Source organism: Molothrus ater, chromosome 8, assembly GCF_012460135.2.
Source record: "Molothrus ater isolate BHLD 08-10-18 breed brown headed cowbird chromosome 8, BPBGC_Mater_1.1, whole genome shotgun sequence".
NCBI lineage: Eukaryota > Metazoa > Chordata > Aves > Passeriformes > Icteridae > Molothrus > Molothrus ater.
Genome location: NC_050485.2, coordinates 13,600,004 through 13,888,361, shown reverse-complemented (window position 1 = coordinate 13,888,361; position 288,358 = coordinate 13,600,004). Strand labels below are relative to the sequence as shown.

Here is a 288,358-nt window from a genome sequence, read left to right as displayed (position 1 = left end):
TGATATGTTTGTGACTGATGTACTGGAATGAATATCCTAAATTACATAATTCCTACTATTTCCTAGGCCAAGGAAGTGCCACACACTGGGAAAACAAGGTGCCAGAGAAAAGGCAGTTGTGTAATTTTTTCTAATGTTACAGAATTTTCTTCTTAAATATCCCAAGCTTAGCTTATCTCTATATATTTCAGAAGTGCTACATCATAATACTCCAAAGGAAAATCCAGTGCAGGTTGTTGGAAACCTAGTCTGAAAACTAGAAAAGTAATAAAAAATACTAAAGCACTGTACTAATGCATTGGAAATCATTGGGGAAAAAAACCTCCTAATTTATTTGAGTTACTGGAGATTCCCTCCCTTCAGACCTGCAAAATTTGATTTTTCAGGTAATTTGAATCCTGTAGTCTGGACTTGGAGTAAATTTCTTGGAGTCTATTGCTTGGGTCAATATTAAATATTATTTTATATATTAGATGTTGGTGTCTTTCTCAGAAATATTGTAAATGACTCTGCAGAAAGTTATCCCATTCCCATCCTAATTTTCTTGTACTTTATACATACTTTGCACTTATGCAAGGGATTGTAGGAGATGCACAGGAAAGAAGGATACTGTGCCCTGAATCTAATTTTCCTCTCACAACTTCTTGACTCCAGTCCTACATGAAAATCACAGAGAAAAGTTTCCAAAAGATTATGTAAAGTCTCATGAATGCAACAGGTCTTGCATCAAAAGTGCTATTTCTGTTATATTTCAGTAAGATTGAAATATTTAATACATTTTGAAGCTATTACTCTTGCATATGCTTAAGTCTTCCATGGAAACTTGTGCTCCTGAAATAATTTCAGGGCATTTCTAAAAATTACACCCTGCAGAGTGATGCAAGGGTTTTGCAGATATTGTTTCCACTCTTTGTACATGACTGAGTTTGTGTTTAAGTTTGTGGTTTAGTTTGTTGGGGTAGTTTTTAATTAGACAGTCACTGAATAATTAATTTAACAGATTAAAGAATTAGGGAGGTAAAATTATTTACATGGAATTATAAGTGCACTGTACAAAAATTAAATAATTTAAATAGGGATTCTCTATTAATTGACAATCTTTACTTTTACTGGGTCATGACATTGGCCCAGTAAGATTGGTGGGAACTTACAGATTCAAGGCTGGAGTTGCTAAGTTTCCTGAAAAAGTGAAACATTTCAAGAAAAAATTTCTACACAGTGATTTGCAGAAGTCTATATATATTATAATTAACTAGGAAGAAAAATGAAAAAACTAACTGCAGCCCTGCTTGAGACTTCTTTAATGAATTTTGATTTTTTTTTTTGCTCTGTTTTGATTTTAAATACTTCTATTAACAGTATGAAGTACACATAAATACTCTGGCAATATTTTCACAGCCAAAAGAACAATTTTTTAATATCTTGGAGTACCAGGGCAACCCAGGGGATCCCTAAAATTTATGGCTATGAAACAGTCTTTCCCTCCAGCTGTAATTAAACAGAATACTCTGTAAAATAATACTAATTAGAATTATTTCATTGTGTTGTTTATCATTTGATGTATTCTTATTTATTCAACAGCACATGAAACTGAGCTTACCATGCCCCCCTCTCCATAACAGACTACAAGCTGGGACTCTGCCAGAACTAATTTTAGACATGACAGAATGACTAACAGTGGAGAAGGAAGCATTGTTCCAGGGAACAGTCACAGTCTTCCATTCCAGAGGTAGCTTCCTGCTACAGTTTTGGGAGAATACATGCACCTTTTGGAGCCTTAAATAGCACATATCTTACAGGTACAGTTGAAATAGGGAATTATAAAAGTGATAAAGAAAAAAATATTTTGCCGGGGAGTTTGCATGTAATTATTTTTCAACAGACTGATTTCTCTAAACTCACCTTTGCCTCTGCTTCAGGCTGTCCAAATCTTATTATTTATTCCTCTAAACAAACCCCTTCCTCCTAAATCTTTCACTTTAGACATTCACACCTTAAAAGAAGAATCCTGTTTTTCTTAAACAGCTTCATCAACTCTTCTCCTCCTCCTCCCTGAGGTGGACTGCTCATATAAGGGTGCCCTCTGTATCCCAGGCAGTGCCTTGTTGTAACTATGCTCTCCACCAAACCCTTATTTCACATCTGTATGGTGGAATCTGGGAAGGGTGGAGTGACAGGAGCAGCAGATCCTGAGTGCCAGCAGCCCTGAGCAATGTGCACCCCTCTCTGCCCAGGGAGCACCGCTCCCAGAACAGGGTGAGAGCACACACTCCTGCCCTGCTAACTGCTGCTGCCCCTGGGCTTTCTGCCTGATTGTTTCTTCTATCTTTCAGAGCAAATAAAATACTCAGGTCTGGAATGATACCCTCACCTACTTTACTGAAGCACCTTTTAAATATTTTGTGTCATACAAATTGTCTTTATTACAGGGAAACCTCTTTTGTTGCTATATTATGACAGCTGATTCATCTTATTTGTCAAGGTAAAAGATTTAAGAAAAGTTATCTCTCTATATATGTCTTGGAGATGAGGCTTTTGCTTAAGAAAAGAAAATAATCTCCCCAAGAAATTACATGTTTATTGAGAGAGAACATTTATTTCTGCAACCTCCCCAACACTTTATGTAGGCTACATCTGAGTAGCAGAATCCTACAAAGCCTTAGCTCTTTAAAATGCAACCAGAATCCCTTTTGTGTCATGTTTACTTCCCTTTATGAGCAAAAAGGAAGTTGATGGATAGATACACTGTAAAATATTATTCAAATGTCTTTTTCTATATGTGACAAAGCAACACCAAAACAACAAAAAAGCCTAATGAGAAGAGAAGAGAAAGAAAAGAAGTAGCAGATTTGTAGGTCAGCTGGAGAGGAGATGTGGCTTCCTTTTACAAATGTAAGTTTGCAAGGAGGAATGATTGAGGAATGGAATTTTATTAATGGGACTACGAGTCTCAGTGGTTTCCTGAGTGTCTGCCCAGATAGGCTCTCCTGTTGCAATCTTGTATTCTAGTACAAGAAATGGATTCTTTCCTCGTCTGATTATACCTGTGCATGCATTGCCAAGCTGACAGCGTAAGCAAATAGAGGCTAAAGTTTTACCTCTTCATTGTGGATGAAGAACACCCCACAATGCCTACAGAACAAGATGCTTCTTTGTCTTCCTTCCCCTTGCAAGATGTGGGATTAATCCCCTAGCATAAGTAAGTACTGGCAGAAGCCAATGCCTGCCTGATGCACACTGAGCTGCCAAAAAGCTCTAGAAACTTGGCTGTAGCAAAAGCAGATTGCTCAAAGAGCAAAGAACTGAACTCAGGAAAATGGTGAATCTTCTGTGCTGCTCAATTCTCCTGGGTCCCTCTGTTGTTTTGCATATTAATCTCTATTGACAGTTTTGGAGTTCCTATCACCTTCCAGATTCCTGCCATCCACAAGTTGCTAGTTCCCCTGCAAGCTGTCACAAACTAGCAAGTAACCTCAGGAAGAAAATTAGATCACAAAACTGGGGGGAACAGTAAACTGCAGCTTGTTCTCCCTTCCTGCAGGACAGATGTGAGGTTGGTAACTTCATCATTTCGTGTTCACCATGAGTTCCTTTCTATTCACCCCCAAACCTCTTGATGGCTCCTGCTGCCTACAGTTTGACTCTCACTCCAGTTCATCAGCACTGAGTGTGTGGCTCATTCACAAACTGTGCCATGAGCCACACCAGCAAGAGCATCAACTCAGCCAGCTTGAGGTATTCACCCTCTAAACTCAAGGCCAGCCACCAAAGAAACTCCAGGCACATCCTTTGTGTTGCTATAATAAACTTACTCGAAATTAAGCTTTCCAGTTTCCCCCAAAAAACAAAAATTTGAACTTCTGAACTTGTAAACATACAAAGAGAAATGGGACTTTATACTGAGTTGGCCATGCTAGAAGTGTTCCCACCTAGTGACAGCAGCTTTGTAATTTACAGGCCCTCTCTGACAAGGCAGCTCCAGTCCTGGCACAGGCTGTAATTTAACACTGGCTGGCAATAAATTAATCTGAAATGCTCCTGTGATGCTCCCCTCTCAGACCAGCTAAAGGAAGCAAATGAGATTCTAGGAGCCTCCTCTGCACTTCCCCCTAAATTCTGTAGTCAGTATTGGCTGATGAAGACAATTCCTGAGGGAGGCACCTGCCAAATAATTTTTATACTGTTCATCTGACTATTATTTTCCCTTAACAAATACAGAATGTGTATATATATCCAAATTAACAACATAAGAGTCACATAAGTATTCTTTGTTAATCAATTACTGAGGGATTTTCTTCATTTACATTTTAGGCAATTTGCACATCTGTAAAAAGCATTCACAGAAGTTCATGTAAATAGAATGCTTTACATTACTTATATTAACATCTTCTCTGTGTATATATAAAAAACAAATAATTAGAAACACAGCTCAAGGTTATCTTTTATGGTAGATATATTTTCAATTAAAATTACTTCAATTTTCATTTCTAGTTCATTTTCTAATATCTTCTCTTTAATTAAGAAACTATGTATCATTTGCTTTTAAAATGGGTGTGCCTCCAGATCAGTCTGAAAACTACCTGAAAAGCATGTGTAATTATTGTGATTAATGCAAAAATGGGTTTTTTCAACTCAAATCGCACAAAAGGTTTAATTTAGAGCCAAAATTGACTACAAAATATTCTATAAAGGAAAACTTACCTTGCTATTTTTTTCCAAAACATTTTATCTTGACCTGTCTTCCACCTAAGTTAGCACTCACAAAAATAACATTTCCATGGTAACTGTTCTTTTGCTTCATTTTTAGAGATGCTGAAGAACCTCAGCTACCACTGATACCAAACAAATCTGTGTATGCTTTACACCCCTGAAATTCATATTGCACATATTTTCCAGTGCAGGTGCTCATTTTTTCATTAATTCTTTTCCTCTAAATTTCAGTTAATATCTGTCCCTGAAAAATACTTGGGCTGTGTAATCTAAACTCTGCATGCTTGACAGTTTACAGAACTGGTAAGTAGAACAAAAACACCCTCAGTGCTCAGTGAGAAGTCAAACATAACTAGATGCAAATAAGCTTTGGAGAATGCAACAAGGGATGGATTTGCATCCTTTGAGACTAAACAGCTGCAGAAATGTGTCCTTAACTTTTAGAACAGAGAGAGAACCCTAAAAACCACAAAGACCAAAAACACACTTTTTAATATCATGGCCCATTGTTTAGCTCTGCACATTCCCTCACAAGCCAGGACTGCCCTGTGAACAGACAGGAACTGAATTCCAGCATTTCACTCACCATGTGACTGAGAGCACCCAAACAGCCTTGTTTACCCTTAGTCAAGATATTTTATTCTTGAAAAGTAGTTAGGGACTGTAGAAACAGTATTAACTCACTTCTCATGATGCAACAGAATGCATTTCATAAGTGACAAACAAAATATGTATTCAGTGAGGATTACAATGGTGGGTGAGTTGCATGGCAGGCCTAGCAGATACAAGAAAAGACAATCCAAATGCTCCTAACCTCAGAGAATTAGCTTCTCTCTAAAGCAGCTGTCAGAATATAGATTAGTTTCATTTCTTTGAAAATCCATGGGAAAATGTGGAATGAGAGCTTGATCTTATAATGTATAATCTTCTAATAATGAAGTTTTGGATGAGTCTGCTGTTATTTCCAGTCATCAAAAATGTCTTTTCCTAAAATCAGGCAAAAAAAAAAAAAGATAAATTACTGAATATTTTGTAGAATTTGTCACAGAAATTATCCTTTACCCATTTTTTTCCCAATTTTCTACTGAGGAAAAAACAGTAGAGAACAAATTATCAGCAAAAGATCACAGCTGCTGCCATTTATCCACTCATCTTCTGGACCATATTTCACTCAAATTCCATAAATATCAGAGAAAGAATGAGACCACATCAAAATGAAGGTTTTTGTTTTTTTTTTTTTCCAGGAAAAGCTGCAGGTTGAGACTGTCAGCAGTGGAAAGGTTTTCTTCAAGTTTTATTTATGAATTTAGAGTGAAGGTGTTTATGTATAGGGTTTTGTTGCATGTTAGTTCTTAATGAGGGCAGAGATACTGGAAAACAGAATATTAATATCCAGATATTATATGTAATTTCTGTAGGCTAGCAAAGCTCTTTCCCTGAATAAAGCTGATTAAAAATTAGATACATTTTGCATGATCTTTACCAAGGGTAATTCAGCATATCATCCATGACTTGTCTCTTAACAATACTGTAGATCTTTTACAAGTACCAATTAGGAGGAAAAAACAGAACCAAAACAAACAAAAAGCCCTAACCACATATACAACTCGAAGTGGTACTTTTCAGTCTTTGAAAATCTACACTCATATTTTATCAGATAAATTAAATATTATTTGGCAGCTTTGCCACTACTCCATTTTTTGACATAACTTTATAATTTTTATATTTATATTATTTATATTATAATTATAATTTTATTAATAAAACTAATTTTGGTACAGAGAGGCCTGTGCACTTTCAGGACTACTACAGCATTGTAGACAACTACTCTTTAGTAATAAACCACATCCTTTAAACCATCTCAACACGTAAAAGAGGCACATTTCCTTCTTGGGACAACTCTAAACTTCCTCCCTGCACCACTCAGACTCACAAACAGCTATTCAATATTTTTAACTGATTGGTATTTTTTTATACATATTATTATATATAATGATATACATTACATAGGATATTCTATGTATGATAATAATGTGCACTATGTAGGAGATATTACACATCTCTTCTCTGATATACAGAGATTCTTTTAATGTACTCATTTCTCTCTTCTTTGATGAAAATTATCTTCACAAACACTTTCAAGAAACTGGATAATCTAAACAAGCAAGTGAATATTGCAAAACAAATTTAATGATTATTTCTTTCAATTGTTAAACATCCTTTCCGAGACTACACTTTTCTTTCTGCTTAATTTGCATTTTTTTTAATAAAGAACTCCAATGGTAATTGAAGTTGGGATACCTAAACAAGATTTAAAGAATAGTGGTTTTCATGCAGCACCTATTACTCAACCAGGAATCCCAAACTATATTAAAAAGGTCTAATTAAGCTGCCTGTATGACAGCATCCTAGGCAGCAAGACTTTTATTCCTCAGGTACAGTTAGTGATTTCATAATGTATTCCTGTTCCAGTGTTTTAAAAAATCTGATATTAATTTCTTCTGGTGGTTTTCCCTAATACCTTCAGAAGCATTTAGTCTAAAGTAAGGTGACACAGAAGTAGTGGCATGAAGCCTCCTCAGATCACTGTGGGCCACCAGTGATCTCCTCAGATCACTGGGCTGTCCCACCCACCCAATCCTGGCACAGCAGCGCGGTGACACCGCTGGGGCTGCCATGGTGTGGGGTGGCTGATTCATTCTGGGAGGATTTTCTCCCTGCTGTTTCCTCCTCTTTCATCGCCCCTCACTGCATCTTCACTTGAACTACTGACACGCCTTCTCTTCCCCCAAGACTCTCTCTCCTCCCACTCATTCCCTCACTTATTTTTACCCTTCCCTTTCATCCAAATCATCATCTGCTACTCAGGTCTCTATCCAGACAGCAAAGCTACCTGTGCCACAGGGGCAGCCAGAGGGGGCCTGGAATCACAGCAAACTGCAGAGGGTAGCTAAATCTTACAAACAGATATGACACAGTCAAGAAATTCATTTCATGTGTGGCTGATCTGGTTACCAATATCTTCACGGTGGGAGCCTTGGCATCTCCTTCAGGCTGCTGCCCACATACCCCTGCTCACCTGATTTCTCCCTAATGCAATTCCATAGTCTAATACTGAATATACTTAACAAATACAAGGAAAAAGCTAGCATCTAAGAGCTTTTTTAACCTACCAATTTTTCAGAACTGGGTGGAGAGCAATCACAAAAATAAAGGGAGAAAACATGGAGGTAGGGACAGTAGGCTGACACCAAAGCTTGTGCAATGCTAAAGGCAGAGATGTCCTTATCTGGATTATCAGCAGCCAGGTGGAGATGGGTTTTTAGTGGACTGGGCCATTGCAAGCAGCATTTTATATTGGTGGGTATGACTGTAGGCATTCTTTTTGTTAAAAAGGAGTTGGGGTAGCAGTCAATCAGAGTGCCAGATACTAGAAATTGGAGCAGTAGCACTGACCTGCACAATACAGAATATAAGCATGTATACCCTTCAAAGTGCCCCTGAAAAATCTTCTTTTTATTCTCTAGCTACTTTAAAGATACCATTAGAAAATGGACTGTAAATTCTGAGAAAGGCTGAGGAAGACTATTCTACCCCCTGTGCAAGTAGTTCCATCACTATCTTCATCCCCAAAAGACACATGCTAAAATAAGGTGTTTCTTTCCTCATCTCATAAAATTCTGAGATAATGAAAAATACTGCAAGGAGCCCATGATATAAGAGAATTCATGCAGCAAAACAATGCTACTGTCAAGGAGCAAAAATATATACGTTCTGCTAGATACCTTAAAAGTCATTTTCTGAACATACCATTCCTTAGATGTGAGGATTACATTTGCCAAGTTTATCCTGGAAGACATTAGATATATACTATGTCCCTCTCTATTTAATGTAATCTTGGACTACAATGCTGAACAGCCTGGCTCTGCAACTTCTACCACTTACCACACTCACACCAAAGCACAGAACTGCAGGAAGTTGATGAATTCTCACACAGTATTCAATGTAGTTTGTTTTATTAGAGAGAAAAAAAGCAATTGTCTCTCTTTCTTTGCAAGCATTTGCTATAACTTATATATGTCTGTGTACCCTGATTTCATTCAGAGAAGCAGCTTGTACTGCCACTCGTTAGGTAGGAAAATGTTTAATATTGTAAAAAATCCCCTCCATTTTCATCTCACAATAAAATAATAATGGAAAAATTTAATTGTAATTTCAAATAAGGATGATAAATCTGTTGTCATAGAAGTTTCCCTGAACTTTCAGGTGATCCTTGTAACAATAATATAATGAAATACTACTTCACAAATGATTTCCACCTTCCAAGGTCCTTAAAACCTTTCTTATTCTCCATGTTTGTAGTTAGTTCTATCAACAAAACATTCATGCAACAATAGTGTACTTTGTCACACTGCACTGTAATATTAAGTACAAGAAAAAAGAGTACTCAGGATGTACCTGTCTTCAGTCCTGCTTAATGTAGAAAATACATGGACCTTTGTGAAGTGTTTTAACCTTGAAATGCAAAGTTATAAATAGCTACTTTTAGTGAGCAGATGCAGTAGATCAGGAAAGGGGCTGTGTGAAGAGGCAGTCACTAACAAAGGAACATCCTGCAATTTGATCATATCTGCCAGTAAGAGTAACTGCTATTGAATATCACACTGCTGTCTCAGAGGCAGCACACCAGCCTGAATGGGTTTTATTAATAGGTTATTAACCTGAATATTGCAGACATATCCAAAGATGTGTCCTCCCCATTTTCCTGTGCCTGTGTTGAAAGGGAGAGTAAAACCCATTTTCTGTAACAATATAAAATATCCATGTGCTTGTGCTGAGAACAACTGGTTGAAACACTGGTGACCTACATAGGATTAGTCCTATTGTGCTACCAGGGACTCAAAGACACAGGGGGAGCCAGGGACAATGGGGAGGCACAGTTTTAGAGACACACAGAAAATCAGCTAACACAGAGACATTTTCACATTGGATTAATGAAAGTAAATTTGCTGAAAGCATTCTACATTAGCACACTTCTAGCAGAGAAAAAAAAAATAGATTTTTTTTAAGTGAGACACAAGAATCCTTACCTTTCTCTTGAGTCTTCCTGGAGGCCACTCACTAATCATTACAAGGTTTTTTAGTAGTATGCACTTGTGTTGCAACAGGGACCTGCAAACTCATCCCAACAGGCTCTGAGAAATGAGAGGATCATGAGTTTCTCTCTTAATTTCCAGGTGGTAACAATCAGTGCAAGAAAAGCACTCACATGTCTCCCATTACCACATTATCCCCACACCTTGAAGCCTGTAATGAGCATAACTGCCCCATGCCTTTGCTGTACCAGGAGAGCCTGTTGTGCTCCTCCTGCAGATCCAGAGGCAGCTGAGCCCCTGGCTCACTGACACCACAGACTTAGCTGGGCTGGGAGACTCTTGTGGAGAATCAGAATGTTGTGGCAGTGAAGTCTTTCTGGTAACCTTCATCCTTCAGCTCTCTTCCCACAGCTGAGTCCCACTAACACAGCAGCTTCATCAATGTTTCATATCTATAGGACCATTCCTATAAGGAGGATGGCAAACCTCTCCCTCCCTTATTCTTATTAGTCACATCATTTAATATCCCTGAAATGTAACTTTTCAGCTTGGGAGAACTTTCCTCATAGAACTAGATACTGAACAAAATTCCAATTATGCAAATCTCATTCATGTGGACATTGTGTTGAATTTTTTATTGTTTCATTGTTTGCCCTTTCAGAAGTAATTTTTTTTAATGGACCTGATGCCTTGAGAGGCTACCAGGAACAGAGGCTACACAGTGTTCAAGGAATAAAGCAGGGATTTAATAAAAAGGCCCCAAGGATACACCTTGGGCAGCACAAGAGCCTGGCTGAGGCTACACCCAAGATGGATGCAAGGGTCACGAGTTTTCGCACTTTTGTAAGTTTTTTCCATTTACATATTGGGGTTCATTGTCCAATTACAGCTTCAGGTTATGAAGTCTCATCCTCTAAATTGCTCTCCTCAATTTGCCACTGTTTACACTTTTTGGGCCTGAAGCTGCAATGGTGTCCTTGGTTCTCAGGCTGCAAAAGGATTGTTTTGTGTAACTAAACTGTGAGGAGAACTTGCTAACAGTTTATATGAAGTTCAGAGTTACACACTAGTGCAGAACAGAATCTGGAAATTAGGAAAGCTAAAACTTAAGGCATCAGACCAAAGCAGTATAGTAATGTTTTAGGCCCCCTGTGAAAAGTGAGAAGCAGGTAAGAATTGGGCCAATTTACTTTAGCATCGTAGAGTTCTGCAACATTTAAATCCACAGGTTTATTCATATGTATGGAGCATGGTTTTGCCTTTTATTTTTGCATTCACACCTACATACGTATAGTACAGCAGATCATATGTGCACTATACTCTAAGACAATCTGTTCTTTTTCTGTATTTCCTTTCAACTTCATTCTGAACAAGGTTTCCATCTGTTCCTGTGGCTGTCAGCCTGCAGACTTTCTAATTTTGTGATCACCTGTTCTCATGTATTCCTCATTTCTCCTAGTGTTTCTTCTCCCTTTCTCAGAAAAGCCTCTATGCTTCTGACATCTGCTCACTACCATTATCTTTTATGAACTCCCAGGCAAAAACCCATTCAGAGGTGCTGTCAACTGCTCTGTCAAAATATTACACTTGGCACATCTGACAGCCTGCAATGTGCTGACCTCCATTGTGTCAATGCCCTTGAACAATATCTTTTTTTTCACCGCTGCAGTCCAAACTAACTTTAGTTTTTCTTAGATGGCAACATGACTTAATAGAATCCCATAACCATTACTGAACTGACCACCCTGCACATGACATAGGAACTAACACAGTCCTTATTTAGTCAGTGAGAAATTCAGCTGAAAAAATAATGGCTTGACTCATCTAAGTATTGAAACTAAAATATTCCTGCATTTTCAACTGAAAGAGAGTGAGACTTCTTTTCTCAAGGTCACAAGGTGTGATCAGGTGTGATTGAATTCAGAAGGGACATTTGATCACTTCAAATCCCAATACACTTCCCCAGACGCAGGATCAATTTTCAAAACTTACACTTTTGCTCTGTTAAGATCCACAATGTAGGTTCACTCATTTATCAGGAAAATATCAGGAAGCGAGAGCATTTAAAATCTTCCTGGAATATATTTATCTTGTACAAAATAAATAAAAACTTGTATTAAGTGTCCGCAAGGCAAGTAGCCACATTCACTGCAGAAAAACACGATTTGGCAACTTCTGTTATTGCTACATCAATATTCCTTCAACACTGTTTCTCTACCAAAGTTCTGAACACACAAAGGCAGAAGGGCTTTCTTCCACATTCTCCTACATTTCCATAGCTCTGGGATTAAATGGTGCATAAACTGCAAGCACTTCATCTGCAACTGTCAGGCTAATGAACACAGAGCTGCAGAGTATTTCTCTAACTGGAGGTCTAACTCATAGGAAGTGATATTAAATGATCCCATGGCACTTGAGCACCCTTGGAACGTAAAAAATTTAACATTATTTTCACCCACAGCAGCCCATAGCTGCCCACATGTTTGCCATCTTAAGAAGACATGATATTTATTTTAAGAAAGAAACACAGTATAATCTCTATCACACATACAAAAATTTGTCATGGAATGCTTCTTTTACCTTGCATTTTAACACAATCAAAATTGAGTACCTTACTCCAGGAAAACTGGTGGTTTGCCTTTTGTTATTAGAAAGAAATTTCCATTTTCCAAGTGCACAACCAGCTGCACTATGATCTGAGAATTAAGACCGTTCTCATGCTTTCAAAACCACTTGATTTCAGAAATATGAACCAAAATGTTTGCTGAAATTGTGGTTATCACCATAAAAAGGAATACAAATCCTATACTGAGGTAACACCATATTATGCTGACGATTACTCCTATTTACACTTAAGAGCTATATGGGTGCCACCTCTTCTAATATGAAAAGTTCAGCACAGTTTTATCTTTTCTTTCAATTTACCTATTAAGGATCTGAGGATCACTCTCAGGAAAAAAAAATATAAAGAAAATTATAAAAGGGGGGAAGGGGACAAAAATAAAAGTTGTCTTTTTTTTAAAAGAAGAGTGGTTTTCTTAAGGAACGAAAAATAGAAGGACAATTATTCTCTTCTTGTAGGAAACAATTTCCAATTATGAGCTATCAGCAGGAACTTAATTTTATTCCTTATAGGTATACAGTATCAAAAATACTCTATTCACTACAACTGCCGATTGCCTGCTTTAACCAAGGTATAGTTTTCTCTACTTTTTAAAATGGGCTTAAAATGAGGAAATAAATATCAGCTGTAGTGCATTGCTGACTCTGGTGTATGGTTGAACCATCACAGTAAATATTCTAATGAAGACTTGAAAAACAAGCTGCAGTATTAGTAATGCAGTAATCATCTTCAGGTTGTCTACATTTGTAACTCCAGCTTTCTTCACTCAGGGGACTTTTTCAGGAGGGTTTTACTAAAATCATTTCCTGAGCCTACAGGAAACTCTTAATTACCTAACCTTGATTTTAACCATTGCTAAAAGATAATCAATTTCATCTTCCAAACAAAATAGGTTAATTTAGCTCATAGAGTGGGTCTGAATATTAATTGTGTCTTATTTACATACGCTTCATGATTAGCAGGCATGTAATAAGGGGGAAAACATTAAAACAGCCCTTGAATGAACGGAGGGAGAAAAAGAAGGAAACAGAAAATCTTCCAAGGAATGGTTAAGAAAATGGGGTAGGTGAAATTGCAGAACTCCCTGTATAAAGGCATCAACAATAACTGCATACATTTGTTCTGTGTTTGCAAATATATTTTTAAAAATGCCATCCTGAATTTATGTAAAAAATATCACTGCTGCTAGGGACAGCAAAGGTTATCTCATTAGTCAAACCCCTGGCATTCCAGTCTCAGGCTATCATCAAAAACACGTGTATGGATACATGGAACACACCATAAATGCATGCAATGTATCAAATGTATGCAATGTAACAAACCATCCCAAGAGCTTTAGGAATGTATTTAATTTCTCTATGGAAATATACATGCCTCTAATCTGATGGTTCAGACATCCATGTTTGCTTAGCCTCTGTACAGTTTCACAGGAATCATTGTCACAACACAGCTCTGACATTTATTCATTAATGCAGTCAAAATGTAACCCTGCTCAGGGGCTGTAACACTGTGTTACCTTACTGCAAATTTAAGGGTGGAGCAATCTTTCCCATGGCAATTGGTTGAGCTGCTGCAAGTGTCTTATTTATATCATCTCATTCAACACTTCGGGTTTTCAGCTTTCCCCAAAATTAGTGACTTTGTGACCAAACAGGTTTTGTATTACACAACACATAAATTACAAAGTGTTAATATTGTTTTGCATATTTACATATACACACAGAGAATGCAAAAGCTCTGAGCTGTTGTGCTAAATATATTAAATACTAAGACATTCCTCTTCCTCAAACTCTTTGCATTGTATTACAGATTTGGCTTTTGAGAGCTGAACATAACAAATGTTTTTTCATGACTGAGAATATCTGTAAAAATTGCATCTTCCATAACCATTTCCCAGTTAACTATTCTGCTTAATAAATCAATAAATAGACTAGGACAGCTCAACTGGGTATGACTTTATAAATTTCTCTTGCCTTTGAATTATGTTTTATCTGGGTGTAATGTTTTTCTCCCTCCCTTACTTTCCTTCTGTTGTAGAACTCAATTTTCAAGTTCCAATGACTTCACCACAGAAAATAATATAGCCTTGACAATAAGGTTTTATTAACTTTTATTGTTCTGAAGCCTACATCTGAGATGAAATCCCACAGCTTTAACTGTCAAAGGTTAAATAAGTGATTGCTGCTTCTAATGGGTGTCTGAAAGACACTCAGTTGTATTTTCCCTTATACACTCTCTACTGAATGAAAATATAGATTAGAGTAACTTGAGATAGAAGTCTTGTAAAAACAAATCCCCAGTGCACTATTTTTTAGGAAACTAGATCTTAATTTAAAGGGCTAACTCTTAAAGTTAAATAGTTTTGTCTTGCCTTCTCTTGCCTACTATATGTAAATTTTTCTACTAGTTTACTCAGCTAAAAGTAGTAAAGCAGACTTGCACTTCATTATGGAGGAGAGGTATGATATTTCAGAAGGGAATTCTTCCTGCCTTATCACTGAAACACACTGAACTTTCATGGAAAGCACAGCACAGCCTCTTGTTTTAAAAAGGAACAACTGAATCGGGTCTCTGCCTCAGAAAGTAAAGACCTATACACATAATGATCATGAAACAGTTTCACCTTTTTCCTACTTATTTTGCTGCAAGTTCTCCAGTGAAGCCATAGATAAAGCCTAAATGAGGCCTGAAAGAAGACACTTCTTCTGACACAGAATCAGAATATAGAATCCTGTTCTCAAAGTAAATTTCTCCCTCTACTTTTATAAGACACAGACAGAAGATGAGCCTGCATGAAGGAGGCCAGGAGAGTTAATGAAGCCAGTGTAGGGGTTAGGGAACTCTTTCTAGGAGGGAAACCTTGAGTCATGCCTTCTGATTTCTTCAACTCAACTGTTTTCTGAAAGTGACCATTAAAAACAAGGCCATAATTAGAGGATGAAGAACAGCACAAACCTTCTGGTCAGTGTTTTGCCACACATCACAGTAATTCACAAAACAGCACAAAAATTTTACTGGCTTTAGGCTGAGCGTGCTGATCTTCCTATCACTGATAAGATACAAGTGCAACTTTTGGGCGTTTTAATCTGCAAATTGTTGTTGCCCTGGAGCAGAATAGAGGCAATCTCTGCAGTCAGAGAAAATGTGCTGCTGTCTGCACACAGGATGTGATCTGTCTGCAACACACCACAGGATGCAAGGAGGGAAAGGAGAGTCTTGTTCCCAACCAGGCCATCAGCAGAATTCCCAGTGATGGAAGCAGTGCCAATCTTCAGCTCAGCTAAGAATACAATAAGAATTCTTACCCAGTGACACAAGTAACACTTAATTAGACAAGTCCTGAAGTAGATATTGATCATATTTTGATATGAAAATTTTGATTTTTGTATTTTGAAAAATTAATGGGTAGAACCATGCATCCATACAATTTCAGGCTGAGATAAAAAGTAAAGCTACCTAGAGTGTTATTGGCATTATTAGCACCATGCTCTGACCAGCTGAATTAATGTTTCTCATTTGTGTCTGTGTGTATGCATATACTTGCATGTGCTTGTAAATTAAGGACAACTTTCTGTTATAAACAAAAAGAAACTAATTCACAAATGTTTCTGGTATCTCTGAACAGCTCTTTTTAAATCAGGTAAAAGGTTTTTGGGTCAAATAATGTTCATGACACAGGCAAACATGAGTTCAGCTGCCTGTCACGAGAGGGAATCAGCAGATGGGCAATGCTGATGTACTCAAGTGGAGAGGTCCCTGTACACCCTGCCGTGCTCAGTGAGTGAGAGCACTGCTAGTCCCAGGAAGGGACAATTTACAGTCACTCAGGTCTGCAATGATTCCCTCTACTTACAAGGTTTCAAACTAGAATTTGCACAAGTAGCTAGACTGGGCAGTTGTCCAGCATTACAAACTATAAATAGACAAAGCACTCAGCATTCTGTTCAAGTTGCCAACGTTTTCTCTTAATTCCTTTTGATCTTTTTCTTTAATCTGCTACAACCAGTTGTTCAAGGCTCAAACACATACATATCTCTATGCCATTATATTTATAGCTTGTGTTTTTCTTTCCATCCAAGACCAACCTGATGCTAATTTTTTTCTTTAGCTTTGATTTGTCAGCTCACATTCCTTTTTAGGTGTATTTTTTAGGTAAGAACAGGAACAAAGGTATCTCTTTATCTACCTTTCATCATTTAAGCCATGCCTAGAGTATAAGCTTTCCATAAAACAAAAGTTGAAGTTCAGTAACTTTGAATCAAATGTTCCATTACTACAGGGCCTAAGAGGTTGAAGTCCTTCTAAATGTAGTACAAAGCTGTCTTGAGTAATTTGCACTTCTGCAAGAATTATTTCATTGTTTCTGCCATTAGGGATTCAAATCCCCATCGTTGTTCCCCTGTGTGATTAAAGTAAAGCAATGTTTCAATGATTTCTTATACCAGACTTGGAGTGCTTTCACAACTAAAAAAAATTCTGGAAGGTACAGAGAATTTCTAAACTCAATGATAGACATAGATTAAAAAATAAAAAAAAACCAACAACAAAAACCAACCAACCAAAACCACCTCCCTAAAAAACTTAAGAAAAAACCTCAAACCATCCCACACTGGTGGGAAGACTGCCCACATATCTAATAGAGCAAATGTAGACAAAATCTACCCTCTAAAAAATGATCAGAGGAGGTAAATACCATTAAGCAGCATTGCAACACTGTCTGGCTTTTGCTGTGTCTAGTTCTAAGAGAAATAAGCAATTGCCTAAGGCTGAGAAGATATTCCAGTATCATCAGTCTTCCAACACTAAAGCAGGTACTAGTGATGAGAGGCAACTGCTGCTGCTGACATTACTGTGTGCAAGTTGTGTGTGGCATGCATGTGTGCATATGTGAGAGAAGAAATAGCAAAGCATTCTAATGCCTTTATGAAAATTACAGCTTTTATGCTTTTCTGAATCAAAACAGCCTTTAAAAAGAATAAAATATTTTCAGAGCCATACACTACTGTTTTTGTCATCCTCTGCTTCTCACTAATGTCCACTTGCCTCAGAAAATTAATAATACGTTGTATACACAACCAGGGGTCAGACTGTAAGAGCATTCATGCACTGCAAAGTAGAAAGAATTGCGAGAGAAGCAATTAAAAACAGTCTTTCTACAGAGTTACCAGTTAAACAGAGTTGTATTGAAATGCAAATATGTTGATTCCACAAGTGTTTCTGTGTGTATCTGTTAAAGAAGTTTCCTTCAAAAGCTATTAAAGAGTACATTGGTTTTGCATCTAACCATACATGAGAACACAATAGGCTCTGTTAAATAAAGATAAAGGAGAGGAATAACCTTGTTAAAGGCATGACTGTATGAAACAAGGTTGTGCATTTACCACGATTTGGCTGTAATTACAACTTGTAGAAAAACAGTATTTTACTTGGGAACCAATACAGTGGCTGCTGAATTCTTTTATACTTGAACCACTATTCATTTTGGTTTTAACCATTTTATTTCCATTTCAGTGTTTTGGAGGGCTTTATTTAATATATGGCAAAATAAGTTCAGTAAGCACATGCTAGCAAGAAGGAAATAACCAGGCTAGCAGTGTTATTTCAACTCTGGCTGTAAGGGCTCACTGGGCCTTTGTGGCCAATGGACAGCAGTGAACAATGGAGATTTCCAGGTACTTGGAAGCACATCCAAGACAATTTTAGAACTTCATTTAAATCCAGTTTTCATAATCATTTCAACAGAGACAAATAACAAAACAGGAAGAACCTCAATGAATTTCCACTGAGGCATAGTCTTTTTTATTCATAGTGGTGTAATGAAAAAATAACCAGAGCTGCAATTAAGATCAGGTGAGAAAACAAGCAGCTTACCAATTTAGCTATAGGAGAGAACATTGGGCAACAAAAAGACAGAACTCCTCCAAAACGGGGCAGTTGCAGAATTTCTTTAGATTGTTTAACTCCTTCACCAAAATTCAGCCAGTAAGCTGAATATGATAGTTAACATGAGCAATTGAAAACCTCCAGACAGCACATCCATTTACAAAGAATCCTCTGCCTTTACATAATCCAACTGTTGTTAATTAAATTGTGCTGACTGGCAAGACCATTAGCTGCAAGTTTCTTATCTAGCTAGGTCTCCTGTGGGATGCTAGCTCCTTTGCTTCCACAGGAGACTGAGGCTGACATTGGAGTGCCCTAACTGAGCTCTTGATGTTTCTGTAGGACATAGAGAGCCCAGTTAGGGCTTATTTATACATTTTACTTATGTTCTGAAATCTTGATAGTAGGTGAGACCTACAGATAGTTCTGGAAAATAATTATTGCCCTGGTATACATTCCCAGTGCCATTTAGTCCCAGGAAATGATTTTTTCACTGTGGTTCAAATGCATCCTTGTTCCTTTTGACAACAAATTATTAAATAAATAAATGAATATTAAGGATTGAAAAATTTCCCAGCAAGATTTATGGTATAAATTAAGGTTTTGAGTCCCTGACCTCCAGTTTAGTTGCTGTATTATTTATATTGCTGAAAACCAATGTTTATCACTATCTATATTGAAATGACATCACATTCCTTTTTCTGAAAAAATTAAATTTAAGCCAGAGCTTTTAGCTTCAAACCATTCTGAAAAGCCTGAGGATGTATTGATTGTCCTAATACACAAGGCATCAGTTTTTCACCTCTTCCAGACTGTTACTCAGAGAAATACCTCTAGAAGGAATTGTCTAAATGACTTCAAAATGTAGATTTTGATAAAATAAGCAATGCAAGATACTAAATCCTTTCATTTTGGGAAACACATATAAATCTCCTTGGCTCTTGACATTTCTGTTTTCAAAACAGAAGACACAAACTCAGCTAACCTCTCTCAGCAGCTATTTTACTCCAGTGGCTTACAGCCATCTGTTTCTAGTGTCAGTAATATATCAGAATTGAAATTCAGACTCCATCCTGAACAGGGAGATGAGGCTTTTGAATAAACACCATAATCCAAAATATGTCCCACATCTCCAGAGCAATAATAGCAGGGAAGAAAAGAGTGGCGAATTCTGAATATGGGCCATTCCCTCCAGTTGCAATGATTCACGGTTTTGTCTTGAATACATTGCTCACATCTGACATTGTCTTTGGAGTGGCCTTGAATTCAAGTGCCTACAAAATAGAAATTGCTTGTACATGTTCTGTTTACTCTGGAGCAAATTGCCACGGTTATAGTACAATTTAGAAGTACAGAAAAAGCTACCATGTGGTCATGGAAAAGGCAATGATCAAAAAAAAGCAGGATCACTAACAAGAAGAAAGGAGGTGTTCCATTTCAGTAGTTACTGGGGCTGAAACTGCATTTGCAGATCTCTGTATACAAATTAAACACTGTTTCCAACAGTATAATCAAGAGCCACTCTGCACTTTATAGCCTCGAGAGGAGCATAACCAGAAATGTACAGAGGGCAAAATGGCAGTTTCACTAAAAAAGTGAGATTTAAAAACACATATTCATTCAAGACTCTAAGTGAGGACTGAAGTCTTCAGAATTCTTGAAGCAATAAAAAAGCCTGTTTACATGGGATTGTCAATATCTAATACCAAACATGAAGTACATAAAAATACATTTCAAAATGTTCAAATAGAAAATTTTGATATTTGAGTGTTCAAGTATTCATTTTACAAAATCAGCTTTGGGTTGGTTTTTTTGTTGTTGTTGTTTTTGTATTGTTGATGGAATACTGCCCTCACCAAGACTCACCACACAGTTCAGCTGCAGGACTAAAAGTGTAAATCTAAAACTAAATGAAATTATTTTGCCATATGCTTTTCTCTTTACATGGCTTTTAGCAAAAGGAACACCTGTAAGTCAATTGATTACCATATGTGGGGTAGAAGATAATCACCTCAAAAGGTCCCTTCCAACCCAAACTATTCTATGAATCCATGACTGTGGAGATTCTGAATAGGAATTATACAGAATGCAGTACTGGATTGCAGGTGTACACACAATAGTGAAAACTATGTAACACCCCCTTGGCTCACACAATGTTTAAAATATGCTTTTCTCAGTTATCTATGTCCTGCTCAGATTACTATTTACTATATTTACTCTTCTCCATATGTCTGAGGAGATGTTGCAGCTCATGGAAACTTTTGCAGCTGTGATAGTCAGCTGTGATGTCATTGATCACATTGTTATAAAAGAAGAAAATTTGGGTAATTGTATCTTTGTCAATATTTGCTGCTGCGACAAAAGGTTAGTTCTTCCTATATCAGCTGCCACTGCAGTATGAGGGCTGCAATAGAGTTTTGAGCTATGTCTATTGCATTCCCATTTTTAGACATATTATCTACCTCAGCTTTTAATACCTACTGTAACTCTTGCTGCAATCATGTACATACTCTGTGAACTCTAGTGGATTTACTTGTTAAAGATAAGCTACTTTGTATAGAAAGGACTTTATAATGAGCCCAGTGTTGGGCAGTGATGCATAGACACCCACTGCACTAAATTGTCTGGAAGTTGATTAAGATGGCCTTTGGTAACATAGATTAGCTGTATTAAAAAAAAAATCTAAATCCAAGTAATAAAGATTGTTTCTTTCCTCCTGGATTTTTAATGTCATTTATACTAAAATGAAGATCAGAAGCCAAACCCAACAGCCCACCCATACATGTATACGAGTTTGTAATAGGAAAAGACAAAGGACATACTGTAAAATCCATTTTACAGAGCAGGAAAGAGGAAGAAAGATATCAGAGGCTTTACCTAAAGTAGAACAAGAAATACACAGCAATAATAGTGACTGGCCTCCAGAAAGCAGAAGTTATCATCCCTACTAGAATGTGTGAATCTTCTTTGGTACCGTAATCAAGTCTCTGCCAATGATATACACATTGCTGCAAAATGCCAGCCATGAAGGAAAAGAAAAAAGTACTTACCTGGTTGTAGCAAGGTTCATTATTCCCTCTTCTGACAGGACTGGAAAGAGCAGATTTCTTCAATACCAAGGTACTTCAATTACTTTTGCAGCACAAATACATTCCTCTTATTTTCTGCTTCTTTGGCTATAGAGAAAAGAAAGGATCTCTGTCCTGGATTGTAGAAACCATGACTATGCTTTGCTGTCCACAATTTGGAGCCTATGTTGTTGCAGGTGCAATTTTTCAGTCTTCAACCAAAACACTGCAAATTACTTTCATCAAGTCCTGTAATAATTTTAGCTGTAACATTGTCATGGGTGTTGAATGTACTTAGCCCTGTGCTAAACATGAGAAGTTTATTCACTCCTACAGACTACTGACACTGCAAACACCTAAATTCTACTCTAGGTAGCATGGGAAAGGCTTGGGGATAAAAAACCACAGAAATGGAATCTCTGTTCATCTGTGTACATCCTTTAAGGTGTTCACTTCAGGTAAGCTAGGAAGAAAGCAATGTTCTCATGATTTCTACTTGCTCTTCCCTATTTACCATTTAACTTTTTCATATAAACAAACTTGTAAAACAAAAGTGCAAATTCGGACCAAGCATTTAAATACCCTTGTGTGCTTTTGCTAAGCCAAAGGTGATTTAAGAGGAATCCCACTTAGAGGTAAAAAAAAACCCACCTTTGATATCACAATAACACATGTCTGAATACATGGGTAAGATTCAGTTTTGAAGCTTTTACAAAATATCACTACAAAGCAAACACAGTAAAGATAGAACAGAGAGCAAATGTCCTTTCCAACAGAAAACACAATGTTCATTAATCCATATAAGTAAAAGAATGAAGCATAATTCATCTTATCAACAGTTTATTATAGGATCATAATGCAAGACTTGAAGCTCCCTAACACACTGGAAAATATAAATGGATATAAAGACCAAACTGGGAGCTATGTTACATAACAGTTAGTGTAACAGGCATGAAGGGAGTCATATATATGTATTTATTATCAAGGACACACAAAACTACTTAGATCTGTCCTTGATTTTTCAATATGGTTCTGTTCTATTAAGGGCAGAAAGATGAACTGTGCTAACAGACAGAAAAGCATGGGCAAGTGCATGACAAATCTATGACAAGGTGAAAATTTCCAAAGCATTCACATTTGTCTTTAAACATCTGAATTGCTATTTTCAACACCAATGTTTCCTTCTACCCACAGCTGAGAACTAACCAAAAGCTTTCAAAACACTTACTGTAAATATTTCTTTTCAACTGCCTAATATGTGAGTGCTCCCATGGTCCACCTTTGACAAATGTCCTGAATAGCACTTGGAATGGCAGAAATGCAAGAGTAAACAGCGTGAGTGACTCATATTGTATAAAACTGTCTAGGAGGACATTTGCCCCACATAGTTCATATTAAAGAGAAAGAGAACCATCAGCTGGATTGAATAACTGAGGAATTACAGAGACTTCTGAAACAAAGAAGCAAGTCTGAATAGAATTATTGAAGCACGAACATTTGTAAGAGATGGGAGACCTGGAGGTTGACACAGAGGTGGCCGAAACGTATTTTGATGGTACCACAGGTTATCATGCAATTGGCACAGCCTCTGCCAAGGCCTCTCAGAGCATCTTCATCATCAGACATGCTGAGAAGTCACAATCCAACCAGGAGAGTGAGATCCTCGGGCACCAAGTAGGCACCCAACCCTGGAGGGGCTACCCATCACTCAGGGAGGGTGGGCAGCTCGTGGGGAAAGGGGGTCTGAGCCCACCACTGAGGGTAGGATTAGTTACAAAGGGTGTTTCAAAATTTGTGGCCATTTGTTAACATTTTGTACATGTCTTGGTTTGTGGATTATCTGATATTGATTCTTAATATATAGTTCACTGATTGTTAATTACATGTTGTTAAGTTTTCAATAAAGTGATTTGATCCTGATTTTGGTTTAGAATTTGTGATCTGAGCTCTGTGAAATATAGTTTCACATATCTCAATATTTCACTTCTTTTCTCCATGGCATATCAGCTGGACAAAGTTTATATGAGATATGAACTCCTACCAGTAAAAAAAAAAAAAAAAAAAAAAAAAAAAAAAAATATCAGGTTGAAAGTTTTCAGCTGGTGGTTGTGGCACTTTTTGTGTACATGATACCACGTACTTGACAAGATTACTTTAAAACCTGAGAACAAGCAATCCCTAAATTCCATCTGTTACAGACAATCACACAACTAACTCTACAATTTTTCACAATTCCATAACAAATATTTAGCTATTGCCCCAAACACTTCCAGGGAAAGCTAAATATCAGTAGTGTTAAGGAAACCTCCCTCTCTGACCATCCAGGAGCCACTCTTGCAGCCCCACTCCCACAACCTGAGCTGGGACCAAAGCCCCTTTGCAGCCCCACCCCCCTGCTTACCCAGTCGGACCAGGTTTCTTTACTCTAGGTTTCCCACAGCAGTGCCTCAGACATCCAGATCCTTCAAATGATTTCATCTTGGTGCAATAACTAAATAACAAAACTACAGCTGGAGCTGGTGCCTCCAAGGAGGGACCCCAAAAAAGGAACTCCTGAGCTTTTATCCCCTCACAGTCTAAGCGTGTGAAAGGCTGGGGTCCTGCAGTGTCCCTGAGCGTCCCTCACCAGGTCCCCAAGCCCTTTGTCACACAAAGGATCAGCAGTTCAGTTTCTGTCTCGGGCTCCCACCACCCAGAGCTCAGCCTGCAGCTCCCATTGCAGCTGCACCCTGAGCTGCCCACACCACAGGTATTCCTCAAGTTAGTAACTCTATTTGCAGTGGACAGCTCAGAGCATTTAAGTGAAGACTATTCCAGGTTCTCGAATAGGAACTAGTTCTGGAGTAATACTAGCTATATGTAACACACTAGTTCTTATGTAATCTTTCTGAGAAAAGTCTATCCCAGTTCAATTTTAGGGATTTCTGTCAACTAATTTAAGTGTCACGATTTCAGTTTTCCCACCACTGAGGAGGATGCAGGAACGCTTGCTTACCTTCAGCTCCAAAGGTAGCACCCTTCAGCTGTCTTCAACCCAGAACAGCCCATGGGTCTGCTGCCTCCCTCAGTTAATGACTGAGTAGACTAATCAGTTCACAGAACTTGTTAAAACTAGTCAAGAGAGAAAAGTAATGGGAATAATTGGCTAAATCCTAGCTTTTGAAAATATCCAGGGCTCTGATTCATGACTAAGGACAGCTTGCATTGAGGTGGCAATCCTGCAGTCCTGCTCCAGCTGACTACAGGCAAGTGCAACTATTTCTGTGGCAGCAGCTGAATAACCACAAATTACAGCCTGATGTACTACAGAAACCCAGAGGGTGGTCTTGGTTTACCTCAATACCCTGGGCTCTAAGACTGTGAAATTCCAACTTTTGCTTGGTGTAGAAATACCCAAACAGCTCAGAGCATTCTGCTTCTGGCACAGAGGGGTAGGAGCTGCTATATCAATCTCTTTCTATTATATGACTCGCACTTTTTTGCAACTGTTATTGCAATAACAATTTAAGTGCATGAAAATGTCAAATATTTATAGAGCTACTTATTTTTAATTAGTTAATTAATTTCAAATTAATAGAATTTATTTCTTGTTTCCTTCAGGTTATTATTCATCACTCCTAGATTTGTCATATGCTGACCCTTTGGTTTTTTTTATACTACATATCTAGCATTTCCTGAGTCAGATGATTATTTAATTTGCAGTAATATACTAATACATACAACTACTAAAACAGTCTATTTTCAAAGCTGGAAATTATTCCATCTTTGGTGAGTTGTCACTCACACTTGCTTCTCACACTACATCTTTTAATACAATTCTCATGAAATCAAAATGGGATTTACTACTAGGATTTTTCCCCACATTGAAAAGCATACCTCTTAATCTTACAATTAAGATGTCTCCTATGTCTGCCTTCATTAAACAAAGCAGAGGGAGGGCCTGGAAACCTAAATAGCTGTGGGCAACTGCTCAGTCTCAGCTATTAGTATAGTCCTGTTTATGCTGATCCCATTCTTACAGGAGAGCTTTCCGAAGACAGTGTTTCCAAGATGAATATAAAGTTAATGCAACAGGCATTGTGAATCTAAGGTGCATGGCAGCTGTAGTGCAGAATAGATATGTTTAATAGCACCTGCAAGTCACTGTCCACAAGTATTTATTCTCACAGCTCTGCAATGCAGGGCTGAGAAGAAAGCCTGGTGGTTCCCTCAGTCTGGGAGCTCCATTAGCAGAATATCCACAGGCTCAAACAACGTGCAGTATTCATAGCCAAACCCAAGCAAGTTTTGAAAACAAAGCCTAGAAATTTACTTTTTTCTGACTCTAGCACATCCTAGTGTGATCTTCAACACATTTTTCAGTCTAAATTCTGTGAGTTAAAACTGAGTTTGACCAAGACTGCAGTAGAGAGAGCAAGCACAATATTGTTAGGAACTGAAGTTTACAGTACTTACTTCTGGAAACAAAATTAGGAGTTCTAAGTAAAGGGAAGGGGTGGAGTGGGGGGATGTCTGGGTTGGGTTTTTTTTGGTTTTTTGTGGGCTTTATTTGGTGGGATTTTTTGGTTTTTTTTTTTTTTTTTTGGGGGGGGGGGGATGTTTTGTGGGTAGTTTTCTTTTGGCAGAGGAAGCAACAGAAACTTTTTCAAGGTTTTTAGCCACACTTTGTAGATCCCACTGCTCTGAGTATTTTGTGTTCAGGCAGAACATAATTATAGACCTAAGTTATACAATAGCTAAAAGTAGACACAGCAAATTTGAAACACCACTGGTCTTAGTTCTAATCCATTCTATGCTTGCAGTTTATGACAAATCCCAGAAGTTTCAGCTACAGGTGCTGCTTCACCATTCAAATCAAAAAGTGAAAGCAATGCACATTATGCATCTGAAAACTCAACTTTTTTTCAAAATCTACTATCTTTACTGAAGAAAATTATAAATCAGATGTGCAAAAATGTACAATGTTAAAATATCATAAAGTAATGTAAAAAATAAGTTTGAATGAAAAAACTCTTGCATTGGACTGATTATGATTAGCTTTGCAAAGAAAAATAATCCATAGTGTAAAATTGGAAGGAAGGAAATTAATATCTCATCACATTCCTTTCCCAAAGATAATATCAAAGCTGCTCAATACAAACAGATTTTGAAGAAGTACAAAAACAACAGAGATAGAAGCAAGTCTATCTGTAATTCAGATATCAGTAATTCAGCTCTTCACCAATGTCTCAGAAAAGAAACAATAGTTGCTACTTGATCACTTCAAATTATCAACTACTGACTGACTCTGTCTCCACCAGAAAATGGACAATAACTGATTTAAACCTAGCTTGTTAAGACCTGTACTTGTCCTTATGGCAGAGAAAGCAAATACAAATTAAACTTTTCTTCCTTCCTCTTTTGTATGTAATGATTGTGGCAGTGGAAGACATTATGATCTCAAGGAGCATCCTAAGCCATGTAAGGATTGCCACCTGATAATAGCATCATAGTTACTGCAACATATGGATTTTTAGACATATATTAATTTAGTGTCCTACTGGTCCCTTCTGCAATTTCTATGTAAATGGGATTTTTGCAAGGTTACTGAAAGTAGTGGAATGTTCCCACAGCTCACAAAGGACAGTCATAAGCACATGAGGGATACTGCTGAGGACTCAGGGTGGTATTCATCCCATGACATTGCATTTGGCTGATGATCTATGACTACAGGGATCCTTTGCCCTCACTTATAGCTCATTCCAGCATTCCTCCTTTCTTCCTGCTCTGCAAATGAAGCACGGTGAATTGCTGCTTCATCATCCTGACACCTTGTACCAGCTCACTGCATTGTCTGCCACAGCTACCCAAATTTGAAATATACTTCTGCTGCTTTGGGGCTCCATCAATACACATCAAGGAAAAAGGAAAGGAAGGAATAAGATTTTTTCACACATAGGTAATACATTGATTCTATGAACATAAGTTCCATTTGTAAAACCCCTGCATTCGCTTCCACATTTTTTTCCAAGGGATTTACCCACCAAAAGGATTGCCAAGAACCATAGACCTTTTAAAACCCCTCCTGAAGTTCATTATAATCGGTAAATGAAAATCACACCTCCCTGAGAATTTCCAATGTACATCAGTCTCATTGCAGCTACAAATATTCTGCCAGAAATTATTTTAATGGCTTTCCTCATCTACATAAACGTTTCCTTCTAACAAGTTGTGTTTCTTGTGTAAATATCTGATTTGAGAAATAATCTTTCTGGTTTATTCTAGGAAAATAAACAATAAACTTTTTAAACCTTAGTGCAGTATTAAGAAGTGTGACACTTTTGGCTTTTTCTATGCATCATTCATAGTTAATTTGAAACAAAAGGCTTTTCATGCCAACACCTTTAGCATTGAAAACCATACATGGCATTGTAGATGCAGTAAGCAAAGATTAAGTTGATAGAAGAAAGCCATTACTTCATTATTAGACTGCACCTACATTGATAGACCTAAATTCTTATCCAGACTTGAATTCTGTTCACAAAACACTGTTCAGGATGTGTCATACACACTGAGACCTGACTGCTGTTGTTTCAGGGTTCCCAACCCAAGGATAAAAGCTCTTTATTCATCCCCAAACTGGACAGAAATGTGTTAGAGGGGAGTACCCAGTAGCCTGTGACAATGTGCAGCCACACTGACATGAGGGCTCCAGAGGGAACAAAGATTTATAAATTCTGTAAAATGAAAAGTTATGTCATCACGTTAAGCCTCTTGTCACCCTGGCGAACTCTGTCTTTTTGACCTGGCTGGGAAATGACTTCCAACGTGGGAAGCTCTTTTATGGTCTCAGTGGACCTCAAAAATACATTTCAATATTTGAAATCAAACAGGTACCATGGGTTTGACTGACATGGAGATTTGTTCCTTGTTCAAAGCTTGAAACACATGAATTTACAAACAGATATCACTCTAGAACCTGATGACAATCTCTTCATTATACATGCTCCTTTGGTGATTTGCCTGCTGTAAATTTTCACTAATGTATTCAGAGACATAGTTCATCTGCAAATGAGATGTCCTTTTCAATTACATTTCTGGGGGAAAAGAGTTGTCTAGAAAACTTTTTGACAGTATTTGGGAAAGAGTGAAAAGAATAAATTTTTGAAAAAGTGAAAGAGGTTTTTTTCAGGAGGGCTTTTGGGTTATTTTTCTTCCTGCTGGCTAATTTAATTTTCGGTTGCTACGTTAATACTCTTCTTCCATCCTATATTCCTTCAGTAACAACTACTTGAGTGATTTTGTAATTGACTGCCACAATGCTTATGGCTGTATAGGCAAAATTTACTGTGATTACATCCAAATTAATTATTTCCACCCAAATACTAGTAGAGTAGAATTTGCTTGGGGGGAAAAAAATGTTTCACATTCCCTCAGCTCTCTCAAAAAGAAAACTCATAACCCCTCCCAGAGAAAGGGTTTTTTAAAAGCAAACTGCGATGCCAAGAACTGAACCAACAGATTTCTTCATGGCTTAATCAGAATTTTGAATTATGTATGATGAGTTGAATCTGATAAATTTGGCAACTTCTGACCATGAGCTGAGAGGGGTTTCAAGTTATGTGATTTCATGTAATCATGAATGCCCAAAGATCACAGTGGGCACCTCTCTCAAGCTGCATAAAGGGAAATCCATAAGGGCACAGATTCAGCCAGAGAGAAGCATTAGGGACTCCAATTCCTTTTCTCCTGGGGCAGGGATCGCAGCACTTGCTCCCAGGACTGTGCCACGACACCCTTCTGCTGTGGGAGTATGGTAGAGGAGTTGTGGGCTGCTTTTGCTTCTACACATATATATTATCTGCAAAGATATTTCTGGCTTCTAAGGAAAGAATTGGTCTGGATTAGTGTTTACCACAATTTCACAGTGGGCATTTTAACTGTCAGAAACTTCCATCAGCAAAACCAAGTCCTTTCCTGAAACCATGACCAGGAAGCAGATTAAGGTGTACAGCCCAAGTTCCAGCTGGAAGACAACCTCCATGGTGTACTTTAAAGTTTTCCAAAGCAAAACCTTGTGGCTGGGAAAGGTTGGTTCTGGAAAAGGACTCAAAAGTCTTCCCTTGAAATTTGGGCATGGTAAGAGACATTTTTGTCACCATCTTTACAAGTGTCTGTAGGCATAAAGAATTAATTTTGCAATAAAAGTTCTTACTACGGAATCCAAGTCTGACATTCTTAAGGAATGTTAGAGGATTTAGAAGTAGAAGCAGGCCAGCTGCATTTTCTAAATAAAGGAATAATGTAAAAACAATTCTTGCTTTTCACAGATACTGCACAGTATAACACACAATATTTATTTTTTCATTTTGCAATGTGGATGTTTATGTTTCCAATGGCACTTTTCTCTAGGGAAGTGACAGTTATGACAGCTGAGGACAATATCTAGAATGTGCTTCACAATTATTGTGCTACAATGGTAAAAAAGAGGGAAAATCAATGGAGTCAATTAAACTACATTAACTGCAGTGCCCCAGCCCAAACATAGCTTTCCCTCTGTATCCAAGATTTCCTCTTAGAATCTACAGTCAAGGCTCAAGTATTTGAGTACCAAACCAAAACAAGCGACAGTGGTGCTTTTCAGACCACTGACAGGAATAATCTTGTTTGCTAAAATCTGCTCTCTTCAATCTGTTATTGATGCAGTTGGTAAAAGAGTTTGTTTGAAACTGAATTTGGCTGATTTGAAAACAGGATTCTGAGAGGAAGCATTTTCAGTGGCCTGCCAGAGTAATTGGTAAAATGTAAATACACAAACCAATTACAAACTTCTTTCCTTCCAGTGAAGCCTTCTTTAGTGTAAATGTAACTGGAGGGAGTAGAGGAAGGTATTTCCCTGAAAGTGTAAGGTGGCTCCATACTTGCCACTTATTCCTTATTTAAGAAGAAGGTTAATTTTTATGCAAGAAGTGCTCTTTCCACTGGGTAGAAACATTTTTATGCTAAATTCAAACACAGGGAAGCAAAATAAAAAACAAAACCAAAGCAAAAAAATATTGCCCTATGCAGATTAGGAAGCCATGCTCTGTAAACACAAATAATGCAGCTCAAACAAATCAGGTCTTAAGGTCATAACAAGTGAGGTTTGTTCTGTATTACATCTTTACTGAAAGGTTTGATCTATGACATTTTCAGAACATCTGAAAAAGACATCAGGAATGTAAGGCACAGGGAAGCAGTGAAAAGGTTACATACTAACAGCGCATAAAAATGCAATTTCCCAGCATTTAGTAGATTGATAAGCAGACATTTTCTAGTCAATGTTTCAGCAAGAGGCACAATAAATAATTAGGAAACCTTTTGCCCTTTTGAGCCTTGAGTTAAATTCAGTGATGTCACCACATAAAAGAAGTCCAATGTAATTTTTGTGGATCTGAGGGAAAGTCATTCACATCACATGAAACTGAAAGTGTGTGGTGACTGTCAGAGTGAAATAGATTACAGGACAGGCTAGGACACTCAGACTGGGAAATATGCTTGGATATAAACAGAGGTTGAGTGATACAAAAAAGAGTAAAGTATAAAGACATGCAAACACAATGCACTATTTCTGAAGCCCATTTCAGACAGCATTTTGGATTTTCTAATGCTCTGGGTTCTCTGATGTTTCCAAAACCTCCAAACTGAGTCATAAGAAAGGATAAAAAGCTCCTGACATGAAGTGGTGGGAGCAAAATATGGAATCTATTGTAAAAAGGGGGTTAAAAAAAAAGTAGCTTTTCCTATGGATATATAAAGAGTGTGCTATTAGTTGCTCTTACTACAACTGTTTTTCATTCCCTGAAATCCAATTTCTATATCAAAGAATTAAGTCAGAAACAGGACTTTTTCTTTTAAAACAAATACATATTTTTACAGAATGCCTACTCTACAAATCCTTCACAAGTGTTATGTTAGAATTTTATACAGGAAGAAAAGAACAAGTGATGAAATTTTAGAATGCAACAAAATTTCAAGTTTTGTGATATCTTTTATGGCCCAAACACATGGTAAATTTTGAATGGCATTCCTTTGTGTCCAAGTACCTGAAAGTAGATGAGAAGTGACACGTGAACTTAGCTGTACGATAAGAACAGACAGAATGACAAAAAAAAGACATAATGCAATACTATTACCATGAAGCAGTAATATTGTTAATTCTGTGCTACTTCTGAAAGATGATAATCCTTTTCTATAGTTACATCCTGTTCACAGTCATTGTGCCCATGACAGGCCTCTTGCTGGTGATACTCTCTGAAAGCAGGAAGCCATCTGAGATGTCACGGACCTCTCTCATGTCCTCTCCCTTGTCTGGAGAGATGGAGTATGGAGAGATCTTTCTGTCTACTCTGACCTACAGATGAATATTCTGTTGATAATATGAATGGCTCACGGCTGTAAAAGGCATAATTAAGTGCACTGTTTCCTTCACTGAATTTTCTGAAAAATTCTAAAATTCATTCCACCTTGTTCGATTTCTAAGTATTGAGTGAGGGATTTGTAACTGATTGTAGTAATGCTAGTATTGAGTTGAAGGCCTATAAAGTCTTAGCTAATCCACTAATACCTCTCTCAACCAACTCTCATGAGACAGATTCAGACAGCAGACACTTCCCTGAATGCAGTAAGATTTTATCTAAAGTAGTGTAAATACATCATCATTACAAATGAAATCTCAGCCCTCTTGATCAGCCGTAAGTAAGTTAAGAAAGACTTGATTCTAGCTAAGGATTTGAAGCACTTCTTCCTCCTCCCAGGCCTTCATGTTTCAACTTTAAAAATTAATACAAAAATGAATACTAATACTTTTGTATTGCTCTGCATTTTCCCACTAATGAGGGATGAGATAACACACCACAAGGTATTATCTGATTTCTCTAATGATGACAATATTGGTTTTGAGATAGCAAAAATATTTCCAAATAAACTGTGGTACAGAAGAATGCAGAGACTACCCACTAGTCTCCTACAATGTGATACAATTATTGATTTCACCTTTCCAAGTAAAAATATCTTAAATCATGTTAGTCCCAGCTTTTATCTGGTTAAATAGAATTACTTTTTAGTAATTATAATTAATTTTTAATTATCTTTTATGAATAGAGTATTGAAAAGTGAGATGAAAGTGCTGAGGCTGAGGGCAGAATGGGAATTCCTTTGTCTCTCCATGTTTACATGTGTCAAGTCCACTCTTTGAACATTTCACAGACAATTCATTTCCAAAGTGCTCAGTACTTTAAATCATAGGAAAGCTGTGCCTGTTACCTTCTTTAGTTCTTTGTCACAGTATATGGTTCATCTGTCCTGCTCCTCTATATGCTGCTATTGCTAGTAGACCAAGTGCCTGAATGTATGTTAGATACCCATTGCACAGTGGCTGTGTAGGTTAAAGTTACAGCCACACACAGAGCTTTATTTGACATGGGCTTAACAGCAGGTGTGTCAGCATGCTAAAGCTCAAATCAGACTTGGGATATTTAGTCATCTCATGTTTCAAAAGATTCATTTTTATCTCATGGTCAATTATTCTATATTGCATGAGCCTTCCGTCCTAATGTTAAGGTACTTGCCTTTAACATGGGAAAAATGTGCCAACTGAAAGGGAGTTTAGAAAATATAATTTAGAATGCTTTGCGAGATTAGAGAATTAAATTTAGAATATTGTCAATAGCTTCATCTTCAGAAGCAGGAAATCCTTTAGTGTGACTCCATATTTCATCATATTCTTAGAAAAGGATTTAATTTATTATGGGCAATCATTGAAGTTCTAGACATACAATTATATAAGTTCACAAATGTATGTGTTTAAATTTACCCTATAAACATAAATTAGCAGCCCAAGGTCTCCAAGCACATGGAGGACAACATAAACCTCTCTCCCTCATGAGTCTGAAATGGTTTCTATTCACTCATAAGAGTCTGATGGAAGGCAGGAGCCCACTTACCAACCTCATAAATGGAGGGGGTTGTGAGGCAAGCAGCTCAAAGCAACTCAAAGTCTCTAATTGCCTTCCCCCCCCTGCATCCAAAGCTCTCACTGCAGCATTCCACGACACCAAGCACCTCTCACCTCCCACCCACTTCATGTCCCCTCCACAGCCAGCCCAGTAAGAACTGTCCCACTGCCCAGTGACCCTGGGTGTCACAGCCAGCCCAGTAAGAACTGTCCCACTGCCCAGTGACCCTGGGTGTCACAGCCAGCCCAGTAAGAACTGTCCCCACTGCCCAGTGACCCCAGTGCCACAGCCAGCCCAGTAAGAACTGTCCCACTGCCCAGTGACCCTGGGTGTCACAGCCAGCCCAGTAAGAACTGTCCCACTGCCCCAGTGACCCCAGTAAGAACTGTCCCACTGCCCAGTGACCCTGGGTGTCACAGCCAGCCCAGTAAGAACTGTCCCACTGCCCCAGTGACCCCAGTAAGAACTGTCCCACTGCCCAGTGACCCTGGGTGTCACAGCCAGCCCAGTAAGAACTGCCCCACTGCCCCACTGACTCCAGTAAGAACTGTCCCACTGCCCAGTGACCCTGGGTGCCACAGCCAGCCTTGCCATGAGCTCATAGGCAGCAGCTCTGCAGAAGGTCAGCCCCTAAACCCCCAGGAGAAAGCCTGATCCTGAGTGAGATGCTCCATATGCAGTAGAAGCCAACAGCAGAAAGAAACTACTCACAGAACCAACTTTTGGGAAACAGTACACCAAGGATACAATTATTGGGAGATTAAATCAACTTCCAAGTAAGAATATCTTGGCAAGCAACCTGAAATTAATCCCTCATAGCTTGCTGGAAGCCACTCCACAACAGCAAAAATTATTTGGGCTCTTTCAGCTGAATTAATTCAGAAACAGTTATTCTCAGGAGGCTGAGGTGGGATAGAAAGTGAGCTTAAAATCTGAATACTCTGGAAAAAAACTGCTGAAAAAAAATAACAGATCAATAATATATTTTTTAAATCTATAATATAAAAAATTTAAATCCTGAATAATTTGAAAAACCTGAATCGAGGAGTTTCTGTGGATATATCCTGGCATAGAAAAATTAGCATATCTCCAAAGAAAAAAGGACAGAAAAAAACAGTAGGATTTGGACCCTAAAAACCTTCATGTCAGTCCTGAGGAAAAAAAGGTTGTTGCTAAGAATGCTTTTCTCAAAACAAGTACTGACAGGTTAAACAAAACATTCAGTTTCCATAGTTCCTTCCCAACAAAAGAAGTGCTCACATAAACACCCATACCTTAAAAAGGCAAATAATCAAATCTGCGCCAGTTCTATAAGTTTCTGACATTTCTTGTCTGACAAACATGTACAACAATGCCACAGAACACTGGAAATTTTTCAAACTTCAATGGTAAATATAAGAGATTCCTCCAAAAACTTTTTTCTCTTTCTCACACATGCAAGTGTGACACCTCTTTCTCACCTTCCTCAACAAAATGGTGACTTTTCAAGGAAGATTATTTTCATAGCTCGCTGAAGTTATGATGGAACAGACTGAGCTGCTGCTTCATTTTCTGCACATCCTCTGTGTGGACTCAGCATTTTGAGAGAAGAAAATGAGAAATGAACAGTGACAGCCAGGGCCTGCCTCCTTGCCCTTGAAGGGTGGTACTGTACAGACCTAATGCAAGATGACTTTCCCTAGTGCCTGCTCAGAGAGGAGTGCCTGGTTGTGTCCTGTCCCTCCTCCACTCTTGTGTCAGACCCTCATCCAGACCCTGCAATGGTTTGTTTGCCTTGAAAGTGATTCATCTTTGAAGCATGTGATAATGTCAATTAAAAACAAAAATAAAGCTAGGCTTCAGGGTGACAGAGAACTCTCTAAAATACGAAAGGATTTTAAAATATGAACAAAATAAATAGAAATGTGGATTTCTTTTTTTGTTAAAAAATATTTCAAATGTTTGGGCCTACTATGATTTATCTAGGGGAACAGCAGCAGCTCTGCAGATATACCATAAATATTGCTAGCTGTCACACAGAAATAAGGGAGTGAGTTATTGCTCCTCAACCCCTTAACAAAGACATACAACAAAGACTAGGCACTCTGGCTTCAAGGAAGTTAATACAGTACTTTTTGTTCTTGAAATCAAAAAATACAAAGCTGTGTGAGGTTCTTTCAGGGTTGTTTTTCTTTTCTTGTTGGGAAATGCTTGCTTTCACTAATGCTACAGGGTAGCAATAACTGTTCATTATTTAGCAGCAAACAAACAAATGATTTCACAGTTATGCAATATAAATAAATATATTCTTCAAATTATGCCACACATGTTAAATACTGGTATTAATTGTCTTCTAGAACTACTGTCCTCAAGAGTCTTGGTTGTAGTTGAAGATAAGAAAATCCCTTTATAACATTTTTTAAGGATTTAGGTGGACATTTATGATTTTTGACAGGTTACACATAATTGCAGTGGAACTCTGCATTGTATTTAATTGAATGTCTGAAGAGTTTGATAGTGCTGAAATTACTACAGTGATTCCATAGAAACCAGTTGGTCTGGTCTTCTATTACTTATGTATCTCAAGCTGATTTACACCAGTAAAGAGGAGGAGAAGCAGATAGCACCTGGACAACAGGAGAAAACACATCACTAAATCTTGCAATTTTACCAACCTCTCATCCATATTCTTACATTCCTTGAGCTTTTTTTTTTTTTCAGTCTGTCACTCCTTTAGTTTTCTGTATCCTTGACCAAAAGTAAAAAGTACCAATTATGAAGAGAGACCTTTTACATCATTTAGTCCAAGGGTTCTACTTTGCAGATGTCACTGCCACTTAGTCTGAGCAGGATGGGAGGTTGTGAAATACAGCTTTTTTACCAGTGATACCATCTCCTTTTCCACACAATTAATCTATAAGTAATTAACATGAGTCATCACCCTATTTAGAGGCTGGCATTGCTGAACTTCAGTTGCTACAGAATACACTTAGAGAAGGATGAGCCTTCAAAGCATGTCCCTTCTTGCTACAGCAAAAAGGGCAAACACGTTTGGAGAAAGGCATTAAAACCTGACAATATTACACATTATATACTCCATTAAAAAAGCAAGGAGAAGCTGGCAGGTGGTCAGTTTGTCACCCATTAGAGGCTTGGTTGCTTAAATGGCATAGGGCAGGATATTACAGTGAGAAACTTTAATATTCTGTGACCATTTAAAGGAGTTATGTTGACCCTAAAGCCACTGGAGTATGGGACGAGAATCAACCTGCAGGAATCTGACACAGTCACAGGAAACCTACACCGTGCCTAAGAGGTAGAAGCCAGCCTTTAACATCACTCATGAAAAACTGCATGAAAAACTGCATGGCTTCTTTGCTTCTCCTCTATCAGGTATCCCATAAACAAAGCAACCAGGCACTTTTGAGGAGACTTCCCACACATACTCAGGGCAGTTTTTTACTAATGTAATTGATGTTATTATTAGAGGAACAAAAACCACAACAATTACAATGACAAAAAGGAAAGTTAATGTCTGGATCCTGTCACAGTATTCTAATGAAGGAGCTCAATAGTTGTGTATTTCTTATAAGTTACTCCAGCTGTCACTCAGCATTATCTGTCATGAAAACAAATTCTGCCTTTCACACCTGTACTGGTAGATTACTAGCACTAGAACATCTTCGTGTAATCATTTAAAACTCTGCACTGCAGTTTGTGCTTAAATACAGCTACATTTTTGTCACATGAGTAAGTCAAGAAATCACAAATTTGAGACAAATCCATGACTCTTGTGAAATATCCTTCTTTTTAGTCTAAGGAGAGCTGTAGTTGATTAGCAGAGAGCAGCAGACACTAGGAAGGTGTCTCTTTTCCCAAATGCAGTTCTTACAATGATATAATATTCATACAATAAACTCTATACCATCTTGTAAAAAATATGTCACAAGCATTATTTTCCAACTTTTCAGTGGAAAAACAAACATGTTATAAGTCATAATAGCTTACATTTTGTAGCTTTAGCCATCAAAAAAATCCACTTGAAAAAATGTACCTATATGAACTTTGTTCCCAAGGGACAGACAGAAAAGTTGGTTTTGTCAGCACAAACTCTCTAAGAATCTTGAATAAACGTTGTTCAAAGCATTATAACAGTAAACTAGAAAACTAGACTAATATTTGTCCTATTCTTCTTGAAATTTTGGAGATTTAAGCATTAATGGCACATAGTTAATGGCATTAAAGGACAATGATTTCAAATTGCATGTAGCTTTTAAAATTAAGAGGAATTTAGAGAAAAAAGTATGAAGTGATTTATACTGCTAGATGTTATTCTTCTAAATTGCAAATGTATAGATTCCTTGGCTTTTTTTTTTGCTTAGATTTAGATCTTTCATGTCTTTTCTCTACTAGATGGGTTATTTCTTTGAAGTGTCACCTAACCAATTAAGAAGAGTATAAAAACACATCTTTGGTTTTAACCACTAGACCCTCTTCCTAGATCATGAGTTTCTTTTTCTATCAAACAAATCAAAACCTTGTTGCTGTACATAAGTATATCAATATAAATGGTTATAACCTGGTATTAAAATATTTGTCCTTCTCTCAGTTTCCTTTAGGGTTACAAACTGAGGTAATAGCTTTTGAGTAAAAAGTCCAGACTAATAAGATTTGGGCAGATTAAAAAACAAGCCTCATAAATCAGTTTTCCAGTGATGTTTATTTTTGTCATCATTCCTGATACTTGTTATGCAAACATTAGTCTTGTAGGATGTGTCAGCCTTTGTTAAAGCCTTGATTTATTTCATATAAGAGAAAGAAATCTGTCATTGCATTAAAAGTTAACGGACTCTTAAAAAATAGCTTTAGTTTGGTACGCAATTTTCTAAAATTCTGGCCAGTAAGGGCCCAAACAACCCTAGGTCTGTATTGCATTAACACCTTAAATATATATTTAATTATATTCTCTAACAATTCATAGTTTTTTTGTGTGTTGTTTCAAAGAGCTCAGATTTTACTAAAAAAAGCGGTTGTAAGGAAACTTGAAGGTGACACTGAATGTGTCTACCCCATGGATGAGGCACTAAGAAATGGAGAAAGAAGGCTGGGTTTCATTGAGCTCTGGGGGGCAGCAGAGAAACCTCTCAGTCTAAAACTTCACTTAGTTCAGTTTAACAGGAGCAGAAACAAGGCCACTTGTCAAGGCAAACCTGATGGTGGGAGCACTGGTGTTTGGTTTCCAGGATCCTGCTCCTGGGTGAGAATTGCCAGATGAACTGCTCTAGAGCACAAATTCTTCAGGCATCTCAGGGCAGGTGTAGCATAAACAGTGGAAGTATAATCTGCCTAAATGTATTGGGCTTGAAATGGAACCACAGAGAAGCTTGGTCCTGTAAGTCTAATTGTTCTTGGACCAGTTGTGTCTTGTTCTTGTGCAGTGTTGGATACCCTGACTTGGTGGTTTTTGCAGTGGTTCAGACAGCCACTTCTGCATGGCATTCTGCTTGGGAAACCTCTGCCCTCAAGAAGGGAGACCACTGATCTCTAAAGTGTGCATTTTGGGATATACCTAAAAAACTTCTGTCATAAAAAATGCACAAGATGTGAAAAAATTCATTTCTAGTCCATTTCTTCCTGATGAAATTATTATATCTCTAGCACAAAAATACAATACAAGATTAAATTATTTAAGTTACCAGGCAAGGCTGTGTCAGAAATAGGAAAACAATGTCAAATTCTTAATTCCAGTTAACTGAATAAACTTCTACATGACTATAATTTCAGGTGTCTAGTATGTTAGGTCACCTTACTCAACATCTAGATAAGTACATCTTATTCTGAGGTACCAATATCAGATCACAGGTATGAGGGAGGAATGGATAAGTTCAAAGCTACATTTTTCAGCAAAATTTGGTTTTACCTATTGTGTTTAGTGTTCCCTCTAAATATTTGCATGAATTGTTAGAAGTGTACTTTATAAGTTACTTCAGCAACATTAAATTTGAGACCAAGCATGCAAAAGGAATAATATGCAGAATGGTATGTAGCCTCCAAGACAAAGCATACCCCTTCTGCATCTGGCTGTACATTAATTGTTTGCAAAACCTGACTTAAGTCTCTATTACAGTCCTTGCAAGGTTGTCATGTCAAAATATTGATGTTATTCTAAAATGCCATTAACCTGAGGATGTCCCTGAGGGTGCATAATGCACAAGATTAAAAGGTCAATAATGACTTCCCAGCAACACCATCAGCCATTCTCCAGGGCTGTTAAGTTTCTGTGTCAGCCTTAATTTGAGCCAAGAGGACACAAAATGTTAAAATGGGCATCAGTGAGTAGGGAATACTCACTGGGTCATGGACCATGAACTCTTTTCCTGGGTGAATTACAGATCCTTTGCGTGCAAGTGCCCAAAGTGAAAGCCCTATTGCCTCTGATGAGGCAATTACAGGGTGTTGACAAGATTTCATTTTGCTTTTCATCAATGTCCAATTGCACTATTTAGCCTTAGAAAGTAGTAATTGACCAGCTGTCTGATAACCATGTTTGACTTGGACTCACACACCTGGGAAGCCCCAAAGAATATAAGGTCACCAATTTTGAAAGTTCAAAGTCTTCCTCCATAATGCAAAAGCAAACACAAGAGTAATTCCACAGGCTGTCATTCTTGTTGGATTATCTTATGCCTCAAAGCCTTGCATTACTGTGTTTAGACTGACAATGCAACTTGTGATTAGATAGTAAATTTACTCTTTGAATAGGATGAGCAGCAGAACAGCAGAAAATGCCATTGACTGCAGTTTCAAATTCCAATAAAGTCTGGCACGCTCCACTGCCTATGAGCATCTCTGAAGTAAAGCACTGTAGTTAAGCTTTCACCTTGCATGCTGGTCTAGAATTCAAAGAAAGAAAGGAAAGAAATCATCATAAGAAGCCCAGCTGTTGTTCAGATTGTAACTGCTTTACTCTTGGTGTGACAAAGTATTTAGATTCTTCTCAGTATTGACTTTTTCACTCAGTTTCCCTCCTCTGACCTCACTCTTTTAAAGGTATTATCTCCTGTGCAGCCTATGAAACACAGTCCAGGATGGAAAGTTGTTTGTGGAAGAGGTTCAGTGTCTTCCAAGTGAAAGGAGCATGGAGAAAAACAATTAGAGCATACAAAACACCTTCATCGCAGCAGTTACAGAACAGTGAGACTCCCTAGGTACAATTTAGGTGATTTATTATGCAGTGTTGGTAGTCACTGGAGAAGACAGTCATGTAAAAAGAAATATTTTATCATGTTAAAATGCTAAATAAGTGTGCCTTCCTTTTCTTCATATTTTCATATCTGCTGGCATGGCAGAGTCTGATGACCCTCTATTGTCTTCAGACTAATAAACAGTGTCTGTCATTGTCCTCTGACTGAGACACAGAAACCTTGCTTCAGTTTCCATGCACAAACAAACCAGGAAGGCAGCACTCATTCCCTCCAAATCTCAAACCATTGCTATTTTAACTTTACTGAATTACAGTGTAGGCTGAAATGAGTGTAGGCTATATAAAGTCACTGATCATGAAGGTCAGATGGAAATATATAATTTTCTCAATTATACAAAAAAAAGAGTTAACAGATGGAAACATCTTGCCTGGTGGTCAACTAATCAGGCTGACCTCTTTTGTCTCTCTATAACTAATAGACTCCAATTCATCCACACTGTGATTTTTTTTTTCTTTTTTGCACTGTCAGATTTTCAACCATCTTTTGAAGAGCATGAGAACTGCAACTTCACACAGAATTTCAGTATCACTCTTACCTGCAGCAGAGATGAAAGTCCTTCCCTTCTCACCAATCTCCACTGTAAACAGCCAAGGACTCCCTTAAAGCTCTTTCAACAGCTTTTTCTTGAAAGCTCATTTTTGTTTACCCACCCTGACATCTGTGTTTCTTGTACAACACACCACTTCAGAGAAAATAGAGACTCACATGGAGTTCTAACACTCACCATCCACACCTTTTAATCGGATCAAATAATTTTTCTGATCAGGGGCAGTAGTTTAAGTAATTACTGATACAAGGGCAGAAGTTAAAAGCTCTTAATAATCTCCAATAATTTCTCCTCAGCATCATAAAATACTCTTGGCAGTCATGTTTTACAAAAGTCAACATGTTAATATGTCAGGGACAGGGAGAAATTAAGGAAATGCTTTGCCATGATGCTGCCAAAGAAATCTTTTCTACTTAAACCTCCGTTTATGTGATTTTCTTTTTCATAGTTTCTGGCCAAAAGAGAATTTAGTAGATTTCTACAAAAAGAAGTGAGAACTGGGTTGTGTTGAGCAGAAAAGAGAACTCATATGGGTGAAGAAAACCACTTAGATGGCTTATTTATTTCCTGTAGAACAAGGACAAAAATTAATACCATCTATTAAAACCATAATTTCTTGGTCTGTTGAAATAATCCAGAAAATTATGAGAGATTAAAAAGCAACATCAACTATCTTTTTGTACATATTTCTTTTGTTCTGTATTCTAAAAACTAAAACAGCAAGAAAGTTTCAGTGTTCTAGCCTCTAAAAGGTCACATGGGTACCCCAAATCTATCACCTCTCTTACTTAATGTCTTTTAAGTAAAGAAGCATGGCTGATCTTAACTTCATAACCTGTCACATGTTGGTGTCAGAGTTTCAAGAATTTAAACCTTAATTTGAGTCCAGGGTGAAATCCCTTAATGTTTAAGCAGACCTCACTAGTCAGGTACTCTGAACCAGGGGAACCAGCATGGAAATAGATTTCATGCACATCATGCACATTTAGTGCATGAAGTATAGAGATTAAAATGATGCATGACAACAACCTGAGAAATATTCTTCCTCATCCTCCCCTTTTCTAAGAGCATTTATTCTAAGAACAGCTTTAAGAAAACACAATTTCTTTTCTGATGCTGGGCCAACACCTCAGCATGCACATGCAACCTGCCACATTCCTGAAGCATCGCACATACAAACACATCCTAGCAGATTATTTCACTAAAGACATTTCTTAAAAGAAAATTAAACAAGTCACCCTTCTCCAAAAAATTAACCAACTGACAAAACAAATGGACAATACCATTTATTTTGAATTGCACTTTATTTATACTTTTTGCAGTCTGTTTGCTAATTCACATGCAGCCAAAATAAGGATGACCAAAAAAACAGGGTGCTATCTGCTCAGGACTCCACGAAACCAGAGAGCAAATACAGCCCTAAGTTCTGAAGAAGCATAAGCAGGGCACCTACTCTGCTGGAAGCCTGACTGAAGGGGAATTGTGATTAATCAAGCACTATGCCTACAAGGAGGATGTCTTGCAATTGCAAGGTCAGCAGGAGGCAAGAGCACAGGATGATCAAAACATACAGTTTGAGATATTTTCATCCCACATCCAGCAAGCTGGGCTTGCCACGGATCAGATGTAGTTTGCTACAAGGGAAAGACAACTCAAAGAGGCTTGCTGCAAAGACAGTGTCCACTAGTAGAATAAAATAAGCAAATCAATACATTCTTTTCAGGCCTATAGCATCACAAAATTCTTACATCCTTGCAACTGTACACAGTAAGCTTGTCTGGGCAGGGAATATGTGTTTATGTACATGTAAATAAAGACACCCTGAATGACCTCCCCTCAGCAGCAAGGCTAATGTTTTTATAAAACTAAGAACAAAATAATTTGCATGCATCCAGATGGCAATGTCATGTAAGCAATTCTCCAGAGCAGAGACTAAGCTCCACAGGGTACAAGATACACAGCTGTGCATTATGAGAGTGCTGATGTTGTTCTATGCTGTGTTGGGAAACAATTCTGTCTAGAGGCATCATACATCCTTTGAGCAACAAAGGTTTGGAGACACATCCCTGAAACATGTCATGTTTCATACCTCTGGGCACCATCTCTGCAGTTTGATGATTTCTTATTGGTCTTAAGAGAGGATAAATTCTGATATTCTAGTAGCATCTCACCCATGATGAGTCATATCAGATGTTGCAGAAACATCTGCTCCAAAATGCCTTTTGAGTCTCCAGTTAGATGGAATACCTGCCTGGAAAGCTGCCAGTGTCTCAGAAGTGATGAGTAAAGAAACACACTCTTTTTCATGAAGTGTAAAACCTAGACAGAAACTGATTTCTGGATGGTTTCTGAAGAAAATACCAAGATCCTTGCTAAAAGCAGCCAGTTATTCTGCTGTTCATAATACATTTTAATGTATCATGGCCTCATCCAAGTTTTCAAGCAGCTAAGGTCAGACCACAGTCAGAATGGCATGGACCATGCCTCAGAGACTTTTAATTTCTTTCTTGCCTGTATAAAGTTGAGGAAACTGAACACATAGTATACAATCTGTTCTTGTTCCATACAATTGTGTATAGGAATACAGCTGTTTGTTTTTTTAAGTATTAAAAATAATGACTAAGACATCCCAATATAGAGAACCACGGAATTGTTTACATTGAAAAAGACTTTGAAGATCTTTGAGTCCAACCAAAGACAGCCACATCCACCACTAAATTATGTCCTTAAGTACCACATCTACATATAAATAAATAATTAAATACTTTTAAATACTTTAAGGGTTGGTGACACAATCACTTCCCTGGGCAGCCTGTTCCAGTAGTTGGTCACTCTTTCAGTGAAGAAATTTTTTCTATTATCCAATCTAAACCTTCCCTCATGCAACTTGAGGCCATTTCCTCTGATTGTGTCCCTTGATGCTTGGTAGGAGACTGAGCTTCACCTCTCCACAACAAGGGCCAATGGCACCTGGCCTGTGTCAGGAATAGTGTGGCCAGCAGGACCAGTACAGTGATCTTGTTCTTTGCACTGATGAGGCCACACCTTGAGTACAGGGTTCAGATTTGGGTCCCTCACTACAGGAACAACATTGAGGTGCTGGAGCAGTGCAGAGGGGAGCAATGAAGTTGGTTAAAGGTCTGGAGCACATGAGCAGTGAGGAGTAGTAGCTGAGAGAGCTGGTGTGTTTAGCCTAGAGATAAAGTGATTCAGGGGGCACCTTATTGCTCTCTACAACTTCTTGAAAGGGATTTGTGGTAAGGTGGGAATCACTCTCTTGTCCAAAGTACCAAGTGACAGGATGAGAGGAAACAACCTCAAGTTGCACAACAGAAGGTTTAGACTGGGTATTAGAACATAAACAAGCCATAAGTAGCCAGTTTGTCCAGGAAAATGCACTGGGAAACAGTGCCAAAAACCATACTGGAGTCCAGGCAGACAACATCCACAGCTGTTCTCTCATCCACTAAACATGCCACCTTGTCATAGGCAGTTCCTGCTTGATCAACCTGATCTTTCTTAAAGCCAAGTTAGCTGGGTGGGGTCCCCTGGGTGTCCTGCACATACCTCATGGTGACACTCAAGAGAATCTACTAGTCCATGATATTCCTTAGCACTGAGGTCAGGTCTGTAGCTCCTTCCATTCTCTTTCCAACCCTTTTTGCAGATGGGCATCACATTTCCTGACTTCCAGCCAATGGGGGTTTCCCTGGTTGGCCAGGACTGCTGGTAAATGGCAGAAAATGTCTCAGTAAGCACTTCCACCAGCTCCCTCAGTACCCTTGGATAGACCTCATCTGCCTCCACAGACTTGTATGTGTGTCCAAGTGGTTCAGCAGGACCCTGACCATTTCCCCTGGAACATGGGGCTTCATCCTGCTCTCCACCCGTCTTCCAGCTCAGGGAGCTGGGCATCCAAAGAATAAATGCTCGTGCTGTTAAAGACTGAGGCAAAGAACACATCATATGGAACAGGAATAACTTGAACACATCTGTGTTGTGTTATCGGAGAGTTTAGCCCAGACTGGGTGTGAGCAACATAAAAAAGGAGTGGAAACAACCCCTTGGTGTGTTACACACATGCATTTAATTGTGTTGTTGAATCTATTTTTAACTTATCACCTGTTAACACATAAATGAGGAAGTATGAAGGATGCTATTATTTACCTGCTAAGAATACTAACATTCCAGTTGTAAGCATTTTTTAGTCACAGTCTGTTATCTTTCTTTTTCCTCTTGAGTCAATGTAGAATATCTCCTACCAACTAGACTGAGGGAGGTTTTGCAGGGGTATTTATTCTAAGTTGTTATTCCTGATTCCTCTTATTCATTTTCTGTCATTGGTGCTGCTCTTTTGAAGTAAAAAAAAAAAGTACACAGCTCTGAATTAGCATACATTTAAATGGAAGAATGTAATTCAGACAGCAGCTATACAAGAATGAATCAGGAATTGTTATCTCCTTTAAACCCAAACCATGCTGTAATACAAATCAACTTTAGCAGATTAGACCTTCATTATGTTCCATTTTACATCAATGACAGTCCTAAGATCTCATAGCTTGGGAAGCAGCAGGGGTGAAATGTGAGCATTCAACCATTGGAAACTGGTTTCACAGGTGCAGGGAAATTTAAAAATGCAGCTACAGCAACCACAATATTCCTATTCTTTAAAGTATTTCACACATTAATACTTGTGCAGGATGACACCGGCAGTATTAGCAATAGGATACTCGGTAGGTAATTCCCTACAAGGCTGGGGCCAGCTTTCATAAAGATCCCCCCACAGGATTCATTTTGCATCTGGTGCACAGGCCAGGATACTGGGAGGACTGAACCATCCTAAATTCTGCCCATAGCTGTTTGCTGTGCCATTATATATTTTGTCAGTATGCATGCAATTTCTTGAAACCAAGGAATAAAGTAAGTCTTTAAAAACATGATACAAGTAGGCACTACTCAGAATCAGAACAGATTTTATCATGATTGCAGAAAGAAATGGATTTTCAGCAGGAACAAAGTGCTGCCCTCTGCATTTAAAGCGGTACAACACCACCCTGCCATGACTTGCAGTTTGAGACACATGCGGAAGACATCAGCATGATATTAGAAGGAAATAATTCATTAAAAAGCGAGGGGGAGGGAGAAGCCCGGCGCGGCAGGAGCGGTGCCAGGCTGGCCAGCTCAAGGGCGCCACCTGCTGCGAGCAGCTCGGGGCCGGTGCCTGGTGCCACACCGCCCAGCAAGGCTCCCTCCCTCCCTCCCTTCCCCTGGCCGCGTTCATTCTCCTTCAGAAACTCTGTCAGCGACACCGTCTATCGGGCAGCTGTCTAGGAATCAGACTCAGCCTAAGTGTAAACGAGCTGTGGATTTACAAGGTGAACATCACCCATCTGTCTCTTCCTCAATTTACAACAGTGGATTTAAAGGATCCATCTTCAAATCTTTCCATATTTTTTCTTAATATGGTCTCTTTCCTTAGCTTAATCAGGCTTTTGTCATCCCTAGTAGTTTATGCAATAGGAGTTCTTTTCCTTTTTTACAGCTGAGACAAGCTATTTCAGAGAGAGACAAAACCACACTGGGTATGAAGGAAGGAAAGGAAGCAGGCAAAACAGTTTCTACTGTCAAGCTCACAAAACTGAAGAAACTACAGGTCTTCTGTATTTTCACATCAAAAAATCTCATTCTGTGTCAACACTGCTCAACTTCTGCATCAGGTAACACAACCTTCCTATTAACCCTCAAAACAAAATTTTTACAAACAAGGTCAAGTACTGAAAAAGGGAAAATATTGAGATGAGAAGTCCTCTTTGGGACTGGATTTATTTCACCATAGTGGCACAGCCACACAGAAATGGAGGGGGTGGACATGTCCTCAAGCACCTGAAAGGAGCCCAAGCAACAGAAATCTTGCATCTCCAGGACACTTGGACTACTGTTTGTAAGGCATAGCCTGCTATCCTTCTATGCATGTATTCAGCATCAACATTCACATCCAAGTCCTGAAACAGGGAAAATTCAGCAAACTGAAGCACATGAGTTTGCTTTTTCTTCCCTGCAACATCTTGTGGCCAAGTAAAACGAGGGGAAAAACCACAAACCACACATCATCTTCCAAAGTAATGGAAGCATAAAGAAGGAAAACAGAGTGATCTGTTTCATGGTTGGGCAACTGCATTTCCTAGTGTGGAAGTGAAGCCTACATGAAACACCTGTTAGCAAGTCTAATTCAGGGAGTGTTCTGAAGAGAAAAATCAAGTGCAGCTCTCAGAGTTTGTAGGGCACAGCCTCCAGAGGCACAGCAAAGAAGGACACCTTGACCCACACATTTTAAAGTGCAACTGGCAAACTCAGTCAACTGCCAAAGCTACCATGTAAAGCACGCCCATCGAAAGTACCCAGTTTCCACTGCACTGAAGCCAGTGTATCAGATCCAAGGATTCTCTTTGAACTCTTTGTAGGTACTTGAAGAAAACAAAATGAAGGGCAGGGGGAGAGAGAGAAAAATCTGTTTATTTAGGCTTGTCACTCACATTTCATTACAAAGGGTATTAATTGGACCTCGTGAAAGAAATCTGTCATATTTTTAAATAATCATAAAACTACAAAATTAAGTGGTTTGATCCACTGTATTTTATCTGAATTTTCTGTTCTAATCCTCATGATCTTTGAGTAAATGAAAACTGAACACTGCACCAAGCATTCTCATAAAGGCATTTCTGTGTAGTTGTGGTGTTTTTTTTCTTTCAAATGCTGTGTTCCAAGAAATCATAACACCAAAACCCCTTGCCCACTGTGGCACTTTTAAATGGACATAGTTTACACCCCTATTCAAAGGAGTTCTTTCACATAAATGTTCAGTTCTGAAGCAGCAATGATGTCCAGTGATGATGCAGGAGACTCCAAGTTCCTACATGACTTAGCTATAGGAGGGTGCTCTAGACTTGGCCATCCCTTCACTTCTTAAAATCTTCCTGGGGAGGAAGGGGAGGGGGAAGGCAGAGACAGAGTTCTCTTTTTTGCTCTGATGAAAAATGAATTACAGTCTGAATAGCAAATAACAACAATGTGTGAACTATTTATATCAACTCACTACCATTGAGCATCACAGTATTATCCCAGTCTTCCTTCCATTTTTATTCCTTTGTGTAACTGTGGCATGAACTTTCAGGGTACATACAGAACACATGTATGGGAAAGCTTGCATGTGTGACATGCAGAACTATTTTCATAAATATTTTTAATTTTATTGTCTCTAGTAGGCCATACAAGACATCCTGTTTTACAAGAAGATTCTTCCAAAGGAGAAAAAGGTCCTGTTTTACCACAGGTTTTTTGATTTGTTTCACCATATACTAGAAGATGCAAAGCTATTTTGGAGAAAGATGAATGCATTTATCAGGTGAATTTACTTAATTTTCCTAGATGTGTTTCAATCTGCACTAATTCTACCCTGATGATTATTCTGTCAAAATATAATTTTCCCTTTAGTTTCAAATGATGAGGAAATTGTCCTACAGTTATAATCAGAATGACATTGTCAGTTGACTTTAACTTTGCTTGTGTAAAAGTGAATGCACAAGTACACATGGAGTATATGCATTGAAGTGACCAGCTAGGCAGATAACCACTAATGTCAGTGGAGTAACTTCTGTAAGATGTTATCTTAAATAAATAAACCAATATAGCCATTCAGTTTCACACAGAGGCAACTAGAACAAACTAGTGAATCCTATTCTGCATAAATTGTGTGGTGGGAAGGTAAAGGAAGAAGCCATTTCCTTGATATTTAATACATATAAGCAGGCTAGAATGTGTTAAAGTTTCCTGACATACATCCTACCCAAAAAGCCCTCAAATCCTACACTTCAAGTCAGTGTTATTTTTTTCATAGTATAATTCAGCCAGGAACGAAGGAAAGGAAAAAGGGAGTCATATCCAAAACAATGAGGATAGACAGAATAACCTCAAACATATAATCATATAAATAACTCCTAAATAATCTTTTTTATTTATGACCTTGTTTTCCTTTATACTCCTAAGGGGGACAATATCAATTTGTTTGAGCTCAAATTCATTATAATTTCAGATCTCATTAACTGCCAAAACAATATCAGGGCGAATGTTTTAAATCTCTTGGTTTTGGAAAGATGTTTCTGCTGAGGGGAATTTATGCAAAATTTTACAAAGAAAAACCTCACTCATTTTTCAAGATAACTTTTTTCTGCCTCTGGATGGTGCTGGCAGAGGGAATGAAAAGCTTCTCTCTGTGGAATTTCAGTGCTGTGTCTTGGTGAGGCATGTGAGCAGCCTGATGCACAGCCAAGGGATGCCAGGGCTATTCGCAGAACAACATTACAGTGGAAAGCAGATAATGCTCTAATGCAGAACAGCATTCCCAGTCTCAGCAGCAGCCAGGGCTGTGCAGGGGTGGGCACCCAGAGCACACTCAGTATCACCCTCCTCAGCCTTTCACAGCATGGGCTGCCACCTGGTAGCATTATTGCCACTCTACAAACAGAGCCAAGCCACAGAACCCAGGTAATCTGACAGAGGTACCAAACCTTTGATAAGGCTGACCTTACTAAATTAGATTCCAAGTAGATTTCATCACCTCAGTTCTCTCACAATGACTGTGCAAAGAAAAACAAACAGACCTGTAATATATGACTAGATAGTAAGAATATCCATTTTGTTTGGTACTAAGAGCTTTCAAATGGGAGCTTTTCCTGTAGAACTTTAATAAAAACCTGATTTTCTATTAAAATGCAGTTTGCCTTGTCCTTGGGATTTTATCTGAAACATTTATTCTTGTAAAATTCTATATGAACCTTAATAAATTTTCTCTAAGACCTCAGGCACTAGCCTTACTGCTGTTTGTTACATCACAATCGATGTTGCAAGATTGTGTCACAGGAAAATTTCCTGAATAATACTAGACTAGAAAATAACTTTTAAAACCATGTTGAATAAATGAAATTAATATTTGATTGGAAGAAGGCAGAATGCTGTCAGAAGAGCACATTAAGGATGGAAGCCTACACACTGTGTGTAGGAAAATGACTTGAACAGTAGTAACAATGTGGAGAATGAGCGAGCCAGGATAAGAGCACCATGATCTGCAGCCAAGATGACTCAGTGAGTTTATTTATGGATTTACATCAACAGAAGGAACAGTAATAAAGTTCCTGTCTTTCTAGGTCAGGATCTTCAAAAGAACCTGACCAGGAATATGCACCCACTAGGAATTTCACATGCATTCAACACACAACATTCCCCACAGCACTTCCCAGTCAAGTATTTCTGCTATAATCTGATTCCCCATCAACCTTGCTTCCATGAGAATTCCACCTGTGTCATCTGTTTTTTTGACATCCTTGCAATTTGCCCAAACTTGTGACTTGTCCAACAGGACTCATTGCTCAACAACTTTGTCTTACAACTGCTTTGGCATCATGTAAAGGACACATTGACCCTACCACTGTTCTGCCACGTTGCACCAAAGCAGAAAATTCTGGAACTCCTGCAAAGACTAGAAAGGAACTGGAAACAGTTTAAAATCACAACTACCGACTGTGATGCCTGTGCAGGCGGGGACACAAGGACCAAAGGTCACCGTTACAAAGTGGATTGTCCTTCATATAACCAGAGTGAGAAAAAGTTCAGTATATCAGAGACATCTGATGCAGTACAAGGTCTCATCTTGCAAGCTATTGATGAGTCTGCATTTGGGATTTCTCCTTTAATTTTTTTATTTTTTTAGTTTTCCCATACTCAGTCTCATCAATGACCATCAGTCTGTCAAACATCTTTGGAAAGATTATTTTTCTAAATTTGGAGTCAAACTATCATGAAGGTTTAGCCTTTTCCCCCATGTATGGGTAATAGGTGTATTTTAATTTTCTGCCATATCTTTTTTAAAGATTGCCATTTTATTCTTGTTGAATTGCTAAAATAAACAGCATTGTCTTAGTGCTCTTGAGACTGGATTTTTCTGTGTTCCGAAAAAATGTCTACTGAAGTACAGCATTGACTACCTAAAATTCACCAAAATTTACCTGATTTGCTTTCAGTTCTCCTGACCTCATTTTGCAGGGTGCCAACAGAAATTCTTGATGGTAATAGAAGTAGGCAAGAGATTGCAAGAATTCTCTATGGAAGGGCTCAGGGCAGTGTGAAATCAGAAACACAGGACTCCCAGAGAATTGATTAAGGGTCTTGACCCTTAACTGTGGGGTGTCAGAGCCAGATGAAACAGCAAAAGCCAGCTTTATTACTCCACTCAAGCTCCAGTCACAGCAGGAGCAGCATGAAACTCTCTCTCTACATGGCAACTCTGACACTGTGCTGTGTACTTTGTAATAGTTACTGGTAAGCATGTGCTCCAAAAGCAGGGGAACATAAATACCCAGGTTCCACTGCACCTATTTCAGGTATCAGCAGCTGCATGGCACTAGCAGCTTCCTGGGAAGTTACAACTCATAATGACTTTAGTATATAACAAAAAAGGGTGATTCCTTAAGGTATCTAAGTCATGTACAGTTTCATTCCAAGTTTTAATGCCAACTGAGCCAGCATGATTTATTTCTTTTCAGTAGTTTCATGGTACATCTCTACAACTTCCCGATTTGTCAACCAAAAAATTAACCAAAGAGTTCTTGAAAGTTATTAATCTATAGATATCATTCTGAATGATTGTTTGGCTCATTCTGAATAAATGTTTAGCAAGGTATAAGGAAATGATCTGGTCTTGTGGGATTAATTTAAAGCAGGGAATTTCTATTTTATTTCTATGGGGACTGTTGCACATACACCATTTCCTTTTTGTATTAGCTACTAACGCCTTTTTTGGACATTCTCCCTGTTTGATTTTTATGATAAAGAGACAACAGTTTCACTTTGAGGCTTACATAATGCCTTGCTCTTTTAGAATATTAGAGACCTCAGATTGAGAACAAGATTAATAATTCCACCTGCATGTCTCAAACACATGCCATGGTTGTAATTGCTGATTATATATATACATATATTGAAAACCTTGTTGTGCAAGTTGTGCACAAACAAGTGTGTGCATAAGTCTAGAAATAAATAAAAAAAAAGAAAAGGTGATAACAGAAAATCTTGGTGCTACATTAAATCCCCAGGGATACACAGTTTATTTATTTAGCTAAATGTACTCAATATTGTCCTCTCTGCAATAATGTTATTCCTTTTTCAGCTACTACTTCTGGTTTAAAGCAATTCAAAACTACAGCAAGAGGAAAAAATTACTTTGCTTTAATGGAAAATTTGTGGACAATTTGCTACAAAATGGAAAGTTATATATCACTTTTTTTTTAATTTCTCCTTTTTTTACCTTATTCATCTCAGCTACTTATAAAAATCAAAAGCAATTTTTAATTTAAAAACCATCATCATACAAGGCTTTTGTTGAATGTATCAAATACTTTTGAGGACACATGGCACCAATATTCATTTAGGGATAGATAGATTCATAATCATGAAAAATGAATGAATACCTCAATGTTCATAAAAGTAACAGCACTTACAATTATATCATTAAGAATTTTTGAAGTCCTTTTATAGTCCCAGGTCATCAAATCAGGCCTTAAAACATGCTGATAGTGTATCATTGAAATCAATGAAAGGACTCCTGAGAATTTGGCCGATTCAGACATAGATATTGTAAAAAATCAGCACCAGAACTTTTCAGCTCTCACTCTCCATATTCTTATGAGGAATAAACAAGCCACACTGCAAAATTAAAGTCACAAAGTTTCAGTAGGAACTTAGAAGCCAGTAGAAGCCACAAAGGATGCATATACAAGGCTTTCTGTCCCACATCTCCAGCATGAAGGAGGTCCTTTAGAGAACATGGGGAAATTAATTATCATGTTGATCTACTATCACTAAAGCTGTGTCAATGTTTTATTAAACAGCAGCTTTTGACTTAGCTGAAAAAATGAGCATATGTGACTTGTAACTCTCAATGTTACTAAAACAAAGCAAACAAACAAAGTCATTTTGTCTTCACTGCAACTCTTGCTTTTATCGAGGCAAATCTTAGTAGAAGCACATTCAGTTAACAAGAAGCTTTAATTTCAAGGCCTAATGCACATGATGAAGTCTCAGGAAATAAAATGTATTGCAGCTTGAATGTGTCATTCTTCCCTTTCAACACATAAAAAGATGCTTGCTTCTCAGCCATCAGACACACAAACCCCCATGGGTCAGAAGAAACAGTTATTGCAACTGTAGGCATTTATTCTATTAAAGAATTTCTGAAATGTTGGAAAGACTTTTCTCAGAGTTAACAGTGTGATGAAAGACCACATATTGGGTGAGTGGAATCAGTTTTGCTGCTGGAGTTGAAAAAACACAGGCTTAGGAAAAAGATGTTAAATCCTCAAAACATTCTCTACTCACTACTAAAAGCAGAAATTGAGTCTTTGATGTAGAAATCTGTATTTACAATTAAAATAATTATTTTACTTTCCTTAATTCTATCCTTTTGAATTTTTTCTGAAAGAAAAATAACAACGCTGTATCTGAACTACCACTGAAAGGCATGATTATCCACTTCCAAGTTTGCTTTAGTTGCTGCTTAATGTTCATTAATTATTTTAATGTTTAAAAGAGTTTTTCTCCCCTGTAATGCTAGAACTTAGCTCAGATAAACTGTAGCTCCCAAAAAGGAAACCTGACATGCCAATTTTATCTTAGTGCCGATTCTTCTATTGCTACAGCTCCATAGGAGGGAATCTCAGCTGGTGTTCACAGCTCCAGTTCAGCTGATCCTATGGAAGCTGGGCAACCTGCACTGAAGGTTTGATGTTTGATAATGAGAATTTGCAAAACTCTGCTCTGCTGTGAGATACAGAGTCCAGTTCAGAAGAGAGTATTGACTACTCCTAGCTGCCTTCCTCTAAGCTGTTAATCAGTGACTAATTAGTCATTTAGATTTACCTCAAAATAAATCCTGCTTGAAGAGTGTTTTCCTAACCCCAGAGCAGTCTCAGCCTCCAACAAAGATTCTCACTGAAAGTAGGGCAGTTCCCAGGAATACCTCAGAAAAAAACCCCACATGGACAAAGGCCTGCTCCATCCCCTTATAAACCAACATGCTTCACCTGCAAAATTCAAGCCCCAGGCTTATCACCAGAGCTCATCAAGGGCACACATTATCACCATTCTAACGTAATAGTGCTCTTTGTAATCTGAGCACGTTGAACAAAAAGCTCCTAAATTCAACAGGTTACTAAGTTGAACTGCATCAGCACACAGAAAAACCTCAGGAGCAGCACTTGGGCACCATTCAGCCAGGGCTGCCATCTCCACCCAGCATAGTGCTCCCCTGAGTTCCTATGCAGGACCTCTGTTTTGAAGTGTCCTTGCATGGAATTCAGAGATGTGCTTCATGTACCAGTGCCATACACATAACAGCTTAGCCCTGACAAACCCTGAGGATTTTCACATGCTCTAATCAATTTCTCCAAATAATTGCAGAGGCTAAAATAAACTGAATTGTTTTTTTATACCTTTGCTTTCACTTTATTTGCTTGCACATGTCCAGCGACAATATCCAGGCTCTAAGAGTGCAGGCACTATTGTTTCAATCCATAAATAAATACTAGCAAATAACCACCCATGCAACAGCGTTGGTCTGTTGTTAAACTGAAAATTATGGAGCAAAGATAGCTTTTGCAACTTACATAATTCATACTTTATTATTTTGCTACCATTTTCCACCATCTCGTTCAACTGGGGCTGTCCTGCAACATGTATTTCACTAAAAACATCATAATTTACCCACTGCCTTGTAACTTACAATCAAAGTGCATACATTTACAATGTGTGATAACTACTAAAAATACAGACACACCTGTGCCCTTGCCTCTCCCTGCCCCTCCATTATGGAACAGGCAAATTTTTTTGATTCTGTGGGGATGGTGGGGTATGTTTGCCATTCCAAATTGACTTATACAAACTGGTTTAGTTTTGCTTAATAGTAAACAAACCCTTCCAGAATTCATGCTGGGACTATGGTTTTCCTGTACTAGCACCTTTCAATATTGTCTCCATGCCCTAATTCAGAGAAGGAGCACTGCCAATCTGGTAGTGCTCACAATTTTCTGAGACACTTCTGTTAATTTCCTTCATAAATTTAGGATGTGGAAATAAAGAAAATAATTATCCAATGTTCAGTACTTTTCACACACATCTATGTATAATGTGGAACCTTGGCAAGCACCACACCCTTTTCATAGCATACAAGTTAATTTCCGTATTTGAAAACATTCCTTTATGTTTATTTTTATTCTAATAGTGATACTGTGAGATAGGTTTTGAAAAACTCTATTGCTCTGTGGGCTCTAGCCTACTTTTTCTGAACTCAGTTCTTTCACACAAAGACTTCTGGGAGTGCCTGGATACATGCATGCAGGCAGAGAGTGACAGCAATGAAATGCAGTGAGCCTGCAAGATGAATAAAATCACAGCTGGAAGGAGCTCTCCCAGAAACACAGTACCTATACTTGTGATTTGAAATCAGAAACTGGTCTTGATATGGAGGGAAAAGTATGACTGAGATTGCAAAAGCAGAGGGAGAAAAGCAAACTTATTTTTAAAAGTGTAAGAAATACCTGAGAATTACAGATCACCCAGCTGAATGAGATATTGGGGAAGATCCTGGAAGACTTGCAGCATTCTTGCAGAGATAAGTAAATAAAATAATCTCCTCCATGATGTAAACAAAACATCTCACTAGAGCAGGTGAATTTCCCCCCAGCTGGCTTAATGAACAAGGTTAAGCAATAGATGGGCCACCTCTCAGATTTAGTGAGGCATTTAACACTGGCATTACAATAAACTGCAAATGTTTGGAGATGGCCACTGAAATCATCTCAAAAATTAGCAGTTTATGATTTATCAGAGACTTTGGGATCTTTCAGAAGTCTGCCCTGTGATTACTTTTTTTAACTATTCAAGCCATAATACCTGTAAATTATTTGAGTAATTAAATAATGCAGAAAATTCACACATCACCATGTACTGGGATAATTTAAAAGCATATTGAAGGAAAATACTAAGATGTAGAATAATCCTGGTAAGCCAGAAAAAATGGTTTAGAGACAGCAAGACAAATTCAATTAGGACCAGAGCAAAGCACTGCCCATAGTAAAGAGAAATAAAGAGTGTAAATACAAAGAAGAGAAACAAACCATCAGATTTTACCAGGGAAAATTCTGGTTGTTAAGATTAAACCTGAATAAGAGTTAACTTATTCTGAACTGTATTAACAGGAATATTGTAAATCTGAAAGTGAGAAATTCTCTGCTTTTCATCATCCTGGTGAGAGCCTGGCTAGAACCCTGACTGTAGCTTGGCCTGTCTGCTTAAGGCAGACAAAAGCAAATTACCAAATCCTGAAAAGAACATTAAGGGTCAAAAAGGTTTAAAAATGTGAACTAAAAGGAAAGGCTGCCATGAATTCAGCAGGGTTAGTCTAGAGAAGAGGGATTTTATAGGTAACATGACAACAGTTCGATAATATGAAAGCTGGTATAAGTGCTATAGCAATAAATTGTTGCCCAGTCTCACAGGGAGGAGGAAAAACAAAAAATTAACTTTACCTGCTGAAGTGATTTCAGATGGAGTCTGGAAAAGAAATTTCTAATTCACAATGATTGTATGTCTATCATTAGTGTCCAGGGAAGTTGTGTCACTGCTTGGACAGTAAGGGACAAAACATCTGTCATTAATGCTGTCTCACTGAAAGGAGCCAGGCTGGATAAAAAGGTCCCTTTCTAGTGCTACACTTCCAAGATTTGTAAGCATTCTTTTGCTAAAAGACACATAACAAAATACTGAAAAATATTGTACAGTGCTGGTATTTGCAGTTTTCACAGTAAACATGTCAAGTGTTTTTTCTCCATCTTAAAATAACTGAAAGCCCAGATGGTCCCTGAAGTGCTTAAATTGCATTGATCATCACCTGTTCTGCATAGTACATTCTTTTGCACATTCAAGCTGTGAGCACAGTACACATTCATGCAGCTTTACAGAAGAATGATAGGTAATAGTAACTTTTCCCAGGCTTATGTGTATACCACCCCTGAATAGAAAATTTTACCATTAGTAGCTTGTTCATTTTTAAAGCTTTTTTTTAAGCCATTGAAAGAGTTCGAGTAACAGCTAAGTTATTTTCTGCAATTCAAAACAAATATTTTAAGTCTGCCTAGTGTATTGTAGAAAAATTGGGTGAAAGAGATATGAAGTAGTCACAGTAGACATGTTTCTTTTTTCAATTCCAGTTCACAACATCCCTTGTAATCATGTCTGAAGCCCATGGAACATGTGCTGGTGCTGTTTTATCCCTCATTTAATGACTTGCTTTATGAGGACAACAACACTGGTTTTAATGCTGATTTCTCAGGGAAATGTCAATACTGTATAAATTCTCTCTAATGATATTTGGGGGGAATAGTGCAATTTTTTTAATTAGTAAATGTGACTAATAATGCTGTGTTCTTTAAACCATTATGTCTGTAATTTAGCCTTGGCAGTGCTGTGGTGTATTACAAGCATATCCCTAAAATTTAGGACTCCTTAACAATCTTACTGTCCCTGCAAGTATTTGCTTAAGCTGTACAAAGAAGCAGGCAGACATTTACCTGCCTTCTCCTGACTGCTTGCTGAGTCACTTCTATCACCCTTCGTCGCTACCATGGCCAACTTGATGATCTAAGTTTTTCTCAGTTAGGAGCCTCTTTCTCAAGTTGTGGGGGAAAAAACCTCAGGAGAACACACCAAAACCTGAGAACCTCCCCATAGACACACTCCTCCCCCTCAAACAACAAATCTATTCTTAGTGTCTTCAGCCAGTGCTGGTGGTACAGCCAGAAGGCTGCAAGGTACAGTAAGAAGATAAGCTGGTTACACAAATTCAGTTTCTCTGAATACTGAAGGAAAGAAAAGGAAGGGACAAACAGAGACAAGGCAGTCAAAAGCCTGCAAATTATTTAAGCAGCAAGCCGATGTAAGAGACTGATATTCTAAGTTCTTGTTTTAAGCTGGCTCTCAGTGATATCCATGGATATAAATATTTTCTATAGTCATCACAGCTGTGAAACTCTGGATAAACTTCTTTCACACTTTTAGTAAAATTTTAAAATACCAAATTTAATTTGAGATATCAAAAGAAAAATCATAGTTTTAGTCCATCATGTAATTCATTAAGAAAACAACATAAGTTTCCTGATAGCACTTACCTGGAGACCTTGAGAGCTCACAGAGTCAGAAGGACAACTCTTTGCAGTGATAATGTAGAAGAGAAGAAGCACCAGCAACAAATCATGAGGAAAGGACAGCCTGCCTCCTAGATTAACTACTGTCTAGGCACTTGCTAGCAGGGATTGATTTTCTTTTCACTTCATTTCAGTCTGTGCACTGAATTGAAACCTTGCACTGAAATTTCCCATGCATTCCCATCAAAGTGAAAAGAGAACGAGGGCATGTCCCAAGTTTATATGAACCCACGGAGATCCCAATGGCCTGGTGGGGCAAGAGAGCACTCACTTCTTATCACTCTCACCTGAGGACCAGGGGCAGCTGCTGTCCTCCAGCTGCTCCACATCCACCTGAGGCTGAGTCAGCCAATAGGGCTGAAGTATTTCTTAGCATGCCTCTCCTTTGAGGGCAAAGTCATTTCTGTTCTTGTAGAAACAAACTCCTCTACACCTCACCAGATCAGGAGCAGCATTTTGTGTTTTGGCAACACATCCCCACATCTTCTCAAAAGGATGATGGCGGGACAGATAGGAGCACTCTCTTCATTAGGCTGGGTTGCAGCATTGCATTTGTGTACTATATTTAACACACATAAAAACTATTAGCAATTGATCTTGTTGATAACCATATTCAGAGGCTTATTTTTCTTAGAAGCTCTAATCAAGAACTGTTGAGAAGGATTTTATCAAATAATATTGAAAGAAAGATTGTTCAAAAATGACTGATTTTGGATGCCTCAATTTTTTGCCCAAGTTCATTTGGAAAGAATTGTTCTGCAGAGCACTAGCAAATTTAAAACCTTATAAAAATATCTCTAACACAACAAGACAATGCAAAATTATTCATTGTGTTTGAAAAGTTGGGCTGTGTTATGTTTCAAATCAAGATTGTGCTTGAAATTGAGATACAAATATATGAACTGCAGAGTGCTGCCAAAATGATCAACCCTGTCTGCTATATTTCTTGGAAGGGCATACAATCACCCTGGTCCATAAATGGCTACTGTTTCTATAAAACAAGTCAATTCTGTCTCGCTCTCTGGCTTTAATTTTAAAGGCATAACTCCACATGCAAGCCAAATAACCAAATGCTATTAAAATATTTGTTTTTACAGAAGTGCTATCTGCTTGTCTCCTAAGCAGAAGGGTGATGAGAAAGTGAATTCACTGACATTTCAGAACTCAGGCCTTTTGCAGTGACAGGGACACACTAGTTAAGGAGGATTTTATGCCTGTTCCAATTTTACTGTGATCTGAAACATTTTAAATTGGCTGTGTCTGCCAAATCCTGAGAAAGGTTTAATTGTGAATGTCCAGAAGAAAACTGAATGCAACCTACTTGACTCCATGCCTGTCAAAACTACCCTCATTGCACATTTATGATGAGTTACAAACTCTTGTCAAATCCTGGCAGAATATTGCAACAGGAGGTTTCCTATCTTATATGAAGAAAGATTTTATTCTAGTATAAATATATATAACATATATTTTAAAAGTAAATACAAGGGGATGATACCAGTTACTCAAAGATGTCCTATTATACCTAGAACAAATGGGAAAGAAATTGATCTGGCTTTCCTCCTTCAACTTTGGCCCATCAGGAGTTTCCTGACTCCAGCACTATGAGTTATAGGTGATCATCCAGGTGAGCCCCCAAACTTAAGAGCTGGGGTTAACAATTGTCAGAGCTGAGTTAATATGCACTCATTTGCTTCAGGGTTTGCAGCTTGCCTCAACACTGTGCTCACTGCCTTCAGATCTCTGAGCACAAGAACACTTCCGTGTCTGCTTGCAGCAGGAATATGCAAAGTGAAAGATTTCACTCACATCTGTGTGAATAACAGTATTTAGACTATAGTCTCCTTCTCAGATTCTGTACTCCAGGTTCAAAAGGAAAGAAATTAGTTATTCTGAACCTCTGAGAGAGTCAGTTTTTCAAAGCACTTCCCTTTAGAACAGTTTTAATGAGGTTTTAATTGCACTTTTCCTCCTTAGGCAGCACATACCTTTTCACAAACTGTTTGTGTAGCATTAAATATATCCTCCCAGTGAGCAAATATTTGGTACCTAACATTTTGCATGAAAGTATTTTGTGTTTGACTTGAAGTTCTTCCATCATTACCTTATTGCTATGGTGGTCTTCCACTGGAATTCAGCCCATCATGTAGCAAACAATCTTTCCAATTATGTCTCCAGCCCACATCCAACTGCCTTGTTCTACAGGTTGAGGACACACTGCCTTCATGGCAAGGCAACATTACAGTTTTCCCAGGATACCAAGTCACCCTACACAGCTGATTGGAAGCTTCAAAACAGTACTTGAGATGTGCATTGGCTGTGTGCTGGTGTTCTGAGTGGGGCTGAATTTTTCTCTGGTAGGACAAGAGGACCAGACAATGTGAAGGGGAGAAAATCATCTAAAACATCATTCCCATGTGGGGAATGAATTGAAGCTGGGGGTTATATTCTCTAAAATCAAAACAACCAAGGTATAGACTAAACTATGGAAAAGGCTTGCATTTACTTTTACCTCAGAGGACATATTGTGATGATCACCAAACCTTAGACCACATTTTTACCTCTAAAAGCTCTACTTTCTACACCTTGAAGAGTGCCCAGATTATCCTCTGGAGCTTGCATGTTCCATCCTTTTGGATGGAGATAATCAAGTAAGTTCAGCCTTAGCTGTTTCCAGCTTGTGTTAGCTGAGGGATACTACTGCAATAATCTACTCTGGACTCCTGGCAGAAAGCATTTTGAGATTCAGGTACACAGTCCATTGTCAGCATTGCTGACTGCTGAATTATGGACCATCATTGACAGAGAAGAAAAAAGAAGGTAGAGAAAGACTTATAAAATACTTTCAGGAACAACAAGAAAAGCTGTGCAGGTATTTCAGGCTTTAGTGAAGTCAACCAGAGGTCTACAAATTTCTCTAATAAGCAAATGAGTACCATGTTTTAAAAACAAATGTATGTGTTTGAAACTTAGCTACCATTCATGAATTTGATTCTAAATTGGTTTGGTATTTAGAGAAAAACTTCTTCTCATACACATTTGTGGCACTATTTTACTCAGACTGGATTATTTCTGGAAGTCAAATCTAGCCAGTTTTTATTCAAAGACTGGAGAATTTTTTCCTTTCAAAAACATCTATATTTGGAGACCCTGTACTGCATGTTACTGAAAGCATATTTGCTAGTAAGGAACCATATGTAACAGATGCATTTTACAAGATTTTTTTTTCTTTTAGCAAAAATATTAGAGATCCATTTATGTCCTGGAAAACCTTTTTTTTCCTTAATGAGTTCTACTTTACAAGCTTCCTAATACTTCACACATGTTTGACTGGCCAGCAGCTTGCAACCAGATACCTGGACTTGCCCTTGGGAGTCATTTATTCCAGGACAGCTCAGTTCAGGCTGCTCACTTACAGATGTTAATGTAAGACGAGCTGTGTTACATTAATGGGTAAACAGCTACCTAAATAGCAGTCAGAAAACCTCAGCAGGTAAGTCAAAAGTCCAGAGTAAAATTCCAGCCATAAAATCTACAGAAACAAGATGAATTTGCAGTAACATGGTGCTGAATGCCCAGCACTGTGGTTAAATGAGCTTACACTCTGCAATCCAACACCAATGCCTAGCACTGTGCTCACACTTTCTGCCTTCAACATCACCACATTTTCTCTCACAGTATAAAATTTTCATACTATTTTTCCACTGACTTCTTTTTTTTTTCTCTGCATCTTATACAGGTCTAACTCTTCTGCCAATTAAGTCAATGGGATTTTTACAGTTGACCTACATTGAAGAAATACTGGCTTTAGGCCTATTGAGTTACAATTTCCACACAAGTAACACTAGAGAGGTGTTTTTTTCACTTCACACATGATAAAGACCTTTTAAGGAATATGAGTGAATGGATAAAGTAACTAAACACAAGTTAGAGATCAAAAGCCTCAAAAATATTAATTAACATCCAAGCTTGTATTGTGAGCAGTGCAGTTTCATAAGCAATAATGACTCTTATCCAGAAAACGAATGGTATCTGAACACATACTGAAGAATTTTGTATCTATTACAGTGATGAAAGATGATGACTTAAAACCAAATTTGAATGCTTTCATTTAAAACACTATTAAACTCACTATTAAAATCACTTTGTCCAGCAGGTGTTTCTAAAACCTTTAGTTCATTAGGCATGCAAAACCCCCAAAGATCCCTCTAGCATGAAACTGTATTTTGCTTGGTGCTGCTAAGACTGCTACAAGATAACTGGCTTGTAAGGATATGGATTTGAAGTATTACAAATTACTTTTCAACCAGATATCAGTGCCATTTTATTGATAATGAGGGATTTGCTGACTATTTACAACTGACATTTTGAGAAGTTGTTCTGTAATCCAAAATGATCTCCTCTTCTACAGCATTCATTTTTAAACTAGGATCCAGAGGGAAAAAAGTAGGCGTTTGGCACAACATGACATTTTGATGTATTCTGAAGAGTTTTTAAAGGACTTAGCATCCAAAATAGCAGAATAGATTAAAAAATACGTAAGGACATTTTCATTAGAGATTATCTCTTCTCAAAAAGTTCAGATGCTTTTATATGAAGCACAGGAGTTCAGACCCTCATCTAAAAGTGTTTCATGGAATTGAGGTCTTTGGGATGCATCAAGGTGGTCTTTTGAGACTTCCCATTCTTTATATAGCTTCTTGTTACAGGTTGTAAAAGGAAGATAAAGGCAAACTTCCATGGAGTTTCAGGACTTTTGGATCAGGCAGGCACTCACAGAGCATCCTTTTAGCACTCAGATCAAAACTAGTGAGAACCAGGAACTTTATGAGGCCCTAAAGGAAGACTGGAAGTAGAAGCACTGAACTATTCCTAAACTTCAAGAGAGTTCTGTTATGGTTACCTATAAAACCAGAATGAATTCAGTTTGCCTGAAATAGTTCTGTTCTCTTTAACTAAATGGTTTATCCAGGGTTCTCTTCTATTTCTACAATAACTTTTCTATAATAACTGTTCTGGCACCTTTGCCACAGGAATGTGTTATGCACAGTTTAATGGTGCACTGAAGTGACAACTCACTGGTAAACACTCGATTGTACCAAACAAAAAAAAAAAAAAAAAAAATAGAAGAAAAGGCAGGAGGGCAGGAGGTGGGAATCAAGAAGGGGAGATGTCTATGTCTCTGAAAGAAGCAAAGTGGTAGAAGATCCTGGACCTCTAAAACTGAGCAACAAGAAGAATGAAGTAAAAATAATGAAGAAATAGTGAGGCAGTTCACAGGCTTTGTGCTACAGTTATTAGCTGTTTATTGTCCTAGAAGACATGGTCCATTCTTCTTATAGCCTTATGATTAATATTGATAAGGAACTCCTGATCTGTGTCTAAATATATTGACAGGAGCTGCCAGAAATTTCTGTACCTTAACATCGGCCAAAATTTATTTTTTTATGACTATATTGAATCACATTTTTTCCAGTATGTTAAACATACATTGTACATACATAGCTACATAGAATATTTGAGACTTCTCAGTTTGTCCATTTCTATTGTGATGCCAAAATGTGAATTTTGGAACCTAGCTCTGGACAGGCAACTAAGCCCTTTGGTTTTGGGTTGGTTTTTTAATGTAGTGCTGTGTAATAATGTGCATAGTACTTTAGAAAGAGAAAGAACACAGGAAAAGCAAGTTGTTGATTTCCACCACAAACTCCCTGCCTGAAAAGAAAGCTCTCCATAAAGGAAGTTAATAACCCTGGTCTGCCTGCCTTCCTGAGACAGGACATCACTCAGATGCTGCTACAAATTCATTGTCTATACATGTATCTATTGTAATATTTATTCATTTTCCTGCTGTCAGCAGTGACAAATTGTTTCCTTGCATTCTTTAGTTAGAAATGGGCTGCTTTTTCTTTTTTTTGTATACCTCCCAAAATCTCAGTCAGGTCCATAGCTGTTACAGAACTCAAAGCAAAGGCATTTTATGAGACATGCAGCAACAACAATCCCTGTAAAATATCAAGATTAAAGAAGAAATTTCATGAAGCCTTCAACAAATCCTCTCATATCCCATCACAGGTTTTCTTTTTTTAAATAAAACAAAAGCAATACCAATAGTAACAACTTCAACAAAACAACAAAATCAACAACTCTCCTATTGCTCTATGACTATACATAAAGAAGTTTAATAGTGCAAAAATAAAAGATGGGCAAGAATTTCAAGTTAGGGTATGTAAAATATTTTTCAGTCTTTTCAATGGAACTTTTTGCCCATATTCACACATAACAAAGTCCAGCATCTAAACTGTAGTTTAAAACTAAAAGTTTAAAAAAAATGGGTGTACAGCAAAAGCTCCACTGAACAATGAGCTCCAGGACTGAAAGCCTGACAGACATTCATAAAAATAAAAGGGCAGATCTGTTAGTTGGATGAATAAATTAGACAGCATTAGTCCTCCAGAGGGTGCAGTGACAAGGAATGAAATGAAAGTCCAGATGCCGAAAGAGTAAAGAAAATTAAGTGAATTCCATGAAAATCCAGGACACACCATCCTAAAATTTTAGTACAAACATGACTTCCAAAGGCCCCTAAAGCCCCAAATTATTCAAAATGCCACCATTCATCCATGCTGAGTCAAAAGCATCATCCTTTCTTTCATATCACAAAAGTTCTTTACCTGAGTTTTGTGCTGTGTAGAATGAGGGCAGTAGAGTCTTCACCTTTTATTTGCTTCTTCTCATCAAATACAATTACAGTGCCATAAGTCTACATTTTATTTTCTCTATTGGACTCCTTGGTTTATTAAAAATTAAACTACCATGAAAAATACTCACAAAATATTAAATAAGCATAAACATATCAGTTGAACTACTTAAGAAAGCATTAAATTTGTTTAGATGTTCTCCAGCTTGTTCTGTGGTAAAAGGATGCACAGAGATTACTTTAGACAAAGAAATCAAAACAGAATAATTTCATTGTGAAAACCAGGCAACGTTGCATTCTTGATATCCATTTACTCCTTTTTATACAAATCTTTATTGCATTACATTTCTGAGAATTATTTCAGTATGTGTTAAATAGTTTTTGAAGGTTTATAGACTGTATCAAAGCACATCAAATCAACCAGAACACAGCTGTTTGCTACTCCACTCTCTAGCACAATCCTATTTTGGACATTTCTAAGTCTTCAGACAGTTTTCCCTCTCCTGTATCTGAAATTGTGTTTAGTGCTGTCTGGAGCAAGGTGGTAGTAATGATATTTAAATTTAGAGTTTCAGAGAATGATATAGTTTACTTCATCAAATAGAAACAGTTCCATTAAGGGAAACACAAACTGCCCTGATAATGTGTGCCCCAGCTGTGACTGCGAAGATGAGAAGGCAGGTTTATTTTCTTTTGCTTTCAAGGCTTGACCCAAGACCCATTGGAATAATTGGAAACATTCACATTTTTGTAAACATCCTTGATACTTAACTGATATGTGATTTGTGTTCAGTGGTTCATGGAGATCCAAACACATTGGAAATTTTTTCCTTTAGATTTGCTCTACATCAGACTCAAACTTTGGACTTGGTTAACAAATCAAGGCAGTGAACAATTATGTCCTCACCAATGCCTGTGGGTGATTTTCCTGTTTCAGCAATCAGCTGGTACCTTTCCTGCATTCCACCACTGTTACATTGGCAATTGAGGGAAGCTAAGCCAAACTAGAGCAAAAAAAAGCATCTTACCTATTGGTCTGCCTCCATCATGTAAGTATTACTGGAGAAGAGGGTTCCTTCCCTTGTCCTGGGGACAAAAGGGCAGCTTCCTTCCCTGGAGCTTCCCAGCCTTCAGCAGGTGAAGAGTCCTTAAACCAGGACAAAAGCCAGGACAGTTTGGCATTTCCTATCAGTTTCATCCTGTCCATTTGTAAATTATCACTTCTGTTCGACCTGAGAGGAATCGGCCCACGGGGCACGATTTTATCACGCCTGTATTTCGGGGGCTGCTTTGGGTAGGGCTCGGGAAACAGGAGGCTTTGGGCCGAGGACAGCTGCTCGGAAAGTTTCCTGGAGCAAAGCTGCGAGACCGGGCCCTCAGCCCCGAGCCCTCCCTGCGAAGCGCCGCAGTGTGGGACCGCTCCATCCCGCACGCTCCTTCTCCAAGGCTGCGGCCGCCGCTCCTCTGCCATCTGCGGCAGAGCCTCAGGATGCGAGAGAGCCCTCACGGGCCATGGACGGGTCAGGCTGGCAGGGCCCGCAGGGCACAGCAGTACCAGAGCCCCAAAGGCTGCAGGCTGTGCCGGCTGAGGGAGCCCCCGCAGCCCCTCACGCACCCATCGGGGCCGGGGCGCGGCTGCTCCCGGCCACAGCGCTCGGGGAGCGGCCCGAGCCGGAGACATACAGCAAAGCCAGGCAACCAATCCTGACCGCTTCAAGCGGGCTCAAATCCATCCAGTGAATTTTACCCCAGGAAAAGCGAGATGTGCTGTTTGACTGATACTTGTCTCGAATATTCTCTGCGGGGCGGCCTCGGTGCTGCCCGGCCCCCCTCGCAGACCCGGCTCCGGGGCAGCTTTGCGCTTAGAGCGATGGGTGGGACTGTTCTGAGAACAATACAGCTCCCACTGCAGTTTTCAAGAAGGGAACTCAATTCGTGACCTTGTACTTCCCTGTGCCTGGGTAATTACTGCATTACCCTGGAGATTTTTAAACCATTTCAGATTCTCCCTGAACCACCACATCCAGGAGTTAATGCATTCCCTACTATGCTGCTACAGCATTTATAAGGATCTGGCTGTCAGCTTCAAGCCCCACATTTTCCTATCGTCTCTAAAAGTACAGTCCATTAATGCCTTCAATCTTGATTACAGCTGATTACAAAGATGCCACCATTGTACAGAAACAAAGTTATCAAAGAAAAAAATCTGAAAAACTATTATCTGTTGAGCCTTTGAGAACTTCACTTGATATTAAAACAGGTAAAGCAACATAATTCAGTCTCAAGAAGGCTCTCTATTCCATTAAAATTTCATTGATTTGCTGCTGATAGAAAATGAACCACAAGAGACATTGATGAAAAAGCTTTATAAAGGGATATGACAAGTGATCATCAATTACTGCAGTGTAACTTGAATTGAACTTTAGCATGGTGGGCAGGTGCAGACCCAGGATTACGAAGTGTCTTAGCCAGCAGCCAGTTTTCTCCTTCGTTGTTTTGAATTTGCTTCATTATAGTAATAGGTCTGGGGGAGGAAAAAAGATTTAAAAAAAGAACCCCGATGCCTCTTAATTTATCACCTTTATCTGTGGCCCAAAGTAAAAGCATCCAAGACATCTCAAAGTACCTCGACTGTCTCCTTTTAGCCCACTGGATGTGAGCTGCTCCCGAGAACAGATGGGTTAGCACTCCAAGCACTTCATGGCTGTATGTGCACTGCTGTAGAACAGAATGAATAAAAAATGACCTGGCTTGAAATCTTTATTCCCCACTTCCATCTCATTGACTTCTACAAATTGTGTACATATCTCCTCCCCAACAGGAAACAATGTCTGCCAGTTTCACACGCCTCCTTGTTTCCCCATTACAAACTGATTCTTATCTAGGGTGTGGAAGGGGAAGTTGGTTTTTTTTCCTTTCACAGTAATATTTCCAAGTTTCACAAGTTTTCTCACTCTCTCTTGATCCTGCCTTCTCAAATAATCAGTGGTCTTTAGCAGAGGAGCTGATACAATTCTGAAGTGCCTGTTTCTAGCCCAGCCCGAGGAGAACAACTGGAATCCAAGCTACTCATTTTTGCTACACCACCACAGCTGTTCTGTGGGATGTTTCACCTTTGCAAGGAGCTGTTACATTGCAAATGTTTCCATTTGGTATTTGAATGTGTAGTCTGACTTTGTACTTCTTAATCACAAACTTTCATCCAGGAGGAGATTTCTATTATGATTGATCACAATGACAACTTGGAAAATTAGATACTTTTTTTCTACAAATGTCCATGAATAGGCTTGGTCTTTTACATAACCATTGATAGAATTAGCCTTTGCAGAGAAACTGGAACAGTAGGTCTAATTTCCTTTATGTTATTTATTATTCAATTTAAATTAATTACTTTTTGATGCTCAGACTTTTTAGCAGTGTATAAATGTAAATCATACTCTAAGGATCCAAGCATGTAACACAATATATTCAAAACTGTGGACAAAATGCATCCACATTTTTTTTTCTAAACTCACTTTCCTAGCTTCATTTTTTTTCTGGAGAAAATTATCTGGGGTCTTATTTAAACCTTGACAAATTTATTTCAGTCATCAGATCAGATATTTAATGGGCTTGACATTTTGAGTAACTGTTCCCTGGGTATTTTAATTCTCCCTTAAAAGGAAACTAGCATTAAGGTAGAGAATGGATACCTAATGAAATGTCAAAAACATTGAATATCTACATTGAATTTGGAGCATAATATAGTACATTTTCTTTTAGAGATTAATAGAAATATAATTTTTTTCTGTTAAATTTGAGCACATTTTTCATATTTTCTGCAATTAAAAATGCCCTTAAATAATTTTATTCTTTTTTTTTTTTTTACTCTAAGGAGATGAAACAATTTTATGAAGCTTGGCATTTTGAAAACAGAACATTTCTCTATCAAATAGTGTCAATGGAAGATTTTACAGTAGCTCTGGGGAAAGGGAAAAGTGATTTTAACAGGCAGCCCTGATAAAAAATTTCATATTTATCAACTAAGGATTGCCACATGAACTCCAGCAAATGATGTGGGATCTCAGCTTTGGAATTCAGTGAATATTTTTTGTCCCACAGAATGGTTTGCTTGCCCACATCTGTCTCTACTGCTTTCTTATTTAAAAATCAGATTCTAATATATCTTATAGACTACTGAAATTAAAAATAAATTAAGTAGCATTATGTGAGTACAGCATATAACAGGTAGCAAAATATTGTCTAGAAGGCAGACCAGAACTTATGCATTGCTGTTAGAATTTTATTTTTTTCTTGGATTCCTTGAGAGAAAAAGGCAAGAGTAAAAATTATAATGAAACATATACTTTAATGCTTCTTCATTACATTGGATTTGGATGACTTCCTAAAAAGATATTTCACATTAGCATCTGGTTATCATGAGCAAAAAGACTTTGATAATCAAGAACAGACATAAGTGCAACAGGCTGGCTATCTTACTAATTACAGTGCAGTGTTCACTGTACAGGTCTCAGAAATGACTTGCTGTAATCCATTATTAAGATTAAATTCCTAGATGGGAAGATATTTTCTTTTTTACAATGCTGACATTTCCTACAGGAGAGCAGAATAACCAGGGATACCTTTATTCTTCACTGAGTTTTTAAGTGCTGTGAAAATTACACTGGCAAACTCATCATACTTCACATGGTAAGCAGTACATGGTTTCTACATTTGTAAATCCTGATATGCATTATACATTTTACAATTTTCTGCCCCAAATAAACTACAAGAATACTTAGTAATTTTGTCTAAGACAACAATGTCTGATTTTCCTTTCAGGCAGTCCTCTACCAGCTTGTAGAATAGAAGGTACATTACACTTGGCCACATCTTCACATGCATTGACCATTAATGACAACAATCATTAAAAGAATTAACTTCTACCAAACAAGAATTTGCAATCACTCCCATTCTACACACCCATAAACAAAATATGTCTTCACTGTGTTCTTGGTCCACACTCCTTCTGTATCATTCCTGGGGCACTGTAATGTTACTTACTGAACAACTTTGGGCTTTTTTCTAACCACTAGGAATTGCTTCCTGTTGCTGTTGTGTGAGGGGAAAGTAGTGACAACACTAGCTTGAATGGTAAGCAGGAAAACCTGTGCATCCCAGGAAGTACTTAATCCAAGCCTTGCCTGCTGTTATATGAGAATCTGTATGGAATAAACCAGTCCTACCTCCTCTCTTTTCTCTCCATGGCTTGTGAGCTTAGGGCCTTCTCCCACCCACAGTTCTCATTAAAACTGAGAACGGGGGAGAAATGGCAGCTAAACTTTAAAAGAGACATTAACATGCCAAATGTTTTCTTTGTACATACATCACAAGGACACAAATAGGACCAAACTTAAATGTCCAGTCTCTTCTGAAGTTATTTCTCTTCCATAAGAAAAGTCACTTTTTGTTGTATAAAGATACCATAAAATGTTACCTTCATTTAAAACTACTGGAAGAAATTCCAAGAGAGAAGAACCCAAATCCATTGAAAGCTCCAGCCTAGTAGAAAATTTGCATTAGCTACAGGCCATCATGTAAATATACAAGCTACAGGATTAATCACTAGCAGTAAACAAATATTTGAAGAGATGCTTTCACACAACACTTGCATGGCAAGAAATTAGCTATAAAAATCAATTATGCATCATTATCATCTGACAGTATGTATCCAGGAGATTCATCTCAGGAAACACAAGTGCAAACACCTCATTCTGCAATTGATAGCCTGGCCAGGGACACATTTCAGAGAGGTCACTTACCCCATCCTCTTGGGAAGGGAAAAATGAATCTTAAAGCAAAGCCACAATAAGACATAAAAGAAAGCCAGTCCTTGAAAATCCTTGAAAAATAAGCTCTGACCTGTAAATCATGGAAATGAATTTATTAATAGAAAGAGAAAAGTTTCTCCCACTGTAAACTACCACAGTCTAGCAGGTTTGTGTTGTGTTAAAAGGAAGAATTTAGACTGCGAATGAATGTGGTGTAACTTCATTAATGCTCAATAGTCAGGTTTCTGGTGTTTCAAGGGAAGTCTGAGTAGAAGTGGATTCCTAGTTCATACAAAAACTGAAGTATTCTACTGTAGTCACTGTATTAATACTGCCTCACTTCAGCCAAGAAATAGGTTTAATTTGATTCAAGGTAACTGAAATCTAGTGGAAATTCTCCCTCTGAATCTGGTTTTTTGAAATAGTTTCTACTCAGCCTGAAAGTGAATCTCTGTTATAAAAACAATTTTTAGGTATCTCCTTCAGGAGGGAGGTGTTATTTTATTTAGCTTAGGATTTGTTCAGAATAGGGATTTAGTACCTAAAAGAATAATCCAGGATATCTATTATAAAACTAGTATGCAAAATTCATACTACATCATTATTCCATTAATTACAAGAGTTACACTGGCATCTACTTTCTTTGAGTAGCCCTGGAAATCTCATTTGTGATTACTGTCAATTTCTTTACTTTTGTTCTTTTTGAGAGAAGAGGCAAGTATTAAATTTGAGATGTCTGTGTACAATAACAGATTAAAACAAAATTCAAAAGAACAGATGAATCTGTGGATCTATGAAGAAGCAAGAATAAATCCTCAAGAGATGCTTTTTTCAAAGAAACCTGCAAACAAGCTTTGGACCTTGTGTGCCATATTTTATTGGTGCGAAACAGATACGAGAAAAGTTAATTCATTTTAAAGTTTAAAAGTTTACCTTACAGCTGTGGCATTTTTCTTTATGAAACACAATTACCATAGCAGACCTCTCAGTGAACTCCTAGTGCTTGCATCAGCAAGAAACATTGACAGGGAATCTTGTAAGGAAATTCCATAACACGCCCCACTTATGACTTACCAATAGTTACCACTAGAAAAACAGGTCAGGCAGCAAGACTGGAAGGTCCCAGGGGCATGAGCAAAATCTCCCCCTGGCAGCCAAGGAAATGGCAGCACCAGGACCATTGTTTCAGCCAGTGAGGAACAGCTGCAGCCAGCACTACATGGAGAGGCAGACAGAGGGAAGCATTCAAGGCTGCAGCACTGACCAGCCCAGCTCTTACAGACTCAAGGGTACCAAATCTACCTCCAAGGTAGATTTAGCTCAAAGCTGAAAGCTTCCAGACTTGCAGAGAGAAGAGGTAGCAGTGCCTGGTCTTCCTCCCAGGGCAGCAAAAATCCAAAATGCTTTCAAAAGAACAGGATAAGCACATTTTGCCCTTTCTTGTTTTCCTAATTTTCCATATTTACTCTTTCACTGCTTTATCTCCTATTCTTCCTACTAACTAGGCTACATCTTCATAGTCCCCTTATTGTCTTGTTACCCCATTAGGCAACAAGAAGCACCTGTTAACTTAGAAAACATCTCCACGCCTGTACTTCACTCAAGTATATTGGCAACAGCTGCACATTTCTACCAAGGAAAGCTTCTGTTAGTTTCTGCTAGCTATGATCTCCTTTTGTTTCCTTCAAAACTTATCTTCAGCCAAGTGCACAGTATTTCATTGCAGCTGCTTCTGGTTTTATATTGTTTAGATGTCTTTCTTAGTAACTCTATGAATTGGCTGAATACTTTTTATTATTTCTGTGGGGCTTAAGGGAGAAAAAACAAGCAATTCCTTTACTTGTGAATTCTGCCATTTATTAGGAGAGTAAAACTCTCAGGAGAAATTGCAGTATTTCAAGTAATATCATTTGCAGGGGAACTTAAAAGGACTTTAAAATAAAGCTAGGTAAAACTTAGAGTGAGAAATTGATGACAGACAAAAAAAAATAGAAAATTAGAATTAGGAAATGTGCTCTGAAGTGAAAATAATGTTAATTACATCGCAAGAGCCACATAAGCTAAAGAGCTATTATTTCCAGGCCTTCTTAATGCTAAACAAAGCACAAGCAGTTGCTAGGAACTGTGTCACTAGAAATAAATAGCAGTATTATTATCAGCTTCTGAATGTGAATTGCATGTGGAACAAGTTCTTCAATATTCTGTCTATAAACATTCACAGCATTGCGTTGTGTAATCTTCTGAAAACTTTAGAATTTGCATGTCTTCTAGCATGCCTAGTGCCTTTTCCAGAGAAAAGATCTGGGAGTTTTTTTCATGGGGTTTTTTTGTTGTTGTTCTTGGTTTTTTGGGGTGTTTTCTTCAGTGCATAAAGGCAAAAGACTGGTCTGTAAAGACACCTTGGTGTCTAATCCTGTACAGTCTAAACTAAAGTCTACTGCTTTCTGACCTCAGAGGTATGTCTGTGGATAATGATATTTTTTAATAATTTTAAAGGTCCTTTTCCATTCTCCTTTAAGTAAAGGTCGAATTGTTCCATGAAAAAATTGTGCAGCTGTGAATAACCTGAGGCTGAGGTGGTTCTTGAGATGCTTCTGAAGGAGGGAGAAAGTGCAGAGCTGGTTTGCTCAGAGAAAGCAGATCTTTTTTGCTTATTTGCTGTGTCCTGACTTGCTTTGTTCTGAGGTGCTAACTATTTAAAACCTCCTGAGCCAGTGTGCCAAGTTATTGGTACAGAAACTGCCCAGCTGTCTCTGTGGGACATTCAACAGAATTTTCTTTTCATGGGCCACAAACGCTGATGGATTAAATCACACAAACCCCGATGTTAACAGAAAAAAAATGTTCCTGACAAATAATGAGGCTTGTGTACAAAAATCTGTACTTTAATATGAGTTAGCCATAAAATTAATTATAAAAAAATACTGTTATTACTACCACAAATATTTACTGTTGTAGCACCTGAAATGTTTAGTGTGCTCTATTGGCTTGGATAAGACAAGTTTCTTTTCCTGGTTGATTTTACCATCTAGATCAGACAGAGTACAGAAGGTACCAGTGAGTCAAGAGTCAAATGACTGTTTGAGGAGAAAGGGTTCAGGAGAGGTCTCACGTGGATTTTGCATAGAACCCCACAGGGCTCAGAGACTGCCCAAAGCAGTAGCTTATAGAAATATGCTCAGTGTGCCTTTCCTATGTGTACTGTGATGAGAGTTTATTATTTTTCTAGTCCAAGCACTAAGCAACTGCCACACAGATCTAGGCTTCTCTTCAATTTTCATGGGGTTAATATTTATAGTAAATTGCTCAGGAACACATTGTGTGCATTTTGGTTTTATGTATAAAATAGCATGATGATAGTGTAATTAGCTGTACCTTTTCTATGTATAAATATACCAGCCCCACCCTCTCATAACTCAGAAAAGGAAAATACCCAGTCCTATAGCAAAGTAAAGCTAGCAATATCTACTGTGTCTCTTGTACATCTAAAAGTGGAAAGTGTTACAAGACCAGTGAGAGAATTGCAGCAAATCAAACAGTTTCCTTTAGAATAAACTGACCACTTACTGTACAGGAGTAAGATTCCTTCCAAGACTGTTGGGCTTCATGAAAATGTAAATAAAATGTGTCTGACCTTTGTCTCTGCTGTGGGGAACTTTGTAGGCCTGAATTCAAAAGCATAATGGCAACTTTCAAGCTACACCTAATTACATTCACAATCACAAACTTCACAGGGATGTTTAAAGGCTGCTTCTCTTGTCATCAAAGTGCACCATTGGGTAATGAAATTGTCAGCAGAAACTGTCAAACCTTGCTTTGGAACACAGAATCTGTTCACCAACACTGATACAGTACTCTGTGAATGGCTCCTGCCCATGCTTCTTGCAGTATAAAACATGAGAAAATTAGGACAGGAACTTAGCATTCCGTGCAATTGGCTACAACCTCTTGAATTTTTTTTGAAGTAGTCCTCTTTTGCAATTTGCTGGTAATTTCTCACCTTTTAAGTGCTAGCAGTATGAATAATGATGATGATAATTCAGATGCAAACCAGAAATATTTTAGGCCTCCTAATGAGGATAATTTTTGGCCACAAGACCAGTGGCTTTGAAAGTGGGTTAACTACTTCCATTGTTTACTTTTGTAACTATCTATTACTACAGCTATCCAGAATGCATTCCTGTTGGTCCTGGATCAGTTATTCAAATAAAGGGCTGTAGTCTGGTGGATTCTTCTGCTGTCCACATGGCTCCAGGAGTAGCTCCCCACCTGAGGATGTGATGATTTCTTCCTGGAATGATAAAACCAATTAAAATACCAAAGATCTAAACTGCACCTACCTTCTAAGAATAGCAATGAAGGCCATCATTCCTCTGTAACTGGCTAGAAACTATGACTAAACACTTGATAAAATAATTACAGACCAGCAAAAGGATCTTACAGGTTAATCATTTTCTTCATCCTTTGTTTGTCTTATTTATGCTGGTAGCAACTTGTGCTATTATCAAGAAGTGAAATCAGCACACCCAAGAGACTCTGATTTGTACTACCTGTAAGTTGCTGCACTACTTAGTACAGAAACTGCCCAGCTGTCTCTGTGGGATGTTCAACAGAATTAGGAATTCAACTACAGATGCTTATAGAGGGTGTTCTCATGGGTTAATTCAACAGACAGATGCCAGTCTTACCATGCTGCTACCCCCAGGCAGACTGAGCAGGAGCTCAGTGTTGAGTGCTCACACACACAGGAACAGCTTTCTGACTGATGACAGCAAGGTGAAAGACATTGCCCTTGCTAGGAAAAGGCAGACTGTACTCACAGCACCTATGCACACAAGATGCACATTCACATCATATTCTGTAAGGTTTGTTCTTCCAACTAATGGTTACCACCTCCTCATGTCTGCCAGCTGAGTTGCTTGAGTGACCTCTCAGTTTTTTAATCAAAATGAAACAAAAGGAAGTCACTCAGTATAAGCAAGTAAAAAATTAGTTACATCAGTCCTCCTCGGGCCCTTAAAAAAAGGGCAATCTTTGGGGTTGGGAAGTATACTCTTGCTAAAAATAGCCATGAGGAAAGCAGCACCTTTTCCAAAATATATAGCAATAGCTGCAAGGGAAAATGTGCCCACAGCACAACCAGTCATATACAGATTGCTTGGGGTTACCAGGAGGCTTTGGGACAATTGACAGTGTACTTCACCAGAGAGGGCAAACAGAAAAGCCTCTAAGAAAACCAAGTGACAGACAGGATAAAATACCTCCTGAGGTGATTGCCAAACGTACCAGTTTTAATACAGCCATAAGCTAGACAGAGAAAATAGAACTATGTGTTGGCATTAAAGCTGAACTGGTTTCCCTGATAGGCTTACTGCTGGGGCAGCTATTAACTCTTATCATGGGACACCTAAGCAAGTTTTTTCCTTTTTTTAAATGGCAGGAACTAAAAGCAATTCTGCTTCTGACAAGTGCTCTACTGCTGTCTGTAAATAGATGTGTTCCTAATACAGTGATTGCCTAACATGAGCTGTGATGAAAATACAGGAATATAGCTGGAGCACAGATGGCTGGAACTGGTTGTCTCCATCACCAGGGGCAGAGGGGAAACTACATTAGCCAGAGGTTCCACATCCAACACGTGATAATCTGGATTTGATGTGTTGTATGTTTGCTTTTCTTGCCCTAACAAAGCCTTGTTTACACGCTTTCCAGGTGCACCGGGGCTGGCTAGATGGCATGGAACTTCACAGCTGCCTGTGAAGTTTTGTAACATCGTGTTTTGAATTTGTGGCTAAAACAGTGTTGATAACACACTACAGTTTTGGCTATTGCTGATCACCACTTGCACAGCACAAAGGCTTTCTCTTTTTCCCACTCAGGCCCTGCTGGCAGAGTAGGCTGGAAATAAGGGAGAACTAGGAGGGGACACAGCCCAGTTGGTTAACCCAAATTGGCCAAAAGGACACTGTGTACAAGAAGGGTGTCAGGGATTTGAGCTTCCAAGGTGGCCACTGAGAAAGGTTTTATTTAAATTAGGGGAGGACATATATTTTAGTCAAATGTGACACCTACGATCTCCCCATGTGGAAATATAATTCATGGACATTTAATGTCATAGTGATCTCTGAGGGGACATTAAGGCAACACTAAACAGATACTGCAAAACAAGTGAGATAAAAGCAATATTTAAAAGACAGGGAATTTAGAAGAAAAATAACCTGAGACTGAATACTTAAAAAATTAAAAGCTGTGAAGAAAAAATTTGTAGAATAACTCTGAGACTAGAGTGAGAAAAAGATAAAATAGGATGGGGAACTAGAAAAGAAAGGATGAAGAGGAACTATAAGGGTGGCTAAGAAAAAAGCAGAATTAAAACTGATGAAGATAGGGAGATGCCAGATGAAAACAATTTATGCTTTCAGAAACAGTGCTACTATTTAGTTACAGTCTGGCAACAAGAACCAGAACCTAGAGGTAAAGTAATTCAAATCCATCTAAAATCAAATAGTAAATTCGCTTGCAAGATTGTTTTGGGTAATAAGAAGTGACCCTTAATACATCCCTAAAAGAGAGCCCCTCCATGTTCCCTTCTTTAGTGCAGGGTCACACTCTCTTGCTTTTGCACATTACAGCCCTCACATCAAAGGTAGAAAAATACTGAAATTTCATTGAAAGACCTTTCTATGGTATTTCCAATCCAATTTTCCACAGCAAAAAGGCTCAGAAAGCGTTACATCTGTCAGCCCTTATTAGGCCATTTGTAGCCAAGGAGAGTACACACTGTATAAAGGGACACAAGTACATACTGGAGCACTTGAAAGAAGGGGAAAAGCCTTCTGATTCACTGCAACAGAAGTGTGAATGTTACAGCTGGGCTTAGTGTACAATATTCTTTCCCACTATGGTCATTCCTATTTTCCAGTGTGGTTTCAAGCTACATGGCTCCTCATTAAGTTATTAATCCATTCCACTCAGCTATTGATCTCCACCTAGCAAGTGTTACCTTGTGAAAATCAATCAGGTCAGTGAGCGTTGGGTGTCGGTTTGGATCCACCCCCAGGAAGCTGTAGAAATCCCCTGAAGCATCCACCAGGAAGTGCTTGAAGCCGTTCTGCTGGCGGTAGGACAAGGCATAGCCCCAGATTTTCTCACTGACTCGCACCAGGAACGCGCCTTCAGATTTATTCATCAACAGCTCCTCTGCTTCCTGACGGCTGATAATGCCTGGCAAGAAAAAACCCCATGGTTATGCAGGTAACAGGTCTGCCAGAGGCAATCAAATGCAGCAAACACTGAACAGAAGTGAAATCACAATGGCGTAACTTCTGAAGGCTGGAATGTTTCTAGGAGGAGATGGAGACAATGTTTATGCTGTTTGCTTCTGAAGGGTAGCTGTACGGGTTTTGATGGAGTCTGGTGAGATATGCTTTTTAATTTGATGATTAAGACTTGCTTTTTCCCATCCTTACTTCTTTTTCAAAGGATAAATAAATGCAACTGGCCTATCAAACCAGCAAATTCTGGACAAGCTGTCATTTAAGCAGACTAGCATAGCTAGGCATTGCAGCTTGAATTTGCAATGCATTGCTGATATTTGCAATTGTATTGCAGTTCTGCAGACTCTGTTGTCTTATAACTGCTTAATATGTCCTACAAAAGGAATGTAAAGCAAATGTCAGGGGAAAAAGAATTTCTCTGCTTTTGTACATCCACACACATACACATGCATAGATGCATATAGGTAAATTTGAGGGAAAGGTTTAATGGGAGTAGAGTTTCAAAAACTTTCCCATTTTATTCTTTTGTGTTGGAAAAATTTCCATCTCTCTTGTTCCTTCTGATTCTGGGGCACAACTCTGAAGTTGCTGGTGCTTCTGCTTGCATAGAAGTTATAACAGGTAAAACCTATCCTAATCACAACCCATAACAAGGGTGTGATCAGAATTACACCTGGCACTGAACCAGGTCTTACCATCCACCCAGAGAGCCTGGTTCCAGTCTGTCTGGTCAGCCTAGAGGACAGTCAGCTCATGTCTCAATTATCTGTGAAACACCAGATGCTCCTTCTCATCAGGAGCAGATGTTGAATTAGGCCATCTGAGTGTGAACATGGCACCATACGTCAGTAAATAATGTATGTACATGTTCCAAAGTTACTCTCTGTGGGGATAACTTTCTCCAAACAATGTATGTAATATTTAATGGAACTGCTTGTCATAGTAGAAACCTACACATGTCCTAGAGAGAGTTCCATGAAGCCACCTTGTTTTAGTGTAATAACAAACATAGTTCAGGGATTATCAGTTTGCACAGAGATGGGTTTACCTGATGTTTGGAATGCTCTAATTAAGTCCTTAAGGAAAATTATGCATCTGGGAGACATAGGAAGGGACTGAGGAGGTCTGGGTATTAAAAGCAAGCACTGTGTGATATTTGGAAAGGTAGAAAAACATCTCCTTCTTTCAATTTTTTGTCTACTTTGAGAATATGAATTTCTTTTACAATTTTACTTGGTGCAGTGACAAAGGGCTCAATCTCAATGGGGCTCAAAGGTCCCCTTGGGAATACCCTCAGTACTAAGAAGAAATATAGTCTGCTGAATGACACCCATTTCTCTTTTATGAAGGATATTGCATCATCTTTGCACCAGACATGAAGAACAGGCAGTGCAAACATAAGCATTTGTTTAGAAACAGCAAGTAACTAACTGCTCAGCAACAGTGTCAATTGATGCACTTCCCAAAATTCAAAGTACTTATCTTGGAGGTGTTCCAAGATGAATTATTAAAAATTTTTGAACTCTGTTCAAATGAAAATACAGTGCCAGTATGAATTCATATGATATTATGGGAAACGTATTATGGGAAGCTGCACCACCACATCCCCAATACCAGGTGCCCAAGAATTACACAAAACCCCATTCTGAAATCACAGTATCTGTTAACCCAGTCTTCTCTCAAACTGACCTAATTTAAATATGCATTAAATGTGTTATTAGTGATTATGATGGCTACTTCCTTGACAAATCTCTGCTGGAAATAAATGCAGATGAGCCACACTACCAATCTCAGAGCATTTAATGACAGGAAAGGATAAACAGTGCCATCACCAGCAAATACTACATTAATTACCATAAATCAGTATTTACACTGTAGTTTTAGATTGAAGACATGCTGATAACTTTTGAGATAGGAAGTGGGTGTTGTTATAACTACCTCTTCTCCAAAGAGTGGCAGAACTGTTACACATCCCTGACAGGGAATGAGGTAGACTAGACAATTCAGCCTTGGTGAATATAGAGAATTTGTAAAACAAAGAGAATTGTAAAAAAAAGTGGCTGTATTATACAGTGAACACTATTAGGATATTTCTAGGGTTTGAATCACTATCAGGCATATAATATGAAATTCATTTAGCATTGATTAGTTTAATGGCAAACAATCTGTTCACCTGCTCTCAACTCCCACCAGTGGAGCTAAACACTGTAGGCTTCCACACAATGCCATCTTCTTTGCCAGACCTTAGTTGTGTTCTGGGCGCTTCATATCATTGAGTAGGTAAGAAATGCTGCATCGCTCAAAGCCAAGCTCTTTTTTTGTTTTAATTCACTTTTCTGCTAAAGATGGTCTAATATATTATCAGCCAGCCACTCTCTTCCCTTTTACTGTCCTGATTCTGTTGATAGCTCACAACAAACCATCTCTCCCCACAATTTCCTCCCTCTCCCTGCCTCCCAGTTATTTTGTTTTTCTCTGGTTCAATTCTTCAGAGGGTGGTTATTACAGCAATGAAAGTTTCCCTCTACCCTTTAAAAAACATTATCCTGTTCTCAAGACAATTGGAAAAAGAGTGGCACTGTTCACTCCTGAGATGATTGTAGAAAGATAGACAACATCTGTGAAACGCCTACATTTAAAATTGTTTTAACTAAAATCAAGAATCTTTGGTTTCCCAAGGCTCCAATATGAGGTATAGAATCATAAATGCTCTTATCCGTGCTAGTTAGGACATTAATGACATATATTAAATGGAAACCACTGATGCTTTGAAAACTAATTTCCCCTCACTCTCATTCTTGCTAATCTCTTAAAAAGATTAAACAAGGGGAAAGCCTAGTCCAGTTTTTGATGCTTATAGATATTAACAGCTTGGATTCTTAGCAGAGAAAATAACATTTTCTAAGACAGTTATTTCAAATCATAGAACATTCATCATCAACTGACATGTTCCTAACTAACAGCTTCATTTTTAAAATACAGGACAAGTTTTAGATGATGATAGGCACATCTTAACATTTTTTTTTGCAATTATGTTCTGTTTACTGCCACCAATCTTTCAAACAGGAAAAAGAGCATCCTAACATTTAGGATGTATTAAGCTCATGTGAGAAGTGGTGAGTTCATTATTAAGCCCAGCTAAAAAATCCTAATGCTGCCTTCAAGTTTACAGGAGCCTCAGCAGTAGAAAGTGCTATTCTGCAATATTCTGCAATGGCACCTCATCTTCCCACTCTACTTTCAGGGTTATCCTACATACATCCTTGAGTGAAACTCAAGATATATGTATGTATTTGTTGCAAAAAATGCCACACCAAGCATGAATCCAAGGCTGATAAATTTTGCCAACAAGATAGACAATGTAATAGAAGTCTAGAATTATTTTTTCATGATTATACAGATAAAGTAACATCACATCCTTTTTTGTAACCTACCAAGGTTACAACAAAGAAAGAAAGAAAGGAAAGAAAGAAAAAAGCTCAAGTAAATTTCAGGAAAAAGAAAACACCATAGAAGCCTGAAAATAACTTTGTTTAGAACAGATTTTATGGTCTTGGGCATTTTGATCAAAAGTTTGGTCATAGGTTTTTCTCCTTATTTCATTACGATTTTAAAAAATCATGCAGTTAAAAAATCATGCGGCCCCCAGATCAAAACTGCCTGGGGCCAAATCTGAATGAAGGCAATCAGTTTTGAAAGAAATAATCAAAGTAAACAGAAATTCAGAAGAGATTGATCCAAGTGCAGCAGTGTGGTTTCAGAGGAGCTGACAGGCTGTGTCACATGGCAGTGTTAACATAAGCCACTGCCAGGAGGAGCAAGAGCAGCTTCTGAGAACACTCTGTGAACCTCATGGAGGGGGGCAGAGCTTCCAGAGCCCACAGAAGATGGAGATGCTCATGAGGAGGCAATACAAGGTAAAATGAAAACTGAAACTGGGGAACTAAAACTTAGAATAGATCTGACCTTTTTGATGTCCCACAATAAGGTGGGATAGTAAAGGCTTGGAGCAAACACTCAAATGACACTAGCAACAATCTCTGGTCTTTCATCTCATCTCTGGCGAGAAGATGAAAAATCCAGCTCCTTCAGCCACTCAGAAAGACCAAAAGCATAAAAGCAGGGAAGATGAACTGATGGCTTCCCTGCAGTGAAGAACTAGAGCAGCTATGGTTTATACTCTCAAGGAAAAGCATCACTCAGAGCAAGTTTCCTCAGGTTGACTTTTCCAATTCTCTCCCACAGGTGCAAGTCTATACATGGACTCTGAAACTGACTGAATATAGTTCAGGTTGTTCATTGGGAAGGACACAATCTACAGCAGGGTGATGTCTAGACTAAATACTTTATGTCATCCTTGAGACTGCCAACGTCACACAGAATTTAAAGAACGCTGTTATCAGTACGGTGGTTTATGGACTGTGCTGCAACTGAGAGAGTCAAAAAATAACAAAGGGCCTAACGTACCACATATAATAGTCATGCCTATATAAAAAAATCATTCTGCCTTTAATGATAAATATATACAAATAGAAGTCATACATTGTCATTTCTCTGGTGTTTCCAGCAGAAGTAGCATGCACAACTAAATACACCCACAAATATTTGCAGCAATAGGATCATACAGTGTACTGCTATTGAAGAGGTTTCACCCTCTCCTTCCTTTTAGTCACAATGCTTTTTTGAATAATGCCACAAGAAGAGATCAATAGTATTGTGTGAGAAAAGCTAGAGCTGAGAGGTAACAATAGCTCTGCCTCTGCTATTTCAGAATAGAAGCAATAAAGGCCAGAAAGCAAAGCAAGGGAGTAAATCAAAGACATCTGGTAATAGAAACAAAGCTGTTGAAGCTATTCACCATCTGCTGTTAAAACAGAACAAACTCACATGGGACTAGATCTTCAAAAGAGTTCTGTTTCCATTTAGACATTGAAATAAATGGCCAAGCTTAGTAAGAAAACCAACAAATAAGAAAACAAAAATTCAATAAAAAACCCAAACACAAAACCAGCACAACAACTGGTAGGTTTGTTGAGGTTTGGGAGGTAATTGTGGTTTTTTGTTTTTCCAGACTCTGGCTTGAAGTGTCATGGCAAGAACTCAAGAGCCAAGGGGTTCTGAATTCCTATGTAATGCTTTTGCTATTTGCAGCTCGTAAGAATGCAGCTTTTTCATGCTGTGCTGCAGGTTGGTAATGTGAGTCCTAGTAACTAGTAATATTTATGGTCACAAAAAGCAAAACATAAATATATGTAAATCAAACCTTCCTGTCTCCATAGAACTGCACTGGTAGACAAAGCTGGGTTGTATTTAGAAATCAACAGGTAAAACACACATTTGAAATATACTCACAGATGAGTTTTGTCAGGACTCAGGGGCCAGTGTGGGGCATCTTCTCTGAGCTACATAGGCAAAGCAAAGTGAGACTCTCCAGGGAGCCTCTGCACAAAGTTTTCTCTGCTCCACACTCACCACCTCTTCTGCACAATTTCAGGAGTCGAGCATGAGTAACATACCTCAGATAGAGATAAATCTGTGCTGGGGAAAGGTGAGCAGGAGCCCATTAGCCATTCTTCACCATTCCTCTCCTTTGTAACCATCCTGGCACATTTCTGGCATATGCAGAATTGGGAAGCAACACCTCAGTGAGATTCAGCCAACTCTCCAGTGTGCCTTGCTCACTATAGGAACTATGCCCTGGGCTATGCACAGACACTATAGCAAACCAAGGCCCAGAGGGATAATGTATTTCTGATGGCAAGAGATCCCTTTAGGCAAGGATGAGGCACCTTGATACTTCATCATGTGCTAAATGAGCTCTCCTTGAAGACTTGATGCATATCTTGAATCTCTATACAGGAGAAATTCAAGGAAAAGTATTATAGGTAAAAATATATAGGACTGGTTTTGTTTGGGTGGAGTTTTTAAAGGGGTTTTTTGTAGTGTTTTTCTGATTGGTTGGTTTGGGGTTTTTTTTCTAATGTGGATTCAGCTCCCTGTTTTGTCAGGATACAACAGTTCTTAGAATAAAGCAAACTCAGTCTTCAGAAGATTTCTTAATTTGCTAAGAATAAGATTCTCTAAAGCAATTAAAAACATACTGAAATTCTGAAAGGAATGGATGCCTTACTCTCCTGGGAATCTTAAAAAATCCCATCTAAATGAATAATGCAGTAATAAAGAGTATTTTTCTTCAGGTTTACAGAAAATTGGGTGTGTTACATCCATTGTTGCCAGTGCAGCTCACAGTTAATTCCCTATGCACTCTGCAGAAAATATACCTCTTAATTGTCTCCTTCAGAGTTCATTCTACATCCAACTATCAAATACTGTAAAAACCCTTTATACCCACTGTCAAAACATTTACACCTTATTCACTAGCAAGCAGTGCAGCACATAAAAGACAGGTGTTGGCATTACTTGTCTGAATATACCAGTGTATAATAAAGCTGTAAATTTTGCTGTTAATGTCTCCTCAAAGCCTCATGTTGGTTTCTCTTCTTCCTTCTTTTCAATACAGCCTATAGAATGCATTAGCTGTGAGGAAAAGAATTTAACCTCTCTCTTCTCTTTTAACATTATTGTCATGTATTAGAATATAGCACAAAATACTTTTAACCTTTTATATATAGCACAAACCTTTAACCTTTAATATATAGGACAAAATACTCTTAACCTTTTACCTGATATATATATTACTTTTTTTGCTTTAGATAAAGGCTCTTCTGACCTGAAATCCCTGCATTAAATCTCTGCTACTACCCTTTAATTTTTGTTAGTTTTCTCTTCTTGTCTAAATAGCTTCTAAAAAGAAGCTTATGCTAAAAGATTGAACAGTTAACCATTCAATTTTCAGTGGCTTCTTAAACTAAAATCCTGTGTGTAATTTAGTACGTATGATCAGTAAATTGTCAGAAATTGTGGGTCAGGAATATTTCATTTTGTACTGCTTTCCCTGTTGGAACACTGCCATGTTTCAAAGTCAGAAGCCTCAATGTTCCCGTGAACTCAATGGAAGATCAACAACAGGAAGGTTGGGGTTTTGGTTTTGCTTCTGTTGGTTGGGTTTTTAAATCAGTAAATACTTCCAATCCTTCATTAAACCTTCTACACTCTGTTATAGATACCTGCCATTTCCTGCAAGTAGCATGGAAAATAAATATATGCATGAGAATGTCTTCGAACTTGAGAAAATATCAGTACACTAATCCAAGCAGGAATTTTGTTACAAATATTATTCCTGTAGGATGCATTCACCTCCTTACAATACAGATGAGATTGAATTTTTATTTCTATTATGTACAAAAAGTTATAGCAAGCTATGCAGACCATCAACAAAGTTCTGTGTTGGGGGCAGGATGTGACACATGCAGTGGATATTAAGACCTTGCTGTATCTACTGAAACATTGAAATTTGCTTAATCAGTAAAGAACACAAATACCTCACTAAAACCTGACAGGGCTAGAAACTGTACAGTGGAGTAATAAACACAGAGCAAAGAAACTGATTTATGCTCTGATCCTTGCTCAGTAAACTGAAACACCTCTGTCCTGGTACAATAGTCACTGATACTGTGTTTTGTGTGCAAATTGAAGAGTGGGACAGTTTTTTTAAAAGGTTAGTGGGCAGTATTCATGATCCTTTCACCAGGCAGACAGAATGCTTGCATTCATTCAGTCTTGGTCTTGCAAGCAAGAAACAGGAAATTCTAGTTTGTGGTCATCTTTTGCAAGCATTCTTGTTTACATTACTCAACTTGTTACTGCTCACCTAAATTCTCAAAGTTTACTGAGTTTGAAAATGAGAGAGAAAAAACCTTCTAGTATGCAAATTAGATCTAAATCAAGGAAAAAGATGAGAAGACTGATATGTGCAAGAAGAGGGAAGAGGAAAAGCTCTCCTGGGACCTATTTATGTTTTCATAACTCTAGCCATCATTAGGCTCTTGTTTCTCCTAAATACTTCTGAGGGAAACACAGACATGAACAAACATGAAAGACTGAGCTTTTACCAAACTGATTGCACAAAACAAAACAAAGCCCAGAGTGAGATTCTTGTTGACTTTGATTTCTGCAAAAAGGAAATATAGAAGAAAAGTAGAAAGTAGAAAAATTCAAGTAGAAGAATTAAACTGGTCTTTCAGTAGAACCTTCTAGGTTTGTACAACTGATTCCAAGGCAACATTGCCAGGTGACTCTCATTGCCAGGGGGAGCACGTGGACCAAAGGCAAGAACAGTGCATGGAACAGCATTGCTGCTAAGTAGCCTTGGCTGGGGTAACCTTCCTGCTGAGATCTCAGAGTCCATCACTGGCTGATGGGCAGTTGCAGTGGGGGACATAGGGGGCACAGTTCTGAATACACAGAGAATAAGAAACTTTGTGAAGCTGGGGGTAATTCTTTCTGGAATCAAAGGCTCCTTTAAAAATTAATTTAAATAAATATGTAAAAGCAGAAATTATTTGCAATTCAAAATCAGCAGTCACTGAACACTTCACCCGCTGAAGGCACCACGATGAGGACTGAGTGCCAGTTCCCTGACTTGCTGTGCAAGCTGCATTTGGAACTCAACCCACTGCTCACTCAGTGTGTGGAGATGTTACCATTTCCCACTGCCTGCAAGTGGAAGACAAGGGTGAAAAACTGTAAGTGTTAAAACTACTGTCAATCTCAGGGATTGTTTTGGAAAAAAACCTGTCTCCTTAGATTTTTGTTTACTTGCAGCATCTTCCTTCTCTCAAGGCTATACGTACATTTAACCACCAGGATTTTCTTTTAAAAACAGTGTCAGAAGAAATACTTGTACTTGCAAATCTATAGGTGTTTAATCTCAACAAGAAAGACAAGTCAAGCACAAAACTTCAACTGTGCAGTCTTTTAAAACAGCTACGTATTTTACTATCTCTGAAAAAAGCATTACTGACTGAAGTGTGGAATACTTTACAGGACATGTAAATCCATAATCATTATTTTAAAAATTAAATACTAGTGGATATACATATATATTTACTTATTTTAGCACCAGGTTCTTCTGCACTACACATTTAACATATTGATGTTTCTTAATAAGTAAGATGCTTCTTTTTGTCTTCAAATAATTTTGAGATAAGAAAAATACTATATACTAACACCAAATATATTTTTTTTCATTTACAGTATTGATACATAAATTATTTTTGATGCTTCTGAATTGTGAATACTTGGTTGCTTAGGCACACAAACATTTACATTTGCAGTGCAGACTGGCTCCTTTGTGTAACCTGTTCTAAAAACACAGCCACATTTACAGATATATTGAAGAGACAGTAAATAATGAACATTCATTTTAAAAGGCTGCTGTGGGCTAAGAAAAAATGAACTCCATCCCAGCCAAAAGCAGGACGTTACCCCACCATTTGCATGCTCTATCATGAGTATACCACTTGTAGAGGAAATGGGATTTAATTCAGCACCCATGGATTTCATAATATCTACACTGTGGCTGATATTATCCTGAATAAATTATATAATAAATCAGCATAAACTCCAGCAAAACAGCTTGGGCCCTCATTAGACTTCCTCGCCTTGTATACTGTGCAGCCATTTATCCTGAGGCAGGTTTTGACCCATTATACCCACTTTTCCATCATGTAATTAAGTACAGAAAATAAAGAAGAATTAAAAAATCAGGCCCATGTCCACACAGATTGGATTGAGACAATCAGCTGCCAAAAAGCTTTCTAATAATAATAGCAATAAATTACTTAGAATTGTAACATGCTCTGATTTTCTATCAAAATTAACAAGACAGCAACATTAAGTCCTAGTGCAGTTCCCCGTGTCACTATTGCCATAGTTGTAAATGGCTAGGAGAGGGAGTAACTGTATTTACTAAATGCAGAAAAGGAATTAATTGCTTAGGTAATAGGAAGCTACTGGCAAATTGCATCAAGCCAAGCGAAAAGCAGAAAAATGGACAAGAATATTCTGAAATCATGGCAGCCACATGACACAAACTATACAAAGGCAAACAAAAGCAAAGCAGATGTGTCTGTAACACTACATTTTATGAGTATTCCTGCCTTTATCATGTCATCTCCACTAAGCATTAAAAAACCCACCAAAACAAAAACCCACTCACACAAACACACACAAAAGGTAAAAACAAAAAAACAACAACTAAAAACTGGAGGGAAAAGCAGTGCATTCAGTCATGAGCCAAATTATAAAAAGCCTGCAATTCTTAGGCTCTAAAGCTCAGAGAAAAACAAGAGTGACACTTTTTCAAGCTCATCTCTTGAAAAATAGGAAAATAATTTTAGAAAAAGGTCATTCTCAGGCATTCTTTCCTTCTTCACATTGTTATAAAGCTTTTCAATGTCTTGTATAAAAGCAATAGAATGTTTCATTATGAAAACAAAGAATGCTTAAGAATCTTTTCAATACATATTCCAGTTTTTCATGATTTTGTTGAATTAAGATAAATCCCAACACTTCAAATTCGGACTTAGAAACTGAACTCACTGTCTTTATCAGAGGTTTCACATGTTTTACTTGGATGTAACAACAGAACCAAAATATAGACTATAGCTTCAGGCAAACAGGAAATATATCTTAGTCCTATTTAGGAAAAGTCTTGAAATAAATGAGATGCACTGAATGAAAGCACATTTTAAAACACTGAAGAAAGGTTACCATGTTAGTGTTTATCAGGACGAAAACAACTGCATTGGCTTTAGACTGGCAGATGGATTCAAATAATTTTCTGTATGATGCATCTCTAAATGAATTCTTGAATTACTTTCCATACAGTCAATTAATCTGCTGTTCTACCTAAAACCTACAAGCTTCACAATGACTTCAATGAAAGAGCGAAGTAAAATGTTGACAAGAGTAATGATTCTTAGATATTCAAAATCTGCTTGTGTGTAAACTGAAACCCAAAGCTCTCCACAGACACCCATGCTTAGTAAGGTTTATTCACATGTCAAATTGCTGTGAACAAATGTCTTCAATAGTATAACACAAAATACACCTGGGTAGGAAAGGTTTTGTAACTCTACTGATTGCTAACAGAGAGGTGATACCTAGGCTGGTCATTTTTTTGAGCATTATGAATGTTCAGCCTTCTTTGGGAGCCTTCCTGCTACATTGCTAGCTTAAATGCTTTATTTATGCTAATATTGATTTGCTATTCAGTACACAGGGAATGCATTATGAATTAAACTTCATTAATTCAGTGGTCTCACTGTAAAAGCATTTGCCCAATGAACAAACACTGAAATGTCTAGCAGATAATTGAGTTACGTGGTAGTAAACAAAATATTACACTACAGCCTCTGACAAGCTGCTAACTTGCAAGAGTTGCTAATGTCTTCCACTAGCCCTTACATATTGATACTGATTTGTATTGATGTATCTATGCTTTTTATCTGACTATATGGAAGGTAGGTTTGGATTCTTCTTGCATCCAACAGAATTCTTCAGACCTGTAGTTTAACTTCAAGAAGCAAGGGGTGGCTTTTAGATCCTGGGGCCATTTCTCAATGTATTGTCTTTCCATGTGCTTCATGACACAGCTGAGGGTTGCTGCATGCTCCCAGGTGAAACTCTGAATTTCAGGAAGAACCTAGACTAGTGCCACAGATTTGGCCCACAGTTTATAGCCTCTCATGAACACCCTGAGCAGATACCAGCTGATAAAGGCAGTCACATGGTGCAACTGGCTCTGCAGGCACCACAGCAATGTGTGAGTACAAGGCAAGGAAGCTTTCCAGGAGGCTTTACTGATACCCTTCTTGGCCATTAATTAGACAGAAGAAAAGTAGTGGAATGCATTCTCAGTTTGCTTTTATCTAATAAGGAAGCCCTCAGTTTTAAAGAAAAAATATAGCCCACAATCAAAAATTACAGATGAGCCCTTCTCCTTTCTATACTTAAATTAATAGATCCAAAAAGTACAAAATCCTGATTATATAACCACAAACACATGCTCACAATGGTCTTTAAAAGCACACATATCTTACAGCTCACCTAGAATGCTATAATCTCAAGGGTGTTGAAGAAGCTGTCAAGACACATTTTCCATAAACTTAAATGACAAGTGTACTAGTAAATCAAAGTGTCAGCAGAGCTCACTCAAAAGGAGGAGAAAAACAAAAGCCACAGTTGACACGGAGCCCTGGAAAATTCAAATTTTACAGCTGAATGTTTCAACAGATAACTAGGCAGAAAATATACTGTGTTCTTTACTTCACATGCTTTTCTCTCAGGTAAAGGAAAATGGTTTTTTCCTTAAATATATTCCCTTTGTGTAAAGTTTAAGAATGAATTTATTTTATAGGTACATTAGCAATCTGAAATCTCAATTCTATTTTTATCTGTGAGAAGCTTCCAGATGACATCACTGATCTCATAAGAAATCATTCTACATGTTTTTTTAATCAAGTAATTATTAGAACCTTTATCTCTAAAAGGGGTACAAATTTAAATCAAGGTACATCTGGAGTAATTTCCCATATTCAAATTAAAACAGCAGGTCCAGATAGATTTCTACAAAGCATTTTCTGTAACTGCTTAAGAAACTGTACTTCTTTATCTAGCTCAAAGAAAAGTAAATGTAGGCATAATATTGATAACTAATTTTTCTTCTCACACACTTGGCTAGATTTGGGAACCTTAGGCTAGCTTTGTTAATTACACTGCTTTCTAGCTGCTTGCAGCATTCTTGAGAATTGATTTCTTGTACTGTTCTTCAGGGGGAAAAGTTACCTTTAATCACTCAATAAAGTGAGCCAGACACTGAAGCACCGTTGAAAGTCAAATGAGAACAACATTGGGATAGTAAAAACTTCACACCTAACAAGTGGCAGTGTAGTACCCATGTGCAGCTCTGCCAGTGACCCAGTTCTGGACATCCCCTGGGGTCTGACACAGTTCTCAGTTAAGCCACCCAAAACCAGGCACTAAATTGCCTCATTTCCTACCAGCAGTAGAGCTAAGGTGAGTGAGTTAGCAGCTAGGCTCAAACTCACAGCAGGATAATCTGAATGAGGGGTTTGAAGCCACTACTCAGAAACAGAAATTACTTCAATGGAGGAACCAGCTTCATCTCAAGTTCCAAAAAAGTTATAAACAGAAGCAGGCACAAATTTTTACTTACTTTTTGAATCCGAAGTCTGGAATTAATTGTGTTAATTAATCCAGTGTCTTTCATCTACAGTAAATTTCATTAATGAAACATGATAAAGGAACTCCACTCATACAGCAACAGTGCAGAACAATTTGTTCCTCCCACTATCTAGGTTCTCAAAATTTCTGTCAACACCCTGTAAACAGGGTATTTGTAGCATGGTTAAGAGAGAAAATAGGAGAGGGAATTCTGTCCCATGACTAATGAGCTACTACTTTCTTTTACTTTGGATTGAGTATCTATAAATGTTTATATCACACCTCAAGTCAAAAAGAAGCATATTAGAATGAATTTATAATAGCCACATGCACTCATGAAAGATCCATGCTGTGTTTAATTGTGAGAAGCAGTTGTAGCAGCACTGGCAGAATGGCCATGGAATTACATATAGTTTAGATTTCAATCCTCTCCACTGTGGATTAAAAACTCTTGTGTATTTTATTATGGATGTTAATCTTGGATAGAGAGCTAGGGTTTGAAGCAGTCAGAACCAATGCCAATCAGTGTGCCAACTTGCATGGCTCTTTTGGAGCTTTTCAAAAGAGTCATGAGTTTGTGATTTGACTATTCTATTCACCGAAAGGCCAAGAAAAGAGGGAAGAACTGACCTTTCTGAAATTGAAAAGGGAAGGAAGCTGTCATTCCCTTAATATTTGCAAGGGAAGGGCAAATTTCTGTCTCCCTCACTCCACCCCATTCTGCCTCCATGCCAGCAGCACACAGTGCAGTGACACACGCAGGTTGGTTGCCTCAGTCACAGAAATCTCTTCCTTTCTCTACCATCTCCTACTGTTTATCTCCTGCAAGGAAAGCAGTTCAAGTGTCATGATCTGCTTCTAACTGGGTGAACTGGGATTAAGCTAAACCAGCAACATATTTTCTCTCAGCCTCATGCTTTCCCCCCTGCATGGCTACACACAATACCTGCTGGTACTCTGTTTGAGAGAGTTGTCTTTGCTTAGCAGGAAAATAGTATTACTTCAGAGGAGCTGTCAAACTAATAACTTGTAATCTTTTCCCTTGAGGCTAGATCAATAGGACTGCAGGTTCAATGCTTAGCAGAGCAAGAAGAAGGACCAATAAGGCATCCAGCTTCTGGGAAATCAGGGAAATTTACTGACCTCAGGTCTGCAAGTCTTTGCTGGGCTTTAAATAGATAAAATAATAAATATAACTCAGTCTGTTGTAAGCTGATGAAAAAATATACAGAAGCCTGTGAAAGAGAAAGCACATTCTTGTAAGCATGCAGGCAAAGGAACAAGAGCTGCAGGCATGGCTGATGGACACTTAGATATAGATAACAATAAGCAGGATATGAGCAATTCATCCAGGACTAACAAGGTTCTGCACAGGATACCTGGGGTATGCTAGAGGGGGTGATCAGGAAACAAACAGACACAGCACTTAAAGGTGCACAGTATGAGCTGAATGTCTTGTGCTGGTAGTGTCTGATATCTTAAGGTGCTTTGTGCATAGATAAACTCCAACAGACGCATCCACAATGCCACTGGAATGAGAAAGCATGATCCAGCAGGTAAGAACCAGACTACAGTACCTGGAAAGGGTGCCACTGCTCAGATTCAGGCTGCTGGACAGATGAATAAGGCCTTCTGCATTTGTTTTGGTCACCATCAAATAATCAGAATTCCTTTCAGTCTTACTATAAGCAACCTTTGGGATTTTTACTTGTGTGTAACACTCCCTATTTTGTGTAAAATGGGACTTTATATCTTTACATATGTTTTCTTCCAAATAAATCTTGCTCTTATATCACGTGGTTTTTATAAATGATTCTTCATATCTAAGCACTAACAGCAGAGCTTTCTGTCCAGACACACCTCTCTTTGTTTCATGCAATGTGATAAAGCCTGAAGGAGCTGCAGTAACAGAGAAATGTACTCACACCCAGACCAGCTCAAAATGGAGACAGAACTGTAATGAAAAAATGCAGGTAAATACTGTAAGCTGCCCTGATGGCTTACTGAGCAAGATCATAATTGCTTACAATGGCATGCTCTAACCATAGCAGATGGAGAAGAAAATCTTAAAAGTGTTTTAAGTGAAAGGGGAAGATGTCTTCAAAATGTAGAGTAATTTGATTTTCAATATTTTTTCAGTAAATTCACTTGGGAGTAAACTCTCTGAAAAAGTTGCTCAATATTCTTCACTTATGCAAAGAACTCTGTGACAAACTTGAAAAGCCTCTTTTAAAAAATTATTATTTTTAACTAACCCTGCACTGTCTGGGCTCTGTACCTGACCTGTTTGTGTCAGTGAAACTGTTAGCACACCACACCTGTTTCCCCTTTGTGCTCACTGTGTTCTTTATTATCTCTCATTCTAAATGTCTGCCATACCTGCCAAGAAAAATTGCTGCCTTCTATCTTCAGAACATGCCAAATCTTTAGAATATAGCTTCCAGTTAAAAAGCAGTCAAGAAGGACAATGTATTGTAAAAGAATAAGAAAGCTCATTTCACATTAGCAATTAGCCTATTTACATTAATTATTCAACTGCCTCATTCTACAATTTCCCTGCTGTTCTTTTGTGCTTCCTTTCTCCTTGCAGCCTGTTACAGCTCACATTACCTCACTTTGATACTTTGCTCCCTTTCAAGAGGAGCCATGAGTCTAAAACATTTATTTTGTTTGCTAATAACCTGTCTGCGTAGACACTTTGGAACTCTAATGGTGTAAGAAAAACAATTCCAAAGCCTTCAAAAGAACTGACAGACTGAAACAATCATTATGACCTAAGTGGAATGAATTAGTGTGTGAAGGATCAACTTATTTCTCAGAAAACAGAAAAACACCTCTCATTTCTTAAAAAAGAAGCCAAGAGCTGAATTGAAGCTGAGGAAGCATTTGAGTTTTTTCGTGTTATGGGTCTGACTGAGGACAAAAATAATCAAGTACCAGAATCCACCATAGGACTTCAACACTTAACTCCAAGTACTGTGTGATCTTTGAAAAATATTATCAGAATATTTTTGATAAATGTTTGATAAGAATATGTTCAGGAAATACAGAAAAAGGATGTTCCATCTCACAGGAAGCAAAAGAAGTAAAAATTATCATGACTCTAATAACAGCTCATGCTCATATCCACCCATGTAAAGAATATATATAAAACTACAAGGACAAACTGGCTCATGTCTGGCGCTGCATTAAAACCTGTATGTGTAGGTTATAAAAATTACTGCTTTATAATAATTCTGAATTAAAATTACAATAGTGTTACTATTTAAAGGCAATGGTACAAACCCAGCTTGAGCCAATCCTCAGTCCTTGAAATGCAAGACAGATTTTCCAGCCTCACAGAGGGTTTAGCAACCCCTCTGTATAATACACCAGAGGGCTCTCATTCATCCTGCAGCACCACTGTGACAGGAATATCATCCTGTGCCTCAATTCAGCAGTGGGGGAAAGCACAGGACTAAGCAGCCTCGGAATCTCCTGTGCTCTGTGTAACCACAGGATGGGGACAGCAGAGGTGACAGCTGAGCCTGCCTTCCCACTCAGGCCTAACTACTTCTCAACACACTTTCTAATGTAGGTTTATGTGATGAGAGTGTAATTTGGTGTCCAAACTTATTCCATGTCTATTCTTCCTGCCAAGATTCCCAATAAAGGTGACTTCCATCCCTACCTAATTTTTCTGAGAAAACCACACAGATTTGGGATGCTGATTGATACTAATTGAGTGTGGCATTACTTGTTTTACACAAAATCAACCAGGTGGCAATATCTGGCAGCCTGTGTTGACCTGGCTGTATCCCTGCAGCAACCACAAGCCACAAAGCCTACAGATATTTGAACTGCTGATCACAACTGTGTCCATCCTCTCTCAGAACTGACTGGCAGAGAAGAGAGAACTCTCTTTTTAATAAAGGAAGTAAGACATAATCTCTTCTAAATCAATCATCTTGAAAGAATCCTTTTTTTTAATCTTTCCCAGACAATGGTTCAAAATATTTTTTTACTTCTGTAACCCCTTTTTTAAATCTAACTTTCCCTTCTTCATTACTTGCCTAAATTAGAGAACTGGATCTGTCCTGCAAATGTATGCAACAGGTGCATTGATATTCACAATTTTCATATGAGTCAGGAATTCTCTGATTCCATTCCAGATGTTTCCCAGGCACAGAATGTTTTAGATACCAAGCCTTGCATATAGCTATTTTTTTTTTTTTTGCATCCTTTAATTCCTGTGGAAGACAGTGAAAAGCTCTCAGTGAATTCAGGAGATTTTTAACAAACTTTGTATCTTTTTATCATCAGCTACAATTCTAGAAGAGAAAAAAAAATCCCAGACCCCTAGGGCTCAGTTTACTTAAGCAGATAGTCTATGTGCACACTTTCTCAAATAGATGGAAAAACCTAGATAATGATAAAACAGTGAATTAGAAAATAGATCATTAATATCAAGAAGGCAATACTTCTGCTAGATTTACAACACTTGCTTTACATCTTCCTAAAATGCATTTATTGAAAAACTGACAAGCTCCTCTTCAAGAGCAGAAGAAAAAGCATGCTTTTGTGCTCAAAGCAGCAAACTTTGTTCACTGTTAGTGTTTTTCAAACAAACCACTGCCATTTCTGTGTCTTTTAAAAATATTACAACACAGACTACATGTTATATTTCCCACTATATGAAATATTCAGCTATATGAATATTCTGAGTGCCCTCGCTGTTGTTCAAGGACTCAGAATAATTAGACTTTCCTTTATTGAGAACACCTGATTTGCAGAACCATTATCACTCTTTTGGTGTGCTAGATTTTCCTCTTGAAACAAGTTTCTTCCTGAAAACAGCATTAGCCATCTGGGTTAAACCTTGTTCTGTAAACGTTTGCAACACATTCCTGATAAACTGAAAATTTTCTTCCCTGGCTCCCGTGACCTCAGAGATTATTCAGCTCCTGCATCTCTCAGAATTCTTTCAATCCATCCTTTGATCTGCTCTGATCAACTCCTCCTGACTTCCCCTGGTGAAATGGTTCTCCACAATAGCACCCATGCTCCTGCAATTACATTTTAAAGGTACAGCCTTTAGAGCAACTACCTCATGTTTCCAGATCTGTGATATCAGCCTCTGAACTTTCCTTTCAACCTGAAGGCAAGTGGAGATCTGATAGTACTGCAGCAGATGCTTGGCAAGCAAGCCCACAGCCACCCACAGACAGGCAGTGAATAAAATCTGTACTGTGCTCACAACACACCTGAGAGATCCCTGTTATATTGTGTATAAACAGCAACAATCATAAAAACATTGCTCTCAACTAAACCTGGGGAAATATTTTGCAATCAACACCCTCTGCAAAGACCAGCACCCCTATATTCTGAATAGAAAATAACCAAACACAGAACAAAGTATGTGAGGGTGAACAGTCTAACATCTGAAGTTAAAAATGTTAAAACTGTCAAAAGTAACAGCTGACAAACTAATTGGAATGGGAAAAAAAAGTTCAGAAGAAGATTGCAAGCATAAGAGAAAGGTTGAAAGACAAATGGAAGAGCAAATATGGAAATAATGCACACTTCAGCTACCAGCAACATTTTGTCAAATACTTAGGGGAGGAAGAGTCTTGAGATTTGCTGCCCTATGGAATTCTATCCCAAGTGTCTTATGCCTGCAGTAAACTGAAAACCACAGTTTGCTAATGTCTGTGATACTTTGGCAAAACTCTTCAACAGGTAGAAGGGGAAGACTGTATAGGGAAGACCGATATCTTTCCCTTTACTCAGCATGGATCCCAGAGGAGTTTGAAAAGAAAAATCCTATTCAAAGCTAAACTTAGAAAAACAAGGAATGTGTCCCCCTTTCCAGCCTGTTTGAGAGACAGCTCTCCCATCCTAAACACCAATTTATTTCCCTGCTTTCAAAGCATATCAGCAACTGCAATCTTGGCAAAGAATGCTCTTAATTTAAATGAAAAAAAACCTTTCATACAACTTGATACAACATTAGGATGACCATATAAGTTTGATTAATATGCTTATAGTCATCAATTAGCAGGTAGGAAATCAGAATACAACTATTAATTTTCTGGTTATCACATTGTACAGAATTTACCTTTAATTAAATTCAGACCAATTTCTTAGCTTTCGTAGTCAAACAATTAAATATTTCTTTTCACTCAAACCTAAGGAAACTATTAGACAATACAAAATAAATAGTCACTGATTAGATTCAATCCCAAGATAGTCCTGGTGACACCTTAATCACTGGCTCCAATTCTTCTTGGTTTTAATCGTTTGAGAATTGAGCATTGAGCACTGTGGCCACAAAGTGGGCATAAGCTACTTAAAAAAAAACGTTCATTGCTTCACAACCCAAATGAAGTAAAGATAATTTTATGATTTAGGACAGAATTCAAGTTGAGTTTAATTTATATAAAACATTTGAAAATAGATACTTTTTTTTTCTTTGCAAACTTAAGAAAATCATTCTAGATTAGAAGGGCAAATGAACTGGGTTTTGGCAGGGATCTATTATTCAAACAGAGGAAAAAATAACTGAGTTTACATCCAGAATTCAGCTGTATGTTACAATTTGTATCCTTAACATCAATTTTTTAAATGAAGAAAACAGTAAAGCCTGTTTCAAATGAGCTAAAAAACATCTGCTGAAATTTAGATAACTGATGATGATTTCAAGAGACAAATAGAGATGGATGAAGTTGAAGCTGATATTTATTTAAGAACTTCTTGTGAATAAAGAAAGAAATGCTCTGATTTGAAAGAGCTTTTGTTACTACAGATTTTACTACCCTGCTTCAAATGAAACATTTTATAGTGATTCTTCAAATGAAGACAAAAGGAAAACTTCAGGTACATTAAGCAAGCCATATGTTACCGTGTTTCATGTACCATGAAAATGCCTCAGACAATGTGTATTTTTAAACAGAATCCAGATTGGTTTGATGACTTAAAGTGGAAAATAAGCCAAATATATGAGGATAAAGACATTTGCATTATGATTCGTACTTTGCTACTTTAGCTACATACATCTGTCTCAAAGCTTCATCTCTGCATAACTAGAATAAGTTATATGTCCACAGCACAATTTGAAGACAGTGAATCAGCTAATGCTTAACTTCAGCTAAAAAGCTGAACAGCCTGACAGTCAAAGCAGGCAAGCCAAGCTCCACTGACCCTGGCCAAAACATGTAATTCTGTAATAAACTGGTATCTACTTTTTCAGTACTGCTGTAATAGCTCTCTTAGTGCATTGCATTCAAAAAACCCTTAACGTGAGGCAGAATATTAAACTCCCATTTTGTGGTCCAAAACTGAGATATAAGAAAATACAGAAGTTGCTCAAGGATGTGAAGGACCTGATTATACCTGCTGTGAGAGATGCTTGAGGTGAACCAGTGAATCGAGTTGTCAGCTGTAATTCTGGGCTTTGCAGAATGGCTTTCATTTGTACTGCCAATTTCTTATACGAGTCAAATATATTCTGCTGCATATTTGCTCATAGACAAAAATAATTCATAATGTATCCTGATTCCCTGAATACAATACAGAATAACAAGAGGCCCAGGATTCAGACTCGATGATCCTTGTGGGTCCCTTCCAACTCAGCAGGATCCGTGATTGTGTTTGTTTGGCTTTCCTCAGATTTTTTGTCCATTACAAACAGTAACACAGACAGCAGCTAACACTACCAAACACTAATTATTGCACGTGTAAGAGCCTCTTTAGATTCCACCACTGCAGTAGAGTTACAAGGCGGCTGAGTTGCTCACAATTTACAATTGTTACAATTAATCTGACCAGAGCTGCAAAAGCCGGAACAACTCATGCAGCAAATAGGTACCAAAACAGCACATACAGGAGTCCCTGCAAAGAAAACAACTGAGCTTTAGGCTGGGAGTGTAACTTGACTGTCTTTGTCTGGCTCTTTGAATGAGAGAAGGAAAAATTAGGTACTTTGCTCACTTTTATAAGTCATTGCATTCAGTTTCTCAAGATATGAAGAGCATGATCTGGGAAATTAATAAATGATCAAGAATGTCTAAATCCTTTCAGTGATTAACAAACTAATCCAAAAGCCACCAAAATTAGTAGAAAGACTGCACATGCATTGGCTCAAGCCTAGATACCTCCTTTTACAGAAACATCCTGGTTGGAAGCACGTCTGGCAAATGTCCACAAATGAAATTTTAATCAGTTTGTCTTTCAGAAAGCAACCATACCTAATATCTTCCCTAAGGAAACACACAACACTGTCTGCATCACTGTTTGTAAGAAATGAAAGTATTTAGAATTTACAAGCTGTACATGACTGACTTCAGTGTCTTTGACCAATTGAGCCAATGAAAATAGTAGCTTGTTGATGTCTTTTAACACATAAGGTTTTGTGTATCATAAACAGAAATCTGAAATACATGAAACACTACACTTATTCAAAAATCTTCCTTGCCTGACTCACTTCAGAACACCCACACATCATCATCCTAGCCTTAGAGAATCATGAATGAGATGAGGGTCAGCTCAGTGCTTTGAACAAAGCAATAGACTCATCAAAAGCAGCAATGAAAAAAAAACAGATTTAACTTTAAAGTCTTGCTGGTCCTTCAATTATGTCAGCTATTAAACCAGAACTTTTTTTTCATGTCTAAGAATACTGAATATAAAGATCATTGCTAATACCTATGAAAATAAGACATCTTACCTGTGAATTTGATATCAAAGATTCAGCTGCATTGCTAACATTATACAAAGCAAAAGTCTCAGAGATGCTAGCAACTCCAGCAGATAAGACAGCAAATTTTGGATCTGCATATGTCCCATTTCAGGAAAACTGCCTAAAATTATACACTCTCAATTATTTTTGAGGAATAAAAAAATTTGTTTTGAAAAGAAAGCAAGAAACAAAAAATACTCCCCCTGTTTATAAAGTAAAACAATGATTAAAAAGATATGAGCTCAAGTCATTCTTTGCAAATCTTGCAAGAGCTTGAACCTCAGTCATCTACCTACCACATCATTGCAGTATTTTCCAGTTAATTTTGGAGCTCTTCTCACCCTATCTTGGTTTCAGTACTCTCGCTTGACTTGCTATTTTGCAGCAAGTATATTTTGGCCCAAATATTCCTGAATAAAACTTTGGTGATATGAGTCCCACATTAGTCTACTTAATTAGTAAATATAAAACAGGAAAATTGTATGCTAATAGTAGGAAAGATGCAAAAGTCTTGTTTTAACAGGCACTTGGTTTCACCTTATCAGTAACCTTTTTTTTTTTTGGGATGGAAGCTGGCAAGATTAATTTCCCAAGCAGATGCTCACAGCCCTGTTATACACAAAATGAGAGATGAAGGAATTACCATGGAACCACTGAGCAATCCTGTTGGTGCTCCTCTCAAAGCCAGCCCGCCGAGGGATCTGCTCCTCCTTGAACCAGCGGATGATGACGTCTCGGGAGAAGGGCCGAGCAGGGCGCTCCCAGATGTTACTGCACACAGGGTACAGCAGGGTGGGAAAACAAGGGACAGCATAAATAATAGTCTCTTTTATATATTGATAAAGCATACAGCTGCAAAATGGTCAGTGTAACTTCTGCTCAGTACAACTCACTGAATAACTTTCTAAAATTTATTAAATTTACTTCGTGTTTTTATGGAAACCACAGTAGTGTTTCTACTGTGGTTTCCATAAAAACATTTTCTTACAGAACTTAAACTGAAAAAACAATTTTCTATAATGGACATTTCAGTCAGCTTTCCTTTTCCAGCTCATTTTTATTCCAATGTAAATATTGACAAGCAACTCTTTTTTCTTGAGTATATTCCTTTTTACTGGCAAAAAAATCTAAATCACTATCAGCTATAATACACTGTGTCTCCAAACAGGAAGCAGTAAATTCAATAGAGGGAATGTTTAGTTTAAACTTTTATGTTTCCTTTGCATTCTCTGCTTGACAGTCTGCCTTACTCTTTCTACTACTTTCTATGTGTTTTAGTTAGTAGGAATCATCCTCCAGTTTAATTCTTCTCCTCTCCTGCAATTAATTGTGCTCCCTAAACAGCCAAATGAAAGATTAAAAAATACCAAAGATACTTGGTTTTGCCTGAAAAAATACCACAAAAAACTAAAAGCCTCTGAAACTTAGGACTGCTGTCTGTAAAAAAAAAAAAAAAAAGAAAGAAAGAAAAAAAAATCTGTTAAGCAGCAGGCAGTTTTAGGCTTGAGGCTTAAGACATTTGTCCATTTGACTTCAGCCTCACATACTGATCTGATACTGTCTTCTCAAGGAGTCATCTCTGTGTGAATTCTAAGAAATCAGCCTGAAGATAAATGACATTTAGTTTGCATCAAATACGTTTTTCTTTTCTTTTAAACATTCTTTTTTCTGATCACAAGGAAATAGCAAGACTGAGGACTCCCAAAACCAGAAGAACAGCTTGTTGAAATGGTAGGGATTGGAGAGGGAGCAATCCAAGAGAAAACTGTTTCAAAACCACTCCAGCACAAACCAACCTGGACGCTGCAGGAGACAGCAAAGGACTCGCACTGTTGTTGTTCAGTTTGATGTCCTGATCATTGCTCAGGTTTGTCCCCTGGAACAAATGACTCAGGCCAGCCACCCTTCCCTTCTGGATGGCGCGCAGGGACTGCCGTCGGTACTCGTCCCGCGCCCTGCGCGCTTTGTGGCTCCTCTCCTCGTCGGCAGCCTTGGAGCGGCGCACTGGGTGGAATGAATGGGAGGAGAGATTGAGGATTACCAACAGCCGTGGAGCCCTCTGCTTACAGAGCAGCTTAGTGCCCTTATTCCTACATGAGCTGGTTTTAAGAGTGTATAAATTACAACGCATTACAGAAGGCAGTTAACTGGATGGCTTCCCTGATGCTTCAAACACAGGCCCACCTCTAGAAGGAGCCTCAAATTATCAATGATCTGACCACTACTGGCAATTACTGAGCTTCTACATGTTGTGATTAAATCTGACACTTCTTTTGGCTGTAAGAGAAATTCTGCTTGGGGATATCTTTTCCCCTGGAAGTGCACCAAGTTCTATGTTTCAAGAAAGGATGTTAATTACTGCTTTAAATTAAGTCTGTGTCTAACAGTGTTCTTGGCCACTATGAACATAACTAGAATTGAAGAGTCAACTCCGAAAATTTACCATTATAAAAACTGACATGTAGGTTGCGCTTTGTCAGTGCTGTTTGCTTTCTGAAAGGCCTATGCTATCTTTGTCATGGTACTTATAGTCACAGACATTTCCAACTTGAAATTTGCAGTCTAAAAATGGTTTCAGTAACAATGGATAAATTAACAGCCATTGGAAAGGGCATGTTGATGCTATGGATGGGGCTGCCTCACATTTCAGTCTCTGAAATTGCATATGGAAAGCCAGAACTTGTACTGGAAGGTTTAATACACACCTAACCATGGCACTGACCAGGGAGCTACCCATTTCTGTAACCTGCAATGAGACTGCTGTTCTGGCCACTGTGGCTCAGACATCTTTCACTAAAGCTTCTTCATTTTAATGTTCCAACAATCCTGTCTTTGACATGGTATAACTTAAACGCACCAAGAATTCTACTGCAAATATTCGTCATCTATCAGCTCTTTTCTGGTACCTCAAGCCCTATTTGGATGATGTTTTTGAACAAATAACTGCAGGCAGGCAAATTATTGCAGTGCAAAACAAACCTTTAACATGCAGTGAAGCAAATATTAAAGAAGCTAGCTATGGCCTCCAGTAGCAATTATCAATCTTACCATGACTATCCTGGCTCAGATCATACCCAGTTCATAAAGTGAACACTCCATTTCCTACTCCCCTGTGACTGTACCTTTGACTAGGAATGCATGATATAATACCAGACAGCTGCATTTCATTAGTCTGCTTGCATCTCTCTGGTTTACACTCCCAGTTTAAAGCAAGCAGAAGTATAACTGGATTTAACTCCCAAATTCTAAGAAGGTTTAATGGAATCAAGAAATAAAAGCACTTAAAGCCAAATGAAATGAAATAAAACCTTGCAGGCAAATGAGGGAAAGTGAAAAGACCTTTAAGCTGAGAATTATATAATAATATTAAGCTGAGAATTATATAATAATATAAGCAGGAAGATTTGCAGGACTAAAAGCTCATCAAGATAGCATAATAAACGAGTCATAGATGCTTCATGTGTATACAACTGGCAGGATTCCAGTTTCACTTAACTACATACCCTGCAGTTTTGGCTAAACACAGTAACAAACAAATGCACAGTACAGGAAACATAAGTAACAGACTACTATTTGTCTTAGAGATCATTATTTTTAAGGGTAGATAATGTCATTTACATATAGTGCTTCAATGGCTCCAGTATTTCTGTGATTTATCCCTTATAAAGCCACTCATAATGGTCACTTTAAAGATGAACTTTGTGCTTGCAGCACAAGGAGAGACTGCAAGGAAGATGAGTGTTATGCAACTTTGCAAGACATCTAGAAACCCTCCACTGTTTGCCACCATCACAATATTCACTTTGAGGGCAGAATGTCTGGAGCTTTCTGGAACTCTTTTCCACTGATGTACAGGCTGCCTGGCAATGAGAAAGGTAAGATATCATGTCCCTCTTTCCTCAATAATAGGCACTCTTTTCAATAGTCATTCCTATTGTATTTTTGCCAGCCAACAAATCTGTACCATCAGAAGTCAGTGACCCAGACTATATTTTCCCAAACTACCAAACTTTAGTACTTCTTATCACAAAATGTATGACATGAGGTAGCATACTTAAATATCAATAGCAACTGTTAAATATCAATATTCAGAAAACCTTGTGAAAGTGTGACATGTAGCCCTCTCTATGCAGACATGTACATGTATGTATGTGTGTTTAAATTTATGTACATGCTCATACATGTGTGTATGTGTCTGTGTACACATAAGGATAGGGAAGGCTGCATATAGATACTGAGATTTTATATACAAAATCATCTCTTTCATGTTATGAAGAATTTTTATTGAAATTTCTCAGTGGAGGTATCTGAATTGTATCACTAATCATAGGGATACATAGGATCTCTTAATCCATTTTTCTCATTACTGGACTCTTGATTTTCTCCCTCTCCCCCTCCTTGTAGTTACTCCCAAAAACATCCTTCTCTTTCCTCTACCTTTAGATGTTGTCTAGTACAGCTTCAACTGTGGACCTGTGTTCCTAGGTTGTCCTAAGTTTCTTTTAATCTCTGATTGTTCAAGGGGCGTTTTGAGCAAATAATGACAGTCACTGGTATCAATAACCACCATATTTGGTGACTAGAAACAGTATTGGGAATAAAGCCATCACAGTCAGGAATCTACAGAAAAGTTTATCACTACACCCCAGACAAAATGATATATACCACATGAACCATCCTCCCATACTGACACTTCCCACAAATTTATGTATCTTGAGAAAGTCATTTAGAGTCTGAAGATAAATCTGGGTATATTTTTGTAGAAGGTTTTTCTTACAATAGAATTTCATTACTATTCATATTTTTCTTTATGGCTTAGAACCATCTCACTAGGAGGGAGAACTTTACATCTGGATCAAGTCTAGCACAAATATTTTAAGATAGAAGAAGCCAAAATTCTACATTACTTTTATTCTTAGACATATCATAACCTTTCCAGTAACAAGAAAGCAAAAGTATTCAGGACTTCTAGTACTGACTTAAGTAGAAACAGATTCATTTTCTTAGCTGGCTGTCCCTTTACAGTAATTTACTTCTGGCATGACCCCAGTGAAAAACACTAGTAGTGTAGTCAGTCAGTATTCTCAGTGGGGAGATTAGATATCTGGAAAAAAACCTAAAAGCTCTGATCACCATAACAGATCCATATATCTAGCATAAAGAATTACTACAAATAATAATCTATAATTACATATTTCTTTTATTTCATGGAATAATGCAAGGACTGACAAGATGGGGAAATTAGGAATTTGTCAAGCCCATGGGAGATTTACAGTTCAGCAGGTCCTGTAAGACCAGCTCCAAGACCAGTTTTCTCTTCTGGTGTTGGTGGTACCAACTACAGGTACATCCTCTGGTGCTCATAAAATGAAGAAATTTTGGCCCTTCTGGAACTGGAACTTGTGTAGAAATGCCTGAGCTGCTCAGAGAGGTGTGTACCACTGTGACTGCAGCCCCAGCACAGCAGGCCAAAAATGGGTGACCAAGCCCTCCTGGAAAACTGGTGAATACATCCAAGACTGGACCATGCTGCCACCATTGTCTGGTTGTCAATACTAGAAATGAACAGTTCTAGTAAAAAGCCAGCTCAGAGACATCTCTGTGAAATGCAGTGTGAACATCCTCTTACCAACAAAGAGCAAACCACAAAGCTGGGTATGCAGGGGCTCTTTGGGTCCTGGAGGGGTTGGCTTGGGATCACCTTGTTTTCCATGAACAGTTTTTGAGAATCTGTTCTTTCTCTATGCTAACTTAAGGTGCCTTTTGTCTTCTATATTTTCTTCGGGAAATCCCTATTAGCAGTCCTGGCAAAGTTCTAATACCAAATATTTTGATATAGATGAATATTAATTCATACTACGCTGCTGCTGAACTTGATCAAATAGTTTGTCAAAGACTAAGACCTCTCAATTTTTTATAATCTCTTTTCTAAATCAATCTATTTTTGATTTACAGTCAGATATGTGAAAGCGTGAAAAAAACCCAAACATATGCTATGAATATCCATTGTAATTTTAAATTTTTTTTGTCTAAGCTTTCCCCTTGTTAAAAATTCTTGGAAGCTTGTTTATGAGCTGTTCAAATTGACTAACTAATAGATAAAATTCAATCTTCAGATTTTCTGAGTGCACATACAAATCACTCAGTGTTTTTTTCCCTTTCCTAAGTGGAAAATATAACTTCCCACAAATACTCTGCAATATGGCTTCAGTTCAGCAATCTTATCTAAAAGCATATGAATATTCTCATTCCTATTCAACAATGCACTGCGAGACCTATTGGAGTTCAGAGGGCACATGTATATGTAAGGTTGAGCACTTGCTTAGTTAATGCATAGCTGAACTGGGGACCACTCACTTTAAAATTCAGCATTTTATCAATGTTCCTGCGGTAAACTCACTTGAACTTTTGGGGAACATAAATACCCAATGAATTTCTTTAAAAGTCAGGCAAAAACAAATCCATAGACACATTCATAGAAGAACATAAAAATACAACAATATAAAAGAAGCTATAATGAGTCAGCCTCGTATCCTTCTTCCAAGACAGACCAAAAGTAGGTACTCAGGGAAAGGCAAAAGAATAGATCAACTCACTCATCTCTGTCTTCATTTCTACTGGAATAATTCTTTTCTGGAGATGAATAAAGCTGGTCAGATGGCATCTGAGCACTTCCCTACCTGACGCAGTTTGCAGGGCTTTGTAAGTGTATTAACAGAATGCCTTTTACAATATTCAATCAGATGAATATTTGTGCTACAGATTTTCCTATCATGCTTCACAGATTCTTTTTTTGCTTTCTCAAAGAGAGATCACACTTAAACTAGAAACCTGAAAATGAGACAGCACACTAGAAATGTCCAAAACTAATGAGAATATGTAGAATATGTACCCTCTGCTATCCAAGTTTAGTTTTGTGTTTCAGTTTTAAAAATAAGAGTTTTGAACAGTAGACTCTTTGAATAAATCTTCCACAAGTCATCTTTTCACTTGCCAACCAATATCCCTGCTCAACTTACTAACTTACAACTGCCCTCTAAAATGCCCCAATATAAATCTTTTATATGAAATCAAAGTGTGTAATTGCTCTTACAACATAATTTTTCCCTTTTAGCACTGATTTCCCAAATTGTTCTACACTTGTTATTTCATATATGAAAAGCCCTAAAATCATGTATTTCAGTTAACACAGTAGTTCTATGGGCCATTATTGTTCTCTGGCAAACAGCAGAAGCAAACTGAACTGAACAACAGAAACTAATATTAGCACCACTTTGCTTATTGCCTTGGCAATAAACAGCTGAGGGATAATGTGATGAGGAGAGATGAATCCCCATCACATTCTGAATTCCATCTACTAAACAAATTAGTAGTGTCATCAATATAATTGCTACATTCCTGTCCCCAATACCTGCTCTAGCACTACTGTTCCACTGAGCCCCAGCTCTGTGGAACAGGACAGGGCTCACTTCAAGGAGGTAAGAGCCAAAGGAGCCTGGCCTTGTTCCTAATAGACAATATGGTCTCCACTGCAGGTTTGCAGTGGCAAAAAATGTAAATACTACATCTACCTGTAATTCTCTCATGCATTCATGCATTTATTTATTGCTTAGAAAAGCTGACTCATGGACAGCTTTGCCTAACTTCACTACATTTCCTCTCAGTGTCCCAAAGGAATATTGCAGACAAAATTGAAGGATTATCATAAAAAGAAAAATATATCTGGAAATAAAAAATGAAAAATCTGGTGAGCCTGAGGTACTACCTAATTTCATAGCAATTTTAGATGTTCCCACTTCCAAATATTTGTTGCTATCTGCTGCACATTTTGGCTCCTGCAGTAAAGTTAAGGAAATGGAAGATGTTAATACACCTGAAGAAACTCAGTGCAAAGTTTGATAGCACAGTCTAAACCAGACAGCAACTGGTCTCAGAGAAGGCATGAACACTGCATCTTCCTATCTTCAGTTGTTGCACCCATTTGCTAATGGAGCACAGTTCTGATCCCTCAAACCAACAGGGATAAATTGAGAGTCTGAGATAAGCATAAGAGGATAAACAAGGATATGGAACACTCCAGTCATTAGTCTGCAGTTAGTTTAATGCTAAATCAATTACTGCTAACAGCATAACTCTGGCAGCACAGAATTTATAGCAGGCTGCAAACCCAGCAGCAGGAGAGAAGGTGCTGAGGCAGAGCAGCTGCTGGTGACCAGGCTCAGCAGCTCTGAGCCACCTGAGCTGGTCTCAGTCACCTCTGGCTAAGAGACAGGCCTGCAGGTACTGAGGCACACAGACTGGAGGTGATAGAATTCCTCCAGAGCATACAGAATACCCCAGAGCTTCCACAAGAAAAAGTACTGGTGGCAGAACATCTCCTCCAGCATGTGATGCAGTCACAAGTGTTTTAACAGACCAAAAATGCCATTACAGAACTCCTGGTCAAAACTTTCCATAGCTTATTCCTTTTCCTCCCTCCCTTCTCCCATAATTATTCTACTGCATTTTTTGAATTATTCCACTGCATTTTTGATGTCTATCCCTGCACAAACAGCATTCCTCAAGAAAACAGAGGCAACAATTTAAAATATCAGCTACTTCATTAATGCAATAGTAAGAAAATGATAGCTGGTTTTAGTAGTGTTTGTAGTATTTTGTTTTATTTCAATGCAAAGGTAACCTGGATTACTTTTTTTCTTCTAACATTATGATTGAAATGTATTTTCTTTCCTTATATAGTACGAAAGAAATCCTTAAGTACATGACACCATCCTCTATGCTGGGTTGCCAGCTGATGCTGATTTTCTGCAGACCTAAAGGGCAACTTTTCCTGAACTCACTTTACTCTCACATACCCAAAATACAGAAAGTTAGTTTTCCTTTCCATATAAACATGTACACCTGGATTTGGATAATTCTCCAGAAAATAATTATCTTTATTGACAGGGTGATATGCAGAGGTTTTGTTGGTCAAAATTAACATACTCTGTTATGAGCTTGGAAAATGGCACCAGTGTATCATATAGATTTAATTCATCTTGTACAGAATGATTCATTATCAGATCAATTCCAGGTAATAGCACTACAGTAATTAGTCCTCAGGAATTAATGAAGTGATGACTAAAGCCATAAAATAAACTAATTGTATATTTTGAAATTTATTCATAATGTGGGCCATTATTTATCTACAGTATTAGTGTATACATCCATATAATATTACAGTTGTTTTGTTCCTTATACACATTTTAAAATCACCAAAAAATGAAATTAATTACAATTATGATAGTCATAAAGAATTTCAGGGTATCTAAAAAGGAACAGTACTTCCATAGAATGAGATCATCATCATCAGGTGTTTTTTAAGAGTAACAATCTAAGTATGATTTACTGTAATCTTTTGGAATGAAGTGAGTTTCAGCATTGATATCATAGCTTCACCCTACTACCATATGGAAGCAATTAAAATACTGATGAAGACAGATTCTATCTCTTCAAAGATAGCTGAGGACAAGCTGTCAAAATAACTATGCCCTGAGTTATTATTACTAAGCCAAAAATGTTTATTAAGTACATTAGACAGAATTTAATGATCTCAGTCATTGTACACAAAAACTTTTCTATAAGGCATTGACACACATTCAGGAAGAAATCCAAAACTCCTGTTTGTAATTTTAAGCTGGCAATTTCCACCAATATAATACATCACTTTGTATTGCTCTAGGTAGAAGATTTTTTGGCCACACCGTCTCCATTCTGCAAGTGTCCTTTTATCTGCTTTCAGAAATGCATGATTGCTGTGAAGGTAATTTTACTCACACTGTTCTTCCCACTCCTGGTCATCATCGCTGTGCTGACTGTGCTGCTGAGCTTGCTTCAGGCTCAGGTACAGCTCCTTTGCCCGGATTTCTTCCTGCTGCCTGATTAGCTCCTCACCTTTCTGTCTTTCCTCTTCTTCTCTTTTCTAGAGAAAATGAAGCCAGAAGTGACTAAAGAGGAAGAATGTGCCAAAAGTTGAGACATTGCTTCAGTTGCTCCTTATCTCAGAGAAGCTGCATTACCCTGGACAAATCACTCTCTCTTCCAGCTTTGGGCTTCACACCTCTCACAAGTGCCATCACTGAACTTTCCCACATCCTAGGAATTCCTGAGGAGGGTACATTTTGAGACCACAGGTATCAAAGGAATGAGGAACATGTAAGCATCTAAGATCAGAAAACTACACAGAAAACATTTTATCACGTGGCCCCAAAGCCTGTGCTATTCTCCAGTCTGTAAGCAAAGCTTGGTTTTAGTCCATGTGTACCCCCATTGAAGATATTGCTGCCTTTGAGCACTACACACATCATCCACAGAACCTTAGAATTCAGCAACTGATTTATTGTTGCTCTTGGTTTAGCAACTGTCCCAGTGTGTCATCATAACCAATAAAGGGAAGAATATTTTCCAAAAATTAAGATCACTATATTCTGGATTAAAAGGCAGATCCTTGAACACAAAACAGTCACTTTGTAAAATGTAGCTAAGAGTAGCAAGCCAAAAAATTTCCCTTCCAAGAAAGCCTTAAAAGAGATGGAAATTGAGAAGATTGCTTCTTCAGTTGGCCTCCCTCACATTTTCAATAACATAGGAGCTCAATTAATGCAGAACTAGGAATCTCTATCTGTTTTCCAATGAGTTTTCCCAAATCCCTTAGGTAGTGAAGAAGCAGATTTATATCATATAGTTTAATTGAAGCCCAAAAACCTCAAAACTGAACTTCATAAAGTGTTAATCATATTATTGAAATAACTTGAACTACAAATAAAAACAGTTTTTATTTAATTTTATAATGGAACCAGCACTATACCCTTATGGCTAACAAACACACAGTTAAGAATTATTTTATAAATCCCTGAGTAAAATCACCCTGAATTACTGTCCTAGTTACCTGACCTAAACTGTAAGTACAGGAAACCCAAGCAGATTGTTGCAAAACGTTAATCCTATGAAATTTCTAGGGTGAAGGTTAAGGGTCAGCCCTTAATGTTATATGTGTCTGTGAACAATACATTAGACTGCTCTTAATATCTCTAAGAAATAAAAGCCTAGTATTGTTCTTCAGTGGATTCTAATGCTGCTATCTTGGATTATTTTTAGCATCATCCTTCCATTGTTATTTCCTGGCTCCTAAAAACATGAGCTGAGTGGACAGTTCAGTAATTTTGAGAAGTCAATGCTTTCAGACAATGCTAATTTCAAAGCCAAGCAGCTTCCTCAGAAAAAATAATTATCTTTTTTAGTATCTCTGTAGAATTAAGGATTGCACATTTGAGCTGCAAGTAAATAGTTCTATTCTCTTCTTGAAAAAAATATGAGATCAACTGTTCTTTATTCTTGTGAGGAGGACATTTATTCACTTAGCCTCACTGCCTAAAAAAATTCAATACCTTCAGTCTATCCTTCAGGAAGATGGACAGACACAGAAGTAATCCTGGGTTATCAGAATATTTTCTATTCAACATCTTAAACCACAAGGTAAACTTAAAATAGAGGAGAGGGGGAAATCAATCTCACTGCAGTTTCCCTGAATCACACCAGAGTTTTGTTGTAAGTTTGGGCTTGTTTTTTAATGTAGCTGTTGTCGAAACATTTCTAGTAAAAAGATGGAATGGTCTAAGAAAACAAACAAAAAGCACCCCCACAGAACACCAAAAACTAGAATTCAGGTAGAGTTTGCGTTCTTAATGGAAGGCAACAATGCCAACTAAGAAAATCCTTTCTTTTTAACTGCAAAGGAGATTTAAGTCAAAGAACAGATAACAAAAGCTTAACATGGGCACTTGATTCTGAATTCACCAAAAATTTTTCACATAAAGAGGAGATTTCCTTTTTATAGAAAGAGGAGATTTAACTTATATTTATTAAATTAGTGCAGAGATGTGCAGGTATATTGCCCAACTCCCTCAAGGTGTGTGTGAGAAGAAACAATCCTTGCTGGTATGACACAGGAAAAGAACAGTCATCCTTTAGTCGAGTACGGTAAACAGTGTGTGTTTAAATTTAAAATTAAAAACAATTGAATTAATTTACTCCACTGGAAGAATACAGCAAGCAGTTTGTCTGCTTCTCCCCAGGAATCTAATCCGGCACATCAGAGCTGGGAGTGAAGAGCTGTAATACCTACAAACACCATCTTCTGCCTGACAGTTGAGAGAGATTGTACTCTTTGCCTGACCCTTTTAGCTCTGCCAAAATAATTAGCAAGTGACAATTCAGTTCAGAGTTGCAAATTGTTGAGAAATACCAAGCTGCTGAAACAAATCACACTGGCAATTCGACAGGCAGCAGTAATCCTCTCCAGCCTTTACTCCACTGCAGAATTTGAACATGCTAAATGATCTTATATATCCTCTGGCAGTTGAGAATTGACCACCAACTTGTTTCTGTCTATGTGTATCTCACTATGTTTGACAGCTTTACTATGAGCAGCTCTAAATAATATTTAATATTAGCCATGGTTAAGTTTTAATGTTTTAGTCCAAGGCAGATGAGAGGAAATTAGGTCATCATTTAGTTTTTGCTGCAGAAAGATTTTAAAAATACACTGAGGAAAAGGTAAAATAGAGCAGTGGGGTTTTTTACAGAGGACAACTGGGCTTCTGGCTGCCACAGCTCTTGGGGTCTTTCTGGGGAGTCTTACAGGTTGCAGGGCAGCTGAATGACCACTCTCCTGCTGCTCAGGGCAAAACCCAACCCAAGGTGTGCTTGTTACAACAGCCCTCTCTGAAGCAAATGCTACCTGGGATGCTCTGAGGGCTTCAGGCTGGCAGGAAGTGTCCTTGGCAGCCCTGAAAGCTGCAGCCAGCTGGATGCACTACAGTTGCATTGAACCTCCTGAGCCCGCTCAGCAACCACCTGGGCCAGGCAAGAGAGTCAGGGCTCCAAAAACACAGCTGAGAGCCCTCAGGGACTCCCTGCTCTGAGGAAGGAAATCTGGAAACCCCAGGGTCACCAGCTGCAGCACAGGCTGCTCTCAGCAAGGCTGACACAGCCAGCTGAGTTCAGAGCTCAGACGTCTCTCCAGACACATCTGACAGGTGCCAACAGAGCTCTGAGTAAAGGCAGAAATATGTCCAACTCCTTCCCAGACTTGTTCTGAGAAAATTCTCTCACTTGCATCAGAAAAGAAAGTGTTTGCAGAGGCATTATTTTGCTCCACTACCAGTGTCTCAAAAGGAACACAGGCTTTGCATCCCTTCACTGTGAATGTATTTGCACAGAGACAAACATATGAACTGCACTCATGCTTTATTCAGAAGCTATGAGATCCCTGCCATAGGTGTGTCCGGGACATGCTATTCACACATCTCATGCAAGGAGGTACCAACTTACTCTGATCACAAAGACCCTGTGTTCCATAAGATGGAAAGCAAAGCTAAGAACTGTTCCTGGTTGGGAGATATCTGACATTTGCTGCACATGCTGGAACAGGCTCTGCTCATGTAATTTGCCATAGATCCAGTGACCATCTACTTAAAATTTGTCTCTGGAGCATAGAGACTCTTCACAGCTTGAATTCCTAACATGTAAGCTACCCTCATTAGTGGCTCAGATTTTGCCATTTACGCATAGAAAACACCTGAGCTTTGCTAGTTTTTATCAGCAATCCAGACTGAAGACAGTGGCTTCAGAAGCACAATCATTACTGATGTCACTGAGGAAGATAATTTCCTTTAAAATTAATAACAGTTACAAGTAGGATAGAGAAAACCTGAACACCCAGTTCCCAACCAAAACTAACAGTTTCCTCATTTACAACATTGTTCAAGAGACAACAGCATTGGGGGAAAAAAGAATTACTGAATTGTAGTGACCCAAAAGGAAGCAAAATGAATTACTGTAATTGCCATTGAAATAACAAAACTAAGGCACTTTCAGAATGAACTGGGTGCTGAACCCCAGCAAGAAGCTGTTGTCATATTCCTAGATTATAAATATGCTCTCTTTGGGAAAGAGTTCAATGTTTCCTTGGCACAGCAAAGCACAGAGCTGAACTTACAGATTATTTGCACTTGGAGATAACTGTGCTTGACGTTTACTTGGAGACAAGAGTTTTTTTCAGATCAAGACAGAATGCTCACTGCTCTATCATAAGAAGCCCCAGTACTCCAAATGGCAATGGTGACAGTTCACTGTATTCCTAAACTCTACATCTGGCAGCAATTTTCTGAAGAATAAGGTCCACAGCCCTTGGAAGCACAGTAAAGCATTCAGGCATGCGTTGAAATCTTATCCAAGCTCAATAAAAAGTGTATTCTTTCTACTGAGCATAAGGTTAATTAGATATTTCCTGAACAGAAGCACTAATTGTTCTGTTCTCTGAACCTATCTTCTTTGATGAGACACATTTCATCTCCCAGGGAATTTTTAAGAAGCAATCCAGCTCTGCTGTCAACTGTGCTTATATTATTAAATTTGGCACATATCTGATGTTGTCATAAGGAGAGTACTTTACTATTAATATTCTCCTGCTTTATGTAGACCACATGAAAACTGAACTGAGAGATCTCTTCTTTCTAAATGTAGCTGAAGGATACCCACCCCTGGCTGGATGACACTCACATCTTCAATTTGCCTTAGCTCTGCACATTGTTCAGACTCTTAATGACAGCTACTGATAACCATAGAAAATTATGCCTATGAGCTCCTAGCCTTTGTGAATTAGCAAAAAGATTAATGATAGTAATTGGCTCTCTTATTTGTCCTTTGCAATAGGTGCATAAAAGAATAGCTGTCCTTAAACTGCAAAAATAGAGTAGTCAAAGTTTATATTCTAGCATCATAAATTAAAGACAATTCTACTTAAAATCACCAAGGAAAGCAATACCTTTGGAATAGTGTTGGAAAAGGAAATAGGCACCATTACTCACTTTGATATGTAAGATGTCATTTATCTAGTGCAGACAGCCCTGACGTCCCATGATTGGTCAAGAGGAATAAAAGCTTCTTAGAAAGGAGTTTTTGTGACACAATATGGTCAGAAATTAACATGCCAGCAGAAAGGAGACAGTTTCAATTTCCCAAGTCAAAGTGCTTCAAGAGGATGAAGCATTAGCAGAGAGTGGACTTTCCATACCTCAGTCTGGAGACATCTTTAAACATGGTCTGGTCATCATCCCAGAAGGATGATTACCAGTGTGTTAAATATTTTAAATCTGTTGAAGCAAGCTTGCCTACAGATCTACATCAAACTCCACATCCTTTTCTTCATTCTATCAATTACTTCTGTCATATATCAGTAGATTCATTAATTCATCTTTTTCCCTGACCTTAGTTGTATTCCTTCCTTCTAGCTGGACGTGGATGCCGGAAACACAACTTTCTTTCCCTATGCACCATGCACAACGTAGAAGATCTGATCTTTCAAGAGTGTGTAACAGATAAGCTGCTTTTTCTGAGTAGCAAAGGAGTGGTGTCCAAGTACCAGGAATAAATACTGCATTTGGATTTCTGCTGGTGGAACCCCATGCCAGACCACGTCTCTCCCAGCAGATCTCAGATTATAGACCTAATTGAAGAGCCTATGCTGAAAGTGGAATAAGATTCACTCTGTTATTGGATTAATACTGGAAATTATGGGGAACACTTGATAAAGGGCATTTAAAAAAACAATCACTGCATCATATCTGGTTTCCAAACTAATTCTTTAAGTCAGGAGTTGCTGGGTCTTGTCTTGAAAACTTTGGTCCGTTTACTTACATTTTTCAAAGTCTTTCTTCAAATGCTTGATTTAAGAGAAATCATTGGGAAAGAAAGGGTTTCTATCTTCTTAGCAGAACAAATATGTTGGCAACTTTAGGAAGAGAGATAGAGAAATCCCAGACGAAGTTAAGTATTTGAATTTCAAAGTAGAAACTGAACCATAATCTCATCTCACTTCCAGCAGTGCTCCTACCAGGCACACAGCTGGATGGAGGACACCTGCTCATGTCCTGGGAAACAGTGGAAACACAGATCACTGTGACATTACCTTTCCATCAATATGAACATGAACAGAATTTAGTGCCATTCCTTTTCATTTTATCAACAACTGAACAACTAGTTTCCCTTAATAGAAAGCTATGAATACTGGCCACTGAAAGTCTCAGAAGTTGCTCACTCTACTCTTTGAAACAGAACAGTAACAGTGAGCTTGTGGATATTTTCCCCATCAAGTGTCCTGTGAGTCAGCCACATAGGCATGAGTGAACACTGTCAGCCTTTGTTCAAGAGGGCTTTATTTTCCAGAGAGCAGAGGAAAGAGTGTTTAATTAGTTGCTCTGCTCATGATTCATACATTAATAAAGCAGAAAGGTATACTTTCATTACTCATTGACTTCATATTTCAAAGGCCCCATTCTCTCCTGTGAATTCAAATTAATTGTGCAAAGGTAAATCTGCCTCCTCTGCAGGAACTGCCCTGGCTTTGTGCTCCACAACCACCTCAACTCCCAGGCCCATAGTCTGCAGAGTGACAAGAAATTTGCTATTTGCAATCAAACCACAAACTTAACATTAAGTTTTCAGCATTCCTCCCATCACCAAGGGGCAATGGGAGAAGTCTATCCACTCTTTCCATACCTTAAATCACTGCACCAGGAAAGGAAGAAGAGACATAGCAAGCTGTCAGCAGGGGAGAGGAAGGTGGATGGAAGTTACTGGATCCTCAGAGTCAGATTTTCTAAAGCTTTCTCCATGGAAACTCAGCCTCACCAATTGTATGCAGTCCCAGCATGCACATCCCAGTCTCAGAGGACTGTCCTGACTTCTCTACATGAACCCATTATATTTCACTTTCTCATTTTTAAACAACTTTTTATCTTTATCAAGTAATATGAAAAGAGTGGACAGATGTGTTTCCTATTTTGTTTTGAAATTGCTATTTTCAACTAAAAAATGTGAAAAAATTATTATTCCAAACAAACATTAAAATATCATAACTGAGCTCATAAAAAGTTCATTGTAAAGTAAAAAAATCAAGCAAATTAACTTCTCCCAGAAAAGCCAACTGGACTTTTCCCATATGTTGAGTAGGGGAAGGATCCACCCCTTATTATTTTGAAGGAAGTAGTGACACAGTTTTAAAGTTCATTATGTGAACAAACTCATCCAAAATACACAGAATACATTCAAGCAAACTAACTTAAAATGAGATCTTTCCCAATTGTACATTTTTTTCCCCCAGATGATTCATCCAGCACAGCTGACTGAACAATTCTGTTAATGTGTGAGCTGAATAACCAGTTTGATTGTTCTGGCACTTCTGAATGAGACCTGTAATTTTTTCTCATCGCTCACCCAGCTGTTCTGCTGAACACCATGTAACTATCTGTATATTCCAGAATGAAAAATTACAACTCTGGATTTTAAAGCTTATTAATAAGCATGCACTGAAGGTGACAAAAACTGTGAATCTATATGAAAACACTATAAAAAAACCCCTAAATTTCTCTATGCAAACCTTCAGTTCCTCCTGAATTTTTTCTTCCTCCAGTTTGGCTGCTTTCCGATCCTCCATTTCTATTTTCCATTTTTCTGCCACTATTCTGGCTTTTTCTTGAGCCATAGCATCACGGAATTTCTTTGTTATTTCAGCTTCCTTTTGTCTCCTTCAGAAAAGGATGTGAAAACAAAAATTTAATGCACTAATTTTCTTAAATTGAGGATCAATGCTTACTCACTGGTTGCAATAAATAATTAGCATAAGACTTCATGGAAAGATGCAAGCAAAGAATTAAAATGTATTTAACAAGAGACCTAGCACAAATCATATTTGAATAAACCATCCAGAAAGCAGACAATTTACAATTTCTGATAAATTATTAATTAAAATGGCACTTCTAAGTTAGACAAGTACTTCTTGGATGTCTTGAAGTCATACCTTATATTTTTCTATTAGTCTAGCAAAGCTTGGTTGGGAATTTACTGTCTTTCAAATACCAGTAAAAATGTCTCCCAAATTCTTATGCTAGACTATTTATTCATACTGACAATGTAAAAGGAATTCAGAGGACAGGTTGAAGGTTTCAATCCCTGCTTAAGTATGCAAGCACTCAAAGCAAGAATAATCTCATATGAAAAAGGATAACATAGAATAACCTGATATTAAAGAGTCACTTTTCAGTGCTGCACTACAAAGGGAAGTGTGTGAGGCAGGTGGCCTAATTTCTAACAATATCAATCATCAAAACACTTTTGAATCTCCCCCAAACCTGGAAGAGGCCCTGCTAGAAACAGCCGCATGGCACTTTGTATAATGAGTTTTGAACTGCTGGAATAAAAATTAATACAAGCAAATTGCAAATAAAACCAATTTCCAAAAGGATTTTGTGTACTAAGCCCCCATTGTGGGCTCTGAACTGTGATATAACAAACATATCTAATTTAATCATCTCAAAACCAGACTGCTTCATTTTTCTTTATTTGCAGGCTGGTTAATTGCTTTATCTAAATTCCCAAGAGAGAAAAAGGTTGGCACCACTTTTTTTGCCAATAGGGTTTTTGGCTTTCAATATTCAATAAAAGCAAAATGACATTTTTAACAAGCTGAAAACCTGACAAAGCAAGTGAAAGCAAATGTTCACAAAACATACTTACCAGTTTTACCCACCATTACCTCCCACCTTTCCACAAGGTCATGCCTCCCATTATGCCAAGTGGACCCTGAACTCAGACTCTTAAATCCTCACCATAGCTCTTCTGCCTCCTTCTGTGCCTGCAGCCTGGCCCGCTCTGCTATGAGCTCCTCCGAGATCTGCTCGTAGGGTTTGTCCCCCGGGGCTTCTCCCATCACCCAGACCCAGACCTCACCGTCCTGGCCCCGCAGCCACTGCACGCGCTTGCCGTTACCTGCAACACCACCGAGAGCACACCACAACGTAAACGCCGCCTCCAATCCTGCACAGACAGACATGAAAGGGTGGGAAACCTGCAACTTAGAAAACATTAAGCTTGCCATTTACAATTTGGAAGAAAACATCGCTCAGAGGTCCAAAGAAATCTTCAGATCTGACCAAATCATGTCAAATGCTAGGGAAAAAAATTAAAAGGTTTTCATGCTGAGGATTACGCAATCTTTAAAGACTCACTCTCCTACAAAAATAAAAATTATTAATTCAGGCATGCATTTCCCAGAATTCCAGTATTATAATCCCTTTTTAATTGCTATATCTGCTCATTTCACTCAACAACAGATGAACGAAGAGTGTGGAAAAAGAGATGGGGCAAAACCAATAACCAGTGATATTATGTGACTAAAAATGCTTTGTGCACAAAGCACAGTCCAGTGTTGAATTAGAGAAACTTCAAGGGAAAACCTTCAAAGAATTCAGGAATTTCCTGCTCACACTGTGTGAAGCAGGAGTTTCAGGGAGTCTGCATGCTCAGAGCATACCACTCAGTGCTTCAGAGCCTATTCTTGCTCACAGAGGCAATTGAAAGGGATTAAATTTCTGGTTCAGTTTTCATGACACAAACTACACAAAAATCTATGGTTACTGTGTTGACAGAGTGATTTTAAGAGCACCACAAAAGGCCTGAGACCTCTTTACAAAATAGACTGCATTTGGTGAGCCATCAAGTACAAGAGCCAACTGTAGGACTACAAAGGACACTAGATTAGATCCTACCTGAATCCATTTTAATAGTTATTTAGATTACCTGACTTCGTGTGGTTTGGTCTTTTCCTTCTGCTTTTATAAATACAACTGTCAAATATTATAAGCATTTTGGAGATTCATAATAAGGAATTTGTAGAAACACCTCTTATGCATCAATTTTTATGTTTAATTTCTTGCAAATTTCTTGCAAAATTGTCCTCCACAAAAGGAAATTCTGCAATAAAGACCATTGCCAAATTAACACTGCATTTATTTCAAAGAATTCAGACTACAAGGCCTTAAAGGGTCAGCAGTTTGCATCATTCCCTGTATATTACGGTCCCCTAGATTTCAACCTCTCACACAAACATTGATATGAGAAAATTGTGCATCACAAAAGGAAACTTCTAAATCTTTATCTTCTAAAAGAAATCTTGTCTCATTTGAAAACATGGTGAAATGGACAGAGTACCATTTTCCTAAGGATTTTTTTTCCAGTGTTCCCATAAGAGTTAAAAGAAACCCATCCTATTTGAACAGGCAGGCTTCGCTTCCACTTTTCCTCCATCTCTCTCTAGCACCATCAGCTTAGCTACTCTCACCTTCAGCTACCACTTGTTCTGTGTAAGGACATATCCATTTAACCGGATTAAGTTTCCCAATGCACAATCAATGAAGTGTTTCTGACATCCCAGGCTGAAGGCAGAAAACTGCAGGAGGCAGCGGAGTGGGGCTGTTGACAGCAGCAATGTCAGCACCAGCCCACACTCACAAGTGTTGACAATCCAGACTGAAGGCAATGAATGGATCAGATCTCACCACGAAAGCTGATATTCTATATCAAATTTGAAAATGTAATTTATACGAATCCCCAGTGTTGGCCTAATGGTACTAACTTCAAAGAGGGGTGGAAATTTAAGCTAATAGCGTTTTCCTTCAATAACTCTCAAAAGCATTTGCTTTTTCACAGTCTATCAGATTATGTCTCAGGTTATAACTGTGAATGTATTTCATTGTGGTTCTTATTCTGTACATTGTGTTCCTGTCAACACAACATTTATTTTGAACTTGTATTTTTTGGATACATCATTAGAATACCATCTGCTGAGACCTGACTGGCCATATCACTACTTGCCTGCAAGGTTTTCTCCTACTACAGTTCCTAGTAAAGTACCTTGAGGAGTATGGAATGAGTACTCCCAGGAACACTAATTCCATAAAACCAAAGGCAGGTTTTGTTTTAAAAGCACAACATGTCTTCTTTCTTGTGAGGAATCTGAATATCCTAGTTTCTCTCCTTTATTTAGTACATTAAAGAAAATGTTACAAACAACACCTGTTCCATTAATTGATCTGTACCATAACTGGTGGATACAAAATACTAGTCCAGTTCTGAGACAATTTCACTATTTCTATTCATTTATGAGCTTACCAGAGGGAACCAGGAATGAAAAAAAAATATATAACTTTTCAGGTAAGCAGACAAATTTTATCTTTGCTTCTCTCAAGGTTTTCTGTGCCAAAGGGTTATTAATGTGTTTCTCAGAGGCACAACTAACCCATTGCAACCCAGCCCAATAAAACAAATAGCTGATTTGTCAATGTGTCTTGAGAAATTGTTCTTTCTTCTTTTAAAACAATGGATCTTTTTTATAAAGTTCTAGCCAGTAGATGAATAAACTCCTTTGAAACCATCAGTATTGTTGGTTCAGCACTATACACATACTACTGTATATGCATAAAGTACATGTTCAAATACAGTCAAAGCTGAAAGATTTGTGTATTAAACAACGTGGCAATTTTAACCTTCAGCATTAAGCAGATAGCCCCTCATATATATATATAATTTTTAAATTATTTGGCTTGAGCAAAGATGCCTTAATTCAGATTTTTCTCTAGAAGAAAAGAAAGCCTTTTCACATCCAACGACTGAATTTACTTCAAGAAATGACTCCCATGCAAACCTTCCTTAAACCTCTGCTCCTATAAAGCTGCAGCTGGGCTTTACTGTACAATCTGATCATAAAACTCAGATTCTTAACAAATAATAACATCAAAAATGAGTGTGCAGGAAAAAAAAGAACACCTCAGAGAGAAAATCCGGCACTGTGAAAGCAGAATTTCTGCCATACAAAAAGCCTCTGCGGCCTGCAGAATCACATTCACAGTGAGAGGGTCAGCTTTCCTAGGCTAATGATATTTTAAACTGCAGAACCTATGGCAAGATCAAGAAAGTCCAGAAAATTATTTCCCCTAGTACTTTTAGGAAACTGGTGTTGTCTGCTTTGCAAGCAGAGAATTACTACTATTTAGGGCTGATTATTACAAAATAATTCCTGCTTTAAAATGCCTGTCAAGTATTAAATTTTTTCTGCAAAATAAGATGTTTTGTTAATACACTACTTCCAAATGAAAGAGAAAAACATACAAAAAAAGAAAAATTCAGCTAAATGTAAAAGGAAGAGACAAGTCCTGACTAAACAAATTTGAAATGTAGATAAGAAGGAGGCAAGAGAGCCTCATGTTTACTGGTCAGCAGTAGGCTTCTGAGCCCAGTCACAAAGCCTAATGCAGAGTCAAGAAACAAAAATTAAAACTCTTGAGCCCCAGTCTTGTGCCTTGACCACAAAAGTACTTTGTTCTTCTTGGAGAGACTGTGACAGGCTGCAAATAATAACCTTAAGGAAGCAGTGGATATCAAAGTTAGTCTGGATTGGACAGTAGAAGTGGAAGTACTTCAGAAACAAGCAATGCTTTATTAGGAAAACCTACTGAATAATTTACTAGGTCTTTGCCATCCCTACTCTCCCACCATTTTTCACCTAAAACAACTTTGTAGCCCCAAAAGAAGACAACATGTTCTTTTCACCTGAAGCTCATCCATGAATTAGTATCTCACATGGAGTGCCTCTAAATCTACACCCATACTGCTTTGAGGCCAGTAAACTGGCTTCTGGCTCCCTACTCCAGACAAATGCCAGGTCAGAAAATGCAAAACCAGGTCTCTCAAATTTGCAGCACAAAGGGATCACAGCAAAAACTTTCTCGGAGACCTAAAGCCAGAACCAATAGCAACGCAATTTGTACATATAAATGCACACAATCAAAAATAAGACCAAATCATGTTTTCTATTTGTCTGTTATTTGCACAGCCAATTCTGTAACAGCAATGAAAGTTTAAAACAATGCCCTAGAGAGCAATTGGAAACTCGAGCTCTCACCTATAAGAACAACGAGGCTCTGCCAGCAGCACTCCTGATCCCACCCACAGAGTGCTGGAGTGCTACCAGAGCTGAGCCATGGGGCACCACAGGCTGCTCTGGCCTCTGAGCTGCCCCAGGGCCAGCAGGGCATTGTCACCTTGTCAGTGCCATGACATTGCCAGGGAGCACCAACACTGCCTGGATACCTGGGGACAGAGACAAGCACCAGGACAGGGAAGCCCAGCTCAGGCACACTGGGTTCCAACCATATCAGCTCAGACCTCCACGCTGTATCTGAGTCATGGAACAAACACAGACACACTCCATACACAGCTCTGGAGACCAGAGCTCCACACTGCCTCTGCCAGCTGGAACAGAGGAGCTGACCACTCACTGGGTTTAGGAGTTTCATGGGTTCTTGGCCTCCTTTTTTACATCTCTAAATAAAAGTGCTTTGGAAATAAAGGCAATTAGAGCAAATAGAATACTACTGGAGTCAGCTTCCTTTCTCCAAGCTTGGTCACCATTGCTTTAACAGTTAGAGAATCCCCAGCAGCCCCCATTTGTGTCCATCCCCAGTGTTTACACAGGAGCTATTCCAAGGGGCTAGAGGCCTGATTTGGTGCCAGGATTTGGTGCCAGGATTTCCATCACCCAGTCTGCCTGCTTAGTCCAGTAAAATGACAGAGAGCACCAAGCACCCTCCTGCCTCTGTGGTAGGAAACACCACAGGGCATAAATTCAGAAAATTTTGTGATCACTGATTTATACTCTCACAACCACAGGACAGCATTCAAATTCTGCTGAATGTTGTACTAAAGAATCTGCTATTTCCATGAACAGCCTTGTTTCTCTGGGCTTCCCACCATAATTCTCCTGCTTGGAAGCTACAAATCTCTGCAATAGCAATTGACTGTCCTCCCTCAGCCGCTGGGAAGCTTTGCAGTCACACAAGTATCTTTTGACTCTCTACAGAAAACATCTCTATTCTTTATTCTCTCTGGGCTAGAAAAAACTCCTGAAATTTCTTAGGCATTTGAAACAGGCTGCATGTGCATTAAAAGCTGATCAGCCTGATCTACTTTTGCCATGGAGAGCTAAACCATAGCTCATGGAGTTTGCTGTGTTTGTAGGGTTTTTGTTCTTCTGCAATTCAAATATCGGGTATACTCTGGTCTAAGCACAATGTCCTTTACTTGAGATTTCTTGGCTTTCCAAGCAAATTATTTTTTATGGCTTCTTTCAAGTAGAGGCTTGAATTTTGCTAGTCTGCAGGGTAGATGAGGTTCCATTCACAGTTTCATTTAGCTAGAGGACATGTGTTAGAAGCTCATTGATTAGGATGAAAATGAGGATGTGAGCTTTAGACTGTTCTCAATTCCTTGAGCTTAGCCAATATAAGTATTGAATTATGTTTCTTTTCTTTTTTTTACTAACACACAAACAGAATTTCACTTCTTTCTAAGGAGAAAACCTAGGAAATTACTGTGAATGTTTTTGAGAGACTATTCAAAGGACAGAATGCGCTTCTCAAAACAATAACTGCTGTAAATCCATTAAAATATACAGAGAAGAACTAGATGGTAATGAGGAAAGTAATGAAAATAACATCATCCCACAATAAACTGAAGATCTACAATTAATTTGTGCTCTGCCTGTGCTAATTCTATGCTAGGGAGCATAGAATTTCTCTCTTCCCAAAACACCTTCAAAAAACCCCTTCATTTCAATTCTTAGAAGAATGGGGGGGAAATTCTGCCCCTGACATTTCAATTTACACACCTTTGAATTTCAATACTGTGTTATGTGCCTTTCCATTGAGGGGAGGATTTGCAAAGGCAGAAAGAAATTCAGCTGATGACATTAATATATCAATGAGGGTTTCAGGATTTCAGCATTGCTGAAAAATCAGCCTTTTATGGCTCTCCAGCTGCTTCCTGATCATATAACAAACTCAATCTTCTGTTTATGGAATTACAGCCTGTTACCATGGAAATAATTATGCTGCAATAAACCCCTGCAGCATCAAATAAAGGAAGAGTGACTGAAGAGAGCAAATATTAAGGGAGGAAGCATTTACTCACATAGGACTCTGGTAATTAACAAATGTAGCAGGGATTCTGTACACAACACTCGAAGGTAAGTGGGTTTGCATGAGGACATGGTATGTATATATGTAACACACACACAGGGGTTTGCATGTTAAAAACCAAAAAGAAGAAGAAAAAAGAGACACAGAAATAAAATACCATTTAAGCTGCATCTGCCCAGTATGTTCCAAACAATTTTGTGTCTCCCTGGCCAAGGCACACTGTTACATGTAACAATTTTGGCCCAATTTTGGGGCCAAAATTGTTACCCAGGAGGTAACATTCAAAACTCTTTCTTTAAAGACATTTTTCTAAGTCCTTGTACAATCTTGTCTGTCTATTTAATGGCTGACCCTCTCACTGTAAACAACATAAAAATATAGGTAAGCATCAGAGGAAAACTGAAGGTTTTAAAATCATTCCCATCAGTATTGCTCATTTGAGATTTCTTTTCTTCATTAAAAAATTTCAAGAACATAGCACCATATTTTCTGATTCTTCATCCAAACTGAATCTTGTAAAGTGCAAAAGCTATATAGAAGGCTTAGTTTCTCTCACAGACCTATCACAAAGCTTCCAGGTTTTCCCTTTGAGAATAAAATAAAACCAAGTCTGCATGGCAGCTTCATGGTCTGATGGAAACTCAAAGCAGGAGGATAAGGGTTCTGTGTCACAGAATGAACAGGGAGCAATGGATCATTTTCTGTACCAGGCTCTCCTGATTAATGCAGCGTGCCAGGTTTGCACTCAACCCTTTGTCAGGCACACAGGACCATGGAAGCAGGGAGAACTGTACCCTGCAGTGAGGCTTTTTGGCACCACAGCAAACAAGTGGACTCAACGGTTATTGAACTGCCATCAGTGTCTGGCTAAATCCACTGCTGACTTGAACACATTGAGTTTTCCTGTACCTTCCAAATCCTGCTCTCAAAACCTGGTTCCTTTGTCCTTGAATGTTTTAGTCATTTATGTAAAAAAATGGCAGAATCAGCAAGAAAATATTGAATTAGCTTGGGCATATCCTATTCTCCCCTTGGCCACAATTCTGCCCTCTTTCCATATCAAGTATTCATGAGTTTGCAGACAGTCACCACCTCATATCATTACTGAGGCACGGTATGTGGGAGAAAGTCCAACACTGCTGCATCCAGACAGGCAGAGGAACACGACACTGCAGAGAAACACAGCAATGCCTTCCATGCCAGAGGCTCACTAAGCTAGCAGCCTCTCTCAGAGAATGCCTGATGTCAGATGTCTCAGGGAACAGGAGCACTGAGGATTGCATGTCTACAGGAGAAGGCCTCAGGTAGGCAGCAATATTCTGCTGTCACTTTTCTGCAAAACAGAGAAATCAGCTGCAGGACAAGATAGAAAATGGAAAAGCACAGACTTATTGCTGATCATAGGACATGAGTGAAGTCCCTCTGGATTTGTTCCATCTGGTGCACACCTAGGTCATCCAGCAGCTGGAGGTCTCTTGATAGCCCCAGGTTCAGAGAACTGAGTTCAGAAGCTGTTCTCTAACCCTACCTCAGCACTCAGCCACACCAGGCACAGGCCCTGAGCAGCTCAGTTCTGGCCTAAGGTACAGAGCATAACAAAGCTGCAGCCTATCTCAAGCTGCTCTATATTGTGAGTGTTACATTAAAACTTGTCCAATGACTTCAAATTAGGTGGCTCAGTACCCTAACAAAAATGGTTTTAATGTTCTTGCTCCTGTTCTCTTGTTACCTTTCCATCTATATCTGAATTGGAAACAAAGGACAGGACTGTTCAGAATTCAAGATCACATAATGCCAGTAATTTCAGAAATACTGAGGTCTGATGTCCCTGGTTAGATCCATATCCAGTGATACAGAGAAAGAGACACTGAACACTGACAGGAGCTTGTCTCCACAGGAGATAAAATCTTAGCTAAGTATTTCCAGGGTCTGTAGAGGCCTGAGCATAAATAAGGAATACATTTCCAAGTTCAAAGTCAGAAAAATGTCACTGCATGTCCACCCACTGAAACACATGCTCACTCACTGGCCTTCCTCTGACACTGATGTATTCTCCAGCCATCCACTTGGTATATTTGAGATACTTGCTTGCAAACAGCATCATCTATTCTCTAATGACCTTTCTAACACAAATGTCATTTAGATAGATAAATTATTTTCTAGCCATGCTGTGATAAGCCTACCCTATTTTCTCCTAGCTTCTCCTGTTAAGGACAGGTAAATAAGAGCATTTACAAATAGCTCCCATCTGAGCACCACAAGCTGCAGTTCACAATGAATAAATGGCAGAAATAACTGCAGCAGGCCAGCATTGTCTCCCCTCCCACATGACTGTCCTTCAGCTACCTAATGCTCAATAGTTTTTGAGATCTCATTTTGGGAATGCTGACAGTTCTGGATACTGCATCAGTGTCAAAACCGAAATTGGCAGGGCCCTCCACTTCCTCCCAGCTCAGCTGTAGTGGCTAAAGAGCTCCTGCCTAATCACACAAATATGTTTCTGTGCAAATTGCAAAGCTGCCTGTCAGTCAAATCTCAGAATATCCCAAAGGATCTTGAAATTTTGAGGACACTTCTCTCAGTGATTTTAGCACAGTAGGAACAAGCAAACTGTTTAATTACAATGAAGATATGTTCCTGAAACATCTGCCCAGGAACAATTTGTAAGTGAATTGAAGGTGGACCTCCTAGAATTCAGCTCACCTGTGATGCTATTCCAGCACCAATCAGCAGTCATTATTCAATTAAAGCTACAAAAGGTTTCCTATACTTTGAATAAGCTCACTAAATGCTGTCATTTTGGTGGGACCCATATAATGCCCAAATTCTACTAATAATTTTAGGCAAGGTACAAAAAGCAAAAAAAAAAAAAGGGAACAATTTATTCCGTATAGGAATAAATATAAAGGAAATATTTCATTCTGAAGTGATGTTTATGCATTGCTTCCCTTTAGACATCAATCTGTGTTTTTTAATTGGCAAAGAAATTAAAACCATTGAATAATCTGAACACATTTCATTCACCCTCAAAGTGAAATAATTCCTTCAACACTGACTCATTCTGATACTAATTTCAATTTTAATTTTTCCTCAAGACACAAGGAACCAAACAATCCAAATAAAGAAGCAAGCACCATTTAGCATTACATTTTGCAGGTAACTAATATTTTTTTAGAAATTAGGAATAAGACTACTTAGATGGGTGCACTATTTGGCTTGCTAAACACTCTCAACAACTTAACATCTTTTTTCATGGTTTGGACTTGTTTTCTAAATGGCAAATTTCATAGTACTGAATAGGACATTTATGGACAACCTGCATTCAGTGGCACTGCTTTAAAAATGCAGATTTGGGGCCTTTGTTAGTTAGTTTCCAAACAATTAAGAATGATCATGTTAATGAGCATTCCTTAAGTCTGAGGATGATTTTAACTCTATCACAAGGCCTTTCTGACCTGCAAATGCCAATCCTTTTGCCCCCAGCTCTGCACTAGTGGTTTCAGTAAGACAGCACACTTAAAACACAAGAACACTTCATCCTTAAGTCACCATAGGAAATCAAAATTGAACTCACAATCACTGCTTTGTTTTGAAAAATCTAATCCTTTTTCTGTGCTGCTGGGTGCACACATCCCACTGTAGCTAAGCTCCTGAATCCATGGGGAATTGCAGCAGCTGGGGTATAGAACTCTAGATCAAGCAGAAGGCACTTTTCAGAGCATTTTAATTAGAGAAGTGCCCATTAACAGCTTTTGTTCAATCTCATCATATCCATCCCAAAGAGATGGGAAGAAGTTTTCATATGTGGCTATTCAAACATTGAGGAAAGCAGAAGGATTTGAAAGGCAGTGCTATAAAGATAATTCCAGTTAAATTAGTATAAAATTATTTTATATAAATGCTATGTTGTATTCTCAAACAACATCCACGTTTTCAGAAACTCAGCACAACATTAGCAATATTGAAGTCTCACATCTATTCCACTCTTTCAGGCTACAAAGATATCTACAAACTCAGAGTAACTCTTGGCCTAAAAAAAGTAGCAAGAACATAAAACATGTCATGCAGCAGAGTCAAAACCAAACCTACAGGTGAGAAAACTCTTATCCCTCAGTTTCAAGGGAATAAAGAACATGTAATTGGGGTAGCTTTGCATTTCTTGGTAGCCACTAATTTAAAACAGGAATAAAACCACTCTACAGTCTACACTGTGTAGCATGGAAAGAAGGTCTGGAAATTCACTTAGATATTAAGGGCAACTTAAAATTAAGCAGTGTCAAGGTCCAAAAAATGCTGATGTCAATTGTCTTCAAAGCAAAAAATATTTTAAGATAAAAAAAAATTATTGTCATCTACTCTGACCCCTTGAGTCTATAGGCAAGACTAGTGCACAGTAATTACTATTTTATATCCATAATTTGCAGTTGGCTTTTTCATCTTTTTTGTTTTAAACAAGAAACCATCTTCACTGAGAGACCATTTAACATCACATTGTGGAGCTGTGCAGTTGAAATCAGTTACAAGTATCTGTACATTTAATGATCAGCACACCTGAAAGGAGTTATATTTTCCACCTCTGGTGCACATCAGTTCATGAAAGTAAAAAAATATTTCCAGCAGAACCAGATGTCTGACTTGCAAATCTGATTCCAATAGTTCTTCACTACAGTTCTGAAGAAAGTAGAAATTTCCTAACAGTGGGTAAAAGTCAAACCTAAGCAATACCTTTAATTGGCAATTTAAGAAGGTAAAATGGAAATGGGTTTTTCTGAAATTTAACTCAATGCCTATTTGTGACTACCTTTGTCAGAGCAAATATAATCTATAGGGTACTCTGCTGCTCTCCTTTCTCCTATTACTTACTAATCAGAAAATTACTTACCCAGAAAATGGTCTCCTGTAGTAGGAAGCTGAAGGTTTAATGTATAATTTATATATGGAAATGTAGGTGTCAACACTGACAATTCATCAGATAAATATTTTTTGCAGTTAGAGTTTTCTCTATCTGTCTCCCTCAAAGAATGAGTATGATACAGATTATCTCAATGATGTGATGTTTTGGTATGTGGAGCTGAACTGCATTTTTAATTTTTTCTCAGCTACAAATCAATCAAAATGAACAAGGCTTTTGTGCTGTATGAGAGAAGCTGTTCTGATGCCATCCTTCTCAAGAGGGCCATTCGCAGTGAGAGCACTAACGTGAAAAAACTAAAAATTTAACAGAATGACGTTTTCCAACATCCACCTTGCCATCTCTGAGGGTCATTTTCAACTCTTCTATGGCCAGCTAGGGTGTTCTGGTCATTCCCCCCTCATTTTAAGGCTACTGTTGTAACTTAGTCCAGTCATTCCATGCAGGTCTGTGCTTCAAGTGAGTCTTGGAAAATCGTTTTGCTTTGAAGCACTTTTTCTAATAATAGTCTTGGAATTGATAACTATCTAAGGGACACTTTGTAAGGTTCAGAAGCTCTAGATATTTCAAGTCTGAGAACTGAATCCAGCAATGTCTCTGTATTGAGGTGTTTCTACCATGGGTGTCTTCAAACAAGCAACATTTGAAATGGGATTGCAGTCTCATAACCATTATAGAGCTTTCTCAAAATCAGCTACCAGAAGTTATAAGAAACTTTGAATATTCAAGCTTTACTAGATTTAAAGATATGATAAGATCTTTGGCAGGGAAATGAGTGGTTTACATATCTCTGTGACATCTCCTTGTTGAGTGAGGAATCACTGCAGTTACATTTCCAAGATGAAAAGGTTTTCTATGTTACACCAGCCTAACAGCTTCATCTTATGAATGGAGGAAAGAGCTGGAAAGGCACTAACTCAGAGAAAAGAGCAAGAAATTAAGTATTTCTGTTTACTTGAAACCACTTGGACCCAAGGCCAAAGTTGGAAAAGACATTTGAAGAAGTTATTTTCTGATGTTTCTTCCATCACTGCCCTATTTGCTTTTCAAGTCAACACACACATTCAGCATTCATAGCAGCCTCTGGGTGGAGCTCCATATTTTAACTACATATTGCATGCAAACACATTTCTGGATTCTTCTCTTTGGTTTTGGTTGTTGGCTTGCCACACTATTGTCCTATTCCCTAAACAATCTCTCGGAGACTATTTACCAATGCAGTTGGAAATTTAGTCTCATATAGTATGGCTCTTTTGGTGTTACATTTATTCACAAAGAGCCTTTCATAGCAAGCTCAAATTCATAAAATTATTTCTTCTACAGCCAGATGGAAATATTTAAGGCCAAGTCATGAAACTGCAACAGCATAGGCTTTTGCCTGACCTAGAATGAGGATGTCAGGTGACAAAAAAAAAAAAGCCTTAGGAGTAGAGGAGAAACTTGGTCATGATACATCAGTTACCACCAACAACATCAGCAGTGACTCCCGACTGAAACAGGCACTTCAAAAGAATTCCCCTTACTCCATCACTAAGATAGTCCCAAAACAAAGGACTAGCCTGGAGATACAAGGAGCAGGAACATGTCGCTTTTGCAGTCCCTGTCATTTTGCCCATGGGGACAGCTGGCACTCAGCCTCGCAATCTCTTCCAGATGCCTGCAGCACCACAGCCAGTTGCAAGCCCACCGTCCCCAGCTCTGAAGCATAGAAGGGGGTCAGAAATCTTACTCTGGTTGCGCCTTGCTGTCTTTCTCAGCACAGCCTCCTCCATTCGGGCTTTTTCTTCCCTTTCCCTCCAGCGCCTCAGCTGCTCTTCTCTCATCTTGTAGAATAAGATCTGCTTCTGCTCTTCGTTCAGCTCTGCCAGGAGCTCAGGGTCAATATACATATCACGCAAAATTTGCTGCAGCATGATGACTCCAAAAAAATAAAAATAAAAAAGATAAGGAAAAACAAAAGAGAGAGAAACCTGCTTCCAATTATACCCACTACAGTGACAAAAGCCCACTGATGGCACTCCAGAAAGCAAACTGCAGCAAAGGAGCTCTCCCACAGCTGCCTGCCCAGGAGAGGCTTGATTCCTGCTCTGGCCCTTTTTGTGCAGGCATATTCTGCTCCTTGTCTTGACAGGGACAAAGTTCTTTTCTTATCTCATCCTCCAAATGTAGGGACAGGTGTCAAGTGAATGTGAGAAAAATGAACAGAAAAGGCTAGGGAAAAAACATAAAATGAAAAGGCTGGGAAAAAAGTAAAAGGCACTTGAGTGCTCCTGACTGCAAGCCAGTAAAAATAAGGGATTCTTGATTGAACCCAGCAGCTTTGCTCCCTTGAGCAGTAGGAAATTCAACATAGAGAGTCTCAGAGTTTCAGGTCAAGCAGTTCCCTTCAGCAGCAGTACACTCCCAAGGGCGTGAGCGTTGCCCAGGGGTTTAAAGTGATGTCATGGTTAAAGGTATCACCTACACCCACAATATCCATGTCACTTTGGGAATTGATCTCCCCTGATAAGAGAGGAGTTTGCATATTATTTCTCAGTCTAGCCTGTTAACTAGTCTCGACAGAGTAAGGCATGTTAGAGGTCATAGTTACCTGGTGTTGACAAATACTGTCATGCAGTAAATTGACTAAAATGCTTTGAAAATTAAAAGCAGATGTTACAAAAGCCACAAGAATCTTTTTATTACTTTATAAATAAATCAATATGAATTAAACAAGACTAAGTTCTCAGCAATTCACGCAGGCTATGCAAGCCCTGATGTTAATTCACTTTCCACTTGGTGACTGGAGAAAGTTACTGCTGCTCTAATGCTGCTCTTCCAGGAGATTATAGTCTTTACTATGTAGCAGTTTTATCAAAAACAGCAAAAATAATATTTCAGCACTAGGGACAACAGCCACTTAATTATGTAAAAACCCAAACCAAACTAAAGCCAACACACTAAAAAACAAACCCTCTGGATTCAGGAGCCTATTTTCACTGGGCAGGGGCTCAGCTCCTCTGGGGAGTGAGGGAACTCTATGGGAGGGGGCTGGATTGTGAGACAAACCAAAGTGTGGCCACTCAGAGGCACAACAACACACAGATCACACCAGCAGGCTGAACCACATCCCACTGCTTGATTTTTACACAAGAAGGAAGAGAAAGACCAGGCCCATATTTCCTCATGAGAAACCTGCTTTATAGATAAGGAGCTATCAAAGCCCTGTATGACTTCCAAGACCTCATATTCGAAAACATTTTGCTAATGCACCTATATGTCCTTCTTTTGAGGAATATAAAATACTATTGCCCTAATTTAGATGGAAAATCAAACTGATGTAAACCAAAATTCTGATGAAGACATTTTATCACCTGGAAACACAATGCCAAAGATGCTGGAATGATGCTTTCAGCTGAAACAGGATTTTAGAACCCATCATGTATGGGCTGTAGCAAGTGTAATCCACATGCTACTCTGCCATTCAGGATTGGTCTTATGTTCACATTTTGTCTCCTACAACAAAATGCTTTTATTATTACTATTATTTTTTAAGAAATACAGCTTGGCAAGAAAAAACCTAGAGTAAGAAAGATTTTGTTATGCTCTTCTATTTTACTTAGTCAGGTATAGAAAGGGGAGACCCTGAGGGGGTTGGCTCTTATTTCTCTGCTTCTATTCAATTATATTAGAGCTGTGCCTCCACATTTTGGCACTAATTGAAAAAGACTCACCCTTGCAAAGGCTTCAGGGCAAGCAGTTTCACTGTTTTACTCATTTGTCATCATTCTTTATCTTATTTTGCTTGACTTCACAGAACAGAAATTAAATCCTGATCAGAAGCTATCACGGTGCAGAGAACAAACTCTTCATCATGGATTATGTGTATTTGAGCATGACAAGTAGCACCATCTCTGAGCAGCATTCAGCTGCAGAAGCAGCTCAGGATGGATATACAAGACACAAGACAGAATGCAAACAAATATTCGGGCAACTACTCATAATGTTCAATGAGCAACCACACAAGAAAAACAGCAAGAGCAAATAGATGGAATGACACTTCACAAACAACTCATTGCCTGAAGATTATTCAACAAAAATGTTTGAGGATGGTAACCAAATGATCAAGTGGAAATCATCTGTGTGAGAATTTTTTTTTTCTTTAACAAAGTAAAAGGTCACATGTGGAAGAGTTATCATCTAATCACAGCAGCCAATCCAATCAATTTCCAACATCCAACAGAAGTAGAAACAAACATCATAAATTTTGCCATTAATTTTTAACCTATTATACACTGATTCTCATTGCAGTTCATGTTTCCACAAATATTCCAAATATATAGATGGAATTATCACAAAAAAATTCTCATGATCTCTCCTGACTTCTCAGAAAATTAAGCAAATCTATGAAATCCAAAATAACCTTGAAGAAACACCAAACCTACTATAATCTTGCTATTTCTAGGAGTAGCTCATATTTTGTAAAGTGATGAGCTTTGCATCTCTAACCAATGTAGAGTCAGAAAACTCAGGAATAGGAAATAACTCAGGCAAAACAAAAAAATAAAATTTTATTGCAAAATAATTATTCTCTCTCCCCTTCCTGTCCCAGGTCAAATTAATATATAGATAAATTAAAGACTGAGAAGAGCAGTGAAATTTGTATTAAGGATGCCTGCTTCCTGATTTTGGCCATCCATCATCTTTCCACCCTTCTGAGAAGTATTTTGAATAGTTTAGGAGGACAATGAACTCTCCCATTGTTTTTCCACCTTGTTTGACCCTAGTTCCATAGTCCAAGCTAAAATCATTACAGAAACATTACAACTCAACAGCCTAGGCACAAAATAAAAATGGCTATTAATGGAGTTCTTTGTTGGCAGTTATAACCTTACAATAATTGCCACAAAATTTGATGCTCTAATTAGTAGCAGTCTCCGCAAGAAGCCCAGAGGTGTTTAAAATTTAAGCTTGGAGTTTCCTTTAGTCTTAAATGGCATCTTCTGGGACTAGACACACTCTGCCCTACCTCTGGTGTAGCATCTGGCTAAGCACTCCTCAATGCTGACACTAGAATCATCTGCTGGGGGAAGGGAAGGGAGGGAGAGGAAAAGGTACAGAAAAACATTTTCATTTCATTTTTTAAGGGGAAGTCCTTTATTGACTAAGGGCTGCAAATCTCTTCATCCATTTTCCTCTGAGCATGTGTGTTGCAGACATCTTTTCATTAAAATCCTTTTCTTAGGATTTTTTCTTCCTTAGAAACTGAGAGGCTCGAGGAACAAAATGTAAAGAGTGATTATCTGCTGCTGTGGAATGCAACAGGTGGATCTGTGACTGGCCTCATGTGGATGTTTGGATTTAGTGACCAGTCACGGCAGAGATGGCTCTCGCTCTCTGTCCCAGCCAGCTGCCTTTGTTATCATTCTTTTCTATTCTATTCTTAGCTTAGCTAGCCTTCTGAGATGAAACCTTTCCTTCTATTTCTTTTAGTACAGTTATAATGTAATATATATATCATAAAATAATAAATCAAGCCTTCTGAAACACGGAGTCAACATTCTCATCTCTTCCCTCATCCGAGAACCCCTGTGAACACTGTCACACATGTGCACCTTCCATTCCCTGAACTGAACAACTCACTGGCAATGCTGATTATTGCTGAGCCAGGAGGGCAGCATTTGTGTTTTATGACACAGCCATATAATCTACTCTAGTCATGTAATTTACATTAAAATATTGTGCTATAGCCTACACATTACAGGGGAAGAGAGGGCTGTAATGCATCTCTCTCCTTAAAGATTTATATGATTAAGAAAATATTAATAAAAAAAATTCTTAATAGGATTAAGAAAAAAAAAACCCAGTAAAGAAAAAATTATTAAGAAAAAACCCAGCAAAGAAAAAAATGTGGCAATCATGTTTTTCAGACTCTGAACTCCATGGTCTTAATCAATTTCTTGTGGTTTGTGTCTTAATATTTTTCATTTTTTAAGAGGAAGGAGCATGCAGTATCTTAATTTTTCAAGTCCTGCTGTGTCAGCATCAAAAGAAGAACGGTAGAACCTGGAGCCGAATGGTGCAGGAGGGAGCTGACCATGTAAAGGGGAAAGGTAAAATTAACATTTGGTTGAGGTCTCCAAAACCCTACAAATCTGTCACTACAAAAGCAAATGTGCTTTGGCATTCCCCACGAACTAGCCTTATGTCTGATTTGAAGCTGCTATTAATTAAAAGCTAGAAAAAAACAAAAACCAATTGAGAACCATCTCTTCCCCACCTCCTCTATCACAGATGGGCACAACAAAACCTGCCTGATTTTACTCCGTTTCCATAGTCAAGTCTGTGGCTCCCTCTAAGGGCTGAAATGTGTTTCTCAGCAGCACAATCTGCAGCTGAGTCAGAATGATTGTTTTCCTGAAGCTGCTATTCCATTACAAAGCACCACATAAAGCAAAAATGAGGGTATGTTTTTCCAGACCTTCCTTTTCAATAGAGCTGTAACATCAGTAAATCAGACTGCAGCGTGTTTTGGAACATGGGCAGGCTTTGCATGCTCATCATCCTCTCTGTACTCATTAAAGATTGCTATTTCTGCAAGGCACTGTGTTAACGACAAAGAAAAGGAAAATTAAAAAAACTAAGATATGCATAGCAAAATAAGAATTAAATAGATAGATTAAAACCTCATCTTAATGAAATGAAATGCAGCAAGAGAGCTACAAACCAATCCACAAGAAAATACATCTTATACTGTCAGTCTTACAGCTGCAAGTGAAACAATGCTAACTGGGCATTTTAATAGTGCAATGAAGATTTACAGTGGCAGGAGTCTCATCAGATAGATGGGTTTTGTCTTGGTTTTATTTTAATTCAAATCTGTTATTCCTCAGTTCCACACAGAAATCAGACAATCACAGTTATAGAGAGCACCTACAGTAGGGAAAGCAAAGGGATGGGCACTAACCCAGGGAAAGCAGTATTTGCAGTCCAGGGCTGCAGAGAGCAGAGCCATCTGTCATTACTCCGGTCTCCCAAGGTTAGTTTTGTACTCTGCAACACTACCTGCCCTTCAGAAGAAGTCCCATCAGTGATTATTTTTGCCTGGCACCGTGGCAATCCTACCCAGCACGATTACTTTAGGGCTAACCCTTTGTGTTCCGTGCCACAGCTGTCACACACACAATTACACGGGGGCCTGTGATGCCTTCAAGGTTCAGCACAATTTATTAGGGATTTGGGGACCTAAGTGGAAAGGACAGCCCTTTGATTTTTCTTCAATTTTATAATAGATATTCCAAATTCTGAACTGCATTACAAAGGTCTGACAAGTATGTAGAACAATATATACTTTATGTTTATTGCTACTAATACACTAACAATAGCAAGACACAACAAAGAGCTGACAAGTCCCATCATAATTTTTTAAATGGAGAATAAAGCATCCACTATTAAAATAATTCAGAAGGATAGTGAGTAAAGTAAACCAAACAGAAAAAAAAGCCAAGGTTCCTTGGCAGAGTTGATCTGAGAAAACATGGTAAAAAGGGTACAACCAGTGTTCCCTAAGCCAGCCACTGAAGAGAGAGACTTTGCAGAGGAAGGGCAGAAGATGATGACAGAACACTCCCACACACTGCAGTTAACTAGAACAGAGTTCTTGGTACTTCACCATCCTCTCCCTGGGATTGTGCTGTCTGATTCAATTGGAGTGTATTTCATTGACAAAACAGTAATCAAGCTCTTCAGGTTGGGCTCTCAGCTACAAACGGGGTATACTTGGTTGGCAGGCAGCAGGCTCAACCTGGGAAGCAATTACAGCTCACTAAGTGTCTGCAGGATCTAACCTTGTCAGATTAAAAGGCACACTGCTAACAGCCTCCAAAAACTTCCTTTGTTCAAAACAATATGCAGAATGCACTGCCTCCTGCTCTATTTACACTTCCTTGCTCACATCAGGACATTATATTGCACTGTATGGAACACAGCCTGTGCTTACACTGCACACTGCAGGCCAGCTTTGTGCTGGCTAAGTACAAAACACATCAGCCCATCTGTTTCTCAGCAGAAGTCTCCAATGGAGACTGAAGGAGGCCATCCGTGACCCTTCAAAGCAGAAATGGTTTCCTTTCAACCCTGGAGTGATAGGCTTTTCTTAAGGGTCTATACACCTTTTCTTTTTATTGATTTACCTTTATCTGATCTTTATAATGATCTGTTAACCAAGGAGGAAACTCTTAAGTGCAGACAGCTGCCTGAAGAATATTGCTGTGGTCTGCTCTTCTTTCCCTGCCCCTCAGCACACACCTTTCCAGACCCAGCTGTCTGCATAGCAACAACACACTTATCTTCAAGCAGGAATTCAGCATTCTCCTCCATATGAATTACTTGATTTGTGTATCCACAAAGCCCAAAGAGACCTTTGAATTCCATGACCTAATTGCTACATGAAATTATTCCAGCATTTGGTATGTTTTCAGTGAACTTCATTACAATGAGCTACCCAAGAGATATCATGCTCTGCATTATGCAAGTTTCTCCTCTCAAATATATATTAACTAATGAAAATGCTCAGTAAGTTCACTTTTTTCCATCTCACCATAAGTGCATCAGAACATATCGTGTAAGAGCTAATTTTCTTTAATATACACCCTGGTACCATTCAGCTGCATTTTACATAATGCAGCAGTTGTAGCATATCAACTTCACATCATATCAGACACTTCATTATGGCAGCTGAATTGATTGCTTGTGCAATTGAAGGGTACCAATAGGAAAAGTTTTAATCATTTAAGTGACTCATCAGCTTTATATACAAAATATCTTGCTTTAGTGGCACCATGCAAGTGACTTACTGTCAGGCCATAGCATTTTAAGCCACTTCTTATTCTTGTCATCTTTGCAGTACAGTCCTACAGATTTACAAAAGGCAGAGCATAAACTGAATGTTGACTGTAAAGGATTTCTTTTGACTATCAGGCTCCTGTTTGCAAGACCTAATAAAAATCCAGCTAGACAAAAGTAGTTTTGATTCTGATGGGAGTTTTTGTGGGTCTGTTTTTGTTCTGTTGTTCTTTTTTTTAATTGTAACATTTCACTCACCATAAGAAGCCAGCCTTTTCTTTGTTTTCAAGGGTCAGATGGAAAAATCCACAAACATTTATATTGTTCTATATATTGTTCTATTATATTGTTCTTTTATTTTCAGCTTCACTTGCTGCCCCTCTCCTAAGGTAGCAAAACCTCTGCTGCAAAAAAGTGCCTAACTTGCTGCTGCAGATCACATTCAGCACTTTCCATGTCCTGACACTGAGGTGCTGTTCAAAAGTTTAAAAAGCAGCACCTAAAGGATTTTGAAAATCCTTCCCTTTTACTTGAAGTCTTATTAAGACCTTCTCCACTGCTGTCATATACCATAGAACAAAGAGTAGCTCAGGACATTCCTGAAACTTACTTGATTTTTTTTTTTAACTTAAATCATCTTCACAGTTTCAAACCACAAAACCTGGATTAAGCCTACTGGCTCATTTTCACAATACAAGCCTGCATAGCTTTGGCATTCATGTCTGTGCTCTATTCACCTGACAGAAAACACCATTTTCAAAGCTATTTGCAAAATTATGACAGATCCAAGTTTCACAATAGGAATATGTCCCTATCAATCCCTTATGGCAGACTTATGAAGTAAGAGCAGCTCTATTTCATTCTCTCTGCCCTTGTCATATCCTCAGTCATGAGAGTCACCTCCTGATTCTTTTCCAACAGTACCACGCACTGCACTTCTCCGGGCTTTTATTTTCTAAGTTTCTTCTTTTTATATTTCTATGTTGCTTCCTGCACTAAGCCTTTGCCCACTATCAGCAGCTCCTGCCTGAGAAGGATGACCAGCTCAAGCAATTTTATCCCTGCTCCACTCATTGCAACAGAGGACTGCAGTGTTTTCATGGCATCCCAACTTTTCCCTCTCCCAACAGGAAGATGAGCCCCTCTACAATCCCTGAGACCCAAATATACAGAGGTAATAAACTCCATTATATTAAATATATTGTACAGTATGACCACAAAATGACTAAATATAAATATTTATGACTAAATACTCAGAGCTGATTGAGGAATTTCTTCCTACAGAAACTCTTGCTTTGCTGTAACTGACACTGTACCATGCAAGCTAGTTCATGCAAAGAGACATTACATGAGCTGGGTAAATATTCTAGCCACTCCTGAGTGGCAATGGATTCAAGCAGGATATGACTACTGCTCCATGTCTTTCTATCCTTTTAGTAAGTCATCTTAAGCTACCTTCATGCCCTCAGTTTAAAAAAAAATTATGATTTCTAATTGACAAACAAGCATCACATACATGTGCTCATCTTAGAATTCTCTAAGTACCTCCTTATTTAACCATGGTGCAATGAGTGAGCTGCCCAGGGGACAGGTGATGTATCCCTACTACTGTTTTGTATTTTTCTACTCTCTTATTGTTAACCATATGGATCATCAGCAGTGGGGATCTCTTCCATTCCCTGCAAAGCATTGGAAGACAGAACCTGCTGGTAGCTGCCCTCAGAAATCTGCAATAGGGTTCAGATCCAGCCACCAAAGTACACTCCAGTCACAGGCCTGTAATGGTTAGAGTTTCCAGCTGAAAGCCACTCCCAAGTGGCTGCAGCTGCCCATAGATCCACTTCTATCACAGCTGGAATATCCTTGAAGTTTGTTAGCACAGCCCTGATTCAGTTCCTGTCATATTTTAGGGTTCTGCTGTCTCGTACCAAGCTTTAATCACCACACTCCACTCTAGCAGCTGCCTTCCAGACAGGCCCTGTCATCTCTTCCACAGAGCCCTCGGCCCAACTGCACAACCCAAGAGCTGCAAGCCCTGCTGCTGTCACACCAGCACACCCTGCAGAAGCCTTGAGCACTGCTCTGCTCCAAACTCCAGAGCAGCTCACTGCTCTTCATCCTCAGCCTCCTCTCAGTGCTCTCCTCACATGCCCAAAGCCAGGCTGGCACACCATGCCATGGCCGCTGTCAGTGCAGCCTGAGGCCCAGCTTTCCCTGCCATGGCCACTGTCAGTGCAGCCTGAGGCCCAGCTCTCTGTGCCATGGCCGCTGTCAGTGCAGCCCAAGGCCCAGCTCTCTGTGCCATGGCCGCTGTCAGTGCAGCCCGAGGCCCAGCTCTCCGTTCCATGGCCGCTGTCAGTGCAGCCCAAGGCCCAGCTCTCCATGCCATGGCCGCTGTCAGTGCAGCCCAAGGCCCAGCTCTCCGTTCCATGGCCGCTGTCAGTGCAGCCCAAGGCCCAGCTCTCCATGCCATGGCCGCTGTCAGTGCAGCCCAAGGCCCAGCTCTCCGTGCCATGGCCGCTGTCAGGGCAGCCTGAGGCCCAGCTCTCCGTGCCATGGCCGCTGTCAGGGCAGCCTGAGGCCCAGCTCTCTGTGCCATGGCCGCTGTCAGGGCAGCCTGAGGCCCAGCTCTCTGTGCCATGGCCGCTGTCAGGGCAGCCTGAGGCCCAGCTCTCCGTGCCATGGCCGCTGTCAGTGCAGCCCAAGGCCCAGCTCTCCATGCCATGGCCGCTGTCAGGGCAGCCTGAGGCCCAGCTCTCTGTGCCGTGGCCGCTGTCAGTGCAGCCTGAGGCCCAGCTCTCCGTTCCATGGCTGCTGTCAGTGCAGCCCAAGGCCCAGCTCTCTGTGCCATGGCCGCTGTCAGTGCAGCCTGAGGCCCAGCTCTCTGTGCCATGGCCGCTGTCAGGGCAGCCTGAGGCCCAGCTCTCCGTGCCATGGCCGCTGTCAGTGCAGCCTGAGGCTCTCCGTGCCATGGCCGCTGTCAGGGCAGCCTGAGGCCCACCTCTCCGTGCCACGGCCACTGTCAGTGCAGCCTGAGGCCCAGCTCTCCGTGCCATGGCCGCTGTCAGTGCAGCCTGAGGCCCAGCTCTCCGTGCCATGGCCGCTGTCAGTGCAGCCTGAGGCCCAGCTCTCTGTGCATGGCCGCTGTCAGTGCAGCCCAAGGCCCAGCTCTCCATGCCACAGCCGCTGTCAGGGCAGCCTGAGGCCCAGCTCTCTGTGCCATGGCCACTGTCAGTGCAGCCTGAGGCTCTCCGTGCCACGGCCGCTGTCAGTGCAGCCTGAGGCCCAGCTCTCTGTGCCATGGCCGCTGTCAGTGCAGCCCAAGGCCCAGCTCTCTGTGCCATGGCCACTGTCCAAAAACTTGTGCAGAGCTCCAGGCACACTGCAGCTACAACAGGCATGCCAAGTGGAAACAAAAATCATATAGAAGGATATGTTTCTGTATTTACACACTGCTTTATCACACAAGAATTGTAAAAAATTATATATGTAACTCCACTCAAAAGAACAATCCTAATTTCATCACTTTCTATATCTAATTGTATATTGTCATCACCAAAGTGGATGAGATGAAGAAAATTCACAAGAATTTCAGAAGAACACACTCAGTTCTGAGCACCATAAATACTTGCACATTTCCTTCCCTTGTCATTTCTCTTTCTAAGTTCGTGTGCATCAGCAACAAGTCTTTTTTGTGGATTTTACAGGCTCTTCTATGCCCTACAAAGTCAGAATTTCAGGTAGTTTTAATAATTTCTGGTTTTCTTCGGAAAAAAAAAAAAAAAAGGAAGCCATTTTTTTTACCTCCCAAGCAATTTTAGAATACCACGAGCAAAATGCACAAACCCTTTTCTCTGAACGAGGGTGCTGGATTGCTTTGCTGCTCTTCAGAACAGGGAATTTTCCACTCAAATTATGAAAAAGACTATTTCATTTCAGGAATCTTTCACAAGGAACAAGCATGGTTGGGTTCTCTATATGTTCTAGAGTCCCTCCAAAGGTCAGCTGGAATGATCTTCCAATATCCCTAGGTGAGGACTCTGGTCATTTTTTATACAGCTGAGCTGTAGGACCTACATGCCTCTTTCTCTTGATATTATAATTTTCAGTGCCTCAGGAGACAGAGAGCTGGAAATAGAGCAGCTCAAGTCAGAATTCATTCACTGGGCTTTGAATCTGTCTCTTGAGCCTCAGCATGTGCAACTAAAGGAGAACTAGCCTAAAAAAACCTCTAGCTATTAATGAAAACTATTGGAAGCAAACCTTCAAATACTCAGAGGGCCTTAGAAAGAACTGACACCAAAAATTAATCTCAGCAGTGAAATTCCTCTGATTTCCATTATAAACTGAAAAAGAACAGCAGGATTTATATAACAATAGGTAATTAAAAAGTGGCATAGAAGATAGTGAATATTTCACTGATGTTAGTTCTTGCAGTGTTGTTTGAATTTTGCAGTCAAATACACAAGTTCTCTGAGCCTGACAGAGATAAAGCACAAATAACTGAATCTAATAGCTGCTTCTAAGCCTTATCCCTGAGCAATAAATGTACTAATTGCAGAAAGCAGGATCTAGCTTTCCTTTTGTGCTCAACATGTTGTCACACATGGATGGAAATAATTAGCATTTATCAGAAGGGTTTTGGCTCAAAAAAGTTCAGTGAAAGCCTAAGTATTTTGGAGATATATCAATAAGCATTTCATTAAGAAAGGCTGGTTGGGGCTAGGTCTGTCTATGCCAGTGAGACATTCTTATTGCTCTGGCCCTAATACTAAAATCCTGGATGTACCTGAATGAATTCTCATCTAAACCTACACTCTGCAGACAGTAGGCAGAACAGAGGTGTGTGCATCATAGCCCATTCCCAAACCAGCTTTGTGAGCCTAGCTGGGTATCTCTGCAGCCTTCTAATTGAAATACCAAGGTTTCAATTCCAGAGATGATACCCCAGCCCAGCTCTGGTTGTGGAAGCATAAAAAATGAAGCTGAAATCTTCCAATGTAGAAGAAAATGAAATGTCAAAACATCAAAAAACTTTTCTGAAACCAAGTTTCTGTTGTGTAGCCAGCCTCTATTGGGACACATGTTATGAAGCAAATTATCTTTTTACTGAACCAGACAGGAAGAATGAAAAATCTATAGCTAATTTAAAATCTGCCTGCTCCACACAGTATCTAAAATATTTTCCAAATGCATAGTGGCAGAACAGTTCTCCTAAACAAGGGATTCGCTCATTTGCCCTCCAGATCATCATTGATACTCCCTTAACCATGGCTTAGTGTCTAAAAAAAGTTCATTAATTTTCTTTCACAAAGTTTCTTACCAAGTCCTGACGAAAAAAAAAACTATTTGAAAGCAAGTTACATGAAAGGACATGACATCTCTGAACCTCAACAAAACTAGGGAACCCATAGAAAAGTTCTCTTGCTTTTTTTTCCCCCCTTTCTTTTTTCACAAGACAGTTAACCTCTGACAGGCTAGGATTTCTACTATGCTAAACATTACAGTGAGAGAACCAAGGAATGGAAAACTGGCCTGTACTCATGATAATAAAGGCTTCCCAGGTAAAAGAGAGTGGCAATGGTTTGTAATTATACTGTCCTTTGGTCACAGAGATCCCCAGCTCCTGCCCCACAGAGCAGAGCTCAGGAATGTGAAATTCTGTGATTGCTTAGGCTTTAATGCCTCCATGCAATTCACAGATTTCTAATTCACCACAAAGACTCACTACCTAATTACTAAGGCCTCAGTGCTCCAGGGAGAAAGGGAAGTATTAGCCCTGCTTTAACCCCTTTAACAAAAACCTACAGAGTAAATCTTCACACATAGCCTTCAGACACAGCTGCATCTGTGCAAGTCTGTGCCACAGCCTCTCAAGCAGCCTGAGGACTTCTGTGGGCAGCAGCCTCTGCACAAACCCACCCGACTGCCACAAGCACACAGCAGCAGCCTCTGCACAAAGCCACCCGACTGCCACAAACACACAGCAGCAGCCTCTGCACAAACCCACCCGACTGCCACAAGCACACAGCAGCAGCCTCTGCACAAAGCCACCAGACTGCCACAAACACACAGCAGCAGCAGCCTGCATCACAACACAGGTGGGTATTGTCCCACTAGGTCTGAAGTGCAAGACTGGCAAAGTAGAAGTGAAACTCAAGAAGGTGAATGACCTGGACTGAGCTCACAGAAACCACTTGTCCCAACAGCACCCCTTAAAATGTTGCAGAAGTGAAGGATAGTCAATCCAAATCCATTGCACACAGAACTCTTATTCCTCAGCACAGAGTGATTTGGCCATCCTCCTGAGACTAATGGTGCTCATGCCTTGGAGCTAACCTGACCTTCTTCCATGACACTGTTCCAGCACTAAATAAAATTAAGAATAGTGTTTTGAAAACTCTGAGAAACATTAGCATGTGGGACTCATAAAAGTGACTCACACAGAGTAGAAACCAGAGCATTGCAGCCTTACTAACAACTTGAATCTTCACATGCAAGCTTCCAGACTAAATCTAAATTCTGCCAGGATCATAAATTATCACATCTATTCCTGTTAGTCCTTTCTTGCTTTCCAGAAGCATCTCTTCATAATGAGGACTGAAATGACATCTTTTCTACCTTCCCCCTTTTCTTATAAAGGGTAGCTTCTTTCTCATTCCTAAAATCACAGACTTCAATTTCATCAAGTCTCTGACCATTACAAGGATCTCCAGATAAGCTTCTTTGAAATGTGAGTCAAGGGAAAGGCAGGATATGGTGGTAGTTTTTTCCTCAGCTGAAGATACTCAGGCTGACAGGCATCTGATGATTTCCATTTAGTATTTTTATTCTGTACTAAAAAGCATAAAAATCTGTGGGTGTACGTATATTTTTAGTGCACCAGCACCAAACAAAACAGAAAGCAAGAACTGGTGCATAAAAGTTGCAGTAGGGGAGAGCAGAGACAGACAGAACTATTGAAAAATAAATAGATTTACAGGATACTTTATGGATTTACAGAAAAGGACACCTGAAGTGAGTGTCACTATAAATGCTACTGCTTTTAATTAATTAAGAATACCAAGCTAAGTCAGTCTGAAAGTGAAAGAGTGACAGTAGCAATTCATAGACTTGTTCAATAAGTCTTTTTTCACCATCAGGAAATGTTCCATTCGGGAATATGGCCATTAGGTATATCCCATTTAAAAAACCCTGACCAAACTGCCAGAACTCCAAACATGGTCCCTGGATATGCATAAATTCTGTCTCCAGTGAGTACATAGGGACCAGAGCGCTACATGTTCATAGTGGCAATTTGTCCTGGATTTGGTGATATCTGCAGCCTACTCAGGCCTGGAGTTACAAGAGAAATATAAAACACCAAGAAATACAAGAGAAATAGCATGCTCAGATCAAATCCAACATGCACAAGAACATGCAGAGTAAATCCAGTGCACAATAGAGATGTGTGCTTCTTTTCAGGAAATCTTGGACAGAACTCTGGTAGGTGTAATTACATGTTTTTACCTATAAAAATACATAACGATTTTCATAATAAATCAGACATGTACCTCTAAACTCAATAATGGTATTTGCTAACATGGATTCCCCATCAAAGTACTTCAGAGAAATCTGAATTACAGAGAGCAATACATCTCTGATGCCCTGCACACAGCTGGAGCAGCATGCAGGGAGGTGCAGTCCCATCTTTTGGAGTGCTGTGATGTTGGGCACTGCTCCCTGTGTGGTGATGTGTCCCCATGAAAAGGATGGCACTTGCTGTGCATCCTAATGTGCTGCTGTAGATCAGCCTATTCCCAGTTCTTTCCCCAAAGCAGTTCACTGAAGCACGACCACAGGCTCCAGCTTGCTTCTCCTCTCAGATATGCTCACCCTCTGCTCTAACTCCTCCACTCTCCCTTCTGTTCTGTTAGGTTTATTTTCATCACAGTTACAGAAGTTTCGTGCTGAGCAAGTAAAATGATAGTTCCTTTTCTAAAAATCTTTTGATGTTTCCCAAAATAACTGCATCTACCAGACCTGTGAACCAGACCAAAATACCCTTTCACTAGTATTCAAAGGCAGAGAAGATAAACAGATAAAAACATATAAATCAGATTATCTTCCCCAGTGCAGAAATTCCTTTCCAATAAGTCTTTTTCTGGTATTTTACTGCTCAAATCAACACAGATACACACTGTCCACTTTTTTTTTCCCCTGGGAAGAGGACAGTTTACTTGAAGCCACTATCAAATGAATCACATTTCCACCTTGTAAAAAATTAAAGCAGAAAATTAAACTGCAGATGAGAGATACATCACACAGCAGAATATTAGATTAACTTAAAGCAATCCATCAACTAAGAAAGGAAGAAAGACTCATCCATTTATTCTAGATAATTTCTTTTGTGGAAAGGAAGGTTTTTCATTGGTATCTGCAGAGAAAATAATTTCTGCTTGCCTATCAGTCCTGGCATGTGCCTCCAAGAGGAGGCATAAATACAACTCAGGACCCCCAAGTGGAGTCCAGCTTTACCTCAGAAGCTGTAGAGGCACAGGGCCTGCCTGAGACCTGAGCACATTGTCCCTCTCAGCAGTGCTGACTAGTTAATGCTTCACCAGAACTGAGCTTCTTCCTCACCTGAGGAGCAGGGACACTGCAAGTTCCGTTCACTGCCTCTGCCACTGACCCTCTACTAAGTTACTGATGAGATATCTTTTGATTTTCCAGTTTAGTGTAAACTTTTCCAGTGCAAAAATTGCTCCCTGTGCATTTGTACAGCACCCAGCTCAGTCAGTACCTGATGATGGTAAGAACCTTGTGCAGTGTCTCTTACAACAGATTTCCAGGATTATATGCAAACAGAAAGAGCATTTTAGCTTGACAGTACTGTTCTATAAATTTGGATTCCCAAACCATCTTATTTTGTCAATCTTTGAAACAGATTAGTTTGCATATAAAATCACAGTTCATTTGGCACAGGATTTCCATACCTGGCTGCTTGTCAGTGCTTTGTGCAGTGTTATGAACCTCTGTTCCCCCATTAGTATTCACTGCAGCAAGATGATGAACGACACTGAAGATGTGTTTATCTGATGTAATTTCTTACTTGTCTTCACCCATTTACTATATACCTCATTTTGTTTCCTTTGTTGTCTTCAGTCTTTTACCTAGGAAAACTGTTAATTTTTTTTTCATGATTACCACTTTCTGCATATCCAGCTTCTTTGAAAAAATTCCTATTGACTTCTGAACACACTGGAACTGGCCTCTATGGAGGATGAATGTGTCTGGCATGCCTAATGCTGCAGTAACACCACCTACTCATCCTCTCTGGTTCTTGTCTGTTTTGGGGCTTCACACTTTATCAGCTCTGCCAATAAAACATTAACATTTACCCTCCTTGCTTGCATTTCAGAAATATCCCAACCTCTGGCCATGCTGGCAGCATGTGGCACTCCTGCCTAAGCCTCAGCCTGCACTCTGACCTCAATAAACAGTGGTACCTTTGATACCCAAAAGCCAACAAGAACCAGCTCATCTTGTCAATCTCTGAACCAGCAGGAGGGTCTCATCATTTTGTGACATGCAGCTTCATCCATGACTGATCTTGGTCCCTTTTAAACAGTGAAGCATACATGCTCTACTTCTCCATCACCTGTAAAGAGCATTTTTTTCCTGGATGTGACCATGCAAACATAATGCAATACACACAAGAATTTTCCCCATTACAGGATGTAAGGTAACAATCTTTACCTTAGGACTTTTATTTTCCTGCATCTTTGCAGGACAAGTTGTTTCAATTGGAAAAAACAAATTATGCCAGAAAGAATTCAGCTCATCCTCCCTCTCCGTAAGGCCAGCCAAAGGGACTGGCGTTTTAATTATCCAGCAAGAGCATCAGTAAAACATCTCCACCTCCTTCACAGGATCCTCAGGCTCCAAACTCATTATCAGATTGCTTTTTAAGAGTCAGCAAATGAAACTCCCTCCAGCGTTATAATCACCACAGTGATTATAATTCCATGGTGCAGTGAAGTTTTAGGTCGCTACAGACTTGGAGCCAGTGTTACAACCCCAGACTGCACCACACAGCCCCCACCAAGCAGCACCACACTGGGAAGCTCAATCTGCTTACTGGAACAATCTTTAAATAGTATTAGCTGGCAGACAGCATTTCCTCCAGCTCAGGCTGCAGCAACACTAGGGGGTTGTAATGCATCCCAAATAGAACACAGCACATGCTTCGTAAGCTGTCCTATAACTGGCTCTTATTTATTAGAGACTCAACTCCCCTAAAGTGGGATTGGAAAGGCAAAAGGAAGAAAAAAAACAACTCTATTATTTTTCAAACCATTATGTTCAAAATATTGCTTCAAACCCAGCAATTTTTTGATAACCATTTTTTTGGAAAAGCCATGTTTTTTTAATAACCATTATAAAGTAATAATTGAGAACATTTCTAAAAGCATTCTACTTGATCAAAAACAGTAAACCAGAGATGGTACCTTCAGACTCTAAAGATTCCTTTACAGGAAAAAAAAAATCCTCTTTTATATTTTAGCCACAGACTTGAAAGATGAGTGTAAAGGGCTTAGACCATTTCTCAAGCACTTAGCACCTCCCAGGTGAGGCCCAGGTATGGATAAAATTTGGCTAGACTTTAGAATCAGCTTTTAGGAACACTCTTAAATCTGTCTGCAAGTAGATGCCAATCCTAATCTAGTTTCTCTTGGAGCTCTGTCCCTTATTAGATTCAATAATCACTCTTCTGAATGACGGCAAAAGGAAATTCACTAAAAACTGTTTTGGAGATCTGAAAGTATCTCTCCCAGTGTGATAATTACTATGTTTCCATTTCTGTTAATGACATCTAAGAACTGGAAACAAAAGTAGTGGCGGAGGATTAAGTAATTATGGAGTATTAGATGCATTTGAAGAGCAGGGTCACAGAAAAAGGCAGGAGGAGGAAAGAGTGAGCATGCTGTGGGCTGCTCATCAGCTTGAAAGCTATAAAATATTCCCCCTTACTCACAGCGTGGTAGCTGTAAAGGACACAGACTCACAGTACAGATCAGCTGTTCTTTATTGTCCCCATTCTGGAGAGATACAGCTTTTATGGGTAAGTAAAGCTCTTGTTAACTATAGATAGATACCATCTCTAGTCTGTGCTTAATTTTCTCTCATCTACAAATTGCAGATGTATGTGACAGAAATAGAAAACTAATTTAAGCTCGTTTAAATATACAAGTGTAGTTCTATGATAAATGCAATACTATAGGTGACCTAAAATTCTTGTTTCTTCTATTTCAAATAATACTTAACACTTAAAGTCACATGAAAATTAAGGCTGGTTTAAAGAAAACTAGTAAATTATAAGAATGGCAATGAAAAGGGAACTTAAAGCACTGGAAAATGATGAGTTCTTATGAAATTTAAGCATTTGAAAGCAAGCTGAAATTCATTCCTCTCTATTGACAGTACAACATCCATCAAAGCAAATATGCTCACATGTGCCTCTGCATAGGTGCTGCACATTGCCAAGCACTACTGGAAGGACTGGAGCTGCATTTAGGTGGTCCAGACTTTGAATACAATTATTTATGACTCAACCCTCAGCACAGGGAAAGCTGGAGTACAAGCCCTTAGCTCTGACCTTTCCACGTGAAAGGAATATCTTTCATACTGGATTTAAAATATACCTTTGAGACTTGAATTTCCATTAGTTTCCAGATCATTCCAAGGTATTGCCTAACTGGATCAAAGGGCTCAGCCTTCCACTTTCATTCATGTGATGAACTCACGTCACAGTTGGATCTCATGACATCAGCAGAACTAATCTTAGTAATACTCAATATGTTTAAGGGTGAAATAATCTCTCTCTAAGAGCAGTATGACAACTGAGATCCATTTACAGTAATTACCTTCCTAGTCAATTAAATGATTATTCAAGTAAGGTTAAACATTTCAGTAGTTTTGGGACACGGATAAAAAAGCAGGTCAAAATTTAACTTAAAAGCACTTTAAACAGTCAGAGAGATGGACACAAAACATAAGTGGACTAAACTAGTATTAGACAGGTATTGCTTCTGGCTAAACTACCTCTACTGCACAGGTAATTTCTATAGGACTGACTTCCTATTGCAATTCAGGTGGAGACAGCTGAACTTAGTGGATTGTTTCTTCTACTCCTACATCATTTATGTGTACCTGTCCTACTTTCTGAATGTTCTGCTCAGAAGGATTATCCTTTTGATCTATTTGCTGGTTGTGGCTCAAAGTTTTTATGCCCACTTTTGTTCCCACTCTTTCCAGCCTGATTTTACTCACACAGCACTGTTTCTGCTGCCCAAGTACAAAACTCTGGGCAGGATAATCAGAAATGACAAACAGAAACCCACACACTTCTAGGTACAGGTTTGTCAAACTTTAAAAAAAAAAACCAAAACCATTCATTCCTTTAAAATCATAAAACAATTCAGATAATTTTTAGATGTAGGATATGTTACCTTCCTTACAGCTAAAAATACTAAAAGTCAGCCTGGAAAATATTACAAATTCCTTGTGTGTGAAGTTTTCAGCATTCCCCAGCACCTTGCCATTTGCTTGAACAGCATTATAAACCCATAATACATCAATACCATAGAGAAATCCCACAGCTGCTGCTTTTAATACAAGTTGCTTTTCCTTCTTGATTTTAAAGCATTGTATCAGATGTGCTTAAATAAATCAGAGTCAGCAAACTTATTGCTGTCTAGAACCAAATGAAAATTCAGCTACTCTTCTTTAGAACTAGAAATAGACTGCACCAAAGGCAATAAAGCCATCCTGACCTGCACAGGCTGCAGGAGGCGAGACAGGGTCCCAAAAGCAGTTTTGAACCAACTCCTCAAAGGCTCTCAGCCTCATTTCTGAGGTGCTTTGTAAAACAAAGCTCTTGCACTTGAAGAAGGATGAGATTGTGTCTGAAGGCTCAGACCTGGTACATGTCCATCTTTTCTGTTTCTAAGGACTTGTTTGTATCACAGTCTCCAACAATCTGGAAAAAAAAAAAGAAGAAAAAACAATCCCTGTCTTCTTGCTCTGTTGCAACCCAAGTAGCTTAATATCCATTTGCCTAAACTTATCATTCTTGTGCTTTGGGATCTCTCCACATGCGTAAAAAAAACCTAAATTAAGTAAGTAAAATACAGTGCTGCTTGGAAAGAGCTAAATTATCTTTTCACTATTCTAATATCAAAATCAAATTTTCAAGGGGAGCTGTTTTCTAATGGAGATACAATTTAAATTAAATCTATACAGAAAAAGTACTTCACTGAGGGCCCGGTCCAGGGAAGGACAGTGACAGTATATTGCTGTTTATAAACTGGAATGGGACTTTGCTATGGTCTTTTGTAGTTAAGAGTACAAAACTATATCCTGTCAAGTCTAAAAACATTTGGGAATAAAAGCAGCTTAGCTTCACTGAAAGATCTGTAGAAACTCCTTCAAAAACACCAATTCCAGACAAGAAAAACCAATATCCATTTAAAAGAAATTACCCCACGTTACAAATTAGAGAATATTTTAAGACTAGTAGAAATATCAGAAGTATTTGGAATCAGTGTTGTTTAATGCAGATGTTGAATCTAACATCCCAAAAGTCTTTTATCTAAATAATTTTATCATTCTTTAACTTTTATGTGCAAAAAAAGAAGAACAATTGGAAGAAATCTAGCCACAAATAAATTCAGCCAAGACAAGCTCAGCACAGCAAAAGAATCTTAGGACTTGCTCAGAGACAGTCCCTCCTTCCCCTTATTAAATGTTTCTTTTTCTGAAAAGCCCCTCCCACCCACTTCAATAATTTTGATATTAATAAAATTATTTAGATAATTTCTAATGATTGCAAGCATTTCTTCCAGACAAGTAAAATTGAGAGAAACCTGCCAAGATTTTTGAACCAGATAGTTCTGGGTAATGTCAAAGAAGCTTGCACAGCATTACATAAAGATGAATTTATTCAGGAAAATCTTATTGCAACCTTCAATGCCCAGGCAACACCAAACCTACTCACACAGCAAAAGTAACCAGGTCAACATCATTAAGTTAAAACAAACAAGAAATTAGTCAGGAGGAAAAAAAAAAAATCGAATTTTCAAAATTGCTAAGGCAATTTTTAAAGATGCTAAGGCATCTGTGTCCACCTGCATACCTAAAATCTGATCCTTCTTGCTCTGCTGGAAACAAGCATAAAAGTAACACTTTATAGGTATTGAAAAAGGGATGCACAAGTAAGCAGATTCTGCTGAGCAACTTGGGTTTGGAGCAGAGCTCTAAATGGTAGGTCACATCTTACAGCAGTGTGTTACTTGCATTAAGCACCACAGAGCTCATAAGGCCATAGCTTTTAAAATGTGTTTCAGAACTGAAAATGATCTTTTTTTATGGTACAAAGTCTCTTATACTGCATAAAAATGTCCAAACACACACACCCACTAAGCAAGAAAAGATATTCCTGACACGTCCATTATGCAACCAACTTCAATCCTGTCTTCCAAGGACCCTCTTCACATCTCTCTCATTATAAAATAGGTCAAATGCACATGTCAGGATCAAAATCATAATACTCAGCACTACAAAATTTCAGACAGTGCCACAAAAAAATTTTACATTTAACAGAATTTAGGCAAATTCCCACTACTGTCTACTTTATTCTGGAGATCTCTGTGATTAATAAGGTACCTCATTCCATAGGTCATGCAATACCCTTATCTTCAACATTTCAGGAACAAAATCTTCCTCTCTCAATGGCTTTTTCCAGATCTTGACTGGAGTCATACAAGCAATTAGCAAGAACAAGACAGGTGCAGGTAGAGGACAAGTTGCAGACAAAATACACTTCTTTGGCATTGTACCAGAGAAGCAAAAGAGAAATGAATGCCCTTTCCAGGCCTACAATGTATCTTTGTACTGTAGCTCTTTAAACAACATTTGTCACACACAAGCAGAACAAATGCTCAGGCCTATGAGTTTACTTGCAGAGAAGCCATCATTAATTAAACCGTACAAGTTCAGGAATTTTAATCTGGACAGTGGAACCTTTGTGCTGTGCCTGTTTAGGTGGAGTCAAGGCACAAAAGGCCAATAATTGCATTTGCTTTGTTATTTGCCATCCCTCCACATAGGTCTCCTGCCCCTGGCTCCCTGGTGGGGCCTCCTTGCTCTGCCAGCCGTGTCCAACATCCACCTCCACTCCCAGGAGATTGTTTAGCAGGCAGAGCTGAGGGCTGGCCTGATGCTTTCATAGCAGCAAAAAGGCTTCTGCTTTTTCACAGCTGTTCTTTTGCTTGGCCAAAAAGCCCCTTGTAGGAGTTGTCAGCCAAAGGAAATTAGTGTTTTCTCTGCCATGGAGTCTAATTGTTTTTTTCTCCACTGACAGCTCTTCAAGCGAAATTTAGGGAGCCAGGAAAATTACACTGAATGTTATTTGGCTGAGACTATGGCCCACTTCCCATACACACATGATAACCATAGGGAAGGGTTCCTTTTATTCACTGTATGCTGCAAAACTTAACATGTATATTAACTGCATGATCAAAGGTATCTTTAGAGACCAACATCACTCAACAAATGCAGAAAGCTAGATCTCAAGTAAGCAAGACAGAAATTTCATTCATTTCCATGAATGAATCCAATTTATCCCCAGCTGTCACAATTTGTCTGATTGCTTATCTGTTCACATGTAGCTTTGCTGCACTGACAATTTACTCCTCTTTCACAATACATGATGAAACCAGCACCTCCTGGAACCAAACAACTGTGAAAGAAGCTGAACTTTGATTTAAACCATCAAGTTTCCTGCCCCCTTTTTTATTAAAAAAAAAGCCTACCTGAAAATATTACCCAAACACAAATTGTGCTGATGGTGTTGTACTCATTGCTTTTGACCACAGCACACTTGTGGCTATTCCTGCAAGCATGACTTCCAGCCTTTGGATCTACAATTTCCTTATCTTGCACAATAAATTGGAGTATCTGGGAGCTCAGGCTCAGCATTAGCCTATGAAGCTGGGCTATGTCCAACCGACCTATCCCCTAAGCACTAAGTCAGTTAAATTATCAGGCAGGTAAAAAGGCACATACTGGTACACACGTTTACAACATTGTGATACCTTTACACTGAAGTGAATTTTACCCCTATTCTCCATCCCTCAGAAAAGGAACAAGTTTAATGGAATACAATTAAGCAGCTTTTCATGCTCTTTGGCACACATGTTCTCCCTGACTGCACTGGGCTGGCTTTATTTTGACTTATCTCACTGGCCTGTTTTAGGTTATCATATTTTTCCTCTTATCTGCTTTCAGTCAGGGTTTTGCAGCCATTTTTCTTGTTGACTCCACAGGGCATAACATCAGCCACAAGCCAAGAGGATCTGCTTTCCCCACACACACTTTTTACTGTACTACCTCCTCGGTGGAATTCAATTACCCAAGAATAAAGCTAAAAATAATAAAAAGATAAGTTGCTTCCCGCCTCCCAAACAATCTCAGTTTCATAATCAATTGCCATTTTTTTCTCACCACAACAATCTATCAATTTTGGTTACCACAAGAATATCAGTATCTCCTTTTACCAGGGCTTCTGAGTCTGCATTTCTCAACTAGTTTTCTGAAAACTTCTTCTGTCCATCTCAGTTTCTTTTTCTACTTTACTGCTAAGTGATTTCTTCACCTCATTTTCAAATTAAGAAAAAAAGCCATGCAGGACACCACATCAAAGAGAGCTTTTGTGGCTGTCCTACCTGATTTGTGGCAATTAAGAGAATTTTAGACATGGATTATAGAAAGTTTTTTAAATCCTTGTGATTAATAGAGAACATTACAGTAAGTACTAGCCAGTCAGGCTTAAATTCCTGTCTTCATCAGCCATTCCACCTATGGCTCAGGCTAAACAGTGAAAATCTCCTTTAAAATCTGCTGCTTTCTCATGTTCTTTGAATAGTAAAACATTCAAAGATCCAGCCCACAGTATCATAGGCTTTGAATATTTTAAAGAGCTCAGGATGGGCCAATGCAGTCCAGAAAGGCTGCAAAAGCAATGAGCCAAGGTCAGATTTTGGGGACAACACAGTGGGCTTTCCCCTGTTTTCCAGTTCTAGGCAAGAGGTATTTTTAGTGCACACTTAAGTATTTTGCCATTAACATGGAGAAAAATTACCTATGGTCTAGACCAGAAGAAAAGAATATTGGGGAAAATATGGGCCTTTTCAGATTCTCAAAGTAGATGGAAGGAGGTACTTCAATTCCCAGGTAATGACAGGGCTCCAGCTTCCTAGGAAAAGCTATACTCATACATTCCTACTCCTTTCCTCCTTGAAGAGAGTTGCTGAAGAATGCAGAGGAACAAGAGTTAAAAACCAGCCAGGTCAGGAGTTGTTCATAATTATATCCCTTTCATCCTCAGAATATTAGTTTTAAATTCTCTCCCCAGGTCCTGTTTAATCTCGTGATTTTTCTCCTACATCTCATCACCCCTGAGTGCAGTGACAAAGACACAAAATGTATCTTTTAACATGGCCATAAGTGGCTTTCCATGGAGACAGAGATAATAGCTTATCTGATTTATAGGACAATTTCCTTGCCATGGGTTTGAAAGCCTGAAGAGATGGAGGATCTGTTCCTCCAGTACTCTACTTCATGTACCAAGATAAGATAGCTCTATTAGAAAGAATGTAAGTCAGCCCAGTCCCAAAACAGTTGCATGACTTTCTAGAGATGAAATACAATAATTCACCACTGGAGAAATTAAAAAAAAAAAAAAATCTTGCCTTGGATTGAATTGTATCTTTCTCCTCCCCTCCCTGGTAACAAAATCAAAAGCAGCAGCTTTTGCTACCCTTGGTTACAGCAAAATGCTACAATCATGGAGCTGCAGCACTCACAGCCAGCAGCAATGTGCTTGACCTTACAGGCCTTATTTGCTCTGAACACACATACACTCATCAGCCCTCCTGGACTTCTCCATCCCCAGTTTACACCTTTATGTCTCATATGAAACAAATTCAATATCATATTCCCAGGCAAGGAGACCTGGAGCTTTATTTTGACTACTATACAGTAATACTTCTACTCAGCACACAGGTACATTTATTACCATAGGTTCATTTAAGACATGCCACAACAAACCAGGAATTATTTTATCTATTTCAGGCAAGAGCATTAAAAAATGCTGTGAGAAGATGGAGACTTGCAGCTACATGATTTTGCAGGCTGCCACCCTAACATGAATGCCGGTCAACTATTACTTTTGCTTTGTTTTAATTATATTGCTAGACAGACCTATCAGCTATTTTGCAGTATTATGAGTTGAAATTTTAGTTTCTTCAGGCTACATCTTAGGCTTTTCAGCTATTCTTGAGCTGCAGAACTCTAGGAGTTTCTCAGTCCTAATCTTCATCCCTCAGCTGTTACACAGGATACCTCAAAATAGAGACTTAGGTTTCCTGCCCTGGTGAGACAATAAATTTACCAAAAACTACATTCAAGAAATGACAATTTAAACAAGAAAAAAACAATAATTAGTTATTTTCTCTCTCAATCCAAGTTATTTTGTGGCACTTATCTGTAGTCCATGTTCTGCAAGCTAAATTACAAACAAATTTAACATAAATACTTTAATGAATTTAAGTGCATTTAAACAACATGAAACTTCCACCAAAGATGATCCCTGTGGAATTGATGACTAAGTTAAGAAAGCATACCTGGGAAAGGATATATAGTGTCTGCTTGTACCGTTCTTTAATCATCTATTACCAGAGACACTACACAAAGCTAAATAGACCTCTAGTGTAACTACCTCATCTTTATACTCTGGAAAAACACATTATCTTGTTTTTCTGCTTTGAATAATGCTGATTATAATAACCCATGGAAGAACCTTCTAAAATATACTAAGTGACAGAAGAATAAGTTCAGTATGTGAAATTACTGAAGGATGAGGCAGCAAAACACAAGGCATTTGACTGGATTAAGTTCTTTCAGGCCCTCAAATTGGCTTATACTGACCTCACACTGCTCAAGACCCAAATAACAATAAGTAATACCATGAGAAGCATTTATATTCAAGTATAGAATCTATACTTCCTCTAGAAAAAAAAAAAAGAGAAAATCATTTCTACACATGGGAGTGGCTATAAAAAGAAAAAAAAATCAGAAGCCATTGCTGCTTTAGAAGGGGCAAAATCAGTTGCTGAAAGAGGGAGATGTATGGGATTCTCTCACTCCCTGAGGACTTGATAGGTGAAAAACTAGCACTGAGAATTGACACAGCAGTGGTTCAAGGGATCCAAAGAGCTCACTCCTCATGGCTCTTTCCCCACTCCAGAAGCCTCATGAAGTTGCTGTGCTACAGCACGTTTCTGCACTATTGTCTCTGCTCTCATTAGGATGGTCAAAAGCCAACTCCCACAGCAAAAGCCCAGTTCCTCTGTCTCTAACTCAGTATCTTATGTACAGATTTATGTGTGAATTAATAATCTATGCCTTCAGCTCAAGAAAAAGTCCTTTTGTACCTCAGTCTCAAGAGATTTCTAAACTCAGGCCCTGCAGGCAATGAGTGCCCATTTCCCTCTCTTCTACGGTGAATCACTAAAGCTGGTGAGTGATATTCTAGCAAAAATGCTGATTCAAGAGAACGAATAGTATTCCTTCAGAACATGTTTATTCTGCTAAAAGCCTCCTCAGAGGCCAGGGGGGCGGGCAGTCCCTGCTGTGTGAGCAGCTGGCTGGCCTGGCTGGCACCCTTCCAGCCTGGCTCCCCGCCACGCAGCCCCGGCTGGCCAAGAACCACTGCTGCAAAAAACCTGAAACACATCCTTCTGGTTTGCCTCTAGCTCCACTGTGCCAACAATCTATTCCAGCATGGGATGAAACAAGATGTCAGCACCACAGAATTTTTCACAAAGCAGATATAAATTCCGTTTTCTGGTTAGTTTTAGTCACAATCTGTATATGTTGTACTGCTTTTTCACATAAATAACTGTCTTAAGTGTCGGCTTCACTGTCCCTGCAGAAGCATGGCCTTAAACACAAGGAGTATTGAGGAACCAGTCCCAAGCTGGTTATGCTAATCAAGTTTTTATGAATAACAAGCATGATAAAATTCTGAGTCCCTGAGAAAAAGGTTCAGTATTTTAATACTCTTATAGTTAAATGCTGCTTTCTGTGACGCTTTTAGAAGTAACTGTTCAGTCAGCCACCACTCATACTACTCATTTCAAAATACCAAAGACCAAAACCAGAGGGGTGTTGTACGAGGACTTTGTCTGTCATCATGCATATGGTGCTATTCTATTATCTGTTTTCTGGAGAAATGACAAAGCATCCAGATTTCTAGTTACCACTGTACTGACCAGTATAGACTGTCCCCTGTTATTTGTAAAACAACCTCCTCCATCTTAAGAAATCCTGCCTTTCCATAGCTTTATAGATCCTCATTAGAAATATTTTAGCAATGTATTTGCAAACATCACTATTGCTCTAATTAGAGAGCACAGTGCTAGAAGTCAAATGCCAACACACTCTGGGTCTTGATAAGATGATAGCAGAATTCAGTAGATAATTCAGTCTCACAGGCTTCTAATTTATTTCATGTTGCTCAACCAGCAGCTGTAGCCTTCTGCCCACTCCCACTAGATCTTTAAGATCAAACCTGATTCAACTGTCAGGTGGCTCAGGTGGTTTGGGTTTTTTTCTGTTTTTGTGTAAAAAAGCTGCATTCTACTGTACTTCATTTACACAAAATTATTTATTCAGCAAATTTTGGCAAGAGAACTGGACCTGATGAATTCAGCTATTTTTCTGGAGATGGCAGCTTCTTTAAAGAACAAAAGCAAATCTGTTTTTAAGTACATGGTTTTAATTTTTTAAGCCAAATAATTTTTCTTCCTAATAGGTAGTAACAGCTTTCAATTATGTTCTACTTCAACTCCCTTTACCTCATCCTCTTTTCAAAACAGCTCAGGACACTTCTGTTCCTCAGAGGTAAATTCCTGTATGCACTGAATTTGTGGGTTTTCATTTTAAAAAAAATCTCACATTAATTAATGGATACATTAGGGACAGAGAATATAGCGAGTTCACCAAACAAAAATAAGTGACCAATTATTAATCCTCATAAAATAATTTCTGAGGCATGATTCATGAGCCAGCATTTTCAATGATACCATTTGTAAAGCAGAAATGCTATTTTACTACAGTTTTGGTAACATTCTACATTATATCCTAAAGATTAACTGCTTAAGACATCAGATTTCCAGCAATATTTCTTACATTAATTGCAGCCACTCGAGGTCTTTTTGTTCTAGAAAGCAGATGGAGGAATCTTCATATTAAAAGGACAGAAAATTCCTAACAAAACAATAAAATAAATGGTAACCAACTGTCAGAATTGGTTCTGATACTACAGAGTTTATTAGAGATTAAAAGATGATTGATTACATCATTAACTGTGACATGCAGAACAGCACTGAGATCAACAACAGCATTAATCAAGTTGGAAGCAGTAAGAATGGGATGAGTTTACAAAAACAGTTGCAAGGAATGTGGGAAATTAACACGCAGAAGTCTGATCTCTGCACAAGTCAATTGTAGGATTATAGTAAAGCACAGAGATGCTAAACACAGACATGAGGAAAAAGGTTAGTCTCTCTGACTTTTGTGGAGGTTCACCTCCACTACCTGTTTCAACCTGTCTCTGAACATATTTTTTAGCAGCCAGTAAGAAGGTCAATAAAGGAGATACTGTTAATGCATTTCAATTTCTACAAACCTTTCAATAACCTTTAGCTAAGTTATCTTGGGATATGAGAGATGATTATCTGATGAAGTCTGAAGAGCTGAATAAAGGCTGCATTTACAATAGAAAGGCAAAATTATTAGAGGTTACCTTTGGTGGAACCTGTGCAATTCAATATATTCATAAATGACCTAGAAATAGCAGATTTTCTGTAAATACTAAGCATATTGACAGAGTAATTACAAAGAGGACAATAATCAAAATCCATCTGATTATGACAGACATGGAAGAGCTAATAGTGAAGGATAATTCCTTTCTCTTATGACAGCAACTCAAAGGCCATTAACTTTGACCTTTTTGGTAAATATTTTAAAACAAAGGGAACTATCTTCCACTTACAACAGTAAAACTTTGTGATGTGGAGATTAAAATTATGAATTCATTTATATAGGGAAAAAAAATCCAAATAAAAGTTGATCAACATGTATTAGATATATATTGGTGTAAATATTAAGTATTTACTTAATATGTTTCTAAAGGCCAAAGTTGCCAGAAACAAAGGGAGAAGTATTTTAGCCCATCTGTTTCTTGCATCCTTTCAGGGGCTGCTACTGGCCAATCAACAATTTACTGCCACAGTAAATTGTTGAGTTGCAAGTATTTTCTTTATGATAAACAGGTATTTAGAAATGACAGGCCTGATGTGGGTCCTGTAATCACTCCTCTCTCCTCCCCACCTCAAACTCTGCCACAGTTATTATTTGTTAATTTCTGTTTCCAGATAGAATTTATCCCTGCATGTTTATGCCTGCACAAGAGCTGTGTGCTGAGAAGTGACCCCACCTTTGACCTCATGCTCTTGGAATAAATGAGCATATTTAGATCTTGAACCCTCAGGAAATTATTTTATATTAAGACATTAGTATTGAAAAGAACTACCACAAGGAACTCGATATTTTCCATGCTGGCTCACCAAAGTTTTCTATCCCATTCTGTTTAGAAACCCTGAATAAGCACCTGGAATACCTTGGGCTTTGTGGAGATGACACAGAAGCTGAAGATCAGATCCTTGAAAGTTTGAATGGGATTCTCCTGGCTATTACTGAAGATAGTTAAGTATCACTCTGGATCACCAATTAACCATTTGCACAATTCAAAAGAATTCATGGCAGGTTTTGTTTATTGTGATAATCTCTATTTCAAGAAGTGATTGCTGCTGGAACTATAGCTGTCCTCAGGCTGTGTTGCTTTCTTTTCTCTCTGTATAAAACTCACAAAATTACCTGTGACCAGATAAAGTTTCTGATCACTAAAATACCAAAAGCTCCAGGGAAGTTCCAGGTTTAATATTCTATTTATTACAAACTCCTAGGATTAATTTAGGGTGACCCTATCAGGTCAGGCATTTTAAAAGTAGTTTCTAGTCTACTCATTCAAGAGTCCCTTAAGCCTTTGCACATTCTCCTAAAATGACATCAACCTGCATTTATTTGAGTCTCCTGGCAGATGGTGATTTACCATCTTCAGGCCAGCTGGCCATATTTTTGATGAAAAAAGGCTAAGGGAATTGTCTGTTCTAATTGCTAGTCTAATAAAAGATATTGTGCCTACCTACAGAATTAATTGCTAGGCCATGCCTCAGGAATAGCATCTTAATCCCTGACTTCCCATGCCTTATGCAGGCATCCTTTTATAGTCAGAGAAGATGAAACTGTTTTCTTCTTTGCCTGGCCACCCCCTGCTTCAATTCAGCATGAAGCAGAGTAATCAGCTGGAACCACACTTGCTGCAATTGAAGCAGATGACTGTGCCCATACATTCAGACTCAGACAGCCTTTAAGGACCTTGTTAAATTGGAAGCTTGGATCCCACAGATACCCACTAAGAACTCTAGGAAACAAAGAAACATGTGAATAAAACAGCTGCAATCCTACTGCAGGTACTGCTAACACTCTTATCACTGCAGAGCAGAGGTCCTTCCACCTACTCAGAGGGAGTGGGATCTTCCCAACTTTGGCAAAAATCCTGAAGGGCAATCCACGATGTGCAGTGAAAGCAGCCCACATGCTCTCAGAGATAGCCAAAAGTGGTAAGTCATGCTCAAATATTACTGCAAGGCATCTTAGAGCACATCAGCTTCATCTTTTCACTCTTGAACTTTGTTTCACAGCTACCAGCTGTTGCTATTGCAATTGTTTCATTCCCTCTCTTATCTACACAGAGGAAATGAAGATACCATGTATTGAAGCAGATTTGGTTCTAGCACTGATACCATTGCTGGAGAGCACAGACCAAGAAATGCTGCTGCACGCTGGGAGGGCCATTGGCCGCATCTGCTACGATAACCGTAGGTATCCTCTGGAGGCAATCTGCTCTTCCCTGCCTCTGAGGCATTACTTTAAAGGGCTTTATTTTAAAAGGCATTGCAACCTGGAACTCATAATAACTTTATGAGTCCTGAGCATATCATGCACCTCAGCCTCCAATTAGGTATGCAATTCACAGAGCTCACAGACACTGGGCTGAATGCACCCCAAGCACTGCCTGAACTCTGGGATTCCCCCCTACATTTTTGACTTCAAGTGGCACATCTCTGTCAGAACTGCTTTGAAAGCACAAGAGGAGCAGAGCATCACACATATCTTAACCAATTTTGCAGAGTTGCCTTGGGTCCAAATCCCGAATAGCTTGGTCTTCTTCCAAAGTAATAAGAACATCTAAAAAGCAAAGCACTTGTTTAAAAAGTATTTTTTTAATCTCTTTTTTCCTAACACACTGAGATATTTATCTATGCAAGGAATAGCCTTCTCTGAGCACCACTGCTTGCATGCAGGAGATCTTGGTGTTCCAAATTCCCTGGATACCAGCTTACTAGCTAGGCTCAAAAGTTAAACAATTTTCATTTACTTGCCCAAAACAGTTTAAGATTTTTTTTTACCTTTAACTCCCAGACTGCCCAAAATATTTACTGTATACTGAAAGTAACATGGAAATTTTCACCCAGTATCTCATATCTCTGCCTTCAGCCTATCTTCTCTAATCCTTCTAGTGTGGATCTGCACAACTTTACTTAGAAATCTGTGGGTTTGCCTCCTTCACTGTTCTTATGAAATCCAAGCATGATAGGTACCTGGTATAGATTCCACTAAGCTCCCTGCGAGTTACATGTATTTGTCAGGGAATTACACAATAGTTTAAAAAAGCTGTTCCCTAAAGTTACATTCCCAGCTCATGTAACTCCTGTACACAGCACTGCTGCAGCATATGGCCATCCTGCACATCTGCTTCCCTTCTGGCAGAGCACAGACTCAGCACAGATTTGCCAAGACAACTGTGACATGCTTTAATAAATCCTATTGCTAACACAGTAATAAATGCATCAAAGAGAAGAAAAATTAACTTCACCAATTCCCTGTTTGAATTCCAACTGCCTGCGCTACAATAGCCCCAGAGCCTTCCTGGTGTCTGCCATGCACTCTGTCGCCCAAGCAGCAGCCCAGCTCTCAGCAAGACACTGCTGCAAAAGCAGTGCCATTGTGCTGTTAAGCGACCATCACTGACCAACTTTGTATCTTACAGTTCTCGGCACCCTCAAAATCTTCAGATATTAAGCTTTCATTCACTACAAAACAAACTGCAAACAGAAAGAAAACAGTTATCAGGGTTTTCCTCAACAAGCACATGTGGATGGAGACAGTGGCTTGATACCTTAAGTCAAAGTCAAACCAGGAGGTTTAGCAAAACCTGTCCCAAACTTGCATTTCCTCCACTCATATTAGCCTGGAGTCACCACCAAAAGCTTTACAAGTTCTAACAGTGTGAGAAAGAACCAGAGTACCTTGGTGCTAAGCATCTCAGTTGGACCCTTTCCACTGATTTCATCAGTTCCTGATTTAACCACCTCTAACACCTTTGCTCCATTGACCAGGCAGCCTTCAGGAAGAGCTGGTGAAGGTTGGAGTGATCCCATCACTGGTTCGAATATTAACTGACTATGCAGAGAGTGAACCACTTGTCCACGTTGCTCTATTGGCCTTGTACAATCTGGCAGACCTTGGTAAGTAAGGTCTTTTTTAAAGTTTTTTTTTTAGGTTTCTGCATCTTAGAGCAAAATATCTCCACACTGTCACTGCCTTTCCATGCCCACAGCTTTGTGGGCTTTGTTTGTTTCCTGCTTTGTTTCTGGGATGGGGTAGGGCTGGTGTCTGGGCTTTGTTTTTAAAACACTGCTGATGTCTAATCAGGAACTGGCCACAGTATCTGGATTGGAGAAATAACTATGGAGTTATTTCTTTTATGGAGTATCAGCAATCATTTATACTACATCAAAACAATTAAGTTTAACAGCCAGCTTTTGACCTCAAATGAAGAGATGGCATAACTTCACATGATAAATTGACAGTTTCAACTACTTCAGATTTAAAGCTTGTTTATTAAAATTTAATTTCTATTTAATAATTAAGTTTCTATACCTTACTAAAACAGCTTCCATCTTCATTTACACAATTTTCAAAGCAAAAGCATCTCCACTAATTTAAAATATATTTGCCCTACTTTACACAAGTTGTGAGTAGTAATGGAAGAAAAAGACCAAGTACAAAGTTATTACTACTCTCTATATATATGGTCTGGCTAAAATTTCATCTACTGCTTCCTGCATTTAGGGGTATATGCATGGAAGGGGACAGGATATCACACTGTCACATTCCCTAAAGAAATCTGTCCTTGTTATATCTGTTATACTTTTTAATACCATATTTAATTGAAATGTATTTTATGTCAAAGAGTGGCAAGCTTTGCTAACATACATCTTGCAGATGCTTAGGATGGCAGTAAGACTAGAAGCACCTAATCAAGGCAAAAAATATACTGCTACAGCAAACTGACATGTGCCAATTGTTATATTAAATAATCATACTACAGATGGACTTCTACGAGTCAGTGAAATTTAGCCAGGATTAATTTGACACCTGTGAGGTCTACAGAAATTACAGAGAAAGAGTTAAAGAACTTGTGGGGGAGAAGCGATAGAGTTTTGCTGTCTCTGTGCTGTCCAAAGAAACAAGAGTCTACAGAAACAGAAAAAGCCTTCAAAGACAGTGTCTAATCACTTCAGATCATAGGGAGATATCTTTAAACATTTAATCAAATAAAAATTCAAAATCCTGACTTTATCACAAACACAGATTCAGCCAAGGAAGCTCTAAGCATGACAAAAGTTGCAGAACAACTGGTGAAACAGCTGAGGAGAGCAGAGAGCCATGAGAGGTTAGAAATTGTCTTTGAAGTCCTGCAAGCACTTGCAGAAAATGGTAAGGCTCCTTTTGGTCTGGGTGGAACAGGGGGAGACTGGGTATTGTAATGGTTTAAGCTCTGGGTTCCAAGTTTGCCATGGGATCCTGCTAACAGAACCAGCAATGCTTTCAGGAGAAATAAGCCCCTAGAACATGCGAGAACCTGGCCCAAACATGTGAGAAAACAAAGAAAGGAAGGAGAGAGAACCATTCCACTGCACTTCAGTAGATCCAAAAGACAGCAGATTCACACTTACTCTCCATGGTGGGTAAGAGGAAAGCAGCAACACAGATGATTTTTTTCATTTTAAAGATCAGAACAACCGGGTACCAGTTCAATCCCTGTTTGGGCCACTTACGTAACTGCTGGACTCGCTGCTCCTTGTGGATCTCTTCCAGCTCAGAATATTCTGTGACTCTGTGAAGATGGATAATCTTAGCAGCAGTGCAACAAGCACTGACACTGTTCCACTAAAAATATCTAGATATCTGGCACAGATTTTAAAAACATGAATGTTCATGACTGGCAACACAAGACATGTCAAAGACCAATGCAGAAAGCTTTGCTCATTCTGCCTCAGTGTCATCCTTGCTCCAGAAAGCTGTTACAAACAAAACCATAACAGTGACTGCACCTGAAAAACAACTGGCTAAAGTTCAAGGATTTAGCTTTCTTGCTTGAAATGCTTCCACAAAGAGATAAGCAGCTTTTAATGTGCTTTTACTGTGACCTCTACAGATGCTCTGAAAGTGCAGTTGGTGGATGCAGGTGTGCCAGAGGTGCTGTCTGAGATCCTGCTGAGGCTCCAAGGCAGTTCCCAGGCTGAAGATACATGCATTGTGAAGGCTGCATCAGATCTCATTGTCTCTCTGCTCCTTGGAGGTAAAAAGGGGAATATTACAGGCCAGGTACATAAAGAATCAACATCCAAAAGTCTCTTTAGCAGAAGAGTTTCCATTTCTGTTGGTTTCTTTTACTTAAACAGAGACCTATTCACAATCCCTTTTATCATCCTTGCAGGAATTCTTCTCAGGCATGACACTTTTCATTTCTATAGCCTAGCCCAGTGCTTGTGCCTAGCAGTAACTTAGTTTATATAACAGCTATCCCGTATTTTGGGCAATATGAATTAAAAAATAAAATATCAAGAACTGGCCACTTAGACTGCATGCCACCACCCTCAACCCCAAAGCAATCAACAATATAAAGGTCTTCAGTTATTAACCTTAACATCAAACTAAGTCATCACTGACTGATAGAACAGTTCAGTTTGGGGGTTACTTATAATCAGATATGAGATATTCTCTATTTTGCTAAGGGCTAAGGCATCATCTCTTAGAACACAGCTACTTGCACCACATCTAGACACTTGCAGGTACCAAGACTGGGCAAGGCTTATTGCTAATTTTACAAAAGAGATGGTAAGGTTGGTTATTCTCTACCTTTCAAAGATGCAAAGCTACTGTTTGTGAGTGCAGAGAAACCAACACTACCAGATTTCACTACTCCCTGGTTCTGAAATAGTTACTTTCTGTTCTGCAGACTAGAGACTTGCATACTTTTAAGTTACAGATGCTACTGATACTAAAATAATGTGGGGGCATAATTGTAAAAAAAAGGGTGATCAAGTATGCAAGCCTTTGCAATTTTTTTTCTGAGCCACACTTTATTAGAGAGGAGACTCTGGAAATACTTAAGGGCAAATATATTTGTTAGAAATAAAAAACCAAACAGATGCCAAAAAAAAACCTCGCACACCAAAAAACACCAAAAACACACAGAAAAACCCCCAAACAAACAAAAAGCCCAAACAAAAAAATCCACAAAGTTACTGCTGTTTTATGTTTTAAATCACTTTTAGGAAGGGAGGGTTACTCAGACATTGAGATGGGAAGAAATCTCAAGATAAGCCATTTTATCTTTCATTTCCTATTATAAAAAGCAATGAGCCTTTATACTCTGCAGAGAGAAAGAGATATTCTTCTGAGCAGACTCCTGGAAAGCATGCTGTGCTCTATCAGTCAGCCAAAGATATGCCCCCACCCCACACTTCCTGTCCTATCTCACTGATAGCTACTGTATTGGCTTCAAACTCAATTAACAAAATTGCTCAACTTTCTGCATTAATAGGTGCTTAATTATTAGAAAAAAATCCCTCACATCTGAATGTTGTTTTGTTTTTTTTTTTAAATCAACCTATCACCCACACATCTCTTCACCTCACCTCACAACCTTTCTGGAGTCCCTTTCTTCCTTGCCTCTTAACCTTGCTCTGAATCAGCCATTGTGCATCAGGGCTCTCCAAAGGCCACACAAGTGCCCCCAGTGCCTTGAACTGGCTATTTCAATTTACTCAGCTCAATGGCTTGCTTTGTCACTCACTCTTCTCCCCCCATCTTCCCCACAACAGCATGAGATATTTCATGTGGAAGAAGTGAATAATCCCTCTCATGCCTCAGTGTGTGCCACTGATGTATGCACAGTTTTTAATCTGAGAGAAAAAAAATCCTATGGAAATCTGTTCTCAGCATCAAATGACTTCCAGGCAGTGAAAAAGATGACAGACAGCTTTTGCAGCTATGAAAAGTAGCTGTTCCTATCAGACTTTAACTATGAGCCATTAAATTGAATGTTCTGCTGCTATCCAAGCAAAAACTCCATAGGAGAAAAAAGCAATTTGGAGTTCTGTGACAATCAAAGCAAGGTAACCACTAATGGGCTCTGCCTATTTGCACTTTACTACATGAGGGGAAAAAAAAAAATGTTCTGACATTCTTCAGTTTGAGAGGTGGGGGAGGAGAAAAATTAAGTTCAATTAAGGTTAGTCTATATGAAGATGAAAATATTTCCCCTGTAGAATTTTATCTGACCAAAAGAGGTGACCTATTTCTATGGAACCTGCTTTTAAAGAGGACTGGGCAATTTTCCTCACATACTCTGATCTCCAAAGATTAGAACTAGGCAAGAGAACACTTGAAGAATGACAAGCAAACCCATCAGAATGTATGCATAAAATGGTATCAAAAGATTTCTGTGTGAGTAGAATCCTAACTATTTCACAGACTGACAGTTCTCTCATGAAAATATCCAACTATGTTTTACAAGCATTTGACAAATTCTGATCTAACATATATAAGAATACAGAGGAAAAGCAGGCTACTAAGTGAAATGTTAAGAGATGAAAAAAATAATAGGCACTCATTCAAAAGACAACAGAAATGTCTATGACTTTGAGGTGGAAATAACATCCAAACCATCAAAAGTGTTAAAACTACTGAGGCCCTTTTAACATGCTATACATACAAAAATTAGAAGTCTGTACACCTCAGTCTGTAAATTCAGTTAGAACCATGAGAAGTACTGTTGTATACAGGTAGAGAAATTACAAAAGAAAGGCCTTATAAAATCAGGCCTTGCTCTGCTGAATTATCAGATAAGCCTCTAAGCTCCCATAAGAAAGAATTGGAGGAATGTGAAGCTGTTAGCAAAACTAACTATTCTGGTAAGAGAACCATTTGCACCTGCAAAAAACAAAGAGTCTATCCCATGAGAATCCACAAAGAAAATATGTAAACACCTGGGTAAAGAGAGTGTCTTACACATACACACACAGGCATTTTCTAACTAATTAATTGAGGGGAAAGAAAGTCATGAACCAATTAGAGTTAGACATGAGCTCTTGAAAACTGTACCAAAATGAGCTGTAACATTTGGCTTTTCTGCATGAAGAAACTGAGTCCCATCTGCTTATTACTGCAGCAAAGTACTAGAGCTACTTTTGGCCAGACCATGTATTTGCATGAGGTGTGTACAGTTCCACGGATAACTCTTTATTCCAGGTGAATATGTCTTTCTATTTAGTGTTCACACTGTTTTGCCATTTTTAAAATACAGCTTTCACAAGGTAAAAGCACACAATAAGGAGATGTTCATGTGTGTCAGGCATATACTTCTCTTGAGGCATAAGAAACTGCATAAAGCAAAATAAAGTTATTTTCCAAATGGCATCTTCAAAAGACTTCCTTCAGAAAGGATGCAATCTGTAGCATAGAAGGCTTCCTTTTGCTCTTTGGCAGAACCTTCTCATTTCCTAACAAGGTGAGCTGAACAGGTTCTGAAAACAAAGCTGCCACCTCAAAGACAAGAGGAGAGATCCAGACATGCAATGACAAAATACTGCAGAGCATTGCTGGGCAAAAGTGGTCGTTTTTTTGGAATGTACAAATCTGCTCTTTCACTGGGATTTAATAAACCAGATCTCTCCAGGTCAACTCATTTTCTGAGCTTCATGTGAGTGCAAAACAAATAGACTTCTCATTTCAGAAAATGGGTTTCTCAAGAGGCAAGAAAAATCTAGCTCTAATTCTTTCAAGGAGTCATTAATGACAACTTATCTCATGAAAAACAAATAACAGCAGTACAGAACTAGTAATCAGATTTACCATTGGTGGGTAAGATCCCTGGTTTCACAATAGTGTTAAACCAGTAGAATAGCAAAATTAAAGAAGCATTAAAACTGTCCTGGTGAGAAATGGAAAATGCCACTGGTATTCTACACGTATAGTAGAAAATGCAGCAGCACTGAGGGAAAAAAAAGGGCACTGGGGAACCTATAGTTTTGAATTTGACAAATTGTGATTGTCCCTTGAAAGCTCTCTCAAGCTAAGCTCCACTGGAGTCTGTGTCAGCATCAGTTTACAGGTAGCTGATGCTCACTTCTCTCTAAAGAGCTGAAGGTTGCAATAAACAATGCAAAAGCCATAGTCTTGATCTTAGCAAGACATGAAAACAGTCAAGGCAAAGACTGAATTTGCATCATTGTTTCTTACCTCTCTCACCTGCTTGGTTCTGCCTCTCTCCAGATGGGAACTGCCTGCGGCTGTTCCAGCTGGGGGTGATCCACCAGCTCCTGGACCTGCTGGAGAAGCACGTGCGGAGCAGGGACACCTCTGTCCAACAGGCTGCGCTCAGCGCCCTGCAGAGCCTCGCTGTTCCAGGTGCACAGCTGGACACCCCTGACTCGCCCTACTGCCATCCTCTGTACACACAGGGCATCCCTGCAGCCCTGTCCCATCATCAGGGCCAGGCCCTTGTGGTTTGAGGGGCAATCAACCTTCCCCCCTCCCCTGCAGAAACATATATTTGAATAATTCACCAGGAATTCCTTGCCATAGACACATTTTACGAAAAATCCTTTCCTTCGGATTTTTTCTCCTGAGAAGCCGAGAGGCCTCAGGAACAAAATGTAAACAATGGTTATCTGCTGCTGTGGAATGCAACAGGTGCATCTGTGATTGGTCTCATGTGGTTGTTTCTAACTAATGGCCAATCACAGCTGGCTCAGACTCTGAGTCACAAGCTTTTGTTATCGTTCCATTCCACTTCTATTCTTTGCAAGCCTTCTGATTAAATTATTTCTTCTATTATTTTAGTATAGTTTTAATATAATATATATATATCATAAAATAATAAACCAGCCTTCTGAAACATGGAGTCAGAGCCTTATCTCTTCCCTTTTCCTGGGACCCCTGTGAACATCACCACAATTCCTCATGTACATAAAGAGTTTAAATATCATAAAGTGTAATCTCATTACCAGCTGCTGAAGTACTTTCATATTAATAGCACACAGCAGCTCAAGATGAAACAAAAATCAGAACAGGGTTCCTAGCTTAAAATACAGAGAATGGGGTGGAGACACCTGGTAAGGATGTCTAACTTTCTCTTCTATAAAGCTAATATTCATTTACACAGAATTAGTAAATCTTATTGTTCTTTAAAGTTGGATTTTAAAAAGCTCAACTCAGTTGTAAAATACCAATATATAGTGGATATTTTCACCCCCGAGAGTGATGCAGGCAGAGAATGATGCATCTGACTCCATCTTATCAGAAGGCTAATTAATTACTTTATTATGCTATATTATTCTATACTATATTAGATTACATCTAAACTGAATCTGCCAAGCACTCAACTGCACTCCACTGCACAGCATCTTGTGTCTGCTGACCGACAGGCCCAACACACACACACACACGCTTGGCCCCGATAGGCCAAGGAAACAAAACACCATCACTCTGGGTAAACAATCTCCATATTGCATTCTACATTTGCACAAATACAGGCACAGCAAATGAGATAAGAATTGTTTTTCCTTTCCCTGAGGTTCAGAGAATGTGAATCTCAGAAATATTCTTGGGAAGATTGCCTTGCTTTTCTCTGTGAGAAGAAATCTGGCTACACCAATATACAGCATTTTGATTATCTCTTCTGTTCAAGTTATTATTACAAACCATTTTAGATGTGTCCAAGTGTGTGGACACTTAAAATGCTATTCCTACAATATACTTTTCGTTATCAATTCATAAAAATATCTGTAATTTATCTGTAATACCTGTTAGGTATTCTCTAACAAAAACACTTCTAGAAACACAAACTCTATCCCTTTGAACAATATAATCTGCTACCTGAAAAAGAAAAATGAGAGACACTGAGTGCAAATCCATAGACATGAATTAAATATGGGTGAACACTTGGAAATAGACATAGAAAACTCTTCAGTTCAAGCATTGATCTTAAAAGATAACAGATGCTTATAAAAAATTAAGAAGTCATTATGATCTAGTAAAAGGAGTCAGTCTGTGCCACTGAAGAACAAGAACATTAAGAGCAAGTTACCTAATAGACTGTGCTTCTCCATTTGCCCAATAAAAGGATGAGGGATATAACAGTTAATTCCCTCATTTCACTGTCCAGTCTTCCTCACCACTCCCCCAATCATATATGCAGAAGATAGAAAAAAATTGCTCTGGAGGAAGCAGCTTTTGGTAGCACAGTTAAGCAGTATTAAGACTCCTTGCAGACAAGCTTCTGATTATTACAAGGGATTTACTGCACCAACCACTGGAGCAAAGACACAAAAACGAGGAGAGGAAAGCACAGAAACAAAGGCTTGAACAACAGGGCATCAGTGAGCTCAAATACAAAAAGAAAATCGATTCCCAAGAAATATGGCTGAGTAAATCACTTCTGCCCCCAGTTCAGTTAAAGTGAGCTAGCACAGAACAGGCTTCCTCCAGCAACTGCCCAAGTGGGTGGACAATCTATTACAACTAGAAAAAGGAAGAGAAACAACCAACAATGCTGTGGTTTATGTACTTTGTTCTGGGCAGGGCTAAGACCAAAAGTGACCAAAACTACCCAAGAGCAGTTCCTATGAAAGCTTTAGCCCAAAAAACAAGTCTAAGCAATCAGGTAGCCCTGATTTAATTTCTGAGCTCACTAACAAGTTGGACTTTTCACTAGAAGCCTAACACAGCACACAATTCACAACAGTTGTGTCATATCTACATTTTCAGATGTTTGTGCCATTACTGAGCCTCACATCAACCCCTCTTTCCCATTTTGTAGTTGTCAGCAAGGGTCAGATGTTGGAGGAAGGTGTTGCCGAGCGGATCGAGGCGCTGCTAAGGTCAGAGAGCCCTCCTGTGCAGTTCAGACTCCTGGGGACATTACGGACACTAGCAGATGGTCAAGGTAGGCACCTGCCAGTGCTCACTGACATCAGCCCTGAGCTCCCCTCCTCCCTCCCCCTGCAAAACAGGCTGTGCTAGGCTACAGGCTGAGTGTCCTGCTAACCCAATTCCACTCCATCTGGAGAGCTTCCAGCAGAGATTATTGCCAGAGGCTGCACGCTTTCCAGACTGCCCCAGTTAGCCTCAGAGGTGGTTGAGAAACAAACCACATGGAACAAATCTGTAGCAGTCAGTGAAAACGGGCAAAGGCCTAAAAAGAAGATGTTTTTCACCAGATGCAGCAGCAAGGCAGGAGTCTGATGAAAAAGAGATGGATTTTAATGTCAAATCACAGGACAGCAAATCAATAAAGAACTAGAGAACACAAAAGGAATAAAGGAAGCTGGGGAGGAACAAGGCAGGAGAAATTAATTTCTACCAGCCTTTCTATAAATGTTGCCCGTTTTATCTTGCTGATGTGGCTCAAATGTTGAACTTACTTTTCATGTTAATGTATTGGATTATCTACTTGAACTTCATTCAGTTTAACACAGAGGGGGGTATGCAAAAGCAACAATAATCTTTCCATGCACATCATTGTGCATGTTTCTCAAAATACAACGTTGGAATTACATTAAGATATACTTCAATATCTTAATTTATCCTTGGGCTTACTTAGCTCTTACCAGACAGTGACACAAAACAAGGGTGTGGTTTGGTATGGTCTTTCACATTGCCAGAGCAGCTGCTCTACAGCACTAATCAGTACTGATTCCTTGATATGCAGGAATAACATAAGTTAAAACTAGAATAGTTATGACCATTTTGTGATGGGAAGTGATAACTGATGTAGGACAATTACAGACATACTTCATTAGTTATTTGGAAGAGGATAAAACCTCACTCTGCTACACTCCATTGCACTACTGCAGACACCACTTAATATGAGAACTATTTGCATCTTTCATCAAATTAACATGCATGATAGAAAATTTAGATCTAGTCCTATTAATTTGCACTACTTCCAATCCAGTGAAAAGCACTTACATTTCACTGTGGTAGGAATTAAACATTGGAAGACACATAGAAACCTAGCATCTTCTTGTTCTGAGGCTTTGAAGAAGTCATTGTAAGGTCATTTCTCCAAAGTCATATCTCAATTGTGACAAGGCAATAAACATTTAAAATTGAGACATTGCAGTAACATAGATCTAAATTATCAAACACTAAATTATCTTTCAAAATGTTATTTACCAGCCCTAATACAAAGTTAGAATTTGGCAGAAGGTACAACTGCTGAATCTGAAACAAATTAATTATCAAACTGCAAAGTAGAATAAAATATGTAGGAGACTCAATGTTTATCCATTCCCACTTATGATGAACACACAATTCTCCCACTTGTATTTACCTTCTCTTCTGTTTACCCATGAGCTAACATTGCCTTTAATTAACTCAGCCTGAAACTCTTATGAACACATATCTACTAAGAAGTCCACACTAAATTAGTTAATTGCCTTATCTAGTATAAATTCATTACTCTGACTATCAGCAGGCATGCTGAGGCTCACAGACTAGAAGAGGCAGGTTTCTTGCTAACCACAGAAAACTGCAGGCAGATCCGTCAGCTTCATTACTCTAAAGAGATGTGAACTCCTGGCTCTTGCCACCATTCGGCCTCAGAGGAGCAGAATAATTTGTGCACTTCAGTAGCCAAAGGACTTTCAGCACAACTGAAAGTTCAACCTTATAAAATGACAAATTTGAATAAATTATAAGTTAAAAGATCTTCCTGTTAAGAGTAACTAAGTGGAGTTTATCTCAAAGAGCTCTACTGCCTGTCAAACTGAGTAAAGAAACTGCCTCTGCCACAAATCTCAAACTGGTTCCATCCTCCAGCCTCTTAATTCAACATCCTGTACTAAGCTGGATTACTGTGATCTCTGCAGACTAACAAGGAACATCTGACTAGAAACAAGTTTTGTGTTACAGGAGATAACATGAAGGTAGCTCTGCAATACCCAGTAACTCTTGTCTCAAAACAAAGTATGCCAGCTAGGCTATAAGCTCCCAGATTCCTGGTGGGATTTTGAAATGTGGATTGTTCCTTAGCATACTGGACAAATTAAAAAGCAAGTGTGGACACTTCCCCACCTCCCTCCCCCAAAACAGACAGAGCATGGGCTGACTTACAGCTTCTGGAAAATATCCAGAGTCATCATGGGTTTATTGACATGGACCTTCTAGTACATGCTCCATCTGATTCTTCCAGCCTATCTCAAAAGAAATGCAGTGTACAGAGAAAGGGACAGGTAAAGGAACAGGAGCAGGGTGGTGCTTCTATCAAATCTATCTGTAACCCTTCACTTACAGATGTTCACATAATTAGAGTTCCACTTCCTAGGACAAGTTATCTAGTGAGGTTTTTTTCAAATGTCAACCACAGACACAAATATTTCTAGCAAGTCTTGAGATAGGGTTCCTGAAATGCAGGGGAATGCAAATTAAAAGGCTCTTACACAGTAAGGGGAATTTCTGATAATGCCTTATACATGGTTCAACACACATTCTTCAGACTCAGGCCATCCAATTACTGACATGCTGCCATTCTGTACTAAGCCTTGGCTTCCCACACTACCAACAGTAATGAATTATCACCAAAATGAATTATCACCGAAACAGTATGAATAGGCTCCCCAGAGTGTTGCAGACATCTTTTTGTGAAAATCTTTTTCTTGAGATTTTTTCTTCCTGAGAAGCTGAGAGGCTTCAGGAACAAAATGTAAACAATGGTTATCTGCTGCTGTAGAATGCAACAAGTCCATCTGTGATTAGTCTCATGTGCTTGTTTGTAATTAATAGCCAACCACAGCATAGCTAGCTCAGAGAGTCTGAGGCAGCTGCCTTTGTTGTCATTCTTGTCTTTTCTATTCTTAGCTTAGCTAACCTTCTGAGATGAAACCTTTGCCTTCTATTCTTTTTAGTATAGTTTTAGTGCAATATCTATAATAATAAATCAAGCCTTCTGAACATACAGTCAAAATTCTCATCTCTTCCTTCAACATAAGACCCCAGTGACCACTGTCACACCCAGAGCCCACACTTACATTTGTGCAGGGCTCAAAGTGCAAGTGCCAAAAGCCAAGTGGGAAAGGGATGGGTCTCCTGAAGTATCACAACAGAATACTTGTTTTCAAAGACAGAAAGCTGCTTATTTTAAGCCCTACTTCAGCAGCCCCTTTAAAACAATAGATCTATTGACACAGCTTATTTTGTCCTTCCCCTGCACGATTCCTTTGGAAAATATTTCCAAGATCTTTTAAAAGAAGCTCAGTGCTTCAATTAGAGTTCTTGGAGGTTGCTGAACACAGGTCCACCATGCCAGTTACTTCTACATTGGCATTCCTGTGGCAGACAGACTGAGGGATCTGATTTTGAATGCCTCTTGGTGATGCTCTTCTCTTCAGCTGATGCAGCTGAACTCCTGGGCCAGGACCCGCTGCTGCTCGACAGGCTGGTGCAGTGGTGCAGTGGGAGCAACCACAGCGGCATCTGCGGAGAGGCCAACCGGCTGCTGGCATCCATCCTGCACCACAACAGATCCCAGGTACCAGAACCCTGCTCTGACACCTTTCTACTCCATCCTTCTCAAGTACTTTTAAAGCTTGTAGACAGAGCTAGGGATTAAACAGCACATGCAGCTCTATAATGAAAACCAGGAAGGTTCACAGTGAGAACCTCTCTGGTCTGCCTCAATACCACTAAGGGGGAGACCTGTGCACTCCATAAGCACAGACACCTCACAGAAACCAGCACCATGGTCCCTTACTGTCACTTGCCAACACTGACCCTGCTCTAGTAAGGCTTGACAAATGGTAATGAGCAGGTAAAGCTTTTCTATGGCAATAAATATGTTTCAAATTAAAATGGTAAAAGTAATAATCCAGAGCTGTCCTAAATGTCAGTCCTCTGGAAACTCCAAAGAGCCCACTTATCCATGATGGACAAATCTGGCATGATCTCTACATGCTGGCATTTTCAAACAGGCTTCTGGTTTTTGTAAATTGTGCTATTACACACAAGCATCCCAGCCATGCTTTACTATGAGGTAGTGACTAAAAAAGTAGATACTCTGCACAGGCTTTGATAAAGCAAAACTAATCCTTGCTAGTTTGATGGCTTGAAATGAAGAGTGGAATAAGGACAAATTGAAACAAGACAAAATATATATTTGTCTTACAGATTTGCATCTATAGTTAATTCTAAGTATTGATATTCCAGGTATGTTAGACCAGCCCCAAGCAGACATGTATAATCAATGCCAAAAGCAATGTTATCCCTAGTCTTTGAATATTGTCAGTTTGCACTGCAGCAAACAAAATTTCACTCTATTCAGAAGCTGAAGGGTGCAATCTCATTTCCCTCTTCATTCTATTGCATTCCTATATTAGATTTCCATCTGTTTTACCTTTGCTTTCACAGGAAGTGGTCAAAGCCATCCAGGCAGCACAAGGAGTGAAGCATCTGGTTTCCATGACAACAAGTGAACAAGCTGCCATGCAGAATGAGGCTCTGAATGCCTTGGCAATAGCATCTGCCATCGATTTAGGTATTTTCCTCCTAAAAGTGTTTATCTGTGTAAGATCCTCAATTATTAAGAAATACTGTCATGCTGTTAATTCTAGGTAACATGTACAAAAAAAGCATGTTTCTTGTCTAGATTTAGCTCTTCAAAATGAAATAAAGGTTGTCATCATTCAGATGATAAAATCAATAGGCTTTGGGAATGGTCTGAAGGATTTTTTTAATTTAGGATACAGTCAAATTATCAAGCTGTGTGGACAAGCACTATTTGAGTAGCACAATACAATGGTAGAAACCTACAAAAAAAAGGGGGAAGTGAAGGTGATGGAGATAAAAAAATATGACAAAAGCTAAATGAAGGACAAATAATACACCCAAACGGACAATGAAGACTAAGTAGCAGAAATAATCTTCAAACAAACATGAGGAAAGAATAAAGCAGAAGCATAAATAAAAAGGCATTGTAGAAGCTGCAAATAAAACAAGTGAGAAAACGGTCAAGATTCAAACTACTTTTCCTGAGCTAATTTTCAGAGTTAGGTACAAATGTTTTCAGACTTTTCCTGTATAACTTGAAAATAGGTCTGAATTTATTACAATAAAGACACACCACAGAAACCTATGTACCTCAAAAGGTAAACTGAAAAGAAAAATACACTTGAAATTTGTAATTTTCTTTACCAACACATAAGACTGAAGAGCCCATTTTACTGCTTGTCTACCATTAAAACTCTCCAACTCATTTAGGCAACCTTTCTAGCACTGAACATTGCAGGTTTTAATTTACTACAAGGTTAATTATATACAGTCAATAGTAGACTGGTCCTGTCTTCAAGAATAAGGCCAGTAAAGAAACTCTGTACAGAAAAGAGCACAGAAATTCTTCAGTGCAGAAGAGAGATGCTCAAGACATCCCTGTATAGCCAGTTTGAAATGAAGCCAGTGCAGAATTTTCTTTAAAAAAGGAAACATATTCACTTTATAGTTTCTTTTCAGATAACAGCTCAGGGTTACCATTTCTTTGCTTATTTTTCAGAAACTCTTGAAGAACCTTTTAAAGAATCACAGCTAGTTCAGAGCTTACACAAACTTCTACGAGATGATAACACAAGTCCTGAGGTGAAATACAATTCAATGGGCCTTTTGTGCAGACTTCTTAATTCAGGTAACCTCATTTTAAATTGTCTGTGACAGAAGGATAAATGTTTGTGAAAAGTGGTTTTTGTTACCAAAATATGCTTCCTGCAATGCTCTAGTGAATGAGTAAAGGATATTAGAGGTTCATTCTGTATTGATCACCAAAAATCAGAGTCAAGTAGTTTCCTTCTCTGTGAAAAGCTGATTAACCTTTAGTTGAATAAAATAAAGAGAGGAAGGCTTCATTCCAGTGAGTCAGTGGCATTACCAAGTCTCAAAATAGCAAAACTAGAGTCCTGGAGTAAAAGCATCTTTGTCCAACTTCACCATGCACAAATGCCTGGCAGTCCCAGAGCATTTTTGTGTCCCAAGAAAAAGTCTGTACCATGCTCATAGGCGGGCAGACATTTGTTCTGCCTGCACTGTGAGCAAAGCAGAAGCTGAGATAAAGCTGCCATTTTAGCAACGCTGCCTTCACACAGTGACTGAGTAAAGCATGTGAAAGGCACCAGTTCAGTTTCACTCCATGGTCAGGGAAGACTTCAAATGCTTCCAGCAGGATGGGACTACCCCAGATATGTTCTACTAAATGAAAACAATCACCTTGAAAACAGGAGTCCAAAAATCTTGTGGCAGTTTCTCACATCTTAACAAAAAAAAATTACATAAATTGAAAATAACAACTGTAGTTGGGCAAGGATGGATCACAAGGTGAGCTGCCTTTTAAATCCTGTATTGACAGACAAGCTGCATTTTGCAGTATTCTCTATTTTATCCCTGTAGCCACACAGATACTGGAATAGGGATAAAGAACTTGTAGCTTCCAGTGCTACTATGAAGTATTGACATAACAGATACAATCTATAAGACTTTTTCCTAGAGATGTATATACTTAGCATTTTATAGACTAACTGTAAGGCTAAGAGCTGAGTCTAACTAACATGGAATGGTAGCAAAAAGCAGACAGGCAAAAAAGTGCCAGAAATTGTCCTGTATTAGAATTTCAAAATCTCCTTTTATTTTCTGTAAATTAGTTCTTAGAAGTCAAGTAAGAGGAAAAAACCTTAATCTTCCAATTGCTGAAAGGGTATCTATTGAAACAAATATTTTAATTGAAGCAGCTTATTACGAACAGCAAGTACTCCAAACTTTTATCTTACAACAATTGTTGGGAGCCACTAGGCCATGGCAGATAACCAAAAGTCATCATTTCATTTCCCATTCAGGTGATCTGAGACAAGAAATAGAAGAGGACAAGATCAAAGACACCCTTGAGCAACTCTGCAGTCACAGCAATCCAGATGTGGTCAAGGGAGCCATCACAACATTACAGGTTTTGAGAGGAGAGACACCCCACTAACCTCCCTTCTCCCACATGGCAAGGCAGCTCTGCTGCTGAGGCACACACCACCAGCTTTGCAACACTTGTCTTTGTCATGCTACTGCACAACCAGCACTGCTGAAGCCCAGTGCAGCTCCTGCTTTGAAAGCTGTGTATAAAAACCTCCTCATTAGCACATCTCTTTGGCCTGATACTTGCACCACTGCTGCTCCTCACTGAGCCACTAACACACAGCAGCAGGAAAAAGTCCTGTCAAGCAAATGGGGTTAAGAAACATCACAGGAGAAACATCAGGCAATTACCACTTGTTATACATTTTTCAGCGGCTTGGTTTTGTGAGATTAGGATATACACTTGCAATTTTTCTTGTATCAATGGGACTATAAAATAATTATATAAAAGCCTTAAGCTTTTATCATGCAACCTGAAACATGAGTTAGATTAAAGCTGTAGCTTAAACAATGCAAAGGGATAACTGGCACCAATTCAACATCTGCACATTGTGAATAACTCTGTGAGCCCAACTGTTAGGTGAACGTGTCAAAACCAAAACCATCTTTAAGTTAACTCTCCCTTCAATCTCCAATTTTAAAGCCCATCTCTGAAACTGTACCTGCTCCTGTCACAAGTTATATTCTAAATACTTGAGGCTACAGTCTTGTCCTGACTTTAGAGTTGCACCTACTGGAATGAGACTCTGCAGAAGCAAAGTTTACAAGAAACCACAGTCAGTGAACACACAGTACTTGGACAAGACACAGAAATAAAGCCAGTCAGAAATTACAAGGGGCAGGGGTGAGGATGTGGAGGCAGCCAGCATTCCACTACCACCCATAAGAGAACCTGGGTTTAACTTTAGATAATGGAAAAAAAAAGTAAACATTTCTGTGGAAGCCTTTTGTATTTAAAAAGATCACTAGATGAGAAGGTAACAGATTTATTCCACAACTTGTTCTTATGGGAAATTTTTGAAGCAGTTGAAGGTAGATTGCAGAGTCATGCTGTCCAGACCTAGAAGATCAAATTTAAAACAATGAAGTGGTAGAGACTGAAAAGCTTGGGAGCAATTACTTTTTTCTTTAGCCAGCAGAAAATCTATTGGGAAAAAAAAATAAACAACACTGATCTTCAGAAACCTATTATAAAGCAGACTGTATTTAGAAGTCAACAAGGTTTCATGTTCTCAATTTGAGAACAACTGGCTTATGTCTGCAAACAAACACGACAACTTAGTTCCCACAAAAGCTTTCCCACTTGCAAAACCCAGTGGCACTACTTAGCCCATGACACTCATCACTAAATATCACTCTCAGGAGTGGCCTTGAGAAAGGGCATTTCATAAAACCACCCAAGAGAAGTGACACTTGTTGAGTGACACACAAGCAAGTTTTGACCACATAATAGGAGAAAAGAAAAACAGCACTTTTAACTTTTTTCAATTTCCAAAGATTGAATACACCATCCTGCAGCTCTTCACTTGTTCATGGCTTTCCATTAAAAATACAGAGAAAAGCATCAGTCTCATCTATTATACAATAACTCAAACTGAAAATAAAAAATATAAAGAAATATTTTCAGCAAAATACAAAACCAAGCACTCCTGGACCTTCACCATTTCTGGGTTATCCACAAACTGCAGTCTCAGTAGCCAGTCTAAACCTTCAAGAGTGAAATATTACTGACTGTAAGCAACAAATCTCAGGAATCAAACTCCAGGAGTAGAAAATATTGAATTTTATTTAATCAAATTTAAGGCTTGAGAAAAAAAATATATTGAAAGTCATTCAGAAAAGCCATCTCAGAAGAGGAGACAGGAGCTCCCCTCCCAGTGGCTGAACAATGTTCAAGCTGCATGACAATGCACAGGCAGTAAGGGGAAGAAAGAGGGAAGGATGGGATGGGGATACAAAACCCAAGGAAGGCAGTTCTACACCTAAATCAATGGCCACATCAAGCTCCATGGACTGGGAGCACAAGTCTGTCCACATGGCACTGCATGAGCTCACCAAAGCTAAAGATCTCTTGGGAAGAAACATTCAGGTTTTCACAAGGCAACCCAAGGTCCTTTGGTCACTGCACTTTTTTCAGTGCTTATATTCATCCTCCTCTTCATGTACAGGCAAACTGTGTCCAAATGCAGTTATATCAATAACACCGGAGGCAGCTGCACTGTCAAACACACTGACACATACATACATTGCTTAACGGAAATACTTTGTGCTCATTTCTGAGAAATAAAAGATATCACATTGAAGTTTGCTTCTCTCAGTCGAGGTCTTCAAGTCTGACCTCTTTTGACATCTTCATGAAAAACCTTGGTTCCACTGTAGTGTTGGTGAACTTGTTCCAAAGGCAACCGCTGAAATCTCAACATCAACAATGTATCAGACCTCTCAGCGAGATCACTGAGTTAATTTTCCTTTGAGGCTTCAGAGGCAGGCTCACACCCAGCTGCTTTTGCTGACAAGACTTATTTTAGACCATAACCTAAATCTTTAGCCATGAAGTCACTGCAGGTCCACAGAGAAGGTGCTAAATAAAACTAAGTAGAAAGTGTTCCCCTTACAAGTCTGAAATTACACCAGCCAAGTATGGGTGTACTTCAGAACATACAGGGGCAAAACAACCTAGAGCCCAAGGATTTAAAAAATTACACTGAATAAGCATAGAGAAGTTTATCCACAATGGCAAAAAAGACAAATCCCTCCATGAATTTAAAGGTCCTCAAATAAGTTGAACTTCCCTCAAATTCAGTTCCAAATAACTGAAACACTGATACAAAGGCTGGTGTTAATATGGCCAAAGCCATTAAGAATTAACTGTGGAAATACAATACTTCAGTTAAATTCTGGTTTGCATACAAACAGTGCTTCAAAAAAATGAAGTATTAATTAGTCTTCAGGTAACTTGGCAAGATTTGCAGACCCTGGAATTGTAATCTGTAATGCTGGCTCTTGTCAGCAGCTAATTTCAGTGCATGAGCTCCACAGCCATCTTTGACACCAGAATGATTTTCACCAAATCGCTGGAATTCCTTCCTAGCACTAGGAGCTGCCTGTGTCAAAAACTGGCAAAGGGAAATGTAGTCTCTAGCTGGTGTTTTCAATGCAATGTTTTATGACTAAAAACTTTCAAACAGGAATCTGCCTTCTCTGATTTTACATACATCAGATTTCACACATAACCAAGTAAATCGGCTGATGAGGTGTTACAAGGTTTCAAGCACCAGAATTTAAAGCAAAGTTTGCTGGCCACTACTCTGCTGCTTACCAAGCTGTATTACAATCACACATTTCTGGCTGCTTCTCATGGATCAGATTCAGCAAAAAGGTAACACAGACCTCAAATTCATGGCTTTACAGAAGAAATGCCTCTTGCTCTCCCCTCAGTGATCTACTGCTATTGTTTTCTTGTTGTATACCCAATTTAAAAAGTCACAGTGTACTTCCAGCCATTTAACTTGCAGGTTTTTAGATGAGTTAATAGCAGACTATTCTCTGCTACTGTAAGGAAATCAGCCATCCTTAGACAAGCTTCCTTTTCCTGTTGTGTCTCAATCACTGGCCAGAAAAAGAACTATGAAAGCTGAAGTACACACGAGCACTGTCTGAAGTGCTTCACAGATTACAAGCAAGAAGGGTGTCTGGACAATCCACCAGACACAAAGATTCTTACTGTTGATCAACTTTTGCCAGTGAAATGATTGTTAATATATGCATAATAGAAAAAAAGAACATAATATATTTAAAAGCTTGGCTTCCAAAGAAAGCCATATACTTTAGAAAGACAAGTATTAAATCTTCAGGCACACTACATATAGTAAAATATCATTATAAAAATAGATACTTTTCTAAAATTTACACTGTGTTAGGCACTGTAAGTGAACCTGCTCTCCCTGAAAACCCTGGTGTCACTGGAAGCAGTAAATGATGTTAGTTATATGGCCCACAGTAAGACTGACAGCTACAGCTACTTCCAAAAACACTTCAGCCACAGACTTCCACCTTACAGCTAAGGAGACAACACCAAAGTCTTACAGAAGAGACTGGAACCCCTACTGACCTACAGATCCATCTACTGATCCCCACAACGGGAGGACTGGAAGAAGAGTTTCATTTTCTCTTGATTAAAATGAAAACCCTGACATAAGAAGGACTAGTTCAGCTTCATGTAGAAAATGACATTAACACTGAATTTGCAAGTCTTTCATCAGTCCTGGTAGTGGCAGTTAAAACTTCTGAAGATCAACATAGCAGTTGTGACAGAAACTAGAGGAATAACAAAAGCCATCAACAGCTAGCACAGCATGCTTGCTACCTACTGAAACAAGCTGCATTCTGAAGTGTATGCAGACAGCCCTTTTTAAAGCTATTACTGATCATTGAAAGGATAAGCATTTTTAAAGAGGTTTTTCTTCTATAAATAAAGAATATTTACATTTTTCTCAGACAGGAAACAGCATCAGGGCTTTACACCCTCTTGCCTGAAATGGAGATTTGTAAGACTTAATGCTATAGATAGTCAGATTTTTCCCATCCTGGGAGCAGGCTTGAATTATTCAAAATAGCATGGGATTCGAACAACCTAAAGTCAACTAAAGATGTGGACATTTTGTGGGTTTTTTTTCCCAATTTCCAGTTATGATTGCTGGATATGCTGCCAAAAACGGCTGGATAAGTCTCCTGGAGAGATTAGCATGATTGCAAGGTTCTGAAGAAATCAGCACGTGACATTTGACAAGATTACATTTTAAGACAGAAGACAGGAGTGAAGACAGAACAATCTTCATAGCAATCCTTCAAGGAAAGGGTTTACAGCAGTTTCATGGCTCCCTGCTACAGTCTTTAAAATCTGCTCTGCCAGTGTCCTGGGAAATTCCATTTCTTCCTCAAAGATCAACGCTGCTGCGCTGAGTTGTCTTGCCAGAAAAAAGGTAGACAGCATGTGTTTGGTGATTGTTTTTTGTAACAGCTTTTAACAAAAACCATGAGCAGGGGAAAAAAAAATCCACATAAGGCTTTTAACAACAGGAGTATTTCATGGTCTGTGCATTTCTTCTGCCTCGGTGTCCAATCAATCATCTTAACATACACTGTCTTGCAACATGGGTCTGCTTTCATATTCAGAAGGCATTACTTGCCTTTACAGCTTCAATATCAGAAATCAATGTCCTGGCTAGGAAAATCCCAAAAATCTAAAAAGATAAAAAATACACCATTTTGTGAGATAAAACACTTGTAATGCACCAGTCTGCAAGATGTTTGTTGGCAGGTTCAGATATTTCATAGCCAAGATCATCCATCAAAACATAGCTATTACTAAAAGGTAATAAAGGCAACAGAATCCTGCAGGTAATAAAACTCATGAGAAAGATGCTTTCATGTAAAACTTCAGCAGCCTTCAAAATAATAAGCTTTCAGGTGCCTTAGAGCTAGAACAAACCCACTTCACCAAGCCTGAGTGTCATGAACACCCATGCTTACCTACTGCTAAAGCTACAAAGCAGACATTGGCATTCGTTCCACAACTTTGAATAACAACCCAGTCAGTTTTCAGATCAATTTTTTTAAATACAGACAGAATGTACAATTACCAGTACTAAAATGAAATTCTTGTCACAGACAACACAGTAGTCCCAGATTATTCAGAGACATTTGAAATTTGAAGTTTTAACATTCATGTCAGTTCTCAGGGAAATCTTCCTTTACAAACTGAGGATAAACTTGTAACTCAGCAAACTCCCTAATGCATTCTTAGCAATAATATAAAACTGGGGTGAAGTTTTGGAAAGCCAGAAGATTTCATTTAAATGTCAGGTTATGTCTAATTCTCAGTCCCACAAGAAAATAGCTTAATGCACAAGAAAGACCCAATTGGAAAGCACAAATAACTGAGAGTGGTTTCACAGAGTCTTGGGACATGAATAGAGAACAGCATTGTCAAGTTATTGTCAATCAACACACTGCCAAACGATTAAACTTTGTGTCTTGACCATCTTCCTAGCAAGAGGAGCTGTTTTTAGCACAGCATTTCTCAATCCTATGGAAGCATTATCACCAGATGGTGAGAAAAACATATCAGACTCTAAGCTACAGAGGGCAGTATTACCAGGGCTGGAGGAAGGACTTTTGCTAGCACTCCATACTAACTATTGTCAATTACACAGAAAATTACTTTCTGTAGCAGAATTTAAAGTTTATTGTTTCCAATTGAAGTGAAGGAATTTCATAGCACAGAATGCAGTGCAAACAACTGCCACAATGAAAGCAGCATCCACCTTGAAAGCAGTAATGTAAGATGCTTTAGTGAGAGTTTCAGCTCCCTCTCTGATGTACCAAGCACTGATGAGGTAACAGAAGTCACATCTTCCATCTGGTTCTCCTAACATCACATTTGCTACCTGTTCACCTATTTCCCTGCTCTTACATTCCCAACCTTTTTGAGCAGCATGCTACAGCCACTTTAGGTCAGCCACTGCAGGTTACCTACAGCCAGCTGAGGTAGCCTCAGCATGAAGGACAAGGCTGTATCTTAGTTCAGATTTGTGATAGAAAGCTGGAGCTCAGATCTACTGCAGCAGACAGCAGATCCCCCCTCCTTAATGACGTTGAAACACAGGGAATATTTTATATAATAATTGTATATTACATATGACCATATTAATATTACAATATATATCCCAATTATCACACACTATTATTACTGCACTGTATTTTTATTATAACCTTCACTGCTTTGTGCAACAGGTGTTTTCACACTAACTCCCCTCTACCATAAGAGGTGTTCCTGCCATCCTCTTATCAAACCTAAAAAATGCCACATTCAAAATATTTATTATACCTGTCCATAATTACTTTTACCTTCAGCAGGTCTTTGCCTACAAACATGGCAATTTTTCAAAGAATCATAGCAATAACAACTAACCTGGAGCAGTGAGATAGCTATGAAGACACCTGCAACAATGTAGATATTTCGGGGTAACCAAGCTTCAAGTGCATGGATACATCCTTTGACAAAAATCTGATCATCCCATTGACTTTTGCTCTGAATGTAAAAAGGAAGAATAAGAATATTACTTTTCTGCTCAAGTTTACTACAAGATCAATCACATGATCTAGCTAGGCTAATGTTTTGTCACTTTTGCAGTAAAGTTTTTAACCACACGTCAAAAATACACATGTGAATTGGAGAATGTCAGGCATTGATATTTCTATCTTCCTGAAAATCCTGTTTATTAGAAACACAGTAAAATTAGCAGATAATAGACTAGCAGATGATAGATGGTCAAATTAGCAAACAACAGATCAGCAGATTTAGACTATTACAACTGGTAATTGAAATGAACACTTGAAATCCAAATCCTATCCCTTTTTGAAATCCACCTTTGCCCTCACCTGTTCCCACTTGTTTTCTCTCCCCTCCCACAGCAGGAGGTTACTTTAAACAAAGGACAATGTCTACCTTGTTCTACACCTGTAGTATGATGTAGGACAGTTATTAGCTCCTAGAATTTTGAGCTGACACATCGATCAGCAATCCCACCAGTTTTAGTCTTGTCTATGCAGGCACAGAACATGACAGACAGCACCTTACCTTCTTTCTGATATCATAGCCACATTGTGTATTCACAACTTTTTGCTGCAAAGCAAAAGAGATTTTAAATAAACAAATCAATTTACTTGTACTCACTCTGTTCACAGCAAGTTTTTCTACCTTTTATATCCATAAACAAATCAATTGTCAGAGCCAAACATTTTTAAAAGCATTTTTAGCAAGACAAGCAAAGCCCTAGCAGAACAGAAGAAAATTAATGACAAAGCAAAGGTGTGTACTATAGATGATGATATCAGATGATACCCTGCATCAGAAAACTCAGCTGCTTCTATCACTTCATTCAACTAGCAACTTTTTAACATGAAAACTGCACTACCATCACACAGGTGAGACATCTGCATTTACAAAACTGATAGTAAGTTTTATTGAAATATTAATAATAGAATCTCACATTAAACAGACTTAAGCATCCTTCTGCCTCCTTAAATATAGCAGCAGCAACAGAAAAATGTGCAGTTGAACAGTACTGCTCCAAACTAGGCTAGAAAATAATTACTGGGGAATCTGAACATGGTATATGGCCCTGACAAAGGCTTTCCTTGGCTGATTGCCAATACAATCAGAGAAGCCTACCAGATATTAAATATAACTTACCAATGGCTCTCAGCACAAGGATTGCTGGATGGATTTTAAGCTGTAAGTATTCCCAATAATACCATAAAGCACTCTAAGTTAGCCCCTACCTCCACATTTTGGCATCTGCTGCAATGCTCAAAAGTTTCACAAAGTTTAGTAAAACAAGTTAACCAATAAGCACCTAAACCTTGCCAAAACCAAGGACTGTCTCAGAAGCTTTAAACTTCATACATGAGTACTTCACTAATTACTGACAAAGCAGCAAATGGAGCTACTCCTGCCTGTCTGGCAAAGGGGTGGTGAAACATTAATTCCAGCTGGGGTAAACACACTCTTAGAGGTCTCAGCTCTTTACACGCCTGAAAAAGGCCAGGGATCCAAGGAAACAACACACTGGGAATAAAAAATAGCCAGCCACCAGTGCTTCAGATCCAAACCATACCAAAATGGCTTGAATTCCTGGTGACAACACATTTTCACTTAACAGGTTGCCACATTTGGACCCTAAAAAGAATGCAACAGAAACACAAAAAAAGGTTTGTCTGCACAAGAGTGATTTTCAGTCATTTAGGACACCTCAAAGCCCTTCAACACCTTATTCAGGAAGTACTTCCTGTGATAACCTGACAATCTCAGGGCAACAACAAAGCCAGGAAACAACTTACAGCAGGATCGGGTATACAACAGGAAAAAGGAACTCCGCACTTCTCACGACTTTTGCTTTCACTCTTGCAGTCAAAGTAGATGTTGAAGTCCCAGTCTTCTGGACCTTGGGCCCCACAGCAATGGTTCTGCAGCAGATAAATACATTCCAGAAGTTTGTTCAGTGGATAAATTATCTCTAAAATACCTCCAAACAGTGTTTGCTTACAAATCTTCACTATCCCTAAGTCTGTGCAGAATCAATGACAACAGCAGAGTAAAAACAATGAATAGATATGAAATCCAAGCTCTCTGAAATCAAAGCAATACATCTGGAATACTGCTCCTGGAAACAAGTGTCAGCATGTCAAGGCAATTCATAAAAATTATCATTTTAGATGTAATTGTCATACAATAAGTTCCACTGCCAAATTTTTTAAGAGAAAGCTTTTTCTTAGGGAGCAAGGGAAAGGGGAGCAAATGAGAAAGGTCAAAGGCAGATGCATGCCTGAGAGAGCTTCCACAGCAGACATCAGAACAAGCCTGGACCTCAGGCTGTCTTCCCTCCCTGCTGCCTTCAATACAGAAGGAAGGAAACCAGCAGATCAGTAACAGTACTATTAGCTACAAATGATTATGATTCTATTAAAAAATGAAAACTTTAAAATCTATATTCTCCTAGAAGGCATCAAAGAAGTGACAGGATATGAACTTACAATTCTCTGTAGTGAATCAATGATGTTCTGGAGGTCAATGTCGTCTCGGTAGGATTTAATGTTATTCTCAAAGAATTCTTTTACCCTGTCCCTCACCCAGTCCTGGAACAGGAAAGCCATAACTGCTACTGCCAGCTCCAACAGGAATATAAACACAATTGTTCCACAGAACTGTAAAAAAACGAAAGTCCTAAATTAGAAAATATTAATTCATTTTGTATGCATTCCTATACCACCAGAAACAGATACAGAACTGGGTTCAAATTTTGATTCAGTACAGACACTGAGCACAGTGAGTATACAAGGTAAAGAAACCCCAAGAGGAAGAGTTGGTTTTTTTTGTCACCTGAACTTGACAGTAAAAAGACCATCAGACAGTCATTATTCACAGCAATGAAAACAATAATAAATGAGAATCAGTAAAACACAGGGCTAAAGAAGTCTTGATTACCTCTTGGATTGTTTCTAATTTTATAGGTTTTTTTTTTTAATTTTTTGTCTAGCTTAGCTGTTTTTAGCTCTGAAGCAAAGAAGAAGCCTCAGTATAAAAAGAACCATTTAAGAAATTTTACATCAGTCTCTGAAGTCCCAAAGTTTTGCCAACACGTACAAGAAACTTGAAAGCTTTTAAGGGATTTTGTTCCACTATATTATACTCTCTCAGTGATTCCTAACTGACTAAGCATGTTCCATAACAACACAATGTTAGATTCCGATATACCTACTATAACATCACTGCAGAGCAGAACAAATTAAAAAAGTCAGGGAAGAACATGTTCCACAAAGAGGAGAATAGATAAGCTAGGACCACTCTGCTTTCAATGCCATTACTCAGAGGTTTATCAAGGCAGCAAGTTTACCATGTATTTTGCCACAAACCAAATTCTATCATGAATTATCTGGGTTTGCTCCCAGTTCATCATTTGCAGCTTTCACACATATAATAACTCCCTCATGTAATGATGTTACTTACAAACTTCAGCAGGCAGATGTTTTCTCTCAGTGCTCCCACACAACCAGCAAATCCCAAAGTAAACATCACTATTCCCACCACTAAGACAAGCACCACTGGGTCCAGACCATGAAGACCAGTCACCTTTGTCAGATCAGACAATACACCCTGCAAGAAAAAGCCAGAACAAAATGTGACCACTGTAAGCATCTCATTCACTCAGCATTCCTTCTGGATGATTTCCACGATTTCCAATGAACTGGTTGCAAACCCTTGAACTTGCCAACAGTGACACCAACAAAAAGTCTTGTTGTCAAATGGTCATTGACAATGCCAGTTCTCTTCACCCCAGCAGAGGAAGTATTAAAGTTATAGCTAGCAACTCTTCTAGTAAGTCAGTTTCTCGGGCTACATCGTCCTATTTGCCAAACAGAATTCCACAAGATGGTGCCAAAAGCTCAATTCTACCACTGAATGTTCATTTAGTTTCAAGGTAAAAGAATTAATGTTTTATATCAACTTGAAATGCATCAATCACAAGGACACTCCAATATCACGGCCTCAAAAATATATTAAGAAAACTTTTCCAATTCTAATGTTTAAGTGGGACAAAGGGAAAGACATTCTAAGGACAAAGCACCTTATGGATGACGTTTGAAAGAGGGAAACCTTTTTTTTGTTTTCACGGGAAGCATATTTGTCCTCTCTTTTTGGTTACAATCCTTCTAGTGTCAGAGAGTCTTAGTAGTGCTACTCCAAACTCTAGCAGAAATATAACAGCATAGTCTAAACACTCCCCTTTCACCCCTGATATTCTTACACCAAAAACAGTTACCTATTCCCTATATTTGCAATTTGCCCAACATAGAAGCAATAGTTTCTTTTTTGTTAACTATCCAAAAACCATTTATCTTGACAATAATCTTTGCTATGAAGTCTGTGCGCTTAGATTGCTAAATCTATGTGAATGCAATGCTAACACAGTGAAAACCCTCCTTATACTTTCTAGATTAGGTTTTAAAAAGTTATTACACCAGCTACCATTAAAACTCCATCAAATAAATATAGCAGGATTCTCGGGGTATGTGCAAGAACAAGATGGAAGATGCAGAACGCAGAAGGGACGAACAACAAACTCTTCATGAGAATGATTTGCAGGGACACCCAGGCAGCCCTGAAGTAGTCTGAGTGTTCATCATACAACTATTAACAATACATAGAACATCTTAGTAAGGAAATATTTTCACTTTTGAAACAAAGAAATAACAAAAATCAACACATGTTCACTATTTTTCTTTATAGAGTATATTCTCAAGCTAACCATGTTTAGTGTAAGAGCAAAATATCAGAGACACTTGGAATAAGCTGCCCAATTCCTTCAATAAAATGCAAGTTACCATCTTTCTACCAGGTATACATTCTAGAATAAAGTGCAAAGGATATACATCCCAAGATAAGACCTTGGAAAAATCTCTATCACTTCTTATTCAATTGCTTACTTAACAAAATAAAATCTACAGCATTAGAAGAAAATGTGCCCTTGGAGGAACTCCATCAGCTAAGGACATTGATTAACAGCACTGCAGTGTTCCACAAGACTCCATCTTCTTTCATAGCATGTTCCATAGCAGATTCTGTCAGAGCTGTTAATTTGGCAACAGCAAAACAGAGTTGTTTATATCAAAACTGGCTGATGAGATGAAAAGGAAAAAAAATAATTAAACTGAAGGACTCAGAATTGCCTTGCAACAGCTGGTGACTAACAGTTCAAACAGCTATTACAAAATGGTCCTAGTTTGTAGATAATGTTTTGCCAGTCACACGCTTTCATTTTTAAAAACTGTTACACCTCACAGCTAAAAAACTTGGTCTCCCTGGTTAATTATGAGAGTCCCACCTAATCAAACCTTGGCTCAGACCCCACAGTCAAGAAACACCTGTCAGGATCAGATGGGCTAATGCAGCATCCGTGTAGAAGCAACATGCTGTGAAACCAAACCCTGTGTGCCCAGGATGCTGAAACATGCATAACCATTGCCAGCCATCTCCTTCCCACAACCAAACTCAAGCTTTTTGTTTTCACACAATCTCACTTGCTCAAGCAACATTTTTTGGAAGACAATTTAGTCTGATCAAAGCATGTTACAAGTAGAAGTAGGCAGGAACCAGCTTTATTATTCAGCCTCAGAGGTCCACAACACTTTCTTCACTTTCACACTTAATGTTTACAACATGCTCTTTTAAATAAGAGGGTTATGGGGATTTTGTTTAAGAAATGATGTTAAGTCAAAAATCTGAAGGAAGGAAACAATGGAATTAATTCAGAAAACTCTAATCCCACCACACCCATTTTGCTAAAGACACTCCTGCCTGTGCCATCTGCACTGGTACAAACAGGCTGCCCTTTACAACACAGACTTCCTCAGGTGCACAGGAGAGCAGCCTGATACCTGTACTCAGTGTCAGACATTCTGTAACAAAACTCACACTTCAAGTCTTCCTTTCAGTCACACAGAACAGTGACTTATTTGTCCATGCCCTTGAAGTCCCTCTAAGCAACAGTCTTGATTTGCAAACTGCCTGTACCCTCTCCATTTGTTATTAGCCACGAACTTGCTGGAATGAAGTGAGGCTGGCCAGCCTTTGGTTTCCCAGATCTTCCTTTGTGTCCTCCTTGAAACCATTCTAAGCAAAACTGTTTTGCTGATAAGAGGGCTCAATGTTATTCACCTTGTTTCTATCAACACTTGACAATAATTCACTCTTTGTGACTTTTGAAGTATCTGTTGTTGGACAGATATTGACTCTTAAAATTTTATGCAAGTTAACTTTTATGTGACTGTTCAGAATAATCAAAGTCAGTTACAAAATCATAAGGATAGGCCAATTAGATACACCAGTTAGAGAGATTGGATCTTAACCAAATAACAGAAGTCACAATGGCAACATTTTTCCATGTAGTATTTTCAACACTTCTCACAAACCAGCAGTCTCATTTCAATATATTACCAGCCAAAAGAGAAGCACAGGATTCAGAGCCAGAGAAAAAGACTGCTGAGCAATTAATCTGTACTCCTAATGCACAAAGAACCAAGACAAAATCATAGAAATGAAATGGACCTAATGTACTCCATGTTGTGGTAAGAGATAGGATGTTTAGAACTCTTCCACCACCTGTAGTTTATCTTTGGGTTTACCACTGCAGCTCAGTTTCTGCAAAGTTTTTCTCTTACTTGCCATCTATTGTTCACTGAGATGCTTATCTGTGAAATACAGGCACGATTGGCTGAAGAATGGCACTGCTCTGAAAGACTGAAAACAGCACAGAACAACTGACAAAAATAACTAACAGATTTCAGGAACCATTCAGAAGTTCAAAAGCACAGGAAAGGCTTTGAAGCAGCATTTATTTTTAAGATAGCACAGAGAACAGAAAGAACTCAGGAAAAGTTCAAAAAAGAAAGACAGAAAGAGTCTGCCTTTGCCTTTTAGTCACTTCAGTGTACCATAAAGCCAATTTGGCAAATGGAGATATTAGTCTCCAGCCACACAGATCATATGTGCTTGTATAAAAAAACCAGAAGAATGAACATTACAGAACAAACTCAAGGCAAGTTTGACATCCTCCTTTAAGGGTTGGAAACAAAATTCTTTTGTAACAACAAAATAGGAGGCAAATGCATTTGCGTGTCAAGATAGATTTTCATATAGCAATGACAGCACTAACCTAGTTATGAGAATGTGTGCAAGCACATGGGGAGCAGGGAGGCAGGAGAATAAATACCTCAGAATTAAAAGAACCATAAAACTCACTTCCAAAAAGCAGAGGACTCAGGAACCTCTCTGCATGTGGACAGCTGCTGTATGGAACCACTCCAATTAAGGAAAAGTGAACACATGATGGTAATTGAAGTCTTACCAGTTCGTGACACAACTGAACAGAGAGGGCACCTGCCCTCCACACCTGCCTGAGATGCAGATCAGTGAATCTAGTAATGGTCACTTTCTCCTAGTGCTTGACTTCATTAAACCCTTACTTTTACAGCCACTCAGTGGAGGAACCATTAATTTCCATACCTGTATCATTCTGTTCCCTTGTAACAGGAGAACTCAGCACATGTGCATGTAACTTCCTTCAGCTGAGGAAGTTTCTTAGTTACAAGAAACCTTCGCTAAAATAAGAGTTATTCAGCTACACCATGTTCCCCAGTGTTGTTCCTCTACACGGAAACAATCACTTAAGCACTCCTTAGGGAATAGAGTGGACAACAGATGGCCAACAGACTGGGAGCATCTTTTTGAAGTATTTAGAAGATGCACATTTAGATTTAGTGGTGCTTTTCAACATATAATGACAGCTCATACCCCTCCCAAATATTTGTTTGTAATAAAAGGAGGTGAGTAGAGAAATACAGATTTTAGAAAACATGCTTTTGAAAGAGAACCTATTCATAAAGGCTAAATTCTCCCCAGCATCCTGCTCTTACAAGTTCATAAAAAAGCTCTGAATATCAAGGGTCACAGCTTAACTCCTGATCAGGGACAAGAGGTAAATTCCAACTAAAATCAGTTTAGATTATTTGAACATGCTCCTGAGTACAGATGCTACATTTAACTTCCGCTGCTTCCTGAGGAAGTAGTTTTACTGGAGCAGGAGGAGGCAGCCACTGAAATAAGACCAGCCATCTCTTATCCTTACCTTTTCACTCCATGCCCACAGACCAGCTGCAAGGAAGGCCACTCCAGCTAGCTAAAATTAAAAAAAAATTAATTAGATGTAATAATCAACCACATTATCAAAAAACTTACCTAGTAGCACTATTGCTCAAATAAAACAAATACTGCCTGTCATTTGAGACAACAGTAATGGGACCTTATTCCCCATGAGTCCATCTCTTACAAAAATTATTTGAATGGCATTTATTCCACAACATTTATGCATTTTATAAATTACTTTTAAAAAATATTTTAATTTGATTCTTCATGATAACTCAAAAAGCACATTATTCAAGAAGAAGAGATACTTAACAGACAGCCCCACAGAGCACCATGTAAGTGGGAGTTATCCTTGTCCCAGTGATTTGCTAGAAAGTGTCTGCCTGCCCACTAATGAAGATGTCAGAATATTTAATGCATTTTGAGGTTATTCCCTATTTAGTTGCTTAATAGTACCAATATTATGGCTATGACAGTAGCCACGCTTGCTCCTTGTGACTTCTCAGTGCCAAGGCTCTCTGTATTAGCCTCTTCTCTGATTAGATACCATTTGTATTCTGAATCCTTATTTTGTTTAAGCCCATCTGAATCAAGCTGGATTAATGGTCCATTTGCTTACTTTCCATAAGTATAAAATCTAATTTATAACAAACAGTCCACTAATTCGTATGTTTGAATAATAAATACTCCTGAATTACAGTCACTCAAAAGAAGAAGTTCCTTGTTGTAATATTTTATTCTCTTTCTTCAATACTCAGGCAACTTGTTTTTAACATCCAATTTCAATAATCAAACTAAAATGACCTCTCAATCTTCCTGTCTATGCAGGAATTATTATATGCCATAATCTGGATTAAGCAACCAAAACCACCACTGACACATGGAGCTAGAACTGAACAAAGCAGTACTAAATAAATTGCCAGAAGCAATAGCACAATGAGTACTCACCTTGGACTCAGAATCAGCTAAGAGCATCTAAAGTGATCATTTGGATCAAAACATAACTTAAAAAATACTATTAAAAACCACATCAATGTAAACAGAATATTGACCCAAATTAACCCTAGATCTTAACCCAGTGATCTTCAGATCAAAAAAAAGCAGGGAAAATAGTCAGTAATCAAATGTGTATGTCATTAAGTTGCACAGTGCATATAATTGATGCATCCTTCATCCTTTTCACTCCAAATGCTCCAGGAATGCTGGGAGACAGATGAAGACAGCTGGTATAATTTGCAGTAATCAAGGTAAATTACACAGACAGCTGGATCTTTGGAAATTTTTTCTACAGAAAACAAGGTGGAAAAAAATAACTGGGAAGACATATTGCACTCTCTGTATACAAATTAAGGGTACTAGAATACTAATATTGTGCTATTGAATTTATAAATAGGGTGACCTCTTCAGACTGTCTGCCTTCCATTATAATTACCTTCTTAATTAAATTTTAACGAATTTTTGATTAAGTAGATTTTCCACTAGCATGTATTATTCTCACCTTTGAACATGAACTTTGCTCATTCAGTTTCAAGAAAATATACTACTTTTGAAAATTTATTCCCATAAGCATCTGTGCAAACTAGCTACAAGTAAAATAGAGTTTATCAGAAGAAAAATAAACTTAGTCTCATTAAAACAATGCAGATAAATCTAAAACTTAATTCAGCTAAGACAAGCAATTCAAAAATTTCACTAGAAGCAACCAAACCAGATACATTAAAAAATTCTTTTGCAAAAATCCAGTAAAGTATGGGGTACTTGCAGAAGAAACAAAGCCATCAGCCACTACATTGACAGGTGCAATAACCAAAACAACCAATCTGCAACAACATAAAATAGTAGTGAAATGAAATTAAATTATTTTGCTTCAAAGACTGTGTGCAAGGTACTTTAAAGTATCTCACTGAAAACCATTGTACAAACACACCATGCTGATCAAACTAGCTCAGAAGTTGGTGTGATTGAGCACGCCCAGAGTTCTACAGAGAATCAGCCCCAGGAAAATCCCCTCTCTAACACACCTGCACAGAGGCACCCAAAGGATGTCTGCAAGGCAGACCAGGGAACTGATCTGCCTAAACTAAAAGCCAAGTTTTAACCTCCTCCAGCTCACTGAGCTAAATGGCTGAGGAATGGGACAACGGGCAGCTGAGAAGAAGCAAGGACAACCAAAAGTGTTCCCAGGGTGAGAGCAGGCTAGTCAGCTATTTCAAAAAGCACAGCATTATGCAATTTGCCTTTCACCAGAATCTGAACAACATGTAAACAAGAAAAAACTGGATTTCCCAATTCACTGCTGCACTGCAGAGACCTTCAAACCATTTACTCCATGAAAAGTTAGATGGAAACACACACAAAGCAGCTCAATTGTGCCCAGAAACTGAAACACTATTTACCAGCATTTGCTTATTTCCTGCTTTAGAAATCCACTTTTTAAACATAGTGCATCAAACTGTAGGCACTGCTCTGATGTACAATACTGATGTCAACTCAGTGACACTGTGCCCAAATTACCACTTTTAAGCATCACCCATTTATCCATTCCCAATCACACTTTGAATTCCTATGATTCCTATGACTGCTGCCAGAATCACACTACCAACTGAGAAAGCAGGGCTAATCTGTTTCTCAGATGTAGGCAGCTCTTGGCAAGACAAAACTCTAGCAACACAAAGTGATTGTGGGTCAGTCTGTCCCTAGGTCAGATCAGCAGCAATAGGAATTGCACGCAGTTTTTGTGTATTCTCACATTTCCCACTCCCTGGATAATCCTGTTTTACACTGCAGCTCCACCCATGCTAGAGCAATCAGCAGCCTGCAGCCCCTTCCTTCCTATCCTTTACTCTTCAGAGACTCTTCCTCTCAGGGTCAGGAAACCACCTGGTGGTGCATTCTCTCCTCTTCCTGGCACAGCATTGCTGTTACAGAAGTTCCTGGAAAACAACATATGATGGAAAAGCCAAGCTAATCTTATGCTAACCTGGGTGTTCTCTTATTTTTCCAAGAGATAAACTCAGAATTCTTTTCCAGAACTGAAGAGAATTTTTGACTTTCATCACCATGTGCAGGGCCTCCATTCCCTTTCTTAAATCTCCTACAGGATGAGTGACAAGTTCTGGTTTTGCCTCCAAAAACACTTAAGAGTCACACACAACTACTGACCTATAGAAGACAAACCCAGGTGATTGTAGCTAAAAGCTATTTTACCCTCCCCTCTCAATTCATGTGAGAGACAGTGAGCCCACATGCAACATAAAAGGCTTTGGCAGAGCACACATGCAATCCTTCACTTCACTGAACCAGCCACGGCCCCACGAGGTGCAAATCTACCCCAAAAAACACCCTTTCCACTGGAGGCAAAGCAGCAAGCACCAGAGCTCTCACAGAAGAGCTCTCTCAATTGCAGAACGACTCAGAACAGAAAGGTGCCAAAACCAAGCTCTTCACTTGGCATTGCTGCAGTCTTTAAATTGCACCATGACAAATGAAGTGATTTGACCAAAAAAAAAAAAAAAGCTTTTAAACACAAAAAGGTCCAGCCTTCTTATCTTGCTCTCTGCAGGGCTATCTTAATGGCTGCAGCACTGCCTTATCACCACTCATTAACAAGAGTGTACTTGGACAAGCCAAGTCTTGTGAGCATGCCTAAAAAGCAAGATGGAAACAAAGTAATCACACATGAAAATCAGGCTTAGGCAGAGCCTTCCTATGGCCTCCATTCTCTTTCTTAAAAGAATAGAGAAGTGGTATTACAAGCCAGCAGCGCACAACTAAAAGCCAGAACTTTCTTTTTCCAAATCACTCCCCTGAAAAAAAAAAGAGACTTCCAAAGAATGAAGATTTCTAAAGGGTGATTACATTGAGCTTGCCATTAGTCATATTTGCCCTCTTTGAGTTCAATATTTTGTTTAATCCCAATCTATGTGAACTGCATTTGAAGCATGACACAAATTGCAGTAACCACCCAGTGAAAAGTCTAAAACTTCTGGGAATTACTACACCAGCACATGGTTTAAAGTTTATACAGTCAATGATATCTTCAGAGCTACAATGGGAAAGTCAACATTTACCTTTAAGGATGACAGAAGAACAAATGCAAATATCTTCCTGCAACTATTTACTATTACCTGGTTTGTGCATCAACACAGGAGAGCTCTAACAGCTTATATGGGCAAAAGGCTCTCTGACATCCAGCTAAATCCATCCCTCATCCACCTCTAGAGTAGCCAGGCTCACTAACAAACGCTCACAAACAAGTTTCCAGAAGCACCTGTCCTGCAACCCAAAGAAAGTGAATCAAAACAAACATTCCCTCTTTAAATGCTACTTGTGGATTATGGTTACATTTCCCTTTCTGGTTTTGTAGTTCTTCAGTTTTTCTAAGGCACACAGAAAATTCACTCTGTTTCACAAATGGTGAATTTGTAGTCATTCCAGCCAGCAGGATTTCACAGGCTCCTGAATCTTTGTGTCAGCTAAATGATTCATGGATTGCCTATAGGGGTGTCTACCTTCAACATTTACATAGCTTGTTCTACAACTAAAGGTGCCAAAAATCTTATCCACAGAGCTGTAGCTGCACATCATTTACTAGGTCAGCCTGATAACGTCAACAGAAGCATCAGACCCTTTTGTTGAGGAAGCTACCAGGACTACAAGTACCTGTTCAGAAAGCTAATTCCTCCAGCCAACAGACCAGCTGAAACACACAGGTTGTGTTATCAATTCTCCTCCATGTTTTGGCATCTCTTTAAAAGTTGTTCTTTAAAGAACAGAAAAATTTTTAGATCTTCATCATTCATCTCAAGAGAATGCAGTTTTTAAAAAGTGAAAAAAAATGTAGTGACTGCAGAGAAGAAAAAAAGATATAAAATTTATTCCTGTGAAAAAACAGAGGCAAATTCTTGACAGTCTTCCTCCCTTTACAGCAAAGACAAAAAATTTCAGTTTAAAAGATTGTCAGAAACAGTCACTCAAGCTCCACTTCATGAGACACTCACGAGTAACGTAGAGGTCTAGAAGAAATCTAATATGTTCATGAACAAGAGTGTTGATTTCTCACATACCCCGCCATGAACTTCTGAAGAGCATCCACATAGTTATCAAGTGATTTCTCTGAAAACCAGAACAGTTTGATAACCATGACTTCTCACTGTGCCACACTCCACCACGGGTACATGGGAAGAAGAGGAATGGCAGAGCTGGTGGCTTATAAGCACAATTTCTGACCTGTTGAAAGCATCCTCAATTGTGACACAGAAAGTATCATGCCTAGTGATCACTTGCACGATGCAATATTGTAGCAAATCAACCTTTAAAGGGAGAGAAGTTTCTGCAAATCTTTTCTGCCCAGGTATCCACAGGAGGATAACTCCCCTGTGGTTTAGTGCTACAGTATCATGCTAGAGCACTGCACTATAAATAAAAGGTGGTGACAGTAGCAAGGAGGTCTGTGGTTATCAGCAACTTTACTGCTAGCACTGGACAAGTTACTCTATCTGCACTCCTTCCAGGACTACTCATGCCTTTCCATGACTGCAGCTCTAGGACTTCAGGTGCAAACTTGTTAACATTTGACCTGAAAGTTCCAAAAGGAACTACTGAGTTTGTCTGAATTGCTTCCAGACCTTCCCCTCACAGACATCTTAACACTTTCTGGTGCAACACTATGCTCTAACCTTTACAGGGCCTTCTTTTCCAAGGCAGGTGCTTCATTACCATCTAAATCCACTCGTGTATTGTTGCATCTTTTCACACTCACGATTCTAAACGTTACAGGCAGGTTAGTCCATAGCTAAGTATTTCAAGACTGTATCAGACAATTCAGCTGCCCACAGAGCATGACATGTGCTGCCAGCTGTTGACACATGCCTGAGGAAGCTCCTTTCTTCTCTTCTGCATAGTGTATTGACAGCTACACCACCCAACAATGATCAAAGATGGTCTGAAAGGAAACATTTTAAGAGGATTCTTTTAACAGAGAAGCAATTTAACATGGATAATATGGACACTGAGTCCTCACACTTTCAATAATAATTTCTCATAAGGGATAAGATTCTTCAATTACAGAACACCTGGGGCATACTATACATCAGTTTCCTGCTTTCACACAAATATTTCAGCTGGTTCTCTTGACCAGAATAATGAAGTTAATAAAACTTAGCTATGCCTAAGCTATTTCAGCCTCTACATTTTGTACTCACCCAAAAGACAATGTTGTAGCTGAAGAGCAAGTATTTGTACCAACAGCTGACTTCTGCATTAGAATATCGGTAATAGTGCATCTTCTATGGCACAGCCTCTAGACAAAAGAGAAAGAATGACAGCATTAGGTAAAGATTTCATGAATAAATGTTTCTTCCCAGGTCTCTCTTGCTCTGTTGAGAAAGAGTGTACAGTAATCTTTACCATATGCCATCAAAAGGCATTTTCAAAGTCAGCTCACACTTCCACTGACCCAACACTACCTTTCAGTATCTGTTGCTTAATAATCTTATCTTTAAGCACCCTAATGTTATAACAGGGCAGGTACACCCACAAAGGAAAGTCACTATACAGTTAGCCTAGGAAGATCAACATAAGCAAGGTAACACTCATCTGCCTTCTCACTCCTTCAAAACCATTTTACTACTGCAAATGGCTACTTGGACTTATCCACAAACCCTGAGCACTGTACATCCAGCAATCCAGCTAGCAGGATATCCAAAGTGTTTACCTGGAATCTCTCAGTCTCTCTGGATTGCTAAATACAAAAGGTAATTGTACCCAGCTCTTCCATATTTGTGTGTTCCTTTACCAGATCATCTCCTGTAAGAGGTTTTATTCTCAAGAACCAAAGTCCCACCATTTTAAACCCTCAGCTCTGTGGAGTTTGGTTTGCTTCCTTACACACACTAGAGAGATGAAGTTCAACCACAACTCATGCTCAAGTATTTCAGACAACTACAGCTGTTCAGAGAATCATAACTAAACCACCTCTGCAGAAATGCCATGCATAAGAAAAACTGAGAACAAGCTGTGAATTCAGAGCAGGAATAAGCACTTGCACAGCCCTCACATTCTGGACAGCTGAGTGCTGCCTAAGACAGATGAGCAGCATTTCAATCCTCCACTTCCTTGAGGTAAATGTTAGTGGAAGGTTTGCAAATCAAGGAAACAAGAATGCAGAATTTCCAAACACCTCCTAACTAAAAAAACATTTTGTGCCACTGGTCATTCACAGACAGAGTGCAAAAACCAAGCCTACCCTGTAAAGTCTGAAACCTAGACCATGGAATGGACAAGTGAACTGCACCACATCTGCAGCTATCAGAAGGTAAACTAGGTTTTTTGGGGTTGTTTGGTTTTGTAGTTTCTTTTCCTAGAAAGGAATCTGCACCTCAGTATAAAAACACTCCCACTTACAGAAGAAACAGAAGTTGGCTTTGAGAATCCCATCCAGTACAGACCAGAATGTGAATTAATACTTCAGCTTGCTATTTCTAGAGTTCAGATGTTGATTTCCATATAACTTTAACCAAACACTGAAAACAGGTTTTCTTCCTTCACCTTACAATTTCTAATGTGCACGGTCCATTTATAGCAAAAAACATTTAACTTTCATTAAAGCAAAGGAAATTGTCCTTTATGGCATTATAGGCAGTGACTGGAAAGGACCTTCCTCCATTTGGTCAGCTGTACCACATGAAATGAGTTTTCTAATTTAGTTACTGACCTTTGCAACCCATCCAATGTTACAGACAAAATTTAGGAACCTTTACAACTGTTATGAATCATAGCAAAGAACTCTTGCTTAAGCACCATCGCCTTGCTTATCTAAGTCCACAACTGAGTGAAGATAGGAAAAGGAACAAAGACTGGTTTTCCCCACTTAATTTCAGTTTCTAGCTCCAAATGGCAATTTATATGTCAACAATCAATATGCACACACTTGGCCGAGTCAGTCAGTCTGATGTGCCTGGACAAGAGAGGAAAGAGAGGGTACAAGAACAGAATAGCACTAATCTGAGCAGGGTGCAATCCCATTTTACAGCAATACACTGGCTGCCAGTGCAAATACATTCTCCAGATGCAGACACACCGAGGCCTCCATCACTGTTGTGCCCCCTCCCTCTGAAAATCAGGAACCTGATAAGAGACAGGAGCAGCAACTACAAAATGCACATAAGGAGCATTGCTTTTGGTGCTGCTACATCTACAAGAGAAGGCAGCAGGTTGTATTTAGCTAGCACATCATTAAATTTCACAAAAATGAGGTTCTGCTAGACAAAGAGGCTTAAAATATAACCTGAGGCAAAAAGGCAAGCACATCACTTCCCAACCTAAAGTACAAACATCTGAAGACTTACTTTTTGTTAGGTTACCCTCCCTAGCACTGGACTTATTTGTAGCTGTTCAGCTCCAGCTTCACTGAAACTATTCACAGGAATAAGAGGATTAAAAGTATCCTTATTGACAAGCACTACTCCCCACCCACCTCACTGTTTCGACCACCAGCTTGCAAGACATTTCTCCATGCTTCAAACAACTGCTAAAATGCCCCAGTCAATACCAATCACAGTATTTTAGCAGAATGAAAAAGAAAAATGCTTTTTCAACATACATATTTCCAAATGCTCAGAAATGATGGGGGGTGTACTACCAGTACCAGCAAGAAGCTGTCCTATAACAGCACACAGCTCTTCAGACAGATATTAGCTTCCATACCACATGCATATCTTAAGAGCTGATTTGGCTTGCTCTGTGCTTACCCTCATCAGAATTCTTTTGGTGGTTGTTGACAGACCACTGAACACAGTATAGCTGGTATGGGAGTAGCATAATGAATCTAAAGTGCAGGTATGTGATTTCTTTCCACTAACACTACAAACAAATGAAGCAGTCCACTCAAGACTATACAGCTACCCTCCCTGTGTTTATACTAAAAGCAATCATGTTTCCTAACACAGAAGGCATCTGTAACCAGTCCAGAAATCTGCTTGTCAGTAATTCACTTTGTGCACAGCACAGGCTGCATAGCTATGGTTAGGCAATACTAAAAACACTTGGAAGATTAAAGCAGTATGTGGGCAGCGCAGACTAATAACGTTCTCTACTGTGTTTCAGACAAAGCAAGTCACAATGTGTCAGCTGACAGTTATCACCCACTCACAGCAACAGGAATTTCTAAAAATCAAATACAGAGCCTTGCTGCTTTGGTAGAATATAATTTTGTCCTGGTGTTTACAGCTTTAGTGAGAGGCGGGAAAATGTAGTCATTCATCAAGAGGACACTGCCATTCCCAAAGCTTTTCGACACCCACAATTCCACTCTTACCTTCGAAATGCTACAGCAGTGATACTCCTAATCTATGTTCCTAATTCTCATAAAACACAATGTGATCTGTTAACTAATCTAGTGTAGACATGCAGAGAAATCCTCATGGATAAGATGTTAAGTCAAGAACAACTGCAACAAAGTAATTTTCTAGATTTAGGTCCAAAATTATTTTAATCCTCCAGAGACATTTACTTTACAAGGCAAACCTAAGTCACACTAAACTTCCAAATTCAGCCAATACTGCCACCATATTGAGTCCTGATCCCCTTCCCTGCCCCGCCTAAAACCCACAACCATTAATCAACCTAATTCAGTGGAGCAAGCAGCCACACAGCAAACCACTAGCAAATCTTCAGCTCAATCCTGTAATCTTGTACCACACACCAAGAAGTAAACAGGTTTAAGCCTTCAATCCACCTTGCCAGAGCATGTGCAAATGCCAGCGTGGGGGCAGGCAGGAGGTGGCAGGAGTACAAGGATAGGAAAGGAAAAGCTTTCCCATGAGTGTGCCCATGGAAACACAGCACCCCTCCAGCGCCAGCCTATACCAGCAGCACACCTGAATCCAGCACACTGAAAGATGAGGGGAACAGGGGCACAACTGAGGCAAGAGGAAAAAAAAAAAAGTCATTTGCCAAGCTGTTGGCTTCTCACCACTGTTCATCAATACAAAGCATCTGTATGAAGCTGGTGAAGCAAATGGATGTAGAATAATTTGCTGAGGAGCAAGATTTTTTAAAGTAGAGTAAGAGATGTACTTCGGTGTATGATTTGTTTTGATATGACTCAATTCCATTCCATCAAGACCAAATATATATCAAAAAGCATCAGTTCATTCAAGATATGGTGCCATTAAAAACAACTGTCATTCTTTGAAGGTGCTCAATCATTAGGGGTTTTTGTGAAGGTAAAAGGCAGCCTAATCCCTGACCAGGAAAAATTCAGATGTATTCTTAGGACCTTCTAAAAATGGAACAACTAAGAGGCACCTATAGATTGCTCTTTCCACATCCTACAGAGAAGCTGACCATCAAAGGGGTCCTAATGTTCAGAACAGTATCTGGGTGCCAGCCATCAAATCTTCACCTGAAGGGGCTGAACTGGGACAGCCAAAAAGCAAGATAAATTGACAGGATATGATGCTCTTACAGGTTAATCTGCTCCTGGAAACAGACAGTCCTGCTGATGACTCAGGAGCTCCAAGTAAGCATGTGTCATTTTGAAATTTTGTCTCCAAGAAACTCAGACTAGGGCCTCAAAAAGAACAGACTAGCTTCTCCTAAGGAACACAAGTATAGTTCATTTAGTTCTGCTGGCGTTCAGATGAGCAGAGAAATATTTGCTCATTCTCAGAAGAAACCTGAGGATTAATCAACAAAAGGGTATTTTTTTAACCTGAAAGAGCTTATGATGAAAGGCAAATATCATTAATAGGTTATCCCTGTCTCACCAGAAAAATAATGGAAGTAACAAATCTCAGAACTCAACAGAAAATGTGGCCAAAACTGGGCAGAATTCTTAAGACATCATCTTTTAAGACCCTTATTTTGTACTGTGCTGAAGACTCAAAGACCTCAAAGAATATTTCAAGCAGAAGTTGCTCCACTGTAAGCACTAAAAAACAATCCCTCAGAGAAGAACAAATTCCCGACCTATTGGGCAGGGTTTCAGGTTTCAGTGACCAGGGTTTATTCTATTACTGCATCACAAACTACAACTTAGGAAAACCTGTCAGAAACACACACCAGTGTTTCCAAACCCCAAATAAAGGAAGCAGTAATTCAAAAGAGCTCCACTCCAGGTCTCTATACCTCACACTCCTTATGCTGCACTTTTGGCCAAGCCACTACTTCTGTGTGGTTGAGTTGCATCCAAAACACCATGTAAATGCTCAGAACTCAGAAAAAGTGGACACTGCACACTTTCAAGAATAACCTACATGGTCATCAAGAGCCTCTACACTGCACAACTGTAATTCGAGGAGCTATTCAAGTTATGATTCATGGAATATTTTCAGCTCCATTTGATTTCTTAAACCAACAGAACTTCACTAAAGAATTGTAAAAGGCAAGCAGAATTCGGTACTGCTCCCACAGCAATTCAAAAGCTGTAACAGAGGACAACAGCAGTTCTACCTATTTCACTTTTCACTGTTCTTCATACAGAAGCTACAAAAGATACAGTTGGCTGGCCTTGCTTCCATGTGAAGAAGTATTTATTCCTACTCAGCAACAAAAAGCTGCTAATAACATTTAAAAATAAATCAGCAAAACAGAAGAAGCTCCAAAGAGTCCATATTTTCATTTACACAAACTAGTCAGAAAGCCAGTCAATAACACCGTACAATCAAAGTCTTAACAATGTAAATTCAAACTACAAATATTTTTAGTTATTGACACTGAGGAGAGACACAACTCAATTATCCAGAGAATTTCAGTACATTTATGCTAGTTCTGCCCCACTGACCTCAGATTCATTGAAGAAGTAACTGAACAGCTGAGGTGGTTTCTGCTAAACATACAGAGCTGCTTGACAGAGGTATCAAGTGAAAGGCAAGGATCTCTTACCTAGCTCAAGGAAAATCTGCTCAAAGTACCTGACTGCAAAAGCATCTACTCCACATTCTGACTTAAAGCAAGAGAGAGCACAGGAAACAGAGAGAAAAGGAAACGTTACACGTAAACTTCATCTAAAAGACAGCAATTGTCCAAACATAAGGAGAGGGCAGTAGAAGAGAGACAGATCCTTTTGTAAGATACCCATCTCTTCACTAATATTTAAGAAATGCAGAGAAGAGCAGGAGCACAGGATGTAGGGCCTTCACTGACCTAATCCTATTGGTTAAAGCTCTGGAGTTAAAACTCAGTTGGATTACACCAAAGTAAGTGAAAGCAGCACCAGATACTATCACTACAGTTCAATAGATGCCTCATTAACAACTTAGAAAAGTTTAGAGAAATATTTTGTGCCTATGAAAGTTTTCTTTAATAAAGCTATTGGCCAGTTTCATCTGAATAGGACCTTGCCTGTGCTGCAATTTATTCACTATACACAACAAGCCACAAGTCATGCTTTCCTTTTACTTCACAGCAAGTTCAAGTATTGGGAAACACATAGAAGCCAGTTAGTCATTCTGAGCAGGAATTTATCCACCTCAGGCTGCAAAACCTGTCAGGACAAGTAACCAGAAAAATCTTAGCTGACCCAAACTTCTCAGCTGCTTTCTATTGCCTCTCATGAGAGCAGATACATACCAACTCTCTGTAACATCAACAGCTGCAAGGCAAAAGTCAAAGTCTTTATTTAAAAGAAGCATGTAATTTGATTTTTTTTTCCTCCTTCTAACAGAAGGTTTTGAGAGCTTTACAAAGCAAATATCTTATCAGAGGAGCCAGAACTTCCAGTTTGGGGAATATTTTTCTTCTATTTAGTAATCCAAGAATAACAGAATGTATTTCATACACTTTGTCAGCTCCTTCCCACAGCTCCAGACAGACCAAAAGGTTTCAAGAACAGAATGGGTCCCTCCCATTGCTATACCATTTCATGTCATAAAAAAGACAGGAAGTCACCACCTTTCTTTGCTGACAAACACACTCTCTCTTCAGAGAACATCCTAAACTTTTATACATATGGTGACTTTTCACCACTTCCAGGAATGCCAGTTGTTCAGTCTCCAGTTATATTTCAGTCTGAAAGAATATATCTTTATTTTCTCTTTTCATAAGAAAAAACCCCCAAGAGACTGATTATAGCAATACAGAACAAAGAAGTGATGAGCATTTAATTTGCTTTGGGTTTTGTGGTTTGTTTCCTTAAAAATGTTCCTTGCTTTGGATGTAATGTGCAGTCTGTCTACATCCACACCATATTTCTTAACCTTCACACTGAATATTCCTATATACAAATTTATATATATAAACATATCTTTTTACATAAAACATCTTATTACATATAATAAAACAGATATTTATTTTAACAGTTTAAAACAGATCAAGGTATTTCTTAGTTTAAAAAAAAATTAAATTTTAAATTCCAGGGTTGAAATCTGATCTCCAGAAAAGAGCACACTAAGTAATGACTGCAATATCTGGATAATACTAGCTACATTCACCACTCATTCTGTTCAAACAATGCTGACTCCATGTCACCGAAACAAGAAGTGGAGTTCAATCCACAAAACCTCCTTTTTTTCCTCCCCTCTCACCTCAATTACCAGGGCTATGCTTTCAACACCAGAGCAACACTCATTTCAAATGAGGCACCAGGGAATGCTACTTTTTGGGGAAAGGCATGGGGGTTTGGGGACAATGCCCCCAAAGCTTTCTTTTGCTGCCCTCCACCTCCAGCAGCTGCATTCATAACAACCAGGACAGGCTCATTTTACTTGCCAAGGACGACACTCACCAGCTTCCAAGCCACAAGAGAAAATGGCTCTCTGTGGCCACGTAGGCAGCTCAACCACTGTGAAATTCATCTCCTTACCTCCTTTCTGGTAAAGAAACACACTCATGAAACTTGCAAAACCCAGCTAGAAGATGAACCTCTAAGGCAGCACTGGAAAATCTTAAAGATGTGACAAAACAGCCTTCACCAATGCCTCACAATCTAGCCACTTCAGCAGAGTCAGTGTCTCAGCCCAAATACACAACAACAATTAATGCCCCAGGAGCTACAGCGAGTAGGCTTGCAGAGCACCCTGCACATGCTACCACACCACAGGGAAAAGATTAAAAAGACAAAAACCAATGCTGCTTCAGGACAAGCCCATGCTTGAACAGCTCCAGCCCTTCCCCCAAAGCCAGTGCTCTGGCAGGTCGTGAGAAAGCCTTGACTGTCTAGTCCAAAGTCTCTGCATCCGCCCCTGGGGAAGGAGGAAAAACAGGCTTTCCACCTCTCAGGATGATGCCAAGAACAACACAGTGCCATTTAGAGATCAGGGCAGCAAAGGCTGTGAAGGGACACAGTCAGTGCTCCTTCCAACACAGACCTCAGTCTGCATCAGCTAATTACAAACACCAGCAGAATTAGTAGGTGCAGAGCTTGGACACAAACACTTCCTAACCTGTGCCTTCATTAAAATAAGAAACACAGCTCCTGATGGAAAAAACGTGACAACACAGGAAACTGCCACCTGAATGGGCTGACAGTACAGCGTGACTGGCTACACAAGCAGCACATCTCAGATAAAACACCACCATAGAGCTGAACTGCACCTTCCCTTCTCACTTGCCCCAGCTGCACAGGCTCTTTCAGTTGAACCCTCTCCTGTTTTGCAAGGGCAGACCACTGCTATGACCACTTAGTCAAAATATCCTTTGCAAGCTCAGCACGATGGACACTTGGCAAAGAAAGCTGCCTTGACGTCTTCCAAGAGCCATCTCACCAACTGCTTTCCAAGAGTCATCTCACTAATTGCCTTCCATTAGTTTCAAGTCAGACAGCTTTTTTGATGAACCTTCCTGCTCCACAGGCTCACCACACAGCCAAACTGAAGTTACTCAGGGCAGGGTGGAAAGCTTTGCTGTTGTTACCCTTTATTAGATACAGCTCCACCACTGCAGGCATATTTCACCCCCATAAGTCCTTCCCTGAGCACCATCTAATAACAAACTGTTGAGGGAAAAGCAATATGCATCCAAAGAATCAGCTCCATACCCTGGCAGCCAGAAGGCTGCTGTCCCATAAAACCCAAAGTCCAAGCTCTCAGGTGCCTCCCTTCAGATCCAAGTTACTTGAGGCTATTCCCTTTGTTTTCTATTCCAGAAGTTTCTAGATGCCACCAAACATATTTCAGCACCCATTTTATGCCCCAAAGCAAGAGTACCCAACTTGCCAAGCTGAACAAATGAGGTTTTAAAAAATTTAAAATTCACAGCATTCAGCTGCCTCCAAATACTCTGCTTCATCCTGCAAGGGCAGCAACTCAAACACCTGACTTGGTTACCTTCGAGTCCATCAATTATTTAGACAAAGCTCCTTTCCAGAGAGACTCAAGTATCAATTATTTAGTCTTTGAGCAGGAAACAAAAACTGTTAAGAGAGGAAAACAGACTTCTGGAAAGGGCTGTTGGGACACATGAACACGTTTGAGGCTGTAGACCAACAACCTGCCTGAATCAGTACGAGAATGCTAAAATAGAACAGCCCCTAAAGCCAAAAGCTCACATGCACACACGAGCTCATCAAGTGCCAGAGCCAATTAGTGCCAAAGAGCCCCAACTACATCAGGGGGTCTCAGGACAGCTCTTCCCATGGAAGACCTTTATCAGTTTGGTATAAATGCCTGTTCTCTAGCCCAGGAGCACAAAATAAAGACAAGCTCTTTTCTAATACCCCAGAAGCTCTTTTACAACACCAAGACAACATTCAACCACGCTCACTACAAAGATCAAGGGGAAGCAGAGCCATGGGTTTATTACAGCCTTGCCTTTCCCACTCAGGTTCAGATTAAGAACGAAGACAGGCCTAAGACTTTCATGTTTTGCAGAACTTCTAAAGACAAGGACACAGCAAGAGCTCTCAGAGGAAGCACAGATAAAGCATTCATCTTAGGTAAGAGCAGAAATCCTTCCACTCACACGTATCACACATAAGCTGTGGTACAATGAAAAGGACAAAACACTGTTGCTTGGCTCCCAAAGAGTTGAAGAAAGACAGGAAACACTGGAGCAAAACAAGTGCTGATCCCTCCCCCCTGCCAAATGGGGATTGAGACACACTTTGGATCAGAAAAGAAAATATACCTATTTTTAAACCCAGTTAAGAGCCCTGGGTTTGGATACAGTTCCTATTGTGGCCAGCATATTTTATTTTCACTTGTTAAAGGTTTTCTGCACAAGTGATATCAGAATTCACATGTGAATAACCAAGCAGAGTGATTCTTCTATCTGAGAGCTTCAGTTCCAAGAGTTATGTCAGATTAGTGAAAAAGTTTAGCAAAAGCCTGGCCATTCAAGGCAGTTGTTTCAACTACAAATATCACAATCTCTTATGCAGTCAATTTTTAAGGATCACTACTTTTGCAGGTGATTCTCAACACCTGCACTTTGCTATTATCCTCACCTGTGACATTCCCCAAAATAGAATTTCCCAACAATGATTTTTCAGCTGACCATCTGAAAGCAGATTTCATCCAGAATAAAGTTTTTTTACAACACAAAAAGAAGTTCAAATATGACATTCAGCTATAGTTACGTAGTTAAATTGCACATTTAAAATTAAGTCATCAGAGCTTAGACATTTCAGCCCTTCCCCTTCTTTTTAGATTGCTGAATCAAAATTCAGATTCCCGTATTCTTGGGAAGAGCCAAACTGTTACTCCTTAAAACCCACACATACCTAACCTTGATAAGCTTTAGTCTGACTATCTCTGACGTTGTTCATAACCTTCATGAGATACTTTTGACTGAGCATGAGCAAAAGAATTCAAGAGAAGGATCCTGCTCCTGTCCAAACTGTGCCAGGGGCTGAAGGCAGCATCAGGAACTCCACCCAAGCCACCAACAGCAAAGCTTTGGAAGAGCCAAAGACTTTAGGACTGGGGCAATACCAGAGAGGAAGACACATGACCATTCTTTGGATCTAGAATATAACCTCTGCATCTAGAAATAACTTCTGCTTAATTCCCCTTTAGTAACAGCCTGCACCATTTACTGTTGGAGGGTCTAATTTACTTTATCTGAGCGACTTCAGCTTGAAGCAAAATGCAAACCACAGCACGTTCATGGATTTTGTGAAGCGCAGCTCTCTCAGCGTTAGAAATGTACCACAGGTGGCAAAGTGTGAGAGTCTGTTCTACCAAAAAACAGGAAGTTTTGACACAGGAAGCCACAATGCAAAGCAACATGGCACAGAGAGCGCACAAGTGTGCCCAAAATCCAAACATTTTTTCCATACCCCACCCAGGTCAAATTTTTCGTAAAAGCAAAAGAATAAAGGGAGGATCTGTGGAACAGTTTTGACAATCATTCTGTGAACTCCACTTCCCCTCACACACACCCCAATGAGAATTCTGAACTAACACAGGGACATCAAAACAAGCGTTTAATTTATTCACACTTATCAGTGCTCACTGTGCCACACCTAATTCACAATGAGAGACTCGACAGACTAAGGGAATCAATTGTAGCAGTTTGTCAGCAGAAAAACTCCTCTTTTTTCCAAACACCCATTTACAGGTAATGGCACATTAGTAGCCACCCAATAAAGCTTTATAAACTAAATAAAAAAACCTCTAAGAAAATCAGAGGTCAGCCTCAAAACAATCCAATATTTCTCAGTTATTCATTAGAAACATAGAATAAACCCATTCATCATCCAGATATAACCAGATTCACAAGACACCATGTCAACAATTTTCTTGCTACACCCAAGAACAAAAAGTTATGCCTTCAATACCAAGGAAAGAATCCCAATTAAACAGCATCTTAGGGCTCAGAGCAAGGGCTTTTTATGGTCCTTTCATTAAGTATTACAAGGCCTAACACCAGTAAAAGCCAGCCCAGAACACACCCCCTTGCAGTACTGTGAGGTATGATACCCATGCGAGGGCTCTGCACAGACACGGCTCCGAGCAAAAGATCACACTTTTTCCTTCTTTTCTGCCACCCTCTGCTCCCCACAAGGAGGAGGAAGGACAGGAAAGAGGCTTCAAACGGGAAAGTTTGTCTACAATGCACTAAACGTCACACAAAGCCTGTGTCCAGAAACAAGAACAAGACTTAAATGGGTTTTCTCCTGATTCGGGGACCGGAGAGAATGCTACAACACAAAGGGAGCTACAAAGGAAGCTAACTGGATCAACTTATACTAAAAAAAATAATCACACAGAGCACACACCACCCAGAAAATCAGCTTTCCATGATCGTGATTTAGACCCAGACTGCACCTTCAGCAAGCACACCTAGGAACAAGATCAACAAACATAAAACAAAATGCCAACTGTGAAACTTACTTGTTTTTACTTGTAACTTACATTTTTTTTCAATATAAACACACTTACAAACTCTTGGAAAGCTATTCTAAAAATTCCTGTTTCAGTGGCATTATAGTTTTGAACAAGACAACCTTTCAAGGACAGGCAACAACACTATATTCCATCCTCCATGAACAGAGCTAAAAGGATATAGGTCAAACCCTAAAAGTGCTTTCTTCCAGTGTCATCAACCAAAGGATAAAGAACACCATTCTACAAACACAAGTGTCCCGAATTCCTCTAAAAAACCCAAACACACAATCCAAATCAAAAGTTGCAAAGCAGTTTCCACCACAGCTCATTCCCACTTCACACCAGTGACTAGACGTCAATTCCCACCTGATCCCTTCTCTCTGCACACAGTTCTTCAGTCAAGCAGATACTGCGAGCACCTCAACCTTCCACACCAAAAGCTTCACATATTTATTGTGAGTATAAAGGACTGATGCCTTACTCCCTGCTGGAGACAGCCAGAAGAGAGATGGATCATCTCACCAGAAAGCACTTAGGAACAAGACACACCCTGTGCTTTCATTCTCTAGGAACTGCTCTCCTTCCATTTCATGCAGAGTTCTAGGTCACAAGGCTTATGTCACTGTAACAAACAAACAAAAACCCAACCAAACTAAAAAGTAGTGCTGGAAGAATTTTGTTCTGCCAGTTATTTTAAAATATCATTCACACCTCCACCACCACCTCCCTGGAAGATCCACTAAAGAAAGGAAAAACCACCCAAACAGGTAGCTCCTTTTACAGCATGGGATAGGTTTCTTTGTGAGGGTTTGTTTTTGTTTTTTTTTTTAATTCAAAATGTCTCAAAACGCTAAATCTACATAGAGCACGGAACATAAAGCAAGAGCCAAAACGGATCTGACCACGGAGCATCACCTCTGGTACCCCGCGCTCCACGGCTGGGCCTGTTACGACAGAAAGCTGAAAGGGGGGGCAGAGAAGTCGATCGCTACCACAGCCGACAGCCAAATTAAGTTAAAGATTTTAAAAATTAAGTCACGGGCCTCAGCCCTTACGCCCACTGGGCCGTGTCTCCCTCCAAACACCGGGGGCTTAGGGCAGGGGTCGGCAGCCGCCGAGGCGACGGCAGAGAAGGGAGTAGGCGAACTCTGGCTGCAGCACTCCGAAAGGCCTTTTTCTGTTATTTTAATTTTTGTTATTATTACTATTTTTCTCCCTCGTGGCACCTCAGCGAGACATGCTAGCGCGAACTCCCAGAGGAAGCCTCACCCGGCCTCTCGGGCTTCCTTTAATGGGAAGGACAATGGCAGGGGCTCGCCACAGCCCCGCACCGCCAGGAGGCTCCGGCAGCAGGCAGGGGCTGCTCCCGCCCGGCCCGCCGGCCCCGGGGATGCTGCAGGGCGCGCACTGCTCCGGGGAGAGGGGGCACAAACGCCGGCGTTCCAAGACGGGGAGAGCAAGGGGCACTCCGGACGGCGCGACCCCCGGGGCAGAGGGCGGGCGGCACTCACCGGGGCAGGCGCCTGCTCGCTAAGTTTCGCCGAGCTGGGCGGAGGGTGAGGCGGCGGTCGGCGTAGGTCCCTCGGCTGCCTCGGCTAGTCCATGGACACGGCAGCGCTGCCGGAGCCTCCTCGCCGCGTCAGCTCGGCCGGAGCGCCAGGCGTGCCCGCCGGGCGTGCCCTTGTGCCGAGCCGCCCCGCCGCTCTCCCGCCGGGCCCGGCCGCGCGGAAATGAACGGCCCGGCCCCGCCCGCTCCGCGCTCCACACAAAGGGGGCGTGCAGGAAGCCCGGCTCTACCTCTGGGCCCCGCGGCTCCCGCCGGGACCGCCCGGCAGGCGCCCCTCCAAGCACCTCCGGGGCCGGGCGGAGGCTGAGGGCGGCCCTGGCAGTCCCTCCCCCGCAGCCCTGCGAGCGCGGCCCCTCGGTGGGGCCCGCGGCTTTGTTGTCTCGGGCTCGTTCGTGGCCGGGTGCCTGTGGCCCCCGCCCCGGCCCTGCGTGTGGGGCTCGGCCCAGCCCAGCCCGCCCCGGCCGCGCCTCAGCCCGCAGGGCTCCGGAGCGCGAGCCAGAGTAGCAGAGACAGCACATGCCGAGCGATACTGCAGGCACGGCCGAGCCTACCTGGAGAGCCGGAGGCGAAAGAAACGCACATGAAATAAAATGATCCTGAAGAGTATTTTGAGTCTTCGGGCGTCCCAGGGCTTCTATGCCTCCCGAGAGAGACGCTGAGAAGAGAGGAGGAAGGGGAAGGTAGGGCTGAGCTGTTTAAAGCTGTGCAGTTAGCGGGTGATAGCTCCCACCTGAGGCAGGGGGAAAATGCTCCCCTGCCGTCTCGCTTGGCTCCCGACCTCCACGCTCCCCTTCTGTTCCCTTTCCACACCTTGTGATCTCCCTTGACACTGGTAAACATTTCTGTCACCTTCATACCCATCCTCATACACAAAGCAAAACTCATGTCTTCAGTGCTTCGCTATGAAAATACATTTGTGGCAGGAAGGCAAGGCCAAGGGAGGTCGTGCAGCACCACTGTGTTCTTACCGGCTGTCTCATATTATCTACGCTTTCTTCACCTGCTCCAGCCCTTGGACTTGGAGGAATGCCTTATTCCCCGAGTCAGGAACAAGCCTGCTCACAAAGACAGCAGCAATCGCACTGAAGCGAAAGGAACTGTTGCGCAATCAAATGATGTGAGCTTAGCACTTCTCTAGTGTGCTAATTCTCCACTCATCAGAGCTGACAACCAAAAGCGTGCTAGAATTAATAGCAAGTGCACATTTCTCCTCATCCGACCCCTTCTGATGTCTGACAAAGGAGATAGACACCCGTGTGTCACCCACTCGCCACTCACATGATCAAGATTCCTTCTCATTTCCCACATGCAGTTGTTTAAATAAATGGGGGGTTGGGTTTGGTTTGGGTTTTTGTTTGGTTTTGGGTTCTTTTAAAGGGGGGGGAGAGTATTTACCAGCCTCCCCTAAGCTTGCTTAAGCCTTCTTAGAAACCAAAGCAAAATTGAACTGAGTGTTAAAGCTGGCAGAAGATGCTGGAAGAACTACCTGAATTTTGAGCAGAATCTAAGAGGGGAAGGGGAGCTCGGAGAAGTCACTGGATTATCAGATGGTAAGAAGAACTAAAAGAGATCCTTTCTCCATCTCAGAAGTACTGAAGTAATCTCACAGAGCACTGAGTCACATCACCAGAAAGTCCAGAACCAAGGCAGAAAGCTCTAACATGCTGATTCTGTAAGAGATAGGAAGATGGCGCAATAGTAACTTCTAAGATTCAGTGGGGAAAATGGGAAATTTCAGGGAAATGCAACAACTTTAGGATGTGAGGACTGTGGAATTAGGAAGGGCATTTGTCGATAAAATAAGGTTCTCTTGCAATTTACTATTTGTAAGATCGTTAGTGTTAGCAGTTCACAGCATATTTGAATTGACTGTGCTCACTGTTAACATGGAGCTGGTTCCAACAGCCTCTCTGTGTCCCATTTATTTGCCTTTGACATTATCTCTGCACAGTGCTTCACTGTGTTGCCAGAAAAATTGGAGTAAAAATCTCATCCATCACAGAAACCATTAACTAAGTGCTAGGGCAAATTGGAACACTTTTAAAAGACAGTCACTTCAGCAGTAAGAGGTGTAATAATCCCGCAGGAATGAAAATAGGAAATTTGATTTTTTTTAAGTGAATATGTGCAGGCCGATCTTCATGTGTGGTTTGTTAATCTTGTTTCCCTCTGACTACTACAAAACGTTTTCTAAAATAAATGAAATCTTCATGAGGAGTAGCTGGTGGAAAATGGCCTCTGATCAGAGCTGTTCACCACTGTGTATGTTCAACATTATCACCAAATAGCATTTTTCAGTGTAAAAACAGTCTATTTATGGAGGGAGGCATCCAGAAATCAGAGTTACAGTTGGAATTGTCATGTGGTTTTGATAATTATGAGCTTAAGAGAGAGGGGTGTGCAAGGAAACAAAGCCCACAGAAGCTACTGAGAGACCTTAAGCAACTTCAAATACAAAGAAATCAGTCGCTGGATCTAAAAGAGAAAGCAGAAACATTGTAGGGAAAGCCTTAGTAACACGTTCGAGATCGATTAGAAGACTAATAAATTAGCATGGAACTGGCCAGACACCCAGTGAAATTCGAGGGGATCCGGCTGAATCAGTGATTTGAGTTTGTCCTCATTCCCAGAGCGTTTCCCCACCTCCCGCTGCTGTTAGCGGCGGCTGCCGCAGCTCTCTGCTCCGGTCCCCCCGAGCGGCCCCGGACAGTCCCTGCGACAAAGGCAGCCACGGCAGGAGCGGAAATTAGTACCACAAAACCGCAATGGGTTAAATGTTGTAAGTATCGTCGTGAGTCTGCTAATAATTTATTCCCTCCACTTAGAAATATCCAAATACCATAGACTCTGTCCGTCAATACAGTATATCCTTCCTCCAAGTTTCTTAAAAGGAAAACGTCCACACAAGTGAAAAGATGGCAGGAATAGATGTCTGTTCCCACAGCTTCCTTCCAGCTGAACCCGACCCTACGTCGGTCTGCTCCTGGAACCTGTTCAGCAAATCTTCCACTGCAGAAACCCTTCGTGTTCACCGCTCCCCTGCATTTCGGCTGGGTAGCAGTGACATCCAGCGGTGCGGAGAGAAACAGAAACTTTTTTTTTTTTCCTACCACAGTGCATCACAGGAAACGCATCAGAAAATGGCAGGGATCCCTTGGCATTCCCGTCTGGTTGTGGATATTCGCGGATGGCACCAAGGACAGGCAGTTTGACAGCGCGGGACAGATAACGCGCACGGGGAAACAAAGATGCGGAGCCAAAAGCATCCTCTGGGGCAGACAATCTTTCTAATGGCCCTAAAAGGACACTGCAAATAGGAAATGCAATTGGGGATCCCTAAAGTTCAAATAAAAAGCACTTTCTTATATTACACCTACATAAATTCATAGCATTTTCATTCATGAAATACTTACAGTAAACCCAGCTATGTGCTGAAGAAAAGATAGATGAAATGACAAACAAGGAAAAGTTGATTGAAAAAAAATTCCTACAGCAGAGTTGTGTTTCTCAAGCCCTACCCTTGCACCTTGTGCACTTTCCTACTCACCTGATCCATCTTCAACCTTAAAGATGAAAATAAACAGAATATCATTCTGCATGAGTGCAAAATGCACATCTCAGAATAAGAAACAAACTTTTAATTATTAGTTTCCAGTAACTAGCTGTGTGTTAAAGTATGATGTGATATTTGATGTGCTGAGAAGTGGTTTAGATTTTGGGTACATGCCATGTTAAAAGAAAAGAAATAACATTAAATGCATACAAGGAACTGGGCCAGCAGAGGTAGCTCTTAGCACAACAAAATTAACAACTGTAATATTTTTTTTTTCCAGTGGATATTCTAAATTCAGTCTGCAGTACTGGAAGTTCACTTAGATGTAATTTGTTCCTCCTTTACTATTTTGCTCTAATTTTACTTGATTTTTGAAAGACAGGGTTAGAAAACTTTAAAATGCACGTAAGCTTCTCTAACTTTCAAATCAAGAAATGCACTAACTGTTTATGGGAAATAATAAAATAATACTGTTTAGAGCAGGACAATACCTCAGAGTCTGATGTGGTTTCTGTATATAGCCCTCTGGGGAATGTGCCAAAGCAGAGAACTTTCAGTTTCCATGAGTACTTTAACAAACTAAAAAGACTTCATGGCTCTTTCTAAAACTGTTTTTACATCATAGGAACACTTCAGCATGTTGTAGCATTAGTGATTTATATGTTTGACAGCCATTATACTTCAAATTCTGGACAGCATAGCTCCCTGCTTCTGTTGCCACTCCCTTTGGATAGGTTGGGAGCAGGGCTGCAGCCCCATGGTGTCCTTGTCATCATCTAAGGCTCCCTGCAGGCCCAGCTCTGACAGAGTGGGTGGAATTCAGTTGCCTGTACACAAAATTGTAAGGAGATGCTTTCCAGATTCAGCAGGTTCTACAGGCACTTCACTTTATCTTCAATTTCTAGGAATTTATCTGTCTTCCATCCCATTCTCCAAGGACTGTTTATGCCTTTCACATTTCATGTTTAGGCGAAATGCACAAACAGCCCTTGGGACAAGGCCTGAAATGCAGGTCTAAGATCAGTACCTCCTTTGCTGGTCTTTGTGCAAGACCAATTCTCTGCAAATGGCAAAGCTTTCTATTTCCCATGAGAAAGAAAACACAGAACTCTAGAGAAGCCAGGATCCAGAACACTCCTGCTAAAGGATCTTTGTTATTCATAGCCCCTTGCACACCCATTGCTTTTAGCATCTCTTGTGCTCCCTACCCCTTGCACTCCCAAGTATCCATTTGCTGACTGCAGACAAGTGGACACTTACACAATGCTTTGAACTTTTCAGGGCTTGTGTCAGCACACCATACCAGTACTGCCTTGCAGCAGTAAAACCCAGGAAAAGAATCCCTCAGGCACAATTCTTTATTTCATGGTTCTCTTCACCTGTCCATGGCTCCAAGGAGAGCCTTTGTAGAGGAAGTCCATATCACAGAGTCAATTTGCTGCTGTACTCTTCAAATCCTGTTCCTTCCTTCATCCCCAAGTTTCAGCTGATAGTAGCATACATGAGTCCAATTTCTATTTTGTTTCTAAATGAAATATATGAATCACTCAAAATTTTCACTGCTAGTGCTGTTTCTGGGAACTGTGAAGAACAGACTCTGAAGAGCATATAAATATTTTTTGCTAAAATCAGTTTTACCTGGACAAAAATACTAAGGAAAAAAGTCAGAATTTCATCCATAACTATCTTAAATACAGAAAGGAACCTGCCTTCAAGCCACTATTATCTTCCTTTCAGGGAATCACATGGACTAGAAGATCTAGAACCAGTAGTGAACTAACAAGAAATTCACTGTGCAGACATAGTGGCATGTCTTGAATGCAAAATCTCAGAGTTAGACTGACAGGGTGTAGTCTTCTAGAAACACAGATGTATTTACATGTTAATGAAAAAGCAAAAACCAAAGACATTTTATTTATGTAAAGTTTTATTATATTTTCCCCTCAGCTGGTACTCCATTACTACAGCCTTAGAAGAGTTTTGTTTCCCTAGGTAGACAGGTTTTCAACCGACTGTCTCTGACTGGAAACATCTAGGCTAGGTCAGATTTTAGACTCAGCCTTTCATTAATACAGCCAGATACAAAGGACCAGTCGAAATCCTGGCCACCTGGAAGGCTGCAAGGGAACCAAACACAACAAGAGGATTTTCATCATTTTCTATGGTTGAATAGAGAATCTTTCCTGTGCTTTGATCACTAAATAGTTAAGCAATTGCACCACACATTCAAGACATGGATACATTCTACATTTCAAGCTCTAATCAGAAACATGTGCAACTGTTTTTCCACTTATGAAGCTTGTGGTTTTATCTTCTCAGCAGCTTCAAGGACAGATGGAAGGCTGACTTTGTCTCCAAATTCTTTCTCACGATGCTCCAGTAAAACACCCTAGTCAAAGACACAAGAGACAAATTCAGACGTGTCTCCCTGCAAAAGATCCACTGCCCAACCGAACAATTCCAGGAAACAAACTTCTGATCTAATATGATAGAAAAAAGCCTCCTAGATGGCCAGCAGTACCTGTCTTCCTGCCCCAATCACATATACACCTCCCAGGGTGAATCCTTCTCCTTCCAGATTTCCACTATATCCGCTTCTCCAAGCACGGAAGAAATTTTGCCAAACTCCCAAGCGGAAGAAGCCTGACAACATCATTTTTCGTCGGCGTGGACCATAAAAGCCTTTCTGCAGGGGAACAGAAAATATGTCAGCAAACAAAGGGAAAAGGACTTGTCATTTATGTGGGTTTTAAGCTCATCCACAAGTATTTAAGCCCCATGTACACCTACATCCCTACTGCTGACAACAGCACTGCTTTGTGATAAATGTATATTTTTGGTTGGTTGGTAGTTGGGGTTTTTTAAATTCAGTCTGATTCTTTCACACAGGCAGAGGGGAGAAAGAAAATAAAAGGATCCCCTAGTAGATTTTGAGTATTACATAGTCTTTTTTCTTCAGAACCCAAATGATTTTTAAATATGTCTCCTGATTTAGGGAGAAAGCAGGGCGGTGGCTCTGTAGGACATGAGATTGGCAATCCAGCACGTGCTGGTGTACTGGAACAAGCCATATCACTGCAATCTGGCCTGTATATCATGAATTAATTATATGTGTCACCTTCAAATCTTGATTCACACATCATAAACATCAGCAGGTCACACAGCCAGTGAAAGAAAGGAATAAATATTAACAGGCCATATTGTTTACCTGCTGAAGGGGAGGAATAATCCTGCCACAGCACCTTATCAGTGCATTGCTACCCTGCAGTTTGTAAGCTCAGCAGGATATATAAATATAGAAAAACAAAGCCAATTAACTTCTTAAACTGCAGTGCTACAAAATCCTTTTTCAATCGGACTACATTCTACTTATTTATACAAGCTCCTCAAAGAGGGCATTCATAGATTTGTTTTTAAACAAAAGGAAACACCAACTTCACTATACCTTTTCATCCAGAAAGATTTCTCCTTTGAAGTAATGCTGAAAATCCTCCACTTCAGTCCCTATCTTCTCTTTCACAACAGCATAGAGAGGGACACCCAGCTTGGACAGCTGGGGTTTCAGAGAGGAGAGCTCAGAAGCCTCCTAAGCAAAGGAAAAGACCCCAAACATTTCAGTCAATAAATGGAGGCTGGAAAGCTTCACCGTGAATTTCAAGGCCATCAGAAACACACAACTTCTAGCCTGAGGCACAAGCCAGAAACAGACCTGTAACACTTAAACTAGTTGTACTCCTAGACAGCTCTTCATCAGATTTACTACAATTTTTCTTTGTTAAACATGGAGGAAGCAGATTCTTCTGAGCATTCACTGGATAAAACATATTTTTAATTTAAAGCTGTAGAGATACTTTGCCTATAATAGGGCTTCAATTATCTTCTGAAGTATTTGAGAATGGCAGAAATATAATGCCTGCACATCACTTAACTTTTTCAGAATTTTCAATCCTTTTTCCCAAGTTGACATCCATCATTATCAGTCCTTCTGCAAAGTATTTTGAGGGGTTCTGTGCAGAAGCAGGCTATACAAGTTTACAGTAAGTAATGAAGATACACCCTCCTTCCTAATTCCCCCAGTAAAAAAAATCAGGCAGTTTCTTCATAGACTTTCAGTATCCCAGAAGCAAACCTGCTTTTTCTGGTGTGTAAGAGTGTGAGGTGTCAGCACTCATCTGCTGGGTTTTTTGTTCACCTAAAGGAATTCCAATTCACACAGTTTATATAGAAATCCCTGAGATTTTGAACAGATCAGAGTGTGCACTGAAAATGTTTCCTATCTCTCATGGACAAAGGTAATTTTTACTGGACAGAATTCCCACATTAAAAAAAAATCAACTCCACACTTTAGAAACATGGACACAGTTTACATGAACACTCTCAGTCACCTAACTGAAATACCTTAACTGAAAGGCTAATAGGACATCTAGAATTCACTGAGCACCAAGGAGCAAACGGATAGGGATTAACAGACAGGAAAATTTGAAACTTTCAGTAATACTACTACTGCTGATAATAAACAATCACTCTGGGATTCCTGACAGAGTGAGTCTCTGAAAGTTACAGAGTCAGGCACCTAAGTGCATTCTCCTCCTGCCTACACTACACCTGTTCAGAGAGCAGAGCACTTGAACCTTCCATGAATTCTACACGTATTTAAGCACTTACTACTGATGGGAGCAGATGCCCTAATGAAGAGGTTGCAATATTAATTACTCCACATTATAGAACAGTGAGTAACAACATAATAACTATTTTTCCCTATAGCTATGAGAAACATAATGTCCAAGGTGCAATGGCTGTTCCCAGGCACTCGGTACATTCAAACTGTGTTTTAGGTGTCTGCTTCCAAGGAGCTCCACCCAAGGAGCCTAATGTCAACTTAAGGATCAAAATTTGTTTTCCAACCCACCTTGTTATGGAACAGAAACTCCTTATCTTCAGAGTCTGTACCTTCCTGCCTCACATTTAGCACCCAGAACCAAGAAGTACTTCCTCTATGCACACCTTTTTTTTTTGCAGATGAGCTTTATCTGATGGCTTTCTGCCAATCCAGTCTTGGGCTGTATTTGACCAGACACTACCTGGCTCACAGAGACTTATTTTGGACTATATATATAAAAATAGCTCATAAGACTCATTACCAACTGAATCTTGTGCAATCTCCCCTTCTAATTACCATGGGCTAGGTCCCTGGCAGATGTAAAAATCACATAACCATCACCTTCAGAAGGAAAAAACTCAGGACCTGGACCATACAAACCAGCTGAAAAGGAAACTAAGCATGCTGGTAGCTGGTGACCAGTTTTAACCATGAAACAAAACCTTTCAGATACTTTAGATGTATTTGATGACTGTGCTATTCATCCCCTCCCTTTATTTACAGACTATCTATGCAAGCAGACCTCAACTCTTCTTAATTAATCCCCAAGCCCAGCAAGTACCTCTCTGCACAAAAATCATCCGGGTCTTCGTACAGCCATGATCACTGCACCATTCTCCTTCCATAGTTCACCTGCTTTGAATGTCCTTTGTTCTGTTTGTACAGGAGAAACAACACCAACAATAATATCAGTCAGTCTTGTTTATAACAATTAATACTTTATGGACTAACACTGCAGAGAATTCCACATTCAAATACAGTCCTAACAGAAAAAAAATCCATAAGAGGAGATTATTGATTTTTAGAAGTGTGTCTTGTTTCATCCAGAAATACCAGTTTTGGTTGGTTTTCCTTCACCACAAGTATTGAATATCAAGGACACTCGACCACATGTCACAACTAGGAAAGACTAAGAAAACTGCTTCCAACCCTGGCCTTAGAAAAGTTCTTATAAAAGTCCAATTCTTGAAGAATGGGGTCTGAAATAGCCAGAATCTTACCTGATCCCAGAGTCTTTAGCTCTATCTCCTCTAAAAACTCCAATGTAGCCTTTTCTGGCTTGGACAAAAATAAGTCAGTGTTAGCAAGGACGATCCCCGTCACAGCTGCACCAATGGCTCCCAGGCCAACAGACCACATGCCCATGGTGAAGGCCCCCAAGTCAGGCAGGAAGGACATTTCTGGAAAGAGAAAGAAAGAACAGCTCTGTAACTGAACATCAATGATGCTAGAGGATAAGGAATTGGATTAAAACAACTAAAAGCTCATGCAGGTATTTTTGGCTTAACGGAGATGATCTGTATATTTATTAATGTACTGAAAGGGGTTTTAAAAGATAAAGATTACATTCCAGTTCTGTGCCTGATCCACATCAAAACTAGATAATGACAAGATGTTCTTATCCTTCCCTGCCACCAGACAAAATCATCAATAACTAAGTGCTCAGATGCAATGAGGAGAAAGATGATCAAAGTGTATCACATACATGTGTAATAAAGAGCCTCTAACAATATGACCTGTACATTAGCCAGTAAATTATTACAGTAAGACAGCAGTTTCTTTCAAAAAAAGGGAAGCCTTTGTAAATTAATTGTTTTAAACACACTAATCTATATTAAACAGTGAACTTTACAAATATACTATAGAAGACTTGGGAAAAAAAATCTAAACCTGCTCTATCGGGTTCATCATAACTGGTAACCTTTCACATTCATTACAGTTTCCCACTGAGAACCAAAGCAGGCACAAAGCCAAACTTGGAGCTCATGCCTGCAGACAAAAAAATGTCGACTTGCAACCATTTTATTACCCAGTGATACTGCAAACATGCCTGGGAGAGCACCTTATTCCTCTGTGCTAACTCACTGCCACTCTTGCTAAAGCAGAAAGGACAGCAGGAGCAAAGAGCCTGCACTCACACACACCATGTAGAACCCACAGCATTGCAGGGGGAATATTCCAGCGTTAAAGTACAAATCCTGCTTGTGGTGGCTCAACTTGGAGGTAATTTTGTTTAACCACCATCCACAAGCCCCCACAGCCCAATGCTGACCCTTGCAAGTGTTTCACAAGCCTGGAAAGGGCTTCCAGTGAGGCAGTATCAGTTAATGAGGATGCTGGAAATCACAGCAGCCCAGCCTCACGGACAAAGTTCAAGATCCAGCTCCACAGTAACTGGTACAAGAGTCACTGGAGTTTGGCAGCACAAGAAGTCACTGTACACTTACATCTCAAGGGCTGTATATTTGCACTCACACAGCTGTAGCATTACACATTATGGAGAATCAATTTTTTTTCACAAAACCCCTATTTCCTGATAGAATATTTTGGTAAATACTGCTGTCTGTATATACTTTTGTATGGGTGAGGTTCCCACCTCAATAAATGTAAGAAAATATTACTCTTTTGAACTGTGACTGCTAATAAACCAGACATACACATCAGCTTTATTCCCATAGCATAGTTGCTAGAATTCAGAAACAATTAGGAGTAGCTCCTCAATTTTGTGCCCAGAATTTTCTGTGAGAAAACCCCTTTCTATCCTTAAACCCAGCTACAGAATACTACTGACAAACAAATGCAACATTGGGAAACACAAAATGAAAAAAGAACACATTGTTCTTTTAACAGCATACTTGGTTTCAAGGGAGGCGGTATCATGGTATCTAAAAATGTAAGTAACCCATAATCCTGAGCAAGAAACAAGGCCAGTTTACACAAACATCATGCAGATAAGATCCCACCCTATTTCACCACTTATTCCTAACCAAGGCAAAACTTCCTTGACTGTATCTGCTTTCTTTACATACTTCTTTCAAACATGAAGTCATGTTGTAATGACTTTTTTTATATCTGCCTCTGACACCTATCAGAGACCATCCTGACCCCAGCCTTTGGAATGATGCAAATGTAACTCCAAATATATGTCATGGAGCAATATCCTTGTTTTAAGACTAAAAAATCTCTGTAGCGTATGCAATTGGATAAAGCCCTGCTCCTTCCCAGAATTTGACTACCCAATTATTTGGATTTCAATCTCATCAGGTCAAGAAGTGTTTGGGTTTTTTTCCTAATTTATAGTTAGGAAAAAAAAAAAAAAGTGGAGGGGGACCCAACTATTAAACCCTAGGGCACATCATTTGTGTACAAAAATGTTACAAAATTTGTGGCAAGTGATTAATGAGTAGTTCTCACATAGCTTCTCATTTTTATTAGGATAAAGAGCATCTCTAAAAGTCAGCTTCCAATCAGTAGTTATTGATCCAAGAGATCATTAAGTGTAGTTGGACTCTTTGTCACTCTCCACACAGTGACAAAAAACCCAACCTTATCTATATGGGAAATTTTTGCTATTTATATAAATAGGAAAAAGGAAAATGCAGCTCTACAGGATGACACCTAAATTTCTCCCCTGCTAAGCAAATACCATAATGAGCCACTTTGAAAAATATGCATGTGAAGCAGCAGGCAGGATTATTAAACCATTTGCTAACGAGACAGGCTGAGCCCTGACATATCATGTCATTGAACCCCAAGTGCCGAGACTGACTGGAAAACAGCTCAGCACTTGCAACTAGCAGCTCCATTTCTGGTAAGCTGCTGTTTATTAAGGACATCTGAAGTTCAAAAGGACTTAACAACCCTCCCCTCCCACACTAAAATACAAACAGATCAGGATTTTAAACAGCAAGCAGCAATAAGACGACACAAGAAAGCATCCCACAAGCCATAATCCATGAGAGGAGACAGGAGAGCATCCCGCAAGGCTGTGCAGCGGTGCAGCACTCACCAGAAGCCATGCAGGCTGCTGAGCGCCCCAAAGGGAGCGGAGCCCCGAAGGGAGCGGAGCCCCGAAGGGAGCGGAGCCCGGCTGCGCTGCAGGCGGCGGGGCAGGGCTGGGCTGGGCTGGGCTGGGCTGGGAGGAGCCCGCAGCCTCCCCGGGCCCGGGCCGGTCACTCCCTGCCCGGTCAGTCCCTGCCCCAGCCACCGCAGTGACAGCAGCCAGCACGGCCGGCCGATCCAGGGCAAGGCTCAGTTAAAGGTATCCCAATCGTTCAGAATCCTGGTTTGCTTTTTAACTGAACACATGGTCAGCCTTCTTATGGGGCGGGTAGGTACAGGGAACAGGGATTACAGAAAGCCTTTCTGAAGCTGGGAACACAGCACAAAACTTTTAGATCTGCTAAGCCACACTCTTCTGTAGGACTGGGCATTTTCACAAGTAACATTCTCCCTGTGTTTCAGCCTATTCTACATCTAACCCTTTCAAAAATGCATGCAGTATGCCAAAACAATACAAACAACCCTGGGAAGAATTGAAAAGTCATCAGAATGCACAATATTAGGAAAAAAATTATCAGTATAGAGGCTGTACCTCTACAGAGAACTAACCCAGTGTTTCTATAGTCAGTTACCTGCTTTAGTGACAACAGCCCTTTGCTAAAATACATCATTTTCTCTGAGACTACCAGATCTTCAACTTATCAACTCTGTTAAAACTTCCAGAAAAAAATGAACACTCCTCTTTAAACAGTACAGGCCAAAGAAAAAAGGAAAAAACATCTTTTTGTGTGTATGTTTTCGTGTTGACCACAAGAGATCCACAAAATAACAGTGAGTTATTTTATGGCCTGTCAGTTAACCAGAATTTCAACAAGCTTAACCTTATTAATCCTGTTTTAAGTGCTAGTGGATCGTCTTCACTTTTGTCAAGACCAGTTAAAACGTTGTTTTCTAGATGTCTCATTTCCCTACCACCCACAACCAAAGAAAAAATTGTCATTCAAAGGAAAGCTATCCTTAAACATTTATTTTAAGTGTAAACAGGACCCACTGCAGCTGTGTCCCTCTGTTTCAAGATGCCAGTAGGACTCAGAGTAGCAAACAGATTTCCTCACATACTTTTCCTAAAAAGAAAACTGTCTTGCAAGTAGGACTGCACTAGCAAATACTCGCTGGCCTAAAGTGGTTTTGACCATTGCATGTTCTTCCTTCCACCCCCACTCCAGCTTCCCAGAGACGTTCCATATCAAGCCCAAAAATGTTTCAAAGCTTTGTCAGAACTTGCGTATCCCAAACAAGTCGAGCTGATTTTTTTATGAGACATTTCCCACCTCCCCCCCCCAAAATGAGTCATGATTACAAATACCTTTGTAAGTAGAAAATTTACAATTCTCAATAACCTGGTAACATGCTAACATGCTCATCAAGATTTCAAGAGCATTTTAAATACCATTAGGGATTGCAAAATACAGCATCCTGACAGCCCTTCAGACTTAGCCCTGCTTGAAGCCGGGATCTGACTGGAGAAACCTAGGAGTACTCTTCCAACTTAAATTGGCTGTAAACACCAAAATCAATGCACAGAGAAGCCTCCTAGCATTTCTTGTGGCATATATGTAATTTTCACAACACAAGGGATTGTTTTCCTTTCTTTTTAGCATTGTAAAGCCCTAACAAACTGCACATTGTGTCAAGAGTAACAATCATCTTTTTAGGTTTTTCCCAATTTGGGCATGGTTCACTACTGAATTCTGTGGCTGTAGCTGTAGAGAAAGTTGCTGTGTCAAGCAAACGAACCATACTCCTTCCTTTGAAAGGAAGTTAGTTGTTACCCCCATTCTTAGACTGTTTTAAAGAAACCCAACATCTCAACAAGCCTTTTCTTCAGAGCAAGGGAGAGCAAAGAGCTCTGGCACATGGCTCTGGAAATCTTCCAGCTCTCTTGTATTGAGAGGGAACAGGCAGCTAGGCACTGCATGGAAAAACTCAGATCTCTGAATGGATGCCAGGAGATGTGAGATATTTCAGGGAGCACGGAACTGCAAAAAAGTACCTGTCTGAAGATAATAGAATGATGATAATGAACTCACAGCTTGGTCTGCTGGTGATGCAGAGCAGGAAAGCTGCTGTGTCAGTCTGAAAAGGTAGTGGAGGAAAGAAAAAACCAACAGACCCACTAATAATACAAGTCAGCATTTACTGAAAGCACAGCAATTGATCCCTCCTGTTCCCACACAGCAGATCCAAGAATTCTAAGTCCTACAGATTCAAGCTTAAATAAAGATTTTCCCACCCTTTTGGGTTCTTAGGCCTTGCTTATATTTTCACTTTCTATATTTTAACTTCCACATTTCTCACACTATACAATTCTTAACAGCAAAATTGTTAATAAAAGCAAAGACACAAGAAAATGGACACATTTCAACTCCATCCCAAAGGCAGAGGGGCTCTATGCAGGAAGGAGGCTGTAACACTATACCCACCCAGGGCAGAATAATTTCCACACAACCTTGTTTCCCCTTGTCTGCTATGAACCAGCTCTGATGGGAACAGTGCCCCTATGGTTATAAAAGAAAAGGCTGAGAGCTGGTCAATCCAAGGTGGATTTCCTGAGCAGAGCGATTGCACCCAGGACCCAACCAGCGCATCTCGAATGAAATGAAAAACGAAGCACGGAGTCTCTCTGTCCTTCACGGATCCTGCTGTGCCTACTCACACATGGGATAGGACTGCCTAGCAAGCAGGGATCTCTCAAAACGTCAAACCACGAGGGCAGAATTTCAAACCTCGGGATGGCGAGAGCCGCGGGGGTCCCCGGCCGCCCCTCGTTGCTCAGCGCTCGCCGCCGCTTCCCCCGGCCGGCGCGCTGCGGCCGCGACCCGGGGCCAGCGGGGAGGAGAGAGCACCCCCGTGGGGGACAGCCCAGGGGAGGGACAGCCCGGCCCCAACGCGGACCCGTGACCCTCCCACCCGCCGGACGCCCATTCTGCGGCCCCGCACTCACAGCGCCGCCGTCCCGCCCATCCCCGGCGCGCCGCACGCACACCGGTGCCCCGCACCGCGGCCCCTCGGCCCTGCACTCACAGCACCCCGCACCCGCACCGCGGCCCCGCACTCACACACACCGCACACCCGCACCGCGGCCCCGCACTCACACTCACCGCACACCCGCACCGCGGCCCCGCACTCACACTCACCCCGCACCCGCACCGCGGCCCCGCACTCACACTCACCGCACACCCGCACCGCGGCCCCGCACTCACACTCACCGCACACCCGCACCGCGGCTCCGCACTCACTCCGCCCCCCGCACCGCGGCTCCGCACTCACTCCGCCCCCCGCACCGCGGCCCCGCACTCACTCCGCCCCCCGCACCGCGGCCCCTCGGCCCCGCACTCACAGCGCCGGCGCTCCCGGCCCGCTGTGGCCGGCACCGCCCCCGGCGCCCTCCGCGCACGCCCCGCTGCCAGCCGCGCTCGGTGCCCTTCGGCCCGCGGCTCTGCGCCGGTGCGGCCAGCGGGATGAGCCCCGCCGTTAGCGGCTGGAACGGATGAAAGCCTTCCGCTCCCTCTCGGAACCCATCGTCCCCTCTCGTGGGCTACTGCAGCCTCTGGCTAAGCGAAGAAATGAAATACATTATGGGATACCGTGCTTAAATAGGCAGGGCAAAAAAAGCACCCAACCCACAACGACCTGAGTCCAAGAATGTAGTGAGCTTATCATTCAAGTAATCTGATTAATGGGGCACTTAGAATGTTTGCATATATATTGCATTCAAGAATATACTTGCTCAGATAAGCCAGCCAATAACATGTCACAACATCGTTTAACAAACACGCTCTTCAGATGCTTGTGGTCATTGGGCACCACTCCAACTACAAACTCAGAGGACTTGTCTTCACTACATTGGGACTATTTCCTGAGATCTCCTGTTAACCCGACAGCTAAAATCCCAAAAAACAACAACAAAAAAAAGGTAGTAGCAATGACAGAACAGTCTGGTCTGTCTGGTAACACAACAGTAGCTCAGGAGAATGAACATAACCCTTTTGATGGTACTGGCATGTCTACATTCCATCAACCACTGTTTCACTGTTTTTCACCAAGTTCCAAACTTAACTAGACAAAATGGCCCTTCCTTATCACTGTGCTCTTACAGCAGAGCACAGCAGCAGCCGTGTGCTGCCAGTAAGCCACATGGAACAGCACCTTCTGCAAAACAGCCTATTGAACCGTGTTGCGTTGCACATGTCAGAATGGCATGGGCTCAGGCAGTTGAAGGAAAAGATTTTGAGTCTTTTTGCCCAAAATTGTGGTAGTTATGCTTTTATCTACACACATTATTTTAGAAATAAATGGATTGTAAAAAGCACTAAAGTCTTAGCAGCAGTAAAAAAATAACCTAAGCAAACCTCATAGCAGAAACAGCATTACCAGACTGCTTGAAAGAGAGGGGGAATTTGAAAGGATTAAGAATTTGTGGCTGCTTTTTTCCTGGGAAGTATATGAAACAATATCTCTGCTTTTTCTCCTTTGGGTTGGTTTTCTGTCAACACCAAACATAATATGCTGAAGTGACTTTGTCATTTTTTAAAAATGCAATCAGCATTGAATCAGAATACATGTATCTGCCATGCTGACACTGCAATCTTTAGAAAAACATTATGAGCAAAAAAATTATTGGCAAATTTTGTCAGCCATTATTGTATAATTAAAACCCTAATTTCTGCAGGCTGTCAAGATTCCTTTCTTCTGAATTTGACTGTGGTTGTGGACCAAGCTGACAACATTTGCCAATGGTAGAATGCCAGCTCTATTATTTTTGTTTCCATGGTAAGTACACAAAATGAACTTTTTTCTTAATGATACTTCTGCACATTACACCTCTAACAGCCTGGCAGCTGGCCTATCCCAATTCTAAGGTAGCCAATATTGCTGAGGAGGGAAAAAAAACCCACCTATCACAAAATGAAAATATCTATCTATTCTTTGCTCTGGGCAGGAGTCCATGACAAGGCACCAGGTGAGAGTAACAGGCAGTTCATCTCTGAAGTGACTCTGATTTCATTTGTCCCTATTGTAAAAATCTTGCAAAAAATACAGCAAAATCTGAGTCCACCCATCTGGATTCCATCCAGGAATAGCCCCCTACTTTACAAAGCAGCAAAATCCTTTGAATGCACACACACATCTAATAGACACAGAATCCAAAGAAATACAGTGTCATGAAAATCTACTGGAATCTAACCTTCCCTACCCACACCTCCAGAAAAGCTTGCTTTCCTTGAAAAGCTACTGTATTGCATCAAGTGGAGTTGCAGCAAAAATTACTTTGTCTTTATTATGATACCTTTGCCTTCATTGCTTCAGAAAAATTTTGGCAAGAAAATGAGAATTTGACTTCTTTGGTTTTCTGGTTTTTCCTCTTGATCAAATCATATTAAGATTGATCTATTATAGTTAAGTTTTTACATGCACCTATTCTCATGTTATTCATATATTTTTACTCTTAAAAAAAGAGACTAATAAACTCTCTAACACATACACACACTTCACAAAGCAAGAGACACCAATATTTAATCTTCAAGTTCCCAGGTTTTGAACTGTGTTCTTAAAAAATACATTCAGCCTTTCATTTCCTACCTTCATAATTCAGTTTTATAACAGTGAATGAGAAGAAATCAGTCTGTAAACTGCTTGTAAATCAGTTAATTAAATTTCCCTGGCACACCTCTAAGTCAGAATGCAGTGTATCAGTAGCTGTGCTAAAACACGATCCAGTATTACGAAACTTTCAATTCATGTACAGAATGACAAAGCTGTGCATTATTTCAGGAGTTTTTTTCTTTTTCTTGTTGGATCATGCTTCTATAGATCAGCCTTAAACCAAGGGCATTGTTAGACAAATGGCTTATATTAAAGAAACTGTCTTTTCTATGAGGAAATAGGAGATCTCTAAAGCAACGAGGAAAGACAGTGGTGGGATCTAGGCCCCAGGTCTGTAAAAGGACTTCCAGACTTTCAATACCAAGCCAGTAAGATTAGCTGTAGATATAAAAAAAAAATACAGCTTGAACTTTTCACCTATGTGCTATTAAAGGAAAACCACACAGATTCAGACAGATGTAGATCTCCACTAGGCCAGGCAGAAGCTCTCTCTCATTCGAAGGCTGTCCAGTGACATGTACCTGTGTAGGGGTGCTCTCAACCACATCCTGATTGTCAGGAAATAAACACACCAGCCAGCCTAGACACAGAATCTCAGCTTTCTCTTAGCTAAGATCAGGGTGCTGAAGTCAGAAGAAACCAAAGGAAATACAGGTCTTTTGAAATTAGTTCATTCACATAAGCAGTTCACAGTGGGACACCAAGAAGAGATTGGTGCAATACCCTCCATCTGGACAAGAACAGGAAGAAAGAATTAGTGAGTCTTTTCAGCGGGTACACAGACTCTTACAACAAATCTCTTTTGCAATAGCCTAATAAACACTGAATCACAGAAAAGCCTACCATTTACAAGACAAAAGATAACCAAGGCATTTGGAAAGTGCAGATGAGGTCATTAGTCCTCCCACTGTCCTTCAGTCTTTAAATATCCTAGTGTCAGGTAAGTGTAATTACTAAGTATAAGCAAAATAGAATCTGTGGTCTGTAATTTATCTATCTCCTGTTTACTGCAGTGCTACAAATAAAGTTACTCTGATTTTTTAGTATTCTCATAGTAGGTAGGACACTCAAGACCAGTAAAACAAAGTTATATTTAATGACTATTCAAGCCACTAGAATAGTGATCAAGCCTCAGGCTCTACAAGCAAAACCAGGCTCTTGAACATCTCCAATTACCCACAAAGATAGCACTGAAAAGGCAGAAACTGCACTTCTGCAAGATCAGGACATCAGAGGAAAACAAAGTCATTTTGCAGTGATTCTCGTTCATCACCTGCGACTACTGCGTAGCTTCTATTAAAATCCAGGCACTCAGCGTGTTTCCAGGCTATTTCTCTGTCACCCTGGGTTTTTAAGATTTTCTAAGCCTTCTGATGTTGACATTCTTGTAGTGAATTTTCTCACACACTTTCTGTAAATAACTCATTGTTTTGCATTCCTTTATGGAGGAAGAGAGAGTTGATAGACTGTTGGTTTAACCACTGGCATTGGAGAGGTGCTACTGTCACCCTCCAATCCACTGTCACTTTTGGAAAACTATAAATGTTGGAGTCAGGAAATAAACGGCCCTTTTTTCTCTTTCACCTTGAGAACGGTGTGAGCGTGTGTTCTTTTGTGTCCTATAGCGACATTTCTCTTACAAGTTATTGTGATAAAACTGGCATGATTAATTTCTTGCTATGGACTTCAAGAGTAGCTAAGCATCTTACAATCTACAGGAGTCATGAGCAAGGCCAAGACTGCTTGTGTTATTAATACAACTGAAGGGCCCTATATTGTCTTTAAGACAACAACTTTCAGTCAAATAATGTATCTCGCCAAGGTGGTTGTATGTAGCTAGAAAATCTGATTAAATACTTTCCATGTAAGCATTGGAGGTGATCAGTTTTTAAGGTTTAAAACAACCTGTTGATTTAGCTGTTACTCAGAAGTATTTGTCCAAGATCTAAGGCAGAAAACTGGGCTTCCTCTAACAAATTTGACTTTCTCCGGTAGAAGATGAGCTGATCTTAATATTTAAAATCTGGGAGAAAAATTCCACGACCTCTTTTGCTAAAGAACATCCATGTGATAAAGCTAAAATAACCCTGGTATTAGAAGTGCTGATGCCAATGTGGGTCATTTTGACAGAACTTGGCTAGGAATCAAATATACATGCCAGCAAGCCTCAGTTCCAGCTCCTGGTGGCAAGGTTGTAATGAGTAGCTAGGCATAGTAAACTTCTAATCTAGCAGAACTACAGTGACACTCTAGCCACAGCCTTAGAGTTGAGCTCTTAATCATCTTATTACACTGAGCTATTAGTCTGTGTAACTTTCTTCTGTTAGAGCAAAACACAAATGTGTTACTTTCAAACTGAATTTCAACACTGCATTTCTGCATTTTGTGATAGTATTTTTTCTTTATACATCAACCTAGGAAGGGCCACAAACTATGTATTTCATATTTTCAATGCATAGTTTCTGTTTAATTCTCGGTGAACTTGCTTTTTGGGAGGTTATGCTCATCTCTCACAGGCATATGAACAGTTTTCATGTAGACATCTACCATTTTTACATAACTTGATCACAACAGCTTGAAAGAAAAGCAATATAACAAAGTATCCAATGCACAATCAGAGGGTATCTGAAATTAACAACTCTAAATAATGACTTAACCTGGTAAGGGTGAACATCATGGAGAAATGCAACAGAAAGATGTTCTACTTACCTAGCAAGGTACATTTCCAGCCCACACCATCCCTTCTGCAAGTCCTATTTCCAAAAACATATGGGTTCATTTGCCTTTAATGGCAATGTGGGAGACTCCCAGCAGAACACAACTAAATCACCATCAGCCTTTCTTCCTAGCACCAAGTTATACTCCATAACCCCTCCCTGTGACTGGTTTAGTCACCAACACAGAACTAAAAGTTTGCAAAGATATTGTTTAAGACTTTGCCTGAATAGCTGCTTTGTTAGATAAAGCCTGTCAAATTGTAATTGGTTTGAGGAATGTTGATAAGGGTTTTTTTGCCCAAGTTAAAAAAAACCCCAAAACATGAATATAGTCTTCTGTTAGTAATGTGTTTAAGTGTACTTTCTTTCAAGCATTTCTCCCCACACCCATTTTGTTCACATCCACTGTAATTTTTTTCCACTGTATAAACTGTCAAACTTAAGTGTAGCACTTAAAATTGTGTAGGGGGTAAAACCCAGGAACTTTTCTGTTAATTTTTCTAAATTAATAGCAAGCATAATTTTAATGCATTTTGTATCCTATTCTGGATTTAACTAAATTTGTATTTGGGTGCTAAGTAGGTGACAATGGGACAGCATGATGTGTGGTATGAAACAGTGTGTAGATTATGTTGAGAACTTTCAAGGTTGCCACTTGCTGTGCTGCACTACCAAGCCAGTATTTTAACAGGGATTGTTATTTGTATCTTGCAGGTTAAGCTTGGAATACAGGCTTTTGGAAGGGAAAGGAGTAAAAGGCAGTGGTAAGGCTAATTCCATTTCAAGCCACAGCTACCCAGGAAATGATCCACGTCATCGCCCATTCCTGTGCTTTTACTACTATGATCTAAGAACAATTCACAAAAAAAATGTTAGCACCCTGAGATAATTTGGCAAATGCTTTTCTGCCTATGTCAGCTATTGTTCCAACAGACAACCTGCAGAGGCTCTGCTTAGCTGAAATGAAAAAAGCTCTAGAGAAGAACAGTTACTGAAAACCTGATTAATTTACAGCTTCTCACGTGTCCTAAGAGACTGGCTACAGACCCAAAAGGTTTATGGGACATGAATGAAAGTTACTTCACCTGGGAGATGACAGGTGGAAAACGATGACTAAAGACCTACCAAGCCAGATGAGCAATGCCCTGGATGCTAAATAGGGAGATAGTGAAATTCACAAGAATTCTGAATTGTAGCCATTTGACTCACATGGAAACCATTAGAGCTGTGTTCTTGTTGAACCAGGGGAAGCCCTAGGTAAGCACATTACAGATGACTCAGAGGAGTTGGCTCTGGACTGAAGCAATTTCTAAACGACAGAGATGCCAAAGACAACCCTATCATCAAATGCCATAAGTTGAGCTTTGGATGAAATACAGAATAAACAGGAAAAATTATGTTTCCACTTTAATTAAGATGGTATTCAGGCTCACCCTAATTAGTTATTTTTAGTAATTTCCTTTAACTCTTGCCATTAAACCATTCAACTTATTAAGAACCACAGAACATCACAGATCTAAATGACTGCCTAACAGCTGCAAGCAGTTCATTAGGTACCTACAATCAAGCTTTTCTCCCAAAGGAAGAAGGCATCAGTAACTACCCTTCCATAAATCCAGGTTTCTCTTCCTCTCTCAAAACAGTAGCAAATTACTCACATATTAAAATCCACTGAGAGCTTACCCTTCCCAGGACAGCACCTCCTCTATATGCATCAAGGGACTGTTACACAAAGAAGTCAAACATAGCTTTTTTCAGAAATGCTGATTTTGTTAAATATTAGCAAAGCTCTATGGCATCTTTATGCTATTACTAAAGAAAAGAGTGTCTTGAACCAAAAAACACATGGCTATTATTGTGACATCCTAATCACTATGTCCTTAATACTACTAGGCAGATCATCACTTAGGGAAAGTGACAATGTCCCTGTGAACATATTTTTTGCCTTATCTGATCATTTGCCTTAACCACCCTGTGATTGCTTTATGCTACACCCTGCAATTATTTTCTGGTATTCTCTACCTGCATTTCTATTCCCAAATTTTATAATATATTAAATAATTACTTCATGTCACTGTATAAATAGAGCACCCAACCAAAATTAATGAGCTATAGAATACTTTTTGCTATCCCAACTAAACATGGATGGTTTGAAATTTCAATAACTATAAAAACAAATATATGCAGCTCACAAAATGACCAGTTTTTTGAAGAAGACCTAGGTAGTTATGCTTCAAAATTCAGAGCTAATGAAAGCTGATAGAGACCATCTTCCCATTAGTCAGAAAATTCATGAACATAAACAGGGCTTCATAACCACACAGGTGAGTCAAGCTCCTTAAACAACAGTAATCAACATGAGTGGATAAAGAAGGGAAATGAAGAATGACCGAAGTCTAGTATTTCATTTTCAAAAAAGGCTTTTAATATAAATCTGAATACAAAAATAACCAAAACACCCTACAGTCATCAAAAGAAATCCTCAAGGTTTTCTCTTATTAGTTCCCTGACAGTTTGGCAAGCGCTTGTTTTCTCTGTTCTGCAGTCATATACTCACAGGCTTCCAAAATATTTACTATAATTAAAGTCTGTTGAACTGTTTTTGCTTTTACCCATATTCTTCCATTCATTCCCAGCACCAGTTCAAATGGGTACAATTGTGACAATTCTTGAATTATTTCACATTTGGGAGCCAAGAGCCTGTAAACAAGAGCAAAAACAAAAAGGTCAGAGGAAGGAGTGATCACACTTACAGACACCACGTTACTATTGACCAGTAGCTCCAGCAGTGCTGCTATTATGGGAGCTATTTAAGAAACAGTGAAAGATTATAAAGTTGCATATACATCCAAAACAACAATACAGTATCAGATTTTAAGGCTCCTGTCATATAAAATAGATGCACCTAAAAAGATTGTAAATTTAGTTTTTTTCTCATTAGATTCAGAAGCAACCCCGGACTAGTTTAACGTGAATTGATACTTTTACAACCATTCTATGAGTTAATAAATTCTAAAAGTACACTAGTTTGACCAAATGACATTTTTGAAATGCTACTTATTTGACACCCCAGAGGTGTCTTTCAAAACAGGACTTCCCTTCTACTTTAGGAAACAGTATTAACAGCAATAAACAAACTACTTCATTTTTATTAGATGACAGCATACTAAATACTTTAACATGTCTAGGATTAAATCAAGACTGAACAAGTATTGAAAAAACTAAAATAATACCAGGATTTAGCAGTTTACTTGCAATATGCTGTTATTTTTTTACTTGCATATAGACAAAATTTGGAAAACAGAATGGCTGCGAAAAGCTTTTGTATCAGTTCACACTGACTTCTGATAGGACCTATAAATCAGACAATGACAGGAATGAAAAAGCTGCTCTGCACTGCCAGATTGCTTATCCAAAGAATGACAAAACAAACAAAAAACTCCACCCAAAAAGCAACAACAAAGTTTGACTATTGTTTATCCATATAACCTGGTACTCTTTGACAGTCACAAAAAAATCCTGTATTTACGTCAGCATAAGCAACTCCAAAGTTCACAATACATTTAAAAGCTTACGAAACAGTTCCTGGACTAATGTGTCAATTTTAAACTAAAATCCTACATTTTTTAAATCTGTATCTTTATCTCAGTTGTTTTTTTTTGGAAGTCAGAAAATAATGTGTACTGATGTGCAAGGATCCCTTTAATCAGCTGTCAGCCAAACATGCACTTCTACTACCCCATGACACACAAAAAGGACAACAAGCATTGCCAAGTTTTAAACTCCAAGGTAAAATGTACATACCTGAAACACCATCCTGAAGGCTTGACTTCCCCAAGTCACTACTTTTATTTTCCATACTGCCTTGGCAACCAAATTGTTTTTTTTAAACAGGTGATGCAATACCACACAAAAGAGCTTGTAAGTCTCTTAAGAGGAAAAATAAACTTTCCTTCTAGATCAAGCCATACTCTATTCAGTAAATCTGGTTTCAAAGCACTACAAGAATCACACAGGTTGGTTTACCAAATTGCCCACGCCACTCAGAAGAAACAGCTGTGTGAATCTTACACGTGAAAGTGACTACTTACATTTTTAGTACTTACTTTCTTATTAGACCCAAGGAAACTTTAAAGAGGAAGCCATCTTGTCCAATTATTCCCATTCCACTTGACCTTCCACTACTGTCTATACAGACCATCTCTGGTTCCATGTCTTTATTCGCTACAACAAACTGACCATAAATAAGATCTCCCACCTAAACAAAACAGGGTCAAAGAACAAAGGTATAATCTCTTATAATGATTTAGTAGAACAACAACAAAAATATCACGCAGGCCTATTTGTTTTTTCTTTGCAGTTCCTTTTACATTCTGGCATTTCATCTGAGTGCAGAAATGGTGGCATGCATGTGCAGCACAACTATTCATAATAGTGCTGTTAAAAGAAGGCACACAACTGACGTTTTCTACCAGCATCTCATGTTTTAAAACCCTAGCATCAGAGTGGCCTATCAGGTGCACCTTACTCATGAACTGCATCTGCTCCTGGCAGCACTAGGAGCAAACTAAAACACGTGAGTGAAGTACTCAGCCAGCTGAGAGAGAGCAGAGAACGCTAGTTACAGTCCTCCTATGGCGCAAAACCCTCCCGAGGAGGACCAAGGCGAAACCATTACAACCAGACCTGCCCACCTCCTCTAACGTGAGCTTGTGAAAACACTTCCCCCTAAGAAAAGCTACTGAAACGCACCAAAAGCGCCACCAAAGGACGCAGCTAAAGCGCTGCCGCCAGCCAAGCAGGGCACCCACCTGCACGTTCGGCCTGTTCCTCTTCGTGGCGCCTTCGAAGGCCAGGTAGGACAGGGAGGCCGGCTCGCTGCCGCCCACGTCCAGCCTGAACACGTCCCCCGCTTTGGCCGTCACGATCCCTATGACGTGGTCGCCCTTCACCGGCACGTACTGCAGCGGGAGAGGCGGACAGAGGGTCAGGGGAGCGCTGGCGAGACGGAGGCTAACGCACAAACACACACGGACACCTGGGCCCCGCCGCGCCCCTACCCGCTTCTGCTGCGAGTCCACCCAGTAGGCGCCGCCGCCCCCGGGCCGGTGCCGCAGCAGCCCGCACTTGGTCACCAGCAGCCCGGCCCCGCTGCGCCGCAGCCCCGGCCCGCACAGCAGCCGCCCCTGCGGCGCTGTGCCCGCGCTCAGCCGCAGCCGCTCGCCCTCCGCGTCCTCGTCGTAGTGCGCGGGGAGCAGCAGCAGGTCCCCGGGCAGCACCACCTGCCCCACGAGGGCCTCGGCCGCCGTGCCGCGCTCCGCCGCCATGGCCGCGCCGGCGCACGGCCCCTCAGGCCGGGGCGGGCGGCTGCGCCTGCGGCCTGCGCGCGGCGTTCGCGGGGCGGCAGCGACACCCCCCGGCCGGAACGGCCCGGACCGCCACAGCCGCGCCCGCTGTCCCCGGGGCCGTCCGATCCCCGCGCTGCTGCTGCGGCTCCTCACCCCTCACGGCACCTCCGCCAGCTGCCTGTCCGTCAGGGAGGCAGCCCGCCTTCCATTTCTGCCGGGGAGCGGCCAAGATAATGTGAGTGCACTTCGGCGTCGGAATTAACAAACATAAGGAGGTAATTCTTCCAGCTGCAGTTTTTTGCAAGGTTTTTTAATACCCGATTAGAATTTGACAGTAGAACATACAGCTGGTCAAATTTGAGGTGAACATCAGCCGATGAGTTTTGCAGGGAGCAGAAAAAAAATCACATCAGTTGTGAAGGGAAACTGCTCACAGAGAGATAGCATTGAAACAGTCGGAAAGGATCACAGTGGTGATCTGGTCCATCCTCCCTGCTTAAGCAGGGTTGTCCTAGAGCACATTGCACAGAACTGCATCCAGACAGCTTTCAATATCTCTAGATAAAGAGATTCCACAACCTCTCTGGGCAATCTGTTCAGTGTGGGGTCTACTGCACAACGTAAAGAAGTTCTGCCTCCTGTTTAAATGGAACTTCCTATGCATCAGTTTCTGCCCATTCCATGGTGTCGTAGTGGTTGGCACCACAGAGCAGAGCTTGGCACCTCCCCTTTAAGTATTTATACATTATATATTAATGAGGCCCTCTTATCAATTATCTTTTCTCAAGGCTGAACAGGCTCAGCTCTCTCAGCCTTTCCTTTTAAGAGAGATGCCCAAGTCCCTTAATCATCTTCATAGCCCTCTGCTGGACCCGCTCCAGGATCTCTCTGTCACAGGGGGAGCCCAGACCTAGACACAGCACTCCAGGCAGAGCCTAAGCAGGGCTGAGCAGAGGGGCAGGATCACTTCCCTAGCGCTGCTGGCAATGCTCTTCCTAACGCACCCCGGATACCATCGACCTTCTCGGCCACAAGCGCACTGCTGCAAGACCTTGTTGTCCATCAGCCCCCCCAGGTCCTTCTCCACAGAGCTGCTCTCCAGCAGATCACCCCAGCTTCTCCCGGTGGTGGGGTTATTCCTCCCCAGGTGCAGGACCCTGCATTTGACATTACTGAATTTCAGGCTCTTCTCTGCCCATCCCTCCAGCCTGTCGAGGTCTCTCTCAAGGGCCTCTGTGGTCTCGGCCCCTCCTCCCGGTTTTGTGCCATCGGTGACCTCTCCAAGCAGGCCCCTCCGTCAGCTCCTGCGGCCGGCGCTGTTGCGGAGCAACCCCGCGCGTTCGGGGCCGGGCCGGGCGGCAGGAGCGGGGCGAGCCCGGGGCTGCCGTCCCGGGGCTCTGGGAGCGGCTGCCAGGAAGGAGCCGGAGCGGGGCTGCTCTGCGAGGGAAGGCGAGAGGCTACAGCGCATCCCGCGGCACCAGAAGCAGGGCAGGGACACCACGGGCTTCCGGGGACTCTCTCGGAGCGTGAGCCAGACGGCGTAACGAGCCAGGCCCTCCTAAGAATCCCAACACCCGCCACAGGGATGAGGAGCGGACCTGCCCTGCCCGGAGTGTAGGGGAAAGGGAGGGGCCCGGCCGGTGCTAAATGGAGCCCGGAGCGGAGGGCGCGGGCTGGAGCCGCTGTGAACGCTGATCATGGGACTGGATTGTGCTAAGTGCCCGGGTTCTCTGCCCTGGCAAGAATTCAGTCCCTTGACAGCAAAGAAAGGCTCGTGTTTACTTAAACTGGGCTGGTAAAGTGGGTGCACAGAGATCTGTGCCTTTCCTAATGGTGGAGTGAGTGCTTCAGCCCCTTGCCTTCCATGCATGTGTTAAAGATAGCTTTGGTAGTTTCAAACTAAAATTACCCCTTAATGGTCCTCAGAGCTACTTGCCTGTTCTTTGAGTACCTCTGTAGAAGTTTTCTACGTCCTGTTGTGGTTTTCAGGGTTTGGTTTTTTTTTCTTTGTTATCATGCAGACCTAGAATAGCAGCATGTTTCTAAATAGTTTATGAATTATACAAGTCCAAACAGTAAGGTGGAGTTTAAGCATCTTTTTCCTGCAGTGATTGTTATAACTGACCTGTCACTGGAGCTTTTAAGAACTAAACCACTGCCAAATAATTTGTATAAATTGCAAGCTTAGTAAAAAGTAAAGTCATAGTCAGGGACACTGACTATGTGTCACTGCACTTTAAGCAAGCATTCTTAAAGCCCCTAACTTAATTCTGATATTGATATCTAATATCTGTCTGTTTATTGTCAGTAGATTTGGATGGAGTCTCAGTATCTGAAACAATGCCTGGGAAGTTGCTTGAAGAAGGGACTGGCAGAGGTTGTAGAACATCGTCCAGCAGATCCAATAGAGTATCTTGCACACTGGATTTACAAATACAGAAGAAACTTAGATGAAGAAAAAAAGGTGGATCCAACTTAGGCAAAAAAAGATTGCTACAATATGGTTGATGCTATTTAATATATCTTTCATTTTAATGTTTAATTGATTCTATGTTACCTCTGAAATAGAGAATACTGGAGAGAGCTGAGCTGGAACAAGAACGGGTGGCAGCCCAAGCAGAAATTGAAAGGTTAAAAATCCAGGAAGAGCAGCAGAAACTTGAAGAGCAGCAGCAGGTTATTAATACTTAATAATAGATCATTCCAAGCAGCATATGGTGCTGTGGCATCTTGGAGCTCTATGTATACTTCTAATAGCTGTATAATGATTTTCATACAGGTGACATAAAGCAGGTATTTTAATCTCACTTTTCTGAGTAACTGAAGTTATTAGCACTTGGGTAGGAAAAGTTACATACTATGCAGTAAAATTTTATTAAAAAGTGGTGGCTTAAGTTAAGTTAAAAGGCAGCCAGTTTAGGAGTTATATGAGAAGTAAATGAAAATATTATTTGGGGTTATAATATAAAAAATAAATACAATAAATAATAATAATAAATACATAAAAATAAATACAATAAATAATAAAAAATTAAATCATATAAAAAATAAATATCTGTGTTTCTAGCCATTCTTTGTAAAGGAGTCATGTGAACCCAGGGTTGCCATGGTGATGTTGATGTAACCTGACTGGATTTTTTTGTATGGATGACTTCCACGATGTTAAAATCAAATGCTTAATTTTAAATTTATGCTGATCACATTAAGCCCAGCTCTAGTGTAAGATGCATTCATTTTAATTCACTTGCAGTTTTAAAATTTGGAGTTTAGTAATTTGCAAACCAAAAGTAATGTGCTAAAGGGTTTCATGAGTGATGTAAAATAGTAAATGAAAATAGAGATTGTGTCTAGAGGTAATTCACTGAGAATTAAATAAATCATTTCACCTAAGCTAGGGGAAAGATGTTGAACAATACTCACATTAGATGCATTTTTTTAACCTAACTCAGTTTTGTAGTCAAATACTGAGGTGAGTTTTGCATTTATGTACCAAAAAGGAATAGAAGATTATGACCATGTTTGTAACTGCTCACAAAATGCAAGAGCAAACAGTATTCTCTAAGGTTGTTGAATGTAAATACTTAGAGTATGCAGTTTCTGAAGTTTTGATGTAATAGGACTTATGTTCCCAATTAATAAACATTTCCTGTTAGATATTTCCAGTTGTAAATACTGGTTGCTGACAGACATGATTAATTTTAATGACATTGCTTGCCAAATTTTTCTACAGATTTGATTCTATATTGATTCCTCAGTGTGTTCTAGGTACTACACAAAGTATCAAAGAACCGAATCCAGAGGATAGGAGATAACTAATGCAAACTGGTAAAGAGCTTGTGTAATGACACAGTATCTGAAGTGTGTACACTAACTTCAGTTAACTGGTTTTTCTTCCTCTTGGTAGCAAAGCTTCTTTATCAAATACCTTTCTCAAACCTTTGAAAATGATGATGATGATACTGAAAGGACTTCCTTATTAGCGTAACACAGCAGTTATGTTTTATGCTTACTTTGTATTTATTATTTCAATATTAAATACATTGTAAACAATGTGGTGGAAAAGATCCGTGTGGGTTTTTTTTCTTTCTAATTTGTCCTTTTTTAAACTGATTTCAGGCTCAGTTGGAGAAAGAACGTGCAGAGTTGGAAGCACAGAAAAAGGAAGCTGAAATGCAGTTGCAGCAGGTAGATCAAGAGGTTTAAGCCAATGCTTAGTCGGTGGTTTGAAAATACCATTTATCAGCCATTTTTTCCAGATGCAGGCATCAATTGCAAAACACAAAGCAGAAGCCCACGGGTGTTGAATTAACACATAATTAAAGAAGCAGGAGTGTAGATAGGGGGGAATGGCTAACACGTGGCTTCTGCAGTCTGGGTTTTATACTGGAATTTTGGTCAGAATAGAGCATAAATTTACTCCAAAAATCCAGCATAAGTCAGCTTACCTGATGCTTCCACATTTCTTGATGATATTTATTAGAAAATTTTATAAAATAAGCATGTCTAATTTAAGTACCAAGACAGTAATATTTTACAGGGGGTTAGCACAAAATCCATTTACTGTACCTGGAAAAAGAGCTGTGGTTTGGAATTGCAGTGCATCTGGATTCTGCTATCTTAGTCGTGCATGGGAATTTATACTAACAGAACAGTGTGTATACAGATATCTGTGTTTATGGTCTTTTAATGCTGCTTCTGTAAAAACATACATGGATAATTGGTATGCTTATCTCCCTAAAGCTTTTAAAACTCTGTGGAGCACAGAGTATTTTAGAAATACCTAAGTTTTTAGATAACTCTGCTAAAATACTGACAAAACATAATTTTAAGAAGATGAACATATGAAAGTGACAAAAAATTATATGTAAAAACTTTAAATTGCTGTTAATTAAAAAAATATTTTAAAATAGGGCTAAGCATACCAAGACATATTCCCATACTACTAAACTTGTATAGCACTTATCTAAAGTGTTCTCTTTACATTAATACATAATGTCATTTTAACACACCTGAAATGTGATTTCCTGACATTTGAACTGAAAACTGCTTTTCTTTACCACATGAAAATGAACAGACAGTAGCTGAAGTTACAGATGGATCTGAGGAGCCAGATGAGAGTGAACCTGTAAGTGTTTAGAAAGAGATCATAAATGATTGATTCTTAAAAATTTGCTTTTCTGTGCTGACAACAGATTTATGAAAATATAACTTATGACTGTTCTTAGGGTCAGCTTTTCACAGGTGTTTTTTCCACTGAGGTATATCAGTTGTGTATGCAAGATCCCATATAGCCCCAATTTTCTGATAATTTTCTGATAATTACATATTTTATAATATTCTTGAGTCTTTGGGCATATTTTATGGGTTCTTTAATAAGAAAATTGTAAAACCAGAAGTGAAAATGAGTCTTAAGTGCCTGCTGCTTCCTATATGTGCCAAGTTTTCAAGCCTAAAGGTGTTAGATTACATTGGCTTTTGGGGATGTTATTTCAGGCTTTACAGTGACATGTTTGCTACAAATTGTGAACAGATAGATAAAATAAGACATATAGGCTTGTACTATTGATCCTGCCCTCAAAATCACAATGCATCATCCAAATTTGCTGGATTTTATAATAGAAGTCTGGTGATGGCCTTCATTGTATTGAATGGAAGAATACATGATTATACTGATTAATATCAACTTGTCTGTTATGGGCAGGTTTTACTATTTTCATTTTTACAAAGCTCAGTGAATGCTGGTAAGTGGTAGACTATTTTTATTGTTGTTTTCCAGGGTCAAACAGACCTCCCAACCGTAATAGAAGAAGAAGAAGAAGAAGAAGAAGAGGAAGAAGAAGAAGAAAAAGAAAATTAGAACTGACCTGACAGCAGTAAATATATTTTCTACTCATTACTTGGTATCCTGAAGTGTATTATCTTGATTTATGTATTTTATAAATATAAATGATTTACATAACTGTTTCTCTGGTGTCTGTTTTCAAGGTGTTTGTGTAAAGTCTGTTATTTTTGATACCTGTTCTTCCTTTTTGTTCTTAAAGCATTGTAGCTAGCATGGCTGACTTGCTGGAAGAAAATTGCAGCTGAAGTGAAAGCAGCAAATGTATTTTCTACTTATTGCATATTGAAGTAACATAATAAATAAAAATATAACGAAAGTGTCGATATGATTTGAGAATAGATGCTACAATATGATCATTTGAATCAATATTAAAAGAATAAAATATTACTGAAAATTATTATCCAAGAATTTGAATGGTTTCTGACAGAAGAAGGGAATGCTCTGCAGATTAAAAGATGGAGAGAGTATTCTGGACTTCACACTTGGTGCAAACATCCAATCAGATTTCCCAAATGTATTTGAAAGAGGTAAATTTAACTCTGACTCAGTATATACTAGAAGATCTTTTCTCCTAGAAGTCATGAGGTGATCTAGACTTTATTATTGGATAAATATATTTATTATTATATTTATTCTTAGAACCTTTTTTGCGTATTGTGTGGTACTAGGTAAGCTGCAAGTGTCTGCATGCTAGTCTTAATTAGTCAAGTTTTTAAGACTTTTCTGCATTTTTCTTGAATTTGTAAGTCAAGAAATTAAATGTGTTCTCTACTAAATACCATCATTATTTCTAAAACTTCACTTCTGAAAATTTAGAAGAATATTTAGTTTGATCCATGGTTATCTATAAAAATAAGTTTTATAATCTTTAAAGATCATCTGTTTTTACAAGAACAGATCTTGGTAGTTACTGGTATCTTGGTATAGATTGTCAAGAATGTTCTGTGTCTTTTTGTTATAAATGGAAAACACATCAGCACCAAGAAATCCTGCTGTTCTTCAATAAAATGTGCCTTTGCATCTATGCCTTCTACTACAGGTTAGATGGTCATGGCCAGTATTGTGTAATGAAAATAGCTTTCATTAGAAAATCAGTGCATAGTTAATGCATTCACTGCATTCTTCAGTCTTGGGATGAAAGAGATTTTTTCTGATAATTTCACTTCGATTTTTTAACAGTATCGCTGGGTCTAAGGGGTTTGCTATCCTTGGCAAATTGTAAAAAATATCTATACACCCAACAGACAAGGGTCAATCACATAATAAATGTTTTCCTGCTCCGAATAACTAGTTTTGATCATGTAGATCAGGCTAAGAATAATCTTACAAAATGTTAAAAACATGAGCACTATTGATTTTTCTATATATTAATATATTATTTTTTCCCTTAAAGTATCTCTATTAAAAAAATCCTTTGCCCATCTTATTGCTACACTGCTTTTTGAATGCTGTTAAGAACCATGTCTTATATGAGCATCCTTAAAGTCACTTACCAGGTATAAATACTTAGAAATGTTTGTGTAACTTTTGGAGTCATGAAAAGTGGAACTATTTTTTGTGTCTAAGTGGCCAGACTTTGCTATCTACAATAATTCTGACTGGTTTGCAGTTTCTGTGATAGTCAAAACCTTTCCTGTGGCATGAATACACCCTTGTGGTTGATGTTCCAATAAACAGATTTTGACAGAGTTTAAAATTATATTTGTTAGAAACAGTTATAACAGATTCATTCAAAGACACTTTGATACCACAGTTCTAATCACACCTGTTAACACTGCATGCACAGCAGCCTCTTGTGCCAGTCTCAAAGGGATGGAGTTTGTCTCTTAAACAATATGTGTAACTGATTCTTAATATTTAGATTAACACTTCCAAAAATTGGTAACTCCTGTTCATTTACACTTAATGTCCAGTCATGTTGACCATGAAAATTTCAACCTTCATACAGGCTTCAAAATGTAAGGCACTATTTTAAAACATGCTAGAAATTAATTCTGATTACACATTGCTTTCATTTTTTTATCATTTCATACTGTTTGTATCTTTGTTTGATTTTGTTATATGTGTGTCCACTAGAGTGCATCCTAAATAAGCACACTGGAAGCTCTGTCAATTACAGCCCATGAAAACTACAACTTCTGTTTGTCATTCTGTTTCAGCTTATTTTTAACTATGACTTTTTCTTTGTGATGCTGCAGTCCATATTCCTCATTTTATTTCAAGGCAGGAAGTTTTGGATGGAAACTTTTATCAGAAAATTATGAAGCAAGAGTCAAAATAAAATGGTAGATTCCAATTGACCTGTTTCTTTATTGTTAGGTACAGAAAACTTTTGCTGTTAAAATGTTATTTACAGGAGTTCCCATTTTTTCAGGATCTGATGTGCACAGACCTGGTGCATTACAGCTTTATAGGAATTCTTGTCTTGGATATGTGACAAGAGGGAAACAGTTCTTGGCTCCATGTTTTCTTGAGGTGCAAACCTGCCTGTAGGTTACTTGAAAATGTAGTTCACAGCAAAGATGACTTCTCCTTGGGTGTCTAAACCTGGAGGGAAATTAAGGCAGCTTAAAATAATTTTTGCCTTCTCTTTCTGAACTTTCACCTTCTTTGGAGTTTAGCAAGCTAGAGCCTGGAAGAGGATGGATGGCTGTTTTAGTTACTGCACATGATGTGGTTTCAGAAGTGTTAGCACAATTTAACCTCTGCATAAAATGCAAAATTGTACATTGGAAAGAAAAAAAAGCAATTACATAATGTAGCTTCATCTGCAGCATACACTCCCTTTGAATAAATTTTTATGAAATTTAGGAAAGAAGGATAAAATTCATAGACAGATGATGCAAACTGTCACTGAAAATAAGGTTCTAAATACTGACAGAAACTATATGAAATTGTCATTTTTCCTTTCTTCAGAGTAAGAGCAGTCTTGTTTGGGCTGTGACCAGGCCATGTGCAGATCCTTCAGAGAACATGCTGACAGTAACTTGCCCATTCACAGCTGTTGTCATTCCAGCAATAGTGAAGCACAAGGATGAAAACAGATATGAAGCCCAGAATAGGACAAAATGATTCAGATTAACTGTCAGTCTGCTCACAGAGGTGAAAACACTTCTGCAGTGTGAGAACCTTCTCCTGCATGGAGAAATAGATGTTGCAGCAGGCACATTTTGAAGTTAGCTTTTAATGGAATAGGTTTTATTCAGTTTGCAGTCTTTTTTATGATGAACGATTTTCCTTCATAGTCTAAAGGAACTAACTTATCTTTTTGTAAGCAGAAGTTTTATTCAGTGATTTGCTAATGGTAATGGGAGCCATATGAATTAGTCTGGATTAAATGTTAAATTGAATTTCTCTGAACTTTGCTAATACAGCTTACTCATATTTGAAGTCAGCTATTAATTGCTTTACTTCTTTGAAGAATTTCCTGTACTTAGGTTAGAAAAAGAGCAGTGTTGTCTATTGACTACAGCTAGAGAGTCTAAGCCTGTTATTTGCTGATAAAGACTGATGTACTTTTTAAAATATCTTACCAGTGTACTTGTTTGTTTTTACAGTTTTGTTTTTGAGTTGTTGCCTTTTTGGAGTTTTTGTTTGGGTTTTCTTGTGGAGGAGTTTGTTTGCTTGGTTTTATTACTTTTGTTTGTTTTGTGGTGCTGCCATTATAGATCTTCATGCAGTAATTGTGTTTTATACTTGTGTATTTGTTATAATTCATACAGTAGAAGAAGTTATACTTTTACAAGCATTTGTACAAACCTTTACAAGCATTTGTACAGGTATTGGGCTAATACTAACGGAAGAAAGGCCAGGTAGAAGGTGCCCTTTTTTTGGAGCTAGCATGGTGTAGCAGATTTTTAAAAAGTTAAGCAGAAGACTCATTCTCAGAATTTGAGAGTTCTCAGATGTATATGCAACTTCAATACTGTGAGTCTTCCCTCTTTAATTGTACATCATAGAGTCATTATCATTAACCAAAATTAGTGTTTAATTTAGATCAGAATTTTTGTAATCTACACTGTCTTTTATTTTAATAAATTAGAAAATACTATATTGTGAAAAATTATGTTCATGACAGCCTGTCTGAAGGTACTGAGTACTCCCATTTTCTTCTTTAGTTGTAGGTCATCCAAAATCAATGCCCAAAATTTCAAACCATGTTAATACATTAATACTGGGCATGTTTGTTTTAGCACCTGAAAGTAAATGCACATTCATACTGTCAAGTAATAGAATGAGCAGAGAAAGTTGCCATTTGGTTCTTGTTGATTAATCTTTTTTGAGTTATCTATTTCAAAGGCTGTATTGACATTTCTGTACTGCCACAGAATTAAATGCTTCACTAAAAATTCCAAATTTTCCCCCATTACTTTAATCCATCACAATTTAAAAATTCAGTGTACTTTAAATAATGATGTGAAGCTTGCATTTGACCTAGAAATAAAAATTGATATTTAGGCATATCGCACCGAAGTAATCTGAATAATCCTAGCTTCTCTAAGGGCCTGTAAAAGGTTTAAGAATTTTTTAATGAACTCCCCAAGGGAATTCTGCCATTTTCTCCATGTAGTCACTTATGGATCTCAATAGAAGTTGCTATAATAGAAGTTTTGGGGTTTTCTTCCAAAAATCTTGGGAAAGTACTTGTGGAAAATGTGACTTTAGTTTGATGCAAGAACCAATTGGTGTTTAAGTTCAGCAAATTAGTTTGTTCAGCGGTTCCTCCATAGTTTAGATGTTGTCTAGCAGATGCCAGATAAAGAAATTGGCTTTTCCTGGTGGAGGAGGTGGATGTGTGTTTGAACTTGATCAGTATTTTGGTTAGTCTGTTTTTCTTAATGAACTGAGTCATATTTTCAGCTCCATTATTGAGCTGATTGTTGTTATTTTGTTTCAAAAAAAAATTGAGGCAAATACACCCTTTTTTTGGTGTATTGAAGATGCATTCCAAGATCTCAGTCTTGGTCTCTTTGAAGTTGCTGAAAAAGTTGTGGTTGAAATCATAAGATTTCAAGATTGAGCTCTCAACTAACATGGACTTCTACTCCTGAGAAGCCATCTCCTAGTTATTAAATTTTTAATGTACTTAATATTAAAACAGGAGAGAAGTGATTGCCTCAAAGAGTATCTGCAGGGCAGATAGCACAGAAAGAAAAAGAGCTTAATTGTGGGGCAGGTTGGAAAGAGGAAACATTCAGATAGTAAATCATTTCCATTTCAGCAGAGGGGCACTGCAGCTCTCTTTTGCTCTGTTTCAAGTCACATTCCTGGGAGTGTGTTAGGCTTCTCCAATCATTCTGCCTAATTTCTGCTCCACCTCTTGGATGTACTTTCTTGCAGAAATGACTGGCTGCACACAGACACACCTGTATTTGGTTCATTATCGTAAGCAATTGCGGTTTTGCCACTGATGTGTTTAGTAGATAAGTTTAAAAAATTCTGTTTATTTAGCTGATAATTGTAACCTGGGAAACAGGATCTGTTTGTTTGATTGTAAGCCAGGCTGCACTGAAAAGTTACCCTTAGGCCCTGACAGCTGAAGATTTCTAGGGCTGGGACAGTGGTGCAGTTCTGAGGCAGCTGTTCTTCAACATTTTTTCTGTGGGCATATGTATCTAAGTGAAGCCTATAGCAAAAATGCACCAGTATTTTATTTCTCACTTGAACTTGGGTTAAGTTTTATTGTATTTGCTTGTATCTTAAAACTATAGAGTCAGATTTATTGGTAAGAAATATGAACCCTATAAAAACTACCACTGATGATATGCCAAAGCACTATATTGAAACACTGACTATTCTCTTATCTCAAAAGCTTGTGTTTATAGGCACCTGCCTCTTAGTATCTTTAGGATAAATGGTTTTGCCACTGCTCACATGTAGGTTGCTGTTAACTGTATCAGATTTTCCCCTTACCCTCCTTTTGTGACTTTTCTAGGTTGTGTTTTTTTAGCTATCACTTAAAAACTCAGCATAGTTACAGCGTGTGAATCTGTCTATGAATTTGCCCAAGCTTTGCATGGCACAAAAAATCAGGAAATACAGCCAGACCTATGTATTTCTATTTCTATACATTTGGCCTGTCTCTTGACATAGTAAAGGCAGGCTCCTTTATTTTGGTGCAGTTTCTTCAAAAGTCTCTCCAGCAGTTACAACTCTTTCATTATTCTGTGACTACAAGAAAGTCACCACTTTTGTGTGTGGTGAGCTCATGCACCTAGCATCCATATACCAATATACTTTTCCATACTTCTTTAAATCAAAGAACCATCTAAGCTTTAGAGAAAGGTCCACTGAATTCTCTCAATTTTTCTTTGTTTGGTAGGGTAAGTAAACTCCTAATTTAAGTTTAAAAAAATTGCTTACAGTATTTCATTGTTATAAACACCATAAAAATGCAACCTACAACTTTGAATAGGTTCACATATTTGTGAACTCAAAAATCTGTAAATTAATTTCATATTTTAGTTTCTAAGGAGATCAGGTCTGTGCTTACTGAATTTGCTGGCAGGAATCCAACTTGAGTCCTAGTAAAACACTCATGCCAACTGCGTGGGAATATCTGTATGTGTCTTAAAAATAATTACACATTGAAATAACCTGGCTGACCTTGCCTCTAAAGACTTAGAGAATCCCAGTGACATGTTTTATGGTACTGCAGAGGGGGAGAGGGAACAAACTAGAGCTGATTGCCTGCAACCTCTGACCATTGCTCTTGGGATTCTAAGCCATTGGAAGCAATTGGGAAGAATTTAACAATTAAGCTGCAGTATAAACTTGCCATTAGTTTTCTAATTAGCCAAGATTTCTGAAAACACAGAAAAGAGGATACCTTGGAGGAGTTGGCTTATGCTAGGTGCTGATTTCAATACCAATTTTCAAAAGCAGAAAATGAGATGCTTCACTTCACTGGCTAAACCTTCTAATATATGTGAGTCAAATGTTGTTTCTTCTCAGAGTCAATAGGAGTAGTTGATAGGTTTTGATTGTGGCAGGTCTGCCCTGATCTCTGTTTTCTGGCTGACTTACCAATCTGTTGAGAGGCCAAAGGCAGTGCTGGTGTTTAATTACAAGCAACACAGGTTGTAGACATAAAAAAGAAGCAGCAGCAGGAAACCTATAAGCTGTCAACCTCCTGTGAGGAAACAGGAAAGAATCCTCTGCATAGAAATCAAGTAATTGATATGAAAATTGAGTAATTGATATGAATGTATGAAATTTAGGTGCTCCTTAAATTGATTAATAGGAAAACCTGGAAGAGGGAAAAAAGAAGAATTAAGGGGTGAGAAAATATTGGAGGAGAAGAAAGATAGAGACATACTCTTCCACATGTTTAGCTATGAGCTGTTACCTGTGGGGAGTCTATACACCTATGTAGGGTAGGGTTTAAGATGGTCAAGAGAATGGGTTTGTCCTTCTCTTTCCCTGTCTAGTAGAGCTGCAGGCTTCAGTTTCTACTTAAAGGACTAAAACTGCCTTCTTCCTTGAGATGATCTAGTGTGGCTGGTTTATTTTCTGGAGTACTGAGATTTGTGCATAACTTGAATACTCTCCATTGCAAAAATGAAAAAGTTGTTGATCTTAAACCTTAAAATTTTGAAGTTTATAGTCTTAATTCACATTGCAAGCACTGATCATATCCAGGAGGTTTTCTGGGGTCTTTTTTTGTTCATTTGAATAATTTTTCATGTTTTAGTACAACAGGTAAGACATAACATTCCAGATACTGATACTTCTCATTGCTACAAGTGTTCTCGTTGCTAAGGGTCAAAGCAAGATTGTAACTCATTATAATTCTTGAGCTTTTTAGTTTGTTTCAGGGTAAAGGACTTGAAAGAAAAAAAAAAAAGTGTCATTATAAAACTCCGAGAAGGCAGCTATGTCTATAAGCCTAAAGATCTTTTCGTGAGATCCATTTCCCATTCCATATTCTATTAACTGGAATCTAGAAATATTGATGTGTTGTGATTGCTGTGTGAATTTTTGTATAGTGCTGTTTATATACTTGTGTTAGGTGATCCTACATACCCTTCTTCCATTACTTAATGGATGTTTAGACAGATATCAAAGAGTAGTTTTGGCTTTGTTTTAGTTCAGACCTGCTTATCTGAAACTGCTAAATGACTAACTGCAGTGAAATCTGTCAGACATAGATAAAAGATAATAATCTTGCTGGTTGCTAATATATTTGCCCAGGTGAAGTATGTGAAATTGCTACTGAGGTGGCAACCTTCCCAGTCTGGATCAGCTGTAGTAGCAAGGTCAGGTTGGAGGATTTCTGAAAGATGTCACCAGTCAATTGATTAAGAGTTTTCTGCAGACTTTACAGCACCAGTAGAGCATTTGAGCTCTGTAGCAGTGACAGTGAGAGAACTTCTGAAAAGGCTATGAATAACCACAGATAGGAATCATGGCTAAAATGGATGTTGGATGGTGTGCAGTATCTTTTTCTCCTGACAGCCATACAAGCCTAATTCTTGAACTCACAGCATTGTGTAGTTATTTTCAATAATGCAAAATGCATGTAAAATTGTGCTATGCATTATTTACTAGATTAGTATTGAGTGTTTGAATAGATGTTTGCCTGGATCAAGCAGTTCAAGTACATAAATTTCATTGCAAGCATAGAAGAGTAGGAAAACATAGACTAGTAGTGTAGGAAACATACACTACTTCCCTATGTGTAGTGTATGTGAAACAGAGGACTTGTAAAGGGTTTTGGTCCAGAGAAGTAACTACAGTTTTATACCAGATGAAGGAGAAGTATGTTCCAGCATTGTTTCTTGAAAAAGTCAAATGTGCCTGAATTTAACGTAATGTTCCTTGTCAGGAAGCCAGAATTAATCAATTCCACAACTGTTCTTGCAGATAGGTTTCTGAACCTAACTTCATGTACTAAAGTCAATATTTGTTTCAAAGTTCAAAGACCACCTGTACTGCAAACACCTATGAAACACTGCAGCAAAAACTGTTGGGTAATAGCTGTTTAAATGCATCAGTCTCTTTCCTAAGGTACTGAGGAAATCCTAATCGTTTACACTGATAATGTCACAAGACACGGGAAAGCAGAAGATCATCCAGCGCCCAAGCTGCTGGAAGCCAGCTGAGTTCCCTTGGCAAGCTGAGATAAAGATCTATGGCTGTAATGGGGTTTAGTCTGGGCAGGTGATCAGACCTGTCATTCACAGCTAAGAACCCTAACTACTCCCACAGAAAGAAACTGTGGCTGCTGTGGATCTCATGAGTGATCGCACCCTGTGCAATTGAAATTAAGGCTTGTGCTTTGTTACATGTCAGATGACAGTCTTTCCCTAGCCAAACAACTGACCATAGCAGCTGGAAAAAACATCCAGTAAAATACATAGATGGCTTTTTGTAAGGTTTAAGGGAGATAATTTCTAATTGAAGACTTCTCCATACCTTCTAAGGCATCATTTTAACAATGAATGGGTGAATTTACTACATTTACTATGGTGGCTTATGAGTAAAATGCTAAATATGTATGTTGTACACTGCTACATTTGCAAACTGAAACTTGTAATTGTGTGAGGTGAGTATGGAACAGGGCTCTATTTTTTCCTTTCTACTCTCTCATCATTTGTGAAGGATACAAAGAACTTGTGATTCTGTTGTAATAGGCCTTCACATAAGCATGTACCACAAACAAAAGCTTGTGCATTGCTCTACAGAGCTTATAACTTAAATAGGAAAACTGCTAAAGAATAAAGGCAGAACTGCTTATATACCAGTATGGTTTAATGCTGTTTAAATGAAGCAATAGTAACCAATCAGCAAATGGAAAACTTTAAACTTTAACTAATCTAGTTATCTTTACACCATTTTTGGTACAACAAGGGTTATTTTTGAAAAATGATTAGAAAAAAGACTTTATCGTTATCTTGGGATTAAGACATGAAGTGCTAGTACCTTTATTAGGCGAATAAATTAAAAAAAAATTTGTATTCATTTCTGCTAATTTTAAAGAAATAATGCTACCAGTGAAATTAACACCAAGATATATTTTAACAAAAGTTTTATTTTATTTATTTTATTTATTTATTTATTTATTTATTTAACCAGTGTAGATTTAATTATTTCCTAAGAAACTTAAAGTTGTCACTTCATGTATAAAGGCCTGGCACATATTACTTTATAACATGGCCATGAACTACATGTTCAAGTTGGTCCTGCTTTGAGCAGAAGGTTGGAGTAGAGACTGTCCAGCTTTAAACATTGTGATTCAGTGAGGCATTGGAATAGAGAGTTTGAGGTCAAACAGATGCAAAAAGGACAAGCACAGGGGAGAGAAACAAAATTAATTATTTTCTCTGGTATCGGTAATAGAAGAACCTGGAGGCACTTAGGAAATGGTGGGGATGGCAGTTGGGAGATGCAACAGAGGACCTCCCTGAAGCTGAAGTTACTGTGGAGTGAGTTACATAGAATGCACACCAAGAAATTGCTCTGACTGTAATGGGTATTTATTCAAAAAGTCACAAAAGCCCTCCAGAATGAAAGGGGTGAATTGCTCATGGTCATGTGCAGGAGGTCCCATAGGCCAGTCTGGAGAAGGTGAAAGGTGAGATGAAAGAATAAATGCTGGGTGATAAACACCCATCTCAGGGCACACTACCTTCTTTCCTGCTACAATCACAACATTTTTTTCTGCTCTGCAGTATTTATTTTACCCTGAATGTTTATGGGCCAGTGAAATCTACACCTGCATGTTTGGGAGGCCTTGAGCCACTCTCATTTTCAGATAATACTAGATAGAGGCAAGAGTTTTGAAGCAGGTGGGAAGCAAGTTTTGAATTCCCCATGTTCAAACTCTGTTGGTTTGATCAGGTTTGTCATTCTTCGTGCAAAGGAAATAAACACATCTTAACAAATCTTCCTTATGTTAACTCTAAAAATAAACCAAAATAGCTACCTTCCCCTAACCAAAATGGGTAAGTCAAGGCTTTCCACCAACCAGCCAAAAAGCCCTAGAGGGTATTCCCATGAGGCTTGCAAAATTTATTGCTCATTTCCAATTGGAAAAAAACGATGGACTGCAGTAATTCCTTGAGTGAACATTATTTGTATAATACAAACTACTAATAGTAAACAGCAAAAACCAAACTAGTATTAAAGTAGTTTTTGTAAACACCTGAAAAATTGTATCCACAGGCATTAATTAGGAGTAAATTCTTTGCATGAAGTGAGAATAAAAAAACAAGTAAGAAATTTAAACTATTAGCCTGTTAAACAGTTAACTTGGTAAAAATAATATCTGAAGATAAGGGTGAGAGAACAAAACAGAAGTACTTAGGAAAACATTTTCCTACATGTTATTTGTATCCATGAGATATTCCTGTATATTGCTACACTTAAACATGTTTTGGTTTTTTAATGTAGTGGAATTGTAATTTTAAGTTACTGTAGTAAAAGTGTGTGATCTCTACATATCGAGTCATTATCCTTAACATTTGAAAGCTGTGATAAGAGAGGGAAATTTCACAGCTTAAGAAATGGTTTCCCCATAACTGATACTAGTAATACAATGATGGGCAATACATGAAATATAAAGAGATTTCCAGGCAAACTTTATTAGGGCTCAGTCCAGATGAGCATGGCAATAAAGTGAATAGAAAATTTGGAATCCTGTTACATTGAGTGCTGAGTCATTATCAATAAAAAGGAATATGGAAAAATGCTGATGTCAATCATTCTCTTAGCGTCATCCTTTTTTTTTTATTTATTTTCATAGACAGGAGTGGTATGCCAGAAAACCAAGCACTATCTTACCTTTTTTCAAATATTTAAAAAGTCAAATTGTCTGGGAAGAGAAGCCAAATTACACATTACATAATCCTACAATGCATTAGCATTGGTCATAGATGTCCTAGAAGAGAACATGCTGAGGTGCTTCATGACCATAAAGCAAATGTACGGCTCTTGATAGTAAAAGTACAACTGGAAGAAACTCACATTGGAGGTTTTACAGAAGTTAATGTGAAATGCAGCTGGGCAACATTTCTGGAGTACTAGTGCCAGAGAGGCTTTTTAATGAAGGGTGACCCTCCAAAGGTCAGAAGGACCAATGCATTTAACTACACAGAAGCAAAAGAACTGTGAAAGCAAAATATACAATGGTCCTGCAAACTCATTCCTCATGTATGATAATACTTGTGGTTTTCAGCATTTTTAGAACTTGTGGGTTTTTTATTTTTGCATGTGATAAGAGAATTGTGTGAGTCCTGCGTTCTCCTGAAGTGTTGCCTTAAAACCATGAATGCTGATTCCCAAACTACACTTTCTCTCCTTAAGTGGCATTGAAGACCAAGGAAAAGCAAAACCAGAAGCAAGAGAGAGTGGAACTCACAGGCTAATAATAATCAGTCTTGTCTGCTTTTGTTGGATGATTGTAGAATCAGAAAGAAAAGTCTTTAATACACACAAAATCATTTTTTGTTTCATCCATTCCCATTGTGTCTTTTGGTGCCTCCATAACGAAGAAGAAAATATTTGCATTTAAGAATGATTGCTTATCATTGATGCTATTTTACTTTAAAAGTTAATATCATTTTTGAATGTTACAGATTAACTAGGTTTAATACTGTTAGTTACTCTTTGGTCTTATTTGTTGTTTTTTTTTTTTTACAAATTCTATTTTTCTGCGTGGTGTTAATGTGTACTTTATTCAGGCTGGGATAGTATCTTCATGTCAGTGGGGTGACCACAGTTTACTCCAGAGAAATCTGTGCCTCATAATGTGTATCTGATGTGTGAATTTGTGGAATGTAAGTGCAACCCATTCTCATCATTCCATGAGATGAATTCTGGAATAGAAAACCAAGGAAGAGTATTTGAAATGAACAATTCCATGTCGATGATTATTGGAGAGGGGCCAATGCTGCAGCAGATTACTGGTGAACATTCACAGGCATTGGTTATTGTTTTCAGGAATGTAGGCAGAAAGTGAAAATTCTAATGAGTTCTTACATTAATATGTAGCAGTGAGAAATTTGAATCCAAGGAACCATCTTGGGGATTTTTAAATAATTATATTAATTATAATAGTAATAATAATGGCTAAGGGTTTGAAGTAAACTAAGTTATTAAACTGAAGAGTGGTAAGGAATTAATTTTTTTTCATAGACCAGTGCTTTGGTGAGAGATTGAGACTATACTGGTTTCTGAAAGGAAAGAAGGAAAATTACACCTACTTATACTGGTGCAGTAGTGGTGGGCATTTTGTGGATCTGTCCCATGGGTATGTTTACTTGTTTTTTATATACTCACTTAAAGACACAAATACCCACAAAATGCCCTCTGCCTTCATACCTGACATACCGTCAGCATATTCCAGATATGAGCCATTTGACTAGAAGAAATTCTCTGCAGCAGAACTGATCACTGAGCTCTGAGATGTGGCAGTTATTGTATTTATAAGGGTTATGGACTGTAGTATGGGAATATGATACAAAAATATAATTAAAATGGACCTGTATTAATAGAAGAAAGGACAGGGGAAAAGAAAAGCAAAGGCTGAAGGGTAAGCTCTGTGTAGCAGACTGTGAAGCAGCGTGGTGCTAGATCTTATCAGATGTTTTGTCTCTCAAATGTGCACGAAAATGAATGAAGATTAAAAAAAAAAACAATTCATGAGAGAATTCTAGTTTTCTAGAGATGAAAAAGTAAAAGGAAAGTATGGTTATAAGATGCAGAGCAACCTTCTTCTAGTCCTTCGTTAGGAAAGACGTGAGTTTACACATTTTGTATATATCCCTGCAAAACCACAACGCAGAGTTGGAAGTACACCATAGATCCCAGAATCAGGGGAGGGCCAAAGAGAAAAGCAGCTGGCCTGAACTGTCACTAGCACTCCTGCGTTACTTCATGCTCAGTGGAGCTGCTAAGATAACCAATCTTGCACAGGTTGAATCCAGAGTGTTTCCAAGAACTGAGTTAATTAGTGAAGTATCCTAAAGTTAACTAACTCCCCTGCCAAGAAATGGGCTCTTCCATTTTCCTCACATGATTATCTGGGCACTTTCACTTTTCCATATATAGGAGCAGCTCAGGGACTGACAGATCAGGCTAGGTAGGGATACAGACTTCAGGCACATGCATACTCCTTGCATGCAGGCACGGATGCAAGCACATGCTGCTTTCACACACTGAAATTCAAGTTAGCCCAGGAGGTAATAAGTGAAGGCAGCAATAGTCCTGCTGTTAGAGCCTTCTTAAACAGAAGGCACTGCAGGTAGAGCTCCTCAAGCCCCGTTTGTAATAGCCCATCAGGAGCAGCATCAGAGCCATGAATGGGCCGGTGGATGGTTTATGTGATTACACGCTTGATGATGAGGGGGCTTTCATGTTCACATCGGAGTCCGTGGGAGAAGGACATCCAGGTAAGAAGCCAGCTCTGGTAAAAGCCTAAAAAGTGTAGTATTTTCATTTGAGGTGTTTTAAAAGCCTAAAGAAGAATTCACCTGGTGTTAATCTTACTAGAGAAGTTATTTGTAACAGGGTGCTTTTTCTACTTTATTTCTACCGCATTTTGTCCATACAGACTGTAGAACTGCTATAACTAGAGTGCTTCCAACAGCAGTTTATGTGCTTTTGCAGGGTGTGTGTTCAGCTGAGGAAGGCAGTGAGGTTTATGGGTGCTGCTCCTTCCTTTTCACCTAAATTTCTTTCAGTATTCCTGTGGGGACACTACTGTATCTCTGACAGGCTCAAGTTTCACATATGGGTAAGAATGCATAGCTTGCTTCTCGAGTTCCATATCTTTATGGGACCTGTGAAACTGTCCTGCACATATGGAGTGGTCTAAGACTATCGTCCATGACAGGAATATCCCTAAGTAGCCTATCTTGGAGCCTTTTTTTAGTGGTCCCAGCAGCTGTACATGGCAGAGCCACCAATTTGCCACCCGCCTCCCACCCCTTTCCATCATCTGATGCAATATATGGAATTGCTTAAGCAAATAGTGGACAGTTATTTGCTAAACTTTATGTATGGTCAGCAGAGATTAGTTCAATTTTATTGAAAACAAATATTCATCCACCATAAACATACACCTTATGTCAACAGCAACTGTTCCCTCAAGTGAGGCCAGGGGACAATGGGCTATTTGAGGTCCTGAAAAGTGTATTTGTTTTAGAAGCTGATTTGGTGGCCTGTGCTTTTTGCTGTAATAAGGCTTTTCAGGTCTGTATTCATGTTATGTGAGTGAATCATAAATGGCTAGGATGATTTTATAGCACAGGATAAAAAGGTCAGCAATGAGAACTTGATGTCTATAGTTTGATACTCTTCTAGATTAACTTATTACTGCAGATCAAATCCGTAGCTGATGCAATTGAGTACCTCTCCATCAATGTGAAGGCAACTACATCAGGTTAAACCAGTTGGGGTTCTTTCTGATGTAACACAGACAGAAAATGACAGCCACGTTTTGTCCTTGGAACCTATGTGCCATGTCAAATTTATATACATTTACATCCAGTGACTGTAGTGCTATGGAGTTTCATGGGAAAAATCACATAATACAGTGTGGTAATTTTACATGGATGATGTTATTTCCAAAGACAAATGGTCAAAATTTGTGCTACTCTAATCATTATTTTTTAATCATCTTGGGGCAAAAAATAGGCATGTCTCAGAGCAGAGAGAGTTCAACTGAGTCCTCAGATTTAGCTTTGTCCCTCGGTTTGTTTTCTTACTACTCCTCTATTTATATTGTTTCTTGTTTTAGAATTTGGCCAATATTTTAGCTCTTATTCACATTCCCTCCTTTATTTCCAAACTCTCTATTGGGTTTAAGCTCCATGAATATTATTTGTCACCCGTGCTGAAGTACAAGGCAAGCCCTTGAGAAACACAGTTACCACTTGGGTACCCCTGCAGCTTCTCTGGCCTGCAGAGCTTGCTGGGTCTCTGGGTACTATGAGATACAAAGTACCGTCCTGGGATGTTTTTTTAGAGTGAGTGGAAACTGAAATTTACCTGGCTGTTTTCAAGGCTGTGATGCTTTCTTAAACAGCCTACTTCTTCACTTAGGGTACTGAAACCCCCAGTGCCTATGGCAAAGGGAAGACAGAGATTTTCCAGATCAAAGGAGGACAGGCTGGCAGTAACTCAGGGTTGTCCTGCAAATTCTTTTTCCTGAGCATCAGCATTGGATCTTAATCATCTCAGTGACAGTTCTGGCTCCTGAGAGCAAATTGATCACCCCTACATCCTGGCCAAGCCCCCCTTTTCCCCTCTGTGGTTTTGCACAAGAGGTGTAGACATGCCATTAGGATTTTATCACCCAGGAAAATCTTGGTTATTTCTTAAAAAGAGGCCCAGTGCCTGAGGCTGCAGTTGGGCTTCTGATGTTATCTGTAGCAATAGAATTTTATTGTGAGTTTTGATTTCCTCTGTTTATACAAAATGGATAATTTGCGTGTTCTTGATTATTTCTCTTCCGTATGTGATAGTATAATTTTGCTAGAGGGCATTATGTGCAGTAAAGATCCTGAACCAGATCTTTGTCTGGTGGAAATTTGAATTGTTCTGATTGTATTAGCTGAGTATTGAATGCTTTAATGGAAACCTTCTTAATGCACAAAGCAGGAGAAATTACATGGATATTTATTTGAGTGTACAGAGAGCTGCCTTGTATCTGTGCAATGCCTAGAGCTGGGTGTCACTGGGAAGTCCAGATTCCATAGAAGCAAGCACTAGCTGTCAATAATTAACCTACAGGTATCACCTGTGCTCCCTGAAGACATCACAGAAGACTGTTTATGCCATCTTCTCACTCCAGATTCTTCAAAATCCCCTGGGCATAATGTTTGGGAATTCCTTTCAGATCTTTAATCATTTAGTGGTGTAAATTCCAAACTCTCTGAAGACTTACACATGACTTCTTCCTTTCAATATAATAATAAAAGTGCAGAGACAGAAGCATGAAAAAGATAACTCTTTTTTTTTGGTCTCTATTTTGTCACTGCTCCATTAGTCCTGTAGTGTCTGTCATGCTGCACAGGTTTCATGGTACTTTGAAAAGTATTGTGCCCCACAATGTCTTACAGATGTCAAACCACCAAGCAGTAATTCCCTCCCCTAGCTGGTGGCTTCAGGTGGAACTGGCTGCAAACTGGCTGCCATTCAGTTTTCCACAAAGTACTAAGGAATCTCTTTAAAAATATAAGACCAAACATCTTCTAAAAGCAACCTCAGGTTTTCAACCATATTAAAAGCATGTGTTTATCTTGCAGATATTCACAGGGAAAAAAAAATCATGAAGGAAAAAAACCCCAGAAAATGCAGATCTGTCCAGCATGTCTTATATCTAAGATTATATATACTTAATGATATGCATGATACTTCAGTAAACTGCACTGAACAAGGAGAACAGCTGTACATGATATTTGGACACTGCTAATAGTGCAGTACCACTGCACTTATCAACTAGCACTCCTCAAGGGTTCTTTTAAATAGGAAAAATGTACAGCACAATGCAGGTATTTGAAGTCTTTCTAGTGAAAGTCTTTTGTAGGAAAGCTGATTTTTTGATGAAATGCTTATGATAAGTATCTGCATTTCTTCCCTGTTTAATTTTTTTTTTTTAGCAGAAAACTGAGAATTGCTCTGTTGGCCATATTTTGAATATAAAAATTCACATTAGTCAATTTTTTTCTCTTGATAAAAATAACATATCACTAAAAATAATGAATTAATGTTTATGGTTACAAGTTTTGAAGAAAACCAACCTTGCCATTTAAAATGTTCAATGTTTATTATATTTATTACACCATCAAAGGCAGAAGTTTGGCTGTACCACTTTGTTGTACTTTGTGGAGTTTTGTTGAATAAAATTTTCAGTTTTTACTGCTGTTCAAAATTTTGTTTTTCCTCTGTGTGGTGAGTTTGTGAAACTGAATTCCTGTGAAGGTTCTGAGAACTTTTATTAGGATCTTACATACTCTAGATTAATGTAACAAACATATGTCTAACTATCTGGATAACTGTGATGTTCCTTCTAATTATCAGAGATCATCTTTGTTGTTGAACACCTCCTCTACTTCCTAGTATTACAACTGGGATTTTGAGTAGGGTTTATCATCAGTCTCCCCAGACTCATATTATGGTTAGCAAGAGCTGTTTCATGGCTTGTTGACATCTCTGCCATAAGGCTGGGCCTGTGGGATGACTGGATTTCATGAAAAGGGTCATGGCTGTCTAATACTTTCCTGCTCAGTCATTTTAAATACCCTTTTTGCAATATTCATTCTACTGGATGGTAATTCATGACATGAAGGTAAGCATGGACTGAATTCTGACCTATTAAATGGGGTTATTTTAAAATTATAGTGTCTCACCAGAGGTGTTCCATTCTGCTTTCCCTGTTTCTAAAAAAGAAGGGAAAATAAAAAAGGAAAAAAAGAATAGACAAACTTAACCTCTCACACTTAGCAGATAATAAGAGAAATGGGCCAGCTGGATGAGAAATTTAAGTAACATAATGGAGGGTGCACAAAGCCTGCTAAGCATTGCTAAAAATAGAATGCCTGGTTTTATTTTACACCAGAGACCTTTACCAATAGACATGCCTTTACTTTAATGCATTAATCAGCCAATCATCCAGCTGGATCCCTCTTTCCTGTCTTGACAGACATATCTGTGTCTGGATTTGGATCTAGTTGCACTAGAACTGCTGGTTGTTGCACCAACAGTCAGATATGACATGTATTATCAAACTGATTTACCTCAGAATATTTTAATGTAAAGGTATGCTCCAAATTATTCTAATCTGTTATTTTAATTTATTAGTGTCTCACATAGATGTCAACGATCAGAAGGGATCTCTAAAAGATATTTTGACCTGACCTTCATACACAGATAATATTTCATGCAGGAGCTCTTCAAACAAGCTAGTAAATGGTAGCCGAATTTCATTCATACCTTTCAAAAAGATAATTCTATATTTTCATGTAGAGATTTGAAGGATAAGGAATCCTACATGCCTCTAGATGGTTTCAATGGCTCTGACTCTTTTCAGATTCTCTCCTTTTTGAATCTTTATCTGTCTCTTGATTGATTTCATCCTGTAAGACAGACTTTTCTGATTTAGGGCATTCTTCTCATTCTGTCCTAAACCTTCCCACAGCTTCTTAAGACCCTTTTGAGTGTTTTGGCAAGAATGCATATAACATCCCAATGAGTGCCATGCAGGGAACTTAGGCATCTAATGCAGGTGAGAAATGCTTCATGTGGAGCAAGGACAGCAGTAAAGGTTGTTCATTGAAACTCTGGGAGGTGAAAAAATGACTACAAAGCAGTCCCAGCCACAACAGTTTGCTGCTGGGTATTGACCTGCACTAAGAAAGCCATCCTAACCCCGGTTGCTCTGTTGTCTCCCTCAGGTAATAAATTGCCTATTGTTGTCAATATTTCTTGCTTTTTAGCTTGAAAATGTGGATATATTTCCTTATAAAATGAAAACTTTGAAGAGAGCAAGCAAAGATACATTTTAATCACTCCTGCCACCTTTGTACCCAGGTTTGCTAAACAAGGTTCAGTTGGACATCTAATTAAATTGCAAGTCTGATTCCTGTTTGGTAATAATTGTCCCAAATTTAGTAATCCATGCACAGTTCTTGCAAGGCTGAAAGTTCCAACACAGCCTACATTTGCTAATTGTCTTTTGTGTTCATTCTTATTGTGTTGAAGTGGTGAGAGGGGAGTGAATATGGGAGGCAAGAGTGTCAGAATCACATTAGTTCTCCAGTCCTTGATTTGTCCCTCTTAGCTAAATGTACACCTTCTTCATGAAAATAAGTGAGAATTTATTTTGACTTGAGCTTAAGTGTATTAAAAGCCTCTAATGACAGACTCTTACAAAACATTGCTTTCCAACAGATTGTGTTGCACACAGCAAGGCAGGAGATTAATTTATTTTTCCACACAGCTTGTTATGTGAAAATCTAAAAGCAATACTAGACCTTTTTTTAAAGAACAATAAAATTAAATTATATAAGAATATTTACCATTTTCACGTGGAAAACTTTGCTATGGGTGCTGCCCTTTTGTGTCCATTAGATTAGCTAGATTATTTGATTAAGATTCAATATTTGTTTTAAAGATTAGAAAAGAAACAAAGAAAGAGATGAAATATTATTATGCAAAACTTCAGCTGAAACCTCTGTATTTGGCATGTGACTAAAAGTTTACCTCAGGCAAACTTCAGCTGGTAACCCCTTCTTTGCTGCTGTGTGTGTATTTCCTGTGCTGCCTTAGGTGGGTTGCAGGGATCATCAGCAGGTGACATTGCAAGATGGTAGGGAGCAGTGACAAAAAGCAACCCAAAACCCAGCCCTTCACTGAGCTGTGCATTATCTCTTTTACTATAAACACTTTCTCAGGCTTTACTACCAGGGTAGGTCAGGTACATTGCAACTTTCTGTTGGGGTGATGGTGGAACATCGCCATTCCATTACAGCACCACTGCTTTGCAGAGCTGGTGGTGCTGGAGAAGGAGAAAGCTGCAAGTAAAACCTCTTAAGCTCTCAGGTTATTCTGTGCATTAAACACTTGTTTCACATATAAGTGCAGAAAACTACAGATGAAGTTCCAGTTAGTTTACACCAGTAGGTAAATTCCCCACTGTGTCTACTGAGTTTGCTGGAAGGATGTTCAATGTGTCTTTCTATTTAGCTACCTTAATGCCAGTGATAAGCAATAAAAGAATTCCTTTCTGAAATACCTACTGGAAGTGATGCAAACAGTCCATGTTCTGTATTGAGTGCTGTGGTTTTGAATCACAGCTTTGATGTCTTGCAGATAAAATCTGTGATCAGATCAGCGATGCCTGTGCTAGACGCCCACCTCAAACAGGACCCGAATGCCAAGGTTGCTTGTGGTGAGTCGTTTGCTGCTTTGCTTTAAGTCATCACACGGTCACATTCTTTTTTTAGGATATTTGCAAAGATCTAGCTCATTTCACTCTCAAAAAAATGACATAAGAATTACAGTTTTCAAAAGGAGAGATGAGAAGAAACAGTAAAAGTTTTTGTAAAGACTGAAAAACAAGCAGGCCGTAGAAGAGTAGAGCCATTGATTTTGTGTGTGGACTGAATTGTCCTGGAAGGACCAGGTTTGCATATCACTGAATCATGCTCAGTGTTATGATTTTCCCATTTGTAAATTGGACATATTAGTTTTTTTCTTGCTTTCAGACAGATGGTGAATATGAAAAGAATTTTTTATAGATCAAGTTACATTGCTAAAAATATAGATAGAAAGGATTTACACTGTATACATCCAATAGGTCTCTCAAAATCAGCATCATCACAAACACAGTTCTTTGTCTTAGTGGCTGGCTTATTCTGCTATTGTACTCCTGTTCTCATCCCTCTTTTCAGAGACAGTATGCAAGACAGGAATGGTGCTGCTCTGTGGGGAGATCACTTCTCGTGCTATTGTGGATTACCAGCGAGTTGTCCGAGATGCAATTAGACATATTGGCTATGATGATTCAGCTAAAGGTTGGTGGAAAAACCCATGAAATTGTGGAAGAGCAAGCAATAGGCAACTGCAAAACAGGTCTGTCACCACTTCCATACAGGGGCTTTAACAAGCCTGATACAAAATGAATGTGCTGTGGGAAAGCTGCTTACATGGTGCTACATGATACATTTTCTGGCTTTACCTCAGTAAGTAAAAGCCTTTTATTAGTTAAAACTGAATTTGGAGTAGGCAGACTATACTTTGAACTGTGGTATTTGGCCACAATAGTTAACTGCAACTTGAACCATAGAACCTACCACTCCTCCAAACTTGCAAGAACTTGACTCTTGGTTTTCATTTGGCAAGCTGGTTGTTGCACCTTGGTGCAAAAGAGAGAGAAGAAACCTAGTTCATTTAATTGTACCTTTGTATTTTTGTACTGCAGTAGCATTTAGAATTCCCAGGTGTAAAGGTGGTTGTCAGTGCAGGGTGCTTTGTCAGCTCTGAATATCTCCTTTTACACTGAGCAGTGTGTGGTCCAGACCTAGATTGTGAGATATGTAAATGATAAAAAAGACAAAATGCTCTGTGCACCAGACACATTTCACTTTCTGATTTGCATGGATCTGTTTTTACAGTAGAAATATTCCAAGTATTCTGTTACAGTGAAGTGTGTCTTTTAAGAGCTTTTGGTTTACAAGTTGTTTACTGCAGTCCTTTGATTGCAATCAAATTTGCAGGAGGTTGTGATGGGAGAATATTACAGCAGCCTCAGCTGCAGGTTGCCTGCACTGTCACACAACAGCAGTGCTTCCAGAACACAGAGGCAAATCTAGGAGATCATAAATCTCCTTTTATCCAAACTGCCAACAATGATGAGGGGAGATTTGGTGACCCAGTAAAAAACAATTTCTAGAAGTAAAAAAGAACCCTAAACCAAACAATTATGTACAGAAATATAATTTTCTTCTCTGCATAGCCTACTGAAAAGAGGGTGAGGAGCATTCAAATGGATCATATGCATATGTATATATGTTGTACTGGCTGAACATGAGTTTGGTCAGCAGCTGTCAGGAGCTACAGTTCTAGGATAGGCTGGATTTGGAGAGAAGAAAGTTACTATTAAAATACCTAGGAACAGGGGGGAAATTTTGCCACAATCTTCTGTAAGTCTTTCAATTTCTTTTTAAAAACTTACTTTTGGTCTTGGAAAGCCATATAAGACCTGAATCTGGTGTTTTTCTGTTTGTGGTTCATGCTAAGTCCCATGAGAGATTTAAGTACGGACACTGTTTTGTATGTGTTACAAATAATGTGGAGAGAGCAGAGTCTTCAGTTGCTGAAAAACTCACTTCTGGGAATTCATGTAGAGGACTTCATTAGTATTCATTTGGGAGAGGCTCATAATCTGAATTGGCTTGGCACAGTACAAGAAAAAATAACCAGTAACAAGCAAGAAAGGCAGCCCTGTATGATTCACCCCATACAAAAAAGGTTTCAAGTGTGGTATTGACAAAATTTTTACTAAAGAATAATAGCTTGGTTTTGAGTTATGAATGTGGTATCCTTCAAAATAAAAAATTTGTCCTCTGGCTCCAGGTTACTTTCCTTACTTGTGAGAGAAAAAGTTAATTCAGTGCTATTATTTCTTCCTAATAGGCTTTGACTACAAGACTTGTAATGTTTTAGTGGCACTGGAACAGCAGTCACCTGATATTGCCCAAGGTGTTCATCTACACAGGAATGAAGAGGATGTTGGTGCTGGAGATCAGGTAGACGTAGCATCACATCTAAAACACAAAAGCTGTTTTAATGGAAAAGGTTTACTCCATCTTAATGCCCTATTTTTTATGTCAAAACCCATGTCAAAGTATTTCCACACTTTCCTTTACCCCAGAATAAAACCCATAATTTTACTAAAACAGTTGGAGGTTCCTTGAAGGCAGACTTTAGTTTGGTGTTGTTTTAGCCCTCCAGGCAGATCAGGAGAGTCCTGGCAGTTTGTAGTAGCTGAGGAGGTTCTCTTTAGAACTCAGCAAAGGTTTTATGCTTATGTATTTCGTGTTTTTATTGTATAGTTTTACGCTCATCAGACCATTCATCTTGCAGCCAGACTTGCCATGTAATATGGAATAAGCAAAGAATCTTTTCACATTCAAGGAGCTGTTGAGATTTTGTGCTGCAAAACATTAGGTGATGTTTCACCTGCCCTTGACATTAGTACAATAAAAACCAGAGTATATTTAATTCTCATTTATTCCCAGAGGCAGCTCTTGTAATAGGTGCTCCATGTAATTAAGGCTGTCCAAAGTGAGTTTCTCTGAGCTAAAGAACACATGTAGGCATTTATGGTGTGTTCTCAAGAGAGAGATACTAGCATAAAAACTGCATAATGTGACTGATGCCATCTGAGTTAATTCAACATTTAGTAGTTATCATTAGAAGTAATATCTAGTTTATATGAGTGCTGTTGAGAACTATAAGTGCAAGTATCAGAGTTCAGGAGCCAAGCTAATATTGTTAAAAAATCCCTTGAGAACTAAAATGATTTTCTGCTGTCATGGGGACATAATACTACATAAGATGAAATGAGATTTGACTTTCTTTGATGGCCTCACTTTCCATTTGATCCAAGTCCCTTCCTGTCTTTTTTTCCCTTTTCTTCCCCCCCCACAACATACTCTGGATGAGGAGAAAGAAAATGCTGCTAATTCTATTTAGCAAATGATAATCTGATGCAGGGAACATGACAGAATAATAAAAGTAATATATAACTGTGTGAATATAACATAAACAGTAGAAGCTGTGACTCTAAGCATGTGACATTGAAAAATCTGAGGCAGGTGCCTTAAACTGTTTGAAGGGTATGTCCTTCATGGAGTGCTCACAGCCCGTTCCACTGAAATTTCAGATGTGAGCTGCAGTAAGTATAAGTGTGTCTGTATTCATACATAAAAGCCTCTGGAACATTTCCAGGCTACTGAAAACATCTTCCCCATGACAGAATAGTCCTGAAATATTTTCCCCAACAGATTTCTTTTTTTTTCTGTGAAAGAAACTATTGGTTTTTTTGCAGATATGTCTTCATTTTTGTTGAGGTTTCTAGCTCAACATGTAAGCCTTCAGGCTAGTGAAAAAATTCTAGGAACATGGGAGCTTCTCATTACACTGTAACATGTTGGAGCCTGATCTGAGTTTTGGCTTCTTGCACTGTGATGTAAAACAGTAGAAAGTAAACCTGGAGGATACTGGTGACTCTTTGCTTCAGATGAAATCTCATTGCCTTTGATTGTGGTGCCTTTAACAGTGATTGAAGTATGTTCTCTCCTCCTGCAGGGTTTGATGTTTGGCTATGCAACAGATGAGACAGAAGAATGCATGCCCCTAACAATTATTCTGGCTCACAAACTGAACGCCAGGTTAGCAGAGCTGAGGCGCAGTGGAGAACTCCCTTGGCTGAGGCCTGACTCTAAGACACAGGTAAATACTGCAGGGGATTGTCCACAATGCTGGAAACCAGCACCTTGGCTTTCCAGAAATACTGAGGGTTTTTTGAAAACAGCAGTTGATGTGTTTCAGCTTATCAGGGTTACCTACAAAGAGGAGATAAAGCTTTTCCACTGCTTGTGACATTGACTCTTGGCTATTGGAAAATGGTTAACATGTCTCAGAGCACTCCACCCCCTGCCACTGACAGGACATTTAACCCTTCAGAACTAAAGTGGTTTGTGCTTGCTGGAAAAGTGATATCCAAAGGATTTATTTGTATTTAGGGGTTCAGGTTGACATTTTCAAGATGCACTAAGAACATAAATTTCTGAGGCTTGAGAGTTTTGAATGAAACCGCACCTGAAAGACATATTTTGGTTGATTTCATAGAGAATCAATAGGTTCTTATTGAGTTGGGGTTTTTCTATTTTTTTCCTTTATTTTTTTTCTTTAGCATGGCATAAATTCAGTGAGGAAACAGGAAATAGGCTTCATTTATTATACCTTGGCATCACTGTGAGCAGTGATCGCTCTAACACCAGTACTGACATTTTGCTACAGTTCTGCTTTCAGAATAGCCTGGGTGACGTTTGATGGGTGCCACTAACACATTTACAGCAGCTCTGTTGTTTGTTGCCTCTGTCCCGTGTCCCCCAGGTGACAGTGCAGTACATCCAGAAGAACGGGGCAGTGGTCCCTGTGCGCGTTCACACCATCGTGATCTCGGTGCAGCACGATGAGGGCATTTCCCTGGAGAGCATGCGCAGGACCCTGAAGGAACGCGTCATCCAGGTCGTCGTCCCTGCCAAATACTTGGATGACAAAACTGTTTATCACCTTCAGCCCAGCGGACGTTTTGTTATTGGAGGGCCTCAGGTTTGTGTTTTGGATTATTTTGGTGGTCTTATGAGGTTGCCTTTCACTGTATGTGTGTCTTCAATGCTCAGGTTTTGGCATCTCTGTCCCAGGGTAAGGAGCAAGCTGCCCAGTGGGAGAATTTTCCTGCAGCTGGATGTGGGAGAAGGGCTCAGGGTTTCACATGTCCTATGCCAAAGTAACCTTTGAGGGCCTGGTGATACTGTACGTGTGTTGTGACCAGGCAGGCAAGTCTGCATCCAATCTTCCATTGCATGTAGAGTGTAGGGCCCAGTTCTGAATTTTCTCAAACCCTCTGGGAACCAGCACTGAATGAGACCTGCAGTCCTTCCTCATGGGAAGCACTTCTGACAGAGAGATGGACAAGAGAAGCTTTACTTCTCTTGCAGTGAACCTGCTTTTCAGATCTGCAGAGCTCTCACTGTTCTGTCTGGCACCAGTAAGAGCTGAAGGTGTTCATCTGTTCTTAAAATCAGCCCCAATAAGGCTTCTTCTGGTGAGAAAATAAATGTTCCTTTTACTTTTAGGCAGTGCAGGAGATGGGATTTATAATTTGATCCTGTTCTCACCAAAGTCAGGAAGAACTTCCACTCTCTGTAGATCAGCAGTTCTGAGATTTAGTTTTTGAAAATAAATTTACCATTATGAATGTTTTAATCTTCAGATGCCTTCAGAAATATCACAACAAAACTTCAAAGCTCCTTCCTGAAATTAGGTTCAATTTTAAAACAAATCAAAGTAGACAGTGTTTTCCCTTTGTTTTACAAATTCATTCACTTACCAGAATTTTCTAGAATTATTTCTAAGGCACTCTTTTTTATATTAGTGCCATGCAACAGGTAGGAAGATGTTGAGACTTATCATTATAATTATTGATTCTACAAAAAAAAAAGTATTTTTATGCAGTTCAATGGGTTGTATCACTGTAATTTTGTGTATCATTGATATCCTAGACTATGCACAAAAGGAAAGTCAAATTTGAGCAGTAACTTAGAGTGAATGAACCAAGGCAGCAATCATAGCTACATAGAAAAAGAAGGCTACACACAGGAAAATTTTTGTGTGTGCAGTGAAGTGCACCCATTAAAAATGTAAATCTCTCAGATGTGTACTGAACTGCATCCATTTTAAAATGTACTATAGTTACAAGTGATGAGCCAGCCAGGTATCCCTTGCTACTCTTGTGCTGGAGCTGTGTTGCATATGTTTGCACATACAAACTGAGAAAAGTCACAGTGTCCATTTACAGCTGTTTAAACTTGGGGTAAGTTTACTCAGTATGGGTCAATCTGCCTATGTGTCCATGACCTTCCAACTGCTATCATCACTTGTGCAATTTACAATGGCATTGCAGCATAGAAATAACTATTTCTCCTCTTGACTTTACCAGCTTTAGCTTTCTGCTTATTTCTCAGAAGAGCTTTACTCGGTTTTATTTTTAACAAAGCTAGCTACAGGAGGCTGTCTTACCTCCAGCTCAATTCATCTAAGGAAGATACAGATATTTCACTGGGGATTTTCATCTCGTGTTTTTGAGTGTGGTGGGACCTTGAATTCTGGGTATGGCAAGATGAGTAGGTTTGCTGCTGTCATCATTTTCCTAACAGCAGTACCTGCTGGTGTGATGAGCACAGCCTTACAGCTCATCACAATGGTGACTTCCCCACACTTTACAAGTGCATTTGTACTTGTTCAGCTCCTTTGAAAAAAGGGGTAGCTCTTTTTGCCTTTCACATGTCCATTTATTCTTCCTCTCACTCAGTTCTACAGCCAAGTCACGGTGGCATGCAAGGTGTTGTCATTGCAACTGTCTGCACCGTCAAAAATTGAGGTTTGAGGCAAGCAGAAAAAGCCAAGGACAGGATCCTTTAATACATGCTCAGCTGTCTAAAATCCAGATTTATGTCTCAGTGCTTTCTTAGCAGACTGGAACAAACAGTGCCAAAGGTTTACTTCTGTGTATATGCACAGTCTTTCTAAGAAAAACCTTGACTCCCCACTTGTATTTGCCGTGCAAACATTCCAGCAGTTGAATTTCAGTGACATGGTGATCTGAGGCAAAGAACTTAAAATCTGCCTGCACAGGTGGTAGTGGAATTTAAAATTTGAACATATTTTCTTTCACACCAGAAAGCTTAACGATGTAGTAAATTGCAGGGGTCAGACAATTAGTCTGGTGCTGATCAGCTAACCCAGATCAAATGAAAATATGAAGCACTTGTGAGGAGAAGTCAGGATAGCTGTAGGCAACTTGAATATTATCTGTGCTTCCTTATTTAGTATTTTTGAATATTCATCTATTCTTAGAAATAAGTAATCCTTTCTCAATTACCTATGACTGTCTAGTACTCCATACCCATTGTGTACAGTTCAAATTAGACTATAAATCTTTTGGGTAGGAAATGCAGTTTTTAGTCCATATATGACAGTCTCTGATACTGCAATGGAAGTGCTGGGTGCCACTGTCTAGGTGACCATCTATAAGGTACCACTGACATACATTTGAATGTAAATAAAAAAAGAATCTACTATTTAATATTCACACAATTTGTGATTTTGACTAAAAGATACGAAAGCCTAGATTTATTTTTTTTTCATATTTTAATGAGTGTGAAATCTCTCAATAGTTCCTTTATAGCACATAGCATTTTGGCAATGTTCTGTAATAGGTTGGGATACTTACTAGGTAATTTCTAAACTAAAGCTTCCATATTTACAATTAAAACAGGCAGTGCATGCTCTAGTTATCTGGGTGTTGGCTTGATTAACCAAATAAATTTGTGAATGGCTTATCTTGAGAACCTGGCTTTAAAGAACAACTACAGCCACTGTTGTACCTTGGTGAGACAAGCTCATTCCTTCAGCTACCCCCAGCCATGCCCGTGTGGGGCACTACACATTGCTGCATGCTCAGAGGGCATGCATAGCCTTGTTTGAGGCTGAGTGGGATGTGACATGGAGCACCTCTGTCCCTGGCCCAGGGTGATGCCGGCGTCACGGGGAGGAAGATCATCGTGGACACGTACGGCGGCTGGGGCGCGCACGGCGGCGGGGCCTTCTCCGGCAAGGACTACACCAAGGTGGACAGGTCGGCCGCCTACGCCGCCCGCTGGGTGGCCAAGTCCCTGGTGAAAGCTGGGCTCTGCCGCCGTGTTCTGGTCCAGGTATGCTTTGCTGAGGGTGTTGCTGCTCTCAAACCATTTTCCCTCTCTAGGTTCTCTTTGAATGTCCATGGCATGAGCCACTGTAGTAGAAGCTGTCTTGGTGATGGCGTTCTGGAGAAAGGAAGACTTGATGCTTGGTTCAAGCCCACTGTAATGTCACTAATAACAGTTGGCCTCTTGAAACTGGAACTTTGCAGTTAGCTTTTTGGCTATTTTATTGGCTATTTTTGGCTATTTTATTGGTTATTTTTCTAGGTATTTGTTGGACCCTCAACTCTCTGACACTCCCTGTCATTGAAATAAGCATGGGGTGACTGGATAATGAGGGAGAAAGTAATCCAGAGGCCTCAGCATTTTCCAACTTTTCTTTTATCTACAAGTACAGATTGTGCAAATATGAGAAGTGAAGGAGAGGCCTTCATTTTCATAAGATGATTCATAAATTAATGCTTTCTTCTGCTGCCCACTGTTGCCCCAAGGTGCTGTGTTTATTGGCTGACTAAGGCACCTTTTTTCCCCACAGGTTTCTTATGCCATTGGAGTTGCTCATCCACTGTCTATTTCACTGTTCACTTATGGAACTTCCCAAAAAACAGAGAAAGAGCTGCTGGACATTGTGCACAAAAACTTTGACCTTCGGCCTGGAGTCATTGTCAGGTAAAGAAACACACAGAAAGGAAAATGTCCCAGTAGTTGCATCCAAGAAATGATTTATTGCAAAATCTTCAGCTGTTACTGAAGGTTTGGTCTTGTATAGTATACGGAAGTCAAATAAAACAACTTTTGCATTCCAAGAACTTTAAGTTACTTTGCTCTGATAAAAAGGTATCTTTTCATTTACCAAAGGAATTTAAGATTATTTCATCTTTTCCATTTAATAGTAGTTATCCTGAAGTATCTTAATATGAAAAATTTTTCCTTCTTTTTATTATACACACAGGGATCTGGATTTAAAAAAGCCCATTTACCAGAAGACTGCATGTTATGGCCACTTTGGAAGACAGGAATTCTCATGGGAAGTGCCTAAAAAACTTGTGTTTTGACAGTAGTGACATGTCACCTTTTAATACCAGAAAGGAAGACCACTAATGATGAGGATGCTTCTGAAAATCAAATTTGACAGCTTTATATTCAACATAAGGAATTTTAGATTTTAAAAGGAAAGAAAGAAAAGGTTATTTTCTTGGAAATTGATTTTTTTTAACCCTCAGTGTCTTTCATTACCTAAGATATAATGGACAGAGTCTGTTTTTTTAATCAGCATAAGACAGCAAAATACAGTTTACTTTTAACTGCTGCTCTGTTGGTTCTTTGGATAAAGACAAAGTGTGACTCAGGTACTCAAACCAAAAGCTGAACCTCAAACCTTTGATGGGCAAAGGTGAAGATGACTTTCCCAACTCTGACTAAGGATCAGCAGATCTGTTGCTTCTGATTAGACAATGGGAAATTCCAGGGTCCAATTTCCTTACTGGAGTTAGCAATGCATACAGCTGGGGGCTGCTTTGATGGGAGAAGGCTGCATAGCACCTAACAGTATCTTTGCCTCTTTTATAAAAGATGTTAACATATGTGTAATATTTAAATCACCTTCAGTGCATATGTGCTGTTACTGTCGCGTTTCAATTACCTGTGTTTTTGAAACATAAGTGCTCTCCTATGACACTATGACACAACAATCATAGAATAAAAAGCTTTTTCCTACCATGTATGTAAAGGTGTATCTTTTTCTATGTTGTTTTTTTTTTTTTAATGCTGCTGTAAAATGGTCCATCTCAAGTCAGCTGCTTCTATTCTTGTAGGAATTTAGTTTACCAACATAATTGAATTTGATTTGATTTTGAAATTGTTATATGCATTTCCCTGTTAATACATGTATGATCACTCTTTAGTCCTTGTGATTAACGGAAATTCAGTGAAAAAGTATTAGATTTTTATTTGGAACTCTTAGGTTGTGAGACCATGTTTGTCTTCTATGGTAGTTTTGTTTGTCAGTAGGCAACAACTTAATCCTCCAAAGCAAGGGTTGCCTGTGTATGGCTCCCAAGAGGGACTTAATGCTTTCAGGCAGCATTCTGAGAAATCTGCGCTGGAGAAGTGCTGCCACCCCGTGTTTATCTCCTAAATAAATGTCTTCATACAGCGCCTCCCGAACAGATGTGGTGGTGGAAAGAAAGTGCCTGTGACGAACATTAAAGGAAAAGCTGCCATTTATTCCTTTCAAGTATGTCACAAACACAATTTCTATCTAGTCAAGCCAGAGGTCTCTCCACTTTTGTTATTTATGCTGATGTGCTCTGTGTTCTGTGTAAGTTGAGATAAACAGGTTTGTGTGTACCTTCTGATCTCCCAAGGACTTACCACATTAATCAGTTGGCCTCCTTGGGTACTCACCTGGGTACATTTTGGCAGGAAAATATCTTAGAGACCACCTGCATCTTTGAGAATGAGTTTAAGACTTCCCAGGGCCTGTTTTCCTAGCTGCATATTGCTTATCTTCCAAGGAGTATGGAATATGTGTGTGTCAGCCTCAGCAAGGTAAGCTGTTTGGAGCTCCAGGTCATAATGTAGTACACTACAACCAGCAGAAGTAAGTGAATGAAAAATTAATAAAAACAAACTAATAAAAAAAAAAAAATAATTTTAAATTAATTAAGACATTAAAAAATGTGTTTCATAACATGACATGAAAACAGAAAGTCCATGCTCAATAAAAAGAAACACCCACAGACAAAAGGAAGAGTTCTGCTCAGGTGGTGACAATAGCAACCATTAATGGTTTGTTGGAGAGGAGGGGGTGTGTGTGCCCAGCTGGTTGGCAGGAAGGTGAGGCTGTCCCAAAGCCTGGCTGTGTGTGTAGATGTGTGACAGGCTGTGACTCTGAACCCTGCATTGCACACATGGGTCAGGCACACCCTTAAGACAATTGGATTAATCTGCTAGTAAATGTGCAGGGTAGAAAAGGTGGAACTTTTGTGGCAATTTTGCTACCTATTCAGCTCTTCCCATAAATGGATTTAAGCACATGAGGTTCATGACTTCATTAAAAAAAAAAAAAAAAAAAAAAAGAAGAAAGAAGTTAGTAAAACTCTGGATGCTACAGGATACAGACCATAACCCATTGGTTCAAATCTGTTGTCATTTGATGTTCTGAGCTCTCTCTTGGAGCATGACATACAAGTTAAGACATTATTACATCTTCTTTATCAAAGTATGTGTGTTTGTGTGTGTGTGTGAGAGAGAGAGAGGCAAACACAGACAGATGGGAAGGTGGTGAGAGAGCCAGAGCATGCAAGAATGTGCATACACTAAACATGTTTACAGTAACCAGTTAATCTGAAAATTTCCCGGTGGAGCTGGCAGCAGCAGAGCCCGTCTGCCTCAGTGCCCTAACGAGGACATGCCCTTGGCCTCCCCAGACTGTTCTGGCAAGTTCTCCTCGTGCTTCCCAGCAAGTGGGGCAATCAATGTGTGCCTCCCTCTAATCCCTGATCCCGGCAGTGCTGGGGACTGAGCACAGGGTGAACAGCCAGCCACACACAGGCACACAGCTCTGTGCCTGACTGCAGGGCTTTGGCTCTGAGGCAGCACAAGCAACAAGTAATTAATTACCCGTGGTCTCCTGCAGAGAGAAATGTTCGGCTCCTGCCTCCCCTGGAAAACGCTGTTTGTTCTAAGTTTAGCGGTTCTTCTGGCAGGTAAGATGGTCTTGAATATGAGTAACAATTGTTTAAATAGAGAGAAATGAAGATATAATAATTAGAGAAATGAAGAGCCTGCTTGGGAACCCAGCCCCGAGTGGCTCCAAACAGGTGCTCACATTGCTGTTTCCAACAAATCAATATTTGTACAGATTATTCAGAATTGAGCCCTGATCACCTCAGGTATACAAGCTGGTACTAGGACTGTGGGATAGGATACAAGCAGGATAGAAGGACACTTCCTCTGCACAAGTGGTATTTGGGGTTGTTCATGTGTCATGACCTAGCTAAGTACCTGCTTCTGCTTGTCTTTTAGATTTTACTGAAATCCGAGCTTTTGCCGGTCGAAGTGAATGCAGAAGTACAACCATAGATGATGTGAATGGGTTTCTCAAGGTAAGAGGTTGACTGACCCAGGGTCTGTTCTGCACCCACCTCCTGTGCTGGTGGTCTCCTCCTGTGTCTGCCTGCCCTGGCTGGGCAAGCACAACTCATGTATTGCTTTGGCAATGTACAAAGTACACGCTGGGGAGGGGAGGCACACGCAAGAGCAGAAAAACATTAGTGTCATCTGACTTAGCACAGCTTTGCTCCTGATACTGCTAGTCCAAAAAGTGTCCTTGTAGGTGTGTTTTCCAGTTTGGCCCCGCTCCAGATACATAAAGTGGCTTGAACATAAGCAGTATAGTGAGATAAATAACAGTAGCTACCTAGAAATACATGAGCTTCTTTATTTACATATGTTCACAGATAGGTTAATTCTAAAGCTCCAAAGTCTTTCCTTTTCAACTTGGACTTTTTCTCCCCTATCTCCACAGAAACTTTCAAAATGCATGCCTGAAATCATTGCCAAGGGTGAAAAAGCTTCAGTCAATTTCCTGGCATGGACACTGCAAGAAACTCTTGATCTGCTGCGCCCTGTTCAGGAGCAATGTGAGGCCCCTCCTGAACCAGCCCCTTTGCTGGGCATTGAACAAAGGGGCAGAGCAGAAGCACAAAGAATGAACCAAGCACACAGAATGAACCAAGTGTCTGCATTTCTTTAGGAAAGGAGGGGCATAATATAAAAGATGTCTCAGCAACAGGGAGCACTGGGACTGGGGAGGCAGAGCAGCACAAACAGGGAGTCCTGCTGTCCCTGCAGCCCCAGCACTGGTGCTCAGCAGCAGAGCAGTCACAGGGCCAGCAGGGCAGGCTCTGCCCTCCAGCCAGAGCCTCTGTGCTGTCATGGAGCTGGCATGCCAGTCATATTTCTCCAAGAAATATTTGGATAGTTTTGGCCACAATAGCACTGGATGTCAGTGCTGTGAATGCAAATGCCACAGTGAGCTGACTCTGAAGCGTAACTGGGTCTGATCCTGTAGTCACAAGTGAGGGGAAAATTCGGTGGGTGTGGCCAAAAAAAAAGTGGGGGACAAAAAAATTGTAAACAAGCAAAAATGCTTGCTTTGATGATGTCAGCTGGTGGAGACAGGTCAATGAATTTGCTTGGGAAGGAGAAGCTTTTATGCCCACTTTCACTCTAATAGATTGTTTTCTCACTCTCTTTTCTTCTTATCCACCCAAAAGTTTGCAAGCAGCTACCTCCGTGCCCACGCCCAGTGGCCCCAAAAAACGGGGGGCTGGTGTGTGTGACCATTGACAACACTCAGTACTGCAAACCCATGTGCAACAAGGTAACATTCCTGCCTTATGTATTGCTGCATCTATTCCTTCCTTTACAACTGCTTATTTGGTAAAGCCTAATTTTCTTGCTCTACTTTGTTTTATATCCCTCAGGGCTGGGAGAGGTTGTAGTGTTTGTGTTTACCTGCCCTGACTCTTTCTTCCCCTTGCAGCTACCATGTCATGCCCTAAGACAGTGTTTGTTTATTTTCTTCCCACCCCTGTTTCCCAAGGGTTATGACTTCCAGTTCCTCAGGAGCAGCAGGCTGTATGAGGAGTGTGGCAATGCCACGGGGTTCTCCTGGACCACGCAGCTTGTTGGGGAAAAGGCACTGGCAGTCTGCAGCCGTGAGTGCTCCTCACATATGTCTGCTCATGGGGACACAAGGTTTCATCTCTTTTGTTCAAAAAAATAGGAGGAAGGAAAAGTTTCTCTTTTCGTGACAGCCCTGTCATGTGTGACATTGTGAGAGTCAGTGCTGAGCTGGCAAATTGATGAGCAAGAAAATACATTAGCTACAATACTCTCATGAAGTCACTGCTATTTCAACTTGGGGAACTAAATATGGCATTTATGCAAATGTTTGTGGGAAGAAGGACCTGTTTTTTAAAAAAACAGTAAATTGGTATCACCCTAACACAAACCCCATGTTGCACAAGGGTTGTGTGACCCACTGGTCAGACAGCAATAGGACATAAAACTGTTTATCTTGCAAAAATAGTTGAAGAATCTCAGCAAATTGGCCAACACCTGTATGTACACGCAATAAAGCCCAGCAGCTGGGCCCCAGCCAGCAGTGCTGCCATCTTCATGGCAGCTCTGTAAGGGACTGTAAGACTGCTCCCATTGTATCCATTGCTCAATCTGTGAGCCAAAGCAGGCTCTATGACTCTGTTGTTACTGCCTTAATTTAAAAACAAATGTGCATATAGATACACAAAAAGGCCACCCTACCTCTCCTATGCTTAATGGAAAACATTTTACCGTTGACAGTGCCTAGTTACTAGAACAGTTGCTCGTTGTTTTCCATGGCTTAATAAAAGCAAGCAATCATCTGGCCACTTTTATTCCAAGTTGGAGAATTTAGTTTCGAAAATTGGAATGCCAGCACATGTGCAAAGATCAGGACAAACCTAAGTTAAGTGAACTCAGCTGCTTATTTATTTATTTATTTATTCATTTATTTATATCCTTGATCTTTTCCAGCCTCTGAGGTGGCCATCAGTGGAGCTAAATCTGCCTATTTCCCCAGCAACAGCACCTGTGTGCACATGGTTGCCCTCCCCGAGGCTCAGGCAGAGCAGCTGAACATCTTCCTGCGGGAGCTGGCCGAGCGCGGCATCGACGGCTCCAGCCGGGACCCGGGGGCTGACTGTGTCACCTGTGGCTACTGACAGCAGCCTGAGCACAGCCAGCCTCTGGCTGCACTGGGGCAGCAGAGCAGAGCAGTGAAATCGCAGCTGGCACCTGTGAACACGCAGCTTTTGTTTTGTTGAAGGTCTGCAGATCGTAGTCGTGACCTCAGCCTTGGGGTACGGACACATAGGCTAAATCTAATCCCGCAGCTCATGGCAAGAGTGTCAAAGAGAGAAGATCACTTTTATGGCTTTAACTTGTCTAGCTGGAATTAAGTAAGATTTTTTAATGGATGCCTTCCTATTGGCTTAACTTCTTAAGGATCTCTGCAGATAGTGATAACACTGATTGTTGTCAGAAATTGTCCTGTGTCAGGATTCAATTCAATTCTCTTTACTGAGAAGGGGCTGTACTTCCACTCACTTTTACAGCTGCCAGTTAATCACTGCTAGTGCTCTGATGACCATTTGAGCTGTGTAAGTGACAAGAGTTCCTGGCTGTAGGGGTATAATACTTTATTCACTTGCTTGCTTGACTGGGGCTTAGAACAGCAGAAAACCTGTCCATTGTCCATTGTCCACCTGGCACTAAGCGAAAGTGAAGATCAGAGGCAATTTATCACTAGAGATCCAGCTTATTTGTGGAGCTGCAGATACCAAACAATGTACATGTGAATTATTGTGAAATATAAACAAGAAATTTAGATACTGCTTGCTCGGTTTTCAGTGGAATCTGTGCTTGAGGTAATATTTTAATTTTCTTCTGTTGAGCAAACAGTGAAGCTGTAGATCTGAAGACAGACTCATCTGTTTGTGTTTCCTTTCCCTTTCTTACCTTTTCCCTATTTCTATTGATCTCTCAGACACATAGTTTTGTGGTCCATGGTGTAGAATTGACCTTTACCTCATTAATCAGATAAATGATTCAAATATATATATTTACGTACTTATATTTCAGGCTCAGAATTGAGTCATTACAAGCAAAAAACCCCATAAATAGCTGCTTTAGGGCCCAGAGACAGACAGTCATATGACAATGAGTGGAACAGATAATTACACCAGAAAAGGGTTGAGTTGGCTTCTTTGGCCGCTTATAAACCACGCGGCAATAAATTAAGTCATTGTGTTGGAGACAAAAGTGCTGTAGTCTTAAAACAATGAGTTTTAAATCACTGAGTTTTGGGTTTTATTTATTTATTTACGGCAAACAAATGATCTCTATCAAATGAAATTAAAATGTTTTTAAGTCTTTCCAGCCAAATCATTATCAACTGATGCTCATGTAAAATATCTGGAGTACTTTGTGGTATAATTTTTCTACTGGTGCTAAACCCCATTTTTTCCTCTCAATTTTGTTATTCTAGTCTAGTGACTTTCCAAACCAACCAACAAAAGAAAAGAAAAGCCACTCATATTTTATTTCATGAGGAAATGAAGCCTGTAAACTAGCAGGAACTGTTTCATTTGTGGGTCATAAATCCTCATAGTGAGTGTGACACAGTGTGGAAGAATTAGGCTGGAAAGCTTTAATTATCATCTGTCATGAACCTGATACTAAGCTGGAGATTGGGTTACTGGGGTGTTTTTCAAAAACTTGCAGAGAAGAAGTTTTGTTCTATTCCCACCACCTGAGTTCTTATTTATATATGAGACAGGGAGTTGACTCAATAAGCCCATATGACACAGTTAAGAACTAAAGTAAATTTAATTGTGTTATTTTCCAGAGTACATTTGCTTAATTTCATTCATGTAAATGGTTGCTGTGCGTTTGCATTAACTTCCTGTTGGTGTCTGGCCTGCCTGAGCATAGGACCATTCCTGATGCTCCTGCTCTAGTCCCAGGATGGGGTTTGTTCTGGCACTAGGGGGTTGAGGAGAGAGGAAAATTCATATAGAATGAAAGAATTTAATAACATTTTAAACCATTATATTTCCAGATCAAACAACAGAAGCAGGGGAGGCTTATTTCTTGAAACATTCCCTGAAAGGTTATTTTTTTTTAGGTTTTGCAATACAACCAGACTAAACCACTGCCTCCCCAGAGTATCCTGCATAATTTGGATAAATCCACCTGCATAAGTGTCAGTCAGCTAAAGGCTTCAGTAATATTTACAGTGTAACTATATAGAGGGAGGTTTTCCTGATATTAATTAAGGGAATACAGTGCTGCATTATCCTTATTTCTCCTCCAGTCCACTGTAACACAAGAGAAGAACTCAGTGCAGGAGCTGAGCCAGGAGCAGTAATTACAACCCAGCCAGAACACAGAAGGCAAAGTGTGGAGAACTGCAGTTCATGGCCGCAAAATCACAAAAAAATTTCTCTTTTCATAGGAGCTTAGCAGCAACAGACTGGCAGACCCAGTGCTCTGGGGTGGATCCCAGGTAGAGAGGGTGACCCTGAGAGGTGTTTTCAGTGTGAGCCATCCTGCCAGGGCAGTGTGGGAGCTCTGGGGAGCTGGCTCACACGGAGCCCTGCAGCGAGATCTGCGGCGCTCGCCTCATCCTCCAGATCACCACCGCAGCTGGGGGCAGCAGCATCAGCAAACTCATCACCAGCACTGCAGCAAAAATGACCACCAGGATTTCCCACGGGGGCAGGATTGTTTCCACCATGACTTCCTCCATGCCAGGAGTCTGAAGCTGTAAAGCAAAAAATATGCTGCATTATTTACTTGCAAATAGGAATTAATTCTGAATAGATGTGTTGGTGTCAGCCTCTTTGGCCTATTCCTTTCTCAGCCTAAAAAATAAACCCATTTCCTGGGCTGCAGACCCCAGAGGAGCTCCTGCTCTTTCTCTCTCTCTGTGTGCCTCCATAGAGCATCAGCCTGCCTTTCCCCCTTGGCTCAGCTGCAGTTGTTGATGCTGGTGTGACACCCTGTCCACCCTAAAGCACTGTTCCTTCCTTGGGTAAGCCTTTCTCTTGAAAATTTCGATTTTTAAGGCCCTCTGCTTCTACTTGGAGCATCATTACACAAAATGATTACTACACTAATATGTAGCAAAACTAAAGCTGAAAATAAAAGATTATGATGGAAAGGAGAACTGGAAATTGAACTGCCATCAGAATGCATATTTTATCTTTTTCCATGTCCAAGACTTTAGAAAGAGCAGGGTGCTTAGGAAGGAGTTAATCTGTGTTGTTTCTGTTAAGTGCTAACAGGTGTGTCCTAGGGAATGCAGTGTTCAATGCAATTTCTGCCACAGGACCCACACACCTGAAAGTCCTCAGGATGACCAGTCCTGTTCCTGGACCCACACACCTGAAAGTTGGTGAATAAATGAGGTGCCAGGGCCTGAAGAGGTTTTTTTTCTCCCCAGTCCCTTGTGCCAGTAGTGAGGAGGTTTCCTGAGGGGCTGCAGTGCTGCCTGTGCTGTGGGAATTGGGACTACAGCTCACCAGAGGAGGCCTCAGGTTTGTCCAAGCATGTGCTTTACTGGGCTTTTGTTACTAAATCCTGACCTTTATGTAAAGGTGAAGGTGGAAACTGGGTTGATAGAGTATTTATGTCTAAGGAGAGTAGAAAATTTGAATAATTTCCAGCAATTGTGTACATGACAATGTTAAAATTGCCAGTAACTCTTTTCTTTCTTCCTGTGTCTTGTAAGGAGAGTGTGTGTTACCAGTGTATGTCTAGTAACAAATCATGGTAGATTCATGATATCCTTAATGAAACCTAGCCATCCATCAGCAGATCCTGATGGAGATCTCCTTGGCTACTGTGTCATGTTCTAGTTGGATTAATCTCAAATCTTCCAAGCACAGAGGGTGCAGCTGGAGCTGCCCTAGCTCAGGGCCTGGAGCATTCTCCCTGCTCCCTTCTCACCAGTGAAGCCAGGAGGGTGCCTGGAGCTGGAATGCTGCCCACAGGCCCATTCCCTGAAGTGGGCTGTGCTCTGTGTCTGTTCTCTACAGAGCAGCTCCTCGATTCTGTGTGTGTTCATCTGCTGCTGGGGCTGTGCTGCAGAGCCCATCAGCCTGTGTGATATTCTCACCTTTCCTGTGGCAGCCTTGGCTGTTATTCCTCTCTTCCCACTGGCTGCTGGGTGAAGAGAGGTGTGAGGCTGTTTTTAACCTGGAGAGGGATTTTTTTTTTTTGCTCAGGGAGTTTCCTTGTGCTGCTTCAGTGCTGCCTGCAGCTGCTGCACAGGGAGTGTCCCAGGGTGGTGAGTGTTAAGAGGGTGCCTTAAGGAATGCAGTGTTCAGTGCAACTCCTGCCACAGGACTCACACACCTGAAAGCCATAAGGGCTGCAAGTCCTTTGCCAGAACCCACACACCTGAAAGCTATTGGCCTCCTGTCTGCTAATGTGAATGTCTTTGTTAGTTAACTCCTTTAAATAACTCAGTTTCTGACTTGCTTTGTGGCCCTTTTTTCTTGCCTTTTTCTCTGCTAATCTTGTTTCCCCCTGGCCCCTCCAAATTACATATGGACATCTTGATTTTGGAGAAGTAACAGTAGGGAAAACCTTACAAAACCCCCAGATATATTTATCCCACTATTGCATCTGGGAGGGGGAATTGCACTTCCTCAATGTCCAATGAAGAAAAGTGCAGAGGGCAGCAACACTGTAAGGAAAAAAAAAAGGCTTATTTGCAGTCTACAGAAATGGTGTGAAGGTTCAAGACAGCCCTCTGAATCTTACAGTAACTTTAGTTATGGTAACTTGAGAAGTTCCCTTGAGCAAGATGCTTGTGGGAGGTGGTGGCCTCCCAGTCTGTAACTTGCTCTCACTTGAGCTTCCTTTGAAAATGTATTGCATAGGGCTAAAAGATGAACTGGTATCTGAATTAGCAAGCATTTATATCATTTATTTGCCTCCAAACTACAGAATTATTGCTTATCATGTTATAATTTTTACTCTGTGCCTGAAAAATCACAGACCTGGTACTGCTCGCTAAAACCTGGGAACAGAAAAACAAGTTTTAAATCTTTGGGAGTCCAGTAAATTTTTAAATGCAGCCATCAAATGGCAGAAGGCATTGAAGTCTGCAAGGTCTGTTTTATATCAGTGAATATTCATATTTTCTTTTGTTTCTAGGAAGTTATTCTGATTGGTAGCTAGAGCACTTAATGTCAAAGATTTGTCTTTGTGAAATCAAGTGACAGGGCTCAGTTCTTACTTTGGTGGAGATGAATACAGTCAGATTGATAAAAAAAACAAAATCAATAGTACAAAACAATTTAAAATTTGTATAAAATACAAAACAATATATCTGAAATATTAAAGATTGATTATTAGTGATATCTTTATACAATTTTTAATATTTTATTAGGTAAGGAATTCCACTAGATTCTGCTATAAATTATATGGATAAAACCTCATGTACTGTATTGAATTTCCAGTGTCTTCTACAAACAGGTGTAGAAGACAGGTGTTTATGTGGGGAGGGGTGTA

The 288,358-nt window shown here is 39.4% G+C and overlaps 8 protein-coding genes across 14 annotated transcripts; 4 read left to right on the top strand and 4 right to left on the bottom strand.

Moving 5' to 3' along the window:
* Positions 1 to 74,891: 74,891 nt before the first annotated feature.
* On the bottom strand, positions 74,892 to 131,870 carry SH2D4B (SH2 domain containing 4B). The gene is made up of 8 exons (XM_036385868.1): positions 131,657 to 131,870; positions 118,812 to 118,971; positions 117,584 to 117,731; positions 109,921 to 110,065; positions 101,901 to 102,108; positions 100,748 to 100,875; positions 77,966 to 78,186; positions 74,892 to 75,253 (listed from the first exon to the last, which is right to left on the bottom strand). The coding sequence occupies exons 1-8, from the start codon at positions 131,838 to 131,840 to the stop codon at positions 75,161 to 75,163; spliced, it is 1,287 nt and encodes a 428-aa protein (XP_036241761.1). The 5' UTR covers positions 131,841 to 131,870; the 3' UTR covers positions 74,892 to 75,160.
* A 17,843-nt stretch (positions 131,871 to 149,713) lies between these two features.
* On the top strand, positions 149,714 to 180,755 carry LOC118688059 (rap1 GTPase-GDP dissociation stimulator 1-like). Its single transcript, XM_036385379.2, is given in 14 exon segments — positions 149,714 to 149,800; positions 149,803 to 149,854; positions 161,511 to 161,621; positions 162,477 to 162,599; positions 162,732 to 162,857; positions 164,439 to 164,567; positions 165,697 to 165,822; positions 166,544 to 166,687; positions 170,668 to 170,802; positions 173,216 to 173,341; positions 176,787 to 176,926; positions 177,802 to 177,928; positions 178,940 to 179,068; positions 180,267 to 180,755. Coding segments are annotated over 14 exon segments (1,689 nt in total). The 3' UTR covers positions 180,401 to 180,755.
* A 1,338-nt stretch (positions 180,756 to 182,093) lies between these two features.
* TSPAN14 (tetraspanin 14) lies at positions 182,094 to 215,581 on the bottom strand. The gene is made up of 9 exons (XM_036385367.2): positions 215,379 to 215,581; positions 201,802 to 201,899; positions 195,582 to 195,632; positions 190,904 to 191,050; positions 189,931 to 190,101; positions 189,238 to 189,363; positions 187,976 to 188,020; positions 187,307 to 187,426; positions 182,094 to 185,576 (listed from the first exon to the last, which is right to left on the bottom strand). The coding sequence occupies exons 2-9, from the start codon at positions 201,880 to 201,882 to the stop codon at positions 185,505 to 185,507; spliced, it is 813 nt and encodes a 270-aa protein (XP_036241260.1). The 5' UTR covers positions 201,883 to 201,899; positions 215,379 to 215,581; the 3' UTR covers positions 182,094 to 185,504.
* A 5,315-nt stretch (positions 215,582 to 220,896) lies between these two features.
* Positions 220,897 to 231,181, bottom strand: PRXL2A (peroxiredoxin like 2A). Of its 6 annotated transcripts, none has more exons than XM_036385371.2 (6): positions 231,050 to 231,181; positions 224,868 to 225,047; positions 224,429 to 224,520; positions 222,433 to 222,573; positions 221,509 to 221,673; positions 220,897 to 221,376 (listed from the first exon to the last, which is right to left on the bottom strand). In XM_036385371.2, the coding sequence occupies exons 2-6, from the start codon at positions 225,043 to 225,045 to the stop codon at positions 221,278 to 221,280; spliced, it is 675 nt and encodes a 224-aa protein (XP_036241264.1). In that variant the 5' UTR covers positions 225,046 to 225,047; positions 231,050 to 231,181; the 3' UTR covers positions 220,897 to 221,277. The 6 variants fall into 6 exon arrangements, with proteins under 6 accessions (XP_036241264.1, XP_054371519.1, XP_036241271.1 ...); XM_054515544.1 differs by lacking the exon at positions 231,050 to 231,181 and adding an exon at positions 230,949 to 230,962; XM_036385378.1 differs by lacking the exon at positions 231,050 to 231,181 and adding an exon at positions 230,841 to 230,868.
* Positions 231,182 to 238,435: 7,254 nt separating this feature from the next.
* On the bottom strand, positions 238,436 to 241,364 carry EXOSC3 (exosome component 3). Its single transcript, XM_036386224.1, has 4 exons — positions 241,094 to 241,364; positions 240,845 to 240,994; positions 240,140 to 240,291; positions 238,436 to 238,733 (listed from the first exon to the last, which is right to left on the bottom strand). The coding sequence occupies exons 1-4, from the start codon at positions 241,358 to 241,360 to the stop codon at positions 238,532 to 238,534; spliced, it is 771 nt and encodes a 256-aa protein (XP_036242117.1). The 5' UTR covers positions 241,361 to 241,364; the 3' UTR covers positions 238,436 to 238,531.
* A 681-nt stretch (positions 241,365 to 242,045) lies between these two features.
* Positions 242,046 to 247,623, top strand: DYDC1 (DPY30 domain containing 1). 2 transcript variants are annotated; one of them, XM_036386200.2, is made up of 6 exons: positions 242,057 to 242,907; positions 243,693 to 243,845; positions 243,950 to 244,057; positions 245,498 to 245,566; positions 246,456 to 246,506; positions 247,158 to 247,623. In XM_036386200.2, exons 1-6 carry the CDS (start codon positions 242,368 to 242,370, stop codon positions 247,236 to 247,238), a joined length of 1,002 nt encoding a protein of 333 aa, XP_036242093.1. In that variant the 5' UTR covers positions 242,057 to 242,367; the 3' UTR covers positions 247,239 to 247,623. The 2 variants fall into 2 exon arrangements, with proteins under 2 accessions (XP_036242094.1, XP_036242093.1); XM_036386201.2 differs by lacking the exon at positions 243,950 to 244,057 and having other exon boundaries at positions 242,046 to 242,907.
* A 13,510-nt stretch (positions 247,624 to 261,133) lies between these two features.
* Positions 261,134 to 277,930, top strand: MAT1A (methionine adenosyltransferase 1A). Its single transcript, XM_036385702.1, is given in 10 exon segments — positions 261,134 to 261,616; positions 268,041 to 268,069; positions 268,071 to 268,119; positions 268,622 to 268,744; positions 270,366 to 270,478; positions 272,043 to 272,186; positions 272,853 to 273,071; positions 276,053 to 276,235; positions 276,759 to 276,892; positions 277,176 to 277,930. Coding segments are annotated over 10 exon segments (1,191 nt in total). The 5' UTR covers positions 261,134 to 261,522; the 3' UTR covers positions 277,279 to 277,930.
* Positions 277,931 to 279,635: 1,705 nt separating this feature from the next.
* Positions 279,636 to 282,996, top strand: LOC118688200 (uncharacterized). Its single transcript, XM_036385629.1, has 6 exons — positions 279,636 to 279,690; positions 280,253 to 280,332; positions 280,755 to 280,869; positions 281,506 to 281,612; positions 281,835 to 281,949; positions 282,809 to 282,996. The coding sequence occupies exons 1-6, from the start codon at positions 279,636 to 279,638 to the stop codon at positions 282,994 to 282,996; spliced, it is 660 nt and encodes a 219-aa protein (XP_036241522.1).
* Positions 282,997 to 288,358: the final 5,362 nt, after the last annotated feature.

Coding starts and splice junctions, on each gene's coding strand:
- SH2D4B (XM_036385868.1), bottom strand. CDS start 131,840: ATGCTGCAGCAAATTTTGCGTGATATGTATATTGACCCTGAGCTCCTG. Junction 117,732..118,811: donor AAGGAGGCAGAAGAGCTATG/GTGAGGATTTAA, acceptor CCTTTTCTGAAG/GAGACAAAAGGAAGCTGAAA. Junction 100,876..101,900: donor CTGTCTCCTGCAGCGTCCAG/GTTGGTTTGTGC, acceptor CCCTGTGTGCAG/TAACATCTGGGAGCGCCCTG.
- TSPAN14 (XM_036385367.2), bottom strand. CDS start 201,882: ATGCACTATTACCGATATTCTAATGCAGAAGTCAGCTGTTGGTACAAA. Junction 190,102..190,903: donor ACATCTGCCTGCTGAAGTTT/GTAAGTAACATC, acceptor GTTTTTTTACAG/TTCTGTGGAACAATTGTGTT. Junction 185,577..187,306: donor TAGCTATCTCACTGCTCCAG/GTTAGTTGTTAT, acceptor TTATCTTTTTAG/ATTTTTGGGATTTTCCTAGC.
- EXOSC3 (XM_036386224.1), bottom strand. CDS start 241,360: ATGGCGGCGGAGCGCGGCACGGCGGCCGAGGCCCTCGTGGGGCAGGTG. Junction 240,292..240,844: donor GGAACAGGCCGAACGTGCAG/GTGGGTGCCCTG, acceptor TGTTTTGTTTAG/GTGGGAGATCTTATTTATGG. Junction 238,734..240,139: donor TCCTTGGGTCTAATAAGAAA/GTAAGTACTAAA, acceptor TCTTGTTTACAG/GCTCTTGGCTCCCAAATGTG.
- DYDC1 (XM_036386200.2), top strand. CDS start 242,368: ATGCTCTTCCTAACGCACCCCGGATACCATCGACCTTCTCGGCCACAA. Junction 244,058..245,497: donor AACTTGAAGAGCAGCAGCAG/GTTATTAATACT, acceptor AACTGATTTCAG/GCTCAGTTGGAGAAAGAACG. Junction 246,507..247,157: donor AGCCAGATGAGAGTGAACCT/GTAAGTGTTTAG, acceptor GTTGTTTTCCAG/GGTCAAACAGACCTCCCAAC.
- LOC118688200 (XM_036385629.1), top strand. CDS start 279,636: ATGCCCTTGGCCTCCCCAGACTGTTCTGGCAAGTTCTCCTCGTGCTTC. Junction 280,333..280,754: donor ATGTGAATGGGTTTCTCAAG/GTAAGAGGTTGA, acceptor CTATCTCCACAG/AAACTTTCAAAATGCATGCC. Junction 281,613..281,834: donor GCAAACCCATGTGCAACAAG/GTAACATTCCTG, acceptor CTGTTTCCCAAG/GGTTATGACTTCCAGTTCCT.